The sequence below is a fragment of the Pseudopodoces humilis genome, chromosome 20 (assembly GCF_049639895.1).
Source record: "Pseudopodoces humilis isolate 2021_Gansu_Grassland_sample_001 chromosome 20, ASM4963989v1, whole genome shotgun sequence".
Lineage (NCBI taxonomy): Eukaryota > Metazoa > Chordata > Aves > Passeriformes > Paridae > Pseudopodoces > Pseudopodoces humilis.
This window is the reverse complement of record NC_142219.1, coordinates 1,391,642-1,620,891: the sequence shown is the minus strand read 5'-3', so window position 1 is coordinate 1,620,891 and position 229,250 is coordinate 1,391,642. Positions and strand designations below refer to the sequence as shown.

At 44.8% G+C, this 229,250-nt stretch overlaps 1 protein-coding gene across 1 annotated transcript; it reads left to right on the top strand.

The window, feature by feature from the left end:
- Nucleotides 1–4,442: 4,442 nt before the first annotated feature.
- Nucleotides 4,443–214,288, top strand: TMEM132B (transmembrane protein 132B). The gene is made up of 9 exons (XM_088065185.1): nt 4,443–4,563; nt 64,140–65,019; nt 100,240–100,380; nt 148,961–149,147; nt 174,634–174,777; nt 199,076–199,281; nt 206,367–206,640; nt 208,006–208,197; nt 209,445–214,288. The coding sequence occupies exons 1-9, from the start codon at nt 4,479–4,481 to the stop codon at nt 210,597–210,599; spliced, it is 3,264 nt and encodes a 1,087-aa protein (XP_087921311.1). The 5' UTR covers nt 4,443–4,478; the 3' UTR covers nt 210,600–214,288.
- Nucleotides 214,289–229,250: the final 14,962 nt, after the last annotated feature.

Below are 229,250 nucleotides of genomic sequence, written 5' to 3'. Positions count from 1 at the left end.
AATTACCACAATTCATCACCTTTTAGTCTCTGCAGGTGCTCGGCGGCAGCGGGGCACCACAATTCCCACTGCTCTGCGCTTTTCCTCCTGGGGGTGATTAACCCGCTCCCTTCTGGCGAGCGAAGCCCTCTCATCCTCTGGGAAGAGGCTTTAAAGATAATGAGCGAGAAGATGATTAAAAGGGGAAAAAAAAGCCCTCAGCAAAGCAGCGCTCTGATTCAGTTCCTGCCTTGCTCACAGGTTGGCTGCTGCCGTGGGGAGGGTGAATCACTCACCTGTGATTCACGGGCCCCTCGCTGCCAGGAGAACAGCGGCTCCTCCCCAGGCAGGGACACATCCCCGGGGGTCCCCAGTTTTTGTATCGGGGCACGATGTTCCAGTGCTGTCCGTAACTTCCAGCTCAGCAGCCCCCAGCGCCGTGCCAGCCCCAGGATTCATTCCCCCAGCGTTTTTCAGCATTGCAAAGTGGATGCCATTAATTTTTGGCAACATCTGAGCTTTCGCCAACCCTCTCTTGCAGTGAGCAGACGTGGTCAGTGGGGCAACAGGGCTTAGGATGCTCTGAGTGGGGCAGGACTTCCTCAGATGGCCCCACTGACAGTTTCTGGCTCTCTGCACACACATGATTTAAATCTCAAGCTCCACACCCAGTTACAAGACAAGGAAATGTCATTTGTGCAAAATGATCAGTTTCTTGTGCTGTGGGGTTACTGGAGCTCCTTATTCCCTCCGGGAAATCAGGGTCTAAACACAGCCCGGGATCCCAGCCCCCATCCTTACCTCCCCCTAACTCCCAGCTGGGCTTTTGCCTCCTAATACTTTAAGACATCTTTAAAATTCCCATTCTTTCTGTTCTCCTAGGGGCATTCCCGAAACCTCCCATCTTTTGACACATGAGTGATGTGAAAATCAACAGCTTTCTGTAATGCTGCAAAGTCTTTCAAGCCTTTCATAACACAGGTTGCCTCTGTGTGCAAAGTCACGCCAGCACAAAGGAAGTGTAGCACCATCCCACCGGAATAACTCAAAAGAAAATCTCCTTTGGGAAAAGAATTATTTTGAGGATCACATACGGGAGACCCGGATTACAGCTCTGCTGTCTCCTCACGTACCTTTTGATGCTCTTGCACCGGGAGAAGACAGGGAATGATGACAAGCCATGCTGTAAGCCAGCTAAGGAGCTTGCAGACGGCTCAGCAGTGATGTGGAAACCAGAAACTCCCGGCATGAACTGTGCAAATTCAGTCAAAGAGCACTCATTGTCCTGTTGCTCCGTGAGGAAGCTGTGCTCCGTCCTCTGGCAATTATTTTGTTGATTTATCCGCAATTCTTCCTTGATTTGTAACTTTTGTATCTCTCAATAACCCCCTTCTGTTTTTTCAGGCCTCCTCTTTTAACCTCAGCGAGGCAAACCGATCCTGGTTGTCCCTGTAGTTGGTGATCAGCTGGGTCTCCAAGGGGTTTGCTCCCCCTGCTCCCCAAAACACCTCAGACCCCCTGTCCGGGGAGCAGCTGCTGTGCCATGGGCTCACCCCACAAGGTGCTTTCTGACCTGGAAAATCCTCAATTCTGATGCATTTCTCCTGTGATTTCTTCCTTTTACCTGTTAAATTGTACACAGCCCCTCGTGTTCAGCCCAAAGCTCTCGAAGGAATTTATTGCTGTTTGTATTTGGTTTTGTTTTGGTTTGTTTCTTACAACACAAAAGAGGAAAGGTGTGGGAAGGAGAGAGGGCACTGCCAAGCAACCTTCCTACAGTCTGCAGACACCACTTGATTCATGTTTCCACTTCATTTGTACCAGAATATTACCTTTCATTAAAAGGCAGTAAAAGCATTAAAGCATTTTGTAGGGGACAGAGAAGATCTTACAGCTTTATTAGGCTGGGAGGCACATGCTGGATCACTACAGCTTTACTATCCAGCTCAAGCAGCACTTTGGGAAGTTTTGGAAGAACCTGACTAATCCTGCATGGAACAAACGGGGTGGGGGATGAGCACATCCCAGCCAATGCACCTGGATCTCTGCAAGTGGGATCACTTCCCTGTCAGCACTCTGTCAGCCTGCAGGATTTCTCACTTTGGATTTTGGCTATAAAATCCCACTTCAAAATGTGCAGCAGTGATGGAGTGAAGTCTAAATGCTTCCCAGTGCTGCCCTAAAGGAGAGGTGAGGCCCTTGGCTGTGTGCAGGGTTTGGGGACAGGGTCCTGGGTACCCCAGCTGAGGGTCAGCACTGGGTCTGAGCTGCACAAGGGATTTGTTTCCTACTTCCCTGTGCCCCCCATAACTCCCCTGAGTCCTGCTCTGTCCCCAGGGAATGCAGCTGAGCCACAAGGCAGAGCTCACACACAGCTTTGGATGCTCCTTTCACAAAGCTTTGCACGTTTATTTCACAGTGGCCCACAGTGACCCCCCCGCCAAGGCCAGGGGCAGCCCCTGACCCTCCAGAAAAACCCAACACCCCCCAAAAAATAAACGGGATGTCTAAAGCAGGTGATTCCCTTATTTTGGATCACCAGATTTCCACTAGCTGCACGTTCTGGTTGTATTTTATTAGATCAAACACTGAGGGCAGACAGCAAGATGCTCTTCATTTCTGCCTCCTATTCCTTTCATATACTTATTTATTGCTTTTATTTTCTTTGAGGATGCCAAATCTTTGGCTTCCCCTGGGTTTTGTTTTTCCCCCACCTCTGTGGGTCTGGTTCCTCCAGCCTGAGGGTGATTCCCATGCGCTCTCACGCTGCTGTACATTTCCCTACATGGGAGATAAGCATTTATTCACGTTCATGTTTGTGTGGAGTGGTAAAATATTAGAGCTAAATTTTTTATGACATTCCTAGGAGTGGTTATGGAGCAAACAAGATTACAGCAAGTACTACAGAAAAGCTTGTTTATGCAGGGAGGAGAAAAAAATCAAACTCGGAGTCGTGTTTGCAAAACTGCGGGAGAGCCCAGGGGAGGGGTTTAGTGCTCCCTCTCCTTTTCCTTCCCTGTCTGGCTGCTTTTACTGCCATCACAGTAACAACTCCCAGCAATTAGAGCGGATTTGGAGTGGAATTCCAGCTCCAGCGGCGGGATGTGTTTGCATTCCGAGGGAGAGGGCACAGCAGTGCTTGGCACAGTGCCACCCTGGGCGATCCCGCTGGGATGGGGGGTGAGGCTGGCACTGCCCTGGCCGCGCTCCTCAGCCTTTGGGACACCCCTTGCACATCCATGGGATGTCCCCAGAGTCCCGAGGCTCCCTTTGCTCACCCTCGTGCTCCTCCCGACACCCTCACACTCCTCGGGATGCTCTTTGCACACCCCTATGGACACCCCTCGAAGAAAAATGCCCTTTGCACTGCCTTTAGGATGCTCTCACACCGTTTGGGATGCTCTGACACTGTTTGGGATGCTCTGACACTGTTTGGGATGCTCTGACACAGTTTGGGATGCTCTGACACTGTTTGGGATGCTCTGACACGGTTTGGGATGTCCTCACAGGTAGTTTTCGGGATGCTCTCTCAGTTTTTGGGATGCTTTCACAGGTGGTTTTTGGGACGCTCTCGGGCAGTTTTAGGGATGCTCTCGGGCAGTTTTAGGGATGCTCTCGGGCAGTTTTAGGGATGCTCTCGGGCAGTTTTAGGGATGCTCTCGGGCAGTTTTTAGGATGCTCTCGGGCAGTTTTAGGGATGCTCTCGGGCAGTTTTTTGGAACGCTCTCGGGCAGTTTTAGGGATGCTCTCGGGCAGTTTTAGGGATGCTCTCGGGCAGTTTTAGGGATGCTCTCGGGCAGTTTTAGGGATGCTCTCGGGCAGTTTTAGGGATGCTCTCGGGCAGTTTTAGGGATGCTCTCGGGCAGTTTTTCGGGACGCCTTTTTCCCGTTTCCGGTTCCCCGCGCGGTGCCTCCGGCGGCCGCCAGGGGGCGCGCGCGCCCTTCCCGAGGCTCGCGGCCGGCGCGCGCCCCCCCCTCAGGGCCCCCCGCGCCGGGGGAGCGGCCGCGGCCCCGGGGGCGCTGCGGGCCCGCCCCGGCACCCACCCCGCGGGGCCACGGCACCCACCCCGAGAAAAGGCCACTCCGGGCCTCCCCCGCTGGCTGCCCCCGCGGGCCCGGGCACCGCGCACCCCTCCCGGGGCGCTGCGAGGCACCTGCGGGTCCGGCCCCGCTCCCATCCCGCGCAGGTGAGCCCGGCGGCACCGCCCCCGCCCGGCCCGGCCCGGCCGCGCCGCCGCAGCCCCGGCACGGCGCCCGCTGCCCCCGGGGAGCCGCTGCTGCCGCCGCGGGCGGGGGCGGCGATGCGGCGGGGGCGGCCGTGAGCGAGGGGCCGGCGGGGAGCGGGCCCCCCCCTCCCCCGCCCCTCCTCGGCGGGCGCCGGCCCCGCCGCCGGACGGAGCGGAGCGGGCGGGGAGCGGGGGGAGTGGTTACGGGCTCCGGCGCGACACCCCCGGCCCCCCCGCCCCGCTCAGCCGCCCCTCTCCAAATAAATCAGCACCATGACTACTTCTGGGCATGGAACAAAGAGGATGCTCTCCCGGGGCCCCGCGCTGTTCCTGGCGCCGCTGCTGCTCCTGTGCCGAGGTAACCCCGGTCCCACCGCCGCGACCCCGCTGCTGTGGTTCTGTTTGTTCCGTTTGCTTTTTGCGTTCGTTTTTGTGCTTGTTTTTAACTGTTTGTGTTTATTTTATATCTGCCCTCCCTCCCCCGGTTTATTTAGGGCCGTTTCCCCCACGGCAGCCCTCCCTCCCCCGGCAGCAGCGCTGCGGGTGGAACGCGCACCAAGAAGTGCCCATCGAGCTCCGCAGCCTCCCCGTGTGTCCCCTGTCCCCACGCGTGTCGCGGCTCCCGGCCCCCTGCGCGAAGGCTGCTCGCCTGCTTCGGCAGCTGCCAGCGCGTTTTTGCCGATTTAGGGGGGAAAAAAGGGAAAAGTTTGGGCTTGCCGGAGCTCTGGGGATGGACAGGGGTCATGGGATTTGGGGTTTCCCACGGGGCGGCCGACCCCCGTTCCTCCCTAATGCTCTTCGCTCTTTCTGGCTATCCACGGGCGCGGGTTGGGGGAAAGATGTGCAGGAGTTAAACCCCTTGGGTAACAAAATACTTGTGTAACATTTCTTGCGCTTAATTCCGATAAGGACGGTTTCGGTGGGCAGGCGGGGAGCGGGGTCTGGCCCTTGATTGGGTTCAGGTGGGATTCCCAAATCACGGTCAGCTGCGAGGCAGCGCGCCCGGGCAGGGAGTGCGGCCGCGAGACGCTCTTCCTCTCTTATTTTCTTTTTCTTTTCCCCTCCCACCCCAGCTGGACTTGGGAGCAGCGTTTCGGGTCCCAGGTGCGGGGGTTTGCTGGGGCAAGGCTCACCCCAGGCTGCCCCTGGGAAAGTCTTTAGCAGGACTTCACTCTGGGGACGTTCTCCTGTGCGTGCTCCCGCGAGCTCCCTGGCAGATGCTGCTCCTAATAAACAAGGGTTGTTAAAAGCAAATTAATTAAGGTGCATCGGTGCTGAAGTTGCTCGGGGATTCGTTTACTGCTTCTCGGGACGGTGCTCGCGTTTGGCCGTAGCGTGAAGCCTGGGCTGCTGGGGAAACTTCACGGGGGTTTTAGGAATAAGCCTACATGCAAGGATTTTAGGTGGAAAAGGAGTGATCCATGGGAGGCGTAATAACAGTAACTGTCGCTCTTGGGGAGGGCAGAGCGAAGGCGTTGTGGTGGGGAAGTGTTTTAGGAAAGGTTCCTACAGGAGGAGCAGGAACAATTTGCTAGGAAGGAGGCATCAGCCTTGGGGACACACAGGAGATGGACGGCAGGGGGTCCTTGCTCTGCTCACCCCAAAAAACACTGCTTGCCCTGCCCTCCATCTCCCTCCTTGGCTGGGCTGCGTGCAGCCTCGGCGGCTTCTGGAAATCCTCTTGAGCAGGACACGGGGACCGGGGTGCAGAGTTTGGGGCGCAGGGCATGGAAGGTGGGGTGCAGCTTGCGGGGACTGGGGCACCGAGCACAGGGTGCCTGTGGGTCAGCGCTGCCCCGCGGAATGGTGGCTTTCTGTGGGCACTGCGATGCCCTGTGCGCCGTGCGGCTTTTCCTTTATCGAGGAGAGAGGCGCAGCAAAGGAGCAGGTTGCTGTTTGTTTTTTTTTTAATATTTTTTATTTATTGCTTTGACATATTAATGCTAATCTTTTCCCTGATACTCCCCTCCTCCCGTCTCCTCCTGTGTGGGTAGCTACCATGGTGAGATTGGGCTGTGGGTGTAATTCTTCCAGCGCTCTGAGCACTTAAACATATGGAAACCCACTTTGAAACAGTTTGTGGCTGCAAACCTACCGACGTATCCCTCCCTCTCCGCCGCTCTGAGCCCTCCGTGCTCAGTGTGCGCGTTAGGAGCTCGCAGTGCGCTCCCAGCTCGAGCTGTGAGCAGAGAACGCGTTCCCTTCCTCCCTCCTCTCTCGGCCGTAGCATCCTTCTGCTTCCCCGGCCCCGTCCCGCCCCTGGCGCGGACCGCAGCAATGTCTGTGTGTGTAGAGCGCCTTTGGGATCGCAGGAAAGCTCCTCAGGGAAAGGCGAGCGGTGGCAGAGCCCGGCAACGCCTCCCTCCGGGGCTGTGCCGATCTTCCCGCAGCTCGCCGCGATCCAGCTCGGCTTTCTCCTCTGGATTCCAGGGGTTAACGAACCGCATCTCGGTTTGGGCTGTTGCAGACGGGAGAGACACCTGCATGAGTCATGCCGCGGTGCTGCCATCTCCGCAAAGCTCCCAGCTCATACAGACGGTCGCTCTGGACTCTTGCCATTTTTCTCTATTTACTTGCCTTTGCTCCCTCCCTTCCCCCTCGCCGGGGCCGGCTTTGGGCAGGCTGCGTTGCGGGCACCGGCGATGCACCAGGCTGAGTTTCTCCAGCCTCTTCAAAGCGGGTGGCATTGGTTCGCCTGTCAGGCGGGTCCCCTAAATAGCTTTGTGAAGGTCCAATTAAGAGATCACTGTCCTGCCCCGGGTCCCTGGCGGCCCGGCTGCTGGCTCGCACGGCTGCGAGCACAGGGTGGTGTGCGTGTGCGCTTGGCAGCCGAGGCCGCTCACGCTGAGCTCGAGGATGTCTCTCGCTGGCAGCAGGCCCCCGTTTGTTGCTGGCATCCAGGCAGGCTTTTGGCCGCCTTCCTCGCTGGCGGCGGCGGAGCTGTCTCCGAGGTTATATGAATAGGTATCCTGTGAGCGAGCTGGATGAGTTACCTGGATGTTTTGTTTTCCTGGCGGCTGCTGTGTCACCGGCTCGCTCCGTTCCTCGCAGCCGGGGTAGGGCAGGAGCGGGGCGTGTCCTTCATCCCCTGGGGATGCGCTCCCGCTGCTGGCAGCTGTGCGGGAGGAACGACCCGCGATTGCTTTTAGACTCTGGCTCCGGGGGGGCGTGGGTGGAGAGACATTATGCTTGTTTTATTATGTGTCCCTGTATCACTCCACCTAATATGGAGACACTTTTTATTTAGAGGCTGTTTAGGAACAGAAATGAAAGACCTGTGTTATCTACTGTAGAATGGATTTGCAGAACACGATCGTACAAACTGTTGAAATGTAGGTTATTTTCCCCACATTAGTGCAGATCTCAATATCTTATGTAATTTTACTGTACAAACTGATGTGAAGTGGGGGATAGTGGGCTGGGGGGAGAAGTCTGAAGTTATTATAGTGCCTTTTGCTCCAGCATCCATTAGAGCAGAATATTTCAGATACCATGAATTTAATTCCCATCAGAATAAATCTAGACCAGCTGCTCTGAAGTCAGTAGAGCTACTCTGGATTTATGCATTGCTGCTGTGATTGGCATTGGGCTCCCTGGGAATGCAGGAGGCAACTGTGTGACTTGCCCTGCACAGCACTTTTCACTTCAAAATCTGTTGCTGGTGCTGCAGCCTCCTTTGCCTATTTAAAATGGGGATGTCTCACTGGTTTTGGGTTTTGAATATTTTCTTCAGTTTGTGGGGCTTGGTCACAGAACTCTGTTCACTGACACCTGACTCTGGCTGATCAATAGACTCTTTTGAGGTTTGAATACCAAAATAGTTACATTAAAATCTAAAAATCAATCAAGTGCAATTAATTTGCTGTATTTTATTGCTGGGAATGATAGTCACTCCCAGACTTATTATCTCTGAGTTTAAAGCAGCTTAGTGAGGCGAGGAAGGTATGAGTCCAGGAGCAGCTGCAGGAGGTCAGAGCAGAGGGTTGCCAAGGCTGGGACAGGGTTTGAGTCTCGGGAAGGATTTTTTGGCTGAAGGATGCATTCCTGAGCCAGAGATGGCTCCATTTGTTTAATTGCTGTGTTTGGTTTGCCATCATGGATTTGGTTGCTCTATGAGGCCAGCCAGCAGTTTGGAAGGCACAGTCCCTGGGCAAGGACTCCCTTGCTTCAAAGTGGCTGGAGAGAAGAGTCCGTGCACAACAGAGGTGCACAGGGATTTGGGCTGGGCAGGGATTTCCCATTGGTGCCAGTGGGATGGAGATTCCACCCTGCTAACCCCACACTGAGTCAGGGTCCTCCTGCCCTTCTCCTCAGAAATGTTTTGCAGCCGGACTGCTCGGAAGGCCCGTGCTGGCTGTGTCCCAGCAGGGCCCCTTGGCTGAAAGGTGGAGGAGGGGGTGTCATTACTCAATGTTGAGCTTTGGCAACACGTGCTGCTTGTCCTGACCATGGTGGTTGATGCTGGTACGAAACACAGGTTTTGCTGAGATGGAGAGGTGGCTTCACCAAGCCCCGTGTCTCGTGGAGGTGGCTGCAGACCTGCCCTGTCTCAGAGGAGCACAGCCCCCTACATCCTACATAAAGCAAGCCAAACCAAGATCTCCTGGCCTTGACAAACCTCCCAGTGAAAGAGAAGCCATCCCACCGAAATAAATACTGTCAGCTCAACAAATTTAATTCACTAAACTCGATTCCCCATTCTCTCCTTGCCTAAATATAACCAACGTTAGTTAATGACAAGCGGTGACTGGGTTTGTTGGCAGAGCTTTAGCTCTTAGCCCTGTCAGTGGCTCGCTGATGCGCTGGCACGTGGTGCTTTCCCCACTACGGCTGTCAGATCCTCTCGAATTAAGTGCCACGGAGGCTGTGGAGTGTGAGTTACCGTGTGGTGCTCTAGATGTCGTGGAAGATGCTTCGATTTCATGCTGTCGGGAGTTTCCCAGCTGGCATTTCAGAGGAAGAGGTTCCCACGTGAGGATGGGCAGGAAGAAATTACAAGCAAAGAGGTCCCTGGGGACGGTTTATGGTGGGGAGGATGGGGATTGCTCGGTGTCTGGCTTTCCCTGGCTATTCCCATTGCCCTCTGTGACAGGGTGCTGCGATGGGAGCTAAAGCAAGGACTGCTGGAGGGTGTGTGGTGGGTGAGCTCCCTGTGGAAAGGCTTTGCTGTTTGGGCACTACCTCACACAATCGGCTTTAGTCTCAGGTGCAAGGTAAATATTAATGTTTTTTCCACGCTACCCAAAAATTCTCTAGCAATGCACTTTGAGCTTTTCTTTGTTTACATAAACGTTTGTTCCTGACAGCATTCAGAAAGCTTCATGAATTTATGATGTGCTCCAGATTGAAGCATGCTTTTTTCCTTTTCTCTTTTTTCCTTCTTTTTTCCTCCCAAAACCACTTTTTCCTCCCAAATTTTGGTGAGGAAATGGTGGAAGGAATGCATATTTCAGCAGGCTATCGAAAGGCAATGTAAACACCATCTCTCATGGAAAATCAGTTTGTTCAAGTTCAAAAGCAGCCCAGCCTCTCCATTTGATCAATTTGCCTGTCATAGGAGATGATTTTAAAAGTGGCGATTATGTCCTATCTTGTCTCTTGCAACTTCAGGCAAGGAGAGAAAATGAAGTGTAGCATTTGATTTTAACTCTGTTTTTTCCTGATTTTTGTATTTTGGTGATGGTGAGACAACGAGCAAAGGGATGCCCTGGGGGGTGAGGGATAGCCAGGAACAGAGGGGTTTCCATGAGGCTGCCGTCTGCTGAGTAAACTAATTGGAAACTGCGTGTAAAGCAGCTCTGCTCATCCCACCGTGCCTGCACCAGCTGGCCCTCAGGAGCTGCTGTGCCCCATGGCTTCCCCTGCAGTGGGGAAGGAGCCTTTCAGCAGCACAAAATGGGCTTCTAGAGACAAAGCTGCTGAATCTTGGGGAGAGGGTGCTCGTTGTGGCCATGTCTCCTGCCTGGGGATGGCACTGCCATGTGCTTAGAGGCTGTGCAAGGACCACAGGTCCCCTATAGGGAGGGGATGCTGTGGAACCACCCGTGCTGGGCAGCTCTGGCTTGGCACTGCTAAAAGAAATGATGGCTAAAACTCCACTGATGCAATTCAAACTGGGGCTCAATGGAGAAGCAGGGATCAAAATCCCCCAATCCCTCCTCCAAGGGGCTCAGGAGGCTCCAGAAGTGATTTCCACTGGTATCATCCACAGGATGTGTGGGACATGGTGCCTCTGGCCAAGCAGCTGTCCCTGGGCTGAGCCCATTTATCCACACATACAACCTTAGCAGAGTTTGGCTGTGGGCTGAGGGAGCCCTGGGGGAGAATCAGGGTGAGGAGGAAAAGATTTCTGCTAGAGAGGGGAGAAATGTCATCCTCATTACCCCAGAAATAAAATCCTTTAGAAGGTTAAATGAGAGGTGCACGTATCTTTGGGGTTTTTTGTTTAGCTTGTATGGAAACATTTCAAAAACAGATGGCAAAGCAGAGATTTATTTCCCATTAAGTGCAGAGGGCTGGTGCACAGGACCTTATCTGCTTGTGGGCCCTGTAATAAACCTGCCAGCAGGTGATTTAAATCCAGTTTTTCTGACTGGGAGACTAGTGAAAGGAACAGGGTTTATGTTACTTAGGAATTTTATGGGCAATGTTAGATTTTTAAGATGCGGGAATGATCAGGGCATGGCTCTGTAGCACCAGAGATGTTCATTTCTTTAATAAAGGATCTTCCTTGAGTCAGATAAATGAACCATTTTCCATTATTTAGCAGCTGAGGTGCCGTTGCTGTTTGCATGAGTGACAGACGCAGCTACTTCATATCTCAGTTTAGGAGTTGTTGTCAATTAGCCACAGCTTTTGCTTAGCAGCAAGACTTTTGCCACAATGGGGAAGAAGGGCTGTCTAATGGATGCTGCAGCTTCAAAAAAGGATGAAGCTCACACCAAAAGAAAAGACAGAGCCCCTGTGCCCTGAAAGGGAGCCCTTGAGCAGATGGAGCAGGTTTCTATGCAATGAGCAGTAACTAGAAACTCAGCAAAGAGTTGGTAGCTGCTGACTGGTCTTGGTACCCAGATTTTTGGTTGAAAAAGGTGAAAATCCAAGATGAGTTTTGGAAGGAGCTGGTCTGGATGTCCGTGTGGGGCAAGTCCCTGGTCAGTGTGAGTCTTTCACGTGGTCTGGTGACAGGCAGCAGCCATCTACCCCCAGTGCCTCTGTCCCTGCCGTGGGGCCACAGCAGTCTGAAACATCACTGGGGCTTTTCAAGGGCACTCAGAGAGCTGGGGGTAGCAGGGACCAATAACACAAGCTCAGATTGTCATTCACTGGGTGCAGAGAGGGCACAATGCACACAGTGAAGCAGACTTTTAAAGGGTTGTGACAGAGGCACCCCGAGAGGATGGCAAGAGCCTTCTGGAAGCAGCAGAGCTTGCTCAGGGCAAGCTCAAAGGCCAGTGTGCCTCGGCCTCTCCAAATCATGGGAATTAGAGCTGGAAAAGTTGGCAGATAAACTGCCTTTCCCATCTCTGGTGGTTGGGTACAGCCTGTTCCTGAGTGTGGCTGGTTTTCAGCGATGCAGGACTTCTGCTGCTTCCCTTGGCAGAGAGCTTTGCAGCCCATTAGACCTCTCCTGTATTCCGCCTACAGCTTTCCTTCTTTGCTTCATCCCATCCTTTATTGGATGACCTGAGTTCCCAACTTTCCATCCCTATCACCAATCCAATGCCGAACTCAGGCAACTCCATTAAATGGGGACAAATGGTTAAACAGTGACTGGGAAATGCTCAAAATAAGGAGCTGGCTCTGGCATGTAAATACCCAGCCTGTAAATACATTTACAGCTGGAGGTTATTTGGAGAAGAGAGGGCAAGAACTTGAAATGCACGTGGTGATGAGCCATAGTCTATGCTCTGAAAACACTCAGAAGGCACTTACAGTTGCACTATCTAATTCATCTCCCACTAAGACATTCTGCTCCAAGGTGTTTGGAAATAATAGAGTAGCTTAGATACTAACATTATTAAATCCTCATCTCTGACAGCCATGAGAATTAATATACAAAGGTTTCTTCCTTTTTTTTTTTTTTTTAATGCAGCACAGTTACTCATTTCAGGTCTTTTGCTTAGGAGTAGCCCAGTGAAAGTTATTAGCATGAGTATTAGTGCAAAAAAGGTTCAACTCCATTAAAGAGGAGAAACAAACAAGAGATAAACAGAAGATAACATGAATTTTATTGCACTTGAGACACTTTTTTCTTTTCAAATATTAATAATTTATCATTAATTCATTCTGTAGATCTCAAAGGGCTTCAGAGAAAAAAGTGGGTACCATTGAAGCCATTGTCTGTCCTCTCTATCCATCCCCATGAGGTGCCCTGGGGCAGTAGCCCAAAGTCTAAGCCCTGCTGGCAGGGAGAGCAGAGGTGTTGGGTGAAGCTGGGCCCTGGGGTTATTTTTTGATGGCAGCTGATGGTTCTTGCTGTTGCTCTTTAGGGAGTGAGGCTCACTTTGGACAGAGGTTGCTGAGGTTTGTGGCCAATCCATTAGGCCTGGTGTGCTGGGCATGAGTCTCCTCCTCCGTGTCTCAGCCCTGGCTTGTTCTGCTGCCTGTGCTGCTTGGCTCTGCAAGTCCCATCCCAGCAGTGCTGAGGCTCTCTGTAAGGGCTCTCTGTCTGCCCCAGAGCTGGCACTTGGTTTTTCTGCTGTGTTTGATTTGCACCAGCCCATTACAGTTTTTATTGGAAGTCATAAGCAGAAATGAAGAGATGGAATTGTTGTTCTTGATTGCTAAAAATCAACGACAGCCCTAGAGAGGAGACCCCAGATGGTGGTGCCCATCTCATCTCATCCTTGGTGTGATGAAGCTGGACAGGCCATGGGGATTGGGGACATCTTTTCAGGGACTGCAGTGAGGATCTGTTCTTCAAACATGCCCTTTTAAACCCCAAATGTCCATGTTGTGCACCTTTTATTTCACTTATTACAGTGTCATAATGAGATTATTGGAGTCTGCTGTAAGCCCTGGGGGACAAGTATCAGCTCCTGGGTACAGCTTCAGCTGCATCTCCTTGAAGCCTCCTGCTCATCCAGAGTTAAAGCACTTCCCTCCCTTTCTCTGAGCATACTGCAGCCCGACACATTAAACGTGTAAGAAGGCTTTATTGCGTTTAACCAGATGGGGAAAGCCAAAGGTCAGTCATTGCTTTGGTTCCTGCACCAAGCAGCAGACCCTCAGATGGTTTCCCAAACTGCCCTGGCTCTGTCCCCACACCTCCTCAAAGGGCTGAGAGCTGCGGCAGCCCCAGCTCTAACGCACATCTGTCCAAATGCTCATCCCTTAGGTGTGCAGAATCTGGGAATTGTATCAGACTCCAGTCTGTGGGACTTCATCAGCTGAGTTAGTATCTCCAGAACACAGTTACCTCCCTCAATGGCAGTCTCCTATTGAAAACCATCCCTTTCAGTAGGGCACTTGCATTTATTTACCGCACAGCTTCTCCCATTAGTATAATCGTTACTCCTTGGACTGGGTTTGAATTCAGAGGATCCCACTGTGGTACTTAAAAAATTAATTACAGTGATGAAAGAATTCCTCTAAAGACTTCTATGAATTGGTCTGGTTGAAGTGTTTCAGCTTTGCTTCAATTGGTGCAGCTCTTGTCAAAGGATAGTGAGAAAATGCATGGGTCAGTGATTTAGTTGAGGCAAATTACGTTAGAAAAATTGATTTGATTTAGAAAGTGAGCTTTCAGATCACAGGGAATTGCCTGCTTCTTTCTCTGCCGTGCTGATTCTCCCTGAAGATGAGCAGAGGCAGATAATTCAGGGTTAAAGTAAGTGGCTCTTGTAAAAGGTTTGTCAGAGAGCAGAGGAGAGCTGGGCTGACACACATCTTTAGATAAACCATTATTGACCCATATATTGCTATCTGTGCATCAGCTGCAGTTACAGACAGGTGGGGATGCTTATAAACATACTCAGGCAGTTCATGTGGCTTGCTAAAGAATTGAGTCCTTGTTTTTAGGTTTGGTTTTTCTTTTTCTCCCCAGCAATGGTTTTTCCATAGAGATACCTTCAGAGCTGGCACAGATCTGGGAGTGTGTGCTGTGTGGCTGCCTTAGCCAGCTCTGCGTTGCCTGGCTCTGTGCTTAGTCATTCCTGGGGCTGGCAGTTTGCTTTTGCCGAGGTTTTTCACTTCCTCGGATCAAACCGAGTGTTTCCTCCTTCTGTCCCTTGTCTTCATCTTAAAGGGGCTGCAGTCCCTGGTTTGCAATGGGGTGATGCTGGATAGGTCTGGCAGTGTCTCTGGGGGGATTGTTCCCAAAAAGCATCCTCTGAATGAGCAGTTCCCTTCCCTGCATGCTGAGGAGTTTCCTCGGAGTTCTTCTCCCAGCCTGCAGTGTTTTGCCTGTGGGAGTGGTGGGTTGTGAGGGCAAAGGCTGCTGGCTGGACCCACATTGCTCCTGAGCATTTATGAGTCGCTTTGAACAGCTCTCCGTGGTTGTCAGGGAAGCAGGGATATGGAGCCTGGCAGAGTTTCAGTTTGCACTTTGTAAAATTTGTCTTTTTAAAAAAAGTTAAGTGGATGACTTCTGTCTAGCAGTGCTTTTTGTTTCTTTCTCACCTTGCAGAACCCTCTGCATTGCTGTTTGCTGGGCTGCTGCAGAGACCTCATTTTGGTCTGTCTAGCTCTGGTGGTATTTGTCTCCATAGCTCCAGCACCACCAGCTCCCTTGGCATGAAATTCCAGGAGTGCCATTCCCTGTCCCCAGGGTGGGCACCAGAGAGGTGCAGAAGCCCGTGTGGTACCCACACAGTGGGGTCCAGCCCTCGGCGAGAGGGTTGTGTGCACATTCCTGTGATTGCAGAGAGCCTTTTCCACAGCCCAGCCTCAGGCTGGGAAGTGAGATGACAAGTGCAAGGAGAGAAATGATGCTGGGGAGAGCTGGAATGGAGCCTCCCGCCAGCAACTGAATTCAAGGCTGCAAAAAGAAGTTGCAAAAGTAGCAATCCATCTGTCCACTTAGTGGGAGAAGCCTAAGATCATTTCACAGTAATCAGCCCCCTGGTGTTCAAAAAAAACCCAACCAAAAATACTGAAGGTTTTTGCTTTACTGTGGGCAAAATCTAAAGCAGATTAATGTTCTCAGAGGCTGTGGGGCCTTTTTTCCCCCCGCTTTTTGACAAGTAGGGGCTTTTTTGAGTTAAAAATAATGTAAGAAACAATAGACTGTCTTTGCTTTTTTAGATAACCATGTTTTTGCCATACATTTCAGAGGTCTTCTGTCCTCACTGAAACTCTGGTTAACTAGCAGCAGAGTTATTGGCAAGCGGGTGTTTTTGTGCAGGGCCAGTCGGGTGGTGAGCAGGGTCATTGTCCCTGACCTCACAGTGGCACATTCCCAAGGTGATGCATTGTGCAGGTGCATTGCCATGCTGTAGCTGCTTGGCTGCATCAGTGTCTCCATTAAAGGCCACAATATTCAGGGATTTTAATTTGGTTGTAAAAACTTGCTCCAGACAGTACAAAGTTTGTGAGTGTTTATTTATTTATAGTTATCTCATTTTATTCTTCCTTTCCCCTTAACTGTGAGGGCATAGAGGAAACAGGCTCCAAAGATGCCTCTTGATTCTTTCTTCTGTGATTTGAGAAGCACGGAGTTGGAGGAAGATCACTGATCTCTGTGTGTGGAAATCTTCATTCACATTAAGAGAGGTGGCAGAGGGGGGGGTTTGAACGTGCCAAGCTTGAAGGTGTCCGTAAGGAGCCCTTCTTGTGAGACATGACCTGAGCAAGATGTTCAGGGTGGGTATTTCCTCATGCCAGGTGTGGTGGCATGTCCCCACCGCCCCTGCAAGGATGTCCCTGCTGCCCCAGCCACCTGTGGCTCTGGGGGGGAGCTGGAGCTGGGCACACGAGTGAGGCACAGCAGGACTTTGCTGTGGAACCAGAGCCGCTGAGCTGCAGCAGATGCTTTGCTGCTGCACAACAATTTGTAATTAAAACACAACTTGCCATCTTGATTAGGTTAAGCATTTAAAATCATTTGCAATCCTGCCCCCCCCCCTTTTATTGTGTAATTAGCAACATATGACACATTAGCTCAGTTAAAAGTTATAATGATTAATTTGCACATCAAAGCCTCCCCATGAATCAACTGGTGCAGCACAGCGGGGAGAGCTCGGTGTGGAGTGCCCACATGAACGTGTCCCTGCCTGCTGCAAGGCCACGATGGAGGCTCCAGTGAGGTGGTTCCTGATGTTCCAGTCCTTCTGCAAGGCAGCAGTGTCCCTGTGCCCCGAGTCACTCAGCAGATGACAGTGTGACCCTTGCCAGGATGTGGCCATTCCTTTCTTGCCTCTAAGCTGGGCTGATGCATCCTAAAGCACCTGACTAACCGTGTACCTGGGAGCACTTCAGGATGTTAAATTACTGGTGGTTCTAGTTGCTTTGTGGATACAAGCATTGATCTTAAGTGTTTTGGCCAAATTCTGATTGTTTTTACCCATGTTAATCTGTGATTATCACGAGTTTTGCCTGAAGGCTTTGTAAGTCAGATTGGAGCTCTAACTAGTAAAGAACTTTGTTCAATCAAGCCAAAACCAACAAGAAAACTACTATAAGCTAATTATAACGAATGTCTTCTCTCTTTCTTATCTAGTCATAATATTGTCTTTCTTTCCACCTTCTGCTGAGCTGTGAAAATATTCTGCAAAATGGTATTTTTGAGTTGATGGAAAAGTACACCCCTGTCAACAATATTTTTCTATTGTTCATCAGAGACAGGCTTCATAACAGAAAAGATCCGTGCTGGAAAAGTACATCAGCTGCAAACAGTTTATTCAAAGTCATCTCAAATAGCAGGGAGGGTTTTTGAGTTCCTGTTCCAGCTGAAGTTGAAATGCAGAATGCAGCTTTTAATATTTCAGAGACATGAATGGTGCAGGTCATAATAATGTGTTGCCATTTTCACAAAAGATGGGTTTTTATATTAAAGCTTCCAGTGGAAAAAGGTCTGGAGGAGTTAAAATAATTAAAATAGTTTAAGCTCCTGTATTGAGGGTGCCATCTCCTTCCCTAGGGCACTGTGGGGGTCACAGACACGTGGGTGAGTGGAAAATGAGTTCCCACCTTTTTGGGTTTGTGTGTGTCCATGCACATGGGTACACTGATGTTAAGTTGGTGGGGTGTTAAATGTTTCACTTTTCTAACCATCAGTTTCAATTGAATTTCATAAGCCATTAAAGTTCTCTGCTGCTTTCTTTCCTCTTCCAGTTATGTGAACTTCAGCCATTTAGCTGTGGGTCCTGAGGCACGATTGCTCTGTGGAGCAGCAAAAGTAAATTGGTTCCTGATGTAAAATCTTTTTATATATATATATTATTATTTTTTTTTTAATCTCTCTAACTCACTGTGAGTGGTGTTACAGTCTTGGGCTGATGATGGGGGTATTCAAGTTTGGCTTTTTCTGGTCCACTTCTGGATCCCCCCCATAGAACCTTTTAGAAATCTTTTGTGCCTGGCTTGAATGGCGAAGACTTATAGAGGAAGAGGGATTTTTTGTTGTTGTTTATGTATTTATCTTTAGAATCATGGTGGACTGGGGTTTTGGGTTTTCTCCCTGAAGAAATGCTTATGAGGATGATAGTTATTTGGATCAAAAGAGATCTTTTGGCAGTCCTCTGACTTTGATTCAGTAGTGGCAGTGTGACAAATAATGAAAAAGCAATCATTTCCCCTGCTCCCACTTTTATTCTCAGGATAAATGAATGGTTAAGATTTCTGTGCTCAAAAATAATTGCTCATGGCTCTTAGAGAAAAAAATGAAAATCCATAACACTCACCCTTTAAAAAGATTATTTGATCTTTCCTGTTGGTTTGTGTTTTGCACTATTGAGTGTCTTTGCTGCCAGTCTTCTGCTAAACTGGACAAAGTTGATGTACAGGCTTTGCAGACTGAGTCTGTGGGAAGGAAACCTGGATAAGGTATTTTAGCACTTTGGAAAGCAGTTCCCATGGTGGGAGTTGGAGAGTGGGGATGAAGCAGGGTCTTGCTGTCAAGGTCCACTGGTAGAACTGTTTTGCACAGCATAAAGTTAAAGAATGTGACAGAATACATAATGAACGGGGAAAAAAGTGTAACTTTAATATGTCATGTGATTTTAAAGTAGCTCAAACATCTCCTAAAGTGTGTGTGAGTGACTGCTGGAACCTGCTGGGCAGTTCTCAGTGTGTTCCTCTTCCAGCTGCATGGGGCTTGATGAACAGATGGAGGTGTCCACCAGTGCTTTGCCAGGATTTCTCTTCTTCCTTCCTTTCCTTGCTTTCATGGCAGTGGATGTGAGAATGGACTGCCATATTTTACATCTTCCCTCCCCTAGCAGCCAAATGGTGCTGAGCAACCGAGCTGGCTGCCCATCCCAAGGACTATGCACTTCACCTTCCTGGAGCACTAACCTCCCATCATTTCCAGCTAAGCCAGGCATAAAAGATTAGGCTGGGCCTGTAGTCTTTATTTGGGGATAACTGCAGCAGTTCCTTTCTTTGTTTTTAAATCCTGCTAATTGGTGCTCTCAGCCTCAGCTCCAGCTTAATGAAGGCTGCTGTCTGGGAATCATCACAAACAGTTATGGAAATGCATTTAAATGCTTAAATCTGTTGTACTTTTCTCTTTATGGGTTTATTCCTTCAAAAAGCTTAAGTATGCCCAGAGTCCCTCCCTGCCCAGGATGATTTGTTTCCATGAGCCCTGTGGTGGGGCTCTGGCACCTCTGCAGCACAGAGGTTTGTGCTAAAGCAGTGAGGGAGCCCAGCCCTGCTGCAGCCCTTGTGCTGAGGGAGCATTTTCAGTCTGTTTGCTCCAGATGGGGCCTTTGGATGCTGGGCATGAGGACTGAGAGATCCAGCTTCCCTCCTGCTCCTCTGACCTGCCCAGCACAGGCAGCATTCACTCAACCCTGGTAAATGAACAGAGCTGCTGGATGCCCCTGCTGCTTGTGTCAGTCTGTCTGGCAGCCAGTGCATGTCTGTCCCTCTGTTCCTCACAGTGACAACTCTGTACCTGCACAGAGGCAGAGAAGATTTAAGCTAAGAGCAAAGGAAAAGGTCACACGGTGGGTTTTCCCATCCTGGCTGTGGTTGTAGCCACACGTTCTCCAGGTTTGGAGAGGTGTGAGCCAGGTGGTCCTGGGAGGGATTTGGACAAGGGTTTGAGGTTTCTCCAGAGGCAGAGGAGCACCATCCAGTAAAACAAGTGCTTGTGCTTAAAGAACAACATGGGGTATTGTTTATTTGTGCTCTGGTTAGAGACACACACCTGTGGCCTAATTCCTGTATTTTAAGAGCAACATTCAGCCCACGTGACGGCCAGGGAAGATGAGGAGAGACTGCTACAAGCCAAAAGCAGCAAACCCATGAAGCAGAGCTAGAGACAGCTTTAAAGCTATGAACATAATTACCCAAGGAGTCTGCCAAGGAACCAGATGCTGTAAATGAAAGAATAACTTCCATGGCTTGGCATCTGTCTGCAATCCAGGGAGAGGAGGAGAAGCAGGGGAACTGCATGCAGGGCTTGGGAAATGGTTGTTCCAGTTGCAAAATGGGTACCTTCAAAAATATTTAGACTAAACTGTAATTTTTGTATGGAGGAGAGTGAACCTGTTGAAAAGGAGAGGTCAATGTGCTTGTCTTGTGGGCAGTTTGACGGTGTTCTGCAGGTTCCATGTCAGTGTTATGTGGCTGATTGGCTGCTGGGAAGATCTGGGTGCTGTGGCAGCTTAAGCAGTTGGTGATAAATGAGGAAGATGTGACTGGGCTGAATTCTGAACCTTTTGAGACCCATTTGAGCTCAGAACCCTACAAAGCACTCCGTTTTCCATGCATGGATGAGCTCAGGTGATATATAAAATAAATGGCTGCACGTGACTTGTCTGAGGTCAGGTCACTCTTGGCAGTGCTCTACTTTCAAAAACCAAACTAGAAAGTTCCTGCTATTTCTCTCCCCAATTTATTTTTACAATTACTGTTAAAATAATTGCAGTCCTAGCAAAGGTAAACAGCTGGGTTCAACATAATCAGTACATATACAATATCCATCATTTCCATGGTATAAAACCTCTGCCACGCAGCGTATTCCTGAGGCTGCATCTTGGGGGAAAGCTAGAAAACCTTTATGGGAAGGGGAGCAGAAAATCAGCTGGGGTCCTCATGGATTGATTACATATAGATAACACAGCAGTGCTGGCAGCTGTGGTGCAGTCTCCTTTCTGCTTGTGCTTGAACCAAACACCCCGGAAAAAGGTGGTGATAACAGAGCTGCACATGAGGCACGTTCAGAGCCAAGCGAGTGGTGCCTCCTGGGCTGCAGAAACATCGTGACTCGCCTCTCCCAGCTGGGAAATAAAGGCAGGGAGCAGTGATGAGAGGTTTTAGGGGAAGTTCATATGATTTCAGGCCAGGATTGCAGTGTTTTTCAAGCCAGGAAGAGGAAGAAGAGCTTTGCCCATGGGTTAGAGATTTTTTTTTACTGTTTTAATAACCTTATTTTTATACTCTTACTTGGCTCTAATCAGTGGAAAATATGTTTAACGTGCATCTTGGGTGCACAGGATGAGATGGACATGGGAGTGGGGTGGAAGGCTTGGATGTGGGGATATCACCAGCACCCCAAGGAGCCTGGCAGGGAACTGAAGGTGACTGGGGGTGAATTCAGCTGCTGCCTCTGCACACTTAAAACCTGCTGTATGTGCATCCTTGTTTGTAAGCAGCTGTGGTTATTTTGCCTCAAAATAACAAACCTTTTTTTTGCAAGTAGGGCTTGGGGGAGGCCTCTGTATTGCTGCAGCTTGGGGACACAGTCATGTGCAAGTCAGAGAGCCACATCATGTTGAGTGCTGAATGACTCTGCTTATTAATATAATAAACCAGAGGAACACACTGTCATGACAGTCTCTGCAGCAAGAATCCAGGGAATTAGTTTAACCAAAGCACATTAAATCTTTCTGTCTCCTGAAAACTGCACCCTGGAGGTATGGACTGGAGGGTAGGAGGGGTAGGAACATTTAACAAGGGTTTGCAGGAGTTTTTATGCATATTGTGGTCTCCAGAACAGTACTCTGCTGTCTGGGGTTTTATATCTTCCCACGACTATAGTTAAGCTCCTCAGACATGATAAGAAGGAAAACATTCTCTCTCTCTCTTTTATTTTTTTCTCCTTTCATTCTCTATTTTCAAGATGGAATTTTCTCTGCTGTAGCACTGATACAAGACCTTTTCTTCAGATGTACTATATGAAAACATGCTGTCATGCTCTCTGAAAGCTGTGAAGTGTGTGCATGTAGATGTATATTCTATATACTCAGGCACATACCATACAGAGATACACGTGGCTATACATAGGGTTTTTCCTCTCTTTCAGACAAAACAGGCCTTTCTCATCTCTAACAAAAGCTGAGTGTTGTTAGCTGAAGGAAGATAAAATTCTCACCAGGATTCCTTGATGGGCTGACAGCTGGATCTGCTGGGATTGATTCAAGGGCAAGGGCACTTCTCCCCTGCAGCCCTGACTGGCATTTGGGTCACTGGGTGCATGGGTAGGTTCACCAAGCCCTTGGAGAAGACCTGGTGTGGGTTAGTTAATGGTAACAGCTCAGCTGCCTCCTTGAGAGCCTGGGAAGTCCTTGAGCCCACAGGGAGAGCTTGGTGGCTTCAAATGTCCCCACCATGGGGCCAATGCTTTCCAGAGGCTCCATTCCCTGACAGGGAGGCAAGAGGGTCAGACAGAGCACGGTGAGGGGAGCCCCTGCTGATCCCTTTGAGGTATTTTGTACTCTCTGTCTCACACATGCTGAGTACATTGTGCTGGTCCTTGTTGCTTGGCTTGGGAGAGGAGCTGGAGCAGCCCAGAGCAGAGGATGTGTCTCCCCTTTGCCACCCTCTGGTGAAAGATGTGCCCATATCTCCCTGTATTTCCTGTGTGTTGGCTTGACACACAGGCAGCTTGCTCTTCTCTTTTCCTAATCACTGAGAGGGCTCAACACATTGTCTGAAATAGCCTTTTTGCCTCAACAGGGAGGTTCCTTGAGGCAGTAATTGACTCTTTCTTTCATGCAATGGCATTTTACCTGGGAAAGCAGCCAGTTGGTATTTTCAGCACAGCAGAATTCTGCCTTGCTTTGAAAGGAGGTGGTTCCAGATCTTCCTTGGGTTTTTTTCCCCTTAGGATGATGTAATTTTATTTTCTGCCTTCTCTACCATGCTGTACACAGTCTCTTCAGCTCCTTCTTGGAACCTCTTCCATTAGACAGGCACTTAATTTTATAGAAACAGCACCTGCAGGACCAACAGGTGAATAATCTGGAGTCCTCATCTGCATCCTGTTGGGAAACTGAAATGTGCTTTAAGTGACCCTGAAAGGAAGGCTGAATTGATACTGATGGTTTTTTCTTTTCAATGAGGAAACATAGAATGGACGTGTGATAACACAACTGAAAGTGAAGAAGATGCTGGATATGGGCAAGAAAACAAAGGACACCAGGAGAGAAAGATTTCCAAAGCAGAAACAAACTGTTCCTCACTCTTAGTTTTCATGCCAATTTAACAAATACATGAAAATTGCCTCAATTTAGCTTTGGGGAGAAAAGAAGCTACAGGGTTGCTGTAGCTAAAAGGCTGCATCCTGTTTTAGTGAGTTTGCTGTACTTCAGATTTTTATCTAGAGGGGCTTTTTTATGGTACTTTCTACCAGCAGTTCTCCACACCTGTTTATTTTTAAAAAGCACTCTTCAACCTGCAGGAAAAGGAAACTAAGCACAGTTATCCCTGTTCTGCAGGAAGAGGGAACTGGCAGAGATGTGCAGTAACTTTGGTCTCTGCCAGAGGCAGGGAAAGAGATGATCCTTTAGCTCCTGAATCCTGCACAGCACACACCCTGCCTGGGAGTCATCCTGCAGCTGTGACTGGAGCAGGTCATCCTGCTCAACCCAACCTTGTTTTATGTGCCTGCCCTTGAATTACCCCTGTGTGACAAAAGAAAATGGTGAATATTTTGGATTATGGACACCTTGTATAGCAGAGGCATGAAGTCTTTCTATAGACTTCTATAGTCTTTCTATAGACTTGTCTATAGACTCATCTGTTGATCTGGCCTCTCTTAGCAGCTAAGCAATCTGGTGCTTAGAAATCTTCCCCCTGCTCTGGGCCTTGGTTTTCCTCTCTAGTGTTCTCCCTCCTCTTCCTTTTTTCCATTGTTCATGTGCCCACACTCCAGTGGGATTTAAGAAGCACTTCATGGCTTTGTGTGATGGAACTGGCATCTGGAACTGTACAAGTTAGACACTGTAGTTTCTGGGTACTGTGTCCTTCTCAACATTTAAAAAATAGAAATCCTTAAGAAAAAGAATAATACACTTTGAAAATTTTATAACTTCCTTTATACCATGTAGCCTCGCTGGAGTGATCAAGATACAGGCGCAGATCCTGCAGTTTGCTCAGACAGAGGCACCAAAGTTTGCAGAATGTGGCTTGTAGATTTTAAGGTCTTTCTTTTCTTTTTCATATTCTTTCCATATTTCTTTTCCATCTTTTCAAATGTTTCTGATGCTGTATAAGTGCTATCTTTGAGGTTTACCAGCAGCTAATATTATCACACGCTTCCATTTAAAACAAAATCAGAGCGTCTCTTTTATATCTCTAAGAGAATTATGAAAGCCTTCTTCACAGCATTGCGAACAAATGGAGATTGACAGTTATTGGTGTATGGTCTAACTGCTCTGACAGGGTTTGATGCAGAGGGATTTTCACTGATTGACTCTGAGGCATCCCTTGTGCATGTTCCAGAGATGCTGAATCCACCCTGTCCCTGCTGACCATTTGGTCCCCAGTGGGGATCTCTGGGTCCTGGGCAGTGAAGGTGCTGATAACTGAGCAGAGTGGGAAAGCTGCCCAGCAGAAATCTCCCGTTTGCAGCAGATGCTGAAAAGGAGACTGAGAAGCTGTTTTTTTATTTTTTCTCATGGTCTTGTTTGGGGCTATTTGCAGGCAATACAGAAATGGAAGGATTATGTAGTTCACATTGCAGGTCACTTTTAGCACTTGTCAGCAGGAATTTGGCACCTAATATGTGTCTAACAAATCTGAATTAAATCTTTAATTGAAGGACTTCATGTAAGGAGTAACCAAATATTAAACAAGCTGTTCACTTGCTGGGGTGTGTTCAGTGTCTCTCCTGTGTGAGGCAAGAGCTGCAGGTCACACAGCTCCCTTTATCCAAGTGTAAGCAGCAGCTCTGTGGATGAAGATTTGGGCAGCAAGGCTTGCCCCATCTGCAAGCACTGTGTGGGCCCACCCCAGAGCACTGCTCCAGAGCCCTGTCTGTCCCTGCAGCCCTCAAACACGATGCTTTTTGTTTGTCACAGCTGCCAGGGACTCACGCCAATCTCTGGTGCTGTTAATCCATCCCGAGTGAATCCTGAGCAAACCTTTCTGGTAGCTGGAGAAGTTTATTCTCTGCTGATACTTCACAGCAGAAAGAGAGGCAAAACCATTAGTGATGACAAATGAGTGGGGCTGTGCCCAAGCCCTCTGATTCCCAGGCTGCTTCTCAAGTCTCTTTTTAGGCACAGTAAGCTTTGCATTGGAGTCAACCAACACCATCCGCTGCTTCCTGCGACGCTCCGGAGAACCGGGAGTTAAATTTCCTTAAACCACACAGCAGAGGCAGAGCGCTTATTGAATTTGCATGCCTTTATTCCTGCTGCTCCTCAGCGCCAGGACTTGGATTGCTGTTGGAATCTCTGTGCTCTGGGTGCAGGAGCAGGGATGGGCACACAGGAACCACTGCTAAGCCCTGTGCGGGAGCGCTGCGTGCCCAGCGCTGGCCCTGTCACACACCCATCTCCACTGCCACCTCACAGCTCCTGATCTCACTGCCCCATCGATGCCATCGACTGGGGGACGTTGAAGTTGAGCAGAAAATGGCATTGCCTGTTGCTGCTGGGAGGTGGGGGCACAGGACTGCTCTTCGCTGGGAGCTGACGCTCATGGCTATTGATTGGAAAGCACTTTGCATTGCACTGAATGTCAGTCTAGTTAGTTCATAAATTTATGGATGTCATTCTGCATTTGCCACAAACTTTCCTGCTTTCTGTCATTTTTTTCAGGAGAGCTTGAAAAAAAATGGCAAGGTGATCTGAACAAATGGAGATACAGGAGTAAGATCCTAGCTTTTTAATTTGTATTTATTCTATATCTTGAAGAGCGGTGTTCAGCTACCTCTGCTTTCTAATATTGCCTTTTAACATGGTGTGAAGCCCAGGGAGACCCGTTAGATGTTGATATAATGATATTGGTAAAATACTGGTATTTGGAAATGACTGTCAGATAACTTTTATTTTCCATGCACGAGTACACAGTAAACATACATTTATCTAATCCTTTGGAGACAACTTTAGTCTTTCATATATAGGCTGGGTAATTGAAAACAAATGTTAGCTTCTCTTTAATAGTGCTCCACAGTAGTCACAGTGCAGTGTGACCGAGTTTTCGTTTTAGTATTCTTCAGAGACATTTGAAGTATGCAGCTTCTTAAATCTGAGCTGACTTAGAGCTCTCTGTAAAACGCAGCTGCTGGAGGAGTCTGTCGTGTTTGTTCCTCCACATAATGCCTGACCTGTTTGAACTGGATGCCCTCTCTGGGCTGAAATTTGGTAACCAGGTGGCTAGCAGAGGCTCTGGTGTGGCACCTCGCAGCTGGGAGGCAGCTGCTCCGTGTGGCCTTGGGCTGTGGTGACGTGTGGCACTGCAGGGTCTGGTTGTGCCCCAGCAGGGTCTCTGTTGGCCCCAGGCACCCCAGTGGGTGCTGATTTGTGTTTGTGGTGTGCAGGCAGCAGAGAGGAGCTGCCCTGCGTTCCGAGCCAGGCTGGAGCTGCTGTGCCAGCCCTGATCCTGCACAGAACGTCCCCAGGGGCCACCGGGCTCCAGGTGCACGCTGAGCAGTTCTGCTGTGGGGACAGGACTCAAGAGGCAGCTTGGCTTGGCTCTGCAGTGGAGATCCATCCCTGGATCAGTACCCCGTGCCTTTTCACAGGTAGCCAAAGGACAGCAGTGCCTTTTGCTTCCCCTTGCATACTGAATTGGGGCTGATGATGCTGAGGAGGAGCGTGCCACATGTGGGATGTATCTTGTCTAACAATTAGTCATCCTAAAAGGGTGGCTTGGTTCTCTGTTTAATCTCTGCAGGGCGTGGGCTGCTTCAGAAGCAGTTTGTCCTGCTTTGACCCCGGTGTCTGTGCACAGGGGAGCGGGATCCCTGCTCCTGCTGGGTGGAGAGGGGCAGCCCTGGGCACAGCCCTGGCGTTGGTCTGGACAGAGATTTCCACCCCATGTGTGCCCTCACCCATCCCCTGAGCAGAGCAATATCCTCCTCCCTGCCCTGTCTTCATGGGGATGTTTCTCAGGTGGGGAAGGGACCCTTAAGCTCTGCTGTGGAAGAGTGGCCACCACGCTCCTCCCCAAAGCACGACAGGTTTGCCCTTGGCAGAATAAACCACTGCTGAAGAATGGAACTAATGAAGAGATTTGAAGTACATTTATCCTTTGAAAAGTGAGTCTAAATATAGTGCTGTGGAGTTCAATATCTGTCTCTTGAAGACATTTAGATCAAATGTGCCCATTTTGAGACTATTACATTTTTTCCTTTTTTTTTTTTTTTTTTTTTTTTTTGTCTGTAAACCCAATGGACTGCCCTGGGAATTTAAATTCCAGTTGAGGTCCTTTGGACTCATGAATCACTTCCAGTCACAAAGGCACTGTAGTGCACTTGGGATGTGGGTAATTATGTTAGTGTTCAGCAGGGCAAAGTAGAGCCCAGCTTGTCTCCCTCCTATTGTATCAGCTCTTGGTGCTGTCTTGGGAATAGTAATAATAATAGTAGTAGCAATAATAAGAATAATAAAGGGGCTGCCACAAAAGCCAGGGAATCTGACTCAGTGCACACAGGCAAGAGAGGCTGGGGAAGCAGCAGCCCTTCCCAAGTGCTCCCCTGTCAAGTCTTTACAGACCTCAGCCTTTTTTTGGATGAGCTGGGGCCATGATCAAGCAGTGGCTTCTTCTGTGAGACAGCTATATCCAGCAAGGCCATTCTCATACACTGAATAAAAATGGAAAATCATCCCCAAACATTCACATTCATTTGTAAAACAGTTAAGAAATGAAAACTGTCAACACCTGAGACTGAGAGCCCATCTGGCCCCTGAAAGAGCTCAATTTTCCCTTTGCTGATCTGGGCCAGGTATATAAATGTGATCGGCAAAAGAGCAGCAGAGGTGCCTGGGCTCATTTCTGTTTGCATCCATCCACCAGAGACTTCTTTTTAAGGATCTGCTAGGCTCCTGAATTGTCATCATAAAAAGGGAAATAAATCCTCTTGTTTTCCCTGTGCTGCCATTCCCCCCAGATCTGTGCCAGAATTGGAAAGTTCTCTGCCTGTCCTGGTGAAGTTTGGAAATCAACTTAACCCATGCCTTGCCGTGCACCCTTCTGAAATGAAGTGCTGAAGACTTGTTCTGTTTGTTCATTAAGTAAAACTAGTAGAGAAAAGGTCACATTCAAATGCGTTATTTTCTGAGAGTGACATATGCTGTTGACTCACACAAATATGTCTCCTCTGGAGAGTCCCTCATGTGAGAAATCTCAGAGCACTTAATCTTCAGCCCTTAATGAGAATTTTTCTTCTAGCAGGGCCATTAAAGACTCTGATCTTAATTCTCAAAAAACACAAAAGGTGTCAAAATATACAAATCCAATATTTGATATGTTAATAACCAAAGAGGCTGTAAAAGGGGGAGAGAAAATATAACCTGAGGAAAAGCATTGTCTTCCTGGTGGTGTGCTTCCCCTGGCTGCTGTTTATTACCATCCATGTTACCTTGGCAGCAGTTTCTGATGCATCCCCAGATAATAACATGCACACACTAATATGACAAACGTGCCTTGTGTCAGTGCAGGCAGGTGAAATTAGGTGTATTTCTTTATTCTTTTTTTCCTTTTTCCTTCTGGTGTTCTCAAGGCTGTAAACTCCTTAGAAGTAATTTGCTGAGGGTGGTGTTTCTGTAGCACTGCTGGGAATTACCTTACAGGGCTGTATTCTGCTTCGGGGTGCAACAGTTGTGGTGTAGGAGCAGAAATGGCATTTTCCCTTTTATTTCAGTGGACAACTAGCAGCTGTTGTGGCACGTGGCAATTGTGGTTTTCCTTCTGTCAAGGGAAAGGAGGTGATACGGGCTCAAGTCTTTGCTGTGCAGGGTGTGTAAGGAATGGGTGGCTTGGAAATCCCAAGTATTTTGGGCAGTCTTTTGAGAGATGGTCTCAATTGCCACATCACATGGTTTTAATACTTTGTTGCAGCAAAAAATGCACAAGTGTTTCCTTGCATCAATGTGTGGAGCCAGGTGCTGAATGGAGTCATGGGGGCTTGATAAACTGGATTTAACTTGATGGGCATGGGGATTAAATGAAGCTGAAAGGTTTAAAATCCTGACCCAAATCAGTTTTTCTTCCCGTTGAGATAGTTCCCCTCTCCTAGCAGAGGCAATTACCATGTCAGCTGGGCAATTTAGAGCTGTGTCAGGTGGTGCTGTCAGGCCTGTTCCACGTGGGGCCACTTTGATGTCACAGTGATGGTTTTGAAGCTTCCAGCTGTATTTCCAGTGCTGTGCTATGTTCAACAAAAAGTGCTTACAGCACTTTAATGGCAAAGGGCATCACAAAAGCAAAAACCCATTTCTAGTATGTATGTAATTCCAGTTGGGTATTTATTTGTGCCACCACCACGATGACAACCTGCCTCCCCATTCCTCTGTACCCACCATGAGCCATTCCCTCCTGGCAGGAGGCGCTTCCTGGATGTATCTTCTATATCCTGGGTTATTCTGTGGTGTCACCCACAAGGACAGTGTTAAATAAGGGAGTTGGTGCTTTTCCCACAGGCAGAATTTTCCACATTGTGCCTCCAGCCTGATTTGGATTCCCTCAGCTTGCACATGTCTCTGGTCTGCCACCTGGATATTTCTCATGTTGCCCAGCTTCTTCCCAGTGAGCAGGGGTTTGAGTCAAGGAAAAATGCAGAATTGTGTCTCTCCAGTGCAAATGAGCATTGGGTAGAGATTGCCTTCTGGGACTGGTTAGGGATTAGTGGCTATATTGGGAGCTTTAAGAGTTAGCTTCCTTTAAAAAAAAAAAAATCATATAAAAATCTGGACTTTCTGGTGGAAAATTTTATGGGAAGCAGAGAAAATAAATCTGTAAGGCTCTGCTCAGAGAAGTCTTCTTTTCCTGTACTCAAATATGGCAAAGTTTAGCTTCTGGCATTTCTCAGAATGAGTGCATAAGGACTGGATCTTCAAAAGCTTGCCTGGCTCTGGGAGTCAAGCTCAGTCCTGCAGGATGCTGATTTTCTTTGCTTTGCTACCAGAGGATCTTTGCGATGTGGTCATGGATGCTTAAACACTCAGTATCTCCAACTTCAACCAGAATTTTTCAAGCTGGTATTTTTTACTCCCATTGTGGGAAAGGAGAGGCTGCTTGGAGCAGATTTTGGATTTTAGGGGTGTTATTTCCTGCGGGGACCTGAGGGCTCAACTGTGCTCTGGTGGATATTTAGGTGGAACCCAGCTGTTTTCTGTGGGTGGCAATGGATGGGAAATCTTTGGGCATTTGATTTCAAGATGCTTTAGTTTGCTGCTCTTGTGGAGTTATGAAATACTGTAGAAATGCTGACAAATTAATGACTTGGAAAACAAGCTTTCATAATGAAAATGTCAGAGTTTGGAGACCTGCTTGGTGGCTTGGGAGAGTCTTGTGGTTTTTTCCATTGATTATGAAGGTGCTGGAATTTTGAGCTTTCCTCTGCAGTATTTTATGGCACTTTATATACTTGGCATAACAAATCAGGTCAGTGCCTTTCCTATCTGCTTGTGCAACGTGCAGCTCTTTGGAACTGGAGGGCAACGTTTAAAATTTGCACAGAAATTGGAATTTAGCTGTGAGGATTTGAGACACTTATTTTGCTTGGATTATGCTTCTGTTTATCAGCATCGGGAGGTATTTGAGAGACCTAAAAATTGAATTCTAGGTTTTGCATTAAAAAAAAAATAAAATCTGTTAGAATGAGTTTTTCTTTGGGGAAGTTGGATACTGAGTATAGATCTGACTCCCCTGTATCTGCAGAAAGAGGATAAAGGATAAACCAGGCTTATTCTTAAAAGCACATAATAAAAAAAAGTAATAAGTTAAAAAAAAAAAAGTCTATTGAACTGCTTTAAATCAGCAACACTGAACTGGGAACTTCAGAAACTTTTTAGAACAGATTGTGCTTGTTGCTTTTTATCTCTGTAAAAACTAAAACTTAAAAAAAAAGGGGAAAAAGTAGCCACTAATAAAAACACTGAGTCAACTGTTAACTATCATTTTCAATTAAGCCATTTAGCGAGGAGGCTGTGGGAGTTGGCTTGAAAAAGGATATTATTATTACATTGCTTTATAGCAATACCAATTTTTAACCACAGAATCTGTTCTTTAGGCACTAAATACTGGGGAGAGCAGAGAAAGTGAAGATTCTGAATTACATAAAGCTGATGAAAATACATTTATGAGATGATCTTTCTCTGTTGGTCAGAGAGTAAATGCTAATTTACTCATTTGCTGTCCAAACTGAGCTGAAGTAACAGGCACACCTATGGTGAATGTTATGACCTTTGTGTTGTGCTGCTGTGCTCCCTCCCAGAGCTGGTAGAGTTTTGTGGATCAACAAAGTATTTTCCATTTACATAAAGACTTTTCAGCTCCTCTCTTGAATTTGTGATTCACTTTGGAGATGTGCACTTGTCTAGCAGAGCAATGGCTGTTGCACTTGGTAATGTATTTTGAGATCTTGAGACTGGAAGATGCTATCAAACTCTATGATGTCTGTTATTTTAATTTTATGTTCTGCTCTATACAGTCCTGGAGCCTAATATATCTTCTATTCTGCTAGAGGGAACTGGCTTCTTTTTAAGGTTTTACAGGCTGTTTCTGTTGTGCAGTGGAATTCAAATTAGGAATTATTCTGTTCTATTCAGAAGAGAAAATCTTGTGTTAGGATGGAAAGCTAGGCAAGGCTCAGTGGCAATAAAACCATGAGGAAAGTGGGTCCATGGCAGTCAGACACCTGGTGTAAGGTCCTTTGCATACTGATTATGGTTGGGATTCTCATTCTGGGTCTTAAACAGTGCAGTCCCCTTTCAGATAATCTGGTGTTTCTTCTAAACAAACAGGTTTCTCTGCAGTCCTTCACCATTCCTGGGGAGCAAAGTGCCTCAAAGCTTGGCTTGGCTTTGCAGTGAGAAATGAGGGATGGTTCCTGTTCTGTGCCCAGAGCCCTGGTGTTCGATGCCAACCTTTAGGATGATGGATATGTGCCTGACCACTGTGCATTGATGAATATTGATCTCAGAAAGCTGATGAGGGACCGGGGCTTGAGTGGTCCGTGTATGTGGAATCAGCTGCAGTCTTATATCAGTTTAATTGATTATTGAAGGTTTGTCTGGCTTGCAAGACAGATCAAGTTCTTATTAGATTTGGTCTTTAATGGCAGTGCAGTTACCTGAGGGCAGAGCTGCAGTGTTACAGCCTCTGGATGTTTACTGGCTCCTCCCTTCCCTCCTGAATGCTGCTCAAGATGACTGTCAAATATACAGGCTTTCCTAATGAAATGAAGAAACTGTGAACCTGTCTTTTTAATTTTTTTTTCCTCTCTGTTCTTTTTATCTCCTAGTAATTATTCCCCTTAGGGTTGGCTGCATGATATTAAAGAATCTTTTCTTGTTGCGCAATTAGTTTCAAAAAAGCACATTCATCCCAGTCATCAATCTTGTGCTGGGGAGGCCAGCAAGGACCTTGGCACTGCTGCTGGGGAGGCTCTTTGTGAAACCTTGGTGATGGGGATGTGCCATGTACCAGGTCTGCCTCCCACCCTGTGTGAAAATTTGTGCCTGGCTGCTCACAAGGGGATTTTTAACCTCTCACCTGCCCTGGGAAGTGTGGATGTGCTCACATGGGATGGAAGCAGCACCGTGGAAAAAACTAAGCTCCAATAAGATATTTCAGCATCTAAGCCCTGTTATGATCTTCAGCAAGCCTGTTTTGGTGAATCCAGACTTATAATATTTAACCAGAGTTGCAGATGAGTCTGGTGATATCAAAGCTGCGTCTTCCAGCCCCAAAGCCGGTTCCTCACTGTTGTATCACTGGATGTGCAGCAAGGTGGCTGCTGGCTGTGAGCTTTGCTGGTCATTTGCTCCTTTAAAAATTGGAGTAGGTCTGTGGAATTTGTACAAACCTTGCTGGGCCTCTGACTTTTCTGGATTTAGTCTGGACAGACTGAACACAGGAACAGCTGAGTGAATATATAGCTGGATCAAATTTTCAGGGAGACTGACAGCAAGAGGGATGTACTTGAGTAAGGAAATAATTTTTAATAGATTTAGAATGCCTGCAAGCTCTGGACTTTTTTGCTTTTGTTGAATATATCCTACCTGTTGTAAAGTAATCTAGCCTTGTTTCAGTAAGTGCTGCAGAGCTCTGTGCTGTAGCTCCACAGGAACAGAAAACTGGGAAAAAACCATTTTTGGCTTTCAGCAAGCCTGCAGAGTGACTGAGTTGCTAGGGGTCTTCTTTTGCAAAGTTACAGCAGTGATAGGTAGAAAAAGTTATTTTCAACTTTTCCTGTGTTCCATTCAGAAAAGCAAAGCTACTAATGTTGCTTTATGAAGAGTTTTTACACTGGTGTTCAGCACTGACCTGAAGTTTGGACTGACAGCCATGGGAAAGAATATTTATTTAATAAGCCACCACCATCATGAAATCCCTTTGGACTTAAGGAAAAGATGTGCAGAATAGAAATTAAATGCAGCAGAGGTAAACAGAAATTTAATAAGATTCTATAGGAATTCCTGTACAGACCTAAGGAGTTTAATAGAAAATGAGAGGTTATTTTTAATCATCCTCTGGAACTCTACAGCACGTTTTTAATTAAATTACGTAGGATGGATAGGAGAAAACCTAAGGAAAGATGACTAATTTCCTATTAACCTTTATTCAACTTTTTCATAAAATGAATTAAGTTAATGACTCATTTCTGTTTGTGTTGTCTTGGTGAAAGCTCATATTTACAAAGTTTAAACTGTCTCCAATATTTCTGGTCAGTCCTGTCCTTCCACCCCTCATTTGGTTATTCCCTGTCCCAACGTGGTCACTCAGTAGGAAGATGAATCTCTGTGAAACGTGAGACTACAGGATGCTAAGCCACACTCAACCTTTGATTAATTGTAGAACCATGAGGGTTTTTAGCTTTTTGCCTTTATTCTGATTTGTGTGATTCTCCTGGGGAAGAGGAGATTCCTGAATTCCAGGTTCATCCTGACTGGTTTGAAATGGGTATCTAAAAGAACAACCTTGGTTCTGGTCATCAGCAGCTCAAGAGTGGAGCCATATGGATCCTCTGGCTTTTTCTTTATTATTTTTTTCCCTTTTTTTTCCCTTTTGTGGCCTTGCTGGATCTGATTTGCTGTGCTGCTTTAGTAACTGTAAAACGCAATAATTAAGGAAAACTTGAGAAAGTCATCAACCTTTTGGACACTGATAATTTTTTGCTAGGCTGGGTAATGATTGCGCTCATATGGGCCATTGGTCTCTTAAATGAAATTTCATCCTATGCTTTGAAAAAATACTTTGACGTTTCCTTTAGTATGAGAGAAACCAAGTGCACAGATACCCCCTTGAAAACGGCTTTATTAATTAATCCCATGTGGCTCATCAATGTTGCTGGTGTCTCCATTAGTTACATGCAGAAATAAAGACAAATGGCTCTTGTTAATAGCCCCAGGAATGCATAAATCTCGCTTGTTTATGGAAGAAGGCAACACAAGGAGACATTATGTTACAAGGCTTTTTCAATTTACGGCCTCGCTGCCTATGCTGGCACAGATTTAGGTCAGAAATGTGGTGATGGGGGCAATGTGTTGGTTTTATTTGCATTACCCAGAGATATTCCCCGCTGCTGCTGCAGCCTGGGGGTCTGAAATGCCTCTGCTGTGGGATGGGGGCTGGAGGAGGTAGCCGGGTCATGGGAATCTCTCTGCTGGGCATCCTCGTGGTGAGGGGGTTTGGAGCCTCCGTCCTCAGCAGGAGTGGGAAAGGATTCCTGTGCTGGCTGGGTGCTTCCCCTTCGCTGTGGCTCTCAGCTTGATGTCCTGCTAAAGATCAGACTTTCCACAGAAATGCAGTTTTGGTAGAAAAGCATCTCATCCTCTGGGCTTCCCACTTCATGGCCTGTGCTTTCCTGCATCCTGCCCTCCCAAATGCAGCTCGTTTCATCTCGCACAGGCTGTATCTCATGCCACTGTAGAAATGTCAGTTGGGAGCATCTTTTGGAGGTTTCCAGCCTCCTGCTCAGAGCAGGACAGTTGCCCACATGAGCAGTAGTTTTGCTGACCTGAGTGGCAAAGCCTCCTTCCTTGGGACTGGGATTCATTCCCTTCCCTGGGGCCTGTTCCTGTTCTCTCTGCAGGAAAACTTTCCTGACCCCTAGATTGAGTCTTCCAAACTATAACTTGGGCTGTTCTGCAGTTTTCCTGAGAGATCCCTTTTCAGGATCACTCCATCTGTTATTTATTGCACTCTAATTGAGCTGATTCTTCTCCCTCTGGTCCTTGCTGCCCTGTTACCACCTTCCCTCCTGCCTGCTGAGGCTCCTCCAGTCCAACAAGGTCACCAGTACATCATTTCCTGAAAATATCTTGGGTTTTCAGCTGTCACAGCTCACACCTCTCTATACCCTTCCATTGCAGCCCTGCTCATCTTTTATTGCCTGTCTTAGGAGAGCAGTGGTGCCCTCGCTGGGGAAGAGCTGCCTGAGGGTGCTCACCATGGCTGCGCTCATCATCTTACCAGAAGGCTGGATTTTTCTAAAAGCGTGCAGATGGGTTCTTTTGAAAATCTGTTTGGTTGTGTGTCTAAGAAAATTTTGGTTTAATCTTTCTCCCTGACCGAGCAGTGCTTTATGGAGTCAGACCTCCTGGAAATCCGTCATGCACCGAGAAGGGACCGTGGCTGCTCAAATCATTGATCGTTTCCCAAACAGTGCAGGAAGGAATTTCCTCTTAATTTTGAACAAGCACTCTGTGTGGCTTGTTTTAACAGTTGATGTAATTAATTCTGCTCTTTTAGCTGGGGTTTGCTATTTTTATCAGCCCTGGACTTGCGTACTGCTGTAGTAACAGCTCTGGGGCAGACCTCCTGTTCCTCCCAGTCCCGAGTGTGAGGTACAGCTCTAATTATATTTACAGTTAATTCACAGTTCAGCAAGCGGAGCTTGGGGCCAGTTTCACAAGTGCTTCACTCTGTTATCAAACTGCTAATAAATATGGGGAGCCGTTGTGAGAGAACACAGGCAGCAAAATCCTAACAAGAGTGAGAATTTGTGTGTTATAAACCCCATGCTCCAGCAGCTGATGAAAAGCAGAGCCCCACAGAAGGAGCACACAGGATATTCACAGAGCATCAATCACAAGGATGGTATTTTACTGAAACATGTTTTAATTGGTGTGTAGGCTTTGCTGCTCCCTTTTGAATGTTTAATGGTTACTGAGGTATTTGGACGGAGGAGAGCAGGAGATACTCTTGTGTTTTAAGTTATTAGGCTGTGATCAAGAGAGGTACGTTCAGTTCTGCACAGCAGCTGGGCTCTGAATTTCAGCGGGCGCTTCCTCTCTGTGTGTCTCAATCTCTGGTAAAGCAGAGATAATGTTTGCAAAGTTAGGCTGCCATGTCCTGCCTGGCTGCCTCCAAGCCAGCCTGGGGTGACTCCTGCAGCTGACGGCTCCACTGCCTCCTCTGCCGCTGCCTGGCCCACCACGAGCCTGCTGGCTTCCCACGCTAGGCAGGCAGTGCTGGCAGTAGCTGGGGTGGGCAGCAGGGCCAGGGGATGCCACCAGTCCTCCCTCCAAGCTGTTTTGTTAAAGCACGTTTAGGCAGCTCCACAGTGGGAACTTCCCTGCTCAGGTAAGCCCTGTGCTCTGTTTGCCTCTGGTTCTGTGGCAGCTCCATCCCTGAGCTGGCCCTGCTGTCCCAGGGCTTCCCTGTGGTGAGACACAGGCTCTGGGAGGGGAATACTTCAAAATTTCTCTCTTCTTTCCTGTAGTTGCATCTGGGCATGGCAGCTCCCCACTTGGAACCTGATTTTGCATTACTGCTTTCAAAGCAAACTGTAGGAACAAGGAATAATGGGAGAAGGGTGGTTTGGATGGTGAAAAACTCCTGCGCACATCTGTCTTCCCTCTTGACTTAGCCAACTTTTACTCCAGACCTCCCATCTCTGAGGACTGAGCTTTCTTCCTTCTTGTCTCCCCAAAACTCTCTCCTCTTGGTACATTTTTCCATTAGGTTTTCTCTTTTCCAGGCTCAGCAGTTGGAGCAGATGGGATTTCAGACCAAGCAATGCCAATCTTGCCCATCAGTGGGAGCTTCCTCAGGGGGTGCCTTGATTCTGAGTCCCTGCTGTTGGAGCTGAGGTTAACTGTGAAATTTCACAGCAAACACCACAGCTGAGTCAGGTCACCAAACGGGTTCATTTTGGTGTGGAAATATTTCCAGGCTAATTGAGAGTCCTGTGCACCAGGAAGGAGGAAGAAGGTTGTGGTACAGCCTGGCCTTTGGAAAAAAATAATGAATTATTGATTTGTCTGCCTGGGATAGTTGATATATAACGTGGCACTGTTTTGCCTTGCTTTCCTCCCAAGGATAGGCTGGGTATTGATTGGAAGATCATCTGTGTTTTCAAATGCCTTAGCCAGGTTGTAGGTGTTGAAGAGTTTTTCAGCGAGTACGACAAAATGTCAAAGTTATTTTGTGCATTAAGCCCTCTCCCTCAACTAAAAATTCCCTCCTGCCTTGACACTGTGGTATGGATGTCGATGTTTATATTTAACTTTATTTTTAGACTACTGGGCCAGATCAAAGGGAGAAATTACACATAGGCAGTAGGCAAAAGCAGCCCATTAAGAGATATGAAAGTCGTGCAGCTTTTCTGCAGCCGGGCTATGCAGGAGGCTAAAGCCCTGTGGTAACTTATTTTCCCCCAAATCCACTCCTGACTGCTTAGAGTGAGGATGTCATTTAGGTCCAATTGTGCATAAAGTGAAGAAGAGCCCCCTCTGTCCCTGCTTTTTGCCTTCTCAGTTGAGTTTCATTTCTCTGCCCCTCCCAAGGCTGTTTGCCATTTCCTGGGAAGCTGAAGGTGGTGTGTCCATGTGCAGCAGGTCTGTGTGTCCCTGCCCACGTGCCCTGTGCTGATGGGGCTGGGCTGAGCACCAGGCAGTTTTCCTGCATTTTGGGGTTATTTTTGTCCCTCACTAATATACCAGCTGGCTTTGCTTGATAAAATACCAAGATCTAGTGGCAGGGAGGCACAAACCACTGAATTCACCTTATACAAAATTGCTGCTCTGTGTTTATATTTCCATGCTGGTTGCCAGCCATAGGTTTCCTACTAGGTTTTATCCAAATTGCACTTATTCTGGGTTTGGATTGGAAGCAGGGTTTCAATGCCTTTGCCCTGTGGGTGCTGACAGAAAAAGGGTGGCTGCCCCAGGTGCTCTGCTGTCCCATTTCTGGAAGCACTGGCTGGTGGAGATGTCCACCTGTGAGTCAGGGCAGGGGAGCAGAGGGCAGAGCCAGAGCTGGAGCAGCTGCTGCTGGAGTTCTCCGGCTGCAGACAGCTGGTGGGGCTGGTCAACATGTGTTATTTCCCCATGGACCAGCTCTGAGCAGCTGTCATAAGAAGAAGGACTGACCTTTTTTTCCCTCTCTTTCCTTTTTCTTTATTTTTCTTTTTCTCCCCTAGCCTGCTCTAGAAGCAGATCATTGTAAATCTCCAAAAGGATGGGGCTAGTATCAAATGTATCACTAATTATAATTAGCTGTTACAGCAGGAATTATATTGGGAAGGCAAGCCCTGAGCCATTGAGTCCTCACTATTATTTAAACTCTTTAGGTGCTTATGTTGCTCTTGAGAGTCAGACTTGAGCTGTTAAATCACTTTGAATCCTTTTGGCCAGAACAGTTATTGGAGCTGGGGGCTTTTTTACAAGACCTTGTGTTCGTGAGGTTTCCCTGTGATGCACAGAGGTATTTGTAGAGTTGTAGCTGATGTGTTTTAGTGGAAGAGACATGGCAGTGATTAATAACTTGGCCAGCCCATGCTGGCCCTTCCACTTCTAAGGCAGCAGAGAATGGAAAATGCTGTGCAGAGAAGCACATTTCCTCTGGGGATGCTGGGCTGGGAGTACCTGGTGAGGCTGGGCAGAACATCACATAAATGGTCCAATAATGCTGCTTAACTGAGGGCTTTGTGTACTGCAAAGAAAAATGGTGCAGTTGCATAAAAACCTTTGTAAAACCCAAGACTGTGAGTTCTTCCTTGGCTTCAAATGTTTAAGCCCACAGCTGAGTTCTTTAAGAAGCTGAAATCCCTAATTGTGAAGCCCCAGGACCGTGCTGGCGTTGTTGCAGGGGACATCTGGTGACAGTGGCCAGGTGTGATGCTGGAGGCCACCTTCCCTCCTCGTGGCTCCTCAGCACGGACCCAACTCAGCAACCTCTGCTCCAGGAGCTGCTGGCCCCAGCCCTGCCCTGAGAAATCCACAGCCGTGTTGTGGCAGAGGAGAGCCCTGCACCAGAATTCCAGAGAACATGGATAATATCAGGGATTGTGGCCTCTATCAGTGGGTAGCAATTAAGGGGTGTCAAGATCATTAATGCATAATTAATCTTAATCTTTCTGCTGCTGTATGTACTTAACAAACTAATACAGAAGCAGGGATCCGTGGCCTCGCTTTGACACTTCAGATAATAGAGGGCAGCAATAAACCTGTTCACTGCCTACTCCTGGCTTTCCTTGTAAGTAAATTCTGAGCTCAAACAATTAAAAATTACCTTAAAAATGATTCCCATTAGGAATCACACCGAGCCTGATGAGACCACAGAAGGAAACGCAGTGTTGTCTTCTGGGCTCTGGCCTGCAATAGTTGTTTTCCTCTGAGCTGCTGATTGAAATGCAAGGTAGATCTTTGAAAGGAAATACACAACTTTTAATTTCTTGCTCATGTTTGTGAGCATTCCTGAGTTAGCAAATCACCAGGAAACTGGCTAAAAAGAAGTGATTTCTTAGCGAATGAATTGTTAATTATTGAGCTCCTGTAAATTCCTGTAATTTTAAAATCGTGTTGGCAAGGGATCAAAAGAACATGTGGTGCCAAAGTGTTAGAGTATTTTTATTTATATCTGATTCACAATTGTCTCCATGGCAATGTGAGGGATGAAGGCAGAGGAAAGAAATGAGTTATCACATTATTAAATGACCCAGTGGAAAAAAAATTAAGACATGTTAAGGATTAATTTTACATTATAGAGCTGCCTAGCAAGCCATTATCATTATAGTTAAGGATTTGTTAGCATTTCTATTATAAACGTGGTTTTGAAGTGTTTATTACTGTTTCAATTTGCATCAGGCTGCAACTTTGCATACAGGTTCTCTGAAAAAGGAAATCTAATTTTAAAATGCACCAAGTAGAGCAGTTTATTAATTTTAGAACATTTCAGCGCTCTGTGTCTTGTAGAGAGAGAGAGATTTCTCCTCTCTAATAACTAAATAATGGCTTTTTTTTCCTTCAAAAAAGAAACCCCCAGCCCCTCAATTGGAGAAGCAGCCTTTATTAGGTTTTTATAGTGGAATTTGGGGCAAATCAGTGTACAGCTTTTGTAGAGGTGAACACAGCTCTTTACAAATTGAGCTTTTTCTGCTCTGTTTTTGTCAGAAGTATTGTCACTAGATGTATGACTCAAATGGAACAAAGAACTGGTAAAAGTCTCTTGGAGGACAGAGGTTTTGTTTGTTTTGTGTGGGTTGGGGTTTTTTGCCCCTTGGCAGAGGCGGGAAAATGCTTTTCATTAGAGCACGCAGTTTATGCAAAAATCCCCTGCTCTGGGTGGATTATTGCATAATGCACGATAGCTTTTTCAAGCTTGGCTAACTGTGATTAGGAAGCTAAATGGAGGGAAAAAAGCAACAATTTTTGTTCTAAAGCCAAAGCTTATTTGTGTTTTTCCCCAGCCAGAGTGCTGGTTCCATGGCAGGGCAAGGCCAGAGGTGCCACCACCTCTCAGCAAGGGCACAGCTCCCCATCCACTGGGATTGGAGGCATTTTCAGGGCTTTTGGGAGCTTTAGGTACCCCAGAGATGCAGTGCTGAGGGACAGGGTGTCAGGTGTGTGTGCGAGGTGGGAGCTGCCTGGAAGACAGATAATGATGGAAGTGCTACTGGGGTTTAAAACAGAGGGAAGAGAGGAGGGAGGGCTTTATGGAACAGCCCATTTATCTTGAATTCCCAGAAAAATCTGTGAGGCTCTGCAGGGCTGGCTTCTGTCCATCTCTGTTCAATATTTTCATTATCAATCTGGGTAATGGAATGGAGAGTAGGTTTGTTAAACTGACAGGTGATGTAAAGACAGGAGAGACTGCAGATGCTCGGGGAACAAGAACCAGAGCGCTTTCTTAAAATAATCTGGACAGATTGAAATGGTGATCTGGAAGAAGGGATGAAAGGGCCAAGTGATAGCTTGGGGCGAGGATTGCGGCAAAGAGCAGTGAGGCAGCACTTTGGGCAGAGGCTGCAGGGTTGCAGTGGGCTCTGAGCAGCACACACATCGTGCCATGCAGTGACAAAAAGCCATTCTGCAGAGCTGTGTGTGGAGAAGCCACTGGGGAGGGCTCAGAGGGATGTGGGACAGTGTGAGAGACTGACATCTCTGACACCCTGTCTGGGAGGGAGAGAACACATTCCCATCAGATCTGACATCTGAAAACAATTCAGGGAGTCTGGATGGCTTGGGGTGAGAAGACACTGGGAGGAGCATTGCTGCTCCAAGGAGATGCACGGGATGGTCTGGGGCCACTAAAGCTTGTTTGGTAATTCCTCCAGAAGCTCTGCTGTCTGGCTGAGGGGTTTACACAGAAGAAAGAATTTTGTCTTGCAGCTCACCCATTTTTTTTGTTACTCTTCTAAGCGCTGGCCTAACTTGACTCTTCTTAGCTTTCATTCAACTTTAATTTTAAAATAAGTTATTAACAGGGTAACAGCACTGAGCAGGATGGAACTAGCTGAATTCCCTCTATGAAATGCTACTTTACTTGATTAAGTCCAATGACATCTTTGCATTCAGCTAACTAGCTCTCTGCAGGTGATAGAATAACTAATCAGAGTAAAAACATCAGATGAAATGAAATATGGACTGTAAACACCATTCTAATTAGTAGCTTTATGGGACTCTGTCAGTGAATGATCATGGAAGAAATTTCTTGTTTTCCATCTTGAGAATATTTGGGTATTAGTCATGGCTGAATGCCTGTTTGTGTCTTCCTAGCTGGGATTTAAGGTATTTTAATCCTGGTTCTCTGTGCAGGCTCTGCCTATTAGGAAGTGCCAAAAGCTGTCCTTGGCCTCACACTGACCTCTGGCTTTGTGTCAGTCCAGTGAAGTCGAGGGAGGTGGCCTGGGTTTGGTGGCCCCAGCCTCTCCTCATGGTGGCCCCCAGCTCCTGGCCATGGGTGCCCAGTGCAGGACTGGCACGGGTTTTATTTTGGGCACGGTTGTTCCTTCCTCTCTCTCTGGAGCCAGCTCAGCCAAACTCAGCTTTTGGAGACAGCAGCCTTTGTCTTGGAAGTTCATCAAAGGTGATTTTCAGTAATTAACTTTCCAGCCTGGAAGAACAGAATTTCTTGACTGCAGAATTTCTGTCTGTTATGTAAGCAGAACCATTTTTATACAAAATCCCCAAGCAGTTCACATCTCTGTATATATAGACAGGGAACAGGTGGCTGCACCCTGCATTTCAGAGCTAATGGCTCCTGAGCTGCGAGGGGGCTGCACCTCTGAGAACCAAAAGTGCTGTGGCAAACTTGGCAATCATGCTAACGGGGTCTGGAGGTGATTCCTTGTGTTGGGGCCCAGATATTCCCTGGGGTGGGGTGGGGTGGTGGGAGAGGGGCTTCCCCAGAGCTGTTGGGGCTGGGGCATGCTCGGAGAGGAGCTGGGGGGTGGCTGAGTGCTGGAGAGGTGGTAGAGCAGGGGGATGGTTTTTAAAAAAGCCTTTCAGGAAGATGGAGAGGAGGAATGATTTCCATGACAACAATTCAGTTAGGGAGGGAAATGATGGCTCTTGGAGGGAATCTGAAGGGAAAGGTGTCACTGCAGTGAACCTGGAGGGGGCTTAGGGCAGAGCAGGAGACTGAGTACAATCAAAACATTAAAACACAAAAATATGGTTATTACTTGAGAGACAGCACTTTCAAAAGGAAACAGTAATGTGAAGCAAGCCCTTGGTGAGGAGCTGGAGGGCTGGCAGGGAAGAAGAAGGAGGAGGAGGGCAGAGTCCTTCCAGCTGGTAGCTGGGTGTGGGAGGGGAGCAGGTCTGGGAGTGACCACATATCCCCAGGAGCCTCTGGCCTTCACTCCAGTGCTGATTTTGTCATGTGTGCAAGTGGAACCATCTTCTCTGTTTCAGTGGACACGGCTGGAGTCCTTGTCCAAGAGTCCAGGCAGAACAGCCTTGTGCCCTCTGCTTTTACTGGGCTTTCTCCTCTTGCCCTGAAATGCTGTAGTTGTGCTTGTGCCCTGCAGGTCCCAGCAGCCTGGGTGTCCCTGCAAATTGCCACTAAGTCAGTTTATAAGTGTTTGCTTTTCTTTTGTCACTCTTCATTAGCTGATTTTCTTCCTATATCCTTGTGTCCAGCACCCTTAATGCTGACTAGAAATGGCCTATCATCTCAAAATTGCTTGGACCTTGATTACGATTATTCTTCTTTTCAGACACTATAATTTTGGGTGATAGGTAGACTGGGAGCCCTGGTTCTAGTACTGACACTGTCAACTTTGAAAACTTTGCTTGGCCTTAAAAAGTCCATCCTAAGACAATGCTGATTAACAAAAAAAACCAAACAAACCCAAACAAACCAGAAGCAAAATGTAAATAATATCTAAATGAAACCTTGCAAAAACAACATTCATTGAGCTATTTGAATTCTGTGCAGTGACAGCAGGCTTGGAAGACACTTGGATACATTTTCCAGCCATAAACCAAACAGGTTGTCAACTTGAAAGGTGCTTGGTTATTGCTGATAAAAGACGTGGCCAGTAAAAGGTAGGAAGATAGACTGGGAATAAATAACGGAGTCTATAAACAGTCGGTATTTGTTGTATGTCTTTGTAATGCAGTGTTTTTGCAGACAAGTGCACTAAAATTTCAACTTATCAGATTAAAACAAAACAAAAAGGGTAAATAAATTCTGCTTGGGATGGGAGAGATCGTGTTGAGGAGGGTAATCGCTCTCCTCCAGCAGCACCGTGGGTGTGTGTGAGCGTGAAGTACTGCCAAGCTCCCAGAGCCCTGAGCTGCCAAGGGCTGAGCTGGGTCTGGCCAGGTCCTGAGTGCAGCCTGGGGACCCTCCCAGAGCCCCCTGCCAGCACGGGGACCTTGGCAGCAGCAACGCCTTCAGTTGGTGCTGGTGGGTGCCAGCCTCATCCCCAGGGCTGTGCTGGTGGCCCTGGCTCTGTGACAGTGTCACCTGGGGGTGGATGGTGCACCACGGGCAGCACTGCTGGGGGAGCAGAGTCCCCTTTGCTTTTGGGAAGCCCAGATATCAGCTCTGCTTATAATTAGCATTGCCTTCCCCACGCAGCTCCCCAGGATCTGGCTGTCAGCAGCGTTTAACGCTGACGGTCATTAATTGTTTGGGCTGCAACGATCCATGGGCGTAGAGACTGCCACTGAATTATGGATTAGGAATCCTTCCCTGCAGAGTTGGAGTGTGGTGCCAAGGAAATGGGTGCAGCCCACGCTGCCTCGGCCATCTCTGCTGCCTTTCCTTGTTCCCTGGGTCCCACCCCGGCATTCCTGGCTCGCAGCAGGGCCAGGAGGCTCCCTTGGAAGTGAAATGCAGGGCTGTGATTTCAGCTCGTGCTGTTGTGCAGTGAAAGCAAAGAGCTGAGCTTGAGGCACCCCAAATCACCTGGGCTGGTGGATGAAGTTCTGGGCTTTTGCCTTGTCCCAGCTCTGGAGCTGAGCCCTCCTGCTCCCATCCCCAGTGTGGTTGGGAACCCCAATTCCTGAAATTTTTTGATTGCTGACTTACGTAACTGTCAGGTTGTGGGGGTTTGTGGTGTGTGATTTTTAAATGTCACCTTATGTGAAATAATTATGCTGCCTTAACTGAGGAGCAAACATTGCCCTGTGATAGAGCGAAAGCCCTGGATTGATGTTGGTTTTTCAGTGAAGTGTCTGCACACGATGGTGTCTGCCTTTTATTTGCACTTTGGCATGTTCCAGCAGTATCTGAAATGAATGCCAGAAGGAGAAGTCAGTGCACGGCTCCCCTTTTTTATTTTTAACTGATATTTACACACAAGGAGGATTTCACAGACCCCTCTGTCGCAGCCTTGTAGAAAATAATCTGCTCTGTAATGGTTGTCTGTGGAGAGCTGCAGACAAGCCATGAAGCCGCACATCCATTTGGAGGGGCTGGCAAGCAGAAAAGGATCTGTACATGTGGGACATGAGCGTCTTCCTCCTTTGTAGTCCAAACCTTTTGGGGTAGAACAGAAAGGGAGGAGAGGAGAAGCAACTGACTCATGTTGAAAATGCTCTTCGGAGTTGATGGGAAAAGCAAGATTGTGTGTATGAGGCATTGGGAATGACTGATGAAGCACTTGGGCCTGACAATATATCCTGCTTTTCTCTTTTTAACAGATGATCTAGCTCCTGCTTTCTGACCTCTTTGGGTATTAGCATCCATCCATCTCACTGTTCCTACTCTGTTGCTGTTCTGAGTTTAGTCCTGGGTCAAAAAGTCCCAATAACACTGGCAAGAGTGGGAGACAGAAAGGCAGAATGCACTCTCACATTCCCAACGTACAGCTAAGGCTTGTTTTTCCAAGTGGTGGTGTTAAAGAGTGGGTATGCTTTAAAAACATGCACAGCACTGAAGCCCCAGTTTAATTGCTGGTTACAGATGCTGCTTTTGATCCAAGCTAAACTTCTGAGCCAAGCTGAAGTTCTTACAGACAAGAGTTCGTGAAATTCTAAAGAGGAGGAAATCAGCATTAAAATAGCATTTGTAGAGAATCTTAAGCAAAATGTGCACTTTTCAGTGAAGGCCTTTGCATCATAAATTAGCAACATCTGTCCTCCTATTCTATATGTCATTTCCTCTCCAAATCCCCTCCAGAATCTGCCATTTTTCAGAAGTATTCTTGGATACATTGAACTGAGGTTGAAGATGCTTCATAAAATATGCATAAGCACTTGTCACTTGGATAATGCTTCTTAGTACTTGCCATTTTGCTGTATTTTAACAAATTAACCCTCCAAACATGACTGGTGCCCATGGTGAACATGGGCCAGTATCAGAATGAGACTGTCTTGGACGCAGGAAATACTGTTGGAAATGGGTGTTCAGTTGTGAGAAGTCGCTGCTCTTTTTGTTCCATACACAGCAGTGTCTGGTAAGATCTGTGAAATTCAGAGTATGGCTTACAGATAAGCTCTGAGATAGCTGGATTTTCCAGGGATGACATAAAGGAGGATAGATAACCTTTTTTCTTCCCCACTGCTGAGATGCTGTTGCTGTCCCAAAGGGCAGGTGAACTCCCCTGGTTATTTTGGTTGAGTGTTGGTAGAGAAACAGGGCTGGGAGGGAACATAAAGGATCATCTTGTGCACACCCCTGTCCCAAGGAGAGCTCAGCTCTACCTGTGGAATCCCTTACAAACAGCCTGTCCTTGTGGCCTGCCCGTGATGAAGACCTTGTGGTACCCCCAGGCAATCTGTTCCAGTGTTTCACTGTTCTGCAGATAATATTGAAGAATAAAGTCTAATCTTGGAAAGCTTCTAAGTGTGAATGAAAACATGTAAAAATCAATACTGTGCTTTACAAGGAGAAAATAGGTGTGCGATGACACAGGAAAGAGATACCAGGCAGATTTAATGCCTGATCCAGGAGACCTTACTCAGGCAGAAATTTCATTTTATGCCTAAATTCTTTTACTTCTGCTTTATGGATGTAATGGCCACTTGCATCCTGTGCTTTGGGCAGCACTGAGGCCAGCTGTGGGATGGACTGACTGACCTTTGGGCTGCTTTTTGTGAAAGCACCAGGCTGAGTATTTGTGTGGGATGGAAGCTGGCATCATCCTGGGGCTGAGCAGGACGGGGGCTGCGCATCCTCAGTCCCTGCAGAGATGGTTTTTCTCCGTGCCCACTGAATCCCTGTGTTCCCCTGTACCCTCAGGTGTGCCCAGGCTTTGCTTGCACCTGCTCTGCAGGTGGAAGTGGCTTGGAGATGTCCTTCTGCTTCCCTGGCCATGCAGGACTAGGCAGATGTGACAGGAATTACATGGCAGGAGGGAGAAGCCAGCTCTGAGCTTCACTGAAAAAAAAAAGGCTTTGCTTTTTGGGAAACATGTTGCAACTACTGTAAATCACAGAAAAGAAGGCAGAAAACATGAAGTGTGTAATGTATGCGACACCAGCCACTGAAAGGTCAGCGGCTTCATGCAGGAGTAACGGGCATAAAAAATTAATGAGGCTCTCTAATTAGTTTGTTGTGGTGGAATTTTATTAACGAGACACAATCGATTTCTGGTTTATGCTAAAAAACATAATGAAGTGCAGTGAAAGCTGCTCTTCACAAATTCCTGGTTCCCATTGATAAAATGACAAGAGCTGGAGCCGGTGTGGGCTGCGCTGTGGGCAGCAGCACAGGCACAGTCCCAGCGCTGGGAATCGCACGGGGCTGTGGCAGGGCAGGGATTCCACCTTCCCTGCCTCTTCCCAGGGCAGGCATTCCACCTTCCCTGCCTCTTCCCAGGGCAGGCATTCCACCTTCCCTGCCTCTTCCCAGGGCAGGGATTCCACCTTCCCTGCCTCTTCCCAGGGCAGGCATTCCACCTTCCCTGCCTCTTCCCAGGGCAGGGATTCCACCTTCCCTGCCTCTTCCCAGGGCAGGCATTCCACCTTCCCTGCCTCTTCCCACTGCTGCTCCCCTCACAGCACCCCCAGTACTGAGCCCTGCTACTGGCAGGAGCCCGAATTCCTGGGACTCAATTCCCTGCTGCTGTGGGATGTCTTTCCGTTCAGAAGATGAAGCTTGCCTTATTTGCATTGCAGGTTTTGCAATGCTTCTTCCTTAAGGAAAAACAGCTTGTTTGGGTCTTTGTTGCTAGCTGTATATGCTGGAAACATTTTGATTAAACACTGAGGAAAGAATAAGATAAGACTGTTGATTAGTTAGAATTGAACTTTTTCCTTTTACTCCTACACTTAGAAGAAAAAGCAGACATTTTTGTTTTTATCATGGTCTATGTAATTAACTGCATGAATAAACATACAGCATTTCTGAAAACTAATACTCCTGAAAACCCCTCAAACACGTTCTGTTTAAAACATAATCTCTGGTGAATCCTGCAGTTATTGATGTTCACACAGTGGGCCTCTAAGGCAGCAGTGTCACAGGGAAATCAAGGTGAGTCTAAGTGTAAATAAACTGGTCGAGACAAAACCTGCTTGCAGCCCATGTCAGGCACCCAGGTCAACTTCTGCACTGCTCCTGGTATGGAGAGACAAAGCCCCAAAAAATCAGCTATGAGCCAAGAAGAAGAGGAAGAAAGTTACCCCCCCAAAATTCAGCTATGAGCCAAGAAGAAGAGGAAGAAGGTTACCTCTTCTGGGCCATCCCTCATCCCCACACAGATACCTCTAGTTTCTCTGGACATCTGCTGGGGAGCTCCCTGCCATGTGGACCTTGCCTTCCTGTGTGGAAGTGCTTTAAATCTGATGGTAAATGTGAAGAACACACATGATCTCTTCATGTGCAACCTTGTACCCCAGTCAGATGTGGTTATACAAAAAGTGCTCTAATTTTCCTGAGAAATGATGTGCCAGGAGCACAGGAGAACCCTATCTGTATGAACCCTTTATACTGCACATTTTTCTTCTCCATAATTTCCTTGGAATTTGAGAATTCCTTTGGTTGCAGACTTTGGGAAGCCTTGCTGGCTGCCCAGCAGACATGTGCATTTTTCCTCACTGAGTTTCAGGATGTGCAGCATCCTCTCTTTTGAAAGCAGGTCGCTGACAAGCAAAGTGCCACACTGTGACAGGTGGTCACTGCTGAGGTGAAACCCAAGTTTTGCTGTGGTCTTGCATTAGCAACTTTGACTGACAAATTCCCCCTGCTGAGCTAATTCACCCTCCATCTTCATGTTTCTGTCTGCCCGGCCTCGCACTGAGGACCAGGAGGGTGACATCAAGAGGGAGGGTCATTTACACTTGGCTGCCTGTAAATATTTGGCTTTAAGTTTCATCCAAAATTCAGGAGAGATGGTGAGATTAAAAGAGTGCATTTAAAAGGGAAGGGCTAGGAGTTTTTGCTTTTTATTAAGTCTTAATTTCTCTACTCTTTGGTTTTTCCAAGCTTGCAGTAGGCTTTTATAAGCATTCTTGAAAATTGTGGCTCATGGAAGGGAGGGACTTTTGTCAGATGGGGTCTGGTGATGGAATTTTCCACATCAGGCAACAAAGGATACTGGTTGGAACCCTGCTGCACAGAGCAGTATTTTCTTGTGTTTGCAGTTCTTACACATTTTGTGTATGAGTAGAAGAATATTACTTGAAGACTGGCCAGGAATAGATCTGGAATAGACTGCCTTTGGGAGGCAGTGCTTCCTGTTGATTAATTTAACATCCCACCTTGCTGATCCAAATGTACTTGTTGTGTATGAGAGGATGGGTGAGTAAAGATGGCAAAATAAGCTTTTTTGCCAACAATTGAATTTGCAGTGCAAGATGCATCTGGGGCTGTTATTCCATATCCATGCACAGAGAGGCAGAAATGCCTGTGGCTCAAGACATCAGCCTTGTTCCTGTCCTCTCCCAACAGGACAGGGCTGGAATGTGCTGATGGGATGCTGTGGGTGCTGAGCGAGCCTGATGTCCTCGGTGCTTGGGGTGGCACTGCAGAAATGGGGATGGTTTCCCTACCTGGGGTGGTTGGGGTATTTCTTCTTGTCCCAAATTGAGTCTCATCTCTTTGTATCAGACTGACAGAGCAGTGCTGTTGTTCCTGAGCGCTGAGCACAGCTTTGTCCCTGTGTCCTGATGGGACAAGGTGCCCTCTCCTCTTGTCCCGTGCCTGATTCCTCACTCTGGCTGTCACCTCCCTGAGGGAGGGAGGAGGGACCACACTCGGGCTCCTTGCCATGAGACCCAAGTCTACCAGAAGAAGGGTAGTGCAGTTGGCAGAGGACAGTTTCTATCGACCTGGCATGACACTTGTCATCGGTCAGATGTTGACTTTTACGCTCAGGCAGATGTTGAGGCCAGCAGATAAATATGCTGCCTGAGAAGTTATCTAAATAAATTTTCCAGATCAAGGCACCGTGCAGAAGAGCCAAGAATAATTAATCTCAGAGTGCCTGGGAGAAGCAGCTGTTCTCCCAGCGCAGGGGGAGAAGCAGGGGAGGTGAGGAGGGTCCCAGGTAAACTGGTGCAAGTGGTACAGCTCCTGGGGGAGAATGCTGTGCTGGAGGGACCTTTGAGGCAGGAAAGCTTTTCTACCTGACCCAGCTGGGTTAAGGGCAAGATATCCTCATCCCAGAGGAGAAAGAAATATTTCAAAGGGGCTTTTAGCTTTTTGGACCAATCATTGATGGCTTGGGTGTTTTTTAAATGGAAATAGTGAGTTGTCAGTCTGTGTACACTCAAGCTTCACTTCTGCTCCTGCCACCTCCTCTTTGCTCACTGCTTTTCCCATCACTCTCTCCTGGACTGTTGCCTCCTGCTTTTCCTTGGGAGTGTTTTTCCTGCCTACTGCTTCTCTTTTCTCCCTGTGCTGATTCACAAGGCCAAACCTGTCAGCCTTGAAGAGTATCTGAGCTCAGGCTCTGTGTTGTGCCTCTCTTGGCAGCTCCCCCGTGACGAGCATCCTGCTGCAGCTGGGCACCGTGGCCTCAGGATCGCCCATGGGTGTTTGAAAGGAGTGATTCCTTCCTTGGCATCCAGCCCAAGCCCACCTCAGTTAGCAGAAGTGGGAAGCACCTGCATTTCCTTTAGTCCCAATGGGAGCTGTAGGCGTTCAGGCCCTTTTGAGAACAAGCAACTTTTTAAATGTGTGCAGAAGTGTTGGATTTGATTTGTCTTTTAAGTGCTGGCATTTGAGATTTCTGCTCTTGCTGCTGTGTGTTTGTCAGTAGAAATAAGTGTAGATGGAACTTGGATGGGACCAGTTTCCCACTGAGCCTGGGGGTGTCTGGTATTGTGGATCCCAGCTCTCTGTGTCACTCACTGAAGGCTTGTTAATTCTGAGAACCAGTCTGGAGCAAAGTCCTACACTAATATTTGTCCTCTTCCCTTTAAAGATTCAACACCTAGTGTCATGTTAGTAGATTCCTGGCAGAATCTAATAAAATATCTGTTGCTTCTGATAGATATTTGAAATGCTGATGTTCCAAATAAGTTCTGATTCAAAGTGCTCTCACCCTGCAGGTGGAAGTTTTATTTCATAAATTCATTAGTTGTCAGATCATTATCAAAATCATTACTTTTTTACAATTTTTCCCATATTTATTTAACACTTGCTCTAGATTTGCACTTCTGATCCATTGGGGGTGTTGTCTGTATTTTAAGTTCATACTACAATGCAGTTCCCATCCCAGCTCTGAGGGAAAATATAGGACCAATTTTAATGGCAATGTACAATTGTACTGACATGTCCCAAAGCCTGGGGAAACCTGTCCATTAAAAAATAATGGAGTAGGAAGTCCTGGCATAAAGTAAAGCCTTGAGTGAAATTCCACAGCTTCATGGACTGTTAATTCTTTATTAGGTTTTCCTAAGACTGAGATAAAAGGCATTTTATCTTTTTTAAGGTTTGCATTAACATGTCATTGAGTTTTATAGATACATTGATCTTCATTTGGCTAATCGAGAAAGGGTAATAGAAATGTGTGTTAAATGCCAGAACAAAGATAACTCTGTAACACTTCAAATTTTTGTGTTATTTTTATTTATTAAGTTTTCTTCAGATACAAAACTGTGGTCAGTGTCAAGTAGTGAAACTCCTCTCACTATATATTTTTATTGGCTGTCCTGTCTAATTTTCTTTTTTTTCCCTCTTTTTTAATCTGCCTTTGCTTTCAAGTTAATTTGGCAGTGAAGCTGATATGTCTTCACTAAAAACTAACAGAGAGAATTGACAAGATTTTAAAATATACTGTTGTGTCTGATGGATTCTTGCCTCTCTTGGCTATCAGAGTCTTTTTACACTGTGTTCCAATCTGAAATGGAGCAGTGAAGTGTGTCTTTGGATTCAGACACAAAAGCTGAATCTGACTGATGTCGATGTTTTTTTTTTGCTGCTGCTGCCCACAAACAAAGATTAAGGTCTGCAGTTTTCCAGAACAGTTTACCAGGCCTTGGACATGGAGCACCTGGGAAGATAAAGGCAATTCTTTATCTCCTTCCTCTAACAGTGAAATCTGGGCTTGGTGGAAGTTGGAGGAGCTTTGGAATCCAGTCAGAGGTTTCTCTCTGCTCTTGTTTGGGTCAGCAGCCCTCGGCTGGCTTGGAGGCTGCATCTTCTCCCAGGGGTTTAATTGTGCCTGTCTCCAGAGAAACAAATCCCTCACACCAGACTCACTGTGTGCATTTAATAAGGAAGTCTCTGTGGATACAACTTTATTAACAGCTGTCATTATTAATGAAGATTGGGCAGTGGTCGGTGTATTAGCTCTGTGATGAAGGCATGTGAGAGGGAAATAAAATGAGAAATTATTTTTATCTTCTCTCTGCTGAAACTGTACGTCCTCCACCAGTTCTGCATGTGCATCAGGGAGGGCTAGGGAGAAGAACTGGATTTTTGTGGTTCTCTGCAGCTGGAGAGAGCTCAGCCCTGGCTTGGGTGCTTGTTCCCAGCCTCGCCACATCTCAAGGAACCTAGGCAAACAGGGACTGGGTGAAGCACTGAATCAAATCCCCAGAGCAGCCCTGTGTGCCCATCACCTTCCCTGCTCTCAGGGGGGAAGTCTTCCTCTCCTGAAAGGATTTCACTGCCAGGGAATGGGCACAGGTGGGAGGTTTCAGAGATGGTCCCCTTCGTGTCCAGGGTTTATTCCATCCTTCCCTTGCCAAGCACTCTTGCCAAGCCAAAGCATGAGAGCAGCTCAGATCTTACATCTCATCCTCAGCTCCCAGTCCTGCAGCCTCCAGCAAATGCTTATTTTAGCACCAGCTGGCTCTGATCCCTTTGAACTCTCCGATATGAGATTAAATGTTAATTTATTACATATCATTATAGGATTATATGTTATCTCTAGGATAATGGAATCCAAATGTTAGGATAGCATGTTTGAGATTTAGTGCTTGTACACATTTCCCTCCACTCAGGAAACAAGAATTGCTAAAGGCAGAAGACTGAACAAGAGGTGAATTAATCTGTCTGATCACAGCTAGCTGAGAGCTCAAGCTCTGGAAGAGTAAAAGCAGAGGTCCATAATCTTTTTGCAGAGTTCAGAAGCAGAGAAGTTGACTGAATTTCCTAAAAAATAAATAAGTATGAAGAAATTGTTATCTGCTTTGGCTGTTCCATGGGCAAAATCCCATGGATAAATTATGCAGTGTGAATTATGTGCTTGGCTCTAGATGTAAATGCCAGACAAAGCAGAGTGCTGAAGTGACCTGGATGCTGAATTTCTGCAGAATTTCATTCTCTAGGCTGTGGGTAGGTGAGCAGTACTGGATGTAATAAGATCTGACTTGAACTTGAATTGGCTCAAACTTGAACTGCACTTGTGATGTTTCCACACAGAGGTTTAGAGGTGATGCCATGCAGCAGAAGGTGAACACGGCTCTTTTGCTGTCCCTGTCACTGCCCATGATGGCATTTTCAAGTGGGCAGATGCTGATGCTGAGCTGTGATAAGCTGCCTTCTCAGCACACCCAAATGCTGTGCCCAGGCACGTTGGGCTGTGATAGTGATGTCCTGTGACTCTTATTCAATTTTATAATTCCCCTGTCATTGAGAAGAGAATTAGATCCAGCTTTTTGCCTTCTCAGGAAATCTCAAATCTGGTCTAATTTACTCCTCTTGACTCTTGGAGAGTTTGAAAATGCTGTCAGCTAATGCTCATTATCTTTTATTGCATTAATACATTGACATAAGTGAACCACACTAAGTATGACCTCATCCAGATTTGGGTTCTGCTCAAGAGTTTTTATTCTTTGCCTGTAAGTTAATAATTGTCTGTGAGCAAGGTAACTGTACTTGGTGCCTCACAGCATGAAAGTCACAATAAGGTTTCACTCTCTCCACACACAAATATTTTGACAAGATCTCCTTGAACTGCCTCCTCCAAAGCTATTGGGAATTTTCATTGTGTTTAGAAAATCAAACTCTAAATTGCAAATCTGCAAGAGAGAGAGAAACAAACACCCAAGAGCTGCTGGGTGAGGCTCCTGCTCGCCCCGAGAGGAGCCCTTCTCCACGTGTGAGTGACAGGCTGCAGCCTTTGATTGCTGTAGTAAGAGAAAAGTGGTGCTGGGGGAAGCTTATTTTGTCCTTTCTGACAGCATCTGCCGCAAATTTGTAAAATATGTCAAATGTGTATTCATAAAGTAAAATAATGCATTCAAGCATGAGAAATTCTGCTTTGTTCTGGTACCAGGATGTGCTTGAGCACGGCTGTTTCGAGAAGCAGGGGAGCAGGTCAGCAATCACACTTGGAATGCAAAGCTCTCTTGCTCTGTAACAAATTAATGGAGTTGCTCGAGGCTGTTGTCATTCCAAAAATAAAATGTTGAGTTAAGTAAAGGAATCTGAGAAATATCAGAAACTTTTGTTCTGGGTATTTTGGGCAGGGAAAAAGAAGCAGGCTGTCATTAGAAAGGAAGGATTCGTGTTTTCATGTGCTGTTCCTTGAGAGGCAGACGTGAATTGATAAGTCAGTGATGCTGAACTGCAGAATGAGGCCTGTGTGGCTGCTCCTGGGGGAGTCAGAGAGCACATATTGCTCTGGGAGCCTGCGTGGAGTAATACTGGCTGCTGCTGAGAGCAATGCTAAGTGCAGGTTGAAGCCTGGGTTCAGAGAAAAAAGGCCCAGACATCTCTGAGTTAATAGTGGGGAATCTCTAAAGCCACAGAGCTTTTTTTTTTTTGAAGCAGCTAAAAGGCTGCATGACCTCTCAGGTCTGTGTCCTGGAATTGTGTAGCTTGTGCTTCCATTTCCCAATGGGAAAACTCCCCGATGTAGCGAGCTGCACGCGCTTGCAATGATCTCTGTGCGTGTGTGTTTGCAGGATGGGGACAGATCCTGCTGGAGGCAACTGCCTGCACCTCTGCAGTTCAGCAGGGAGACCTAAGTGAAAGCTGACTTCTTTCCACAGACCTAAACAGTGCAAAGGTTTAACCAGGAATCACTGCCTGCACTGCTAACAGTGCCCAAACCCAGCATGGGTGGGCAGGCTCAGCACCCCAGTGAGTGACCCAGCAGAAATGGGGAGGGAGAGGAGAATTGCTCCCAGTGCTCAGGCTGTGAGCTCAGAGCTGTGGGGCTGCTGCCACACCTGCATTTTGCTGTGGGTGTCTCTGTTCTATTTTATTGTGGTCCCCAGCAGGGCCATGCATGGCACAGACTTCTCCTGGGATTACAGTCCCAGTGGGACATGGATGTGTGCTGGGGAGACAGAGGATTTTCTCTGCATTCAAGACCTATCTCTGTTCTTAATAACTTTACAGGGGGTTTATTGTAAGCTGCTTTTGTGGTTTCACACAGCTTTTTGGGCCCATCAGTTTGGAGCTCGTGTCCTCCAAGAGCTTTGAATCAACAGGATGGAGAATCCAGGGAAAGCCCATTGTTCTGGAGAAGGGTGTTGGAAGAACCTTCCTGCTTTCAGTGCTTCTGGAGAATCAGCATTTTATTATCCTGTAATTTTCAGCTCATGCAAGGAATTTTTCAATATCTCCAAAGAGAGATGCTTACATGGGGAGGATCAGAAGTAGCCTAAAATGATAAACCTGTGTAAATGCAGGAATGTAGAAAGTCTGTAGTATGTAGAACTTCCAGTTCCTTCCCTTTAGGGTTTAGGTGTGATCCTCAAGGCCATTGACTACAGTCACAAGCTGGGGTTTGTAAAGAGAAGCACATCCAAAAATCTGTGTCCTCCAGAGGCTGAGGGGCAGGGATCAGCCCAAACCAGGGGAGAAATTATTGCTTAGAGGAAAAATGGAAAATGCTGGAGCAGATTTAGGGAAGGATCCCTTTGAAATGACATTTGCTCCTTAAAATGGGAATGCAAGAAATACATTCAGCACTGTGTTTCTTTGCATTGTTTTAATGCTGAACTCAATCTGAGAGCAATGGCAACCTGCCTTTGTGATTTGGGGAGCAAAATAGGCTTCCAGAAAATGTGGGAGTTGAGAGGGACTTTGTGGTTCCTGGAAGGCAGCTGTGCCATGGTCTTGTGGGATGCTGTTTATACCAGTGCCCCTTGTTCCCTGCCCATCCTTTTGGGGGCATTTGCTGCAGGTTGAGGGCATTTACCCCAGTCCTTTCCTGCTGTGCCAGGGAGGAACTTTGTGAGAAATGGGGATGCAATTTCTGTCCAACCTTAGCTGCTTAGATCAATATCTGCAGCCAGAGAGTGATTTTAATAAAAGGACTCTCTCTCAGCTTTCCTATCTCCATGACAGATAGAGCCCAGCTAACATAAATCCTGGCCTTTCTCCTGTCAGTCTCTTGGCTTTGTGTGACGTGTAGGTGTTTTGACACAGAATAAAAATATTTCACAGTTGTTTAATGGTTTAGAGCATATCTTTCAAAGATTTACTTTTGCAATCACCTGGTGCCTTTAGTGAATGTGTTTGCCTTGTAAAGCCTCTCTGTTATGTGGAGAATATATCCACACACTGCCATACATGTATTCATTTTCTGTTGTTTATGAAATATCTCTGAGGGAAAATGAGTTTTGCTTTGGATAATGGTAGGGAGCCCTCTCCTAACCTTCTTCTTAGCAATGAGAACCTCCAGTGGCCCTGACAAACCTTATTTATCAGGTGCCAGGAGGGATGCACAGGGCTTGTCAGTGCTGGCAACTGCATTAGCAGTTGTTTCTCCTCTCCAGGTAACCAGAACAAAACCCCTCCATGGTGTTTTTTAAACTTCAGTTTAACTTGCAATAGTAGCTCCATCCTGCAGTTCTTTCAGCTGATGAATTTGTGACCTTTAGCCACTGTACTAATTCCTCTAATTGTAAGTGGCAGGACAATTTCCCTGTTGCTGTTGTGTAAGAGATGCAGAGAAACTTGCCAAGAGCAGCCTGTGACTTTTAACCGCTGTATTAACAGCCCTTATCGAAACAAAAAAAGCCAAGTTGGGCCAGTGATCAGCCCAGCAGAGCAGCCTTGCAACAGCCCCAATAAATGAGAAAACTCACAGAGGATTTCCTTCCTTCCTTCAGCTGCTGGGAGGTGTGGGCAGCCACAGCAGCTTTGTGTGCCCCAGGGTGGCTGTGCTGTGCTGGGGTGATGTGGGGAGCGACTCTGGGCTGCAGCTCGGGGAATGGGCTCGCAGGGAATGGCAGGAGGAGGTGGCACAGGAGCTTCACTGCTCGGGCTGTGCCCTGCTGAGGATAAACACCAGGGCCATTGTGGTGGACAAGCTGGACCTCCTCCTTCCCAGTAATAACACTGTTAACAATCATCTTCCCAGACAACACAAATAATGAGGTAGTGGCTTAACGAGGCAGTTCCTCAACCCTTTATAAGTAGAGCCTTGTTTCCTTGGAAAAGGATAAATCTCTAATCTGCTGGGTATAGCTCTGCTCTAAGGGTTTTTATTTGCAACTAAGTAAAATGTCAGGGTAAGCTTGGAATATTTGTCTGATGCATTCACTTCACCCTATTTTGTTTGCTTGAATGTCCTTGTTTAACGTTGTGGCATCTTGTTTTGCCGTTGCTTTAGGGTCACCTGTGGCATGTGGCAGGTGAGGGAAAGCAGATGAAGAGTGACTGTACCAGGTCAGGGCCCAGCAGCCCCTTTGCAGCAGCAGCCAGGAGCAGATGCTTGGTAGGAAAGAGCAAGATGCAGCAATCACAGACGGAGCTTCCCCTAAATGTGCTCTCAGCAGCCTGGGGCAGAGCTCCTGCCTTTGCCTAAGCCTGATTTAGGGAGCAGAGGGAGCAATATTCCCTCTGGAGTCCAACACTTCACGTTTGCCTTGCCAGGCTAATGGCATTTTTGAGCCCTTTTGTTTTTCTCCAGTTTTCCAAACTTTTGCTGATAGAGAACCCTGAATTAATCTTCAGGCCTTTTGGGTATTGGATTACACTCTGTCCCAGTCCTTTCTGTGACAGCAGTGCTGGAACTGGCATGGGATGCTAATCCTTCTGTACCTATTCACTCAGTCGTAGAGGAAAATGCATGAAAGCAAATTGCTAGTCCAAGCTAAATATAGATTTATTCAGTCGGAGTTAATTATAATCTTTATTTAGTCCCAAGCGATGCCTTCTTATCATACACTTATTATAGCTGAGAAAATTAATTTTTATTCTACCATAAAGGTGAATGTAATAATCTGGGTTCAGGGAAGGGATTACTTTAATAAGATTTATAGGCAGCCTTTCAGACAGCACGGTTTTATTACTATCTGTAGGTGGCCTTGCTGCACATATGTCTTTCAGTATGGGTGACTGTGCAAAATGCAGGCAAGCTAAAAACTCTAGAAAGCACCAGCTCAGAAACTTCACCATCCAACTTAATCTGCTGGCAGTGGCAAGCAGGCAAAGCACTTGCCTTGCTTTGGAACACAATAACACAATTTATGGTTGAATGTGTGGCCTGGTCAGGGATTTCATTCATATGCATGGTTTAATTTTGCACTTAAAAATGTATTTTGGTAGACAAAAGATTTATGAGGCCAGACATGTTGCTTTAAAGCTTTTTTGGAAGCAGAGCGCTGGGTAAACACAGGCATGTGGTTTCTCTGTTACTCCAGCCCATAAAAGCAGGTATCTCTGTTATGTTTCCCACTGAACAAAGTTCAGAGGGAGCCATAAAAGCCTCTAAAACACTTTTTGGAGGAGAAGCTTTAGTGTAGAGGGAGCCAAGAGCTGGGATGTGCAGGGCTGCTCTGCCATGGACACCAAGCCTGGCGTGCACAGCTCTGCCCCGGCCACCTTCAGTGCTCAAGCTCCAGGCTGGAAATGAGAGCTCCTCACAGGGCTGCTCCCTCACCCTGCAGATTCCAGGGGCTAGGACAGGGTGAGGAATTCTGCACATTCCCTGATTTGCTGAAAGGGAGGTTGGAGCATGCCTGGGATTCTGCAGTGGGATGGGCCAGCTGCAGCAGAGAGTGGCCAGAATGTGCAGCTGCAGAGGAGTCTGGGCAGCAGAAAGTTTGACTCAGACATTTGGAGATAAGGATGTGAGACACTGTCCCAAGCCAACAAAAGTTAATTAACCTCTCTTCACTTTGAGATGTTTGGATTAAGTTTCTTTTCTTAATTGCATCCTTTTTCTTGTCTTTCCAAATGAGCTGCTGGTCCAGCAATGTTTTGCAAAGCAAATCAGTGTCTCCACAAATGTGCAATCAGGATTGAATTAAGGACTGTGAATTGGTTGCAAGTCCTACATCAAGTTCTAGCCTTGAAATGAAATTAGGATAAGAGGAAGAGAGAATGAGAAAAGCTTTAAGGGATTTTATCATCTTTTCTCACACTATTATTTTTTATATCTTGACAGCTTCTGGTCTAACTTTAATGTTAAAAATATACTGGGAGCACTTCTTAACTCTTTCTTTCAGTATCATTTGTATTTTCAAATTATTCTGTTACAGCTGAAAACACTAATTGTCATTATGGCTCTTTTTCTGTGCCTGTGGAGTTTGCTGGATAACCAAGGCAAACGTTAAAGGAGTAAGGCTTCTTTGTGAATGGAAGGTGATGGAATTTTTCCTCCTTTAGTTGGGTGATGGAATTTTACCCCTCAGGGGGACGGACTGTGGAGGGTTCTCCTCATTTTCCTTATGAATGTAAAACTGAGGAGATGAGTCACAGGATGGGCTCTGAATGTAGGAAGTAAACAGTGACATCCTCCTTTCCTGGGCATTTCATTACACTTGGAGTGAGTCAGGGAGAGCACGAGGTGGGTGCTCATCCAGGCTCCCAAAATCCTCACCAAGCCAGGCTTAGCCTACTCACAGTGCTCAAATGATGAATAAACTCGTAGTAGACTTCCACACTCTAATCTTCCTCCTCCTCCTCCTCCTGGCTCAGGAGACAGAGTTTTCCCAGCTGTGGCCAGGGCAAATCACCTCGCACAGCCTCTCATAGCTGGGATCTCTGAGCAGCATCCCTGGCTATATCAGAGGCAGTGACCTACACAGCTGGTCCAGATTAATTATTTTCCTATCATTTATGAGTTCCAGAATAGCTTTCCTTGTGTAGACGGCCTATTCTGGGATACAGTGTGTTTTTATTCAAGGCTAATGCCTGCAATTCCAGGACAAAATAATTATTATGAATAGAGCCATTTTTATAGTGGAATAATGTACATGTGTAGTTTGATCTTTATGGTGTTTCAGTGAGGGCTGCTGGGAGGGGCTGGTGATTTTTCTCCTGTACAGACAAGCCATTGATTGCCTCTATGAGTCATGGATAACATCATAGCACTTACTGGCACCACATTACTTGAAATTATTCCTCTTTTACAAAGAGGAGTGTCTGTATCAGCTCGCTGTACAGTTCTGATGATGCTGCAGGAAAGATGAATTTTAACATTTTCACAGTTTTTCCACAGGTGCAGGATTGGCTTCTTGTTTGTTTTCAGAGAAAAAGGATATTGAAAGAGTTGCAATTTTAAACAGTTGTTGTTCCTTGCACCTCCAGCTTCAGAATTACTGATAGCTTATGGAAGACTTGGCTCCTGTTAAGTAGTTTGCTAAAGCAGAGACAAGATTTAGGTGTGAAATTTCAATTTATGTTCCATCAGGAGCTATTTTCCTTTTTAGCTACAAAAAGATAGTTTTAAAAGAATTTCCTCTTACTACAACTTAAAATAGATGCATTGTCTTTAACACCACCCTGCCACTGCCACCACTGTCTTCCAGCAGAATATTTGTTTTATTTCTTATTAAAAAGCATGAATTCTGCGAAATGTAGCTTTGATGAAATCTGGAGTTCCTTGAATGGCAGATTTTTATTGCACAGTCTGACCTGCAGCCCTGGCTTTGCATCTCTTTTAGTCCTGTGCCACTTTTTGTGGTGGCAGCCCAGGGTCAAGTGAGATTAAAACCAAAAATGATGGATAATTTTATGATTAGATAAAAAAATATCAAGAGAAAAGAACAGAAGCTTCATTTGAGCTGAGCAGGGTCAGGCCCAGGAAGGGGCACCTGGAGAGAGAACCTGTTACAAGGTCAAAGTTTTTCCAAAATTCCAACTAAATATCTCAATTCACATCCAACAGTGTTTCATTTCCACACATCTCCCCTCAACACCCCCAGTGCCCCAGCAGGCTGAGCAAACCAGGCTGTTCTGTGTCAGAAAGCTCTGGGGATGCTCATTTGGTCTCCATTTACTTTTCCTCAGCTCTTGCTCTCTTTTGGTACCTAATTAGAACTAACCCACATTCTGGTCTAATGTTCTGCCCTCTTTGATCTAGCTGGATTGCTTGTTAAAGGAGCAGGTAATTTTTTCATTGCATTATTGCACATCAGAAAGCTCCAAAAGTGTCTGGTTTCTGATTGCTGCTGTAAGGAGATTGATGCTGTGGTGCTGACGTGCTGAATTAAAAAGGTGGGGTGTTGGCCTGCCATCGTATGAAGTATTTCTTTTTAGATCTTCCTAAAACATCATAAAATGCTGCTAAGTTCAGATATCATATTTTGTTGCAGGCTGGTTCTAGGACAAAGCCCAGCCCTGTCTACTGATGTTTATAGCTTCCCATATAAGCCTTCAGACAAAATTTGTATCTCATTTTGTTTGAGTTACAGTGGGATGATATCCTAGTCCTCATACCAGTTCTGAGCAGAGGCACTGAAAAGTTGCCACTGTAATAAAATGGAGGAAAGGGAAAAACATCCCTTCTAAACTTCCTGTAAATCACTGCCTGAGAGAGATAAAATATCTGCATAAAGTGTGTGTGGGAGTCCTGTAATGTAAACACAAATGCATTTAAGCCTTGTCTTGTTTTTGGTTTGCAGCTCTGTCAGTGTTTAAATCTCTTCTGCATCCTGGTGTGCCTTGGGGGAAGGAGATTTTAGCTCTTGCTCCAGGAATCAGAGGGTCCTCTTGCTGCTCTGGCTCCTTGCTTATCTGCTTGGCTGCTTATCTGTACAGCTGCAAAGTTTTTATGATAAATAAAAACTTTCAAATGTGGTTCAATTTAGTTACAATTAATCCAGAAAGGGGCTTGTCTGCATTTGAATTTTTTGCAGAGAAAAAAATGCCCTTTCTTCCCTGCCTGCCTCAGCTTTTCCAGGATCACAGTCCACTTTGGACACAGCACATGGCTGTGATGGTGTGCTCCAGAGCTGGGCTGGTGGCAGGGGACACCCAGGTGGGGCTGCATTTGCATTTGCCTGCTGTGAAAAACGAGGTTCACTCGTTTAATAAATTATAAAAGGTTTAATATAAACAAAAAAAAACAATTAGGAGACAAAGATAATAAAGGGTTAAAACAGCCAGGTGCCCTGGCATGCTACCAGGAGCACACCTGGTATCTTTGGAACACCCCTTTTACCCCATGATGCTGTTGGGTTTTAATGCATATTCAAACTTTTCTAAGAATTAGTTTGTGTGGCCACTCCCCAGGTCTGCCTTTATACAGCACATGCATTTGTTCTTAATTTCTCATTTATCTTCTTTTTATTTGGGCTGGGGTTCCTTCTTCTACAGGTGGGCAGTGTTGATAGCAGCCTGGGCCCCATCATCTGTTCCCTGGAGGTTATTTTGCTTTGTACAGACAGGACATTCCCCTAAAGTCTAAAATTCTTCTTGACCTACGCCTAAAATTTGCTAGCAGGAGAAAAAGACATAGCAAAAGCATATAACATATAACATTCATCTTAATACTTGCAAAAGCCAATATCACAATATGGATTTATAACACTGTGGAGCTGAGAGGAAGCCCTGACCTGATCCCCACCTGCAGTGCTGAGAGAGGAGATTGTTGGTAGAGAGTTTCCTGCTGAGAATTTTTTTTTGGCAGCTTGCGTATATTTTTGCATGTTTACTCATTCCCAAGAATATTCCAATGGCTGAGAAAAGCCCCTTGACACAAGTAAATATACAGGAAAAGTAAAGGCAAAAGTATTGTGGTGAAATGAGAGGCATTTAAACACCTGTAGATAATATCAAACTATCAAAAAACAAATGACCAGAATTTCAGCTGAGAGCAAGAGCGGGACAAAGTCAAATGGATGGGATTTGCCTTAGAATCTGTCTTTGATAAATGTAGGCTTTAAAAATACACAACCTGAAAAAAATAGCTTAAATATTAGAGCTTTTATCTCTGCTAAATTGTGGCTGCAAGTATCTGAGTCATCTGGCTTGAGCAGGTGTAATTGTTTGTGTGCTGTGTATCTGCTCTGCCCAGCCCTGACAAACAGTGAAATCACCACTGGGCTTCAGAGAGACAACGAGAGCTTTGACCTTAGGCTCTGTCACTGTGCCTTTGTTATCTCTGTGCATTATGGAACTGCTGCATTTTAATTCCTTGTGTTTCTGTTTGTTTCCTCGGAGGCAGTCCCAGGAGCTCGGATTCACCGGCTTTTTGTTGGAGAGTACGAATTGTTAGTTTGAAAGAGCCACTGTTTCTGGTAGAATCACGGCCCAGACTGAATATATCCCACTATTAATTAGAGATCAGCCCAAACAAAGATGTCTGTTTGATCCCTCCCTCCCTCTGGAATCTTTTCTTTCCTGGGAAAAATCGCTCAGAGCTGGCTGGAGCATTGACCATTGTGTTATAGAGAAACTTCAGTGGTTTCTGAATGTGTTCCATTCTCCTCAGGAATTAAACCAAAAAAACCCTTCTAAGTGACTGAGAACCTTCTGTGTGTAAAGGATTTCTCCTTCTCTCCTTCAGGTTCACCCTTTCCTCTAAATCCATCCCACTGAGACCTCTATCAAACCCCATATATTTTAGTGGGAAAGGTTTTGGTTTCAAGAACATGAAGCTTTTATCAGGTTCTCACTGACTTCCAAGCTGCTGACCTGGCAGAATGGATTGGGAGTGATGCAGATGTTCAGTCCTCATTGCTTTGTGTGTTAGTGATGGTAGATTAAAGAAAATGTTCAGTTTTTACTGCTTAAACTGTTCTGTTTTACTGCTACTAATATTCAATATGCCAGTTTCTTAGGCACATTGAGACACGGGTGAGAAGCTGAAAGTTTGATCTGATGATAAAAAAAAATAAATAAATAGAGTGCCAGTAAAAAGTTTTGGAAGTTAGTTTGGGATGTGGCCAATCAATCCTCTCTTTGTGGTAGCCAGTACTAGATTAATGGCTTTCAAGCAGATAACAGATTGGGGAAGGTGGAAAGGGAGCTGTACAGCTGATGCAGTGTTTCCAGCCTGAGCTTTGAACAAAAGTGTTATTCCACGGTGCCTGTGTCAGATTGTTCTGTAATTGTGGCCAGCAGTATTGATCCCCTGTAATCCATTGCTTTTGTCAGAAACTGAGGCCGTGCTAAGCAAACATTTGAGTTGTGTTTCTGTTTCCTTTTCTCTTTGGCCTGCAGTGGTGGAGAGCCGAGGAGGGATCATGGACAGCATCCAGAGATTCTCAAACCTGCCAACGTATCTCCCTGCGAGCCCTCACGTCTCCAACGCTGATATTTTCTTCTTCCTCAAAGAAGCCAACCAGGATATCATGAGGAACTCCAGTTTGCAGTCTAGGGTGGATTCATTCTTTATATACAAAGCCAAGCAGCCACCTGTCCTAAATGCCACGTACGGACCCTTTTCTGTTGAACAACCCGTTCCCTTGGACCTTATGCTGACTTCTGCATCTTTTGGTTTCACAAATAAATTCACTTTTAATTGGAAATTAAAATCCCACATAATCAACAGCTCCATCTATTCCAACAAACCTAAAATACAAACCTTGTTCTATATTGCGGGGAAGGACTGGGATGACTACGACTCCGAGGAGATGCTGCCTTGTGTGAAGATGTTTGCTTTCCTGGAGTCCAGAGAAGTGGTGGCCAGCTGTAGATTGACAGGCCACCTAGGATTATGTGTTGTGGAGTTGGAATTGTCTCCCAGCTGGTTCAGCTCCCCTCCACCTCTGGTTTCAGAGGAAACATCCTCCCTGGAAGGGATTACTGTGGAGCTCTTCTATAAGATTTATTCAGTGGATGGGGAATGCTCTCCAGAGGATGCAAAATGGGAAAACAATATCCATGCAGGTGAAGAGAATGAACACCAAGCTTTGTCAGCTATGGAGAGGATTGGTAGCATCGTTGTTTACCCAAATCAAGACAAATTAAAGCAATCTTCACTGAGGGTGGATGAAAATATCCTTATTCACTTGCCACTCAGCCCAGTCAGAGAGGGTGACATTGTGACCTTCCATGTTTTCCTGGCTGATTACTCGCTAGCAGACCAGTTTGTATTAAGGTAAGAGAATTTTTTATGTATTGTATGCAAAACAGATAGGGGTAAATCAATGCTAGGTGTAAATCTTTGGTTATGTTTAATGTTTTCATGAGACAACTTCTGCATTTCCTCTTTAGTAGGGGAAAACTATAAGTAGTCTTGAATTATCTGTGTGGATGACACTTTTTGGAACATGGACATTGATTTTAAAGTATGTGCTATAAATGTTGGTTTGATTATTTTTTGTTTTAATTTAATGTTTGCTTCCAGTCATAATTCTGCCTCTTAAATTCTGCCTCTGTAAGTCAGCCAGGGTAACAGCTGCGATGTGTTTTGCTGAAGAGTTTGCAGGAGGGTTTTCTGTTTCTTTGGTGAAGTTTCCTCTGTTTTTATCAACTTTATTATCATCATCTTTCCAAAATGTACAGGCTACATCTTGCACAGGTCAAATGTGGTGAGAACTCTTTTGTTGCATTGTGCAGAGGGGAGCTGAGAGGTGAGAAAATGAGCTCAGACTCTGTAGGAATCCTTTGGCAGAGCCAGGATTTGGGGCCAAACTTTGCAAGTTGTCTTCAGTTTTCCTGTGAGATCATTCAAGCTTTTGATTGCTTGTTTCGTGGCCCATTTTTGTTTTTTAAGTTTGGGGACTCTGTTGACCTTTCCTAGTGAATCTGTCTGTAATAGGAGAGTTCAGGCATTTCTCACCACCCCCAGGGTTAGTGCTGTGTATTTGTTGTGTCCTTAGCTGTCAGACTCTGGGTTCAGAGCTGCACAGGGACCAAATTCAGAGAGAAATGTGAGCCAAACTGGGGGAATAAAAGGGCCAAAAGGTAATTGGAAAGTGTCATGTGCTGTAAGGATGTGAGACTCTTGGGAAAGGAGGAGCTGCAGCACGTGCAAGGAAACCTCAGAGCAGAATCGTGCCTTACTTCCAACTTCTTGATCCGGGAACAACGGGAGCAGAACATGACAGAAGTGCACTTTGGGGACAGATGTTGAGAAAACAGACAGCAAACCTTATGCAGCACTTTCAAATCATTCAGCATTTGTGAAATAGCGCATGCATATTAATAAACTTACAGATTGCTGCCTGAATGGGGACAAGTGGTTCACAGCACAGCTCTGCTAAGAGGGGAAAATGTGTGAGAAATATAATGGGGTTTAACCAAACTTTAAAAGGTTTGGGTCAGGAAGGGTCTTCCTTTAAACATAACTTATTCGTGCTTTTCCATGGATTTACTGTTTTTAATTTGTTAAACATGGATTTGGCCAGCATCCATCACCAGTAGATGGACCGGCCTCATGGAGCAGTCGGGTTTCAGCAGGTGTCTATTGATCCCCGGTGCTATAGCAGAGAGATTATAGAATTTGCCTAAGGCTCTGCAAGGATTTAACATCAGCTCTTAATTCTCAGGGTTTTGTTCTCTTCCCCACACCACAGATAAAATTCCCAAGGTATTAAAGACAGCCTAAGATGAGGATGTTTTCCTTCCACTGGAATTTCTAAACTAGCATTTACCTCATAAATAATGGTGCAAGGGTAAAGTTTTGATATTTCTGCTGGCCAGGAAATAATCAAAAACTTCTTCAAAAAGAGACACTTGAAATGCTGTCTTTCAAAAGCAAAACAGGTCCTGGTAGCACAGAGCAAGTGACTAACCTGGGTTTTCAGGGAAGCAGAAAATGAGGGAGCAGACTGGGGAGCCTTGGGGTGATCCACAAGAGACCTCAGCTTGTCCCACAGCCCATGGGGTTTGCATGGCTCCAGCTGCCAGGTGTTCTCCCAACATGTGGAACGTCCATCTCAGTGCTCCCCAGCTGCTGGGAAGGCAGGCAGGTTTCCATGGGGATTTCCTTCTTTGAAAAGTGTATGGAATCTGTTCATCTCCAGGAAATATTTCTGTTACAATAAATCAGCATGTTTTACGTGCCCAGAAATATTTCCTTGGAAAATTCACTATTGGCTCTCTGTAGTCTAGCCTGTCTGGGCTTTTATTTGGCTTTGCTTGCATTGTGCTTTTCATCAGAGAAACCTGAAAGTATTTTTATTTATCCTTCAGTTGAATGCTGAAAGTGAGAGGCAGAATGCAATTCTGCTGGTGGTTCACCTGCCCTTCAGGATGGAAAGAGTCCTTTGCAACTGATGCTGTGATTAGTTTGAATGATATTTGTTGGGTCCAGGGAGAGATTTTCCAGCTGAAGTTTGCATGGAAGGCAGGGAATGATGCTGAGGGAAAGAGAAGCACTATAGTGTCTACATCTAATTTATGCAGTTTCCCTCGCCAGCTTTCCCTGTCTTTCTGCTCAATGCTAATGTCTGTGAAAAACCAGAAGGTTCTTATGTATATAGAATTTGTGTGTGTTATAGCCAGAGAAAAATACATTGAAGTGAATGTTTGCCTTGGGAAATACATTTTTGCCTAATATAACTGATAGTTTTTAATCATATCTGTTGTAAGTGTAGCAGGGTCTGGCTCATATGAGAGGATAGATCAAAACCAAGTCATTCTCAGCACAGCATTTGATGGCAGCCTTGAGCTCTGACAGGATGCAAAGGAGCAGATATGCTCAATTTTATGCACCTCTTTACTATTTCATGCTGTGTTGCATAGTATTTTATTTTATGCTGGATTTTCCCTAGCAGAACTGACTTCAGTTCTCATATGGGAACTGATTCTTTTTTGTTTTGGTGAAATCTGTGATTCTTAACCAAGCTTGGAAACGGAAGAGCAGTTGGAAGCAGTTCCTTGATTCAGCAATGTGTTGAGAGACACCTGCTTGTTAGATCCCCATCCTCCCCATCGTGTCACTCACAGGGTGACACTTCAGCTTGTTTGTGAAGCTCCAGCTATCACTCCAGCCCCTTCCAGCAGTCCAAACCGATTTGGCTTGCCTTGAGCAAAGTCTTGGTTGGTTGTTTTCGCTCAATAACTCGAATTTCAGGTGGAGTTGGTGCTGTGTTTTAAATAAAATACATTTGTTTCTTTTCCTACTGGAATCCAGCCAGGGTGGCTGGGTGTCAGTGAAGGACAGGGATGTGTCAGGGGGCAGAATTTGGGCTCAGTGTGCATTTAGAGCCTTTGCTGTGCCTGCCACTCGTGTTGCTGCCTCTGTTGACAGATGATCTATACATGTGTGCCATGAAATGCTTGTGACACTGGAGATTAATTTGTGGCCTTGCTGGTGTGATCTGTGCTGCAAAATTCACCATCTGGGAAGATAAATTTTGCCCATTATGTTTGGTGGCTTGTCACTAAGCATAGTTTAACTGTAAAGGCAGGTGGAATGGGCTGTGTTGCCATGATTAAACTCTTTTATGGGCCACCTTGTTAAAAAAAAAAAAAAGAAAAGGGTAAAAATGAAGGACAGCTTTGAGATTCCAGCAGGACTCACACATACTTCAGTGTCACAAATTTTCAGGCATTTTTTGTCCATTGACATGCCGGAGTATCTCTGTTTCCTTCTTCACTGACAAACTTAGATGAAATGTAGTAAATGAGGAAAGAAAAGATGGAAATCATGACTACAGAAGGGGTAACAGTAACTTTAGTGCTAATTGCTAAACAGAAGAAGTCTCCTGATACATGGAGGAGTTATAAAAGAGACAGGAGAAAACAATTCCTGCTCAACTGGAAGAACAGAAATCTCATCTAATAGCACTGGGAATGGCTTCTGCTTCTTCTGTGGTGTTTGTTATTATTTAACTCCATCTTGAGACTCAGAGGATGTGTTTAAAAGAAAAACGGGACTCAATTTGTACAGCAGGAGAACGTTTAATGAAATAAATGGACAATTGCCCCTTGGTTATAGGAAAGAAATGAGGACATTCTCTTTAGGAGTAAACAATGGATTTTTGGCCTGTTTTCCAAGTCTCCCCATCAAAACTGTCAGTGAGTGAGTGTCAGTGCTGCTCCTGAAAGCTGAGCATTAACAGCAAATTGTCACACACAAAACGTGGGTCTGTTGGCATCCTTTACACATCCCCAGCACCAACAGCCCATCCTTCTCTTGAGCCTGGTCAGAGCAGAACTGGAGATTGGAGAAATTCCAGGAATAACAGCGAGGGGCTGGGAAGGGAAGCAGCAGTGGCTCAGGATGTGGAGCTGTGGCTGCAGGGACATGGCAGGACCCTGCTCAGGGACCTCTCTGTCACTCGGTGCCTTGGCAACCTCAGGAGAAGGATTATCCACTCCTCCCTGCCCTGCTCCACGCTGAGCAGGGCAAAGATTGCCTTTGGACTGGGGGATGAACCAGGACAAGGTGTAATACATGCCAGGAGGCCCTTCCTGATTATTCTCACTAGGCAAAATGATATTAAGGATTTATATTAATAAACATATATCCATATGGAGGAGGTGATGTCTCCTGCTAAGGAATAAAAATTGCATAGACCATTAAAAGTGACTTACAAGGCTTCTGCGTTAATAATGAAAGATCTGGAGAAGTCTGAGCAGTCGTCTAGAAGGCCAGAAAAAGATCATTAAGAGGATGTCTCCTGCCAATAGCTGCCAAGAGCAAACAAGGGAAAGAAAACAGAAGGTTTTGGATCTGGAAATGCATAGAAAATGAGAGAGTACAGACTGTGGGGAATGCAGCCTGGCTGCCTGTGAGGAGGAGGCTCCACATGGCCTTCATCGCTCCTAAGCAAGCTGGTGGGAATGGGGAAGCACTGTCACTGGGATTATTACTGGAGAGACAAAGAAATGATTCACTGAAACATCATTTTAGGATGAACATTCAGCAGAAATCAAAGTGTTGAGAAAGGAAAAAAAACCCCAACTTTTTTGGGAGCTGCTGGCAGTCCATGGCTCTGCTGCATCCGTATCCATGAAGCAACCTGGAAATAATTGTGCCACACTGGCAGCTTCTCTCTCCTCACGTGCCTTAAGATAACCTCCTCTGCCCTAGCCACCCTGGAGAGGGAGAAGAAAAGAAACCACCCCCTCATACAGTCTTAAAACCAGTTCAAAATGACAAAAAAACCCCTTCTCCTTAGAGCTCGAGCAATTGTAAAAGCTCAGAAAGCGATGGATCTCCGACAGGGAATAAATGACCCAGTGAATCCTGAAAGACCCTGCAAGACTACAGTCAATAAAGCTTTTTAATGGAATTTTAGATAAAGGTCAACTATGTGCTGCAATAATCAGCTGTCCATGATCACTGCACAGGCAGAGCAGCAGCTCCAGCGACAGAGAGAAGCCCTGGGAATTGTTGGATATTGGCTTGGAAGCGCTTCCAGATGGGATTGCAGCCTCTTGGTGATAAAACAGGGGTTTTTAATTGAGATGTTTCCTGATGGAAATTTCTGTGTCCCTGCAGAAGGGGTCCTGGATGTGCTGCTTTGTGCCCAAAGCAAGTTCCTGTGCTGTTATGAAGGTGCTGGTAGGGGAAGGAGGATGGGGCCAGGGTCCTGGTGACTGTGGCAGGTGTTCCCACCGTCTGCTCCTTCCCTTGGCCCCCACAGCCTTGGCTCAAGGATGTTCTCTTCTCTCATGGGAGTGGGGGAATGTTTGTAAGAGTTGGAGAGGAGGGTGGATTAAAATGCAGAATTAGATTAATTACAGATTTTTAGCCTGTGTGTGTATTCTACCAGTGATTTTCACTGAGAAGGTGAAGAGCCTGCCAGTTAATTTGAATTTTGGTGGTTTGGGAATATTTCATGTTGTGTGCTAGAACACTGAGTACAGCTGGAATGAAACAAGGATCCACTTCCCATTGGAAAAGGTGTTTGGTTTGCCTTGAAACCCTACTTCTTCTATTCAATCCCTGCCAGCACCTCAACTATCTCATTCATCTGCCCATCTGCACCTGTGAGCAGCAGGGACACGGCAGTGCCATGTACTTTAGTTTGCAGTGTCTCAAATCCAGAACCACAAAGGCAGAAGAAAGAGAGGGAGCTGTGTAGATTCCAAGTTGTTGGGTGCACGAGCAGCTCTCGTGGCTGTTCTGTGGGTTGGTGGTGCTGTGTGGCACTGGCTCTGCATCTCGTTTGACACACCAGCTCGTTTGGCACGAGAGTGACAGGAAAGGATTGTGAGAGGAGCCCTGACAATCTCTTGTCTGCCAGCGTCAGCAGGCATTGCTGTGCTCTGCAGAGGATGTGAAAAGCATTTCCCATGGATCTGGAAGGTGCCAACACGCCACGTGACACACAAACTCTGCCTTACTGATGGTAATGGAAAAAGATTTTACGTTTCTAAATGGTTCAGGTTCTACAAGCTTGTTCTGAGCTGAACCCCATCTCCAGAAGCTTCACCATGGCAGCTCCTGCTAATTAGCTGCAGGCAGCTCGTGCAGAGCTCGGTGCTTGCTGCGGCGCTGGGTGGGTGTGCAGAGCCCTGCCAGCACTGCCTGCCACCGAGGGCACCTACGAGCTGAGCCTGCCTGGGAGGGCATTCTGGAGCAGGGATCACTAAGCCTGGCTTTGTGGCACCTGCTCAGACTCTGTCAGTGTGAGGGTGCGTGGGGTGGGGCTGCCTTTGGATGAGGAGCTGAATCAGAGGGGCCACAAAGACTCAGGGCATTGCCACTGCTCTTCTCCAGAACCTGCTTTTGCTGGGGGCTATCCTGTCTTACCTTTGCTGTGATTTATGTTGGTGCAGCTCTGAAATGGGAAGGGAAACCACAGAAGATGGAATTAGAAGCTGAGTTTTGCCTGTGAGCATCCTGCTCTGAGTTCAGTTACCTCCGTTAATGAACACAAAGCTGCCTCGGGGTGACAAAGCTGCTTAAGTTCACAGTATCACAAAGGGCAATTTAAGGAAGACAGATGTAAGACAAACATTTTCTTCATCCATTTCTTTTATTTTTTACCTTGTGCTCAGGTGGGAAACACAGGTCAGCAAAGGTTCCTGTCTTTGAGTGATCATTTCAAGTTTGGGGCACACTGTGGCTCTCTGCAAACTGTGTGTCCTCGTAAAGGAGTCCCTGGTGGGGAGCTTGGGGGCAGCCTTTGTTTTGGACAATATGCTGAGTAGTCCCTGCTTTGTGCTGCCAGACAATGATGGCATTGATCAGCTTCTTGTACAGCTCTTCATTAGCTGGCAGTGCAGTAAATCACAGTCTTGTTTAAACAAGTCAGACACAACAGTGATTCGGTCGTTGATGCAGTTACTTCTCCTTCTATTCATTACATTCAGAGTAATGAATAGTATTAAAAGTAGAAAAATGTGACTACTTTGAAATTTCCTTTTCTCCTGAGATGTTTTAGGCCATGCATTGCTGTCATTTTATCCTGGTAAAAACCAGATTACTCTCCCGTGAAGCTGATGAAGTATTGCTTTGAGTGAGCACATTGATCTCAATTTCTTCATGTTCCCCCTTATGCAACAGGGAGTTGCTTTTGTCCTTGTGTTTACCCATGAGTATTTGCATGGTCTGATAGAAGAAGGCCAGTGTGATAGTTTGCTGACAGCTTTGGGGAGGAAGGGCTCTCAGAGAGAGCAGAAAACCAAATATTGCAAGAAAAGTGTCAGCATATCTTCTTGTTTTGGGTGCTGCTCCTGCTCCCCCTGCAATTTATGTCAATAAAAGACTCGTAAGAAATGGTTTTGGACAAGGCAGAGCAGGGAGCTGTGCTGTGTGTGAGGTATTTAATGCTTCAAATAGCTGCCACGTCTGTCTTGGATGCTGTAGTCAGCCAGGTTATGAAAGAAATCATATTAACAAAGTTATTGGATCCCAGATGAATCTAAAGAGCTGCAGGAGAAGAAAACAGTGACAAATGAGTCTGCCATTCTGAGGCACAGCAAATGGTGCTTACAGTTAAAGCTATTGCACTCCTTGCACCGTTCCCTGGCAGCCCTGGAGCGCCGCAGTGCCAGGATGGGGAACCTCGGGCTGGCAGAGCCCCAGAGCCCCTGCAGTGGGGCCACTGTGAGTGACACGGGGGGCACCAGGGCAGGGGCTCTTCTGGAGCTTTCCAGAGCCCTGAGTGCTCTGGCTCTCCTCTCCCTGCAGCTTTCGGTCTGCCCTTCCTGCCCTGAGCAGTGCTGGGTGTCAGAGCCCTGGGTGCAGCAGTGCTGGGTGTCAGAGCCCTGGGTGCAGCAGTGCTGGGTGTCAGAGCCCTGGGTGCAGCAGTGCTGGGTGTCAGAGCCCTGGGTGCAGCAGTGCTTCACCCTGCAGTGGGGGTTCCATCCTGAACAAAAGGGAAATGTCTCTCCAGTCTGTTCTCCTCAGGATCCCTGGGGAGATGCTGTGGGTATTCCCAGCAGAGGAGGAATTGCTCTGAGCAGCAGTATTTCCAGGAGGGTGCTCTTGGGAGAGGCATGTTCAAGCAGCCCCGTGTTTGTGGGGCAAACTTGTCACCCTCCCTCTGCCCCCACCACGCTTTCCTTTAAATGGCTCACTAGGACCAAAATGTACCTTCCTGTCCCCCCACTACATCCTTTTGAAAGTTGTCCTGCCAAGTGAACTTTCTCAGTTCCTTTTTTTCTCATTGTGTGGCCCAACATTTTGTGGTATTAATGAAGGAGTCCTCAAATGCATTTTCACTAAATCCCCATCTCTAATTGTGCTGGTCCTAGAGGATGGCAAGTGGGAAAGGCAGAGAAGCAGAAGTGTGGGGTAGGTAATGCCTTGTTCATGAGCTTTCTAAGCATCTGCTCAAGGTAATGAGGGTCTGGGCAAGAAATGTGCCAGCAAGAAATGTGCAAGCAGCCACGGGGAGCACAGGGATGAGCACTTTGATGCTGATCCCTGGTGGAGGATGGTGATAAAATGGCACCAAGTGATGACAGTGTGAAAAGCTTGTCTTGTCCTGGGAGGTAGCAAAGGGTGAGGGAGAAGCAGTAGCAGATTGTGAGAATCTGGACCTGAATCCAAATGCATCGTGAGTTTTGGGTTGCTTTGGATCTGAGAGTTTGGCTCTGGCCCATCTCTAATTTAATTTGCCTGGCCAGAGTCTTCTCAGTCTTACCCAGAAAAGAAGGGTGATTTAATTGACTTCCGTAGGGTTACTTAGGATTTGTGCCAGTAAAACTACTTGGATTTGGTTGTGTGAAGGCACATGTGTGTGTGCCAGTGTCCTGGCTTCATGTTTCTCTGGGAAATTTGTTAGGGACAGTGGCAACTCCGAGTGGGTGGGTGGGCAGGACACAGATGGAGAGGGAATTGTGATGTTTGGAGCTCTGTTTTTAATGGCACACAGTAACACCAGCAGAAAACTCTTAACTGTGGCATTTCCTGCTGTCATCTCCATAATGTGGTGTAAGTACCTATGCTCCTCAGCTAAGATGACTTTTGACTCATTTGCCAAAGCTAATAACCCTTTAAAAATAATTTAAACCTTTTCAGAATTATTCCCCTGATGCTCTTGGGACCAGTAGTCCTTTATTTGCCATAGAGCAGCCACAGAATGAATAGCAGTACTGTGGACTCCCTCAAACAGCGACCTTATGTGAGATGTAGCGATTACAGCAATTAAATCCTCTTTGCCAAGGCAACCAGGGCTTTATTTCTAACTGAAGTTACATTTTTTTTCCCCCAAATGAATCTCTTCTGCATGCATTATTCATTTTTCTTTGGAACATTTAGCCTGTGCAAATTCCACGAGCTCAAATTCAGTATTATTACTTATTAATTATTGTGTTGAGGTAATGTCTAGGACATTACTGCCTCAAGGGGTCGGAGGGCACCGGGTTTCCCAAGCAGCCAAGAGCAGAGTAAGGCCATAACCTTTGTCTCGAGGTGGGGGTTGAAAATTTAACAGCATTTGTAGAACAACTTGTGAGAGTTTGCATTTGCAAACCCAAGTCAAGGAAGTCTGGGGCATTTTGGTCTGGTGGGTTCTTAGGCCAGTACAGATTTGACCATACCCTTAAACTTGAGTGTTTGAACAAGGTTGGTCCTGTCAGCTCGAGCGTTTTAAGTCCAACTGCATTCTCATCATTGTGGCTCTTGCTTGGAGAAGGGAAGATCAGTGATCAACAATAATGGTTAAGGTGCAACATTTTCTTGAACAATTTTGAAAATTCTAGCTTAGGATGGTCTTTGGAATCCTTTGTTTTTAAAGAAATGTGCTACACTCTCCTTTTAAGATTACGGGAGTTCATTGTCTCTTTCTGGTATTACATAAATAGCCTCTTGATTGACAAGGAAACTAAAATGATTCTGTTTAAATCTGTACTGTTCTCCTAAGAAATCTACATTCATTATTCCTGGGATGACTGAAAGATTTACAATAGTTTATAATCTGGTATCATTTCATTCTTCTTCTTGGTATTATTAATCACCTTGTCATGAAACGTCAGGAGAACTTTGTTCAGCTTGCATGATTTGGGCTGAGAAAGCCATCCTTTAATATTAATGTTTCTTAGGAAATTGGGTAGATATCTTTGCATTCTGGGAACCATAAAACAGATGAATGATGTCCTTTGACTAGACATTAGATGCTTACAGGCTGCTGAAGCTGAAGAATGGATGAAAAAGCCCTGCAGCTGTACCATGGTGGGAAGAAAAATGACCTTGCAGAGCAGATCTGGTTCAGGTCAATATTTGGTTGTAGGATCTGCAGTCAGGAGTGCCAGGCAGGACGGTGTTTGTGGTTCTCCTGGAACTCTCCCTTAGTGTGGCCACATCAATGGTTGTGTCTCACTGGGGGCATGAAACCCAGGTCCCAATTATTTGGTCATTTAAAGATTCCCAAGCCTCGAGGCAGCCAAGCAGGATCCTGGCTGGCTTTCAGCTGCAGTAATTACAATTTGCCGGCTCAGATTTTCTTTGCCTCTTAAATCACATCCGCTATTTTTCACTTCCTTTGCTGAACTGCTGTCCCCTGTGCTGTTGTTGGTGATAATAGTTGTAATGCTTTGCCTATTTATGTAATGTTACTTTATCTGTAATGTCTCACAGTGTTTGCACAAGAAACGTCTGTCATTGCTTTCATTTTACAAGTCACTGTTTTTATTGCTCATGTTCCAGCGATACACCTCAAAGAGCAGATGCTTTCCAAAAGGAGGAAGGCAATGCCTCTTCTACCCTCAAACTGTTATTTTTAGTGAGGACCAGGGGGTCATTGAGACGTTCCTGTTTTGTCCCTTGTGTCTGTTCGCAGGGCAGATGGATTCGGGATGCCCCAGGGTGGGTGGGCAGGGAGGTGCCATCCTGCGGGTACCCCAAGGGGGGATGGCCCGAGCCCGGCTGGTGGCAGCGCTCGGGTGTCCCTCGGCTCCGGCACAGGCCAGGAGAGGGCAGAGCGGACTCGGGTGTGGAGCAGGAAAGCCGGGAGAGCCACCGGGGGCAGGGGGAGCGCTTCGGGAAGGGCTTCGGGAAGGGTTTTAGGGAGCGCTTCGGGAAGGGTTTTAGGGAGCACTTTGGGAAGGGTTTTAGGGAACACTTTGGGGAGCTTTGGGAAGTGCTTTGGGGAGCACTTTGGGAAGTGCTTTGGGGAACACTTTGGGGAGCACTTTGGGAAGTGCTTTGGGGAGCACTTTGGGAAGTGCTTTGGGGAGCACTTTGGGGAGCACTTTGGGAAGTGCTTTGGGGAACACTTTGGGGAGCACTTTGGGAAGTGCTTTGGGGAGCACTTTGGGAAGTGCTTTGGGGAGCACTTTGGGGAGCACTTTGGGAAGTGCTTTGGGGAACACTTTGGGGAGCTTTGGGAAGTGCTTTGGGGAGCACTTTGGGAAGTGCTTTGGGGAACACTTTGGGGAGCTTTGGGAAGTGCTTTGGGGAGCACTTTGGGAAGTGCTTTGGGGAGTGCTTTGGGGAGCTTTGGGGAGCACTTTGGGGAGCTTTGGGGAACATTTTGGGGAGCTTTGTGGAGCTTTGGGGAACACTTTGGGGAGCTTTGGGGAGTGCTTTGGGGAGTGCTTTGGGAAGGACGTGGCTCGGTGCAGGCTCAGGAGCCTCGGCTGGGAGCGGGAGCTGTGTCTTGGCTGTGATCCCTCAGAAAGGACTCAGATCATGACCACCCCTCAAAATGCCTCCTTGGGGGGACATTTAGGAACTTTCCATCTGTGCAAGCCCCTGCAAAGGGCAGAGCCCCGGCAGCCTGCAGGGCTGCCCCAGGGATGTGTCCTAGTGAGGAGGAGCAGGGCTGTGCAGGGCTGTCCACAACCCTGGGGTGCACCCAGGCTCGGACTCAGATCTGCAATTTACCCTAAAATGAAATGCTTGTACTGTGGTTTATTCCTTTTCTTTTTCTTCTTTTTTCCCCCCTCCCTCCTTAAATGATTTCTGAGCTCTGTTGCATTTTCTCATTATGAATGTGCCCCATGTGTGAGCTGGATATTGCTAATGCACTTCATAAAGCAAATTTCCCTGCTGCTCTGAAGGTTAAGAAGCTGTAAGTGAGATTCTCTTTGCACAACAACTTTCTGTTTTGGACTTGAAAAACAATGGAAATGTAGTTAATGTTCAGCCTGACAGAGTCTTAGCAAACATATTAAGGGCTTCATTTAATAAAATCATATTTCTCTTCCATAGACAAGAAGCAGAATAGACTTGAGCCCTTTTTAATGAATAAAGTCTTAGTAAGGCACTTGCAATCTTTCTTTATGTAAAGCTTATTCTCAGTTTTTTATTTTTCTTTTAGGAGCCAGGAAGATTTAGTGCAGCATTTTCTAAATTGTGTTGTGCTTCCTTTGGAATAGAATGGAAAGGGAAATGTATCTTAATGTTAAACAGACGAGAAACAAAAATGTGGTTTTTCCCCAAAGAAAAGTTAAACATTTGCAAGAAAAATGTTCTTCACGGCAATTTCAATTCTGTTAAAAACACATTTACTGTCAGGAAATAATGGTGCTGGATGAGCTCTAATAATAAACCAATTTGTGTGTACCACGGGAGTGGACTTTTTCAGCCTTTTGTTATAAGTCATGCTGGAAGGGCTGCCACTGGGCTACAAGAGTACAGATATTTTCACACTGGGATTTGTGTCTGCTTGAATTATGTGAATAACTCCATTGAAGTACAACTGGGAAAAAATTCATCACGTGACTTCTTATTAAAACATTGCTTTTTTACTCCGTTCAGTGATGTTTGAGCAGCTCCATGTATTTTTCTCTCAGATTTCTCTTTTTAATTCTTTTTTTCTTGAAGGCTCTGTGTGCACAGTGCCTCTATTGTACAACACCCAGAGCACGTGGCAGCAAACTCCTGATTCCTGGGGAACTGGCCTGCTGCAGCTCACAAATGCCATTAATGGGCTGCGTGTGAGCTGCACTTCACAGGGCTCCCCTTCCCTTCCTTATCCAATTTGTTGAGATCAGCAGGTGCACCAAAGCATGCAAATTTAAAATTTGCTCTGAGGAAAACTGAGCGGTGTTTTTTGCCTTGAAATGAGCTGTTCCTCTGAACATCGCTGCCAGCTCGCTTGCTTGGGAGGATATTTGCAGAAATGGAATGCAGAAGTGGTACAAATGCAGCCAAATTGAATACATTTACAGATGTAAAAGGCTCAGCTTTTGCAGGCTTGTAAATCTCCTCAAGATGAGGACTGTCACTCGGTGTAGATTTATAGAGCCTCGTGTAACAGGTCCTTAAACACCCTCAGGTGCCACTTCAGCCTGCTGGGTTTAGTGCTGGTGACAGTGACAAGGCTGGTGCCACCCAGCTTAGACACCTGCAGCTTCTGCAGCAGCACAGGCACCTTATCCTCTCTGGGCCACAGTCAGTCATGCTCGAGAACAGTGTGGAAATTGGATTTGTCAACTAGTAATTCCTCAGTGATCGATAATTAGTTGTAATTATGCGTTGTTTAAGAGCTGAGGAGAGAAAATTGAAGTTTGTGGCCAGAGGAGGAAATGAAGAATGGCAGGTACACCAAGGTGTTTGGTGTAAGAGAAATGCAGTTAAGGAGCTGAATTTTCACAAAGAGCAGAGAGTCAAGCTGTGTTCTCCAGCCAGGCCAGGTCACAGGGCTGGAGGGGCAGAGAGTTTAGGCTGAGCAGGATAACGTGGTCCTTAGGGAGCTTGCTGCCCATAAAACATCATGACTTGGACAAGGGAATTTGCTTTTGTTTGTAGTCTCCCAGAAATGTGCCTGGTGTGAAATGTCACAAGCTGTTATTTGTGAAGTTTTCTTTGAAACTTCTCCTGTGTTTACAATCAAAACTCCTTCCCCGACCTCAATTTGAATTTTTTCTCAATATATGAGCTAGGGGAAGCTGAAGTCCTTGAGTGCTCACTCATGGGACTGTGCCATCCTCTGCACTGTCTCCAAAAATGTACAGCCTAAACACGTGGCTTGGTTTCAGATGGACGAGGAAAGGTCTTCCTCCTCTTCTTTTTGCTTTCTTCTCTATTCCAAAGAGCACAACAGCTTAGGTTTCCAGATGGGCAGGAATGTTATTCCAGCTGTCTCTGAAAATCTAGTTGTGTCTGTCCTGGGATTTCTGTACCAGCTCTGCAGTTAAATCTGCCACTGGTGATTCTTCTCAGTCACAGAGCCAGAGAGGCTCTGTGTGGCTTTGTAGTTCTACCCATGGCTGATTGCCTCGTGTGGCTGATTGTCACTCTCTAAATAGACATGCAAAATGAAACTGTTCAGGAGGTGGGAGTGAAGGAGCTGGAGCAGACCTATTACCCAGTGGTATGTGAGAAAGAGCCAGCAAAATTTATGGTTTCTGAAGGAGCAGTATATTTTTAAGCTTCTTGTATTCCTACACTTCACAGCCCAGATTAGCAGATTGTTGACAGCTCCATGATATATTTGCTGTCACCTGGCTGGAGTCCGAAGCAAGTGATAAATTTTTAGTTTGAATGAGCTCGTGTGACATGCAGTGACAGATATATTTTTTGTTACTACAAGTATGTAGCGTGTCCTGTGCTTGGGGACTTTGGTGCTATTCTTGCTGTGGTCGTGAGTGATTTCCTTGCTTTCCTTGTGCTTCTGTTTCACCATCCAAGAAAAGGTGGGGAAAATGACACATTCCTCATTTGCTGTGATGGCTCCTTCTTTTTCTGCCGTGTTGTTGCCTGACATAAGCTGGGATCTTCTTCTTTGGGTTCAGCAGAGCCCATCTGCTGGCAGGAGGGAGCAAGTGCTCTGTGGAAAAGAATCCAGCATTTCCAGTTGCTGTTGCTGAATTTCACATATCTTGGATATATGTCATGGGAATTTAGATACAAAAACTTGGGGGGTTTTTTGAAGTGATTCTACTACATTCTGGGAAGATAAATCTCCCAAAATACACGTTCAAGATAGGAGAAGGGGCAGTGGGAATCAGTTTTGTCTTCACATGACTGAACATTTGTAGGATCTGAATTTACAGATTCTGACTGTGGGTAAAACCTTAGGGCTGTATATTGGTGAGCTCTATTTGGATGAAATTTCAGGGTAGAATAGCAAACAAAAAAATGTGAATATGCATAATTAAAAAGCCTACTTTAAACTTCATGTCATATTCTTAACACTAAATTGCTGTTGAGGAGTTCAGTTTTCCTAGACAGTTTCCCTGAGGTTTTAAACCCTGGATACTTCCAGAGAGCAAGAGATTTGGTGCCAACAGTCCCTCATATTACAAGGTCTGGGCTATCTTTACATACCTTTGGGTGAAGGGTACAATAATTAATGGATTACAGGGATTAATATTGTTCCTTTTAAGTGTAAGTTAAATATTTTTGAAACAAAAGAATTATCCAGGTCCATATCCCCAGTTTACTTTGAAACAGATGGTAGAGACTGAGAGGGATGAAGAGACAGTGAAGCTGCGTCTTTTCCATATCAAGGAAATGTTTTGCTTTTGTGCTGGCAGAGCTAGGGATTAAGCCTGGGCAAAAAAATTTGAGGGTTGTGTCTACTCATCAATACCTTGAGAGGAGCCTCATGTGGAGCTGACATTGCCTGGTTTAGTGGGGCAGATGAGGATCTGTGTCCAGCCTCTCTCCTGGCTCTGAGTGAGCCCCCGTGACACTTCTCTGCTGCTTGCTTCTTGCTCAGCTCCCCACATGTGCTCCTCCAGCAAGGGTGGAGACACTGGCTGAAGCATCTCCAAAACTCTGATGTGCTTAGACATGAAAAATGGAAGGTGCACCTCTCTCATGTGATTGCCTGCCTTGGGGGGGAGAGCATATGTACAGCAAATGGACACTTACATAACCCTATTAGCTTCCAGTGGCTGATTTCAACTCTTGGTTTGCTACAGGGAGCTGGGGGAGAAGAATTAGGTAATATAAATAGAAAGATGACATCCTCCAAAAGAGTGCCATTCAGCACATATTGCTGGCTGGCCTCATGGTTCAGAGCTGATAAGCAAATTTGGCCTGAATCCTGTTGCAGCATTTGATGATGGCACCAGCCGAGCAGAATTGGCAATATCAGCAGAGGTGGACGCTGTGGATGTGATCCCTGCCCGCAGTGCTGACTGCAGGAGCCTGCTCTCTGTGGCAGAAACCTAAGGCCAAATTAATTGTGATTAATTTTGATTACAGACCATTCCCTTTGAAGTGACTCTCGAGATGAATTTGTCCCATGCGTGCTTTAAAGGGCAAGTTGCTCACAAGTGCTTCTGCTAATGCATCCTCCAGGTTTATTTCAGATATACTTTTTTTTTTTTCCTTTCAGCAGTTGGTTCCTGGTGCAAATACAGACACTTTGCATTAATTCCCTGCAGGGCTTCTATGCCATATTTTTAGGCTTTTGAGTGGCATTGTGGAAAACATGAAAGCATTATGGTAATGATCAAGGCCAATTCTTGTGTTCTTTATTCAAATATCAGTTAGGGAAAAAACCCTGTGATGCTTAATCATGCAAAAATCCTCCTAAGAGCTCATTTAAGAGAAGGCTTGAGTGGGGACCTCAAGATTTGGCCCCTAGTGCATGATGGATTTTAACAACAGTGAGGTAGTGATTAGGTGGAAGAATGTAAGTACAAGTGGTTGAAGTGCTGGCATGAAAAAAGAGTGAAGAGTATTGTCCGTTCAACACCACAAGGAGCTGTTGCATATTATTATATTTAATGAAAAGGAAAGTACAAAGAATGCACTTTAAAGTGAATTCCTCCCACCGTTCTTTTCATTTGTTTGGGAATATTCTGTGGGTCTGACTGAAGGCTTTGTCTGGTCTAGCAGGAGCCCCTCAGCTGCCTAATAGCAGTGCAGAAAGTGTGGCACAGCACCTTTTCGTACTTATTTACTGATCAAAAGGAGTGTTTACAGAAAGCTATGCTTTGCCCCTACTTTAAGAAAAGCCACCTGTGCTTCACTCCTTGCGGTCTTCTGAAAGCGCTTGTAATGGGAAGCATTTCTCACCACGAACAAACAGCCAAATGCATTTGAAATGGAAAATTTCTGATTGAAATGGGCATGTCAAAGCTTCCAGCTGCTGGCGACCGTATGGCAAAACAATTGCAACGTTTGCAATCTCTTTGCAGAAGCTGCTTATCTAACAATCAGGACAACTTTAAATATTTATTTGAAACTGGTTGGTTTCAAGTATTGAGAAGCACTGGTTTTTCCTCCTCTTTGCCTAATTAAAACAGGGTCATGAGTGCTCAAGGTAGGTCTCTGCGAAGAGGGAGAGGAATTTGGAAATGCTGGGGTTCCCTTGGAAGCTGTAATTTGAAGACTCTTCTAAACAAATGTGAAGGTTTTGAGGAGGGACCAGAAGAGCAAAACTCCCCAGATGTTTTTCCATTCATAGGTAGGGATTGAGAGGGGCAGGAAGCTCTGAGGCTGGGGCATGGGCTCAAACTTGGATTGAGTTGGTTTGTTTTCTGTGTCATCTTTGCCCATTTTCAGCTCAGGTAAATGCTGACCTCCAGCTCTGCTGCCTCCTGTGTTCTCTGCTCCCACCCGAGCTCTGTGCTTGGGTAGTTTGTACTTGGGGGACCTTCTGGTGGGTTCTCCTCAACTGGTCTCTCACTCCTTTCCCCCTGGTTCTTTGTGAATCTCCAGCAGGGCTTTTTCTGACTCCACAGCTCTGTCAAGTGCAGGACTCTGGAGAAAAAACTTTGTGCAGGCACTGGTGTGGCTGCATCAGCTGCCTTGTCATGGGCTGATGGAAACTGGGGAGAGGGGCTGGCCATCTCTGTGTCCCAGAAAGTTCTGTACATAGGTACAGAAAGTGCAGAAAGTCCTCTGCCAACTAGGAAATGGGATTTTTGAAATTTATCCTTACAAGTCCTTCTGACAGCTGTTCCTATTAGGAACTCAATCAGTACAGCATTGTGAATTCAGTCAAGTTTTCCCTTGACATGCTATAAATGTATTAAGTGATGAAATGTCATAGAATCAAAGCAAATTTGCACTTATTCTAGAAAGAAATCTGAATGTGTAACTGTTGGAGTGGTGATGGGGTAAGTGGAGATTTGCATTCCTTTCGTTTCATAATGGAAGTTCTGAGAAGTTGGGTTGACCTCCCAATTAATGTAGTGGTAATCGTGCTGGGGCTGAATTGTTTCTCATTTCTAACCATTTTTGACCAAGTTTGGATCCAAGTGTTTGTGTCTGGTTGGTTCTGGTTTGCAGCTGAATGACTGACGTTGGGGAATTTTGACTCCACTCTTGTACTTGTGTATCTTTGCAGAATTCTCTTCCAGGAAGTGATCAGGGATGAAAAGGGGCACCTCTGGCAAATCTCTTATTGTTTAAGCAAACTGCCTCTTGTCTTGAGTGACCTTGAAGAAAGTGGCTTTCCAGTAAACAGAAGGGGAAATCTGCTTAGTACATTTTTGGTTTTGATTAAGACTGCAGCTTCCAGCCGGCTCTGCTGCTAATCTGCCTGATGTAGAAATGGGCACCTTTTAAGGAGCTGCAGCCCAAAATTAATTTCAGCAAATGCATTAGCTCCTTGAAGGAACCCTGCTAAAGGGTTTGAAGTCTGGACATGCTGCAGCTGTTGGGAAGCTTGTCAGGCTCAGGAGGAAGAGCTGAGCTGTGTGGTGGGGTCGGCAGCAGGTGCATGTGGCGGCTGAGCCCTGCTGTGCCCTGTGGGACTCACACCAGCCTTCAACCCTCCTCAGATCCTTCCTGGACCATTATCCATTATCCTCTCCAAGCACTGAGGTCTGCAGGTGGCTGAGCCATCAATAATACACGTTGTCATCTCCTGGACAAAGCTTTCCCGTGCCCTGGTTTTGTCGCAGGTCCGCGCTTGTCGCTGGCTGTGGGAGCCTTTCACAGCACAGCGCTCTGCAGGGAGTGACAAAAAGCCACTCCAAGACATTGAGGGCTCTCCTTGGTTTGTTCCAAGCCTGCACACCTTGAGATTTTTCTTGTTCAAGCCAAAGAAAACTTCCATTCATGGGGTAATCCAAAGATTTGGCTTTATAACCTAAATGCAGCTGATTTTGTGACATCAGTACAGGGTGGTTGAGCTGAGTGAGGGCTCAGTGTTGTCTCATTTTAGGGGCTTTTTTCCCCCTTGTTCTCCCTCCCCCTCCACAGTGTATAATGCATTTGGAGCTCTCTGAGGCCATTTCCATAGTGTTGTGATTCATCAGTAATTATACTGCTTTAAATCCAGTGCTTGTTTACTTTTCATAAAAGTCCCCAGCTTTAAAACCCACTTTTCAACTTTTATTTCATTCAGATTTATATTGATCTTGGGGGGGGAAAAAAAAATCCTGTGCACTTTGCCTTTTATCATCTGCTTCATTATCCATTATATTTCAATACTTATTTATTCCAATGAAGGAATATAAATGTTGAAGCATTCTGCAGAAAGTGAAATGAACTGCCAGCAGTAAAAAGCATTTTTGATCAATTTATTCATTTCTCTTTCTGTTTGCAAATTGCTTGTAAATATGCCTCCATTTGTATAACTTTGAAATTATTCTGCAAAGAGATTCTTTGAGTTGTCTCATAGTAGGCAGAATTTCATCTGATCAGCTGTAACTTAGTGTTATTTATTTTTAAGAGTAACCCTCCTGTTTATGCAGTGCTTTGGCAGCACGGGCTGTCCTGATGCATTGGCTCGCACACTTTCTCTAAATCAACTTTTAACTAATTTGTAGGAGTTAAATAAACACCAGTGACTGTGCTATTTTATTCCTAGCTTTGATACATTTCCAGCCCTTTGTCCTTGTGTTTATTTTAGTATTCAAGCCCTTGGTCTGCATTCAGGTTGAGATTAGTTTTCACTCCAGTATTTCCTAGCAGTTCTTAACAGGTATGACCTGCCCTATTCATTTATTAACCTGCTCTTTAGAAAAAGTCTTTATTATAGCACTCTCTGAAACATCTACAACCCACAAAATCCCGAAAACTCCTCTGCTATGAACTTCCAATCAGATTTCTTCGCTCCACAGAGCAGAACAGACTTGTGCACAAGTTCATAAGGAGGGCATAATTGTTCTTTGTGAGCCATTTCATGAAAATGAAATCTAAAATCAATGATCATCTGCTGAAACAGCATCTTCCTAAAATTTTAGATTTGAGCTTGTTCGTGCTTCGTGACTGGCATCTTTGTCTGATGGGGAATTCAAGTGGTCACAGAGTACTTTGTCCCCTTATGCAATGCTCTACCTGGCTATGTAAAAGTAGTCTTACATCAAGTGTCATGTTCAGCATAAATTGAGAATGTGGAGGAGGCTGCACTTTTAAACCTGTGGCAGGAAATCACATTAAATTCAATGTAATTACATTGTTCTAGAAATGTGATTATGTGTTTCAACTACCAGCCTCCCACTAAATTACTTCAGATCAGTCTCAATCTGTGGAATGAAATCTGCCTGATTTAGATGTAAAAAATGCAATAAATATGAGGAAATGCATTTTGCATTTATATTTTATATTCACCTGTGACTGCTTATTACCTTCTCCAAATCTAGCCTTTCCCCATCTCACCCGCTGCATGCAGGGAAATTAAACTCTGACTTTGCTTAATATCAAGATTTAGTCTTTGCAGCACCATGTGTATGACATTGGCTACTTAGTTTCACATAAAGTTGCAGAAAGATCTTCACTGTGAGAATATTCAGTAAAGAAAGGAGTTCCCCAAGTGAAAATAAGATAAAATATTCCCAGGACTAAACCAAAACTTGAATGTAATGATACTTCTGAGGTTTCACTGTTCCAAAAAGTAGAAAATATGAATAATGGTATTTCTGATAGATGAGCTTGAGATTACAGTTTGCAGACCCACTTTTGAAACCCACTGCTAGTCTGGTGGGCAGAGTGTTAAGACTGAGAATAGTTGTGCCTGAAGTTAATTGAGGACGATGTCTTGACAGTGAAGATTCAAGTCAGGAAGGCAACACCACCAGAAAGGAACGGAGCACTCTCAGCACCTCTGAAAATCAACAGATGTCAGCCTTATATTTAGAGATTTTTTTGAATGGTGCCTTTGTAATTTGAGCTCTCTCTCAGTAAATCAGATGATTTATATTCCAGGTATCAGATTAGAAAGCAATCTCAGCCCAGTAACACTCTCCCCTTTTAATGTCCACAAGTTATTGACATTGGTAATTGAGGATTAGGGTTTGTATTAGCAATTACTTGCTGGGAAGACACTGTCCCTTGATGCCTCACACTTGGCTCTAGGGTAAGGTCTGATACAGTGACAATAATTGCTGGAGAAAAAAATTCCAACCACAACCAGGCAGGAGTTGACAAACACCACCCATGCAGCAAACTGCTCTGAAAGGTGAGCTCCCACTCTGTTAATGTTGCAAATGGAAAACAATTGGGACTTGTAGGTGCAAAATTGTGTCCATTTTGCTTCTTCATCCCATGGATCTGCTGCAGGAATAAGCAGAATCATTGGATCAGGCAGCATTTCTCAACCTTTTAGTCCCAGCAGCATCTCCTGTGTGCAGAGCACCACGAGAACAGGTGACTTTTTGAAAAGGGAGAGCTTGAATTATGAATAAATCTTCTCCAGCTGTCTCTAACTGAAGTAGAAGATAATGTTAAGCCTCCCTCCCCACCTCCTTTCCACACAAAGTCTCAGGGAATGGGTCTTCCCCTTTGGTTTAATGGGTCTTTGAATATCTCAGCAGTGCACTCAAAAGGATCGTGGACATAAAGGTTTTGCAGCTGTAGAAACCACTCGGATGTTCTGTGAAGATGAAGGAGGGAGGAGCATAATTAATCTTTCTGTCTCTTTCAAGATGTTTTAAGATCAAAAAAGGTCATTTTCTGAGACGAGCTGGGGAGGAGCTCGGGGGAAGAGGGCTTGTCTTGAGGAATTAATCCCCTGGTCACGAGCATTGGACTAGTGAAACACATCTGAAAGTACCTGCTGTAGGAGAACAAGGAACATTTCCTCCATCTTGGAGGAAGGCATTTTATAAACCATTTCAGGTATCATCAAGGTCCCTCCTTCTACCCCCCAAATTGTTACAAATATTCATGAGCACATGATGAGTGATATTATTTAATGAAATGAACTGATGGAAGGAAACTGCTATATCAGATTTTTCACGTCCTGAGAAATACATTTTTATGTTAGAGTCAACAAGAAGGCTGGCCTGCCGAGGGCCTTGGCTAGCCCTGCTATCAAGCCTGGAGAGCAGAGCTGTCCTGCCTGTCCCCATGTCCCCAGCTGTGGAGGAAATCTGCTCCTCTGGACACCCTGGGAGTTGAAGGCTCCCTAGAGACAGCTCTTCCCTTGCAGGCACAGGGAAGAAGAGCCAGGAAGACACTTGTTTTACACATCCCCTTGAAGCAGGAGAGGAGCGGCTGCTGTTTTCCTGCTCAAGCATAACAAGCCATAATTAGTTTAGCCCTGGGTTGTTGGTCCTTGCTGTACAGGCTCAGGAGATGTGTGTGTGTTCCTGTTCCTCCTAGTTAAGGATTCTGGTGTAAAACCATGCTGGCATCATCCTCGCTCCACTCACAGCCCTTTTTTGACCGGCCCCGGATTTCCAAGCAGATGTTAAACATCCTTATCACATGAAGATGATTTTGCCCCCAGATGCCAAGCTGTGAGACCATCACATGGCACAACGGAGCTGAGAGCACAGCGTGCTGCCCCTTGTTAGCATGACTTAACAGCTGATTTCCTTTATTGAAGGTTTGGAATCCCCCCTAAGCACAGCAGATTCCCTTGCTGAATTAGATTGTCTTTCTGTGGTTAGAGCCTGTATATCAGAGCAATTTCAGTATTCACATCCCCTAAACAAGGCTCATTAATCAAGGATTCATGACTAACAGGGTTAGGGACTAGTAGAATTGGGAAAGCAGAACAGGAATGGGAAGTGCTTAATGCTCAGTTGGATACAGTGTCTCACTGTGAGTGTTTTTCTCTGAAAATCACTGAGTGTGTTATAATGGATTGTGCCTAGATTTTGAGAGCTGTGCCCCACAACCTCCTCAGTGGGAAAGCCTGGTTTTGGAGTGTTATTGCAAACAGTGTTTTCTTGGACATGCTGAAAGTTGAAGAGGCTTCTTGGTATCCAGCACCCAGGCCTGTGCAGTCTTCATAAAACATGAATTGTTCCTCCTCTCCCTTTTTAGACTGCAACCTTTGGCAGGGATGGTTTTTCATCTGGTGTCTGAGGATGTGTAAGGAGTTTGAATCATAAAGACTGGTCAAGAAAACAGGCTATCCAAAATCAAAGCTGTGAGATTGGCTTGTTCATAACCTCAAGAGCTGGGCTTTCCTCTGCTTTTTGTCTTGAAGAAGTTCTCCAGGGCAGTGCTGGGTGTTGAGGCCACCTGTGCTTCTGCTTGTAAGAATCGGCTGCTGCTCAAGGACCCTTTTTCAGTCCTTCCCCCTTGGCAATCTCCTGAATGAATTCTGTTTGCCTCCAAGGTGGAGAAGTAGCTCATTTAACAAGGATGTTGTGACTGAGCTGTGGTGGAGGATCTGCTGTCCTGCCAGGGGGAGTGCTGGTTCTGCAGCTGAAGCCAGAACAGAGAAGTCCTGGTGGCAACAGCTGCAATGGTAAAGGAAAAATGCTAAAACATAAAGGAGGTTTGAGGATGGTGTTAGGGAGGAAAGGGAAAGCTGCAGAGGGAATGGTCCCATCCCTCTACTGATTCAGGAAGGGAATTAATCCCTAATCCTGGAATACTCTTCTGAAGACAGAGCCAGAATGGGAGCACATTCCTCTGCCACTGAAGCCTCCAGTTTTTGGTTATGGCCTCTTTGTCCTGTTGTGTCCCCAACTTTTTATTACATGCACGGGGCCAGGACTTAGGTCTTTGTTTGAGATTAATGATCTAGAAATGGATTTGGCCTTCTGAAATCTGCAAATGTAAAAAGAAGTCAGAAGCACAGCGTGCAGCTGCCTGTCACCCTGCTTATTGCTGTGCCAGACCTGTCTGTCCATGCTAGATCATGTTGGAATCCATCCTGAAGCCAGCTGCTGTCTGTGACCGATCTTCAGCCCTATGAACACCAGAGTTTAATTTAAAAAATCATTGTAAGGAATAAAGAATCCTTCCCCAATCCTGCTGGTCCAGGGTGAGTAATTTCTTTCGACAGGCAAGTAAAATGCCATTAGTTCCTTGCATTACCATCAATCACTCTGGTAAACTGCAAGTCATTTTTGTGTGGTGGCTGGTAAATTTTCCTGACAGCTTTGCAGGGCTGGATGAGCTTTCTAAGCTGTGGCAGCACTGTGAGCAACACACTTTGGAGGGCTGAATCCTCCTGAACTCTTTGCCCATCTTTGGCTCTGGGGCTGCTGGGCTCTGTCTGTCAGGCATCAGCTTGCAGATTGATATTTTGGCCAGATCTGAAGAACAAAAGCTGGGAGTTGGAGCTTCGGGGCATCCAGAGGCAAAAAACTGTCTGTTCATCTTCATAGCTGGAAATATTGCAGGTAAATCCAGGCAGACAGGGCTTGGCACCATCGTGGGGCTTTCCCTGGACTTTATTGCAGTGGATTACAGCCCAGCCAGCCTCTGCTGCACAGCTGGGCTCAGACCAGAGACAAAGCTCAGGACTTGCAAAAGCCTTCCCAAAACTGCAGAGTTCCAAAGGGGGATTCAAAGGGTCACTGGTGAATGCTCAGTCTACCTGCAGGGAGTGTTCAAGAAGCACCTGAAGGAACCAAATGGAGCTGGCAAAGATAAATGCTGTTGGCACAGTGGCCAAAGGGCTGACTGGGCTACCAGAGCGCCAGAGTGAAGTGCTGACTCCTGAGGAGAATCTTGGAAAATTGTCTGCAGGTTAGGGAAAAAAAAATCTTGTAAAGAAAGGAGAATGGAGGTAAAAAAAAAAACTCAGGGTGAAAAAAGTGTTGGATGTTTTATCCCAGCTGGAGGGCTGTTCTCATCAGAACTCGCTCGTTATTAGCCTGCTCGGTGGTCATTGGTGCCTGGAGTACAAACCACATAATCATAATGCTCACTAAAGTTTTCACTACCAGCAGAAAAATGCTTTTCTGCTGTAATATATGGTGCCACCTTTTCAAGAGAAGTACTGGCCTGAGTTATACTGGAAATTGAATTCTATCTTGTGGAAAGGGAGATTATTTCCTAAGGTTTCCTTATTCACCATCCTAGCACATAGTGCTCAAGGTAAAGGTGCACTCCAGGATGATTGATTGGCAAGCGTGAGAGGACTGCTGTTCCATGTGACAGGGATATAAAGAAGGATATTTTTATTTTTTGACAGTGAAGGGGAAATGGCATTACTAGCAATATTCAGCAATGTACTCTGCAGCCCCAGTTAGCTCTGCATATTTTATGGCATCCATTTTCTTTCTTCGATTAAACAACATAAAACCCCATAAAATACTCCAATAAAAACAACAACTAGTAGTTCAAGCAAAGTTCTTGTGGTCTTTTTAATTCTGGGAGGATTTTCATTGCTGTGTTGTATTTTTTTTTCCCCACTTCCCTCTAACTCCATCCCTTGTGCTCAGGTCAGTGTCTCCTTGCCACAGCCAGGCTGGAGGTCCTGGTAACAACCTGTTCTGTGCTGCTTTCGTATTCAGAGTGCTGAGCAAGCATGGGATAATGTAGGATAGATCCCCTAAAGACCACTCCATGCTGTCAAGCAACTCCTGGATGTGCCAAGGGTTGGGATGAGTTCAGTGGAATTAGGAGTGTGTGTAGTTTTCAAAGATCTGCTCTTTTGAATGATCATTTTTAGTTTATTTTTCTGATGGTGCAGCTTGAAGCAACCCAGGAAGGTTCCTTAGGCTCTAAGTCATATATATTGATGTCTGGTAAAAGAGAATTAATTATAGTAATATATTATTGTATTTAATAAACTTTTAAAAGGAAATGGCTGAGGGTGGTGAGCAAATTCAGCTGCAGTGATGGAATATTTTAAATGCTGTAAACCCTGGTCCCTGTTGACCAGGCCAATGCCATGGAGCTCATTATCTGCTTTTGCAAGGAGAGGGATGGAAAGTTTTTATTTTGTTGTTGTTTAGGTGCTTCCAGAATCTGTGACCTTCAGAGCTTTTTTTTTTTATTTGTAGAGGCAGAAAAATGACCCTTTTATAAAAATTCTTTGTCTCCCAGGAGGTCTGAACTCTATTCAGGCTGCAAATGTTTTTGCAGTGCTGATTTCTGAAAGGAACCTTTCAATAAAAAGAAACCTGTAAGTAGCTTTGTCTTTGCAGGAGGAAACTTCTGCCTTCCTTTGATATTTTTTCATTATGGTTTCCAAAGCTGTGTTTCTGCATGATTGCAAGAATTCCAAGTTCAAATACTTTGAACTCCTTCAGGCTGGTAATGCATATTCCCCTTTAAAACTTCCAGGTTTTAAGGAAGAGTTTCATTTCTCGGAGCATTGCATTGGTTTCAAGGTAAAGGACATGGTCTGAGTGTTTTAGATCTTTCAGAGAAAGGCTGAAGAGACTGAAGGGGCTTTGATTTTTGTTCTGTAGATGTGCTACAGAAAACCACTCCAGCTTTTCACCTCTCCTCTCTGCAGAGAAAGTTTAGCACAAATTGTTGTGTTGGAGGGAAGAGGGCACCGAGTTCAGTCCTGGAGATGTGTGAGGGCACTCCCAGCTCTTGGAATAACAATCCACACATCACAGCTCAATTAACTCCACCGAGGCACTGGGATAAAGGAAAACATCTCTCTTCTTTCAGGGGAGGCTGCAAGCTGCTTGTGCACCCTAAGGGAGAAAGGGATTTTGGGAGTACAAGGATCATTTAGGCTTGGAAAAAGACCCATCTCCATCTGATTAATAGTAGGAATGGTTAATTCATATTTATTTGATACCTGGAATGTGTAAAGTCTCCAATGAGTTCTAGGAATTGTGGATTTATTTGCAAATTCTGGGCAATTTTTCCTGCCCTCCAGGCAGGCAAAGGACAGAGGATCTGCTCCCCTTCCATGCTGGTGTAGCTGGATTCTCTGGAGCTGGGCTAGTGAGATGCCAGGCTTGGCTACCCAAACATCTGTCATGAGTTTGCTGGATCTCAGGAGCTTTCAGCACAATCTAGACCCACACTTGCTGATATTTGGATTAAATGAATTTGTATGTCAAAGATACAGCAATGTTTTCAGTGTGCTCCAAGAAATTGTGACTTTTAATTTTTTAAGAAAATGCCAATTGTTACACAACTTTTTGACCTGTAGTTTGAAGTACTACTGGAAAATTACAGGAATATATTGAAATTCAGTATCTGTACAGTTTTCAGGGATACAAGTACATGGTGTCTCCATAGAAATAGTAGGGTTTTTTTCTCCTTGCATGAATTTCCAAGCAAAGGTGGGTAAACATCCTTATTTTGAAGCTGCCCAGTGAGTTAAATGGTTAATAGCATGTCTTGAGTCAATAGATTTGGACCTGATGTCTCCTGTCTCAGTGCCTGGCAACCCCTTTTCTCCCAGAGGGACAAAATTCCACTGTTGACATATTTCAAAGAAAACAGTGCTCACTGTGGGAGACGGCGTTTTCATCTCGTGTTACATAAAGACTTCAGAACCTCTCAGGTTTCCATAGCAGTGTTGGAAATCCATATAAAACAGGTCTGGTTTGTGACAGGAATAAATAATAAAAATTAATAGCTTTAATTTCAAGCCAATTAGGATGCCTTTCTGCTGTTTATCTAAGCTGTATTTGCTTACCTGAGAGAGAGAGAGCAGATTGAAAAATGGAGCTTCTGCTCAAATGTGAAGATGAAATCTTAAGATGTCTTCTCTCCTTTCAAAAAATGACAAAACTTGGGAGTTTTCCTCTGGATATGGAAATATAACATGATGCTTGGCTGCTTTGAAGTTGATCACATCAACTTTTGCTGATTGCTGCTTTTATGAGCATAGTCGTATGCCTAGAAAATTTTTCTCAAGACACCTTCCCTTTCAAAAAAAATCCTAAGGAAGGGTGACGCCTCTTCTTGTGACCTTGCTTCACAGATGTCAAATTTAACATCTCAGTGTTAAACAAGCACTTTAAAATTCATCAATCTGGTCATCTAGAGCAGCTGAGGAGCTCTGCTAAAATGTTGAGACATTTTTAGGAAAAATGGGGGGCTCTTGAGAGAAGCTGCTGTATTTTTTTTAAGAGAAGTTATATGCACAGTTTGGTGAAAAGGAGGAGGAAGAATTTTTGGTGAAATACTCCCTCCATCGTCATATCCTGTTTTTCATCCTGCCTTATTTTTATCATGCTTCTGTAAAAGCTTCCTCAAAATCATAAGCCATCATACTCAAGGGGTGGTTGTGTTAATTTGTCTTCCCTAATAGTTAATTTATCACATGGAAAGCACCTTACTGTCAGAATCCAAATTAAAATCCTGTTTACTCTTTTCATTATTCAAAATCCAATATGCTAGTGAGCTCGATGTTTTACATAATTTGAAACATTTGATGTCTGAAAAAAAAAAAAAGGTTGACAGCTTCACCTTTTTGGGTAGAAGAGTGGTAATTGTATCATTCTAAATCTTCAGCATCGATCCCCTCCATAATTTCAGAGGGTTTTCTGTTCTCTGAGTCACTGGGCTGTTTTTTCCGTCAGCCACCACTTGTGTTGAGCAGATTTGTTCCTCCTTGCTCTGTGCTGGTCCTGAACCTATTTTATTTGCTGTGCCCTAGCTGGAGCTTTGGCATTGCCTTTCCTCCTTGAGAGTGCGTTGGATTGAGCTCTGTGTGACAGTAAAAGCTGCAGCCCCAAATGCTTGGCAGGGTTAAATGCAGCAGCTACAAAAGGTTATTTAAAAATAACTGGTGCAGGGGGGAAGTGAAGTATGGCTGAGGGAGGGAAAGGCACATTTCCCTGTTCGGTGGAAAGGTGGGAGAGCGCTGAGGTGAGGAGGCACAGAACAGTCCCACGAGGTTGTGGGGCTGGGAAAGCTCTGACCCTGCCCTGGGGAGGTGTTTTGGGGCAAACGGGGCCAAGGCAGGCAGCACAGCACACCCAGGGCTGGTTTTGGAAACACATTTGAGCCAGTTACACACTGAGGGATCAGCCATTGGAGCAGTTCTTAGCATGGATGAAATTCAGAGGTCAAATCTCAAGCTGACTTTGGAAGTTGCTGCATTTCTCTGAGTATTAAGCTGCCTTTAACCCCAAGGGCAAACCTGGGGGCTTTGTCCCACCATTGTTTCACTGGCAACACCTATTGGCACTGGCTTTTTCCCAGGGCCACGCTGAGCTCTTTGCCTGCTGGTACCTTCAGTCAAAGCCTTTTACCTGGGGTTTCCTTTAGTTTGGTGCCTGGCAGTTGCTGTTTCCAAATTGCCATCTGCTCAGCATCTACTTACACCCCTCCATGGGGCTGCGTAGGCCGCTTGCTTTACTTCGCTATAAAGCAGAATATTCTTTGTGTTTCTACTCCTGTGACCTCTTCAGAGAGGGATCAGGTCTTTGCAGGATCTTTGTGTATTTTGAAGTGTATTTTACATACTTGGAAAAGTAACTTTGCTTATAGTGACATTAATATGGAATTGCAGAAGCAAACACAGCTGGCCCAGTGCTGCTATTTTAGGGAGAATTTGATGGGGAAGTAATTTGAACATAAATCGGTGACAGGTCTTTTAAAATACAAAAGAAAAAAAACCTGAAGTTCTTGGGAAAATATTTTGAAGAATAAACACTTGCTTAGCTCGTGAAGGTTTAGGACCTGATCCCCTGAGCTGCTGTGAATTCCAGGGGAGGTGAGGCAGTGCAGGATTCCTCACTCACACACTCCAGCAGCAGAAAGGACATTTGCCAGGGGCTGGTCTCCCATGGCTGGCTGTTGTCAGTGGGTCTGCAGCAGGACCAGGAGAGCTGCTTGGCTGGAGGGTGAAGATTCCAAAATATTCCTTGGCAGCTCTGGGTCTAAGTCCTGGTTCTGCCATGTGTGACTTTACATCACCTCATTTTCCTCATATTTCTGCATTACCATGAAGAATTCTGGCCAGGAGGCTCAGGAAGAGCGATGGTGCCTCTCCTGGGGGAGCTCCCTCTGCTCCAGCTCTGCCTTCCCTCTGCTCTAAAAGCATTTCCCAAAAGGTTTTGCTTTCACAGCTCTCAGGGATGAGCTCTTGGCTGGCTGTGGCTCCCTCCCAAATGCCACAGAGTGCCCTGGATGTGGGAACTGTGAACCACACACCTGCTTCTATCTCGCAGTCAACTCCCTCTCCTTCCTCCACCTCTGCAGGAATCCCTGTATTCCTTCCTCTGCAGAAACCCTGCCCATCTCCCCACACCCAGAAATCCCCAGATGTTGTCTGATGATTTTAATTTCTAATGCTTGGTTTAATGTATCCTAAAACACATGTATTTTAACTAGAAACTCCCCAGGGACCCTGTTCAGAACTAATTGCTTTCTGTTTGTGCAAGCAAACGTGTTAAATGCTCTGTGAGGGCTTGGGATTACTCAGCTCTGCACTGGTTTTGTCTTAAAGATGGGGATGGGTGTCTAGCTGGGAATTGGGATGGATCAACTCTCATTCTGGCTCTGCAGAGACAGTATAATTTTGGGCAGGTTGACTAAACTGGTTACAGCTTGGATTTCCTGTAGGGAAAGGATAATGCCTTTATTTTTAATTGGGCTAAAAATGCATGTGGAAGGGCTGAGTGGAGACATGGCTGGAAGTTACAAATGCAATTTATCATAACTGTTATTGTTACGTCATTGAGAGTGAATTTAACTCAGATCATGCTTTCCCCTGTAATGGAGTGGGGAGGGGATAAGAGGATTTCTAAAATAGCTCTGAAAAAGTAGTTTTTCTCATCATTTTGAGCATTTCCCATCTGCTGTGAGCACATCTCTGTTTTATTTCCTAAATATCTTTTCCTTCTGTTTCCATTTTAAAGTTCTTTTTGCCAAGACTTTACCTCCCAGTTCCCACTGCTAGGATTGGGGTGTGTGACAAGCAAGGATTTACCTTTCAGATTTTACACTTAATTGACTGGGGAGGTTGTGGAATTCCCCACACCAAGTGCTCTGTGCTTAAATCCCTCCTGCAGCCCTTAAGTTTCTTCTCAATTCACGGGGTCAATACACTTTGGGCTGGGATTGCATTTTTGAAGAGTTTCTGAGTTCCAGGTTGGCAGGCTGGGAATGCTGCTCCCCCCAGCCCAGCCCGTTTGTACCTTGATATTCCACAGTAAACGAGGGAGACATTCTTCAGGGGAAAGTCCTGCCAGGGCTACCAAATGTGTTCCAAAATCTACATTGCAGGCAGCTTCTCCTTGGGACTTTGGAGCTGCAGGAGGGGCTGAGCTCACTCTGAAGCAGTTTTGGAACCTCTCCCCAGCTGCATCCCCTGCAGATCTTACAGGGACAGTGGCAGCAACGTTACTGTGGGACCTCCCTCACCCCTAAGGTGATATCTCGAATAAACAGGCCCTGTTGTAAGGTAATTTCTGCCCAGCTCCCTCAGCATCCCTGCCTCACATCCCTGCTAATTGCATTTTCAAATGCCATGGACGCTGCAGTGTTTTAAAGGTGGGCTTTTAACAGGACATTTTTCTGTCTGACAATTCTGCTTTTCAGAAAACAAGTATTTCATGGGAATGAAATGTTTGTTTTGCCAAATTTCCAATTGGCTGTCATGTTTTGTTCCTTTTTTTCTTTATTTGCCCTCTCATTTCAGAATTATCTTTACTGAAAAAGTAATTAAGCCATCTTAGTGGTAGCAGTTGATTATTGGGTCACGGTTTTATGAAATACTTCAGTGGTTCCTTTCCACAGTCTCATGCACTGAGATGGCAGAATTTTTTTGTCATCTGGCAAATTTAAAGGACATCAGATTTTTTTTCAGGCAATTCCATTTATCCTTACAGCTCCCTTTGAGTTGGCAGAGCAACACTTTGCAGTATTTTATTTGTGGGGAAGGGAGGTATAAGAAAATGAAATGATCCACCCAAGCTTCTAATTGAAGCCTGGCACAGCGTAGGGCCCACACACGTGCCATTCACCATCCTTTCTCCAGCTCATGTCAGCTCTGGTAGGAATTTCTTACTCTTTTTCAAAGCTTTGGTCCCCAACACTTACAATAATTTTTGTGCCTGTGGAGTTTGGGGGCAGATTTAAAGATATGAATCACTTATCTGAGGAACAGTAGGCTCAAACCTCCCATATGTAGGCTGCTTTCATTTGAATTTCTTGACTTTTCCCAAGTGAGAAGCTGAACGTAGTTTCTTCCTTCTTTCAACCTTCCTGGCTCTACTGATATCCAAAAATGCAAAATGACATCTTGTCTCAGCCCACCAGAGCAGATGCAATGCAAGGGATTAGACTGGAATTTTTCCTAAAATGCAGCATTCTGAGACACTTTTGGAAAACGTGGCTGGGGAGCAGCGAGTGCTGTTCACTTACTGCTCACCCAGCGAGCGGCCAAAAACACCGGGCCTCCTGTCAGGGGTCACCCTGAAGGGAATCCAGCCTTGGGCCAGCAGGAGAGTCTCAGCTGATGGCAAAAACCATCTCGTGCCTGCGCTCAGACACACGAGGATGAACAGCAGAGCTCCCTGGCTCTTAGGGCTCAGGGAGGTGGGAGCAGCTGAGGGGTCAAGGCAAGAGGGAGGGCAGAGTTTTGGGGTGGCGTGGGGTTTGAAGGGGTTGGAGCAGCTGGGTGTGCAGAGGGAATGTTTGAGCTCTTGCATCCTTACGCTCTGTGTGAGGACCACTGAGGAGGCAAAGGGGAGCAGCTGCAGGGGGAGCTGCACAGGGGTCCTGAATCCTGCCCAGGTGTGTAGGAACTGTGTCCTGGAGCTCTTCATCCTCATTGTAGCTCCTCATCCTCATTGTAGCTCCTCATCCTCATTGTAGCTCCTCATCCTCATTGTAGCTCTTCATCCTCGTTGTAGCTCTTCATCCCCATTGTAGCTCCTCATCCTCATTGTAGCTCTTCATCCTTGTTGTAGCTCTTCATCCTCACTGTAGCTCTTCATCCTCACTGTAGCTCTTCATCCTCACTGTAGCTCTTCATCCTCATTGAGGCTCCTCATCCTCATTGTAGCTCTTCATCCTCATTGAGGCTCCTCATCCTCATTGTAGCTCTTCATCCTCTTTCTGGCTCCTCATCCTCTTCTTCCCTTGATTTGGTTCAGAACAGACAAAAGTAGCTGCTGAAGGGTGAAGATATCTGCAGTGCAAAAGCTGTGTAGGAGGACATAACGAGCTTCTGGCAGATGGGAAAAGGCTGATGAATCCTGAAATCGTGGATGAGATCCAACTGTCCTGGCGTGCGTGTCCCCCCAGCATCTCCTGCCCTTCAATTAACCTTTAATCAACCAGGATTTGACCTGGGTGAAAAGTCAGGTTCAAAGTTTTCAGACACATTGTCAAGAAAAACATGAGAACTTGAGAGAATGGTGAGGTGAATTTCTCTAAAAAACACAATTTTTTTCTGGGGAAGAGAAAATTTAAAAAGTGGTACTTTGATTTATTTGGGGTTTTTTGATTTTTGGGATTTTTTTTGTCAAGCCCTAATGATTCTTTTCAAAAGTGATTGACTAAGTCTAATAAAAGAAAATACTGAATCCATTGCTGAGGGCCTAATTCTCTATCTCATGTGAATTACAAGTCAGTCTGAAATGAAGCCATGCAGGTGTCTTGCAGGAATTATTTGGTCCAGTGTAATTACTATGGAATAAGTGAATATCCCGCTGGAAAAAAAAATAGGAGGTGATAGGAAAAGGGCACATCAGCTTTGAGGAGTGCTGTTGGGAGAGATGAATGCCTGTGGAAAAGCAGGAAGGAGACAATTAGAAAAATATCAGGTAAAATTCTATTACAGATAATAGTTTTTATCCAATTGGTTCTGCCAGGAATGGATTTAACCCATCAAGTCAGTAAAGCCTTACAAGCAAAAATAAGGATATCATAAAAGCAGGATGAATTAATTCCTTCTCGGAGGAAAAGACCACCCATGGAGTCGTGAACTCCCTTTGATCCAAGCACACGGACCCAGCGAGAGCTTCAAGGAAGTTTTTAATGGTGTAACATGAGCACCAACTGGCCATGAGGCATGGGGCAAACCCGTCACAATTCACTGTTAAATAACGCTCCAGGTCCCAGCAGTGCTGTTTCATTCCACCATATCACTAAAAGGTCCCTCTTGGCTTTGCTTTTAATTAATTAAGTCACAGTGGTGGCGAGCGTGGCGCTGCAGCAGTTTCTCTCTGCCTAATTGTTCTCCAGGCATATTTGCAGCACTCCTGTTGTAATCCCAGGCTTGTTTCAGGAGTCAAGCTGCACAAATGAAGTTCCTGCTATTAAAAGCAGTTTGTTTCCCATTCCTTAGCAATCTGTTCCTAACGCTGAGCCTCGCTGGAGCATGCACTTTTATTTTTGGCAAGTTTTTTTTTTTTAAGCCAAAAATCCGGTGACATTTACCAGCTACCACACCGCTCCCAGACTCTAGCCATGCTCAGGAAATCAAAGTTTTCCATGTCAGCATCATATTATTTTCAGCAGCAGCAGTCTGATGTGCCCAGTTTGATAGATCCTGGTGCAATGACATAATTATCCTCCTCCCTCAGGATAGTTTACTCCTTTCAGGAGGACAGGATAACTTGCTCCTTTTCTCTCCTTCCTGCATTATGGTCTTTGAGCAATGAAACTCATTTTTTTCCACACAGATGGCCCTAATATTAGGAGATACCTCACTCCCAAAGGTTTGCAGGTGGGAGGATGTATTTTATATTACATTGCTGTTATTCCCCCATCTTAAACTGCAGGACAGACACAGCAAATTCAGTCACCTTATGCTTCATCACAGCTGTTTCATTTGTATCAGACTGGTGCCACAGCAGCAGAAACCATTCTTGTTCTCTCCACATTGCTCCAGCTAAAGCTGACTGGTTTTGCACATAATGAAACTCATCCCTCACCTCTTTAAAATGCTTGGGCCTGATTTATGTTTTCAGAGCAGAGTGACTCACGGTCGGGACCGGTCTGTTCCTGATGGGAGAGCGAGCATTTCCCTTCACCCCCGGGTTCATCTGGGGGTTTGTCTGTAGGTCTGTAGCTAAGGCAGTCCTTGTTGTTCCCCCACAGGATCAGGACGGCCCCAGGTGTGAAGATCTCGGACATCAGGGTCAGCGATGCCGACCAGTGGGGTGTGCAGGAGGAGACGGACAGCGCCAGCACCACGGCCACGCTCACCTGCGTGCACAACGACCCCGGCGCCGAGGACAGGTGAGCCAGAGACACACCAAAACTCCCCTCATGAGACATAATATTCCTCCTCAGCCTCCCTGGAAAACCTGTGGGTGATCTGATGAGAGCTGTTCTCCCTTTTGTTTCACTCCTGAGCTTTTGGGAGTCAGTTATTGAATTAAACCGGAGGCAGCTGCCCATTCCTAGCTCACATCTGCTTTTCATGACCCTGCAGGGCAGCAGAATTCCTGTTGCCAAGGGGCCAACAGGAAAAAATGAACTAAAATAGAGAAATATGGGGAGCAGTCGACAGCAATATAGGACGATACAGCCTTTATTTGAAAGCTATGAAAGTAACAGCTATTCACTCTTATTTATTAATGCTGAAAAACACCTCTGAGTGTCTCTGAACCCTTGGAATGTGCCGTACATTTGTGATGGGAATGCTCCCACCAGCTGGATCAAAAGTAGTGAGAAATTGTTAGTCAGAATTATGGATTTTACAAAACCAAGCAATTTCTCCCCAGTATCCTGCAGTTACTCTACAGTTAAAGTATACCCTGCATAAATTTAGCTAGGAACTGTATAATAATTAGGAAATCACAAAACTTTATGTCAGAATTTTTATTCGCAGAGTCTTGTGCATCCATCTTTTTTCTGAAAACTCCTGTAAGGGAAGAAAGTAGCTGCTGGTAATTGCTTACACCTAGGAAGGTTATTGTCAGAAGTTTGGAGTACAGAGAGAGTTTCTGCTCTGTTTAGTTTGTGAAGTTGTATTTGAGGAGCAAACGAATCCCATCCAGCCCTGGGTACCTGCCACAGAAGTGTTGAGGGGGAAGATATTTAATGTGGAAAGATGTTTAATGTGGAAAGATATTAAATGGGAAGATATTTAATGACTTTTTAGCAACAGGCACTGCTGAGGAGAGTTCTCCTGGCTGTGTGAAGCAGGCCTGGTGAACAATGAGGGAAAAGTGCCTGGGTGTCTCCAGTGGCGAGGCAGAGTGGAGGTGACAGTGGGACACAGACATTGGCCTGGTGAAGCTGGGCACTGAGGGGAGTGAGGAGATTCCCCCTCAGAGTCTCTGCAGAGGTGCTACAGAGCCTCGTGGCATGAATTCCAGGCAATTTCCCTTCAGTAGCTGTTCCATGCACTTGTTCCCCAGTTAAAGAAAAAGTAAATTGATAGGAAAGAAAAGTAAAAAGGAAAGAAAACAGAAGGGGAGGTGGGGAAGACCCCTCTTATTTCCTAAGCACATTTGTAAGTCAGAATTCTGAGGGGATGCAGGAAGTTCCAGCCTCCTTCCATCATTATTTTCTGGGGTTTCATGGGCTGATAAAGCAGAGCTCGGGCTGCTGCATTTGGCACTTTGTCTCCCAGCCCTTGTCCTCTGGCAAGGTGTCCCAGCTCCCCCAAAGCTGCTGCTGAGGCCACTGAGTCCCTTTGGGGGGTGGGAGCTCAGGGGTCTGGCTCAGGGGGGACCTTTGTGCCTGTCCTGGGGCTGGGAGGGGACACGGTGGCTCCAGCAGGGAGCTCAGCCTGGTTCAGCTCCAGTGGCTCATGTGCTGTGATGCTTTAGGATTTTAGCTTTTATTTTATTCATATATTTGTAATCCTGCAGTTCTTTAGTGTGTAACTCCAAACTCCACGTGCAGTGTGAGCTGCTGTTCTCCCATTTGGGTCAGACACAGCAATTCCTCTCCAGGCCTGGCAATCAGGGACACCTCACTGCCTCAGGCCTGAGAGATGGAAACAAAAGGGAGCTGGGGGCAGCAAACTGGGGGTAAATTCCTTCATTAGCTGAAGCTGTAATTGTGGGATTAACCCCCAATGTGCAAATGCACCAAACTTAGAAAAGAGTGAAACCCATGACCTGTGGTCCATTTTTAGGTGCAGCCCCTGGGGGGTTTCATCTACCCTAAATGTACCTGAAGGCCCTTCAATAAACATTGAAACATTTTATTCCCTTAATTTTGCTTGGCCTCTATATTTAGGTAGTCCAGAAAAGGCAACAGGTGGCTGGGCAGGGTCTGTGAACCCCATCAGGTTCTTGCCTCTAACAGCTGTGGCCTCTGTTCCCTTCAGAGCAAGGTGGAAAGCCATCAGTCTGAAAATGAAATACTGAGGTTAAAGGAAGATTAAGGTCATCTGATGTTACTGAAATCAAAATGAAGGAACTATTTTTAAAGTTGGACAAAAAAAAAAAAATAGCCTGAGCACTCAAACTTATTGCCTTGTATGTGGTTTCACTAATCCATGAAATTATACCTGTCACAGTAACTTAGTTTTTATTAAAACTGAGTTTTGCTTTGTGTTGAACTGTTAAATTGCACAAAAGGAATGCATCTCAAGTTAATTAATACTTTGACCCTTGCCTTTGTGAGATTAGTTTAATATTTTTGGATTAATTAAAGTATGCAAATAGAAACTGCTGAAAGATCACTTCCAGATTTGCAAATATTGTAGTGCTTAGAGTAAATATTTAACTTTGATCTTTCCTTTAATTTGTCTTTTTTGGTCATAATGGTGGCCCTCCTGTTTCTTTTGAAGAATGTCAAGTGTTATATTGAAGTTCTTGTTGCATTTAAATGATCAGAGACCTGAACTTGCATCTATTAAGGTCAACGTGACAAAATTGTCATTAGACCCGGTTCATGTGTTCCTCACTTTAGCAGTCCAAGGAGCTTCATTAAGGGCAGTTTGTGTCTGAGTGCAGGATCCACCTCTTTTGTGGCAGTGAACAGAATCACATCCACCTCGGGGGAGATGCTATTATTCTTGGAATTAATTTCATTTCTGCTGACTCGCCCAGCTGGTAGAGGAGCAGCGGCTAAGCCAGCGTTGAGCCTCTGAGCCAAGCTTAACTTATTTCTGGGGAAGATTTGGCCAAGTTCACAGCGGGGCTGAGCCTCACTCAGCCTTTGTGCGGGGACACCGAGAGATCCCCGTGAGGCAGAGCCCCCAGACTGAGCTCTGCAGTGCCCTTCACCCCATCAGCTCAGCTTTGCACTTGGGCTTTGGCCAGGGCTCAGCTCTGCAAGGGGAGCAGTGACTCTGGGCTATGACATGTTCTAATCCTGTCTGCCTTCCTTTCAGCCCCGCTTATCAGCTGGAGCATTTCCAAATTTGCTTACTTTTCTAATCTCTCTCCCTCTCCCCTCTGCAGTGTTACTGCTATCATGAGCTTTTCATCTCCATTTCTCACATTTCCCTACGCAAATGGAGTGTCCATTAAAATGCTTTAAATTAAGACCTTTCCTCCTTTCATGCGGAGTGCATCGTTGCCTTTTTGGTGCATTACTTAAAAAAAAATTCCTTATCACAGTGTTTCAGGCAGTTTACATTATATTCTATTAAAAATCCATTTTGTCCAAGGTTGTCACAATTCATAGATTAAAGCCTTCCAGAGTGTGTTTTGTTAGGAATACATTCATAAATTCACCTCTTTAGTAGTCCCATAAGCTTGTATTTAAAACCTCTTTTTTGATAATACAGTTGAACAAAGAGCATAAAAGGAAGAGATTTATTTTAAATATACACACACCAATATATATGCCCACATCTTTTCTGATCTGTGTGGAGCTTTGCTTGGCCCTTACTTTTGCTATCTCAAAGGACTTTTTTTGGTAGCTTATTGAGTGAGGAGATTGGTTGTTGCCATCTGCATCTCTTCTCCCTCGAGCTCTTTCCTTGGGGCAGAACTCTGAGAATCTCTTTTTGGTGGGGATAGCTGAAGCAGCAGTGTTTTGGTTCAAAAAGACACAGTTTATTCTTCAAGCACAAATAGTTCTGCTCTGTGCCTGCGGCTGGGACCCAGCACTTCCATTCCATGGGAAAGGATCTGTGTGGATTTCTGCTTTGAGAAGGAAGGCTTGCAAGGAAGTCAGGGCTGGTGGGCTTTGCTGAAAATCAGGTGTTTCCAGGCCTCTGTGCAGAACAGCTGAGCTGCTGAAGGGCTGGGATCTCACCCAGTGCTGTCAATGCTGAATTAGTGCAAGAAATGTTTTTGAAATACACAGCCAAAATTTGGGAGCCTACCAGACACGAGTCCTCGGAGGTTTCCTGCAAACAGATCCCACTTTGTAAAGACCATGCAGGTTTTTTCCTGCATTTGCCAAAAGATGGATGGAGCTTTGCAATTCTTGTGTCCTTTGCTCCTGTGAGTTCTCTGGAAGCATTTCAGGAACATGCCACAATTAGCCTGCAGTGGGACCAGGGCAAGAGGGCTCCTGGTCCATCTTGGCAAGCTGTGGTACCCCATAACTCAGGGCTGATATCCTGAGGAACAGGATTTCAGGAGCTTTGCCAGAGTGATTTAGCATTTTATAGGATTAGGTTATTTCACATCAGTGCTGAGCAGGAGCTGAGTTTCCATGGTCTCATTTGAAAGGCTCCAGAACAGAACATAATTCATGGTGCTCGGTGTTCTCCTTGCTGGAAAGCTGAAGAACAAACACTTCATGTGACCCAGCCTTTGGTTCAGGGCAAAGGAGATGGCACCAGCACAAAAGCTTGGGCCAGAATTGCAACAGCTCTGAAAGGGAATATCCTGAGAGATCATTTTCTTTCCTCAGGAACAGTCATTAAATTGTATTGGATTATTACCAGGTAAGGAGAGGCTGATCCTTGACAAACTAGTATTTTAATCAGGAAGGTTATATTTATGCTAACTAGCAAAGTTAATAAAATCGATTTAACCTGCAGTGCTGAGTAGAGCGTTATTGAGACCAAACTGGTTCTTCTCACCTAGGGATTGTTTTATCTTCATGTCTATAATACAGCTTCTGTCTCTCAGGATATCCATCACTGCAGAAATTAAACTTGCATGAGGGGCACTCAGCATGCAGAAGTAGAAAGACTGCAATCTTCAGAAGGCTTTTTTTCCAGGTGTCCTCAGAAGTATTTATTCTGTTACCCGGAAATTTATATGTTTTTTAAATTGGTGCAGTCCAGCTCAGCTCTAACATCTGACATCTTCTGTATTTAAACTTGAATGGAAAATTAAGATTCTATTATGATCATTCAGTTTCTTTACTATTTTAAAAGGTGTTTACAGAATGCTAATTATTAACTTATTTTATAAAACTGTAAATGAAATGTATCTTTAAAACAGGAAAAGCAGTTATTTTATGTATTTATAGGCATGCAAATACATCCTCCTGTTTTCAAATAATTCACTTCTTTTCCTGTGCTTGTGAATACCCTTTGAACCAAGAATATCAGCCAAAAGAAAGATGTAAAATTTGCTGCCAGTTAAGATTTGTGCATATACTTATTTAAAGTAAATACATGTTACAGGAATGGATGATCAGCTGATCAAAGATGCATCATTTGGTTTGGTTTTCAAAGCTTTGGGTATGCCTTGAGAAGGAGAGCTGGGGTTGTTTCCTCTCTGAGCTCACTTTGGCAGAGTTTGTGGCACAAGTGGCAGCTCGGAGCTGCTGTCCCTGTCCCGTGGGGAGAACATTCCCCACTGCCCATTCCAGTCCCCACTTCATGGGGCAATGGAAAACTGCTCCACCTGGAACCTGAGGTTTCCTGGGCTACTCAGCCCCTCTCTGCCAGATGGAAATTCTCTCTCAGAGCTCTTTGGAGGCATTTCTGTGTTGAATTCCCCTCCACTCTGCTCCAGGATGACACACTTGGGTGTGATGTTGCCTCCAAGCCAGCAAGACAGGGACTGTGGGGCAGAGATTCGGAATCCCTTTCTCCCAAGCAGAGCCTGCTGCAGCCCAGGGCTTTGCTGAGCTGATTCCCTGCAGGGACTTGGCCTCCTGAGGCTGAGCTGTGCTTGTACCCAGTGCCAGTTCAGCACAGGGCAGGCTGATGCTGCACTGAGGAGTTTGGTGCTCCTGGAAGATAAATAAGCCCAGAGAGACGGGCTGCAGGCACTGTAGCACACCGCAGAGCACGTTCCCCACGCTGGGGAAGGCATCAGTCCATGCACTCAAACACTTCCTGATGTGTTTATTGCCACAGGAGCTCGCCTGGCCCCAGGACACCCAGTGTGTGAAGTGCCACCAGCAGCAGCAGTTGTCTGACAGGAGATCAACTGCATGTGCTGCTGTGCACAAAAGAGCAGAACTGCTGCCGACAGCCAGCCTTTGCTCACTCTTATTCTAGGCCATGCAAAGGCAGTGGGCTGGGTGCCACGGGGTTCACAGAGTACTAGAACGTGAATGAGTAAGAGGAGCAGAAGGAGGAGAGAAACACGAGGAGGTGTGTAAAGCAGGAAAGAATCGAGAGGAGCTGAGGGAAAAAAAGCCAGGGAGATGGGAGGGGAAAAAATCCAGGGAGATGGGAAGAGGAAAAAGCCGAGGAGATGGGAAGGGAAAGCCAGGGAGATGAGAACAGGGAAAGCCAGGGAGATGGGAAGGGGAAAAGCCAGGGAAATGAGAAGCAAAAAAGCCAGGGAGATGGGAAGGGGAAAAGCCAGGGAAATGGGAAGAGGAAAAACCCAGGGAGATGGGAAGGGAAAGCCAGGGAGATGGGAAGAGCAAAAAGCCAGGGAGATGGGAAGGGAAAGCCACTGCTGTGACCCCCTGTCAGACTGATGTAGGTGAGAACATTGGAGCTCCTGAGGAACTCTTCCCACCATGAAAGCCGTATTTCCATGAAGCCAGACTTCAGCTAGTTTGGAAAGCTTTGAATTGAAAATTAGGGGTGCTTAAGGTGTGGGAAGAAGCCCCAAATGCTGTGGTGCTGTGTATTCGAGTGTTTCCCTCCTCTTCTTAGGCATTTGCTGCTTTCTGAAGATCAGGAGTGTGGTGGGCAAAGAAATGTGCTGTGGATGTAGGATGCCCATGGCCTTTAGATCCTGCAGGAGCTCATTTCCTGCCCTTTGGCCACCCCCAAGACAGCTCTGTCTCCTGAGCCATTGATGAAGAGGATTTTCTCTTTAATGCCCCAGTTTTCAGGCTGTGACCTCTATTGTGAGTGACGGAGCCTGTTCTGCTTTGTGTAAAGAGTGTTCCAGTGAGAAGCATCTACACACATTTTCAAACATAAACGACTCTACTGAGTCACAAAGGAAACCTGACTTAGAAGAATTTTAACTAACCTTTATTCTTTACATCTCTGCCTTTTTGAATGAAAGAACCCAGGCCAGCTTGGCACTGTTCCTATTAGATGAAAGCACTGACACCTCGGAGTAGCTTAGAGAGGACATAAAATAATAGACAAATTAAGAGCAGTAGGAGGGACAGCTTATTGTAGAAAACTGTGGTGCGAGGATCAAATATCATTTCTGGAGGGTCTTTTTTCCTCTTTCATTTTTTTCCTTTTTTTTCCATTCAAGGCCAAGAACAATGAAATTGTCTCCATATCCTGTAGTGAGCCTGATATCCTGGAAGCCACAAGAATTCCCTCCTGGGCAGGCAGCTCTTTGGGGTGGCTGTTTCTGCCTCTCTCTCAGCTGGGCTCAGTGCTGCTCTGGTAGAACCTCCAGCAGAGCAGGGTCACAGGGAGCAGTGACTGCTAGAGCAGATAATTGCTCCTGGCCCCAGATCACCAGCTCAGGAAGGTGATGGCTTAACCACTCTTCTTGTTCCATCTTATTCCATCCTAGGTTATAACCCAAAATAATAATTTTGAACAAATGTATCTTTGGTAGCTGGAGCAGCCTGGAGTGCAGTGCAGGGAGCCCCAGCAGTCAATGTTCTGTTGGCTGGAAATTCTGGAAAATAAGGAACATCTTGTTGGAAGAACTCAATACAAACAGAGGCATGAAAATTACTTAGAAAATGAATGTTTGATAATGATCTTTGGACTTGCCAAACCAGTAGAAAGCTTTGTGCAAACCCAGAGAAAAATGCAGAAAATTTATTCTGGCAGCATTTGTTTAATGGGTCTACGGTGAATTAGAAAATATTAGGGGGAAAAAAATGCAACAAAACCCAAACATTGGAACTCCAGACCTTTTGGTCTCTTCCTTGGTGCAGAGGTGAACATGCAAAGGAGCAGCTTAAATAAACTCTTCATGAGTGCAGTCCATAGAACCTGATCCAAACCCTATTCTGTGCAACGGAAAAGCGAACCAAATAATTCTGAAATTAGGCTTGTTTTTTAATTTGACCTAATTACCTCTGCTTTGGGTATATCATTCCTCAATGTGAAGCTTAATATCGATGTAACAGTTGGGAAAGTTTAATTTCAGGGTAGGGTGGTCTGTATAATTAGGACTGCAAGAACGTGGCAGGGAGGCTGGGAGCCAGTTTCCAGTGCATGTAGATGAGTGAGTGACTGCTGAAATCGTTATTCATCCAGTGGAGCTTGCTTGCTTTCTCCACATTGCATGCCAAAGGGAATGATGACATATTCACAATCAATGGGCTTCTCCAAGTCTCTGCTGCTTTCCTGCCTGCTCTTCCCTGTGCAGAGTGTTTTAATGGCCTTGGGGATGATGGCACGTGGGCTGCCTCAGGAGGTCCACGATGAAAATCTGTCCAGTTGTGGGGGATATCTAAAAGGTTTGCAGAGTTCAGTGGGCACTTTGCAGCTGTGCTAATCGATACCTGAAGTGTGAGTGATAAAGCCCAGGTAACCACGGCTGCTGAACTCATCACCCTCAGAAGAGATGTCCTGACTCCAGGAACAGAATGGCTTTGTGTTGGAATTTGGGGGGCTGTTTTCATCATTTAATCACCTTTTCCCCTTGATAGCTTGAAGTAGCCTTTTCCTTGGTGTTTGCTGAGGTGAATTCCCAGGAAACACAATTCTTAGTACAGTTCATCTCGTAAATGTGGGGTCTGCACAGTTTAGGTGTCTGTGCAACACCTTGAGATACCTCCCATCCCCTCACCGATGGGAAATCTCCATGGATCCTTATGGAAGTCCAAGAGGGAGGGAGGAGACATGATCCAAACCCTTATGCCACAGGAGCATGACCTGATTGTTCTGTAAATATTGTACTTTTTAATGTATCACAGCTTGCAGACCCATTCCAGACTCAGGAGTGCCCCTTTATGTAGGGTGCCACTTAAGTACCCACTTGCCTTGAAGTACCTGCCTCGTTGCTGTGCGTGGCAGGTGTGATGATAAAGGAGGTACTCAGAGCCTGCAGCTAGAGACACCAATCTGCAGAAAATAAAAGTCTTGATGGTGAGCCATGTTCTGTATAATGACAGGCATTAGTGTGTCACACCTGAAATACTGTGGAAATCAGAAACTGGAATTTTCTCCAGAGCAGGAACATTTCTGGGGGTATTTCAAGTGTTGCTAAGGAATTTATTTTTGGCAAATGTACACAGGGATTTAAGTACCATAATTGGATTGTTCTTTGATATAATAAACTGGAAAAGATTACTGAATGAATGTGAAATTGGGGAGCTGGTATTTGAGGTGTGTTTAATTCCCTCTTTTACCAATTTATGAGTTTGGCTTGTAGCAAAGCCTACTGCACACATTTGGATTCCATTTGTGATGTGTTGACTTGCTTACTTAATAGCCAGTGCATTAAAGTAGAAAAGCTAACAACTCATTTATTAGGCATTTAGCCAAAACTTAAACTCATTTTATTGTTAGGAGGTGCTGTTGCTAGACAGACAACTATTAAGTTTGTTACATTGATTTATTTGAATCATCCGTGCCAAATGCATTATAAAACACCCCAGCATTAACTTTGCATAAATTATTTTTTGCTTTAGCTAGAATTTTTCACTCATTTTGCTATTAATATGCCTCACCTGTGTTTACAACTTAAAAAGTTACAAACTTTTTATGTTTACGTTTTTATGGTTAACTAAAAAAGTTAAAAACTCTTGTAGAATGAAAGAAATGAAAATTGGCTGATGCTTTTGTCGGTGTCAGCATGTGAATTTTGTTTGTTTCTTGTAAAACAACAAAGGCGTTTATTTGAGAAGAGCATTAAATGGGAATTAAACACTTTGCACCAGGACTGTTCAGCAGCCCCCCTCACTGGGCCTGTAACAGGGGAATCTCCCCTTGGCACTGGGCTGAAAATACCATTTTATTATAAACTTGGACATCCTGTCCTTGGGAACTCACACCCAGCAGCTGTGTTTATTCTCTCTCTACAGGTTGGTCTATGTGCATTTTCCCAGGACACTTGTTCAGGGCTTTGCTGTGAAATATTGCAGTCGTTAAGGCAAATCACTAAAGCTTTAGCAAAAAAGCTTTCCTTAAAACCAACTGCCAATAACTTGATCTTGCAAAAATGCTTTTATTTTGTTGTTGGTATAATTAATGAACTGGTTAGATTCTTCTGGAGTTCTTGGGCTTACTGTGCTCAAAAGCTTGGCATGTACAAGTCCCAGGGGGAACTTTATCCTTTGGGGTTGCTCTTCTGCCTGCGAGGTTTGGGTGCTGCAGGTTTTGGGCTCTTTGGTGTGTGCTGGTGGGCAGGAGCAGGGCTGGCAGTGCTCATCCCTCCTGCCAGCTGATTTCAGCTCTGCTGCCTGAGCTGGAGCCTTGGCTTCCCCAGGGAAATATCCCAGCTCCTGGCAGCTGGGACAGTGGGGACCCTGCCTCCCCTGCAGGCTTCACACACCTCAGCTCCTCAGCTGAGGGAGGGATCGGCCCTGCACAAGCAAAAATAATTATTTTGTCTTTTCTCTTGGGAGTTTTCAGTGCAGAGATTTAAATCTGGAGGTATTGACCTTGGCAGTGAGGCGATAGTGGAGGTTTTTTGGATATATGGGTTCCTATTTTCACTCTCCCTCTCAGACAGTTTATGTCCATTCTGGTTTTCTAAGTCTGCCACTGGTGTATCTTTTTGTTAGACAAGCACTTCTTAATGGTGTACCAGTTAATTTCTCTAGTGACAAGAGGAGGAAATAAGTTATTCCTCTTTTAAAAAGAGTGATTTAAGTAGGGAATAATGAATGCAAAATGCTGTCATTAAAAATCAGCAGATAAGCTGATGGATCATCTGTCATTCCCAAACCTTGCCATAAAGGAAAAGCAAGTTTTTTTAAAATTTTATTTTATTTTTTAATAAAAATGGTAATGATGAGTATGGAACATGCTGACTATGAATGCCTTAAAAATGAAAACTGTTATTTTATTCAGTCACCAACACCTTGTGACTGCTGCTTAACAACACCTCGTGGAAGAAAATGACTTCTTTCATACTGAATATTTTCCTTTGATTACTGATTGTCATCCTGTTATTGCTGTGAGCTGTTTATTAGTCAATACCACAGGGCTCCAAAAAGCCATCTCTGGTACCTGTGTTGGTGTGGAGTCATGAGCAGGATGCTGTCCCCGGGGCTCAGTGGACTCCTGCTTGTTTCAGGGACAGACTTTTGGGGAGCTTTTCCAGAGCCTCAGGCGATGCTCACGAGGCCAGGGAGCAGCTGTCCTCTCTGTTCTGTATGCCTTTATTTAGGTTTTTCTCTAAATGGGAGGTGCTGCTCCTCTGCAGTGTGCTCAGCAATCTGGATATCAGACTGAGAGTTCTCTGCAGCTCCCCAACATCCAGAAGTTGACACTAGAATGAAACAGGACCTGTCCCAGCCCAGAATCTGACTTAGGCAGAAACCAACTCTGCTCCTCACTACACACCCTAGAGCATTTATCTTTCCTGTGCATTGCGAGAGGATGGAGAAAGAGAAGTTCAAACCCTGACTGCATTCTCCATCCCAAAGAATCATTTCCAATGGCTGTGTCTGCAGCTCTGAGCCCCCTTTGAGCAGCTGTTTGCTGCTCCACCATTAGCTCAGCTTTTCCAATTACTCATGTTTCACATATATGGTAACCCCAAGCCAGATGAACGTAGACATGTTCTGGAAATACTGTGGTGGAGAGGAAAAAAAAGTGTCAAATGTTTTCTTAGAAGCTGAAAATACCAGCAGATGTCTGTTGATTTGTCCAGGCATTTGTACCTTTATTCTTTGCATGAGGGTTGAAAGCCACTGTAGGGCTCCTTTCTTGGTGTTTTACAGAAAAAACTCTCTGATCTTTTTTCAAAATATATTTATATATATATATATATATATATATATATATATAGCAATAAATAGTATAAAGAGCTGGAGAACTGTATGGGTGGGAGCAGGAATTGAATGGAACCTGCTGAATGGAACAAGAAGTTGATCACCTGCGGTGGGACAATTTGTAGTTTTGCCTCTTGTGATTGAGTGAATTGGTGAAGCTTTGGGGCTGGCACCAGTTAATTCTTTAGTTTCCCTTTTTTGATGAGGGGATGTCTGCTGGACTTCTTCCCTCCACCTCTTCTTCCACCCCAAAGCTCCAGCAGAGATCAACAGGAGTGCTGAGGTTCTGTGAGCTGTAATTCTGTTCTAGCCATGATTATATGTCAGTCTGCTGCACTCTGTAAGTGCTACTCCTGGCTTCCTGCTGTGAGCACTTGATTGGATTCCAGTATCTTTTATACTGTAGATAAGGATTTTTTTTTTTTTAACAAAGCATAGTAACACACAAAAGCCCCCATTTATATTTTACAATTTTTCTTCTCCCCCCCCCCCAATAACTTGTGCTTAAATACAAAGCTAAAATGTTTTTTGGCAAGCCTGACCTTCCTTAACCCAATCTTCTCCTCCCACTCCAAATAAAATTCAATTTCAAGGTCTATTGTGGCCTTAAATTGTAGGATAAGTCTTTGACCTAGGTAGAAATTTTCTACAAAATGTGAATCTTAAACTGAATTTTGGACTCTCTCTGACGAAATGAATGCTAACTGCACGTTTATTTGTCGTCCCACTTGTTACATTTCTCATTGTCAGCACAAGTTTTATTCCTCCAAATACATTATTGAATGAAAGAAAGCAGCTATTCTTCTATCTGTTACTGCTGATGCCTGTAATTCATCCTGTTCATTTTCTGTGCTGCTATTTTCTTTGTATGGCTCTTCTCCGGCTTATATAGCACAGAAAAACTTAATTGCTTAAGTCTGCTGTACTTTTCTATTCCTGGCAACAGTGTAGGTTGCTGAACCATTATGTGGGAGCTGCCTTCTGGAATATGAAGTGAGTGTTGCAGTTGGGATGTGGCAGGGTTAGGGCCCAGTCCAGGAGGAGCCTTTTAATTGCTTTTTGGATATTTTCTCTAATATTTTCTATATAACAATATATTCTATATAACAATTCTCATGTTATTTCCTGAGTGCTTTTTGCAGGTGGAAAGTTTTGGTTTTGGTCATCTCATGCTACGAGGTTTTCTTGAAGTTTATGGGACCATTTGATTTTGGGAGATCAAGAGGGAAAATCTGAATTCATACCAGCAGCTGATGCTTGACAAAAACCAGGAAGCAACTCTTTATCTGATGGTATGAAAGACCACTACACTTCACAGCTAATCCAGTTTGGTTTCCTGCTAATCAAAGCTTTATTTGGTTGTTATTTCAGCTTTGGTGCCACCTATTTACCATAAAACACCAGGGCAGTGCTGGTACTCATGTTCAGAGGAGTTTTATTAAGCAGTGATGATGATGCATATTGACAAGTCACTTTTTTTATCACGTCTTTTCAAATATTTACATTCGAAATCCCAGACTTTTGTAGTCAAGTGAATTTGCAGAAGGATCGCTCTTGCATTTGAATGTAAAAAGGAAGATTCTGCTGGTTTTGACTGATGAAAAGCCTTGAGAATTTAATGAGACTCAAAAGATGAGAGCAAAGAAGGAACAGCTAGAGCTTTTGGAAGGCTCAGGGTGGGCTCCTGACTGTGCAGGGTGGGATGTCTTCATGTTGCTGATGCTCTCGGGGCGCTTGCAGAAGGACCACGCTGTGGGAGGGAGGGCTTCAACTCCAGGCACAAATTATCTGTCTGCTGAAAGCTCTCATTGAATTTCCTGTCTTGGTGATTAATGATGGAGCAGACAGTAATTTTTGATATGAGCATGGTTAGTCTACCTGTTAATACCCCATGAACACAAAGGGGGTGGGTTCTGAGGAGCCTGCCCTGCTAATTAGTATTTCTGTGCTTTCACTAATCACTTGAACTGGGAACTTGGCCAAGACTAACAGAAGAGACTTCCAGTACAATAAATTGTTTTAATTTTGTGATCTGATCTTATGCATGGCTCAGTGTTTCTGAAGGCAAGGGCAGAATAAAATCTCATTTTGCATGATAACATATGCAAATCAGAACTTTTTGGTCCCAGATGAAGCTTCGCTTCTATTGACATGGTGCTAGGAAAATGCTGCTAAGAATAAAAAGCTACTAAAACTTTATTTTGCTGATAATATTCCATTATTGCTTTGTAAGCTACTTTATCCATAGGGCAAAATCTGCCAGAGAGATAAGATCCCATAATTCCTGTTTGCTTGTATTATTCCCTTTATGATTTATAGACTTCTGTAGATGTTCGTGGCATTTTGCAGACATATAAAAGATTGACATGTTCTTGCCTCGAAAGGACTTAAAAATTCTGCAGTTTAGCAGCACTCAGCAGTTCCTCCTGTTTGAATTTTACTTTTAATGGCACTGTATAAAATCACTATTCACAGCCACCAAATGAAGTGGCATTTTATTTTTAGTTACAAATGCGATGTTTTTAACATATTTTCTGTAGGTCCTAGACAGTCTGTGGGATGGGCTGGAAGGTTCTGTTCCCAGTCACCTCCTCAGCTCTTCACTTGTATTTAAAACTTTTTCCCACCATTGACTGGAAGGAATTGAATGCCATTTTATTTACCAGTATTTGAAATGTCACTTTGCTGCTTGACACATCTTTACGTTCTGCATTATGTCCTTGCAGTGAAATGTGAGTGAAGTCCCACCTTTATACCTGCAATTTTAGGATTTCCAGGCAGTTGTGTAAAGCAAAATCCTTCTATATCCTGCCCAGGTAATTTTACAGAATTACATCTATAAACATAACATTAAAAGCAATTTTCTGAGCCTCATGATTACACTGATTTTGTTTGTCACACACCTGCGTGTCCTGACTTGCCGTGTTCTGTCACTCACAGTAAACTCTGTCTCTGGGTGTAATGTGACAGATGCTAATGAAGACGATACAACACAAATTTTAAAGGCAGAGATACTTGGAAAGGTCTTACTTTCACCTTATTACATGCTTTGAAAAATTAATTTTGTTGAAAATAAAGTAAAAGTCTTGGGGGTTTAAGGTGCTGTACTCTTGACCCAAAGATAAATTAAATTCACTGAATTTTTTTGGCTTGCTTTGATGAATCCCAGCCAAAAAGATTTTTGAGCAGCAGACTGGTGGGAGGCAGGAATTATTCAGAGAGGTTTTGTTCCTAAGGAGGTGAGTGAAAAAACTCCTGCTAATTTCATTGGGAACTGGAATAACCTGCAATGCTCTTGTCCAGTTACATTTTCTCAGTGCAAGGCAGCAGCGGGGGTGGCTTTGTCTGGATCTGTGGCTGTAATAGAAGGCACCTGGAGGATTGTAAGGTCAGAAGTCCTGGAGTTTGTCAGACACCCTGCCTTTCCCTTTGAACAGATGCTCAGCAGAGAGCATGGTGGAACAGAATTTACAAAATACACTCTCAAAGACAGCAAACTTTGTTAAGGACTTTGGGCAAGGAATCCTACTGCTGGTTCTGCTGTCAGCATTGAATGCAGCGTTATGTGGGTGAAATATTCCCCCGTGGAAGTGTGAGGATAGGGACTGTACAACAGCTGTCTTGTAATTCCTGACACAGGGGCTTATTCCATGCTTGCTGTGGGAGATGGGTTGATGTGCTGGGTGAACACTGGCACAAATCTCCAGCTCCTTTTCTTTGTGTTTCTTTGTTGTTTGCCATCTCCAGTTGCCTGCAATGGGGGATCACGCTCTGGGATGAACTTTTTATGCATTGCTGGGGCAGCACCGTCCTTGTGGGCTGTGCTCTCCCTCAGCACTGTGCCTGAGATGATTGTTGCAGGTTTTCCATCCCATTGCTGTGCTGGTGAAACACCTTTTGACTTCTGGTGGCCAGTCAGGACTGCCCAGTTGTGTCTTTAGTCGAGGAAACAGTTGAAATGGATTTTAGCAAACCTTGTATCTCATCACATGCTTTGGCCAGCAGTGGGGCGAGGTGAGGAGGGTGCAGGTGAGGGGAAGGTGCAGAACAGGAGCCCTGCAGCATCCCTTGGATGGCAGTCCAGCCTGGGATTTGGGAAGAAGCCCCCAGGAAGGCCAGAGCAGGCGTGTGAGGAGGTGAAGAGGTGGGCACTGCCACACTCCCCGTGTCATCCTGGGGCACCTCACGCGAGGCCACCGTGGCGTGAACCGGCTCAGCGTCTCTGATCCGCACAAATGCTTTACCAGCCGTGCCTTAAGCTGCAGGGATCGTCGGCATTTGTGTCTCACGCTCTGCTGGGGTGAGTTAATATCCTCCCTGAGCGAGTGCTCTGCCTGCAGGGACGTTCTGTGTGTAACCCTGGTGCCAGAGCCATCCCCGCTCCACGCGGGGCAGACACTGATGTGTGCCGCTCTCACCGGTGGCTGGGGCTTTGCTGGGCCCTATCCATAAAACACAGCAAAGCGGCGACAGCTACAAACCCTGTCAGCTAAAGGATCTGCTGGGAATACCACACAGTACTTACTGACTAAAACAAATCAAATTTTGAAATCCTTCCTTCCGAGGGAAAGCACAGAGGGGATTTAACTAGAGCGAGCAAGTGTGTTTGCAGGGAAATGGGGGCGGGCAGGAGGAGGCTCTGTGTGAGCTGGGCTGTGCTGGGACAGAGTTCTCTGACGGGGTTGGTGTGTGGCTCCAAGCAGAGGGAAAAGCGAGGTTGCCTGGCAGGTGTGGGACCATCCTGAGCAGCAAACCATCCCTGGTTGTGGCTGTGCCCTCCGTGCTGTGGCGCTGGCAGCAGGTGCTCTCCAAAGTCCTTCTGGATGGTGAGGGCCTTCCCGCTCAGTGCTGGAAAAGGTTAAATATACATTGTGCACTGCTACCCTATTTGTGTATGGGAAGATTCCTTTTTAATTGTAATTAGGCTGTCCTTGTGTTCGTGGCATGTTTCCATATGGGAATTGTTCCTGACAGAAGCTGTTCCAGGAGTTTGGCTGCTCGCCTGGTGCTGGGGAGCTGGGCCTCAGCTCTCTGCTGAACCAGATGCTCCCTCGGAGACTCTGGCCAAGGCACTTAGCCTCTCTGTGCCTCAGTTTCTAGTCATAAAATGGGAATATTAACATCTGCTTCTCTCCCAAGGGACTTAGGAGCACAGTGATCAGAGGGAGTTGAACACTCAGAGGGTGTTGGGGGAATGGTTTGTGTTCCTCAGGCAGGCAGAGAGCAGCACCCATGGGTCTGACTCAGGCTTGGACCATGTCCTCAGATGAGGGAATCTAAAGCACCAGTTCCAAGTGCTGGCTTCAGTTCCCCAGCAAAGCTCCAACTGAACCTGAAGTCTTTGATAGCCACAGAAAGAGAAACAACCAAGGGAACGCTGTGAAATGGACACTCTCTTCCTCTGCCTAAAAATGAACATAAACTTGGGATTTTTAGAAATGTTTGTACCTAACTCTGCTTGAAGTTTGCAGGAGTATGGCAGAAAGTTCTACTAGGCCCTCAGTAGTTCTGTCTTCTGGTCACTTATGTAATTATTTTCATTTTTACTGAAGGGCTGTTTATTCCCTTGCAGTGTTGCCTCATGAGCCTCATTTGCACCACCATTATTCATCCCTGGAGCTTGACTGGAGAACTTCTGAGTCCTTCCTGGCAGTGGCTGGTTTGTCCAGAGCAGCCTGGTCACTGGTGTCCTGGTGCTCTGGAGATGGAACATGTGCTGTGCTGGGTCACTGAGGTTCTGCCAGGAACATCCTTTGCATGGGCCACTATGCTTTGGCTTTACTTGTATATCACTAAGTAGCCCAAAACTCTGGGCTGGAAGTTGACTTGTGTCTAGCTTTGATTTATCTTTTTTTTCTTTCATTTTTTATTCTGAGTTTCATTGTTTCCCCTAAGGACAGGACAGGGCCTTTGCTCTATTACATGGAGCATTATTGAAAACTTGTAGGAAATTATGTTGCCTTTCACCATTCTCTGCTATTGCATTAAATTGTTGAGAGAGCTCCAGCAGGTAACTGAGTTTTCTCCAGCAGAGACTCTGCTGCCTCAAGCCTATCATGTTAATCTCCCCTTAATTAGATCCTTCATCCCATTCTCAGGAACAGATGGAAGGCTGAGGGCTGTGAAATACTTGGGATCTCCTGGGACACCTGAGGAGGAGTCCTCCCCCTTCCCAAAGCAGTGATGCCCATCGAGGGTTCCTGTGAGGCTGTGCCAGGGCAGTGTGTGTGCTCTCTGCTGCCTGTGGAGCTCTGCAGGCTCTCCCTGGCCCTGCACTCTTCCCATCTCCCTGCGCCTCTGCAGCCCTAGGGAACTGCTGCGGTGACCTGACCCTCTTTCCTGCAAGGATTTTTGATTTAAAGTGGATTTTGGCTTAGCAGAAACACCTCTTTGTGATGAGAAATCCAATGAAAACCTCTGAATTTCTGGCTGAACGCTCCAGTGCTGTCCCAAAGAGGCACAGGGAAGAGCTCAGGACATCCCATGGCAATCAGATTTCTCATCAATGTGGGCTGTGCACTGCCCTGCAGTGTTTCCAGTGGGACACTGCTTTTTGCCTGGCATCCACAGGCTCAGGAATATCCTCTTGTAGCACAAAGCAGGAGAGTACAGGTGTCCCCCTGTCCATAAACAAAGCTGCTGAGAAGTGGATGTTGACAAGGAAAGGAAACCAAAACACAAGAAACGTGAGCCCTGTTCTCCTGGCTATTGTAAAAGAGGATGTACTGCTGTGTGCTGTGGTGACAGTGATTCCTTGACATTATTGTAGCCTGTTTGCTTTCTTGGCTTGTCAGCCACAGGTGTGCTGGTCAGCAGAGAGCCCCATCTTTAGATCAATAGCTGTTGCAGCTGTAGTTTCTCTGATAGAAAACCTGTTGTGCTGTCATGTTGGTTTATCCCCTTCGTCCCTTCCTTCACTGCTCCAAGCCTTTGATGGAGCTCTGCAGTTACCAAAGGTTTTGAGTGAAACATCTGCATGCTTGGGTTTTAGTCTGGAGCAGAACATTGTGACCATCACTTGGAGACTCTGGGAGCTCAGCCTGTGAAGATTGGGTACATGGAGGTGAGGAAGAAGCTGTGAGTGAGAACCCTAAATGGAAAGGTTTTGATCTGTTTTGTTTGCTGGGGCTTGGAATACCGACAAACCCATTAAAATGAGACCATAAAACAAGCCACTGGTTTTGGTCTATGGACAAGTTTGGCAAGACTCAAAGCACAGAGCGATGAGATTTAAAGCAAGTATCCTTCTGAAATTATAGTTTGGAACAGGGAGCTCCACGCCAATCGATGGGAATCTGCTTTTGTTATGGTCACAAAGACTGCGAGGCTGACTCATGCTATTACAGTGATGCACTGTGTTGTCAAGGTAATGGATTTGGGCACTTGGCAAAGACAGGGAGGGTGTAAAAGGCAAGGAGGTATTCTGCCAGGCTCCAGGAGGAAGCTTCATATTAAGGATTTTTTATTTTTTTTATGTCTCAGACGGAGAACACTCAATTTTTGTTGTAGAAGTGAGAATTTTATGCCCTGGCCTGCTGCTGTTGTGGTGCACATCAGCCATGGGAATGCTGTTCTTTCCCAAATGTTAGCAGGGTGTGTGAACTTCTCCTGCCTTGCCTCCTCCTGCTGGTGCCTGAGAAGCTTCTGTCCACAGGGCTTAAGTGGAAAATAGAAATGGGAACAAAGGGGGAGAAAGCAGAGATATCGTGCATATTGCAGTTCCTTAGGGAAAGAGCTTGGCTGTAAAGGAATTGTTGGGCTGAGTTCTGAAGAGATTGAAGTAGGGAATAAGCCTCCAAGGACCATGTCTGCAACCTATCAAGACCTTTTTTTTCCTTTCTCCTTTCTTTCCATAATAGCAACAACATTTAAAAACACTGCTTAAGGACAAGCTTGAAAAGATCAACCAAAAATCCAAGAGAAGTGGGGTTTCTCTTATAAAAACTTGGCAAGCCAGTCAGCCTGCTTAATTGTACTTTGATAAAAAGAGAAACTGATAGGAGGAGGGGGAAAAAAAAGAAGAAAGCAACTACCTGTTAAAAATTATCAAGATGAGGGATTGCTGTCTGCAAAGCTTCTTTAGACAAATCCTTCCTTATGTAACTCCTCGGCTTGCTTTCACTTACTGAAACGAAATCAGAAGCTGACAGGAAAAGTGAAATGTCTGCACTAATGAGATAATCTGACTTATCAAGACCAGTAAGGCAAAGGATGCGTTAAGTGTTTGAATAATGGAGCTGGAGTCTTGTCTGGAGCAGGGAAGGCTCTGTGGGGATGGGGTGGGAGAGCTGTCAGGGGCTCAGAGAGCAGCAGTGCTGTGTTCAGGTCTGTGCCAAGGTCACTTGGGGCCCAGGCTGGAGGGACAGCTGTCTAAATGACCAGTTTTGTCTGCTCTGAAGCTTTTTTTACTCTGGAAAGAGACAATGGCAAGGGATAGAAAACCCAGAGAAAGAGAGGAGAGTCCATCCCACCATTTGGAAAAGGAGTGTTGTGGTTTTTGGAGACTGGACATGAATTGCCAAGAGTAAGTGGCTCATTCATCCAAACTCGATGAGTTTGGACCTTCTTTCAAAGATCCTAATCCAAACTCCAGCCAAGCTGGTGGGAAAGCTTGCCTGAATTCTTGTTTTTTGGTGGTAGAAATCTGGAGTCACACTTTGGTACAGGGCAGGACCAGGTGGAAAAGAACTGTGAGGAAAACACGAGCCCATGTTTAACTGCAGGCTTGCAGTTATCATCAGCATCAGGGCCGAGCGTTTCTGGAGCTCCCCTGAACAAAATCCAAGGCGATGTTTGTTTTTGTGCGGTACCAACAGCATGCAGACAGGTTCTCTAATAGCCTCTGGTTTTGCCTGAGGTGAGAGATAGCTGGGGCTGGCATTTGTTGGAGATTTATCTTGTGAGAGGTGCACTTTCTGCAGCTCAAAGTGAACGAATTCACTCGCAGTTTGAAATGTCAACCTTTTTCATGAGTGTTTAGGATTCACAAGCAGTTTTATACTGGAAAGCCATTTTGGGGGGAGTTGTGTTATGTTTTGGCAGCAGAGCTGAAGCCACTTCAGTCCAGCAGCTTTGTGCCTGTTGGCAGCGAGGCTCTGGAACATTCCCTGTCCCTGAAGAACAGGCACAGCACCACTGCTAAAACACAGCTCACAAATGCACGGCAGCTCTGGTAGCAAATGGCCCAGATGATCCAGTGGGTCACCTCCAATCCTACTTTGTCCTTGCTTGTGCATGAGGAAATCTCTGAGTCAATTCAGAGTGTCCTAAACTATGCTAGAAGTGATAATATTTTACTTCTCCAATGACAACACAGAATGAAGTTGGATTGTACATGTGACAATTCACTGAGGCTAAATGAGCTGCTGCTTAAAAATAGTATGGTGGTAGGCATTTAATCATCCCAATCTAACTGTAAGATATGGTGATAATCCTTTCGTTTCAGTAAATTAAATGCCAACAGGGCATTTAAGCAAAAAGAGAGAGAGGCTCCATGAGAAACATGGCACAGTACATTAAAAATAACTGTGGAGAAAGGTGATTCATTAAAGTAAATGCCAACCTTGAAAGAAGGATTCTAACAACCTATTACTATAAAACAAATAATAGCTTATACGTGGTCTTTTGCCATCCCATATTTTGTTATTTCTCTTGTCTTGTGGAATACAGAGGTCTGAGGTCATGAGTGGCAAACTTTGGACAGATTGAACAGTGACTGCATTTTTCAGCTCAAGTAAAGAAAGATATTATAAGTCAACACCCTACCTGTAGAGGTAAAATTTTGGTGTACAGGAATCACTGAGCTCAAAATTTAGCCAGAGATGCCAAGTGTGGGCTATGTTTGTTGCTAATCAGCTCTGCAGGATTAATAGCAGTTGTTGAAAGGTAGAGATTTCACAGGATGTCTTTCTCTTGTCAATGTTACATTGTTCAGGAAAGCTATTTTTGTTTACTTTAAGATTTGAATTACTGAGTGAAAATGGTTTATCTGAATAATAAATAAATCAATCCTTCATCTCTTTACCTATGTTGGAGTATCAGAATGTGTTTCCTAAGAGGAATGATGGTGCACCAGAATGACCACAGCAGATCTTACAGTTCAGTGTCCTTTCTTCTGAAGGATCTCCAAATCCTTTACAAGTTCTGCTGGACATTTCCCCCTCTGACCTGCAAAGTGCCTTTTGCTGATGTGGATTCAGCAGGGAGGCTGGCAGGGTCTCTGGGCAGTATATGGATATATTTCAGCACATACATATTTATAAAGCCTCTCATTTCACCAGAACAGCCCAGTGTGGCTTTGTTTTTTATCTGTGTGTGTGTGTGTGTATCACCCCCAGCTTGGAACAGCTTCCCTCCTGAATCTCTGCTGTGAGGGAGTGAAATGGAATCTCTTGTCCTGCACAAGCAGATACAAATTGCTGATTTAGATGCTAGCAAATATGAGCCTCTCAGACAAAACTAATATCCTGTGGAAAGATTTTTGTTCTTTCTTTCTTGAATCTGTTTTCCCTATCTTTGATGCCTTTATTTCCTCAGCTCTACTCTTGCTATATTTGACATGTGGTCACAGGCTTTTCAAGGCAAAGGAATATTAATTCATGGTCATGTAAGAGCTTTTTCCTGATTCATCCTGGCCATGTAGAGCATCACGATGAGCCCTTCCTGGCTTTTGGCTGAAGGAGACTTTGGGAATGGCCAGTGAGAAGGGAAGAAAATCTGTGCTTTGCTGTCAGCAGACAGACCTTTCCTTTCTGCCACTGGGAGGAGCAGGAAAACAAGGGAAACCACATCCTCCTCCTCAGAGCAAAAGCTGCATCTCCCAGACTGGAAGGACTAAAGCTGAAACCTGGATTAATTTTATGTAGGAATTACTGGTCTCATCTGCTGGGATGTTAGTGAATATGATTTTTTTGGTCATGAATCTGAGATTACTGGGGCAATGGGCTTTTGATTCCCCCTTCCAACCTCACAAAGTGCATAGGGATGTTGGGTGTTTGTCTAAGTGTGCCATTAAAAATGGACTGGTTTTCACCTTGTGCACTCCCAGCCCTTTCACAGCTGCTGGACTGGGATGAAGCTGTAATCCTGCCAGCCCTGCTCTGGTTCTGAGGCTTCCAGAACAGCTATGTGCCCCCAGCATGACCTAAAATCTCCAGGGATAGAGGGGGTGTTGAACATTGAATTTATTTTTAAAAAAAATATCATTACCTGTCGCTCTTTCTGCATCTTTAGTTAAATCAGCCATAAGCAGGTTGTAGAAAATAGGGTATTGTCCAGTGGGGGATAATAGGATTGCAGGAAGAGCCACACCTATCAAAGGAGGAGTGATGCTGGAAGTGACTGTAGTCCTGCTGTGGTGACAAATTTATGTTTCTGGACAAAAAAAAAATAAATTTCAGCAAGTGAATGAATCCAGACCCTTTCTGGTGCTGCCTTTCCCACCCTGTGGAATAAACCCTCTCAGAGTATTTCAGAGCTGCCTGAAGGGCTGAGTGGCTGCCTTGGGCACGAGGGCACAGGAGTGTGAGGCAGGGCAGGGCTGGTGCAGGGAACATCAGAGATGTCCAGAAATGCCTGTGACATTCAGCAGAGACAGGGCAGCTCCACAGGGACACAGCCCCATGGAATGGGGGCTCAGGAACCACAGCAAGGGCTTCTGCCTGATGCTACAAATGAACAATAAAGCTCAGGAGCACGGTGTAATTAGTTACTTTGCTAAATAACACAGAGGAGCTGTGGTTTAATTACACCAGTTTAGCTGTGCAGTGGAATGGCAGAGACTGAGGCTTCGGTGCACTGCATTAATGAGCCTTGCTATGTGTTACTTCTAATATTGGATAATGATCTTTTTGTTTTAAATCATCCTTTTTAAACGAGTCCCATGCAGATGAAAGGAACCTTTCTAAAGTATCACAATGGATTGTTTTTGTTTCTAAAAGACACAACCCAACAAGGCACTTGATACTACAATTATACTCAGTAAAGCCAGATGCATTTGGCTCTGCTCTTGTGTCATTGACATCCCTTTTGTGCTAGCTTTTTGATGAAATTTAAGCAAAAAGGATGTAACAGAGCATCTTCAGATGGCAAGAGTCTGTATTTCTCAATCCTATCATCATTTCAATCAACTTTCATTTAAAGAAGATTGGAGAGGGGAAGAATGCACTTTAAATAATAGCCTTTTCTGAACATTTGGGGCATACTAATTAATAAACAGTTCATTGCAACTTTAAGGCCAAATTTTATTTTTATTGAAGTCAATGTCTCAGCTCCTTCAACTGAACAAGAATATTGTTGGTCATAGCTGTGTTGAAAATAGGTTCCTTCTCCATTGTTGCTGACCCCCCCTCTTTTCCAGCCTCTCCAGCTTGTCTGTCCTGCCTGCTTTGGGATGATCTTTCTCTCCAAAGTGAAGGCTCTTCCTGAGGTGCTGGCATCCCACTGACAGCCCAGAGTCCCATTTCAGATAATGGCATTTTGTGCTGCATGCTGGAAGATGCCACACAACCCTTTGTCCTGCTCTCATTTTGTGTGACTGCTCAAGGCATTTGTGTCTTTTTTCCCATTCTGCAATAATTTGCAGCTCTCTGGTTTTACTTTAAAGCCTCTCTGACTTCTTACACCGAATGCTCTGCTTGTCCCTTGCTCTTGCAGATTGCCCTGCATCAATTCACCATCCTCAAGCAGACTTCTGAACAAGATGGTTGGTTTAATTTCCTTTGCCCTCTTCACTTAAGTTTTTTATTTTCATCATTATCAAATACTCCTTATGATCCCAGAGCCTCCCTGCCCTGTTGCAGCCTTGCCCAGTTGTTGAACATGATCTTTGCTGAGAAGCTGCATTTTTGATGGCCCTTTTTTGATGGGCATCTTTGGTGGTAGAGGAGGTTTGGGTTGAGCTGGGAGCTTTGTTTGATGCTGTTTCTCAGTTTCTGTAGCTGTGTCCCATTCTCTCCTTCTCAAACCATCACCAAACTTTGAAGCAATGCCAGTGTGGGCTGGGAATGGTGTGTGCCTGGAGCAGGAGCTGCCTGTGGAGAGCAGTTCCCGCTTGGGCAGTGATGGATCAGCTCGGAGATGTGGGTCCTGGGGGAGTGACGAGTGAAGGCTGTTCCTTGTTCTCATTTTAGCAGATTTTTATGTTTATTTTTGTAGGCTTTTCAGTGGCTCTCAGAGGAACATTCTCTGTTTCTCCAGGTGTTACAGAGAGCAGACTGGAGGAGCATTTGGAGAGAGAAGGGAGCGTGGTCAGTGCCTGCAATCCACACCTGACAGACCCATTTCATTTTCCTTATGGATGCTGTGCATCTCAGCAATGCATGAGATTCACAGTCAGGCAAAATGTGCTTTCCTTTCCCTGCTTTATACCTCTGAAAAGATTGAATGCTTTTCACAGACAAACTGATAAAACACCTCGAGTGCTTTGTGTCAAGCAGGGTCGTATTAACATGGAAATCTGCGTTGTTCACTGATTCAGCTGCCCAGGCTTAGTTAAGTTTCATGTATCAGAAGCTGATATTTTTCAAACTGTCAATTTTGGGGGTGGATGAGTGACTAAAAGAGATGTATTAATGTCTGGCAGTTGAAGTACTGTAGCCTGTGGTTATACAGACTAGGTTAGTGTCTTGCCAAGATTCAGAAAATCAATGGAATAAGCGCTAAAAAGGGGAATGCTGTGTACACCAGGAAAAGATCTGGCATTTCCTCTCGGGAAGAAAAGGAAGTAAAACAGTGGTTTAGTGCTAATTTTTGCTGTCAGAGGTAAGACTGTAATAGTTAGAGATACAACAGAAGTTGTCATTTTCTTCTCAGAAATGTGGCTGGAAGTCCCCAGCTCCTGGCCCAGTTGTGGTTTGGGGAATCACATTTTGTAGATCAACATTTCCATTGTCGTTTCAATTATCTGAAGCTATTGATGAAGGCTACAAAGTTAATTTTCATTTCAAAATGCAAGTGAATGACACTAAATATCTTTATGTTCTCGCTATTGTGGTTGCCAAATTTGGCATGGAGAGAGCATGGCAGGAGTTGGGAACTGCTGTGGTGGAGTGGGAGCTGGAGAGAAGCTCAGTCTCATTTCCTTGCTTTTTTTGGTTTGCTTGCTTTGTTTTGAAACAGTCTCATCAGTTCTCAGTTGTCTGTAGTTATTTGTGAAACTGCAGAAAAATGTATTTATTCACTGAAAAAAAGTTAATTATTGTTTCAACCAAAAGTCGTTTTATATTTAGACCGTTCAGGCTATAAATAAGGAAAAAACTTTTGACCCGTGTTTGCTCTAGACCTGGAAAAATAGATGGGTTGTTTTTTGTTTTGTTCATTTATTTTCTTTTTAGTATCCTCATTTGAAGCTGTTCTTTTCTTTTAAAGTATTTTTACTATGGCTTTTTAGAATGTACAGGTTCTGACCTTGAAAGAAAGACACAAAATTTTTAATTTTGGCTGGTCTGATCTGAAGAAATACTGCAACGTTTCTTTTTTCAAATTCAATGACAGTAAAAAAAAAAAATAAATCTTTGCACGGTTCTTTGTAGTTGGGACATTTATGGGTCTGTCTTCAGAAAACTGAGCTTAGGAACCACCTAGGGAAGGAAACAAAGGCACAACAGGAAATTGTGGAATTTCTGTCAAGTTTGCCCGAAGAAATGCCAAGGGTTGTGTGCAATCAAACCTTGCACAGGCAGGCAGGAAGGGCACCTGAATTCACTCTGGCTCAGGAGCAAATACAAACACCAGCAGGACTGAAAATGCAAATAACTTTCAGATGAGTGTAAAGAAAAGTGCAGCAGCAGCAGAGGAACATCCTGCGTCTGCCAGGCCCCGCTGGACACCCCCACACTCCTGTTCCTGTCCAGCACGTTGGACCTGCAGCGCTGCAGAAGTGATGATCCAGAAAATTATAAATATAATAACCTCAGACAGCAGCAGCAGAGCCACAGAAGCCTCGTGCCACAATCTCCTGCTCCCCACTGCTCAGGACGTGTGGGCAGATCTGCCCGGGACAATCAGAGATGTTTTCATGCCGCACTGAACATATGCTCGAGCTTCTCTCCACGGGGGCTGGCAGATTGCTGCCCCAGTGCAGGGCTCCCTCCAACACAGCATTTCCAGTCCTGATGCTGCACCTTCAACTGGGGTAGTTCTGGGGACAGCCCTAAAAAATGCCCAGGGATACAGAGAACCCAGAAAGATTTGGGGTTTTTTAATTTTTTAAGGGTGTATCTTAGCAGCTGTCTGAATAAAAATTCAGCCTAGCTCTGGTTTAGCTTAAACCCCGAGTTCTCCCCTAAAACTGATCTTGATGCTGAAGACAACCCTCTTTATTTGGCAGCACCGTGTGTGATATCTGAGCAGTTTATGAAGTGTGCCCTTTGATAGCAGCGTGATGAAAAATTCTGCCTTACATAAATAGTGCCATGAGCCCAGGCTGCCACTTTGCCTTTAGGAGCTGTCTGGGGGCTGCTCAGATCTCTCAGGTGCTCTCTGTGATCCCAGCAGGGCTGCCAGGTCCAGAGAGGGGAAGGACAGAGGAAGGAGCGAGAAGAAATTGCTGTGCCTGCTCCTGTCCTCTGCATTGTGCAGCAGAATGCCAGGCTCTGTGTTTACACTGCTGAGGTGTTAACCCACTTTCTGTATTGACAACTCCCCTTTCCTTCCTGCAGAAACAACTTGATTTTTTTTTTTTTTTTTCCTTTCCCACTTCTTTTTTTCCAGTGGCCATATGGGCATTTTGGCTTTGAGTTGAAGCACAGGACACTACGGTGCAAATAAACAAACTTTGCATATGGGCTGCTGCTTTGTTTCGGCAGCTAATGTCTGTTCAACTGTGAGCAGAAATCTGTTTGAAGAGGATATGAGGCAGGAATAGAGCTGGGTAGACAAATTTCCACAGAAATTGTTAAGAAGAACACGGTAGGTGCCAGAAGAACAAAAGAAATGGAGTAGGTGCCAGAAGAGCAGAAGAATGATCCCAAGGGATGTTGTGTGGTTAGGATAAAATCAGTCTGGATCCACACCGGTGCTGAAGGATGGGAAGTGAAGCTGACATGGATCTGCAGCAGCCCTGGCTGTTCCCTGCCACGAGGGTTTCCTGCTGGATTCCTGAGCAGCATCTGCTGATCTGTGAGAGGCACAAATTCCACCTGCACCGAGACCCTCTTGCAGCCATTTGGCTTTGTGTGAGGATCCCTGTCTGGCTCAGAACCAACCCCAAGGGCTTTGTTAAGCTGCTTTTCCTTTCCTATCCAGCACCAAGCCAAACCCAGGGGATGTTATTGCTCCCTTTGTCAGTATCTGCTGGACCTGGCTGAGTGGAAATGGAAAGGGAGCTCCAAAGGCCATGGGCCAGCCAGGCATGGCAGGGATGCTGTGTCCCCCCTGCCTGAAAGCTGAAAGCACATGAAACATCAAGAGGTCAAAACCTTGGTCTCTCTCTTTTTCTGAAATTTGAGGTTTTGTCAGGTAGGGAATTTTTTGTCTTTTGAAAAATTATTTGTATTTTTCTGTTCCTTTTGGAGGCCTAAGCAGTAATGATCCCAAAGATCATCAGGGATGGTTTCTGCTGGAAACAGGAGCCAGCTCTCCCAATACAGAGTGTTTAGAGGTTGATTTTCTAGGTTATGGAGCAGTTCCTTTTCAAACAGAATCTTCTGTGTCTTTCAGGAGTGGTTGCAGGGGATGTAATTAAAGGATGTTAAAGGATGTAATTTAATTGATATCATTTGGATATACTGTAAATATTATAGGAACTTAAGGGCAAATTCATGGTCTCTTTGCTGAGGAGCACAGAAAGGGAATGTGGAACAGACCCAGAACGTGCCCAATCTGAATTCTTTATCAGATTTCTGCCTTGGCCACCTCCAGGCAAAGCACTGCCACTCATCACGTGGGGCTGAAATAATCTGCTGAATTTTAAACAAACCCAGGCCTTCAGATTGAGGCTCTTATTCAAGTGAAAAGCACAATTATCTCCTCTATTAAATATGCTAATGAAGCCAAAATGGGGGTGGGGGGGAAAAGCCATTGTTTGATTTTAATGAAACGTATTTTATTTTAATGAGAGATGTCCTATTAAGCTTAATACAGTCAAACTTCTGATAAAGGCCCTTATCAAAAACCATGCCATAGGAAAATAAATTAATTTAATTGTGGCAGCCAAACAAAATGAACCATTTTCTTGGGTTGGAAGCAAAAGGGAATGTGATCTAATAACACCACACTTATTAGTATTTCTGATATGTAAATTGAAAGCATTAAGTGAATAGCAAGATGATCCATAGCTTCTCTAGATGGAGTAATAAGTGTGAGCCAGTTTTTTTTAACACAGAAAACTGATATAATTAGAAGACTGTTAACAATTTTTTTTTAGCTGCGTGAAATGAACAAGCCACAGGAGACCAGTTTGTCATAATAATTAAAGTTCAGAAATAGTTTTATATTACCATAAGTGAGATTTGATAGATATCTTTTTAATTTACTGTAAATAGCTGTTTCTTATTTATTTATTTTTTTTATGAAACCCTTTTTTTTTTTTTAAATTTTAGCAGAAATATGTCTCATCTTTGGGTGATGGTTCTGTTTATTTGAGATGCTCCATAGTCTGTTATTTGCCAAGGGCATACATTAAATATCTTCCTAATATGAGTAACATATGGGTTGCCACTTCAGCACAGCAAACAGACACAACAACATCTCCCTCACTCAGGATCCTGGATATTGCTGAATTTCACAATTCCTCCACACTCCCAATGCTTTCTTCACAACAGAAGTTGATGATGTGCTGGGGATGAGTTAATGACAAGGGAATGATGCCAGGGCCAGGCTCATGCTCTTTGGGGTGGCATGTCCTGTGCCATCCCTGCAGCTGTGGGGTGACATGGGGCACCTCTGTCCCCTGTGCCCCTGGGGCTGGCCTGGCACTGGAAGTGACTTTGTGCAGTGCCCAGGGGAGCTCTGCAGGCAACACTGCTCCTCCATCCTAAAATAGGTGGCTTTCTTCACCCCTAGCTCTCAAACCTATCTTCCCTCCTGTTCTCTGAGCTCTTCAGTCCTGTCTTGCCCTATTCAATCCTAAATCCTTTCTTGATATATTTGCAGGCTTTCTTTAGTTGTTCCTGCATGGATGATTTAAGGCCAGCAAATAACTTTTTCCCAGAGCATGCAAGTGTCTTCTCCAATAAATAAAAACCACATCTCACATCAGTGGGCACCTTGGGACTTGTGTAACAATTCCAGTCCTGTTTAGCTGAGATGGGATAGAAACAGAGTCCGATTGTGCTGTGCGGTGCAGAGGCTGCTGTTTCAATGCAGGACTGATTTTCCACTTTATTTGGAATGGACAATAGGCCATCACTCTGTTGGCAAGGAAAAAAACAAGAAGCTATTGTAATCTGCTTTAGTTTGTGGCTCTTCTGCTGTTTATAGGTCTCCAGCAGAGTTTAAGTAGCTTCAGTTTTGTGGTGCAAGAAGCCAAACCTGGAGTTAAAAGGATTCCTCCCCAGTCAACCAGAAGAGCCGTGGGTGCAGGGAACCCATAGCTATTGCCTGCTCCTAAACATTGACATTCCATTTATTTTGGCTTTCAATCTTCATTTAAGAAATAGATATGTGTGTCAAGAATCCTGTTTTGTCAGTAATGCCCAGGGCCACAGCTCTGGCAGCGAGCTTTGCGGGCTGCAGCAGCAGGACCTGGTGCAATCCTTCTTGGTGACACTGCCAGCACTTGGAATTCTCCAGCAGCCCTGTCTCAGGGGGTCTGGGAGCCCTGCTGAGAGACAGAGCAAAAAATGGCAGAGAGAGACCATAAATAAGTGAGGAGAGTTAATGTTTCTGGAGAAATGAGCATCTGGAGAAAAGGGTAAATTCAGGAGTAAAAGAAAATATTACTGGCAATCAGAAGCTTTATCTGAATGTATTGATTTATCTGTAGAACATAAATAAGCTGGCAGTTTTGAGCTCATGAAGCACTTCAAACTTGTTACACTCGCTTTTTCCTAATTCCCAGAGGAGGAGTTCAGAACTGGTCTGGGCTAAAACTGCAGAGAAAAGTTGAAATGCTCTGGATGAAATTCCTGAGTCTGTCGTGGTCTTTAATGCTGTGCTGTGCACAGGGCCAGGGCTTCAGTTGTGTTACAGGCTCAGATTTCACAGGAAATTCAGAGCCACCCCCTGAATGATTTGTTTGAGAGCCCAGCTCAGCTCCATTTCCTTGTGCACCCCTGTTACTGTTGATGCTGCTGCTCCCTGCTTCGGGGGGTGATGCTGAGATTGAGCATTTTCCTTTCATAAAGACTTGGAAGTTTGGGGATAACAGGTGTTCTCCAGTCACAGCTGATGGGATTAAGAAGATGCTTGATTGATAAGGATGTGTTTGAATTTGCTTCTGAGCTCCCATACACACCAGCCTTAATTTTCATCTGCCATCTTGAGGCGTGCTAGGGAGGAGAGTAAATTCCTGCAGTCAGACTGGAAAAAGCATTCCTATAATTCTTATTTAGCACCACTTCCTATTAGTCCCAGCCTCTCATCAGCTACACTCAGATGATAATTTATGTTTTAATGGGCAGAGCACTTTACTGCCCACAGGCTTCTAAACCAAGCCAGAATTTATGTCCCGTGCCTCTAAAATACCATATATTTATTTCCCTGGCACTCAGGGTTGGTGGAGTTGAATCTTTAAAGAGCCCAGCTCTGTCCCTGTGCCTGGCTAGGAGGGGACCTCAGGTATGGTTTTTGTTTGAGGTTCCAGAGGAAGCAGTTTAGTCCTGGGATGGGGATGGAGGAGCAAGCCTGGAAGGAGGCACTGCCATGGGCTGGTTCTGCTGATCTGGACACTGATTTCTCCTTCCACTGATTTCAGGGCTCAGCACATCCCAATGCCACAGGTCAGGGGAAGCAAAACATTTGCCTTGCCTTGGTCTTTGACCTGCCAGTTTGCTTCTCTCTGTCCTGAGCAAAGAGAAAAATTAATTCATTGCCTATCCTAAAAGTCAGAGAGGTTTTCCCTTTAGCAAAGAGGTTTTTGGGGTATTCCCATTTTTAATGCTGCAATTTTCACCGTTGCTCAGAGCTTTGTGGAGCTCGTGCAGGCTGATGGCATCAGGAAGAAACTGCAGTGACACCAGTCCTTGACAGCCTGTGACGTGTGCCAGTCAGAACCTCCAGCTCTTAAAATTGTTTCTAAATTATCCACAGCCTTCCATTTCCTGAATCTCCAATTCTAATAAGTCTCAATTAAAAGTTCCCACTCAGGCTGTCTGACCATTACTTCTTTCAGTAAAGCTGCTGCTGCTTTGCAGTTGGAAAGTTCCACTGGGCATTTAATTTAAATATTTGGCAGCCAAATTTCTTGGTCTAGATGTGGGATGGGATTCTTTGATTCAGCTTATAAAGATAAGTTATATAAAATCAACTGTGGCAGGTTTTTTCCATTTATTAAATGCAAAATCTTCTCCCAGCATTTGAAATGCTGTCAGTTACTTGGTGGCAAGAAATAAGTGTGTGCTGGTGTGTGTGTATTGCATGGAATAATTGCTGTTTTTAGTGCAGAAGACTGGCTTAATCTGAAAGAATATACAGATTTTTTTTTCTTGAAAACATACTACAGCTAAAAAATAAATGAAATTTAAGAGGTTGGAAAGAAAAGAAAAGGAAAAAGTCACAGAGGAAAAGGAGAACTGTAATGGTAACAAAAAATAAACATCATTGAAATTGGTATTTACAGCAGGTAGTGCTTCCAAACCCTTGGAGAGGTGAGGAATTATAAATGACAAGTGCTGTAGAAACAGAAATATTATCCCTGCTGCTAGGCTTTTGCAAACTTGGTGTGAGGCAGAATGCGAGGAGGGGACAAAGCCAGCGAGCAGGAGGAGGGAAGGTGTGGGGCTGCCAGGAAAACAAAATCCCAGCTGAACAGCAGCAGCAGGGGCTGGATTCACTCCTCACACCTGGGCAGCTCTGCAGGAAAGGTGAGCTCTGGATGATGCTTGAGAGGTGCTGCAAGGGCTGCTCTGGGCCAGCTCTCACAGAGGAGCTTCCCTGGATGCCCCTGGATCCCTGGAAGTGCCCAAGGCCAGGCTGGACTCTGGGGCTTGGAGCAGCCTGGGACTGGGGAAGGGCTCCCTGCCTCCCTGATCCTCAGAGTTTCATGTACTTTTAAATCTGAAAGCATTTTCTATTTATTTATTTCTATTTATTTAACCACTGTTGCTTGAAGGAATTTCTCTAAGCAGTTAATACACATTATTAAGGAGTTGTTAGAGAGGTTTAAGTCATGTATATTCATTTATGTTATGTCACAACAGAATATCCACTTCCCTCTAAAATTACCTTGTGCTGAGCCCTGGAATTCCTGTCTTGTAATGCTTGGTTGAAGAATTATTCAGCCATAATTTCTGAACTTGAAAGAAAGTATAATTTTTAACAATTTAATTTCCAACTAATGTAGTTTCAATTTACCTTAATGGCTGTTTTCCTAATAATTATTATTTAAAGAAATTTACCAACTTTCTTCAACTGAATTTATGCAAGCTGCACTACAACCAACATATGGGACATTCAGTTATAAGATTAGGGATGCAGAAGGTAATTTCAATTAAGAGAAAAGATAAAAATTAGCAGCTAGGAAGGCAACATCTGTGTTCTCCTGCAGGAAAGGGAATATATCCAGTGGCATGAAGATGCCCATCTCACTGAGAATGAGCCAGGTCTGGAGAAATTACCAGCGTGGCAGGTGAATAGGGAAATTACTGTCTTTTCCAAACAAGAATTGGTGATATCACTTGAAACTGGCAGCTGGCAGATTCAAAGTGAAAGGAGGTGCTGCTTCACCAGCTGCACACCCTGGGGGAGTCCGTGCCAGAGGATGTTGTGGATTATTAAAGTTTATGTGGGATTGGAAAGGAAAGGGGCATCTTTGCAGGAGAAAAATCTATTCAGTGATACTAAAATTATTATTTTTTTTTTTTAATGTCTCTTTTTTCCCCTCAGAGTCCTGCACTGGGAGCTGCTCTGGCTGGCCAGGTGTGTCACTGCTTGCTTTCCCTGACCTTCCTCTCCCTCAGGCATCCTTCCCTGGGATCTTTGGGATCACAGCAGGGCAGAGACACCCCCAGGCAGAGCAGCCACACCAGCAAAAACCTGCAGAAGGTAAAAGGAACAGTTCCTGTTCCTTCCTCTGCTCAGCGTGGCCTTGTCTTCCTTTGTTCTGAGCTGCTGGAATGAGGTGGGGCTGTGACCTGCCAAATCCAGTTTCTCATTTTCTGTGGCTCCAGAAGGAAGGAGCAGCTCGGCAATCGGGAGATTGTGCTCCATGTGGGATGTTTCCTGCTCTGTGCCTGCTGGACCCCAGAGGAGCCACCCAGGAGAGCCCTGCTGTGAGCAGTCAGGAGATGTCTCACCCACACCTTGCTAGATCCCATTTGGGAGCTCATTTCCATTTGTTCTGCTGCTCCCTGCACCTCTTGACTTTATTGTAGCAGAGATGTGCCACCTTCATTTCCAGTTTCCCACGTGATCCTCTACAGTCCATGTGCATTATCTCTCCAGGTGCTTTTTCCTCATTCTTTGCCCTGGCTAATGTTTGCTTTCCTTTCCAATTTAATACTGTACATTTAATATTAGACATTTTTACAGTAGAAAAGGAAAAGCCATGCTAAAATACATTACTGATCCAACACCAGTCCTGGTTTGTTTTCCCCCAGAAATGGAACTGGTCTTTAAATACTGAGTTTGTAAATTGAGGTTGAGTATCCAGTTTATTAAAGGCCTTCTACTTAAATAATTACATACTAAATATCCTTACAGCTCATGTTTTCTTATAATTTCAATTTCTTTTTCCCTTTACAGTCTTCAGAAGCATCTTTATTTCAACTAAGTAACAAGCAAATGTCCTTTTTTTCTATTCCAAACAAAAAATGGAAGGAAGAGGCCGTTTCCCAGCCAGTGCCTGTTTTGTGAGACAGTTTAGAGAGATCTATATTTCAAACAACAGGGATCATGGTCTGTATCTCACCTGTGACCTACACCTGCAAACAACAGAAAATCATTGTTGAAAGGAGCTCTAAATGGGTTCCATTCGTTCCTCAGCAAGGAATTGTGCTCGGTGCTGTATTATGAGAGGTGACAAACCAAAACATAACAGTGAGTTATTCAACCTGATTTCTGGAGCTGCATGTACAATTTGTAGCTAAAGCTTTGCTCTGCTTCTGCTTGCTTTGTTCTCAGGCTCAGTGGGATTTGACTGTGTTATTGTAATTTGAAATTATTTGCCAAGGAACTTTCAGAGATTCCTTTGTTCTGGAGATTTGTGGGTAAATAAAATACTTAGAGTTTTCTTACTGTGTGGAATCCCAGAATGGTTTGGGTTGAAAAGGACCTTAAAGATGATTTTGTCCAACCCCCTGCCATGGGCAGGGACACCTTCCACTATCCCAGGTTGCTCCAAGCAAGCCCCATTCAACCTGACCTTGAATTCTGCAACATAGCATAAAGATCTAAAAAACATATAAAATACAAAAATCACGATGAGTTAAAGAGAAAAATGCCATGAGAATGTGTCATTTGTAATGTATGCAGATACATTTACTCTGGCAAAGCTATCCTAAATTTTTAATTCATGAGTTTGTTAAAATAGAGAAAGGTAATTATCCTTTTAATTATAACAAAACAGTTTCCTGATTGCCATGGCAATAGTTAAATGTATTTCCTATAAATTTATTATGGTGATTGCAATGGCTGTTAGCTTTAAATTATTTTTTCCTTTTCTTATTAATTATAATGCACATAATTTTTCCCCCAAAAGCTAGAGACCAAAAGCGAAGGTACAGAAAGGAAGGACCCACCTCAGTAACATTCCCAGGGTAACTTGAGCTGCTCAACAAGAGGATTTCCAACAGGAAATCCAGGACACCACAGCTGCCCTGCAAGTGTTCAGTGTTCAGCCAGGATGATCCTGGGTTCTCCAGGAATCCTCCTGGAGAGATTCTTTGTGCGTTTACCTTCATCAAAAGCAAAACCACTTCATTAAGCACCCAGGGAATGGAAAAGCAAGGGGGGAAAGTGGTTTTCTTGATGAGATAAACAGTAGCAGTTACTGATTTGACATAAAATAGCACATGCCACATGTTCCAGGGGGCTCAGGCTGCAAGATGTGTCACCACTGCCATGTTCTCTCATTTCCTGTGTATTCATCTCAAAGGTACTGATTCAGCCACTCTAATTGGCTTGTTAGACACTTAAAAATAATTTTTTTAAAAGCCCCCAAAATCTGCAACAAAACCCTTCAAACTTCTGTGCTGAAAGCGGTGCTGTGCTTGTGTGTGTTTCAATTTGAATTTGAATCGGAAGAACGGGAGCTTGAATTTTCAGTACTCTGAGGGGGAGATGAATAGGTGAGTGAAGAGAGAAAGAAGAGTAAATAAAAAGGCTCAAAGTAAAATAAAAGGCTTGTAATAAACCTCAGTTTTGTGCACCTCTCTGGAAGCAGAACCATCTGTGTTTTTGCTTCAGACACCTTCCCTTTTATTCACATGCTCCTCTCAATTTTAAATTAAAATTTAAAAAAAGCAGGGATGCACAGGGAGCAGGAGCAGGTGGCTGTGGGGACATGGAAGGATCTCTCTGGGGACCAGCAGGAGAGGGGCAGGCTCTGCTGCAGGCCAGGGAGTCTCCAGGTTAGCTGGGAACAAGTGTGGAGGGCTTGCCTGCAGTGACACCAGTCTGGAGGAGGGCTGTGTACATGGCTTTTTATTTCCTTTCTGTTTGATCCGGTTGCTTGGAGTTTTCCCTGTTTAATGTTACATATTCTAGGTTTATTGTGATGGAATCTGCCTTTGTTTGAGCTACCAGGGCTTTTGGTCTTCTTTAGGGAGCTCATTATGGAGAAAAATCTTAGGCAGCAGATGTCAAAGCTCTGGCTGACCCAGGAGCTTATTATACCTGGTTTAAAAAGAGTAAAAAAGTGGTCACAGCATGAGCTCTCCCTCCTCGTTTTGCAGGGGTTGCAGGGGTACTGGAATTGCCTCCCAGCATAGAGAATGATCCTGTCTCTTTGGGCATCCTGAGCCCTTTGTTCAGGGGATCTCTGGCTCCTCTCTCCAGAGGGGACATCCTGGTTTCCTTCCAGTGGGAAGAGCTGCACAGAGCTCCTGGGAAACCTCACAGGGAACCCTTTAGCAAATAAATCCTGAGCAAACACCAACACCTAATTTTCCCTCTGTGGGTGGAACGTGAGAACAAGAGCGATGAAAGCTGAGAAACAAATGAATTTCATTCATCCAGCAGCATTATTTGCAGGGCTGTGGGGTTTTTGCACTCTGTCTCCCTGCCTGGTGCAGAATATCTGGGAATCACAAGCTGACTTGGTGAGGAGCATGCAGGAGGATGCCAGATCTGCACAGCCACTTCTGTGGTGCCATCTCCCTGACAATTAATGTACTATTACTGTACGTTATTGTACATTATTGTATTATTATTGTATCATCACCTCTCAGGGTCTGGTTATTCCCAGCACCCTTTTTTACCCAGCAGGAAGGGCTGGGTGCTCAGCCAGGTTTGCTTTAGAGTGAGTTTGTTACTCAAGTGTTTTCTATCCCCTTCTACAATCAGGCTGCCCTTTGGATTATTTTCTCCCCTCTTAATCTACATTCAATAGACAACTTCAAGTTGCTCTGTCCTGGTATTTAGCAAAGATAAATGATTTTGGAAACGGAATTCTCCCAGTTCAGAATAAAATTATAAACACTTGAGATAAGATTAATAAAAGCCCCAAACTGCTGGGTGGATATTCCCATTGCTGTGTACAAGCCAGACAACATCCTCCTCCACCAGTTTCCTGGTTTGATAAATGCCTTGAGCTGATTTAAAAATGTGTAGGTTATTTTTAACCATGGTAGCAGAGCCATCTGTATTGTATCTGATGAAGTTCTGTGATAGAGCAAATTGATTTATTCTATCTCCTTACAAGTTATACTAAGCTTTATGTTATAAATAAGTTGGTTTGAAGTACATGATGTCATTGAGCTTGAAAGTCTCTAGATAAATTTGTACTTAAAGGGTTTGTGCTTTCTGGATGAATTTAAATTGGTGCTGATGGTTAAATCTCTTTTCTCTCTCTGTCTTGTGGACTGCAAACTCTCTGGGGTCATGACTGTCTCTATAGCTGTGTTTGTATGAAATACACGGGGGCCCAGACCAAGGCTGCTGCTCTTATACATTACAGAGATAAAAATAAGAGCAATCAAAAAGGGCAGAGCCGTGCATTGGATGGCAGGATTTTCAGGAGCACTGCAAGGAGCTGGGTGCCCAAATCCTGCCCTTTGTTGGGATAAAATACAGGGAATTAATGAGGAGCTCGTTTCACTTGAAGCAGGAGCAGTCCTGGTGGTAGCAGGGATGAGCCTCATGCCGTGGCCAGTCTGAACCGAGGAGGATTTGAGATTTGTGGTTCAGCTGCAGGAGCTGAGCAGGGACAGACCCTGCACTTCTTCCCTTTGCCTTGCTCCAAGGGCACTGGGCCTGGTGAGAGTCCATGGGAAAAGGGCCTGGAGCTGTGAGAATGGGGAATGAACCCAATCCTGGGACAAACACACTAAATCCCATCTTAGTTGTCTGCTTACAGAACCAGCGAAAATAAGGCAGAACTTGTGAAGGAGACGGACTGAAATCGCTGTCCCTGTGTTTAGGGGCAGCTTTGGAGAGATCAGTATTGAAGATGAGATGATGCCTGATGAGAGCCATGTACGGTGCAGATTTCGGTGTAATTAAAAAGAAAATGAGCAATGCTTTAATTGAGATCTGAAGATGAAAAGTTAAAAGCTCAGTATCCTCTATTCCTTACTGTCAGCTAGGAATTTACGTTGCATATGTGTAACAAGCCGCTGCATTTTAAAAATGGAACCATAAAAAAGTTGCTGTAATTTAAAAGCAGCCAATTTACCAGGAGTACAGTTTGCAGCTCTGTCACTTGCTAATCAGTCTGTTAAACATAATAGCCATTCTTGTCTGGAGGCAGTTAATCATGTTGTGAATGCACTTATCAGCACATATTAGAAATACAATACAAGACTTTCCAGCGGAGGAATGGATGCAATTACTGCAATCAGTATACATTTAGCTACGCTCTTATGTTGTTCTTTCCATTCCTTTTTATTTTTCTCTTTTTTTTCTTTTTTAAATAGTCCAGCAGTGACAGATTTTCCTCTTAGAAAAACATTAAGGACACACTTAAAAGTGTTGTTAAACTCCACAGACGTGCTCAAAGGTGGCCTGTCCCACTCCATGAGAGATGGCTGCTGGCTGCTGAACCTTCCCTGGGCCCAGCAGTGCTGGAAGCTGCTGCCTTTGAGCCTTGTGGTGATGGTTTCCAAGGCCTTTGAGCATCTCCCCTGCTGGGCTGGGAACGTGGCTGTGGTGGCATTCATGAGGTGGTGGGGAGCTGAAGTTGCTGCATTTGAATTAGACTAAAGGAGCTCAGCATATGGATGAACTCTCTTTTTTTTGTTTTTCTTTATTTTTGTTTTTTTTTTTTTTTTTCTGTGCTTCTCTACATCTAAATCGGTAGAGATGAGGGATCTCAAAGTTTTTGAAAGGCGATATTGAAAAAGCATGAAAGCTAATTGCTTCCAGCATGACTACCCAGCAGCCACGGGTGTAAATACAGCTGTCCAAAGAATGCCAGGCCTCGACAAAATCTAAGGATTTCAGCTCAACAATTTTCCAGGGCTGAGCACATTCTTGTATGGGGAGGAAGGGAGCTGGGAGGGGGGCGGGAGAAGGGAAGAGATTATGAAATCCTGAAGAGATTCAGAAAAGAGAGGAATAGAAGGAGAATGATTTTGTACATTCTGCTTTGCATTAACCCATGATGTTGGGGATATTTGATGTAGTTTAGCATGATTTGCAGCGCTTACAGGAGCCTGCCTTCTTTTTCTAGGAATCCTTTTATCCTTCTCTTTGTTCTTTGTGACAGCTGGTATTTTTGCTTGGGTGAAATTTTTGATAGTAGGGAGGAAAATGAAAAAGCAAATCCAAGACTGTTCCAGGGGTAACAAGGGAGCCAATATAACACCACATCCACCACAGCAGGGATTTTGTCACTGCTGAGTTTGGGTCATTTTTGCCATATGGGGTCATTGCTCAGGCTCCCTGAGAAGAGGTGGGATGGAAATGTCCTCGGTGTGACTTGGACACCCAGCCCACTCCACCTCAGCTTGTTAAAGGCTTCACTGCTGAGGAAATTCCTTTAAATGAAATTTTGGGATCACGTTTTGGGATAAACACTGGGTGGGACAGGCTGGGTGGAACACCACCTCTCCCCTTTCCCTTCTGAATTATTCATTTTCAGAGGCTGAATGAATGAACCTCACTTATCCTCACTTGTGCCTGCACTCATTTGCTCAGGGTATGACCTTGGCTTTGAGCAGTGTCCCAGCAGCTCCCCTTGAGCTGTCACTGTGCTGGGAAATCATTGTCTTCCAGCGTGCCAAGCTCCTGGCTGCCCCTTGAAAGGTGACCTGGAGACATCCAGGGGTGACTGTGGGGCTGACCTCACCTTCCTGCCATTAAAAAATAATTGTGGAATGATTTTTTAAAGGAGAAATATTAAATCCACCCCTCTGCATTTTGTTATTTGGAGTTACCTTTGCATGACTAGGAAAATTTGGATTCATTTTTGGACAAAAATAGTGTGACTTAGATTGGAACTCTTTGTTTATCTCTTGCTTTTAGTTCTGGTGTGAAGAGCAGAATTTTAAGCTCAACTAGCAAAGGGTGGAGGTACAGGGACTTACTGCAGATGGCTCTTTCTGTTCATACACTGGATGCAGACCCTGAGCCACCCTGTGTTTGCTCAGCTGGATAAATTAATCTTGTTTATTAATTAAAACATGGGAAACTGATGTTTCCGTGCCAGTTTCACTTTCATGTTTTTACTGTCTGTTCGCTGGGTACCAACAGCGAGAGGAAGAGCTTAACTCTTTTGTAAAACATAATTATCAGCCTTTAAAATAAAACAATTTTGTGCACACCATGTGCCTGGCAGGGGAGTGGGGAGGGAGGAGGTCCCGTTTGTGGTGATGTTAATGGGCTGCCCTGCTCCCTGCCCTCACTTTGAGCATCTTGCCATGGACATTTATTTCTTAGCACAAGTGTGAATTAGCCACAGGACACCCTGCACATTCCTCTCCATCTAAGAGTACATTGGATTCCAAGAAAGCCAAGTCTAGTTCATTAGGTACTTAAACTTGTTTGGAGCTGTAGAGAATGTAGGAGGAATAAAATAATTCTTACTATGCCCCTATTTTGATTTTCTTCTTTAATTATTTAATGCAGGTGGCATCACAGCAGCTTCTACAGCAGACATACGAGTTCTGTGCAGCCTTAGCAAGCTGTGGACTGGTTTTTAATTTCCCCTTGTCTTTGCTGTTTGGCATTGTGTTGTTTACACAGTGTGCCCATTGAGCAAAGGATGAAGTTCAAAAGTGTTGAAAGAGACTGTGAACACTGGGCAGGAGAGCCCCACTTGTCTGTTTGGTGTGTCCTGCACACTTCAGGTGTGCTCCTGGCACAGGCTGCAGCTTGGCTCCCTTTTCTTTTCATTCAGGAATTCAGTGTGTGGGGAATTTGCATCTCTAGATCCCCTCTGGTTGATTTTTCTCCCCGGGGAGATTCAGCTGTCAGCTTCAGTTGTAATTCTGAAACCAAAACAGCAACTGGATCACAAGGAACTTCCTCCTAGCTCGAGCAGGCTTTTTCTTTTCTCATGGGATTGCTGCAGAAGGAGAAGTCTGATCACCTCATGCTAATATCACATTAAAATAGTGAAGTGCTTAGAATGTCAAGGAATCTTGCTGGAGATGTGATCTGAGGTGTGTTAGGGTGTCTCCAGGTCACTTCCCCCAGGTCTCATCTCTGCCTGGGAAGGTGAGGGAGCTGTGGGGGTACTGATAAACACAAAACTCCAGAGCCTCACGTGCCCTGCACGTCCAGGAGCTGCCATGTGGAATGACTCCTCCTGAGGCTCACCATCAATCTGGAGGAGGCACAGGTAAATCAAACTGTTGCCTCCCATTTCACAGCTGAATGGGGAAGAGCAAGGCTCTGATTGAAGCATCTCCAGCTGTGCTGAGCTGGTTCCTGGTGTGGGGATGGGGAGGAGCTGCGTTAAGAGTGGACTTTCTTTTTTTGCTTCATTACCTGCAGGAAACTCAGGTGTTTGCCTGTGTGGTGGCAATATGGACAGCCCAGTGTCACCACGGACTTCCAGGGAATATTTCCTATCTCATGGAGCCTCTGGATGCTCCTGTTCCTCCCCTGAGGTGAAATGTTTGCTGCATTGTTTACACAAAGCTTGGCTGAAGTTCCCTTGGGCCATCCAGGCTCCCTGAGCTGCACTCTGGCTCTTTTAGAGACCTTTGGAGAGTCTGCAGAGAGCTTTGTATGTGAGTTCCTGCACTGCAAAGAGCTTCTTGTGCCACTGAATTGATTATTTTTGGTCATGGGTTATTTAAAAAATCATCTTTGCTTTATAATATATTTTAGCTGCTCTCACAGCAACGTTGAAAATAGACCATGTGATTATGGCATGTAAAAATGTAAGAATTTCTCAATAGTTAAAGAAAAATTACAAGCACCATTTGGGCTGTTGATATTTATTAACTGGCTAGGTTTCAGCATAAGTCTTTCATCATAAAATCATTCTTATTTTTTAAACAACAATAGCTCCCTCTATATTTGCATCCAACATCAGCTAAAGCCTGGCCTTGGATGTGTTTGTTATGTTTCCCAACAAGACGCTTCCTCCTGACAGAGAATCTTTATTTTAAGAAATACACAACACAGCAATAAAGAAGTTCTAAATAGTAGTCAGAAAAATATTCCAGTGCAATCAAAATGCTTTTTTAAGCCCCAAAAGATTGCATGCTGTTCCAAAAGGGGAGAGTAATGACAAAGGTACAAATGTTACCAATAGAACTCACCAGTTACCCCCATCCCAAGTTCAGTCCTAAAAGTTGTTTTGTTAAAGGTTGACTTAAAGAGTATCTAAGGACTCTTTTACCAGAAGCATTTCTGTGCACTGTCACAAGGGTGCAAGCAAATAAAAATAATTGAAGCAATTGTCTCAGTTGTCTCCAGGGTTGTCATGATGATGTTGATAAAATCAAATAAAGTGGAAGTTATTGCACATTGTTAGTGAGCAGCACAGTTGTGAATTGGCAGTGGAGAAGCTGAAGAGCTTAAAAGGTTTGCTCATTATCTAGATTTATTGTTTTCAGTTGTGGGAAAATGTTGGCTAAGCAAAATAACATCATAATACCTGGTCTTGATGGCGTGTTTGGAACAAAAATATTTTCTTGTTGTTTTTATGGCTTTTACTGGGTTATTAAAACATGCTGTGTCAATCCATACATTCTTACTGGATTTGGCAGCTTGGCTTCATCCTCTGTAGCCATTTTCTTTGCCTCTACATCTGTGAAGAGTGTGAATTTTTATGACAGTGAAAGAAAACCGAGATCAGGCACCAAAAAACGTTTGGGAGAATATGGACAACAAAGCAAATTCTCCGTTAGACAGCAGCTTTGTGTCCTTACAGCCTCATCTGAATCCTTCATGCTGGGAGCAAAGGGTTTGGGTGTTGACATCCTCTATGGAATCAAAGCTGGTGTGTGACACCAGGTGCTCCACCTTGGAGAGGAGGGGTGGGGATGTTGGAGCTGTGGGAAGCCCCAGGCTCCCGTTCCGAGGTTCCCTGGGCAGGAAGGCAGCGCTCAGCATGAAAATCTTCATCACTCAGAAACTGCATGCTGCCCCTGCTAGGCATCTGCTTTCATTTCCTTCATCTCAGCCTGCTAGGATCTTCATTTCCACAGGGGGAGAAGGTCAGGACCTTTAGTCTGGATCTTTTCCCTGACAGGTCCTGGCCATCTGCTGCATCATTTGACTTCTGCAGGAAATTAGGGTCTTGAGCATTTCCAATCAGTTTTTGAAAAGCCTCCACTTGTGTTTGCTCTTCAGTAAACCATCATTACAAAATTAATCCTCTTGGGATCAAAGGAGTGAGACCTTTTTTACTGAGGTATTTTATAAACTAATGTACCTTGGTAATGTAAGGTCACTGAATTCTTATAGAATTTGGTTACAATTTGCTGTAATTGTCCATTTTCAACCTGGAAAAGACTCTCAAGCAACACGATACGCCACATTTATTATTTTCCAATACCTCACATCTGCTCCATTTTTGAGGGTATTGTTTACACTGCTGTGGGCCTCATAACCAAATTGCTGTTTACTGAAAACATTATTTTATGAGTGAATGGAACTCGTGATTTCCTGTAATAGCCAAGTGCAGTGATAGAAGGGTCTGACTTTTATCAACTCAATTGTTGCTGACCCATGGGTGGGAGCCAGCAGAGCCTGGGGATGGCCCTGAAATGTCACCCTGCACCTCTCACTGTCTCCCCAAACACACAGGGCAGCCCCTTCAGCTTGGTTAGCAATGCAGATCTTCCTCAACACTCAATCATTTGGTTTATTTAAGGTAAATACGAAGCAGTTGTGCTGTTGCTGCTGCCATGGTGCCAGTCACTGAGTATCATTCCATGAATTCAATAATTCCATGCCAGGCTCAGACAAATTCAGTTTGTTGTTGTTTCAGTGTTGGGTGATTTTGTGGTGCTGGTTAAAACCTCTCACATCAGAGCTGCGCTGGACCCTCACAGTGATCTTTTATTTTGTAAAAATGAGCTGCAGCTCCTTGTAGCCACCTACAACATGGATGTGCCTGTTGGGGCTTAGCAACACTTTCCTGCCCTGCTAACTCCTTTATTCTGGAGCTGGTTGGAGCTGAGGTTGGATTTCTTTGGGATGGATTTGCCATTCTGAGCTCAAACTCGGCTCCAGGCTGGGATCACAGCTCCCACCTGCTGGGTGTGGGATGAGGGCTGGGCTGTGCCAAAGGCTGGCTGGGCTGTTTGGGACCTGCTGGAAATGCATCAGACAGATATGAGGCCAGACAATGGGAGATTGTGCAGAAATCTCACGGATTTGGGCGTCCTTCCAGCCCCAGCAGAGGCAGGATTGTGAAGGTACGCAAATAGGATTATAAATCACCATTTGAAGAAGAGGACCTACTTACAGGAGTTTGTGAGAGGAAATAAATCCAAAAAGACCCATGGGGTTCTTTTTTTCCTCCTCTCACCAGAGAGAAAAATGTGTAATGAATGTCTCATGTCTGAAACACTGGGCTGGATTCATCAAAGGGAGTTAGTAATTACCAAATTGAGAGAATCATGAAGCGCTTTTCTAAATTTGAAAGGCTCATCAAGAATAGATCAGGAGCAGGCAAAATTAATAGTTATGAACTCATTTCCATAGAAATGGACTTATTAGCAAGCATGCCAGCTGCCTAAAATTATAAGGTCTTTTCCTTGTGCTTGCAGGAAATAATCTTTTTTTATAAAAGTAATTTTGACTTTTTATTTTTTATTGCTTCTCTAAACTAGAGTTTGGCAAAATCCTAAACCATGAAAAAAATTCACTGGACAATAGAAATATTTAACTAAAAAGAGTGAAAATATACAGAAGGGAGAAGTGATTTATAGTCCTTGGATTCCATCAGACTCTCCCCAAGAGTTCAAACTTATTTAAGAGAAAAATGAAATGAGTCTCCAGGAAAAGCTGAAAAATCTTGATAGGATGAAGTTTGGTTTAGAGGGATTTAATGGCTGATAACAGCATGAGTTACAGTCCTTGTCTTCTCTTCTCTGGATTTTGCCACTGCTGGCATTTTGTCTTCTCCAGGCAGCTGCAGATGGACAGTGGCTACCAAGAGCAAGGTTCTGCTCCAAATCACACCAAGAGCTGAAGGTTTTAAAAGCAGGAACAAGTGCTTTTAAAAAGGGTTACAGTGATATGCTGCACAGGCAGGAGAGAAATTGAAATGCAGGTGTTGGGATGGGAATTTATCAGCTAATGGAGCTGACATAAGTAAATGCTGACATTTGAGGTCTTGATTATGGTTTAATTTATCTCTGGTTTTACTTTAGCAACCTCCATCAATTTCAGCAGAAAAAGGCAGTGGTCTCCCACATGGTATTACAGAGGATGGTTAATAAATTGCAGGAATTATGAATGTAATACCAGCCTTTCTACCAGGAAACCTCTGTAGGATAAGAGATGCAGCAGGCAGTAGGTGAGCACTAGTCTGAACATGAAAGAAATCCACTTTTCAGGTTTTATCATGAGTTTGTTAGAGTTGTAACTTGGGAAGAAGCTCAGAACAAAGAGGGTGGATTCATCCGTGGGGTACTCGGTGTCCCAGATACCACAGCACCTGGCATTGCTCCAAGGCTGAATCTCTGAAGAGGACAAAAGAAGACCATGATTTTATATTAAATTCATTCACCTGCTGGGGAATAAGAGTGCAGAAAGCTGAATCCTGGTTTGCTAAAGCTGTGCACTCAGGGGGAGCTTTGGAGGTGAAAGATGGTTCAAGGCCATCTCTTTCAGCAGAGGCCCAGGAGAGAAGTGGAGCCTTCTTTAATCAATATTAATGTGTCATAATACATAATTGGCTATTGAGACAGAGCAGAAAACCTTTGACAAACCAAATTTGGTGTTGTTTTTCCAAGTGGTGATAAGGATTCTCTTAGGAAGCAGGATGGAGACTGGGAGAACAGCTTCATTTTAATTCCCCTGTTAATGTCGGTGCATCTGAGGGAGCTTTATGTATAAAATATTAACCCAGTATTGTGCTTTCTTTCTGGATATGTAAAAAGAAAAACAGGAGAGCAATAATTCAACTCTGAACTCAAAGAAGTGCCTGTCACTGGGACCATGGAATGGATTTGTCACTGCAGACTAACCTGACCTATTATTTAACTGGTGTCTCTGTACCCAAATCCTCCACTGGTGGATTTGTTCTCAGTTTGAAACCACTCCTGGCTATCTTTGTGAGTAAAAACTATTGGCCTGAACAGAATGAAGTGAAATTGCAGACCTAAACATACCTTGATAGGCCAAATATCTAAATCCATAGTTATTGTAAAGCTCATATCTAAATTTTAGTTCTGTGTTGTGAGCAAATTAATTTTATGCAATTTAGATAGAACAGCTGGAGGTGATACACAGAAAACTATGAAGCTGAGTTTATGTTTTTAACAGAAATGGTTTAATTACATCCCTATTATTATGTAATAAAATTTATCTTAAGAGGTTTTTGCTGGTTGTCTGGTTGGCCACACAAAAAATGCCTTAATAGCTTCTAGTTTTGCCTGGAGGTGGATATCATCTTCTGTCAGCATGGAAAATATTTATCCTCCAGGCATTGAAGCATATGTTTAGGTTGTTTGTTAGAAAGAAAACACAAAAATCAATAATTCCTGCTCAGATTTTTTTTTTTCCCTTTACAATTCTCCTTCAAAACCATATGGCAAACCCAGATTCTGCCTCTGTGCATTTGGGAAGATGTTTTAAGTCCCTGTTGTCTGCAGCAGCAGCTAAAACTTCCTGTGAGCACAGCTCTTGGAATGGCTGCTTTGGGGAAGGACACACAGATAATGAATGTACCATTGGCCTGATGTACAGCAAATTCAGATGTTACCCCAAAATTTAATGAGTATTGATAAAATCAGGTGTTTCTCCAAGAGAAGAAGAGCTGGCTCTGCAGTCAGAGCCTTTCCATCCCCTCTCTGTGCCTGTGACCTCCATCAGGTCTCCACCCTGCAGGGTCTGTCTGGGAGTCTGGGGCAGGAACTTGAATTCTTTGTAAATATTTGTGTGTAAACTTTGTGTGATTTGTAAAACAAGTCAGTTTTTGGGGAAGTTTGGATGAGCAAAGGTCTGTTTTCTAAACAGATCCTTGCTGTGGATACGCCAAGTGTACTTGGTTAAATCTTGGTGTCTGTTTGCTTCGCTTAACACAAAAACACGATTTGTTTTTCTAACCTGAGGATTAATTATTAATATTTGCATAGCTTTGGACCTGAGGAAAGGGATAAGAGCTGTTGTTGAGAAAGGAAGCAGAAGTAATTCTTAAATTCAGTTCTCAATGCTGTGCATTTATATCCATTTCTTTACTTTTAAACTTTTATTTCCAGATGAGAAATATATGATTGCCATATAATTACAAGTCTGCACCACTGACGAGGAGAATGTTGTCATGAATTGAAAATAGGGATAATCTACCCCTCATTTATTGTCATGTATAATTTCTGCAAATCCATTTTTTCACTGAGATAAAGACCAGTTTGGGTTTGAAAGACTTTTTTTCCCTCCACAAGAGCTCATTTCTGGTAGAACATGAGGAATGGCCAAGTATTCTCTTGTTTTGCAGCATCAAAATTATAATAATGGTATATTAAATAATTTAGCGACATCTGTGCAATGCTTTTCCAAGGGTTTGTGGCTTATTCTGTAAGTTCATTGTGATTATGGAGAATGAATGCCTGAGTTTAATGGGAAAAATGCCTCCATTTCAGGAAACTAAAAGATACAGTTTCATCTTACTTAGAAAGTTCTGCAGTTGCCCATGTGCAGTTTTATTTAGGTTTCCCTCAGAGTCTCAAGTCTGCACGTTAAATTTAATCTACTGGTGAGGAGGGAAGAGGAATGAAAATCCATTTTGTTACCAACATCCCAGTGATGTTGTGGGGAATTCTGCCTTGTTTTCCAGAGCAAACATGACCTCCTACGAGATCCTGCAGATGGATTTTGAGATCGACAACGCCAGCAGCGTGGCAGGGGCCCAGCAGATCACCTGGCAGGTGGAATATCCACGGGACGACTCCGTCAGCGAGCTCGTGGTGTCCGAGATCTTCGTCAGCCAAACGATGTTCGTGGGAATTGTTCCCCTTGCCATGGTAAGAACCTGCTGCTCCCTTTTCCTGAGTGTTTTTGTAGGAATCATTCCCCTTGCCATGGTAAGAACCTGCTGCTCCTTTTTCCTGAGTGTTTTTGTAGGAATCATTCCCCTTGCCATGGTAAGAACCTGCTGCTCCTTTTTCCTGAGTGTTTTTGTAGGAATCGTTCCCCTTGCCATGGTAAGAACCTGCTGCTCCTTTTTCCTGGATGTTTCTGCTGATGCTCGTTAGTATTCCAGGGAATGGGAGCCTTTTTATTATGAGCTGCTTCCTATGCACCTGCTGCAAGTGATTTAAATGCAAAAAATACATTTCAATAATATTTTATTTACCTGATGTTCCATAATGGCTCCTTGGAAACCATTTGGGTCTTTTGTGAAAATCCTTTCCCGTTTGTGGGTTATTGGCCTGGTTCATGGAAATTGCTCCTCTGGAGCCGTTGTCTTCTGCTGTGGGAATGGGACTGCCACAGCTCTGAGGGTAAATGTTGGCATTAGTGGGGACATTGAAATAAATTAGCATTGCATGTGTGGGAAAGTTCATTGCTAAACCAAACAACTGGACTGTTTGCTGCTCATTTTCCCCAAAAGAGCCAAATAGTCCAGTGAGCTGCAAAGTATCAATTTAATAAAAGGCTTGGTTTGAGTTACACAGAAAGGATAAAATACTTCCTGAAGATGGAGGTGTCCTGCAGGTTGAAGGTGGACGTGTGCAGAAAACTTGAAGCTGATGATTTATTTAAGAAATGCAAATATCTCCTGGTAAAATCAGAGGCACCTTTTCTAGAAGGGACCTTTGACTTGTGTTTGGGCCTGGTGGGCTTTTTAGTCCCAGAGCTTTACACATGAACAAGGATTTCAGTGGGGAAATTCAGGTGTAAAACCAGAGAAACAGCCAGAGAGTCTGGATGTTACAGCACTTCCCTCAGAAGCACCCACCCTTTTCCACTTGCTTCCTCATGAACATTTGCCCTTCCTTTCTGAGTCGATGTGTGCTGATTTTCTTTCTATTACAATATATAAACAGCAAAATATTGGTGTTTTCCTCTGCATGACCACTGGCATGACCAGAAGCAAGGAAAGATGCTTGTAATGGAAACAAGGCCCCCAAATAATTTTAATTTCCATTTCCCACTGCCACAGGCTACACTTGGCAGCCCAGTGATAGGGAAGAAATTACAGAAAAGTCAATAGAGAATTTTCTTCTATTCCCATTTTTTTTTCTTTTTTGAAGAATGTAGGAGATGAAAGAAAGGTGGAGAAATTAGCTGGAAAATCCTCCAAATTAAAATGAACTTTAATTCTCAAATAATTCATTTCAATTTGAATGATCCTCCTATAATAAATCTCAGTTGTATTTATGGACATATTCAGTGAATTCCACATATGTAAATAAATAAAGCTTTTGCAATAATGAGAGAAAGTAAAACAAAATTTCATTTTGAAGGAGAACCTGCTTTCTGCACCACCTCACAGTTCTCCCCAGCTCCTTGAGCTTCCAGTAATTAAAACATCCAGTCTCAGCAATTTTCTGTGACCTGAAACACATAAAATACATGAAATCCATCGTCCTGTAGCTGCCAAAGTATTTTCTACTAAAAAAGGATTTGAATGGGCCTGCTTGCACAGGGGAAATAAATAAATGCTAATTCCTAAAACTCCGTGCAAATTAACAAATGAGCTTTTCCTAAAGTACTCTATTATTATTTAGTATTTATGTAGTGTTTTATATTTTCAGAACTCTTTGCAGACATTAATTAATCAGACCTGAATAAACTAAGCTTGATGAGAATAGAAAATTAAATGAAGTCACACTTACTTAGTTTTACCTGTTTTCTGCATGACTTCTAAGTCCCCTTTTATATTCTTAAAGGTACTTTCCAAAACACTTAATCTTACAATGCTCTTACTTACTATCTCTAAAAGCTATTTTGGTTAGAAAAGAGGTAGAATTTATACCTTTAGGAACAAGTGGCAGCAGGGATGAGTGGCTTTGAAGGCTGTAAATGCTGTTTTGTCACCTAAACTCTTGTTTTGTTTAGGCTGAATTAATTCAGGTAAAAAAGCAGGTTTGGGAGGATTCCTTAGAAACTGGAATATTTAACTCCTGGAGGTTTCTTTGGAGGAGAGTGGAAAGAATATTTAGTTTTATCTAAGTTTTTTGTCATTACCTCTTGAGATAAAAAGTTGTTGAGAGATTTTATCTCTAGAAATGGCTCTGGGAGCTGCTGAGGAGGGAGGTTTGGAGATCCCCGCAGGTTTCTGGCTGCACCATCCTCCTGTGGGGCACAAATGTGGGACCTGCTCCATTTAACATTCCAGGATCCACTGTCAGGTGCAGACATCAGCCCCTTTGCCCCTGGGAGCTTCTCTCCTCCTCCTGTCGGTGGTGAACATCTCTGCTGATTGATTCTCCCAGCATCTGCTGTCCCAGTGAGCACGTGGAACTCCTGTCCCCCAAAGCAAAGGTGATCCATTCCCATCAAACACAGCACAATAACAGACCAAGCTGAGGAAAGCACAGCCAGAGCTCTTCTTGCTTCCTCTGTTTGTTCTGCTACTGAATATCAGGGGGAAAATCTGATTTTCTTCTTCTGCTGTTACCATTGCTGACTTTAAACACAGCAGGTGATTATTTTAAAATAAGGCTTATGGCACTGAAATAGGATGGGAGTTGTGAATCTGGTTGATGTCTGATGCAGCAGAAGGTGTGTTTTAGGCATCCAGAAGGTCCAGCAGAACATTCTAAAGTTGGATCTGAGCTAGACAGCTTGATTTGTCTTAATATAAAAATGTGATATAATAATCTTGCAAAGTGGAAGTGGATGTCCTGCTAATTACAGAAACTGATAGCACAGATAAATCTGTTCTGTCCAGTGATGATATAATTCTGTAATTCTCAGTTACTGCTCTTGATCTAGGCAGGCATCATCTGCAGTTTCCATAGTTGTGGAGAGTTGCTGGTAGCAAGGTCGTCAGTGGAGTCTGACACTCCTGGGATGCAAAAAACAAACACTTCCCCAGCTTTGAGTCTGTCATCCAGGTTTCTGTCACAAACAACTGTGATTTGATTAATCTGTTATCTAACCAACACTTGGCAAAAATATAAAGAAAAAGAGAAAAAAATTAAAATCCAGGTCTTTTACAGAGTTTCCAGGCAACCAGGAACTTAGTTAAAGTAAAGAACAAGACATTGAAGAGATGTATTTTAACTGGTTTTTATAAGAAGGCTCCAGCTGAGGCTGAAGGCTTGAGGAACAATAGATTTAATCATAGAAAAATACCTGGTGTTGTCTTTTTTTCTGGGAAAACGATGGCTTGGTCTGTGACTGGCAGTGCTGCTCTTTTAGATGTCCATGCTGCAAATCCTCTCTGGTGTAGGAAGGGAATTGTGAGCCCCAGACTGTCATTATTCCAAAGCTTTTTCCAAATGCAACAATCAACATTTCCCCAGGACTCTGTGCCCCTCAGCCCCAAACATTTCTCTATTTCCTACAAGTATTTGAACTGTATCTTCAGGAATTTTGTTTCCTCCCCCAAAACTGGGAGCTATTGGTTGAGTAATGGTTTCCTGACGTTGTGAATCACTTAAATAGGAGGTTGGATAATCGCATTTCTGGTTGATGCCAGACAAGAACACCCAGAAAAATTGTCCTTAAATGTGCCCATTTCTGTAACTCAGGCTGAAATGGGATTGCTGAGAGCAACACTTGGCTGATTTGTTCAAGAAAAAAAAACTTGAAAGAATTTATTTTTCCTACAGAAATCATGGTTTGCTAATGGAATTTATATTCAGACACCAATTAAAGGAGCACACTCAGCCCAAGGTGGAAGCTGAGCCAGACTTAGAAAGCAGCTTACCTGCACCTTAAACTAAAAGGGAAAATGACAGGCTGTACCAGCTTTTCCTTTGCTTGCTCTGGTGTTGGGCATAAAAACCAAACCCACTTAATTCTGGAATATAAAAACCAGGATAGGAACAGTCATTTCCAGCAAACCCAGATGATTTACATATTTTTCAGAAGTTGGTTAAATTCATTTATGTGCAAAATCGTCCCCTATGTGTTTATCCATTGCACTTAATGCATATTTCTTACTTGAGTCACTCTGACCTTTGGCTTTGCAGTTCCTTTTTAACAGTGCCTTTCTGTTGTACTTTGCATGCAAAGGAACCTGCCCAGAATGGGATTTTGTCCTTCCCAACATTTCCTAGAAAAAAATATTTAAATGCAAATTCAATCTAGAGTAGATCTTCATCCCAGAAATATTATAGGGATTATCAACATTGTTTTTAAATAAAACTGGAATCTGTGGCTCCCAGATCACGGATCTTGGTGTGAATTTTAACACTGATTAATGGCAGTGGGATTGAAGCCTCGAGCTTTCCTAAAATCCCACACTGGCAGGATCGATTTTATACTCAGACCAAATTAACTACTGTGGAGAGAGTACAGAATAGGAAAAAATAGATTCTTCTTTTGTATTACTTTATTTCCCATGCCCATAGTGAGTGTTTTATGTCCCTGTAGCAGAGATAGGATCTCGTGCAATTATTACCATCTCCAAATTAATTGTCATAGAGAATGAAATGGTTTTGTTTTGTCAGGCTGCTCTGAAAACCACAGGGTGAATTTTATGGAGAAAGATGAAATTTTAAGAGATTTCTTGAAACACATCAACCAAAACACAAAGCACTGAAGGTTTTATTAAGTTTGATCAGGGGAAGGCTTTGACTGAAGCACTCTGGGAGAGAGATGTGTGGGAGCAGATGTGAGGAATGCCCACATGGGCTTTGGGGGATTTCAGTTTGCATTGTGATCACACACACCCTGAAATGCTGCTTTAGTGATCAAAGCTGTTTAACAGCAGCTAAACTCATTTATTTGTAGAACTGAGGTGTCTGATTCAACTTGATTAAATGACAGAATTGGAGAATGGTTTGGGCTGGAAGGGACCCTAAAGCCCCCCCAGTGCCACCTCAGCCATGGCAGGGACCTTCCCCTGTCCCAGGTGCTCCAGCCCCAATGTCCAGCCTGGCCTTGGGCACTGCCAGGGATCCAGGGGCAGCCCCAGCTGCTCTGGGAATTCCATCCCAGCCCCTGCCCACCCTGCCAGGGTACAATTCCTGCCCAAAATCCCATCCAGCCCTGCCCTCTGGCACTGGCAGCCATTCCCTGTGTCCTGTCCCTCCATCCCTTGTCCCTCTCCAGCTCTCCTGGAGCCCCTTGAGCCCTCTGAGCTCTCCCTGGAGCTTCTCCTGTCCAGGGGAACATTCCCAGCCTGGCTCCATGGCAGAGGGGCTCCAGCCCTGGAGCAGCTCCAGGGATCTCAGGAGAGCAGAGGGGCAGAATTATCTCTGTCTCCCTTCACCTGCTGCCCACACTGCTCTGGATGCAGCCCAGGATATTCACAATCGTGTACAAATATTCTGTTTTGGGAGGAAAAAAAAGCACTTTTTCTTCCTGAAGTGAAAATGTCCCATTCTGAATATGGCAGACTAGGAACATTTTGGTAATGTCAGCATTATTCCTCAGTGTTCTTCCAAAAATGAAATTCCAGACAAATCTTTTCAATTTCATCAAGTGTTTCATTTTTAACTGGACTGTGTTTTCCAAAGGATATCACATTTTTTCCTCTTTCAGTCTAATTCTGGGCATCTGAAGTAGGTTTTTGGAATGGCTCAATGTGAACCATTATCCCTTTTTTTCCTCTGCTCAGTTAAACATCCTCTACCATTTAATTTCAAGAGTGAAAAAGAAAGAAACGAAAGGGAAATTTGCTATTGGTGGGACAAAAATAATGGGATTTTGAATGTTTCCATGAAAGCAATGTGACATGACAAATTTTAAGAAGCTCTGTGAATACTATTAATATTTATGATGCACTCAAGAAAACAGCTATTGTGTGCCACATCCATCAAAGATAAGAATTGTATTCTACTGTGTTGGATGATAAACATTGAATGACAATAGCTGGAGATTATATGAGGTTTTCATCCTCGTGTTTTATGCCTGCTTGAGTAAAGCACCATGTTATTCCACTGGGAACCAATAATTTGCTTTCATGAAATTTGATAACACTTGCTGATACTCGTTACAATCAGAGTCCAAATTATTAATGAACATGGAGAGCAGGCTGGTGCCAAATGCTCCAGATCCTTTAGGATCGAGTCCTCCAGGCAGCATTTCCCACTATTCCACCTCTTGGAAGTCACTCTGAATCTCCCCAAATTACAGTGATTTTCTCACATATTGTCAGTTGTTTGCAGTTTGGATGAATGCAAGTGATTGTCCTGTGGATGAAGGCGCTTCCAGCATTGCAGCCTGGCTTTTCCTACCCCATGTTTGTCCTTAGAGCATTTTCCACACAGGAATGGGGCAGGATTGTCTGTGCCACGGGAGCCCTGTGCAAACATACAAATGATGGCCTAAGTGTGGCCTAAGTGTGGCCTAAGTGTGGCCAGGCTGTCCTAAGTCTGGCCTTGCTGTTCCTCTTTGTCCTTACTGTAAAATGCAGTTTTGGAGCTCATTTATGAGCAAGCAACACTGGGGCCAGACAAGGGGGATTTCTGTTGCCCCTCCTGCTGGTGGCACCCCTCGCTCCTGTCCCCCAGCTTGACCCAAAGCTGTGGCTGCTCCTGGGATTAACCCCTTTGGCACAGACTCTGCTCTTCCTGCCCTGCCTTACTGTGTGTGCAGGGCTCTGCAGAGAGATCACACCCATGGTGCCTCAGTTCTGCACCACACAGGCCTGGTTTGGATAACGAGCTGTGGTTCGGAACCCACTGAGGAGTATCTGGAGCAGCTTTGGGCAGGGGGTTCTAAATAAAGCTGGGTTTGGAAGAGGTAACATTTATCAGGGGTAGGAGGACATGCAGCCACTCCTGCAGCCAGAATGATCTCAGGTTTCTCTGAGCCATGTGGACAGTTACTATTCCTAGAAAATCCTCTCCAGGGTGCACAGGCACTAAATTCTTGTTAGAAGTAAGTGTTTCCAATAATAAATGTGCAGAGGGAAATGCTAAGAGGTGTCTTCTGCTGAGCTGGGGATACCTCTGCTCCCTTAAGTTTGCTTCTTTTTATGACAGATTTTCTGATGGGAGTTGAGATTTTCTGAGGGAGGGATTTCCTGCCAGAGGATGAGGAGTGGTGGGAGCCCCGGCAGGGCAGGAGTGAGGGCACAGTGACCCTCCTGACAGGGTGATGGCCACAGGGATGAGCTGAGCCTCCCAAAGGGCTGGGAGCAGTGCACAGCATTACCAGGACCCACACTGAGGAAAAAGTACAAAGCTTTTACTTTGTCTGCCTACAAAACCCTTGGTGTTCCTTAACACTTACCCAATAATTTGGTTCATCTGTAAGTTTGTGCAGCGTGCTCGCTCTGGTTTTATTGCCAATTAGCATTCTAGTCTCGGTCCACAGCTGACCGGCCTGTAAAGCCCTCATCAAAAGGGCATCATTTGTAAAACGGAGAAGAAATCTCCAAGATACTGAAATTACTGTTAATTAAATCAGCACATGAATATAATGGACACACATGAACAAAATGATGTTTGTTTTTGAGCTGTTCTGCTAGCTGGAGAGGAAGCATTATTAGGAATATTTGGTAGTCAGTCTGCATTTATTATGTACAGCAAAACGAGTCCTTTCTACATAAATTAACTTTGTATTGTGTGTATATGTGTATATGTAATACAATATTTTTTATGTACATGCTGCAATGAAAGCTTTCCTTTTTAAACAGTCATTTGTGTTCTGCACAGCTCCTGCTCCAAGCTGCCACTGACCTCAGTGTAGTTATGTCTGATTTACATGGCCCCAATATAGTTAGGCTTAGGAATTACTTTTCATGTAGTTTCTATTTTTTTAATTAAATTGAAATAGCAGCATAAAGATGGAGCAGAGCAGCAATCTAAGGGCTTTGGAAGTTGTAACACAGCTATAGACAGCTATTGTGGGTGAAGAAATTTCTTGCAAAGGTGCCTCAGCTTTAGTGAAAATGCTAAGCTGCAGCTTTATTAAATGATCAGGACACTCCAACCCAGAGCTTTGGGACAGCTTTGGGATATTCTGCATTGCTCAGTTCTGGAGTTTGGGAGTTAGCACTTCCCAGATCTGCCTGTGGGGCTGTGGCCAAGCTGCAATTTGTGCTGATTGGCACTTTTTTGGTGAATCTTTCAAAATCCATCTGAGGCAGAGGAGATCACTCACTCGTGGGGTGGGAGAGAGGCAGCAGCGCTGGGGAGGGCAGGGAGAGCAGGCATTGCAAATTCCAGCTGTTCCAGAGGGAATAAATGCAGCCACTGCTGTGGTTGGAGGGGAAGAAACAGATCCAGAGAGTTTTGAGGGGTGAAATTTTGGCATCCCACAAATGTGGGAACAATGACAGGGAGAAGCTAAAAGAGTTTTGCATCATCTCTGGGATCTTGGAATTCTGGGCTGGTAAATGCATTGGAATGGCAACAACTCTCATCATTCCAGCTGCTTTCCACAGCTGGGAATATCACTGCCCAAAACCTCAGGGCCATGAGAGCAGTGGTGGTGAGGCTGCTGTGCTGGTGCTTAGGAAAGAACCCAAATCTGCCCTCTTGAGTTCCTGCCCTCCTCAATTCCTGCCCTCCTCAATTCCTGCCCTCCTCAATTCCTGCCCTCCTCAATTCCTGTTCTCCTCAATTCCTTGTCCTGACACACTGATCACAGCCAGGGGCTGCTGCTGCTGCTCGTGCTGTGTCCCTGTAAGGTTGTTGTAAAGAGTGGAGGGAAAAAGGTAGAAAGTACAACCCCAAAATCAAATTCATCATTCATCCCCGTTCCTTCACTTACCCTTCCTCCTCCTCTTGTTTCCTTGTGGCCAGGAGCTGATAATTCCTATAGTGTTGGCTTGGCCCTGTAAAAGAGGAGGAGCCGTGAGAATTCAGCCTGATAGAAAGAAAACGTGGGGCCATTTGGACCCTGCAGCATCCCAGAGTGCCAGGCATGGGTTAACAACCTTGATGTACCTCATATTGCTGCAGATTTGAGTAGCAAACAGAGCATTTGATCTCTGTGTCTCATTAGTGTGTCATTTATTCCTGAGTGTGTGGATGTCGAAATGCATTTGATCTGCTGCAGAGTCAAAGCCCCTCATTGTTTCAGCCTCCATTTCCAAGCTCACCTAATGAAGAGCAAATTTCAAAGGGAAAAGCACGCTATTAAATTCCATGTCAGAACAGGGAGCTGTGATGGCTGTTGAGTCTCTTGCCTCTAGATTGCCAGCTCAAATCAAATATTTACCCTGGAACATTATCTGGTTTCTAGGGCCCAGCAATTTCTGTTCAAAGCAACCCTCCAGCCCTGTGAGGTGTGATGGCCCCGTGACACTGCCAGCCCTTCCTCCAGCCTTCCCAGCTCAGCTATTTCTTATTTTCCCCTTTCCTTGTGGGCTTTTCAACCCAAATTAAAGATGATAGACTTCCCACTTCATCTGTAGTTTAAAATTAAGTATTAGCTATTGCTTATCAGTTGCATAAGTTTTCTTAATTATGTAACTTATACAGCAAAATGAGCATCAAACTGTTTGGGTTCTGTCAAAGCACTTTAGCACTGCTGATATTTCCACGATGACCTGCTTAAGCAAAAAGGAACAACAATCCCAGTGGTCTTCATAATTTCTATCCCAAAATGTGAATTTCAGTCCACAAGTAAGAATAGTTTGTTTTGTGGAAAAATGTTCAGGCTAAGAATTATTCACAGCAAATAACTCTGATAAATGAGTACATTTTCAGGTTTTCCATGGTCATGATCAATTCACAAAGAGGAAAAGGAATACAAAATTAATCAAATAAATTATTCATTATATTCAGTCAACTATAGCTAACAGTGAATTGTCTAGACAGTAATTACTAATTTTTAACCTGTGCATGTTCACATAACACTATTGTGTGAATAGGTTCAGTATACAGTGGCTTGAGATAATAGTAATGGATGTAAGTCAACTAGCAGGTGATTTTAATTGGGAAATTATATTGGATTTTTCTATTGAACTTCCATAAAACATTACATAAATATTGAATCTTCTCAGTTTTTTTTCTCCAGTTGAAAATACAGGCACACAGGGTTCTGTGCTAGTTTGATCAGTGCATAAGCAAACATCATTTTTTTAATTGTTATTATTATTTTAGTTCTGCTGTAAAACCCTCAAGAAAACCATTAAGTTCAGAATACAGCAAGAATCTACAAGGAGCCTGCTGCAGGAACATTTTCTGTATAAGTGATGATTTTCCAGCAGCAAGTTTGGATCCTTGAGGAGGGCTGTGGTTGTACTCAGTGTCAGTTTGCTGCAATGTCCTCCCACTTCATTGCTGTGGCAAAAAAACAACATTTTGGGGAGGATTCCCTGAGTTTTCCAGGCAGGGCAGGACCTCTGCAGAGAGAGATTTCCCTGCCTGGGGAATGTGGCTGCTGCCTGGAGCTGCTGCTCACTTCTGTGGGTGTGACAACGTAGAAAACAGGGATTTAGAGTCCCTTGACTTCTATTTTCTTTATTATTTTTTTCAGAAATCTCTATTACTGTTACAGTTAATTAGAAAAGAGACTGAAAATAAAGGAGCAGCATCATAATTTCAGGTGGATTTGTTAGTGAGGTTTGTGCCCTGTGGACTAATTGCGAGTTGGGAATTTTGTGGTTCTCAGGTGATCTGAGTTGATCAGAAAATGTCATTTATAAAGCTCTTCCATCCCACTTCAGGTGACTGGTCTGAAGAGGAAAATAGCAGGAAACCCACACAAACAATTGGGAATGGTGCAAAAACTAGGACATTGTGAAAGAATATTTGCATAAAGTGTTGGTTTTGTGTATGTCAGCTGCATCCTTTGGGATCTGGCTTATAGAGAGTGCATTAAAAACTATCCACGTACAGCTCCCATTAACCCTAATACAAGTTCTGATTCTGACTTCCTGTGTGCTTAATATTATCTTAATGCAATTTGATTTGATATTTAATTGCAGTAATTTAATTAATGGCTCTGTAAATAAAAAGGCTAAGTTGTGTCCTCCTACATGCACAGATATGCACAGCAAGCAGCTCTGGGCTCCTGTGAGACTTGAATTTATGTGTCTTAAAGCAGAGTTTAACCCCAAGGATGTATGATAAAATGCCCAGATCCCAAAATAACACTGTAATGGTGTTTGCATTGGAATTGTTAACACTGGAAATGTTACAGTATTAGTTCAAGCTTATGGGAGAAGAGTGGCATTTAAATCCCAACCCACAGATTTCTCCTATGGAATAGGTCACCTCACACACAGGAACTGCTTCCCTGTGTAATTGCATTTCATTTAAAATACTTTACAAAGACTCAGTTATTAATGGGACTGTTACTATTTGGATAATTGCTATTAACACTGTGACAGAATCCTGTTGGCCCAGGGGGTTATTTGCAAGTCAGAGCTCATAGGTGTTTCTAGCCCTGCTGTTGATGTGCCTCTGACCTTCTCTAACACATGCTGCTCGTGTCTGCTGCACGCTTAAAATGTCTATTAAATATTGATTAGCCTCTCTTATAAACCATTTATAAATAGAAGCATGTAGTATAAATGTAACCTAAAATCATTAAGGCTACATGGTGTGCAAGTTAATGGGAACAATGCTGAAAAGTTAGGGAGTGCATGAATTAAGGGAATTGGGTTCATAAACTGTTTCCTTAGTACAGGATGGTGGAGTTCCCATTGAAGTCAGGGATTTCTCATAGCATCCACTGAAGATTTTCCTCCTTTTAAAAATTCATTTACAAACAAGAGGTGACATAAAACCCAAATCTTTTTCCGGAGCAGAGCTGTGTAAAGCACAGCTTCAAACACTGATGTGAAAGAGGAGGAACATCCTGTATTCACATATGGAAAAGAGGTTCAGGTTCCCAGTGAAATGCAAAGGTGTTGTGCTGATGTCAGTGGAATTCTGCTGCATTCCCTATAGCATAAATCACAGCCAGCTGTTTCTAAAATCAACCCCCAAAGTGAACTGAATTCAGTATGAGCAGTGACCCATTTCAGCACAACTGCTGGCTGTTAAGCTTGCAGGTAAATCACATTTATGTCCCTTCAAATCCCTGGTGTAAGGAGGTTTGTGGGACACCCTTTGCCTGAACTTGCCTTGCCCTGAGCTTGCACTGCCACGGGATTTGGCATTATTGCAAATACTGGGCTGTACTGTGCAAGTGGGATTTATTTTGGACATGGCACTTGACCCCTGAGGATAGACCAGATTCTTCTGTCATTTATGGGGTATTTAGATAGGCAAGAGCCAGCTCTGGTTCAAGGTCTGATGTGCTCTGGAACCCTACAAAGCAGTGTGGGAATGCCAAGTCCAACCTCCCAGGCAGTGACAGCAATCATCAGGCCTCATATGCCAGGGGAAAAACCAGGTGGATGGAAACAACAATGAACCAACAATGCTTCAAAGCACTTTCTTTGAAAGCATCTCTTGCCATTTCCAGCTGCCTCCCTTCTTTGTCCATCTCCCTTCCCTGATAAGCAGCAGAATCAGCCAGGCACAGACTGTGCAGTTTTCACTCAGCACTCAGTGGCTGTACCTGACCCCCAGCTCTTAAAAACAGAACAATTAAGCCAGTCCCAAAGAGGATTAGAATTGAGAATTAGAGGGTATAAATGTGATTTAGCACGGAGTGCTGAGCATGACAAATCATTTCTGTGCCCAAAGCTCACTTGTTGTGCAGTGAGTTTCATTTTGCAGGTTCAGCCGTGGTGCAGTGCCAGGTGTCAGGTGCAGCTCCTGCTCTCGGCTCTGGCCAGGCTGCAGAACCTCTCCTGAAGCACAAAGTGCCACTTTTTTATCAGCTTCTTCTCCACAGGAGGGAATCCAGGGACATGAATGTGCTACCCAAGCTCCCAGGTCATTTCCTTCTCTTTGGAAGAGTGAAAGCTTGATTGCAGGACAAGGACGTGCCAAGGTGGACTCAGGGTTCTGTGTTTATGTGGCCAGGGGAGATCTTGGTGCAAAAACTTTCCAAAACACGTGGCTAATAGTACAAAGGGAAGAGTTTCTTGAATGTTTTCCTGCTGTGAATTCCTCTGTGAGAAGTTTGTCTGAGTCTTTCACTCCTACAGAAGCTGTTGAGTGTTTCATTGATAAATGAAGATATTTTCCCCCTCCAGAAGGAATATTAATAGCACGCACGTGTGTTTGCATGTGGCTGTGTATTGAGTCGCCTTGGAAACAGGGAGAGAAAGCTCCATGAACCAGCACATGCTTTCCATTTAAGGAACACTTGTGCTATTGTAAAACCACATACAAAAAAATAATCAAATTCATTCATGCACTCTGGGAGGATCTTGCTGCAGAGAGTGTAGATGCTGTGTAAAGATGACAGAAAGCCACTTGACTCTGGTTTTGAGCATATTGCTGAGCAAATGAGTTGACATTGGTGAAGCTGCTAATAAGCTGATAAAAAAAGGGATGTGTGCAATTTCTACAGAACCTTGGCAACGCTCCAGGTGTGGGTTAAAGTCACCAAGACACGGAACAGGCCCTGAGTGTTCACATTGCAGAACAAAGCGGACAGTTTTACCTTATGTGTAAGAACAGCTGTTTCAGCATATTGCCCTCAAAGACAGCATGTTGAAACAGCTGTCCAAGTGTTTCAGAGGTTAATCTACTTAATTAATCATTGTGGATTTTTTTTTTTTTTCAATGTATAATCATGTTTGTACTGTTCCTTGCGGGCACGTGAGCAAAATACTGAATATAAAGTTGTAGTCATTGGTGAAAGGCCTGTCAGACCACTTAGTGTGAGAAACTCTCTGTAAAGTGACACTGGCTCTTGGAGAGATAAATGGGGGCTTCCCTTGGAGCAGCAGAAATCACACATTGCCCCTTTTACTTTGGTGCTGCAGAGGTGAGGACAAGCTGTAAAATTAACCCAGGGCTGGTGGTTGTAATTCTCCATCAATCTGCAGTGACTGCCCTGGAGAGACAGGTGTGTTCTCAGGGCTGTTGTGCTCTGAAAATCACACACACACACAAAAAGGCTGCAGCTCCCATCCCAGCTGAATTCATTTTGCAGCGTTTTGTGAATGAAAGCCCAGGACCTCGCACATTTTCTGTATATTCAGTGCCATGGAACTGTAGACAGCCACTGTCAGGAAAATCCTCTGGCAATCCATTTGACCGGAAATAAATGAGATCTAAACATCATTCCCAACCTTTCTAAATATCACTGCACATGTAAAAATAGCAAAATCTTTATATATCATATCCCAGCCCACCTTTCATGTCAATGTTTTTTCTGTCAAATGCAGGGTTTCTGGCTTTGTTTACCCCAAGAGACCATGCAGAAAAAGTGGGAAGAGCTATCACAAAAGTTGGTGAAATACAGACTACAGCAGCTGCACCCAGCTATGCTTAATAGAGTCTGATGTCTTCCTGTGCCTTGATTTTCCCAGATTATAGGTTTATTCCCCTCTGGAATTGCAGTGTCTGCTGGAGTGAGGCTTTTTAGATTGAAACTTTGGTTTTGAGATTCTTGTCCAAGAAAAGAGGAAAAGCAAAGGAAACCAAAGCAGAAATGCTGCTGCAGAGGAGGGAGCAGCCCTGGCTGCCTCAGACGTTCTCCTGCCCAGCGTGTCCCAGGCCTGGCCAGGAACCCTCCTCTTCCTCTCCTGTCACATCTTGTCTTTAGGAAGAAGTGCAATTTTAATTCCAGGTTGTTCTCCATAATGGCTTTTGTCAGGTTGCATTGGATCTCTGTACCAGAATTAATTGCAACGCTGCTGGGAGAAAAATCCCAAACTAAATCAACAACTTGCACAACTGCTCTCATTAACAAAGAGGAATAAAACCAGCATTGAAGTGGCACATTTGAGGGAGTGGAACTGGTGGGCAGGTAGCTGAATGTCAGGGTCATTTGACAAAAAAATCAAAAACAAATAGAAAGGTGTGTTGGATGTAGTTGCTGTGACTTGAGAAGCTTGGCCCTGGTTGACCACTTTGTATCATATTGGCCATGAAAACAAACTTGAAAAAGCACAAGAGAATGCAGAGGGAAATGTTTGATTACCTTGTTTTGCTTTTTGGTAGAGGAGCCTTCTGGCAGTAATTTTTGGACTTTTGGAAAATTCTTGCATCGTACCAAAGGACCAAAGGTATAGAGAAATGTGATTTGTGTTTCAAGGTCCATTTTATCCATTGCCAGATCATTCCTGTTGCCTGGAAAAATTGAAAATGCAGTAGTTTAATTAAGATCCTTTAATCACCATGTGTAATTTGATTTAGGTAAGAGCCTCCCTTTTTGGAGGAGCACTTTGAAAACAAACTGTGAGAATTACTGCCCCACATCTGTGCCAACCAAGGGTGAAATATCCCCAGGAGGGGAGGACAATGATAAATATTCCAAGGTGGGGAAAAGCAAGGAAAGGAGCCAAAGGGCTCAGAGGTGGAAGGTGAGGAGAGCTTGCTCTGTCCTGCGTGGTAATTTTGTGTCAGGTTTCTGGAGGCCTTTACGTGCAGAGCTTTGTCCACCTTTATCAATTCTTTGCTAAAATGATGTGTCAAAATGCCAGAGAGCCAGATGTTTTCTTCAGCTGTGTTTTCTGCAAAAAGCATCTTGTGCTGTGTTTGTCTGTCCATTTAGCAGGAGCAATGTGCACCGAGGGCACCCTGTCAGGACAGAAGGGACATGGCCTCACCCTGGCCTTCCTCCCACCTTACAGCAATCAACAGCTCCAAACTGGCAGTGCAAAAGAAGAGAGAAATATATTATCATTTGAAAACTTGCCAATTTTCAGAGGGAAAGTAAAGAACGAATGGTTAACGCAGCCAGTTTTAAGGGAGATAAATATCCTTAATGGAGGAGAATTGCAAATATTCCTTTTATTTGAACAGTCCAGCAGGGCTGACCTGATTTCTGTCTGCAGCTCAGGGTGTATTTCTGTGTCACTCATTAGGGACATGGCAGAAAATGGGAGAGGCTTTCCTTCACTCACAAAGCTCTTGTAGATGAGTCCTTCAACACAAATTGGGGAATTCTCCTTTCCCTCTCTTGCTGTACCCAGTTTATCCCCGTGGAAAAACAGTGCTTTTCCCATTTCTCATAGTGGAACAGGTTCTAAAGAAACAGACTGTGAGGTGTGAATTTAAATCATGTCTTAATGACTTCTAAAGGCTAATTATGAAGACAGTACTTTGGAAGCAAAGACAGAACTCTTTTTTCACTTTCCCTCAGTGCCTGTTGTTTGAAAACCAAGTCAGCCACTCTTTCACATCGTTTACAAACAGCTTAAAATGAAAAAATTTGAAACTACCTTGGAATCCCAGCCTGGTCTGAGTTTGGTGCTGAGGTGTAAGAACAAGGGACCAGTGTTAAAATCCTTTATCAAGGAAATGTGCTGTGATTTTGATATTTACTTGCCTCCATAGAATAATGAGTGGGAGACCTTTGTCTGTTTACAGAATGCTTCTATTGAAAACCAATAACTCTGTCACTGTCTATTCCTGAGAAACATTGCTGTCATCTCCCTTGTCCCATTTCAAACCACCTGGGAGCTGGCATTGGAAGCCCCCTCAGAGGGGAACACTTTGCAATAGTTTCATATTAATTTCATATTAGTGATTTTCCTGCAGCTGCCAGTGGCATTATAAACTCATATCCCATTATTATTTTCCACTTAAGAAGGGTGGCAAGTAATACTGCATTTCTTCCTTTGCTTTCATCTGCTGCTGCATTTGGAGCCTTCTGCTGCAGTCACTGATATTTGCTTTGTTGCACAGCTCAATTTCTGTGAAGCTGCCAATAAAATCCTTATTTACTTGTTATGCAAAAAGGCCACTTAGTAGGAAAGGTGTGGAAATTGGTATTGGAATTGGTCAGAACCAACAGCCTGGAGACAGCAAGTTTGAGTGTAACCACAGAACAGGCATGGACCTGGGTCTGGGAACATGGAATATATATAATATATATAATATATATCCTCATCTGTCACTGGCCTGGTGGCCTCAGTTATTTCAGATGTAGAATGAAAATAACTGTCCTGTTGTCCTTGGCAGAGCTGAGAATTGGTGTGGAAATATTGTGGGAAGACTAGGTACTAGAAGCACTAGCTTAAATAAATCACTCTCTAGCTAATTCTTAGAACAGATGGAAGAGAGATGGAAAAGATCAAAAATCCAATTGTTTGATGCTGATTTCACTGAAGTTTTACATTTGTGTGGGTACTTGGTCTTTATTGTAGTTACTACCTCCAGTCAGTCTTTTTTTTATTACCTTCTCACAGATTCTTAACACATTCTTTCATTTGAGGGTCTGTGTTTCCTAAAAACTGATGGACCCTGGAAAAATATTGATGTTCTGACAGCAGCAGTTCAGCTTTTGAAACACAGATGATATTGTCCTAGTCTGCAGGAAATAAATACACTGCACAAGAGTTCACTGAGAAATTCAATCATGAAAACAAAAAAGGGATTTTGTTCTGAACTTGAATAAAAAAGAGGTTGTTCTTTGTAAAAGTTGAGCAGGAAAAGAAATAATCAGACACAGGGACATGTCAGAACAAGGTGGAACGTCACTCAAGGTGAGCAGACTGAAATTAAAGTCAAGAACAAAACTCAAGCCAAGACGAGGCAGAGGAAGGAAGTAAAACTCCTCCAGTAGTTCTCAGATCAGTCAGAAAACTCTCAAAAACTCACCTCAAATAAATCAATGCTCTGATTTGAAAAAAAATCCCACTTTTTAATTTTACGGGTTTTTTTTCAAAAGAAAATATTCTCCAAGCTGTCTTCTTTACACTCTTTGATTTTTGTCAAGAAGCTGATTTGTTTCCCCCAAACCAAAAACATTCTCAGGCAGTGCCAAACACAGCCAGGTGAGATCTTCAGTGTTTGTTTAGGTGGAAGCTCAGTGCTGATGACATGACAGGGTTCATCTGAGTGGGGTGGCAGAGCAGGGATGAGCAGTGTGCAGTTCATGGATGCTCCCAAAATCAGGGAACAAAGCAGCAGGAAGCTCCGAGCGTGGAAGGATAGAAAAGGCTGATGCTGCATTGGTTACAGATGTGTTTTTATTCCCCCTGCATCCCAAACAGCAGTGGGGAACTTTATTAAGTGAAGCAGATAAAAGGTGCATCATTTGTGAGTCTGTGTCACTGCGTGGATCGTGCAGGGGTGTAAAAATGATTTTAACTGCCTGGAGTGAAGGAGCCAACAGTTGTGTGTAGGTACTGAGTGTTTATAGATTTGAAAGCATCCAGGGATAGAGATTCTCTCCCCTAATTCTTGACTTCAAGTATAAAGAGACATCTGGGCCCTTTAATAGGCAGTGGAGAGAGATAAATCTTCCAAAGCAGCTCTGGTGCTGTCCTGGCCGTGGAGTGGCAGGAATGAATCACTGGCTGCAGGCTGAGTGGCTCTGGGGAGAGCCAGTCCTGCAGGGGGGAGTGTGCTCCCTGCACCTCACACCAGCCCTGTGCAAGGAAATTAGCTAAATAGCTGAAATTGGTAACTACAAGACAGCCTGACTGCAAGAATAAAAAATAGGAGCTCTTTGGGTAAGGCACAGGTCTTTCCTGCCAGATCCGTGTTGTTTGGATAATAAAATCCTCCTTTTGCAGGACAATGAATGTGAGCATCTCACAGACCTCTATTCCATTTGAACCCCATAATTCACTTCTCAAATACAGTTAATGTATTTGAACTGTGCTGAGGGGGAAGACATAAAATCCACTTCTTCTGACCCCCTGCCCAGTGAGTGAATGCTGGACAGCTGTTTCCTATCAGAACTCAGAGGATTTTGCACAATGTAGTGGTTGCTTTCCCATGGATCTTTTCCTGCTCATCAATAGGTTTTCCTAAGCCACAGCCACTGGGAATGGCTGAGGGGAGCAAGTCACCGTGTCCAGAGCAGGGGAGAACCACGCTCCCTTCGTGCTGATGCTCCTGCAGCATGTTGGGATGTGGTGTAGACAAGCTGTAATTAATTTGTGCATCCTTCTGTAGCATTAAACAGCTGTTATTACAGAAGGACATGGATTTCTGCCCAGGTAGTGCTCGTGGAAGAAGATGAGCACACAGATTGCGGCGCTAAACTCACGTGATCCACAACCTTATGTTTCAGTGTCTGCAGTTTTGTGCTTGTGAAACTGAAGCCTTTTCAAGCCATTGAGTTGCCAGCTCTCCCACTGCACCAGTGGCAGAGAATTCCCTCTAGAAACCCTCCCTCCAACCCAGTCTGAAAGAAATTGTCAAGAGCAGGAAAAGAGTTAGAGACGTGTCTGAAGGAAACTTTTCAGAACGGCCATCCCCGATGTCATCACATATTATCAAGCCTGTGGGACAAACATACAGAGCCAGAAAATTGTATCTTTGCTGATGGTACTCAAGTGGATCTGGTAATTATGTTCCATGGCAAGGCATGGCCTCCTTAGACTTCTCTGTGGAGAAAACAATGCCTTTGAGGGATGTTCAGATTAATGATTTTGTGGCCATTTGAAACAATCCTTTGCTGATCAGTTTGTACACTCCCTGCTCTTGAGCAGAGAGCTCTGCCCATTGTGTGTTCACTTGCAGGGGGATATTGTTTGATTTCAGTGGGAGGGGAGCCACAATTTTATTAAGTCAGAACATGATTATGTTTCTCTGGAACAAAAAAGGAAAAAACAGTATCTTTAAATGAACTGTGAAACTCTAAATATGCTTTAAAGTGATTCCCAGTCACCTGCTGTTGAGAAGGATGGGCTTTAGTGTGTCAGAATGTTCAGATCCTGCACAGCTTTCTGAACAGAGCATAAATTCCAGTGTGAATGACTGGCAGAGTTTACCAGACTTTTAGGCTGACTTAGGCCCTGTGTTTCTTGGCTAAAAGGTCCTGACACACGAGCCAGGAGCTCTTGCTGGCTGTCCTCTCTGCAGATGTTTAAAATCAGGTACACAATAGCTGCTCCCCAGCTCCTGCAGCCTCAGGTGTGTGTTTGAGAGGTGTCACGAAGCATGTTTGGACATGAGGAGAGAAATAACCTGAGCCCAGGCTCAGGAAAGGGCTTTGCTCGTGCAGAAGGCACAGAGGAGTCTGCCTGACAGGTTGCAATTATTTCTGCCAAGTGTACCAGGCTGTGTTCTGAACCTTTGCTTAATGGGGGCAGCTCTGTTCTGAGTTACAAAAATAAACCCCAAACTGCCTCAGGTCACAGAAATGACAGTCTCTGTGTGTCTAATCAGGTTTCACCTTCAGCAGTAGGTTTTGCTTATTCATCCTACATAAACCTCACAATGAGCTGAGTTTCCTTTGTGAGAAAAACGTGAAATGGAGTAAATCTCAGCTTTAGTTTTCATGAGCTCCAAGACAGAATCGCCCCTCCCGCTGGCTGTGTGTGCCAGGTTCACTCTGCTAAGATCAGAGTTTCCTTCAGTGTCTCCATGGCAAAAAGACAAGTTCTGAAATGATACTCTACTTTGGAGTCTCTGGATCGTGCTTTTTTGTGCTAAAGCAAATTGTTTTTGCAGCACTGATACACATCTAGAATAATATTCAATTAGGCTAATGGCTGCTGCTTACATTGTTCAGTGAGAAGCAGTGATTAGGAGCCTCGGTTCAGTCTGCATTAATTCCTCCTGCAGAACACCTGCACCTGCCTGTCCTTCCCTGGGGACCCTGCAGCACAGAAACCCTTTGTAACCAAAGGAGATGGAGGATGACCTTTAGCTCGGACAGGAGAGGCTGCAGAGCTTGTGATTGTCCATCTGCCAGAGCTGACCCCTCCTGGCAGTGATCCTGCAGGCTGGGATGAGGAAACAGAGCTGGGGATGTTGGTGGGGAGTGGGAATGATCCTCCTGCAGCACAGTGGGGTCAGGGCAGGGGAACTCGTGCTGCCACCTGAGAGCTCGGGAAACGGGAGATTCCACAAGTGGCTGCTCTGAAATGCTGCTTGAAGGAAAGGAAATGAGGAAGGAAAAAAGGTCAAAAAATGTCATCTCTTTGCAAGATTATATTTTCTAATCTTTCATAAACACGTAATCCCAGTTGTTTGTTCTTGCCTTTGGGTGACAGAACGCCACATCTCACCTGACACAATGGAGTTTTCTCACACCCAGGCTTCATTAATATGTATTGGAAACCTAAAATGGTATTCAGCCACAAGGGGGGAAAAGTACAGAATTGCTGTGGATTATAATAATTTCAGCAAAGCATCTAATTTATATATTAAACTTGCTTAATGGATTTATATTGCCTTGCTCTTTGATCTGAAGCAAAAGGTGGTGAATAATTTATCAAATAAAAAACCCTCCCCTAGCCCAGCCCACACGTCACAATCTGCCCTGTAATTTACATTTTTTAAGAGATGCCGTTTCCAGGCAGAAGAACTGGTTCCTAAAAGACTCCTTCTAATATTACAAATGTATTTTCGTGAGCTACACTCTGGGGAAAGAAATAATAATGAAGGAATGCAATTCTACAGACAAATGTTCCAGCTCTCTGCCTTCCTCACTAAAGACAGTCATTTCAGCTAAATGCCAAAAGGCATTTAACTGTAGCATTTGTCAGTGGAATAGGGTTGGCTTTAGGTTTCCCTCCTGATTTACAATTGAGTGTTTATTGGGTTTAGTGTACTGTAGCATGTTTTGTTAACCTCTAGAAGAGCGCAGGCAGCTCGTGCATTAATCACAGGGATGATTCCTGTCAGGGGAGCCTGGGCTGCTGGGACTGCCAGGCTTGGTGGGAAGGGTGCTGGCTGCTCCCAGGGGCAGGAATCAGCTAAACTGGGAGCAGCTAAACTGGGAGCAGCTAAACTGGGAGCAGCTAAACTGGGAGCAGCTAAACTGGGAGCAGCTAAACTGGGAGCAGCTAAACTGGGAGCAGCTCCTGGCTCCTCGGGTGCTTTCCTGGGAGATGTAGAATCCATTTCTTTCCATGTCTCTATTTTTCAACCAAAGAGGGTGAAGTGCTGTGTGGTGGTGCTTAAGGGAGCTGGGGGAGCTGCCACAGAACCACCTGCCTAAGGAGCACTCAGGTCACTGTGGTGTTGTTTCAAGGACAACTATTGGGAACTTTGTGCCTGGAGATTTGCCTGCCCATCCTCAGGAATCCCAGCTCCATCCGCAGGGAACAGCAGCCAGAGCTCTCCCATGACTCCTGACACATCTCCCATTCCCTTTTCATCCACATTTGTCCAAACCCACCAGTTGTCAAACATTTACTAGGGCTGTGTGCAGCATTTATTCATATTTAAATAAAGCCATTATCCCAGCCTTGAGTTCCAGTAGTTTTCAGCTCTTCCTCTTGAGTATTTCTCTCAGTAGTGCCATCTAATCAGCTTTAGGTTTTAATTAAACAGCTGTCATTTGCTTCCTAGTTCTGTTGCGACCTGATGTTGTATTAAATTTTAATTTGGCCTGGGCTGCATAAGAAGTAGATTCCTTCAGACAACAAAGAAATGCTATTAGCAGGTTACAGTTGTAATTAAGAAGAGCTCTGCTGAAGTGCAAATACATTCAGGTACAGAGAGAGCTGCAGATAAGCACACACACATCATCATTATTATTATTATTATTATTATTATTATTATTATTATTATTATTATTATTATTATTATTATTATTATTATTAGTCAGGGATGGAGCCTGTGATATGAATGTGTAGCTTCCACCCAGGCTGCTGAGCTGAAGGAGTTGGACAAGATCTGAAACCCTCAACAAAGGAAATGGGAAAGGATTCCCAGTTTTTTCCCCAGGGACCTTGCAGTGCCCAGAGTTAGAGGATTGTGCTGGTGGTCCCTGGCTGTTGTTGTTGATGTTTCCTGTGCCATGTGGGAGAACTTAGCCAAGTAAATCAGCACAGTGACCCCTCTCTACGTTCCAGGTGCTGTCAGTAATCACCAGCACAGGGGGCTAAAGTTTAGGAGCTCTTTTCCTGCAGTAAACCCTACCATGGAAATGGAAACCAAGCGTTACAGAATTTAGATGAAATGTTATGACTTGTTGAAGAAGCACTAAAAAGTCTGTTTATAAATCTACTGGACAGTCAGTTCATATTTCTTCCTCAGAGGAAATGTATTTTTGCAGTTTATAAATAGCCAGCTCTTAAAAAGGCCTTTACACAGCCCATTATATTTGTGTAACACTCACTCCAGGCATCAGGCATCTGAAATACTGATTTCTGTGGTGGAATTGCTTACCAGTGAAACGCAGGGTTTGTCAGGCTGCACCAGCTAATTAGCACGGGGGGTTCCTGTATGTGCTGGGAAAGTTCAGGACAGTTCTGCTGCTTGTTCTTCTCCTGCTCATCTTCACCAGGAGCTTATGAAAGGAATGCAAATGCCTTTTGAAACTTTACTTTGTCCTTCAGTGCATCAAAGTCTGCCTGCAGCTTTGGCAGCTAAAGAGCACTTAGACTTCAAAGGAGGCTGGAGGCTTCTTTGTGCTTTGCCACTCAGGCTGGTCAACACCCGGGTGATAGAACAAACAGCACGAAAAACAAACGAGAAATCCATCAGGGCTGCTGAGGAGCTGGCTCCAAGTCCAGCAGAGTCCAGAGAAGCCTTTAATCCCTGGCTCGTAGTGCTCTGGGTCGGGCAGTGGCTGCACACAAGCCCTGGAGGAGTTCACAGCTGTGCTAACACAGAGCTGGGAAATGGAATTGGTCATGTGCTCATTGTTTGTGACCTTGGCCAAAATAGATTTCCCCCAGATGCATTGAAGATCATCTGTTGTTGGAGGATGTTGGAGAAATGCTCTTCACGAGCCGTTTGACACAGGACCACCAGGTCTTCATCAAATATCTGCTATTTGAGGGCTTAGGATATATGGGATGTGTTCAGTGGTGAAATCCAACCACCTCTTCTCTGACTTGTGGATGAATTACCTTCAGTTTCTCTTTGTCTGTCTTATAAAACCTTTTTCCACCAGAGATGCACCTAAATGCTTTCTTTCACCTGGCAGTGCATTTTCTCCTCAGCCTTGTTCAAATCTCAGTCTTTGTAAAGGATTCTCGGTTGTGTTCTCACACTTCCACTTCTGTCACATACTCATCTCTTTGCCAGTGTCCCTCTCTCCTGGCTGGCAGCTGGTTATAAATGAGCCCATTCAGCAGAAACAAAAACTAGACAGTCATTTACTGTGGCAAACATCTGGTTTGTGCCTCGCAGAGAACAGAACAAAGCCTGCACTTATTTCCTGAGGTGTTTTTCCAAAAGCTTCTCTGCTCAGGATGACTCTTAAATCACATTGAAGTCTGAGTGTGAGGCTGAGCACATCCTTTTAGTGCTGTTCTGATCAGAAATGGACTCGAGTGTGTGCTCGATGCTTTTCTGGGCCGTGGCTGCCCATAAACATCTCGTAGGCTCTCGGAGGTAGCTGGCACTGCTATTAGTGCTGCAGCTCATTTAATTCAGGGCGCTTTTTGCAGAAGGTTCCGAATATTGATTAATAATACATCTTAGTTGCAAGTATTTATTGGTCTTCTCCAGCTGTCCTTAGCTTGTGGTCAATGCCCATTATTCTCTATCAATCTAGGCAGCAGCCAGAGCAAATGATAGTGGATATATCTCCCAATGCAAGCTGCCATCAAATTTTTCACTAAAATCCATTCCTTCTTCCACCAATTCTAATAATGGAATTTAACGTCAGATTAGTTCGAAGCAACTTTTTTTTTTTTAATTTTCTTTCCCCCCCCCAATCAACTGGCAAGCAATTAGTTTTATGGAAGTTGAGAAATGAAAAGGGGATTGATTCAGAGCAGTATTTCCTATCCCAGGCTTTTCCAGAGGGCCAGAATGAATCCCTGTGAAATCCCAGATCATTCCTTACCCTGCTTTTGTGTCAACTTTTGGGCTGGCAGTCAGCACTGCTTCTGCAGAGGCTGCTCCTCTCCAGCCTGTACCTGCTTATGCCAGGCAGGGGCCTCTGTAGAAACTCATTTGGAGTAATTAATCAAGCTGCAGCCGCACCAAGGAAGGCTGTGTTAATGGAGTCATTAGAGTGCCAGCACTGTGAATTCATCAGGATTGCAGAGAAATGTGGTTTAGCATCTCTAGGTGGGATTTTGATGGGGAAAGACTAAAAAAATTGTATATGGATGCATAGTTTTTCTCCTAATGTATTTATGGAAATAAATGGCCAAATCACAGCTGAGTTAGCTGGAGCAGGATGGAAGAGATGCTGTTGTGCTGGTGGATAATCACCTCCCAAAGCACTGGCACCAGCTGGGGTGGTTTGGAGTTGGAGTGGGAGGAGTTGTCCTGGAGATCCCACTGAGCAGGGCTGTGCTCGGAGATCCCACTGCCCTCAGCCAAACCTGTAAATGGGCTCAAAAGGAGCAAAGCCACGTTTGTCAGAGCCAGGCCTTGGTGGTCCTGATGCGGCCTTTGGCTTAGAAAGTGGTTAAAACATTGCAGGGAGCTGGAGGGGTGCGAGGGGGGGTCCCATCCCCGTGGCTCTGTGGTGAGCCCTGTGACGTTCCCGTGGTGTTGTGCTCCTCTGACGCCTGTGCTGTGTTTGTGTGTGACCCAGGACACGGAAATCCTCAACACAGCCATCCTCACGGGCAGGATGGTGGCTGTTCCAGTCAAGGTGGTCGCAGTGCAGGAGGACGGCTCCGTGGTCGACGTCTCGGACTCCACCGAGTGCAGATCTGCTGACGAAGACGTCGTAAAGGTGAGGCCCCTGCACGAGCTGGAGAATGCAGTTTATCAATTTTAATCCTCCTCCAGCAGCCCCATACTGGGATTTTCCATAGGCCAGTCGTTCCCCAGTGCTGGCTGCTGGCGGTGGAGGGTGCTGGTGACAAGGGAGGTCCTGCAGGGTCGGTCCCAGGGCTGGTGCAGAGCTGCCCAGTGCTCCTCTGCTGCCCAGTGCTGCTGAGAAAGGATGTGATGGTGATCCCAGGCAGGGATCAGCTCCTCCCAGAGGGGTCTGTGCTCCTGTGGGGCTGTTCTCCAGCAGCAGTAATGCAGAATATTGGCACAGAGGGCAGGCACTTCCCTTCGTGCTCTGGCTGCATCAACACTCAAGAGTTCTTTACAATTAAAGATCCCCAACATCTGGAAGAGTGACAGGAATGGGAAATAACAACCATATTGCAAAAAGTCTTGAAATGAGAGCTGCAAGCTTTTAAACAATGTTGTGCTGTGTTTTAGTGGGTTTTTTAAAATATTATGTTCAAGTGGTTCTGTGTCCCTGACATGGCAATGAAAATTGTGCTAATGTGACTTTATCAAGACTCTGCCTGCCTGACTTCTGACACCATTGCATGGCTTTCAGCTTTTAGCTCATCATTATTATTTTTAGGCATAAAAGAGGTGCTTTTGAATATCTTTAATAGATTAATTTGGTTTTTTTATGTGGTTTGGGGGTGTTCTTGTTTCAAATGAACTTAAAAATTGACTGCAGAGAATTCTGTGCAGGTTGGGGGGTTTTGGTATTATTTATGGGCTCCATATTTTCCCTTAGGTATCAGATAGGGAAAGAAAAAAATCCCATTTCCTTTTGCTGGAAACCAAATTTATTTGAAGGTCGTTACCAGAGGAACATGGATGAATATCTTTGTTTATGAGTAAATTAATTATCAAAGGAAAAGACTGCTGTGATAAATATTGCTATTTTTTATATTTTTTCTCTGTGTAGCATACAGCTATTATCTGATTAGTGACTGTTATTTATCAGTTGATAAACATGAACAATGTCTTGGATATTATAAACTCAAGCATCAAGTTCTGTATCATCAACTTATTGCTGAGATTGTCTTCTTTTTGCACTTCAGAAAACCACATCCAAAAGATGGTGTGTGGGGACTATTTTTATTAATTGAGTTTCTAGGTCTTGCTGTACTTTGAGAGTACTGGACTGAACCAGACAGGATTTACACTGTATTTTTTTATTATTATTATTATTATTATTTTCAATATTTTTTTTGCTGCTAATGATTTGATATTAATCAGGTCTTCATTTGCCTGCCTCAGGAAATGATTTGGGTCTCAAATCACTGGCAGTAGGCAATTCCCCTGGGACCCTCTCCCAGACCTGATACCTGTCTCTCAGATATTTTGACATAATGAACAAACCCAAGAGGACTGAACGTGGTCTTTGCTGGGTTGATGTTGCCTCATCCTGGTGATACAAACTGGGAGTAATGTTATTTTTGTGAAAATTGCAGCATACTTGCATAATTTCAGTCACAAATTACTGAGACCAAAGGCATAATTTTTTAACTGCAAATATATGTATTGGTTGCAAGATTGAATCCATAACAATTAATTAGCTGAGTTAAAATTTAGTGCAGGCTTTATGTGCCTATATTTTTTCAGAAAAATGCATATTGCGTTTACAAGCCCCTTTGGTAAAGTCAATATTGACTTTGCTTCTGAATTTCTGTTGCTTTTTCCATATAGGTTGTAGTGCTAAACCCTCTAATGAGAGCTGTCAGGCATTTTGGATCTAATTGCCTTATCTTAAGCTTCTTTTCACTATTAATTCTGCCTTTATTGTTTCTTTGATGCTGGAGACATATTTGTATTCTTTTGGGCAGAATAGAGCGTTGCATTCTTAACCTTTTATTTCTGTTTAATAGCTAATGATTTAATAGCCAATTAATGAGACAATTCTTTGATCATTGCTCTAACTTCATTATTTTCAGTTAAGACATTAAGCTAGATTAAATAAAAACAGGTTTCCACCCCAGCTCTTATGTATTTATACAAAATATGTTTCTCTGGGCAGCGACCTGATACTGCTCAGAGATGGGCAAAGGCACAAGAGATGGACAAGTGATTTATTTGTGTGCCAGAGATGTGAATCTTCCCTGTCCTCATCCCTCTATCCCCCAGCCTAACAGCTTCCCACCCAGAGAATATTCCAGCCCCTTTTTCCCAAAGCCTACCTGATTACTGGTAAATATAACAAAACACACCTGGGGTTTTTGGACCTTGCATTTTTAGCATATGATCCTCACAGGAACCTGAGAGCAGAACTTGCTTTAGTTCATCCCAATCCCTGCTTCCCAGATTTGGACATTAGTCCCCTTCCATGGAACTGGCTGCCCTCTAAAATATTTTGATGGAAACATTCCTGTAAGTCAATGAAAGTCTTGTGCTTATTCCATTATTTAAAAGGAACATTTAATGCTGTTGGCATTTGAGGGAAAAGATTGACTTTATGCTTAAGGCACTGAAATGCTTCTCAGCATTAATTTCCATATCTCTTGCCGATTTCCTGTGTGACTGTGGGTAAATCACTCATTCCCCTTGGAATCTTGTTTCCTTATCTGCCAACAAGGAAAGAAATGAATCCTTCTCCCCTCCTCCACCTGCATTATATGGTTTCTAAATCTTCTGTTGGATCTGGATGGCCAAAAATCCTCATCTTCACCTCAATAACCTCAGTGCTCTTCTGCCACACACTCTTCTCTTCCAGGACTTCTCTCCCTGTGTCCTGCTTTTCCTGCAAACCCTAAATAAATACATCGGGTTGTGAAGATGGAAGGAAAGAAATGGTGGGAACTTGGCAGAAGTTGGTTCCAGAAGGTTTTTTTTGTAGAAGGAAATGGACCCTGAGGGGCTTTGGCATGGCCAGCCTTTAGTTGGAAGCTCCAGGCGAGGTTCATGCCCTCCTTTGTAAAAGTGCCTTTAAAAGCTTGAACTGCAGTAATTCCACATGAAGGAAAATTCTGAAGACTCTGGAGTTTCGTGGTAGCTGTAAAAATCACCATCAGCATCAAATGGAGAAATTCTAATGAGGACAGCTTCTTAGTCCAACTGTTTATCTCAGTAAGTGAACGTGAGACAGCTGCCCAATTAATTCATCCTTCGATCGCTCATAACTCCATGTCCTTTGCAAGTTACGCACAAAGTGACTGGATGTTCCAGTTAATCTCTGTAGTCACTCAATGCCTTACACCATGAACTCATTTAGCCTAATTTTTATTATTTTTGCAGGAGAAAAGGCCCTCAGTAGAACAGCAGGGAGTCAGGGGCCTCCCCCTGCCCATTTCTGCCCCACATGAATGCAGTAGGAGCATTCCCGTGCCCAGCACAGCACGCTGAGAACAATGGTGTTCAATAATATCCCGTGAACTCCATCTGTGCCAGAATGTGCCTTCCTTGTTATCTTGCTGGAGGAAAGCTCTTCAATGAATTATTTTTCACCTTTTCATAATTTCCTGTCTAATTATAATGAAAGTAAAATTCAAACTGCTCCTGCCCTCTACTTTTCGGACACAAACCTTATCTTGAACTCTCCATAATTAATGGTAAAACAATAGAAGACCTAATTTTCCTGGCAGCAGCCAGCCAGGCTTTATCTAATGTGTAGAAAAAAACCAGTGTAACAAAGACAGGAAAGGTAATGGCTGAAATAGATTAAATCTGAGGAGAGTTCTTCCCTCTTCCAGACAAAGCAATGAGTGACTGAGAACCTTGTCCAACAGCCCTGGGCACAGAGATCTCCAACCCCAGAACAAAAACTGCTGCAGGGATCCAGGGGCAAAAAGCAAACAGGGAAATGGAGGGATATACTCAGCTTCTCCAATTTAGATGACACTGATTTTTTGAGAACAATTCTTTGCTGCAGACTCACAGCACATTCTGAGGACAATTTACAGAAGGAAGCGCCTGCCTGGAGTTGTTAAATACAACTATTTATGCAGCAGCTCTGGAAACAAAGCCAGAGCTTGTAATTCGCAAGTTCTGCAGCTGCTTTGCCATTAAAGTATGTGATCAAGAATGAAATGGACTTGTGCATAAAGCAGAGCTAATCTTGTTCCTCCATCTATCATATTTTTGAGCACCTATCACTGTATTACCTAACAGCTTTATTTTCTGGTCACTCGTGCAGAAATTACCTTCCTGCAGGAGGCCACACTCTTTCTGGAAGCAGTGAAAATCCTCTCTGCTTGTTTTTATGATGGATTTACTTGGATGCCACTTGGCTTGTTGCATTATTAATTTTGAACTAGATCTTATTTTCTGAGTGATCTTTTTCTTCAGTGAAATGGCCGAGGATTGGCAGCCCTGGAGATGTGATAGCAGGGGCTGGGCTGGGGCTGTGAGGCTGAAAAAGCTTTTGAAGCATGAGTGTTTAATTTGGTGAGTCCTTCTCCCTGTCCATGCCATCCTTTTAATGTCACCTGGTTAGTGGCAGGGATGGAGCCAGCAGTGAGCAGCCCCAGGTCGGTGGCAGTCCGTGGCCAGCTGTCCACGGGAGCTGCATGGCACAGCTCCTGCCACACTGACGCCCCTGCTGCCTGGCAGGCAGCAGCTCTGTGCCAGGGAACCTTCCTCAGCTGAGCAGCAGGATTGTGAGGAGTCTTTGTGGGCCTGAGGAGTTGTGGTTGAGCTCTCGGCGTTGTTGTCTCTGTCTCAGCAGGGCCGTGGCGATGACAGGGACGCTCCTGTCCCAGGATGAGAAAGAATTGTCTTGTTTAACATCTTGCCTTTTGTCTCCATAGTCAGATATGCCTAAGTTAGGGCGATAATGAATTATCATCAAGCTGTTTGCAATTCATCAAACTTATAAATTAGAGCTTCTTACAATTTCTGGTTATTTTGGATAAAAAGCCCATTCTCTGTGTCCTCAAACAAAGTTCATCTTTATGGGTCATTAGGGATGGGCAGGAGAGCACATCAGATCTCTCTACAATGTGTCTGCTGTTGAATTAAGGATTTTGCTCTTTATTGAAATATCAGAGGTTCTGACATCCAGGTCACCAGATTCTGCTAATTAGTTTTCTAGCTTGACAAAGTATGATCAGAACAGAGGACCACAGCCACTTACTGCATATTAAAGATTTAGCTTAAAACACTCTTGTTACACAGCAACAGGTGGAAATCTATATTGTTTTAGGATTGTGCCAAGCTAAAACTTTGTGTTTAGAGTTATATTTGCACACAAACCAGCTCCATGTATAGCAATAACGATGGCAGCGAGGCAGTCGCACAAAATCACATATTGAGGAATTAATATTCTGTATACAGCACACGTTGTACACAGTTTATAGCAAAATATATGTGTGTGCTTTCCTGAAGCTATTTCTGAACATACACAGTCTTCAAAGCCAGCTTGAGAAAACAGTGTTTTGTCTGGGAGAAGGATTCGTTCAGAACAGACCACACCGACATGTGCAATTACACAGATTTCGGCAGAGATGCTTATGGTGTCTTCCAAGGCACCAGCTGCTACTTCAGAGGAAGAAAACAATTCTATGGCTTAGCATTTGGCTGCTCTGAGAGCAGAAATGCAAAGGGCACGGATCCCAGTCCTGGGAAACAATCATTACCCAAACCACGGCATTGCTTAGGATAAACTCTGAATATTTTATACTAAGAAATGCACAGAGTAAATAAATAACTCAGTCCAGGCTCAACAAAGGCAGCAATAAATAGCTGTTGTTGGGAAAAAATGACAAACTTCTACAGGCTTTTTCTCCAGATTCCGTAGGACATAAACTCTGCTTTGTGAATGTTATCCTAGCTGGCCATTTAAATATTCCAATTGCAGCTATGTGAACCTCAGGATTCCGAGGCTTTTACACCTCTTGAACCATCATTCCAGCTGGGCAAATTAACTCAGGTTCCCGTTGTCACCCAAATCCCGGGGCCAGGCTGTGCTCTCGGGCACGGAGTGACAGGGGTGTCACAGAGGGCAGGATTTGCTGGTGTGGAAGTGAAAGCAGCCATCAGCTGTCAGCTCTGCCAGGAGAGTAAAGCCTTTCTCTGAGGAAAGTGGGGCTGGGAGCACATGGGTGCCACAGCATCACAGCATCCCCTCCTGAGCCGGAGCAGGGCTGGGGGAGCAGCCACGGAGGTGAAAATGCACAGCCAGCGCTGGTCCCACTGCAGGTACCCTCATTTCCAGAGACCCCGTGCTGAAGTGTCACAGTAGGAACAAGAAAACTCCATCCCTTCATGCAGAAAAGCCAATTCTTTACTCACAAAGCTCGTATTTATAGGAAATATCAGAAGGCACCGTGATAAATCTAATTAGCTAACAATACACTGAAACTCCATTTACTCACTGGTAAATAGCCTGTGTGTATATCCCTCAAATCTCTATTTTTGGTTAGTTTACATATTTTCTTCATGGATTCTCATGGGACAGATCTTTTGTTATTACAGGTGCAGCCTATTTTTCTGTACAAAAATGGATTGTTATCCAAACTGATTCTCATTCCTCTGATTTTGTCACATGGGAACTTACGTGCTAGCTGCTAGTTTAGCTACAGCAGCAGGGCCCAAACCATATTTTATACGACCTTTCTTTTATAATATCTCTACCTGACTGCAACCCTGAGGCAGCTCAGCAGTGATTTGAACTGGCAGCAGCCAAAGCTTTGTGTTCCCCCCGCTCTGTGGGTCACAGGTGGGTTCTGAAGGCAGCTTGGGTGTTTATTTTTGTGGTTTAGCTCACCCACACCTGTGTTTTAGTAACGTGTTCTGAGATGCACTCCCTCGAGATACGGATTTGGAGCTGGAGATGAGGAGAGGCTGACATGGCTCCATCAGTTTGAAGTACAGTTAATTTATTTGACAGAAGCAGCACCTACTGTTGACAGTAACCAGCTCCCTTTCTCCTCTGTGGGCAAAGACAGGCTTTTTCTAGCTAGGTTTTTAATTATTTGTATTTTTGCATTCTCATTATATGGAACTGGAATTCAGAGTGAAAACTGGTTTGGTGTTCACAGGATAAGGAACAGGAGGAGAATTAACACAAAGGTTGGGTTGGGCTGTATCTGGGATTCTGAGGGGAGTGGGGAAACCCAGCCTTAAAGAATAGTACTTAATGCTGGATTAATGAATCAGACAACTCATTAAATGAGGATGAAGAACAAAGTGAAGTTATAAATGGATTTCTTTTTCCATTTACCTGAAGTATGGAAGAGTTGCATTGGGGTGTGGTTTTTCTCTTCTCCCAATTAATTCCACACTCCTGGGAGAGGCTCCCTCAGCTTCAGTCAGAGCAGTGGCTTCAGTGGTTAACTAAGTGTCAGGATTTAGCATTTTGTTTTGTGTTGTCAATTATTAAGGTCTGATTTATACTCATGGCACTGTACCAAGACATTTACTCCCACATCTAAGACCTCTTGAATTGCTGGAGTTGCTTTTGTGAGTCGAGCCAGGCTATTGGAGAATGGTCCAGGTATATCTTCACAAATATCAGAAGTGTTAAGCAGTGATTAAACTTTAAAGTTTGCATCTGTTCAACCAGAAGTTGAGGGGCAGATTTGGAATTCTGTGACGCTTGGCTGGGGAATTAAGCAGCTTTCCACTGTGAAAATGAATGACTTTTGGTTAATATTAAGTTGTTGAGTTTTACTCCTTTGATGAATTTCTCCTGAGGAAAAGCCCTGGAAGTGCTCCATGATTCTAGAATAAATATGTGTGGTGTTTGTGTTAAAGCAGTCAGCTCCCAGCCTTGGGGCAGTGCCATCTCCTGGAGCCCAGGCCCTGGAAACCAGCAGCAGCCTCAGCCACCTTGCTGTTCCAGACAGCTGATCAGCACTCTGAGCTCACATGTGGCACGGCTCCATTCACAACAGAACAGCAAAATCTTGATTTCACTCACAAATATGGTTGTTCAGATTCCAAAGCAAACATGTGGTACAGGACCAGAGTCAGGCAGCAAAGGGGGAGGCAAAAGGCACCGATGTATCCGAGGCCACAGGTGAGGGTACGGAGCCTGCGGGGCTGCAGGGTGAAATCTCCCTCCAGCACCTGGCCCAAAGTCCCTTGTGAGGCAGGGGAATAATGAGCAGAGAGCTGGAGTGGTGCAGGTGTCAGGAGGAGGCTGGGAAGTGAACATTGCCTTGTTGGCACAGGTCTGGCTGTTTATTTGCACGGATTATCGCCGCAGTGCCCGCAGTGTGCTGAGCCCTGCGTGCCAGTGCAGCACACAGTGCCCACCCTGCAGCTCTCCTGCAATACAGAATATTCACCTCAGTCCTGGTGCAAACACCCAGCACCTGCAGCAGCAGCCAGGGAGTGGGGCTGGAGATTCCCTGCCAGCACCAGGACTCCTTTGTGTGAGAGGCATTGTCACAAAAGAGAAGTTCCTAGCAGGAAATGCTGGCTCCTATTTATATCGTTTATTTATGGGCTCTTTCCCAATTGCTGCTTCTGAGATTGCTGTGAGGATTTAATTTGCAGTCCCTCTCCAGTGGCTCTCAGGTTTCCTTCTGAAAATATAAGAGGAATTCCTTAAGACACTCAGCTCTTCCTTAGATCTCTTACAATCAGCATTATGCACTGCAGAGCCAAATTAATGTATGCCCTTCCTTATTGTTTCCCTTCTTAATTCATTTCTTTCCATAAAGGCTCAGCAAGCACCAATTTTCCAAGTGAGTTTTTAATCGCCTGAGCTCAGCATGATTACTGTCTCACAGTCTAGTTGCCATTTGATGCAATCAGTATTTCAGAATACAATCAACTTTCCCCCCCAAAACTGAACGTGACACGGCCAGCTGATAACACTTGGCTGCAAAGAAACATGAAACACTCGCAGCGCTGTGTGAGAGAAAATAACCTGAGATTGCGAGGTCTTCCCCAGCCCAGTGCACAGAGGTGATGTGAAACACTTCTGGAAGATGGGGCACAAAGAAATTTATTATTCCAATGCAAAGAGCACAGGCTGGGGAGGCGGAGAGGGAAGGAGGGGGAAGATGGGAACGCGCTGAAGTATTTCTTACTGCTGGGATGTTTGCTTTGAAAGGGCCTTTCAAGAGTACATGTTGCCAGGGGAGATTTTCTCTTCACATCTTTTATTGCCACCCCACATATAAAGGATTTCAGAACACCCATACTGGAAATCTGCAGACTTAAATAGTTCCTGCCACACGGAAGCTGGAGACTTTTAGATTTCCCCAACCTGCAGTGAGTTTAGCATGAGGGATTAGCGGAGTGAAATGAGAAAATCCTTCCTCGGAGTAAATGCTTCATTGCTGTTTTTAAGCACACTTTGTGCACTATAAATGCCAAGCAAATGTTTTCAAAATTACTAAATGAAGATGAGGATCTGAGGACAAAAAGCAGGGGCAAAGTGACACTGAAGGAAAGAAAGGGTAGGAGGGAAACAGCAATTCCTGTATCCTTAGAGCAGGGCTGTGTCTCCTTACAGCCATCCTGCTGTCCCCCTGCTCCTGCCCTGCTCCAGGGACGGCTTCTGGGCTCTTCATGAGAGAAACCCCGGGCTGCAGCTGGGCCTGATCCCATTTCCATGGGCAGCTGGGGAAATGCAGCACCAGAGAGACCCTGAGCAAACCCAGAGCCAGCAGAGTGGGGATGTTCTTCTGGCTGTGGACACCATGCCACTGGAATTGTTAAGTCCCAGCTTGTTTGTTGTTTGCAGTGCTGCTGGTGAGTTTGAAGTCTCACAGACAGCCATTTGCTAAGACCTTCTGTTCCTCACAAACTTGACAGCGTGGCTTGTCTCATTGCCTTATGTTATTATTGATATTTTCATCTTGTGTAACCAGTTCTGCCGAGGAAAAAGATATTATTGCCAACTTTGATCCCCTTAATTCTTATAAGAAGATGCCTCCAGCTTTGGCCCATTTGAGGAATGCACAGATGGTTTTGTACAGGAGTGTGGCTCCTTGGGGAAGGCTGCTGACCTTGTGTGAGTCAGGGATTTTGTTTGGTGAGACTGAAGAGGTCCTGAAGGGGCTGCTGCTGCCTGTCTTTCACATAATTCCTCTTCTGTCTGTCACTGGGAGTTCAGGAGGAGCTGCAGCAAGCTCAAGGTACTTGAAAATGAAGGTGATTCTAAATAAAGAAGGCTGAGATGAGACTGACAGGCAAGAAGAGAAATAAGGAAAACAGGAGGTATCCTGTAAAGCAGGAATTTTACTGGAGCAGCTCATACCTTCCTAGAATGTCAGTGCAGCCTTTCCTCAGCCCTGTAGCTGCAGGCACCGTGTGTGTGCTGCTCTCCAGGAGCAGGAGATGCCAAGAGTACAACCTGCCACAAGTGTGTGGCTGTTTGACCTCGTGAGAAACAGATCCTTTGCAGAAGATCCTTTCTGTGGCTCCTGGAAGCTCCTTGCAGGTGCTGCCAGCTGTGGGAGATGCACCCTCACAGTGCCAGGGTGTTTTCCAGCAGTGTGGGAGCACAGAATGAGTTTTGGTTATTCTGCTCTGAATAAAATAATTCCTGCATCATCCCCTTGGAGCTGAGTGTGTGGCTAGAGATGAAATGCAGTGGGGTGGGCTGTGGAAGGCAGAACCCTTCTGCATGAGAAGGGCTGATCAGTATGTGCAGATGAGCACGAGCTCACCGAGGGCTGGAGACCTTCAGCAGCTGCAGGGGCTGCAGTGTTGGGCAAGAGGCAAAGCAAACATCTCACTGCCACAAAGAAGGGTCCTGTGTCAAGTGGAATAATCTCTGACTGCCATAAAAGCAGACTTGAATGGAGTTATTTCTGAGAGCTGACAGCTTTGGTCACCACAAACTGACTTCAGAGCCGCCTGCTGCAGGGGCTGTTGTGCCATAAAGATGAGACTACTGCAGGCAGAGAGGATTTCCTTATGGAATGAGCCCTCCTTGAAATCCTGGTGACAATATGAAATGAGCTCAGAATAAGGCGAATGGACAGAGAAAAATGTATGGGTTTGGCAGCCAGTGTGGTTAAATTCCCAAACAAAACTTCACCAGACCCTCCTTTGCCACAGAAGTGGGAGATCAAGGCAAGGAACTATTTGAAGATTTCAGGACAAAATAGGAGTGAAGCTGCAGAGGAGGAGATGAAAACTGTCCTACCACAGGCTCCAAAGTGCACCTGCAGCACAAACACGGGGAAAAAAATCCACGTGATGTCAGCTGAGAAGCCACTATTAAGAAAAAACTTAAAAGAAGACAGGGAGCATGAGTTTCTTCTAGAAAATAAAGGCAAAATCTATTCAGCCTTCAGTGCTGATTGCACAGAGTATAAAAGCACAGTGAAGCACCTGCAGTAGGGATGCCTGGGATGCAAATGTTGCCCAGGACTTGTGTTCTGCTTGGGCAGAAATGTGACAGTCACAGCAGAGGTTTGCATTGTCTCTGTTTGGTTTGTATGGATGGGGGTGGAAGTGTCTCCAGAGAACAGCAGAACAAAGAAAAATTGTGCATTAATTAAGAAATTAAATCTGCTCTTCGCATTAACTTGTTCTTTTGTAGCTCTAGCAAGGAGATGAAAGTAAGAGACCTAGGGTTTCACGGGAAAGTAATTTCTGTATCTGTGCATGAATGTTCACACCTGGATTGCACCTTGTGGTTGCTCTCTGATCTTGTCCCTCTGAGCAAGCCCTCTTGGGCCTGCCAGCGTGACTAAAATTCACACAAAGCCTCTGCTGCTTTAACCAGCAGGGGTGGAAACCACAGCAAAGAATTCACCTTGGGCTAATGGACCTGAGCCTGCAGCACGTGGAAATTGCATTTTTACCCGAGCCCAGGCTGACCAGCTCATTCAGGTGCATTCTCTGCTGCTCTCAGCCTGCTCTGTGTTCTGCCTACTTTGTTTTCATTTTGCTCTCCCTGCCTCTTCTTCTGGGTATTTTTAACACAAACTTTTCCTATCTGTTCTCCTAGGGATTTTTAACAAAGCACCATTTTTAATGACATAATTTCCTTTCCAGACACAACCTGGAAGTATTTTCTATTTGTGTGGCACCTGTAAGTTTTCTGGTTAGAGAAGAGAACTCATAATTTCTAGTAAAAATGTCAGATGTACAGGTTTTCTGTGATTCTAGGGATATATTTTTATGTCACACGTAACTTTTACATAAACTTCTCTTGTGATGAATAGAAGGTAGAAACCTTTTCCCACTCTTGCCATGTTTTTCTCTTCTTTCACTGTGGCTTTTCTGCATCCACACAGCCCTAAGGGAAGATGTTGAAAAACAAACAAAAAGAGAAAAACCCTAAAGTACAACAGAAAACTTATGGCAGCACTCTGCAGTTTGTCACTTACCTTTCATGCATGGCTTGGCACGCTTGTTTTTGCCCAGATTCGAGGGGGAAACTCAAGAACTTTACAGATCTGTCTTGGCATTTGGACAGGGTTCATACAAGTCCATGGCAGAAAGACTGACAGATAGGGAGGCCAACTCGCTTGTAAATGGATTTTAACAGAGTGTTATTGGATGAGAGAGAAGCCCAGTCTGCCTGTGTCATACAGGCTTTGGATTAAAAATGATCCACTGAAGAGCACGGTGGAGGAGCCAGGTAGCTCTGCACTGAATTTTCTGATAATTCAATCTGTGTCTTTAAGTGAAAGTCAATAGCAAAGTATTGATTTCAATGAGTTGTGGTTTCTGAAGAGCTCTGTGGAAAAAAAAGGCAAATTTTGTGTCATCCAGAATGTGGCATTTTAACATTTGTTCTCACTGTGATTAGGCTGTTTTAAAAGTTCTCCTCAAAAGTGTCTTGTTTTCTGCAGGCCCTCATAGCCATGAGGTCTCAGCCCCCAGCAGAATATTTTTGCTGTGATTTTGGGAATTTTGCTGTGATTTTGGGAATTTTGCTGTGATTTTGGGAGTTTTGGACCTGGTACCCCCATGCTGCCAGTTTGGGGCCACCTGCCCAGAGGCCGCACGTGTCCCCTTGAGCCCCCACGACGTGTCCTCAGCTCTCCTGCTGAGGGGTTTGACAGGCTCTGCTCCCTTCTTGGGAAAAAGAAGGATTGTGCCAGTGAATTCTGTTGTAAAATCCACTGGGATGACTGGCAGAGAACCTCCAGAGGATCGTGAACACCCCTCAGTGACTGGAGGCGGGCGTGGATCGATGGATTTGGGCAGCAGTGTGCAGGGAGAGATGCCACCCTTGGCAAGGCCATGTCCCCAACACCTCAAGGTCAGCACCACAGCTCCAGCCTGTCACTGCAAGGGGAAATAAAGGTGGGAGGTGTTAGGGGATGTCAGAGTCTGGGTACCCACTCAGGGAAACAAGGGGGGGCTCCTCTGGATGAAAGACTGGAAAGAAAAAGCCCCCATGTATCAAAAATATGGAAAATCTGATCTGCTCACAGCAGCAGCAGCTGCCTTTCTGTTTTGCACCTGGAGCAGGAGTGAATTGTCCCTGCAAGGGGAAATAAAGGTGGGAGGTGTTAGGGGATGTCAGAATCCCCTCACTCCTGCAGGGCTTTAGGATGGGGACACAGATCAGTGCACAGCAGTGACAGAACGTTCCCATTTCAGGGCAGCTCATTCACTGCTAGTGCTGCAGTAGCCAAACATTTGTATTACACTTGCACCAGGCATTTGTAATTACGTCTGTATAATTACATTTATAATTATAAATATACGTAATTATAAATAATTGTTTGTAATTATTAAGATAATCTGCTCTGCAGAGGCTGGGATGTGATTCTTTCACCCTTGTTGGAGTTTGGCTTTACTGCCACAGTGACAGAGAAAGAGCAGAGAAAGCAGAGCAGAGATCACCCTGACCTTTCTCCCTAAACAGGGCTGTTCCTGCAGGATTTGTTCTGTTCCATTCTCTGTTCCTTCCTGCATCACAGGGACAATTCACTCCTGCTCCAGGTGCAAAACAGAAAGGCAGCTGCTGCTGCTGTGAGCAGATCAGATTTTCTGTATTTTTGATACATGGGGACTTTTTCTTTCCAGTCTCTCATCCAGAGGAGCCCCCCTTGTTTCCCTGAGTGGGTACCCAGGAATATTCCCTGTGAGTGCTGTCCTGGCACAGTCCAGAGGGAAATTCCAGAGCCCTTTTCTGACCAGGGAGCCTCTCCTAAAGCTTATCCTCTGGGCCATCCTGGAGCAGATGAACAAGGCAGTCCACTCTAGTCCAGTCTCAGAAGACCAGAGAAGAAAAGTAATTTTTAGGTAAAGACTCTTGACATTCTCTCCAAATAATTCTGTTGAAGCACTTGGCTGAATGAATGCAGTTTAAGGGCTGCTTTTCTTGGCTGGGTTGGCTATCTGAAAGTCCCTTTTTCCCTTTTTTACTAATTAATGAATTATTTGTTGCTCAGAGACTAAAAACTAACTGGGAAGACTTATGAATGTCGATGCAGCACTGTCTAGGCATAGGACCAGAGTTTTCTTTACAAAACAAAAGTGTGCTGTTGTGTACTTAAGAGCTTTCTGGGGATTTTTTTCTGCTTTTCTGTTGATCCTTTGGGATAAGGATGGTGTATCCTTGTGTTACTGGGAGAAGATTAAAGGCTAGATTAGTGTGGCAAATATTCATGACTTAAGACATCCCTCTTAACACTGTTAAGCTCCCAAGCTTTAGAGCTTGTCTGTCTGCTCCTGGGGGCTTTACGGTGTCGATGCTGGCACACGTTCCCCATGGCACCCCTAGGGAAGGGATGCTCTGCCCCGTGGTGGGAGGAGCAGCACCTGGGGCTCCTTTTCCTGGAGGATTCATCCAGGAGCAGCACAGGGATTGATGGGCACTGATGCCTCGAGGGGCTCCTGGAGCAGAGGCTGGACAGAGCTAAAGGAATAAAGTGGGGATTTATTAAAAGCCCTTCCAAGGATGCACCTTGGGCAGTGCAGGAGCCTGGCTGTGGCTGCACCCAGGATGGACCCAAGGTGGACAGAAGATGGGCCCTGGGTCAGGAGTTTTTTATAATTTTTGGTCCATTTCCATTTTGGGGTGAATTGTCCAGTTCCAGCTGCAGGTGATGCAGTCCCAGATTGCTCTCCTCAATTCTCTGCTGTTTTTGGGGCTGAAGCTGCAATGGTGCCCTTGGTTCTGGGCTGGAAAAGGATTGTTGTGTGTGCCTGAGCTGTGAGGAGAACTTGCTGACATTCCATATGAAGTTCAGAATTAGGTACCAGTACAGAATCTGGAAAATATGAAAGCTAAAGCTTCAGGCATCAGCTCTGGCCCTGGTGTGGCTGGGGAAGGCTGAGCCCTCCTGGGCCACGAGGGCTCTGCACACTCCGTGTCCTTGAGCTTTCTGTGCTGTCTCTTGTCACACCTGTGGAATATTTGCATTCCCCAGGAACGCTGAGAAGCCAGCAGGCACACCAGGGTGCTTGGCTTCAGCAGCTACAGCTGATCTGCTGGGTTTTCTCAAACAGAGTCTTTAGAAACCACTGTTTCCCCCCGTTAAAATTTTGTTGGAAAAATTGAAGGATATGCAATACATGAAATTGAATGAATATGCATGTAATTGTTTCTTTTTCTTTAATTTCATGGAGCCTTAGATCTTAAATTTCAGTCACAGGGATTAGAGCCATGAGTCATGAACACTAAGTTTACTTTTTTTTTAAAATTACTTTTAAAGCCCATAATTTTACAAAGAACATTACATCTGATGCTGCCTATTTCCCCCCAGCCCCCCCTTGCTTTTCTCACCCATCTGCAGATTATTGGTCAGTTTATAACCCCATTTGTGTGAGCATTTCAACTGGGGGAAAACAGAGAGGGGGGAAAAAACCCACCTTAGCTTATAGCTCAAACATATGTGTTATTTTCACCTAATTAACAGCTTTTACAGAGCAGGTTCAGTGTTTGCAATTAGATGGGTGCAAGAAGGAGCTGGTACCATCTGCTGGGGTTTCACCACATAAACAGCTCTTAAGCCCTTCTGGGATAGCAGCTGATGAATATGAAGAATGTGGATGTTTACATAAACTAACAAGTGCTGGTAATGCCTTATCTGCAAGGAGTGAAAGGGTAAAATATTTAAGCAAATCCACCTCAGACGAGAGTGTGTGCTTGGAATTTGTGCTGGTGAGAGATGCTTTATCTCCGAGGGAGAATGAAGATGTGTGTCTGGAGATAAGCAGGCCTGGCTGGGGAGGATGCTGGCCCAGGAGAGGCACTGCATCACGGTGACAAGGCGAGCAGGAGCCAGATTGCTCTGAAAAACAGAAACTCACCCAGCAAGAATGGGACTGAGGCGATTTTGATCGCAAATGGATAAGGAAGAAAGGAGATCGTGCTCTGAGTTCTGCTCCATGTGTTCTCATTATCAACAAAACTAGTGATTGAATGGGGAAAAAAGTATTCCTGAAGCTTTCCCTAAACACAAACTGTGCTGAGATTGAAATCAGCTTGAACTTACTTCATGTGCACCTGCTCTGCTGCATCCTGGCACTGGAACTGCTGCTCCATCAAGGGATAATTGCAGTTTGTCCAAACAACTTGAAGTGTGACACACCAGAGAACTTGAGCCTCCAAAACCACACTGCCTACAAGTCTTTGTTCCAAGCTTGTGTCACAGTTGGCTGTCACTGTGTTACAATAGACAGTGAAGTCCTCACAGCCCTGAAAGCGCCTGGTCTGGGGCCAGTAAAGCAGGAGAAAGTCTCTCGCTTACTTCAGCGAGGGCTGGATGAAATTTCAAAGGCAGGCTGTGTCCCCTCGCAGTGCCATCCCTGCTCCCTTTCACCCACCCCAGCAGAGCCCGTCTGCTTCCCACCCCACTGCAGAATGCCTTGCTCAGACCGACAGCAGCACAGCCACCTCCAGCACTTCTTCTCGCTATTGAGCAGCATTTCTTTATCTGCAGGGCAGGTGACAATCCTGGGGGACCAAGCACAGCCTGTCCCAGGTACCTGAACAAGGGTCTCCTCTCCTGTCTCCTCTCATTTCACCTAATGCAGATGATCTCTCTTTCTCAGTCTGCACATGGTGATGAGAAACCAGTGGGCAGAGCAGAAATAGTGACTTTTAATTCCAACAGAATTCCTCAACTTGATTTTTTTTGGTGGAAAACCTGCAACTAAAAGCTCAGCTGATGGGTCAAGGATCCGATTACGTGAAGCAGAGAACATTTTGGCAGCCCCTTTAGCTGCTCCCCATTTGCTTTCAGTATTGCCTCTCCATAATCAGTAAGGAGGAGAGGCTGGAGCCTCTGCCCTGGCTGTGCTGCTGTGGGTGCTCAGTGGTTGTTGCTGAGCTGGAATTCAGCTGCAGTCTGAGTGCACATCACCTCATCACCTTCCCCTCTCCACCTGTGTCCCTGCCAAACTCCAGCAGGAATGGCCTGCAGGGGCTGGGAGGAGAACAGGAGCAGCTGCTCTGCGCTGGGACTGGAATCCTGGCACATCTCAAGTGTTGTTTAATAATTTTGCACAGATCAACAGTTTTTGAATAGTGCACACTCCATTCCGTTGAGCAGGTTTTTAAACTCTCATCGTGCATTCATGGATCACTGCACCTTTTCTAAGCCTCAGCAATTGTCTGCATTGTTAAACCCAAATGTTAATGTCTGCCATGCTGTCCTTCCCTCTAGTTCAGTGCGTTTCAATGGGGGTTAAATGCTAAAACCACTCTAAAACTTCAAACACACATCATCACAGGCTATACCTGGGCTCATCTCCCTCCTCCCTCAATTTCCTGCTTCTCTTCCTCAGCAGTGTTAAAGGCTGATCCTCAGAGAAAACGAGCAGAAGCTCCCAGGCTGGAAGAAGGAGTTGGCAGTAATTCTGTGGTGCCCATTGCTGCTGCTCCCCCTGCACACTGCTCACACCATCGAGCTCTCCTGGCCTCTTGGACGCACAGCACTTCAGTCAATTATCTGCTTTTCCAGATCTGTGCTTTCCTGGATGAAGGATCTTCCCTTCAATCTTGCTTCCAACTCCTTGTTAGAGTCAGGCCTGAGCATAAATCACGGATTGCACTTTGCCAGAAGTGCTCTGCAGGACAGGCCCCGTGTGGCAAACACAGCTGTGCTGCTCCTGGCTGTGTCTGGGATGTTCTTGCAGCTCACTGCAGCCATGGGGATTATTTTGGGGGCTGTAAACTGGGGCTGTGTGCTTCCTCCAGCTCCTCACTGTCAGGACAAGCCAGCCCGTGCTTCTGTCCCTCTTTAGAGACACTCAAAGTCCAGATATGAGTTCTGGATCTCCTGATTTACTGCTTTAGAACAATAAAACTGGGAAGAGACCATTACAAAATGATCATTTCAAAACGGCCTGGACTTCCCAAGGGATTTGATTGTGTAGCTTGGGAAATGCCTAACCAGTGCTGGCCTCTGATACAGATCATCCTCCACTTGATTCCTTTGGATTGACTTCAGCAGTTTAAAGACCTAACCTTTGGGTAATTAGGAAAAGAGCAAATGTAGCTGAAAATAACCAAGCCAAACACAGCCCTGTTCCTGCTGACAGATGATGTGACCAGCCTGTTTTTACAGGATACCACAGTGCTGAGGGGGCTGGACAAACTTCCCTGCCTCAATCCCAGTTTCCCCAAACAGCAAGATTAAGGACACCTCTTGTTTCAGTGCAAAGGATGTGATTTAATTCTTGGTGGATGTTGCAATTAAAGACTACTTAGCATGAAGAGCACTGGAACTGCTTCAGGCTCACCTTGACATGTCTCATTTTTTACCTTTTCTCCAGTGAAAGCTGGTGGTAGGGATGGGGGAAATCATTCTAATCCTGTTTGTAAGCACAGCTGTTGGTCTGCTGTGAGTCAGGCAGTTTGTATCCTGTTCCTGGGTAACATTATTATTCAATGATAAGATGAAAAACAAACACATATCGAACATGGGATGGGGAATACTCAACTTAAGCTCTTCTATCGTTTCTAAGTAGGAAAGAAACCTTAGAATGTATCTCAGGGGATTCCTAAAGCCAACACTTCTATCTGAAACTACAGCAGCTATTTCAGAGAACAGTACTTGGAGAACTGATTTGCCAATAAAAACAAATTAACGGGAAAAAATTGTTTCAAAAATGACACTTCCAAGACTATTCTGCACATGTGGAAGATTAAAAGGGAATAAAACCTCTTGTTTTATTAGTTTAAATTCCAGCATTATGCCATTTGCCATCCTTTATTCTGTATGTTCTTAATCTACCATTTGCCTGAAATTGCTCACAGACAATATCTGCAGACCCCAGTGCACAGAGCTGGGGCAGGGGGAGACAGAACTGTTGTGAGAATTATCTGCATGGAAAAGTGCAGGAAAAATGCTTGTGGAAGAGAAAGAGATCCTTGTGAGGCCTGGCAGGCCAGGTCCAGCGTGGTTTGTGAGGGGCACGGGCAGAGGTGCCAGGGCAGGGGCAGAGCTGCAGTTCAAACAGGACAGTTATCTTTGGGCAGAGCTGGAATTCAAACAATGAATGACCAATTTGTTTTAGTTTTAAAAGGGTAACAAAATCTGATGCAAAATTTTGATTTTATCACTCAACACACGAATATGGCTGAATCCTGTGCACTTGGATAATTGTCATGTCATGACATAACACACAGCTGCAGCCAAAACAAGAAGCCTGACATTTATTAGATTGGCTGCTGTCAGGCAGAATTCTGAATTTAAAATAAACCCAGCATTTTTTATCAGAAAAGGGTTTGGGAATAGCCTTTGTTTGTTTTGTCTCAAGACATGAGGCACATCTTTCTGCCCCTTGCTGGTCTAGGAGAGGCTGCAGCAATGTCTTCAGGTGCAGAAGAGGACAGGAGCCAAGGAAGGCGTGGGGGTAAGCAGCTCTTGGGTAGAGGCAGAAATAAAAGGATGGGAAGAATAATCCTTCTTTTTGTCTCCAGCTATTACTCAAAGCCTAGGCCAGATTCCTCAGGCTGAGGAAGTGATTTCAGAGATTTCTGTGATTTCTAAAGCAAACATAGCAACAATAAAAATAAAGTAGAAGATTACCCAAAGCAGACAGAAGTATGATCCGGCCATGCTGCAGCCATTTAAAAAGATGCAAGAGGCAGAAGGTAAACACACAGTGAAAGGGTTTGAGGAGCAGCAAACAGCTCAGCAAGTCCTTCCTAATGTGGTAACAACAATGTCAGGAACAATGCCATGGAAAAGTTTGGAAAGGCAGAGTTCAGGCAATACCACAACATCACCACGGTGAGATTATTATGAGAATGAGCCATTCACTCTCACCCCGTTCTCTATAATCTTGTTGCAATTGTTCTCTTCGCAGCCTCAGGCACAATAATGAGCATTTATATCCTGCACCCTTTGGCTGGGCTGTGCTCTGCTGCCCTGCCCTGCACTCCTCAACAGCTTCCAGAGCTCTGCTGCATGGGCAGCTGTGCAGAGCGTGCAGGGCTGCAGCCAGCCCTGCTCTGGGCTCTGCCTCCTGTGCTCAGGCAGGCAAGGAATGAGAAATGAGTGAGAGGAATCAGGGTTACAACACTCGAGTCTGCACGCCCATCCCATTGAACTCTGTTTTTAAAGACCAGGAGATCTTGACACTGAGCAAAAACCTCCTCTTGTAAATCCAGTGTTTCTGAAGCACTGGTGAAGGGTCTTTTGGCAGCAAGCACCTCTTTTCAAGGGTGAATTTGAACTTCAAATTTAAATCCTCTGGGGACCTGACTGGATAACCAAAGGCTGAGTTTTTCAGCTGAAAAGACTCTGTGTTAGACCAAATTCTAATACACATGGTGTATGCCTCACTTTTTAAAAAATTTGCTGTAAAATTAGCACCATCCCTTTGGGGTTTGTGTCAAACATTCACAGGTGAAAAATGCCACAGGACAGCTTTGCACTGTGCTTGGTCTCACACATTCTCTCAGTCACTGTTGCTTTGCACTGAATTAAATAGAATTCATTCTTTTGGGTAGGAGTTTTCCTTTATAATTCATTATTCATGTCCATACACAACTGTATGTAAATATCAGTAACAAGTGTTTGCCTGAAGGTGAAGAAAGATGAACTTGGAGATGAGGTGTGGGCTGGGAAGGCCCTGAGACAGGAGATGGATTCTCCTGTGGCCAGGTCTCTGCTGAAGCCTCTTGCTCTCCCACACAAGAGAGTGTGGACACAAATGGTTGTGCCCAGCAGGGTCTCAGCATGACCAAAAAACTCCTGAAGAATAAACAGCCAGGAGGACTGTGACTGTCCTGTCCCCTGGGAGGGCTCCTTGCAGTGAAGCTGAGGGTGAGGTACGAGCTTGGGAGCAGACCCTGCACGCAGAGATGAGCCACAAGCAGGCATCAGTTGTTTTCCTGTCACTTCACATTCCCCTGTGTTTTACCTGCTCCCCCAAAAGGGTGCAGAGACCTTTGTGACCTGAACATCAAATGGTTTCACAATTACTCCTCCTCAACTGCTACCTTCCTCTGTTCTGGATTAGCCTAAAGTGAGGAGGCTTTCACAGACTGTACAGGGCAAATTGTGCTTTTTTACAATTACTTGTGGGGTTTGGAGCCAACCACCTGCTTCAAAGCCCAGAGAGGTTAATTGCAGCCCTCTTTCTCTTGACCTGCATATGTGAGCACACGGTGGCTGGCCTGCTCCCCTGCAAACTGTGTCAAACAGAACTTTCTGGTGCTGCCAGGCAGCTGACAATGGATGGGGACAGTCTGCTTTAAACAGCCTTGCTCCCTGCATTTTACATGAGAGGGTGGCATTCCAAGCTTTTGCTGATTCTTGTCACTGTGTAATGTTTGCAGGAGAGATTTAAGAGCCTTTTCCCTCTTTGTTCCCTCAAAAGCAGCAGCTCAGAGAATTCTGTGTGAAGTCACCTGCTCAGGCAGCGCTGGCCCTTGGCAAACCCTGCACGTTCCATGGGAGCAGAGCAGCTCCTCCCCAGCAGCATCTCCATCCCCTCTGGCAGCCAGGCTGTGCCTGGGAAGGTGTGGAGGAGACTCCAAAGCACAGAAGGTGCAGGGGGACCTTGCTGCAGGCCACAGAGTCCCCAGGGCCCGAGGTGATTTCATTCCCTCTTCAGCGTCACGGTGCTGCTGGCGTGGAATCCCAGCTCCCAGGATGGAATCACATCTTTGTCCCAGGTCTGAAGGGGTCCCAGGTGAAAAAGGAGTGCTGGGCATTTTCTGTCCATGCTCAAGGTTCTCCTTTCCTTCAGATGAGCCAAGTCTACTTTCTAACACCAGCTCTAGTGAGGTTAGTGAAAGAAACCTGGCAGTAATTAAATATGTGGGAGTGAAATAGAGGCTTCCTCATGTGAGCTTTATTCTGCTTTATCATGGGATTCAGCTGGATTTTCCTTTGAATTACCTGGTATGCTTGTACTTAATAGAGTAAACTCAAATTCCAGATAGAGAACTGAAACAACAGTGGCTCTCTTCAAGTTTTCTTATCCAGGCAGGATTATTTTCTGGAAGATACACTTCAGTGAATCCTGAATGCTACACAAGAACACTGGGTGAACTACAGCATGGTTATATATCCTGCTTTGTACTTACCTTTTGGTCAGTGTATAAATGACTGGATGTCTCTGTCTAGACATAAAATCTGTGGAATTTGTAAGCCTAGACTGATATTTTTATAGCTACAATTAATGTCCTTCTTTCAGTTCCCTAATTTAGCACCTTTCTTGCCTGCTGACAAGAACATTTGATGCAGCAAGAAGAGAATCTGAAAAATTAGCTGCTGTCTTGTCAGATATTAGTTATTCCCCTGATCCAGCCTTGATGTTTATCCCTCCCTCTTTGAGTTTTCTTAATTATTTCTGTCTTGTATTAATTCTCACATAACTCCCAAGATGTAAGCTTTATGGTTTAGAATCTCAACTGCTCATTCAATTAATGGGCTTGCTTAATGTGCTTAAACTTTCCAGAGACACTCGTGACACATTATGAGGGAGGGAAAAAAAGATTCCAAGTTTGCTCCAAATCATTTGTGATACTCCTGAGCTTGAAGTCCATTTTAAGCTCTTTATCAGATTATCTAGATTTATTATTTTTATATTCTTCTGCTCATTAAGCATTTATGTGGAGGGAGTGTTCTCTCCAGAAGAGTGACTTAGTTTCCTTTGCCCCATCCCTCATCACCTGGATTAGCCCCTTTGTAAATCAGCAGCTGTAGTTTCAGAACATTGAGAAGGATCTGAGAAGCTGACTTGAAAATGGTAAATATGGAAGGATGGATCTTTTACTTCACATCTGAATATTGCATATTTTTTTGAGCAAAACAAAGCATCTGCCAGAGATTTTTCTCTAATTTTTCTTGGCTCGGTAACCCCTAATCCCTGTTAACATCTGAAAAGATTTGAGGTAGGATTGCAGAGGGAACTCAACCCGTGTTTCAGCATATTCCCCACTGAAGCCTACAAGAGTTATCTCAGTAATTCCAGGAAACCAGAACTGAAACACGGGCTCAGGCAGGATCCCCCTGGATCCGAGTGACACAGAGCAGTCCTGACAGGAGAACAAAGTGCATTTCAGGAACACAACCACACGGCACCAGCTGTGGCTTCAGACGGTGGAAACCACTCTTCGTGGGCTCTGTACACCTCCCTCTCTTCAAAGAACCAGACACAGAGCAAAAACATGCAGTGTGCAGGTGTAGAACTCATGTTATACATGTGCACAAACACAAATACTGGACATGAATGTTATACATTGCTGTGGATTTGTCTGTGAAATCTAAAACTCTACACACACATAGAAATATGTCAGGAACCCTTCCTGAAAAAAGAGTCCTGTCTTCCAGGATGCAGATGGAATTAGCTGCTACATCATGGTTTTATATCAATAAGATCTGTGCTCAGGACCTGGGTTTTGTGCCAGAAGATCCCTGGAACCCAGAGGGAAGATGAGCTGTAGTACACAGCTTGTTTTAGCAGTGATTTCATGGAATGCCACGAAGCAACTCTGAATGCATTTTGTTAAAACAATTACTGAGAAGTTCTAAAAAATAATGCTTCAGCTGCACTTCTGCTCATGAGCCATAAGGGGATCTTTGTCTCAAGGAAAAGGATTCTGGTTTATGGTTCTGAGTCAGACTTTTTCTTACTAACATATGGCCCCATTTTTTCCTGGTTCTTTAAGCAAGTTGTAAACATAAACGTTGATGCACATGGAATTTGATTCATGAAGAGTTTAATTTGCCTAATATAAAAGATTCACACAGGTTATATAACATCATTAAATTATTTTTGTAGTTTGAGAAGTATCCTTTGAGGAAAGCACAACTCTTTCCCTGGGGTCCATTTATCACTGTTTGCTTCTAATTAGAAAACTGAAAATGCAATATGCATGACTTACATTTGCAGTGTTGTCTTAGGACTGATGTATCATCCTTGTTCTTCCCCAGGAACTTTTATTCATTTCCTAATTCTTTTTATATTTTTTTAAGGTTTCTGACAGCTGTGACTCCATCTTCGTTAATGGCAAGGAAATGAAGAGCAAAGTGGATACGATTGTTAACTTCACTTACCAGCATTTTACCACCCAGCTGGAAGTGACGGTCTGGCTTCCCAGGCTCCCGCTGCAGATTGAGATCTCTGACACAGAGCTCAGCCAGATCAAAGGCTGGAGGATTCCTGTCACCTCCAACAAAAGGTATGTTCACAGCACACCTGCCCAGGGCTACTGCTTTTAGACAGCCATTTTTAGAGCATTCCTCAGAATCTAAACTCTCCTGTTTGCCATTAGCTTTACAGCCTGCCCCAGCCTTCATTAAAGCATCCAACAATCGCTGCATTTTATCCTGATCTATACAGCTTAAAAGTCAGTGGCTTTGCCTGGAGCATGAATCAATTCCACACAACCTCAGGACATTGTGTCACACATTCCCATGTGCAGAGCTGAGGAAAAGGAGCTGGGCCTCTCCTGTTGGTGTAACACAGCCCTGTGTGTGAGAGAGAGATTCAGCACTGCCAGACCTCAATCCTGTCTGCTGTGACAAACAACAGGGCCAAGGAAGGGTCCAGGTGTCACTGCCTCCGTCTTGGGCAGGTGGCCAGTCCAGGTCCCTTCCAGCCCAAACCTTCTGTGATTCCATGAAGAAGATGGGGAAGAGAGTGGGGATTTTGAGCTCTGGTCCCACCATTCCCTACTGAAAATGCCCATTTTGTAATAACCATCATTTGCACCATTTGCAGGATTAAGAACTTCCAGGAACGCTGCTCTCTTGGTGGATTTCAGGTGAAGTTGAGAAATATTAGTGGGGAAAAGACATGCCACAAGCTGGGATTTATAACCTGGTGAAAAAGCCTTGCTGGCAGCAGCAAGGGGGGTGCTGAACACTGTGGCAACTCCAGCTGAAGCTCTCCAGTGCCCAGGAGAACATCTCAGCTGCTGAAGGGCCTGGAGAGCCCAGACAGCAGTGGAGGAGAATTACCCAGCACTTCATAAGGGCACAGAACTGGGCAGGAGAATAGGACCCAATTTGCAGGACAGTCAGATAATGAGCTCCAGAGAAGGGCAGTGACTGACCTCTTGGTTATGTGGGTATTTTTTTGGCTATGACAGAAGAGGTGATGAGAAATCAGAGTGTTTGCTTCAGTGGCAAAGGCAGCATTGCTGTTTGAGGCAGCAAGAGCTGTGCTAGGTGAGGAATGAACGGATTGAAGCTGACTGCTTAAATCTTCACTGAACCTCCCTCCTCCTGCCTGTGCTGTCCCACCCCTGAGGCACAGATCCTGTTAAAAGCAGGGGGTTTTTGCTGAGCAAAGGGCTGCAGGATTAGGCTGGTGTTTATTTCAGGAGCAGACACTGAGCCATGCTTAGCAGTCGTGGGCATTCTCAAACCCGCTACAGGCAGCGCTGGAAATTTCCCCCTCGGTGTCTCCTGATTTATTTGGCCAGCTGAAATAAAGGGAATGGTCTGAGAGTCTGCTCTGCTTGCAAGCTGGCAAGCTTTGCAGAGTTTTGGTGCAAAGCATTTGCTGCTGCTTGGATTGCCCTGGAGCTGTTGGCACAGATCCTGCCAGCATCTTCCATGGAGCAGGGAAAGTGTGGACACCCCTGCAAGGTCCGTGCCCACGTGAACAGCAAAGGTTTCAACAGGAAAGAAATGATCTCTTGTTTTATTGACCATTCATGTGGGCTTTTTAACTTTGCAGGGCTATTCTGAATCAATAGCTCAGAGCCAGCATTAGTTGTGCTCACTCTGACATTTACTTTGCACATAAGGTTTTTACATTTCCTTTATTTTTAGATTTGGATGGTTTTAACCTGAGATTTAGTGGCTTTTCATTTTGGTTCTTTTTTATTATTATGACTTTTCTCTTTACTTTTTAATCTGCTTATACCTCCACCTCCTATGTGTTTCCCAAAATCCTAAACATGGGGGAGTTTTTATGAGTTTTGAAGTGATAAGCTGAAGCACTCAAGACATTTGGACTGCAGTCAGGAGCTGTAGGTTTGAGAGTGAGCAGGGTGCTTTTATCTTTGTAAAAACCCCAAATCCAAGCATTTCCCAGCAGGTGAAGCCATAGCATTGTGTTGTTTCAACTTCACCTTCATGTAAGAGCCAATCTTAGCAATTTGCATGAGGTTTTTGATATTTGTCCTTGAAGGAAACTGAAGAACTCTTTCCAAAGTCACTGACAACAGGCTTAGGCACCTTAAACTTAGCCCAAAAATCAACTGGAGCTGTGTCAGTGTTCTGGTCATGGCAGGACTGCAACGTGGCTTCTCTCACCTCACCACAAACAAAATAATTTTCCACTTTCCTCCTGTCCTGCAGGGCTGGTGTCCTCACACCACTCCTTGTCTTCTCAGCAGGAACCAAACATTGCTATAAAGTTATTCCTCAATATACAGCAGGTAAAATGTTGGATTATTATTACAGGGATTGTGCAGAGACACTTGAGCAACCTCCAAAGTTCCTTTCATCTCCTCTGGCTGCCCCAGGGCCTCATTCCCACAGCCACAGCGTGTCTGAGGGGCTGAGCCAGATGGCAAAAGAGAACTGGGCTTACAATGATCTTTGAAACGTTTTTATTGGTGCTGTTAACAAAAGAAATGTTTGTGCATCAGCATAGCTGCTCTTCATCTGAATGTAGCTCTGTGTCAGACCTGAGGAGGAGTTTATATGCCCAGATCCCAGCTGTTCTTTCCAGAGGTGGCTGTTGGTGAAATGTTTGCTTCTCCCTATAAACCCCGTTATGTTTGTAATTGTAAAATACGTGTGATTACAGACATCTCTGCCTATCTGACTTCTTGAATAATTTCCACAAAGCAATGAAGAAAACAGGGTCTTTACAAGACTTTTACAAATGCCCCATGCACAGTTTGAGCTGTGTTGGTTTTTAGCTGGTCTGAACTGCTGCAAGAGCAGGAGTTTGTTGGAGAACAGAAAGGAAAAGACAGGCTGCTCTTGTGCCAGAAACTGGAAAAAAACCCCATTTATCTCCCCAGTGTAAAAGCAGCAATGCAATTTACCAGATCAGCCTGCAGTATATGGGAAATCTTTAATATTATCAAGTGGAGAACTTGATCTCTGGTGAGTGCTGCTGCAGATAGGAAGAGCCTCCCTGGGCAGGTGAAATTCAGCTCCACAATCATCTCCTGGTGCAGGGAAGAGTTGTGTCTGAGGCAGCACAGGCTGTACAAACCCCCAGCCCCAGCAAACAGTGGATGTATATTTAAATTAAAGTCAAATATTAGAGTGTAGAAGAGGTCCAGGCAGACTCTGCTAGTCTAACAAGAACATTTATTTCTATTCCTTGTGCATCTGCAAAATAATTACCTTCATCTTGAGGTTCCTGCACCAGCTCTGTGCACACATATTTACATGGCATGAGTGGCTTCAGCTTGCATTAATAGGAATTGCATGGCTAAAGTCTCCCAGAACAAACTGGAAATTTAATTTCAGTAAATATTTGCAGCTGGGATAGGATATTGTTTTCAGGAGGCTCCCAACACCAGCAGCACGGGTTATCACTTCAGGCAGAGTTTATTGGGCTTTGAGCAGCTCTCTCCTGCCCAGTTCTGGAGACAAAAGCAGGAAAGTTGGCCTGAGTTAAAAGCAGGACAAAATAAACTGCTTTGGCTAAACCCTCAGTGAGTGCTGGCCCTCAGAAGTAAAGCTGTGCTTTAGGGCAAATTAAGTGACACTGGATTGAAACCATTCCATTTGTGGGTAACAGCATTTGCACAAAGCTGGAACACGCTGTAAATTTGCTCCTTTAGTTAATTGACTTTAATGTCCTATGGAGAAAAGGCCTTGGAGATTTTTGTTAATAGGTAGGCTGTATTTTCAAGATCTGTAAAAGCACCAAATTACATTTCTTCTTGAACTGTGAGTGGAGTTATGTGCAGCTTATTTCTGTAGCTTCCACTAAATCAACTTCTAGTGCTTTGTAATTTGTATCTGAGAGAGATTTCTTTTTTTCAATTAGGGGTGTTGCAAATGTTCTTTAAATATAACTCTTTGCAATGAGTATTTCAAATCCAAACCCAGCAAAACTGATTTCTTAAGGGTTGGGGTTTTTTTTAACAGAAAACTAGCATCTGGCCCAAGAAGGTGATGCCTGTTTAGAGAGGGGTGCAGATGAAAAGAGACACACTTCAAGTGCTCAGAGACAATGTCTGTAATGTGGAGTTGACAGATCACTGATGAGATCAGTGCTCGCAGGCACCCTTGGAACAGGCTGCTGCTTTAACTCAGCTCCCTGGCAAAGCCTCTCTCTCTGTGAAATGTAAATTAAATGGAATTCTGGCAACCTTGGCTCGCTCCAGAAAAGCATCAAACCTTCCAAGCAAGTTTGCCAAGCAGCAAGAAATAGGGTAAGATGAACTTTGAGAGATTTTCAGAGATGACCAAGGGGAAGAAAGCACAATATGCAGCAATAGCTTATATTCAGCAGGACCTGTCTTAAGCAGAAAATGAGCTCCTTGCTTAATGAAGGATTTTAAGCTCACTGAAAACACTGTAATGAGGAGTTTAAAGGGAACTGTGCAGTTCACTGGATCCCAAACATTTTGTTGCATGCATGGAGACAAAACACTGACTTACTGCCTAAATCTTGATTTTGTGGCTTTAAAGTGGAAACATTATATCCTTTAAAAAAAAAAAAAAAAACCAGATCAAAAAACCCAAAACCAACCAAACAAAAAACCAGAAAGAACTTGAATTGAGACCTGGCAAAGCAGATTTGCAAGCTTGTACTGAAAATTCAGACACCTCCCTCTCCTCTGCACTGACAATGAACGTGCCTTGCTCGTTCTGGGCTTTGGAGAGGCTTTTGTGATGCTCCACATTTGTGTGCCATAGAAAACATGTTTCTGAGGAGAAGTACATAAACATCTCTAAGTGTTTTTGTGCTGAGATGGAGCCTTTGCATTTAAGATACCCCAAGGAATGGACTGGACTCGGATCATCTTTTTGTTGTGGTAAATACAGGCTGCCCACACCATCCTGGTCCTGGAAATAAGAACAGGAGTGCTCCCTCTGTGCTCCTGTGCAACAATCCTTCCCTCTGGTCATTCCTCAGCTCATATTTATGAGCTGGGGCTGAAAAATAATTCCCTCCAGTTGTTTTGAATGGATTTCCTCTTGGACAATCCAGCGGGGCAAAGTTTTAAACAGTGAAAGTAGAAATAAACAAGCACATAAATAAATATAACAGCAACTCGTTGGATCTGAATAAAACATCAAATCACAGAATGGTTTGGGTTGAAAGAGACCTTAAAGATTATCTTGTTCCAACCCCTGCCCTGGGCAGGGACAAACATCAGGTTGTGTAGCAGGGACAGAAAGGGAGTTGTGGAAAATGGTGCTGGTGTGGATATTGAATGTGGGAACATTTCCTGCAGCCACAGCTCGGGTTTTGGGTCTCTTTTCCCATAACAAGGCTGGATCCCATCAGTTCTGTGCTCTTTTGCCCCAAATCCCATAAGTACCCCTTATCTGCATTTTTCTCCAATTCTGCACAGGCACTAACGTTACTGTCTGTGTTATAAAGAGAGGGGAAAATCCCAAAATCTCAGAGCTGAACTTGGTTTTGCCAAAGTCTGAGATTGTTCAGAGCTGGGATGTGGCTTAGCTGAGTTGAAGAGGGTCAGAACACAGGAATAAATTGAAAGTGGGAACACGAAGGAGTTCATGAATTCCTTTACAGCACAGATGGCTGTGGAGCACAAAAGCTTCATGAATATTCTCCCTTCTAGAACTTTCTTTGTGGTCATTTTGCCAACTGAGCTGACTTCAGACTGCCACCAGCATTGGGAAGGAGAGAAATTGAAGTTTCCCTGAAATACCCAGCTAGTCAGACTCTGTAAGACTAATTTCTTTGGGGAATCTAAATCCTATTTTAGTAGCCTTTTCCCTAACAATTCCAGTTATTCAACGATGTTTCATTCAGCAGGTAATGATGGACACTTGTTTTACACACACAAAACCAAAAGGTGTACCACAGACCTTTTACTTGAGGCTGAATGTAAATATTCAGCTAACAGGTGATGCATTGAAAATGCATTTCCAGTGGATTAGGTTCTGTAACTCAGTCATTTTGAAGAGCACAAGGGTTTTTCTTAGATATGTTTTCAGCTTACTGGCTGCCAACTTTGTCATAAAACAATTTATAACAAAAACAATTCTGTTTTATAATAGTTTTTCATAGCTGCTGTTTCAAAGGAGAAGATAAAGGGACACAGTAACCACAAAACTACCTCCTGCAATACTTTGAAAAATGAGAGACTTACCCTGTATTTCCCACCCTTGATGTAGAGGTGGCTTCGGGCTCAATAAATACAGGAGGGAGGGAAATTATTTCTGAGCAATGAATCCACAGCATGGGGGCACAATGAGTAAAAGTGTGACCACCCACTGCTTAATACCTGACTTGGAAGAGATAAGAGGATCCATGTGTTTGTCCCAGGGAATAAACAAGAGAAAAAGAATAATAATATTGGTGGTAAAATGGGCCTTTAAGCAGACAAACTGTGTGAGGTGTGACAGCAGAGCTATCACGTACAAATCACTGTGATGCCTTCTCTGAGCTTTAGGAAAAGCTGTTTTCACAGGTTATATTTTGGGAGGGGGACAGATAGAAAATGTTGAAGGAAGTGTGTCTGATGCTGCAGGTGTTTCTGCACGGTGAAATCTGAGCAGCCTGCCCTGAGTGGGAGCCTAAATGCCCAATCTGGGTTTTTGGAAGGCACCTGAGGTCACTGCATGAGCTGTGTGAGATGTGAGGTGGAGTCAAGGTGTGTTCTCAAAAGCAGAGGAATCAACAAAGCACAGCAGGGATGGGCACCAGCTGGGGGCTCTGCCTCAGCAGGGAGAGCCTGAGCTGTTACAGGAGGGAAAAGCACAGAAATACAAATGTTAAAGGATGGTAAAACACCTTCTCCCACCCTGATGAGCTGCCACAGGGCTTTGTTCCACAGCTGCCCTCTCCTAAACATTTCCTGAGCCCTCTGCACTGTTTCCCTGCTGCCTGGAGAAGGGGCAGGGGCTCCACTCCATCCCAGCAATGACAGAAAACACATCTGCACTCTGCTGGGAGGTCGCACACAAACAAAGGACGCGCTGCAGGAAGCGATGGTAGCTTCGAAATGGCACAAAAAGCTGCACAAAGCTCCACCAGGATTTCCTCAGCTGCCCACCCAAGCCCTGCTCTCCTGTCTCACATCCCCTCACTGATGGGAGCGAGGTGCAGCTGGAGCAGTAACAAAGCTGGATGTGTTCACAGGCCCACCCGCGACAGCGAGGATGAGGAGGATGACGAGAAGAAAGGCAAAGGCTGCACCCTGCAGTACCAGCACGCCTTGGTGAGGGTCCTGACGCAGTTTGTGGCCGAATCCTCGGAGTTTGGGGGCCAGCTGAGCTACCTGCTGGGCTCGGAGTGGCAGTTCGACATCACCGACCTGGTGGCCGATTTCATGAAGGTGGAAGAGCCCAAGGTTGCCAAGCTGCAGGAGGGCCGAGTGCTGGCTGGGCGTGAGCAGGGCATCACCACGGTGCAGGTACGGCTCACACACACCCTGGGGGATGCTGGACAAAACTCACTGATCTCAGAAAGAAAACCAAGCTGAAAAAATGGCCATGCTAAAGAGAAAAGGAAGTTTGGATGGGTTTTCATTGTGGCTATTTGTCACTTCCACAAAATGCCCTTAGGTGAAGCTTTTGAAGGGATTTATCCATCTTGGTGTGACTGGAACACAGGGAGGTTTCTCTGGCTGGGGAAGGAGGTGACAAGAGGCACACAGGCAGCTTCTTTTAACTTCAGTGGGACCATAGGAACATAACTGTTGGGAAATTGTACCAAATATCTACATGCACCTTTATATGATTGATTAGTTTAGCCTTTAAAAAGGCTAAACTTTTTTTGGGGAACATAAAATGAGTCCTTTTATGTTCCCAAAATCTATCACAAACCATGGGCACAAAAATAATCTTCAGATGCCTTTCATAGTGTTCGTGTTCCCACCCAACTCTGTGTCCAAATTCATGCACCTTCCTTAATCAAAATAAAGGAATAGAAGCACTGGGCTCTTCTCAGGGGCTGCAAACACCTGTAATGTTCTGGTCACAGAGTCAACACAAACAGGGAATTTAGGGCTCAGCTCCCTTCAACCTGAAATAAATGGGATAGAAAGGTCAAGGGATTTCTGCCCTTCAGATGTCTCTTTCTCTCCAGTGGCTCTAGAAGAGCAGGAAGCTCCAGTGCAGGGAGATGTGCTGCAGGTTTCTCGTGTTGCTTTAGACAAATCACACCTCCAGTATTTTGGGCTGAAACCAGCTGTTTCTGTCACCAGGATAAAGATGAGTCTCTTTCTGAGCATGCTGGAAACAAGGTCTCAGAGCAACTGGCAGGAGTGTTTTGGCATTGACAAATGCAGGCAGGCACCCAGTGGGATTTTCAAAGTTCTTTTGCAAGCCTCACTTTCATTTCATTCAGGTCCTCTGTCCCTAGAAAGGCAACAGGCCAAGTTCCTATCAGCCAGGCTTTGAACACTTATTTATCCCTCCCTGAGTTCCAGTGTTAATCAGTGTCTTACACTCTGTCCTGTGCTGCACTGCATTCACAGGCAGTTTTATAGACCCCACAAAAATGTCTTAAAACACCAACAAATCCCTTTCATTTATTCTATATGATACATATTTTGTCAAGATCAAGCTGCAATTTTGGAGTGATTTGTTGTTTCATTAAATTATTCTGCTAGATAATTTAGCAGCAAAGGAGTGAAATATGTCAGGGGAAACATCAGCTCTGGCCTAGACACGGATGTGACAAACCCAGGATTAATCTGGAGTGCTGGTTAGAGGCCAGCCTTGCTCTGAAATACTTCATGGCTGTTTCACACAAGGTGTTTCCTTTCTCTTCCCAGGTTCTGTCTCCTCTCTCGGATTCCATCCTGGCAGAGAAGACAGTGATCGTTCTGGATGACCGGGTGACCATCACAGACCTGGGGGTGCAGCTGGTGTCAGGCTTGTCTGTGTCCTTCCAAACCAGCAAAGGAAATAAGAGAGCCCTCGTTGCTACCACCTCTGCCCACGACATCCTGCGCACCCCCAAACAGGTACAAGAGAATACATCAAATTATTGATGTCTTCCCTCTGCTTTGGCAGAGTCATTTGCTGTAAATTTTAGGCAGCAGCTATAATGACCATATGGCTGTGAAAAGCAGTCACTTCTCGTAGTAAAGTTCATTTTCCTGAGCAACCCCACGGTGCCAAGAGCCCTTCACAGGGACCATTAAACTCTCCGGGGACCTGCACAGCGCAGGGAAAGGGATGGACGTGTCTGGGAGTGCACAGTGCCAAACAAAGCATGGATGTGCCACAAAAACCACTTTTGCTGGGGGAAAATGCAGCCTGGCTGGGCAAGCAGAGCTGGGAATGCCGTTCCTTAATTGTCTCACAAAGTCAGCTCAGCCAAAACCGCCTCTGGCTGCAGGTGCAGAAGTTTTTCACAACTTTTTTTTTTTGCTGAAAACTGATGAATTTGTGCTTACTTTGAACCATATAGTCTGAGGAATTAAATAGCTTTTAATGAGACCACAGAGTGAATTCTGTATGTGGTTTTTTAATAGATTGTATAGAATTGAGGTCCTACATCAGTGCACAAAAGTGTAACTATATTTTTTGCACTAGCAATTCGCAGTAAGAAGACAAATTGGTTTGGTCAAAACATAAGAATTGTGTTTTTTATGACTGTTGCTGTAGTTCCCAGGAAAGACCACAATCACTTTTGCCTATTGCAAGTCCAGAATATTTGAAAGTGTGACAGAAAAGACAAAATGCTGCACTGAGATGTGTTCTCCTCCCAGTTTGTTCCATGGGCTGGATGGGCTCGCTGGCCTGACACATTCCAGCTCTGCTCTTTCTATTACATACAGCACTGAAACTGCAGCATTAGAGAAATTCTCCAAAAGAATTGGGGAAAAAAGTCCTTTATAAACCTAATTGACCGTGATGCTGGAAATATGATTATTTTCATCACGAGGTTCTGGCATTCAAAAGAGGCTTCTCACTTCAGACTGAGAAAAAAGAATCGTCAGTTGTTTTTTCCAGCATTTTTATTAAATTTATCTGAGTGTTTCTTTGATAGTTCCTGAAGGTGAGGTAAATGCCTCAATGGTCTAGAGAACACAAGCCTGCAAGAAAATGAGAAGCAGAGTAGACATTTCCATTTTCTTCAAAAAAAAAACAAACCAAAAAGAGAGACCCCCAAAGCAAAACTCTGTATTTTTTTTCAGAGTTTAACAATGGAGTGTCTGATTCGTGCTCTCTCTCTCTCGTATTTTCTTCCCCTCATCCTCTCCAGGAGGCCGTGGTGAGTGCCTGGGTTTTGTTCAGCGATGGGTCAGTGACACCCTTGGACATCTACGACTCCAAGGACTTCTCCATCTCCATCACGTCCCTGGATGAGATGGTGGTGTCGTCACAGCAGAGCCTTCAGTCCCTCTGGCCCGTCGTGGTGGCCGAAGGGGACGGGCAGGGGCCTCTGATTAAAATCGAGATGGTCATCAGTGAGACCTGCCAGAAAACCAAGCGCAAGAGCGTCCTGGCTGTCGGGAAAGGAAACGTCAAGGTGAAGTTTGGCCAGAAAGATTTGGACCAAAAAGGGAGCAGCAACGACATCGATGACCTGGAGAAAGATTTTAAAAGCCATGCAGGCAACGCTATAGAGAAAGCTGCAGAACAAGAGAGGACAGCACAAGACTGGTCCAAAAACCACGAGGACGTGTCCAGTCCTGAGGACAATGCAAACAAAAGCACAACTTTCATATCTCCCGTTGATCAGGAGTCCCTGGAGGATGGCCAGCTTCAAAACAACCCAACTGCCTTCACAGGTTTCCCTACCCAAGTAGAAATTCCAGGAGAAAACAATCCCAGCGACCTCTCATTGACTTCCAGAGGGTTGACAGACCTGGAGATCGGCATGTACGCGCTGCTCTGTGTTTTCTGCTTAGCAATCTTGGTCTTTTTGATTAACTGTGTGGCATTTGCTTGGAAGTACAGGCACAAAAGGTTTGCTGTGAGTGAGCAAGGCAACATCCCCCATTCCCATGACTGGGTCTGGCTTGGAAATGAGGTGGAGCTCCTGGAAAACCCAGTGGACATTTCGCTCCCGTCGGAGGAGTGCACTACCATGATTGACAGAGGGATGCAGTTTGAAGAAAGCAACTTTCTCCTTAATGGGAGTTCTCAGAAGACTCTTCATAATCATATCCTCAGATCTTCTGAGTACCTTTGTGAAAAAGAAGTTAAAAGTGAACCTATAAATCCTTCTGGGCCAAAGCAGAAGCGAGTAAAGTTCACTTCATATACAACAATACTGCCAGAGGATGGAGGCCCCTACACCAACTCAATTCTATTTGACAGTGATGATAATATTAAATGGGTATGCCAAGATATGAATCTTGGTGATTCCAAGGAACTTAGGGACTATATGGAAAGACTGCAAGACAATATGTAAAACTACTTTCTTATGTTTGTAATCACCTTTATGCCTTCTGTTTATGGATGGTGGAGCAGTCAGTCCAGTCAGCAATAGGAACAAGACAGTCCAACCCTGGAGGTACTGAGATGATAACCTGATATCAGAGAGCAGGTCCAAGAGGCTGGCTGAGTTAATCCTGTTTCACCACAAACCAGGATGTGCCCCTAAAACAGCTCCCTGTAGGTGTTGGAGGTGTCACACACGATGGCTGTTTTTGTATACTGCCTGGTACTAGCAAAATGCTAATCCAACTGCGCTCCGGCTCAGAGGAGACTTCATTTGTTTGCCATCTCTCATGATAAATGGTAAATCAGAAAAGAAAGGGATGTTTGTTTGCATTGATTTTTTCTAGTCGTCGTCCTTTGTAAAGCACAGTGGACATTTCTTGCTTACAGCCTGAGAGGAGGCTCACGGAAAAAGGGATCGGAATGAATCTCATTTTATTGCCTATGTGCAATGCAGCCAAGTAGTCTTATTATTTTTTACAGATATAAAAACCCCCATGTGGTTAATTTCTTCTTATATTGTTTGTGAATTTTATTTGACTTAGGGAACATTAAATATTTTCTTTGAAGGGGTTTGATTTTTTTTTTTTTTGGTTGTACCAAAGTGTAGTACAGTAATATTTATAATGATTTGAGTTTTTTATTCATCTGCTTCAGCCCCCAGAGATACCTCCTTCATTGCTGGTTATCTTCCTCCTTTCCATATGGGTCGTTAGTATTTGAAACATAGACAGGAATTAGAACTCTTACTGGGAAAGGGTTGTGTCTTCTTACAGGGAACTGTAAATATAATAATAAACCCTGGAAAATAAAAATCAAGGAGTAGCCCTGGGTTCACTTTTGTCATTGCTAATATGAAAAAAATAACCTGTAAAAAAAAACCCAGCACATTCTTCAAAGGGAAATGCTTTGCTGGAACAGTAGCTTGGCTGACAAGACATTTTATTGTCTGAGTGAGAAAGTCAAATGTGGTATTGAAACATAAAATAGGGAGGAAATTTCCCAGGAAATGAGCAAAGCTTGGAGTCACTGTCACTCTGTACCAGTGAATCCATTGGTGGCAGGGTTCAGCAGGCCAGAGAAGTTCATGCCCCAGAACTTGTCTAAAACATCCCTGGCCACGAAGCCATTAAAGAGAAAAGCTTTCCACCATGGTTCATTAAAAAGAAAAGACACGTTGGGTCTGCAGTCACACAAGGAACTATCCAATTTTATCAAGGGAAACATGCTGGAAGTTCAAAGCTGCCATTTCATGTGTATCACATGTATTTTTTTACTGAAGGATGACTGAGATAAGTTGAAAATTTCAATTAGGAAAAACCTGAATCTACAGAACATTTAAAACCCCCCCAGTAAAGCACACGTTCTTGTGATGGATCCTGTGCAACAGCCACAAGAGCCAAATGACAGCTGCCTTACAAACTGGAGTTCCCATCTTTTAGGTAGATCAAAGCAAGATTTGAATTTGTACTTCAGTGGTGATACTCAAACAAAGCAGAAAATTGGGAAATTCTGCGTTTGGGTCCTAATTCACAACCGGGAGCGTATTTAATGTAACTTGTGCAAAATACAGGAATTTTAACACTGAGATGAAAAGTGAGGACACCAGGCTTATATAAGTGAGTAGAGACTTACTTTTGCTGGCACTGAAGTGCACAGGGAAGGGATGGCATCTGTTCTAATCTAATTTGGAGGAGAGAAAATAATAGAGCACAGATTCTGTTTCATAAGGGATGCAGCACTTGTGTGTCAGATGAAGTCTTGGGTTGTTTAACAAATGTTCTCTCCCCTCTCAATGATCCAGGAAATAAGGAAAGCTGAATTCCTACAGTGATCATTGTACCAAAAAAAAAAACAAACCCTTTTGTAGAATTTAACTTCTCTTCCCAGTGTGCTATTTTGTATTTGGCCCAACCAGAGAGCAGAACAAAAAAACCCCCTATTTACTGTTGTTTGCACATTATAAACTGACCACAAATTGATTCATTCTTGAAATCAAACCAAGCTGCTGCTGGCAGGTGCAGAGGGCAAAGAGCCCAGCTGGGCCTGAGTGCAAACCTCTCTGTGTGCTGTGGTCTCACAGTGGAGCACGGAGCCATTTCCTCATGGAAACCTTTCCTTCCATTGCTCTGAGCTCCATTTCCTCATGGAAACCTTTCCTTCCATTGCTCTGAGCTCCATTTCCTCATGGAAACCTTTCCTTCCATTGCTCTGAGCTCCATTTCCTCATGGAAACCTTTCCTTCCATTCCTGCTGAGCTCCAAAAACCCCAATCCCCAAATCTTGCAGTGGGGGGGAAAAGAAAGATCTGCAGGTTCACAAATTTTCTTTTTCTTTTCCATCACGTGTCATTACATGAAAGCTCTTACATGGAAAATGGCAATACAACCATGGAAAAAAGCAATATAAAAAAAAGAAAAGAAGTGGGAAGAGAGAACTCTCTATTTTCAGTAAAACTGGGCTAACACCAATAAAGTGGAGTTATTCTGGATTTATCCTGGTTTGAGCATTTACGCTGCTTCTTGTAAGATGAAAGGAAAATATATTCAACATGAATATATTTGATGCAAAATAGCTCTGATCAGTTCCTTTTAAATTAAATATCTCAAATTTTAATTTCAAAAAATACTCTAAATTTAAGTAAATTAAATTCTGAATTAAACACACCCCCCCCCCCCATTTTCCCATTCACCTAAATATTTTTCAGTGACGCTGTTAAATACAATATTTTATTCATGGACTATAGAATATTCCACTTTGCTGTTAACTGAACAGCATTTACACATTGATAAAAGAGTCTCTGCTTTTGAGAGAACAAAGCAATGGTAGCCAAGTGATCAAAAGGCACAAAATGTATGTATGTAAGTATGTATGCAGGAAAGTAGAATTGCCTGAAAAATAGGAACTGTTCTGTCCAATTAATTAGCATTAATTATGCTTCAGTAGGTGCCTAGGGAAGCAATACCTGTAATTTAATACCAAACAAACATCATCTCTTACTTTGGGCGTGCGTAGAGAGGACCTTGGGGGCTTTGCTGCTCTCAAGGTGTGAACTCATCCCTGGGGGACCCCCAGGAACAGCCCCGTGAGCACAGGGGGCAGTGATGGAGCCCAAGGCAGGGGCTGCCAGCCCTGAGCCCCTGCCAGGCTGAGCCAGGGGGGCAGAGAGCAGGGAGGAGCAGCTGGAAGTTCTCAAGTGTGCAGAACCTTTTGTTTCGTTCATCCCCAGTGCCCAGCTCTGGGGCTGTGCCCCTTCCTCACCCCTTGGGGACCCTGCCCCACCCCTGGGGCTGTGCCCTTCCCATCCCTTAGGGACCCTGCCCCATTCCTGGGGATGGCTGGGACCCTTCCTCACCCCTTGGGGACCCCGTCCCACCCCTGGGGCTGGCTGGGACCCTGCCCCACTCTCCTCCCACGTTCATGTTTGGAGCTGCTGGTTCTTAACTCATCTTGGGGAATGTACAACAAGACCTTACAGCCATACACCGTGCAAAGAGTCCATTATAAAATGGAGAAAACCCTTGTGTTGCAAGGTGGAATGAAACCCCTACGAATGAAAAGCTGATTTTTCATAGCGGATGTGCTCTTTTATGGAATATAAATCATGTGCACTACATTGAAATACACGATAGTGTATGTAATGCATACATTAACTGCTGAATTATAACACTGGATATGTATATACATCACACCCCAGATATTTATACAATATAATAAGTCTTAGATGTATAACATAATGAATTCTGTACAAAATAAACTGTAAGTTAAGACAATGAAACAGAACTTTTATATCTGTGTAATTTGTATGCTGATTAAGTTATTCAAGCTTCAGTTTTCATCTTTTAATGTGCCCTTTAAAAAAGATACTTATTTTCTATAGGCAGATGTCTGAAATAAAGACTTGAGTCTTCAGAAGAGAAGCAAATGAAAGACTGAAAGAAACAGATTTTGCTGGAGAAATAAACCTAATGTTCACGTGGTTGCTTTTTTTTTTTTAAGCCTGCCTAAAGGATTTTGTGTTTCTGCTGCTCAGGGTGAGCTGCTGGCTGGGTTGAGGGTGATGTGCCCCTGCCAGGTGAGCAGGAACCAGCAGAGCCAGCAGTGTGGGCATTTCTGTGTGTCTCCTTCCCCAAAGCAACACAAATCCCTGCATTTCACAGCCCAGCACTCCCTCCAAAGGCTGCTCCAGCTCTGTCCTCCTTCCCCTGCACCAGGAGTGCAGACTGAACATCCCAAATGGGCAGGGAACACGCTCAGGTGCAAAGGAAAAGGTGACAAACCATACCTGTCCCTTGAGCTCTCCAGTGGGAATCACCACAGCTCAGACTTTGGATTCTTCTGGATTCTCTAAAGTTCCCTTTAGACTCCAAGAGCCTCAGAATTCCTGTGTGACCACTGACCACGGCGTAAGAGCTGCAGGAAAGTCTTGCTAATGCTAAAAAAGGAAAATTGAGCCTCAGTTTTTCGCTCCAGGCAGAGCCAGAAACCCAGAGCTCCTGGCAGCTCAGCAATTGGGCTCCTCCAGGCACTGGGAATCAGCCTCAGGAGGTGCCTCCTTCATCCTTTTGCTGGTTCCAGCTGACCCACACCTGAGATCAAACCCACTGCCAAGCCAAGGGCTGCCTTTGCATAATGGGAGCAATTTCACAGCACCTGAATGATTTAATGAGCACTATTGGAATTTCTAATGTACTGAAATGTGTTTTTATATAAAGTCTATTGGACAAATGGATTGAAAAATGTGATTTAGGAAGTTCCTCAGAGAACCAATTCTTTGGGCACAGATTCCAGTCGGTCCCCACTTGGTGTTCTAAACACTGAAATAAGAAATGTTTCTTATAAATGACACTTTTTGTGTCCTGGTAGTTCTGCTTGGTCACTGTTTGGTCACTGCTGGGACACCCCATCCCCATAGCAGCATCTCAGGGCTGCCAGTGGCTTTACTCACACCCAGGGTTCTGTTCAGGATAACTGAAAGTATCAAAATCTTTTAGAGAAAAGCTGTCTTTAATTATATTTTATCCAAACACACACTGAACTGCCCAAAACACCTGACAAGGGGTGCATTGGAACTACCAATACCTGTGCTCTGGAAATAATTACCTGCATTGATGTGGGAGAGAAACAGCCCAACAAACACAAGTGTGTTTTTCCTTCCAAAAAACGGAGCCCTCAGGATTTGGCAGGCAGGAGACCTGCAGAGTGGTATTTGTCACAAATTAAATAGGCCAAATCCTGAAGGCTGTCTCAGCTGAAACTCCCACTGCTCTTGTTAGGAGCTGGACTGAGCTGGGACAGGCAATTCCAGCCGGGTCTGGCTCCTGAGGCTGGGGAAGTCCTGGTGTTGCACAGCCCCAGCCCCTGCTGCCTCCCCTCAGCAGCACCTCCAGCTGCTTCCAGAGAGCCCCAAATGCAGCCCAGAGCTCCTGGGGCTGGGACACTGCAGGCTTTGTCAGGCTCAGGAGATTCTGGGCACTGAAAGCGCAGCCAGTGTGAAAAATCAGCAATTCTGCACCCTCCCCGTGCTGTCCTTGCAGAATAACTTTGAATTCCTTTCCCTTTCCGTTCCAGCGATCCATTTGGCCAGATTCTGCAAAAGTTTGGTTACTGAGGGAATAAAATGGAGCTCTTATGGAGAGAGGCAGCTGGCTTAAGAAATTGAAGCAAAGTGGGTGATGTTTTGAGACCTGTTCTGAAGCTCTCAGAGGGCATCAGAGTGTTACTTGCTTCCAAAAACATATGTATCAGCATCAGGATTTCCAAACCAATGCAGATGAAGCCTTGTCTCATTCCTTCTGATAATCCTGGGTTAGTCTATTTAAAAAACAATGGGATCTGATGATACAAAAGCCAAATAAGGAGCTTAGGATTTAGTGGAAATGAAGAATGGATATTTTTAATCCTCCAATTTAAACCTGTGGTAGGCAGGTTTATACCATGGAATTATCTGTAGGAATTTTTTCTTTAATCAGTAGGGTTTTAAAATGAAAAGTCCTCAGCCATTTCAACAAAGACTGGTGCCACTGAGTGATGATCAGGGTGTGATGGTGCCACAGAAAACAAAACCCAGGGCGCACACACACACTCCCATGGTGTGGCTCTTCGTTTCTTGGTCTCTGCCTAAACTGATGTTATTTCAATGTCCTGAAGGTCCCTGTGTGTGACACAAGAACAGCAGAAAAGTCAGGCTTCAGAGAAAAAAAAAAAATCCAACCTGAGAATCCAATCCTGGAGCCCAGAGCAGGGTGAGGGGGGCCAGCAAAGGGCCCCAAAGCTGCAGCAGGGTGTGTGCAGTGCCAGCTCTGTCACAGCAACCTGCAAAGCCAGTCTGCAGCAGGGCTGGGGAAATACAGGCTGTGCCTCAGCACAGAAATGCAGTTGCTGCTCCTCTCCTCCTGTCAAAGCCTGGAGGAGCAGCCTCTTGTCCAGCTTTACTGGAAATAAACTCATAAAGTGAGCTCCTGGAATCGTGGTGTGAGGTGCCTGTGTTCACTCTCAGTCAGAGCTGGCCTGTGCAGGACAGAGCTGTTCGAGCTCTTTTCTGGCTTTCAGCCATCTCTAATGCATCGTTGGAACTTAACAAATGCATTAAAAGCACCACCACACACATCACTTCACCAAAAGGCAGACTGGCAAAAGATTTCAGGCTTTTAGGGCTTGTGCCAGAAGAACCTGAGCACATTGCTAAAGTCATTTAATTTGCTGCCCCACAGAAGCTGCTTTCCTCTAGGTCAGGCTCCTAAAAGCCAAAGTTTCTCAGGACATCCCCTAATTTGACAGGAGTTCATCCTCTCTGGCTGTGTTTCCTTCCACTGACACACCCAGCAGAGAGAGCATCAGCAAGGGGAGCTGCCAGGGTTCCCACCAGCTGAAATCATTCCTGATATTCTCCCGTAGGCAGGAGCTGAGCATCCCAGGGCACTCACCTGTGCACAGGGGGACAACAAACCTTGGCCAAAGCACAGAAACCTCCTGTGCTGGTGAGAAACAACCCACAAAGCAGCCAGGCCCTCCTTTCTGAGTTTCCCAGGCACCCAGGAGCCAGCCAGGCACTCCTGAGGCGCTGCTTCTGCTTGGAACAAAGCTTCATTCCACTGAGGACACTTGGCTCAGTGATTCTGAGGCAAACACCAGGATCCACAGCTGTTCCTGACTCTGTGTCTTACCTTGCTGTGCCCTTGGTCACTGGAACTCACGAGGATGTATTTAAATGAAAATTCCAGTGATCTGAGGCAGCTCCGTGCGTAGCAAGAACCCCAAACCGGGAATGTGCTGGGGTTTGGAAAGGAGCTGCTTCCCTTTGCTTGCCAGGAGCTGACAGTGTCCCTGCCCTGACACACACCTGGGGCTGCCTCCACCTTCCACCATTTTTAAAGATGAAATTTTTGATGTGGCCTCATAAAAGCCCTTGGGACCATCCAAACTGATCATTAATTTGGATTTATTCCCTACAATTAGTCCCCTGCTGCTTCTGCTCACAGGCTGTTGTTTTAGCAAGGACTCTTCCCTGAGAGAAATCCCCCTCTCCCTAAGAGCTGGGGCAGTCTCTAGCAAACAACATCCCTCATATTCAAAAATTCAAGCCAGAGGACAGGTTGTGCTAGGAAAGCTGGCATGACTCACATTTAAATGCCTCATATTTGCAGGTTATGTAGCTTTCAGGTGTTTCTGCAGTTAAAGGATTGGCAATTTCCATGGACTTGAAGGAAAGGGAAAAAAAAGAAAAAGATTCCTGCCATCATTTTTGGAAATTCTTTTTGTGAAAGGTAATAACATGTATCACTAGACAAGCGGGGTTTTTCTTCCTGCCAAGGCAGGAAAAAATGCAAGCTGGAAAGACTGAGGTAGCAACATCAGTACAGGAGCTGGGAATGGTTGGCACTTTCTGAGAAACAGCATCATCCCCTGTAAATGATACATCATGCAATTACCTGCAGGTGGAAAGAAAGAAAACAGAAGGATAGATTCACAGTGTGGGGGTTTTTGGGAATGGGGGAAATGTTTTAGAGATGGGCTACATCTCCTCGTTACTTAGAGCTCTGTGCTTTGTGCTGCATCTGTTTCTGCCTGCTTTAACACCTGGCTTGTCTTCAAGGTTTGGCTTTGAAGTGAGGAAAAAAGTGAACTCCCAAACAAAAGCTGTGCCAGCTCCTCCCCACGCTGCAGTGCCCCAGAGAAAGGAATCAGCCGTGGCCCCTCTGCTGCTGGAGGGATGGGGAGCACCAGGAGGGGAGAAATGAGCAGAGAGCAGAGCCCGGTGCCCTGAGCAGAGATAACAACTGGCTCCAGCCCAGCTGGCAGAGGGGCAGCAGCAAAAAGCTGCTCAGATTTCCAAACACTCCTTGGCACCTGCACACGTTGTGGCACCTCCTGCAGCACCCAAATCCCTTTAAGGAGCCCTGCGGGTGGGGAGAAGGTGAAACCTCCCTGGAAAGCCACAGGGTAACGTCCCCCACGGCATCCCACATGTTTGATGGCCCTGTCCTGCCCGTCAGTGGCACAGCTTGGTGACTCTGGCAGGGTTTGGATCAAGCACAGAGCACAGTGACAGACACCTGCCACTCACTTTGCCAGCCCTCCCCAGCAGCACTCGCTGCTGAGCAGCTCTGTTCTCTTTCCAGCAAAAAAGGGCTCTTGTCCATACACCTAAATCAGAAAACACATGCTCTGTCATTTCCATTGTAGGCACAACCTAGTGAGCCATTAAATATGAACCAGTTCACTGGACAGAGAAACTGAAATGATAAACAAACTCCCATATTAGTAACAAATAATAATAATTTCAAAAATGCTCTTGGCAACAGCTTTTTAACACCCATCTCAGTGAATGCGTCCCGTAAGTTTTAAAGCCATGCATCTGCTCCCTCCTCATTTTTCCTCTCTCTACTGGAATGGACACATCTTTCTAAAGCCTGGAAAAGCTGCTTAGCACTGGTGAGACCACAGCTGAGAAGTGTTTCCAGCCCAGGATGCCCCAGTGTGAGACAGGTCAGTCAGGGAATGGCCACGCAGGTGATGGAGGGACTGCAGCATGTGCAGGGAGCTGAGAGCTGCTCTGTGAGCCTCCAGCAGGCTCAGGCTCTCAGGAGAAACCTGAACAATGTTTGTGAGTATTGCAGGGGAAGGAGCAAAGGAAATGGAGCCAGGTTTTCCTCCGTGTCTTTCAGCAAAAGGACAAAAGGCAAAGGGCACTAATTGAAACTCAGAAAAAAATGAGGCAGTAAACAGCTGACCCTCGGGGACACTGCAGACGAGGCAGAACTGTGCTTTGTTGTGTCCCTAATGAACCAAACACCGCACAGAGCAAAGAACTGGGAGTGACCCAAGGTACAGAAGGGAAAACATCGTTACCTGAGCCCTGGGCAGCCTCAGCTGCCATCCATCCTGGCGGCTGGGGATGTTTAACTGCAACAAGTGCTGGGTTCCAGGGGGTGTTTGTGCCCTGCACGCTGGGCGGGAGCAGAACACAAACAAGATTTGTTCCCTCAATCACCTCCTTGTGATGAGCAGACGATGTTTGGGCCTGGATGGAGACAGGAGAGCTGCTGGGAGCTGGGCTGAAGGCAGCACTGAGGCACAGCTCGGCACAGCCCATCTGGGGTCACACCTGGCTGCAGGCAGGGGGATGCTGGCAAGGTCAAGGCCCTGTAACCCTGCAGGTGACAATCTGTGCAGAGCGCTGCCAGGGGAGCCTAAATGCCTTTAAAATCGGGCATTTGCACAGTGCCTGGGCCACAGGGCAAGGCACAAGGCAGAGGTGGCAGAGGAAGGCAGTGGGGACAGCTCGGTGCTCCCAAACCCCAGCACGGTGTGAGAGCGGTGCCCCCACAGCTGTGTGCCAGCTGAGCTCAGCAGGGCACAGCTTTGGGCTGCATGGGACAGCTCTAAATAAATCTGCCAGGACTGCTCTGTGCTCCCCCAGAGGGGCAGGGGTGACATCCCCAGCCCTGGGGAATGCTGGCACGGGCTGCTTCTGACACTGCTGCCATGAAATCCTCCCTCTCCTGCTGGAAGAAAGCTCTGCTGGCCACAAACCAGCTGTCTTCTCCTGGCTGCAGATTGCCAGCGGCAGAGCAGGACCCAGGTCCTTGGCTGCTTCCTCCTGTCCCAAGCCCCTGTCTGATTTCGGGGTTTCAGGAGGGGAGATTTTCAGTGACAGGCACTCCTCGCTTTGCACATTTGCCTCCTACAGATCCCACCCACACCTTGCCCTCCTTTGACCTGGAAATGTTCCTTGGATGTCCCTCTCTCCTTTGGTGCAATTTCAGGCTAAATTAGAGGAGATAAAGCGGTTTTGGCATCACCTGGCCCTGGAGCTGCCGTGTGCTGCTGACTGAGCATCCTCTGGGTGCTTCCTGCATCCCTGCACCCCGCTCTGAGGTGTTAGCACATCCCTGCACTCTGCCAAAGCTCAGCAGCAATTCTGCCATCTCCTTTCTGCACTTTTTCTGTTGAGCTAAACCCCCTTTCACTTTTCTTCTGCAGTTACTGTAAAAGGCACAGCAACTTTACTAATTTATTTGCAGAAACCATTGAAGATTCCATCTACTGTGATCAAATCCCCTTAAGTAAAATATAAACCGCTACTCCTCTGAATGTAAAGCCTAAATCAATAATGGACATGAAATCATCAAGTTTAATCTCAAGCACAGTGAACCCAAGTAATCACTCTTCTTGATATAAAACTAATTCTGCTTGACAATAAAATACTACTAGTCTGTGCCATAAACCAATGGAACAAATAACTTTCTTAACCCTGACAGTTGCTGTCCAGAATCATTACATCTCCTCTCCTCAGCAATCAAGCATGTCACTGTAGGACTATTTCAGCTCAATTCCTTTCCATAAACTGCTCGTGTGCACCACAGCTTTGATGGAATTTCTCTTTAAGCAAAGTGTGGTGGTGTTTTCTCTTCCTCCACCTGGCCAGAAAGGCAGGGCAGCCCCAGGAGCACACGAACATCCCTTGGGATACCCCCGAGCCCAAATGTGGCACCGAGGTTCCTCCCCAGCACTGATGGGATTTCCCCAGGAGCTGCACCTTGTCCTGCCGTGCAAACCGAGGATCCAGAGCGCTGTGCCAAGGGAGACTGAAATTCCCACGTGGAAAACACAGGGGTGTCTGCAGGCACGTCCTGGGAGCAGCTCCTGGCACTGATCTGGGCACCACAAATTGCAGCTGCTGATAAATAACCGGGTCAGGCTGCAGAAAGCTGAACCCTGCTGATGCTCAGGGTGATCCCAGCTAAACCCAAACTGCTCCTCCAGGGAACAGGAGGCTTCTCCAGGGAATAACTTAAATATTATTAATTATTATTATTAGCAATATATTAGATTATCAATATATAGTATATATATTATCAATATATATATTATTATCATCAATATAAGCAATAATATTATTAGTATCACATAGAATATATATGTAATATAATACATATTATAAATAATATATTATATACAATATAGGATATTATATATATTATGTTACATATATTATATATTATATATAACATATATATATTATATTATATATAATATATAATATACAATATATTACATATAATATGTAATATATTACATATTATATATTATATATTATATATTATATATAATATATAATATACAATATATTACATATAATATATAATATGTAATATATTATATACTATATACTATATACTATATACTATATACTATATATTATATATTATATATTATATATTATATATTATATATTATATATTATATATTACATATTACATATTACATATTATATGTTATATATTACATATTATATATTATATAATGTATCTGATAATATTATTAATAATAATATTAACTATCATTATTAAATAAATGATAAGGAAAATGGGGAGCAGGGCAGGGGTGGACCAGCACATCCCAGGGCTTTGTCAGAACACAGAACACAGGCAGCAAGAGAAAACTTCAGGGGATGTAATTCCAGAAATTTCCTTGCTCCAGAGTCACTGAATACAGAGCATGCACTTCATTATTAATTAACTCAGCATCACTAAAGCGTTGCTACACTGAGGAAGCTTTTCAAGACCAGGAATTTTTGATTTAAGATGTAAATATGCACCAGTGTCTCGATTATTTACAACAAGAGGTAACCAGCACTGTTCTGACTGTTACCATTTAACCCCTGGGCTGTAGATAACCCATGGGGTCAGAAACCAGATCAGGAAAGAGATCTGAAAGAACATCTGCAGGTCTTCTCCACACTGCTTTTTGTCTCCTGGATGCCACTGGTAGAAATTACATGAAAATTATCTTATGAGCCCTCAAGTTCTGACATCTTCCACGCCTGCAATCCCGTTTTAGAGCTTGAAGCCACAACACTTTCTAGAGCAGAGCAATGTCTGATTCCTTTCTTCCCTCCTGGCAGAACGTTCCCTGTTGAGATCAGCAGCAGAGCGATGCTGCAGCCGCCCCAGCTTTCAGAGCTCTGCGCTTTCCAGAGCTCTGCTCACATCACACGAGAGCAGAGCCAGCTCAGGGAGCTGTGATTTACCTGCCTGCCACAGTCCCTGCTCCTGAACGCCCCTCTCGGGGGGTTATTATTTTTGTCAAAACTCTTCCAGCGCACAACTCCACATAATAACAGCCAGGCCAAAGATCAGAGTCTGATCCATGTCAGAGCCATCTCCACACGAGTGCAACGCCTGATTATCTCACTGCTGAAATTCTGGGGTGTGAACAAGAGCCAATGCCTGTTATCATCTTGTTAATGTCAAAGCTTGGGCTTTCCCCCCCCTCTCTCCTTTCAATATTTCTGAAAATTTATACCCTCTCACAGTCCTTGATAACAGTTTGGCACCTCTGAAGCTGAGAAGTTTTAATATTCTGTGGGTTTTTTTCCCCCAGCACTTCTATAATTTCATGAAAAAAGGTATTTGATATGGTGGTTTTATAGTGAGAGGAGGAGCAGGAACATTTGCTATTGTGTGAGAAAAGACATTTCAAATAAGTGTTATAATTTTGTAACTCTTTTTTTTTTACTTATAACAGGAATGAATAGCTTTGAAACAGAATGGGCTTTGCTTTCTGTGCAGGTAGGATTTTTTAATTTCATTTTCCTCTCGGGCCTTGATATTTAAATTGGGGAAGATCTTAAAAATGGAACAACACTTGCAAATGTATTCAGAGTGATGGTTTAGATGTATAATTATAAAGATTCTGAAAGATAAAGAATTTAGTATTTTAAACAACACGCCAGATTTTAAATTACAATTATAGCTTTCTGTGGTTCAAGAATCAACATGCTGTTTCTCTTCTGCTGGAGAAATATTCATCAGCACCACGATGGCATTCTGGCAGCAATTATTTACAGTTTAGTCAGGAATAGATTTCCACTATTACCTGTGGCAAATTCTGCAGAAACCTGCCCAAAGTTGGACCTTCTGACTGAAAAATACATTTTGTATTTTGAATTTTTCCCCCTTCACTGGGCTGTTTCTCCCCGGGCTGGATCCATTTGCAGTTTGGATGTGTGGAACACCAGAGCATTTCCCCTTGGCCAGGAGAACATTTTGGGGTTTAGGGAGGGGATTTCTTCCCCTGTGGGCTCCACTGAGGCCAAGCTGAGCTGGGAATTGTTTTCCAGCTCTCCAGCATCTCCCTGTTTAGTACTGCCCCAAATGTCAAACAGATCAAGTAAATCAAGGAAAAAAATCTCCCCAGCTCCCAGGTGGAGTCTCCACCCCTGGTTTTAAGCAAAATGTTCCATTCAACATCACAATCACAATGGAATTTCACTGAGAAACACTGGAAATGTTTTAATTAGGTTTCATTTAGCAGTGGGGAAAAAAACCCCATATGTTTTAAAGGCTTTTAGGAATTAAAGTTTTGGGGTGATTTCTGTGTGTCAGCTGGAGGTTTCCTATTTTCCTTTTTCACTTCAATGAAATTCTTGGTGAGGGGGGATATTTTGGAGAGAAATTTCTAATCCACATGGCTCTTTCCACTCTAGAGTGAAAATCAACGTGGAATTGCCCAGATTTCCTGCAGAGCCCAAATTCTGAGTTTCAGCTGGTGTTAATCAGCTGTTTTATTTATTGAAAAACCCAAAACCTGATATAACCTGCTTGACTCTATTCCATCACCAAGTGAAAGAAACCAGAAGGAGAAATGTCACTTCTCCATCCTGGACTTGATTATTTTTTTTGCTGTTCTCCGACAGAAGAATTCCCAGGATCTCCACTCCAGTTTCAGCCCTGGGAAAGGGGAGCTGTGCAGGTCACCCACCTGTGATTAAGTGATTCCAACACCTGCTGAAAGCTTTGTTCAAAACAGGATAAATTTTTAATCCCTCCAAATTGCCTCTGCAGCTGCACAAGGTTTCTCTTTCTTTCCTAAAATATTGATAAGGTGCGAGCAAGATTCTGCAGGGAGAAGAGATCGGTATTAAAGATGAACTCTCCACCTCCTAAGCATTTTTATGGGACTTGTAAATTGATTATTCTTCATTGATTATCTTAAAAATGTCTGCTGATTTTTCCTCAGGAGTCTCCTGACTTTCCCTGGTGGTGACCTGCACCTTCTTGTGGCTTTTGGAAAGCTGTGCATGAAAACTGAGGCAAAATATCTCAAAGGTTAAAGCTCTGCTCTTACCAAGGGTAAATTTGGTGTAATAATTTCAAATTTCCCCTCAAGAACAATTTTTCCCCCCCTGGTTTGCATTTTCTGGTAATCCCCTTCTTTTCTAGGGTCATTCAAACAGCCATAACAACAAAACAAAGCGTATCAGAGAATTTAACCACAGTTCTCCAGTGTTTCAGGCAAGTTTAATCTAGGTCTTTATCCCAATCAGAACCTGCAGAGATTTTTTAAATCCTCTCCTCGTAATTATTATTTACAGTTCATGCCACAGTACCCAGCGTGAAGCTGGTTGAGTATTTTCTTACAGAAAGCACTTTCAGAAGCAACAGGCTGGTTTTGATGGGTTTTAGGGGAATAGCCAGAGTGGAGGGACGAGCAGTGGGACTGTGCAAAGCGACACTGGGACACTCAGGGGCCCTCTGAGCTTTAGTTCTGTTATCTCCTGCACTCTTGTAGAGTCACATTTCTTCTGCTCTATCACTCTGACAAACAACTTCTGCTTTTGCCCTCAAAACAAGTCGGAGTTTGTTGGTTTTTTGGGTTTTTTCCTCACTACTGGTGCAACATTTTCAATTAATGGCATTTGAGGAGATCACAGATGGGTGAACAGGCTTGGAGAAACCAAAAAATTATCTTTACCAAAATATCCAAAATGTGTGAAGCAATCCTGTCTTGATTTTGATGTTTCCTATAAATATGAGAACCCACTTCTCCTAACTAGAGCTTGCTGGAATTCTTTTAATAAAAAACATCTGAAAAACTTTTCTTTTGACTTTCTGCACAAGTGCTAAAAATTTTTAGTGTCCTCTTGGAATCATCAGATCATCCTCAAAGCTTAACCCTTCCCAGATCCTTAATTTTCATCCATTCCAATGGTTTTTATATTTCCACAGAATAGAATTTGGTTTGCAGTTCTTATTTGTATTTACAGATTGAACCAGCCAGCAACACTCTGTATTGTTGAAACTGGAAAGGATTTCAGTTCTTCTTTAAGAAACACAGAGAAGGACCAAGCACAGATCCATCAGAGATTTTTCCATCAGAGCCAGATTTCCAATGGAAATTTCAGTTTTAAGCAACATTTCTGCAGAAAATGCTGTTCTCTCACTGAAAAGCTGAACCACCAAAATGAAGTATATCTTATTTCTGAAATGCTGCCATTATGCCTTTGAGAAATTTGGTTTATTTGCTTTTTTCCTGCTCTCCTCCATGGCTGGAGCTCTCCTGGCCCAAATCTTTCCAGGACATTTGGCAAACACAATTTGTTTCCCGGGCTCTGGCTTTGAGCAGGGATCCCTCGTGGGAGGCACAGCCTGACCCTGAACAAACCCTGCAGGCAGTGGCAAACTGAGACAGGATGGCCATGAAATACACAAAGTTATCTAGAAAAATAAAATTAAAATAGAAATAATAGGGGCAAAATACCTGATTTCAGCTTCTGACTGAAAATTCCATGCTTGCAAAGAAAGGTAAATTCCCCTTCCTGCATCCAGGTAAAATCCCATTTACAATCCCTCACTACTCAGGAGTGATTCAGGAGAATTTCCCACTCCTGTCCCTACTCAGTTTCTACCTCACAACTCCTCCTATTGAAGTGGTAAGAAAACAACTTGAAAATCAGGAACTCCCCTGAGAGGTTCATTAATTGCTGACAGGCAGCTGGGAAAGAGCACAGCAATGGCCAAACCACACCACGAGACCCAACCAAGAATTAGACAAGACTGATATTGTAACCGAGAGTTCTAATTGTTAAAAATAAATCCATGATGTGACAAGATCCATCCCAGGCCTCTTCTGAGTAATTCTGGGCATGATGCTGTAATTGCCTGAGCTGATCTGAACATGGAGGGGAAGCCACACCAACAGAACCGGATTGTTTTAATTTTTGTTGGGAGGAAAGGAAAGGGGAAAGGAAAGGAAAGGGGAAAGGAAAGGGGAAAGGAAAGGGGAAAGGAAAGGGGAAAGGAAAGGGGAAAGGAAAGGGGAAAGGAAAGGGGAAAGGAAAGGGGAAAGGAAAGGGGAAAGGAAAGGGGAAAGGAAAGGGGAAAGGAAAGGGGAAAGGAAAGGGAAGGAAGGGAAAGGAAAGGAAAGGAAAGGAAAGGAAAGGAAAGGAAAGGAAAGGAAAGGAAAGGAAAGGAAAGGAAAGGAAAGGAAAGGAAAGGGAAAGGAAAGGAAAGGAAAGGAAAGGAAAGGAAAGGAAAGGAAAGGAAAGGAAAGGAAAGGAAAGGAAAGGAAAGGAAAGGAAAGGAAAGGAAAGGAAAGGAAAGGAAAGGAAAGGAAAGGAAAGGAAAGGAAAGGAAAGGAAAGGAAAGGAAAGGAAAGGAAAGGAAAGGAAGGAAAGGAAAGGAAAGGAAAGGAAAGGAAAGGAAGGAAAGGAAAGGAAAGGAAAGGAAAGGAAAGGAAAGGAAAGGAAAGGAAAGGAAAGGAAAGGAAAGGAAAGGAAAGGAAAGGAAAGGAAAGGAAAGGAAAGGAAAGGAAAGGAAAGGAAAGGAAAGGAAAGGAAAGGAAAGGAAAGGAAAGGAAAGGAAAGGAAAGGAAAGGAAAGGAAAGGAAAGGAAAGGAAAGGAAAGGAAAGGAAAGGAAAGGAAAGGAAAGGAAAGGAAAGGAAAGGAAAGGAAAGGAAAGGAAAGGAAAGGAAAGGAAAGGAAAGGAAAGGAAAGGAAAGGAAAGGAAAGGAAAGGGAAAGAAAGGGAAGGAAAGGGAAGGAAAGGGAGGGAAAGGGAGGGAAAGGAAAGGAAAGGAAAGGAAAGGAAAGGAAAGGAAAGGAAAGGAAAGGAAAGGAAAGGAAAGGAAAGGAAAGGAAAGGAAAGGAAAGGAAAGGAAAGGAAAGGAAAGGAAAAGGAAAGGAAAGGAAAGGAAAGGAAAGGAAAGGAAAGGAAAGGAAAGGAAAGGAAAGGAAAGGAAAGGAAAGGAAAGGAAAGGAAAGGAAAGGAAAGGAAAGGAAAGGAAAGGAAAGGAAAGGAAAGGAAAGGAAAGGAAAGGAAAGGAAAGGAAAGGAAAGGGTGGGATTGTACAAGCAGAGGCAGAAGACAGAACCCATGGCAGTCTCCATCACCCAGCTTTAGCTGCTAGGTAACCACAATTTGGAATTTTCTGGTTCCCTTCCCCTCTGGTTGCATAAGAACCCTTTGGAAGCAGGGCTGGAGGAGCACTGAAGCTGTGCCTGCTCGAGTGGCCTCTGCCAGCAGCAGTGTCTGGGGGAGCAGGAATGCTGCCAGAACAGCACCGTGGTGCAGCAAAACACAGCATTTATTCAAGGCTTGTAAATCACCTTGCAAAGATCATAGCAGGCTTTCCAAATGCTGAACTTCTTGTTAGAGCTGCACCAGCATCTCTATTTCAGACAGAAAATACGAGCAGGGGACTCCTACTCAGCACAGCGCTGGGGGAAAGTGTCAAGGGCTGTCACCTACTGAAAGGAACATTGCATTTTACCTCAGACCAGGTGAGGCTGTTTGTCAGGCTCTGCAGTGAAAGCAGTCCCTCTTTTGGAGTGGCTGGGGTACAGAAGTGCTTTATTCTTCTGTAGCACCTGTAGCACTCCACTGTTGGAGCCCAAAGCTTTATTTAATCTACTGTGTGGGCCAAAGGAGAACCATTTCTCTCAGCTCTGGGTCTGTGTTATAACACTGCTGCTCAGCCACTTCCCTCAGCTGAGCCTGGGCCAAATGGGTCTGTAATTGGAATCAGAAAAAGGAACATGCAGCTACAGTTAGCACTTTGTTAATTATTAAAGGCTAAAGGCCCCCACAGTTATTAATATTACAGTGTGAATTTCTCTCCCTTGTTTGGGGAGGAGAGGGGACTCTGCAGTGCTGTTTAAGAGCTGGCAGAGGCAGTGACACGATTTGGTTCTGTCTCCGCTGTTGACACAGTCACCAAAGTAGCTGTGTCAGTCAAATCCAGAAAGGATGTGCTTCTCCTCATTGCAGAGCTTCCTCAAAGGGCTCCCAGCAGCTCCTGCAGGAGCAAAAGCACAGCCCTGTGCTCCAGAGGGGAG

Bases quoted from the DNA above. Each gene is read 5' to 3' on its own strand.
- TMEM132B (XM_088065185.1), top strand. From the start codon at position 4,479: ATGACTACTTCTGGGCATGGAACAAAGAGGATGCTCTCCCGGGGCCCC. The intron at 149,148-174,633 runs GTAAGAACCTGC...TGTGTGACCCAG, and splicing joins GAATTGTTCCCCTTGCCATG to GACACGGAAATCCTCAACAC. The intron at 174,778-199,075 runs GTGAGGCCCCTG...TATTTTTTTAAG, and splicing joins CTGACGAAGACGTCGTAAAG to GTTTCTGACAGCTGTGACTC.